Genomic DNA, 288,358 nt, shown 5'->3' with positions numbered 1-288,358 from the left:
AGGGCCAATCACAAGTGCTAGCTAGGGACAGAGTCCCTGGACACAACTTTGTTATAGATTCTTTCTTTCTATTCTTAGCTTAGCAAGCATCTGCAAACTTCTCTCTTTATTCTATTTAGTATAGTTATAATGTATTATATATCATATATCAAAATAAATCCAGCCTTCTGATCAAGAAACAAGATTCTCGTCTCTCTCTCACCTCCAGCAACCCACTCAGGACAATGTAATAAGATGAGTATGAAAAATAGGTTTCAATTGTGTGGTGAAATTTCTGAGAATGTTTTGGGTCATATGTGACAGACCAGCAAAGGGAAAAATTGTTCTCCACCATCACTCTGATTGATATCATTAGATACAGCTTCCAATTTCTGGGTACCACTTCATTATGTGGCACTACCTATAAAAGGAACCTTCTTGTTCCATTCCCTATCCCTGAGCTCTTGCAAGTGATCCAGAAGGCATTTTAATGCCTTCCTGTCCTGCAGAACCAAGACAGCTCCCAAAAAACTGCATTTACATTTGACAGATTTCCAGCAAAACACAGCACTGCCAAAAACAAAAAAAAGTTAAAAACTGCTCAACAGAAACTACAATAGATGTTTAATATATAGAGAAACTGGGGGTTGAGAACACCACAGGAGTTCCCAATTAAACAGAATTTTAAAAAAATATTCTATGTTATCTGACATCTGGAGCAAGAAACCTAAGCATTGCAGCACCAGTGCAGTGTAATCATAGCACTGAGGATGTTAACAGATTTTAGAAGACTTGAACAGCAGGAAGTAAACATAAGAATGGAAGACATTCCCTGAATGGTGCTACAACTCTTGTCTTGGATTCTGATCCACTAAATGTCATTAGAAATTGAAATTAAATTAAAAAAAAAAAAAAACACCTTTCACTTGGCCCCACATAGAGCCAAATGCTGGCACAATTCCTTAATGGCACTTTTAGAAGAAATTTGCTTGAAATGAGAGTGAAATGAGAGTAATTGGGAATTATTTGAATCACAATATATTTAGTGGAAATCCCCTCAGCCTGGTTGACCCTTCAGTATCAGAAGCCCTGGCCCTCCTCAGTGTGCTTTAGACATAAAACACTTACCAAGCTGTAAGACATAAAGCTGCCACAGCTCAACTCAAGACCTACACAGTGAAAACACTGTTTTTGAGTAAACATTAGAAGGAAAAAAAATTACACAATTGTCAGCATACATTTTATCTGCCATGTGTTCCCTCCTTTCAGCTATCCATTGTGATGCAGGCTATAAATACACAATCTATTATTTTCCCCCCAAAGATTATCATTCATTCAGCACACAAACACCTGCTGAAGTAAAATTCAGTCCTAGCAATTAATATTTGGCAACAATTTGCTCAACTGACAATGGCATTAAGCTCCAAATAAAGCATTCAGCTCAACCTGAAATCCATTAATGTTATTGCATGGTGATGAGCATCAAATAACAGCAGGTTTTGAAAAAAACAGCCTGAGATAAAACTGCCCACACAACAGATAACATGCATGAAGTAGAACAAAATAGAGACTTCTACTGAAACCAGAAATGTTCATTTAAATTCATATTGTCATGGAAAACAGGTGCAAGGATAGAAAATCAAGGAACTGCAGCCAATAAAAGTTAAACTCTTCTAACCTGCAGCCAGCCTGTAGGCACACAGGTGAGTGAAGAACGCTCACCTAAATTTGACATATCTCTCCCCAAGTTTCAAGAGTTTCTTTTGTTAACCTTTGTTGCCGTCTTATTGTAAAAGTTCCATACCTTCTTGGTGATTTCTCATGGGCTTCTCCTCACAGCACAACCAACAAACTCCAGCTCCCCTCTCACCCGCTCTTTTATAGCACTCATCCTCACTGGACACAGCTGTGGCCTGTTATGTGCAGGCCTGTTCCTAATCTTTGGTGATTAGTGAAGCTGCAACTCCTTAGCGGTGAGATTGCCTTCTGCGTTGTCTTTATTTTCTTACATTCTATCCCCCCACAAACCTTTGCCTTGTTTGGTTGGTGGGACCTCAATGATTTCCTGAATCTGTCATGGTTGGACCCCAGGCAGCAGCCAAGCCTCAGGCAGCTCCAGTGGGATCAGGGGAGAGAAGGCGAAGGGGAAAAGCTACAAAACTTGTGGGTTGAGGCAAGGACAGTTTAATAGGGGAAGCAAAGGCCACACATCCAGAAGGAGAGGGAAAAATGGAATTAATTCCCTGCTTCCCAAGGGCAGGCAGGAGTTCAGCCTTCTCCAGGACAGCAGGGCCCAATCACAGGGAATGGTGGCTTGGGAAGGACAAACACCATCACCCCAAATGTCCCCTTTTCCTCATTCTTCCCCCCACTTCATCCACTGCCCATGACACCACATGGTCTGGAATGTCCCTGTGGTCACTGGGGTCCCCTGTCCTGGCTGTGTCCCCTCCCAGGCACCCCCAGCTCCCTCACCATGGGGCTCACAGACGGCCGAGAAGGCCTTGGCTCTGCGCAACAACCACAACAAAAACATCTCTGTGTGACCAGCCCTGTGTTCAGCACAAATCCAAACACAGCCCCACAGCAGCAAAAAAATTAACTCCACCCCAGCCCAAAGCAGCTCTCTACCCCAGCCCAAAGCAGCTCAGCATCCCTCTCCTCTGCAGAGGTGCAGCAGTAAATGAAGCACAGAAATATTCCATAAAAGAAGCCCTAACTCCTGTGCCATGCTATCAGGTTGCTCCAGGCTCCTCTTAATTAAACACGGCTAAATTCCCTCACAGCTTCTGTCACTTATTGAGCAGAAAGCAACCCTGTGGGACAAACACTAAAAACCTCTTGGATCCCCTTTTTTAAATCTCATTTTGACATCCATTCTTGCACGTCCTCTCAAGGTTTAGGATTTATCAGACTTTTTGCAGTCCTAAGACAATGTTACAACATTGGTTTAAAACCTGAACTGCTTTTCTGTCATAGCAGGATCTTCTTTCTGAAAGAAAAACATCTGAAATGTAGTGAGCTAAGGAGAAAAGCAATTTTTTACTTCTGTGAAACCAGTCATAAGTGGGGTTCTCCATGGGATCAGTTCTGGAGATGATGCTTCTTAACATCTTCCTTAATGGCCCAGCCAGCACACCTTGGAAAGTACTTTGGTGGGGAACACAGTGGCTTTCTGCTATTCTTTTTGAAAAAGAAAATTTGTAAAAAAAAAAAAAGAAAAATAAAAGACAGGAGGGAAATAAAGGAAAAAAGAGAATAAATGGGTGATGAGAATTTTAGAAGGAGGAAGCTCTGACAATAAGAAAAGCTCTAGTTATTCAAGCAAACCTCTGCTTTACAAAATCTCCAACACTTCTAAGATCTAAAATCTCTTATCATTATTACACCATTTGGATAATTTTTTTAGTAAAAAGTTGAAAACATCACACATATCTAAATTTTAAGTTCTAGTTGGCAGCCACATTTATCATAAATCAACTTCAAAACCATTGATTTTAGTTTTGCCTAAAAATTGTTTTAGTTGTTAGTGAGTGCACTTAACTCATGATAAATCACATTTAAACCCAACTAAGAGTTTTCCACTGGTTTAACTAATTTAAAATTCTGCTGTCCACGAAAAGTGAAACAATTCTGAATTTCTGTGACATAAAACTGGGTGCCTAAATCTGATAAAACCTAATGGAAGGCAACTCCTAAGTGACTTTGAACCTTTGGTAAATTCCTCTGAGCTGCCCTCTGGATCAAGACTGGGAAAATGGACAGGATAGTACTTGCATGGGTACATACCTTTTTAGCCTGCTAAAAACCTGTTAAATGCAGGAGTTAATCAGGGTTGTACCGTGGAAACTCTTTGCCTGTAGGTAAGAATCGCTTTTAGAAAATTGCCCAAAGCAGTGTTTATTAAACCCATTGCTAAAAGAAGTTGTTCTCTCACCTTGCCTGGCTGCAGATAAGGACAAGGTCACACACTTCACTCCTCAAATGCTTTTTTTCAGCCTGTTGGCTTTGACACAGCACTTGTCAGGTTAGTTTTGGGTTACAGCCTAGTTATTCTCTCCTGCACAGAGCATCAGGCTCTTCTTCCTTCCCACTGCATCCCCCCAAAGCCTTACAGCAAATCCTCACCACAGCAAACACAAAGTGCCTGCCACAGAGCACAGTCAGACTCAGCAAACACAAAATGATTCCACTAATACCAGCCAATCAAAAGGATTTTGTCTTTATGCCTTGTTTCTTAATGCAAGCCAGTCCTCAGTATTTTCACACAAGTCACCTATGCCAGTTTAAATAGAGAATACAGGTTATAAATTCATATAAATAGAGAATATAAGTTATAAATTCATATAAATATCAGTGTGTGATTAAGGTTTACCTGAAGGGGATATCTGAGTGGAAGGCATGAGCAGTTTCTGCCCCTTGTTTTAGTCATGGTTGCAGCACCTTTGGAAACTCTCAAGGTCACACAATTATTCACCTCCACTGGCTCCCATTTCTCCAGCATCCTCCCAATATTTTGGGTTAGCAGACACTCCTGAGGCACCCCAAGTGTCTCAGCCTAAATATTCCTCTCTGCTGCTACTGCAGCTGCTCCTCACCTGCCCCTGTCTGAGCCAAGCCCAAAGATCTCTGCAGCACCCAGCAGGGCTAATGATGCTGGGGGGATGAGCACAAAGCAGCACAGCCTCCCTCCAGCTGAGGCAGGTGTCAGACGCCTCACAAGCACCTGGAGGTGACACAAAAGTGGCAATTAGTTGTCATTTCAATAGCAAGGCTGCTTTCTTGGCCGTGGAGAGCGTGAGCTTGCACAGAGCGCAACAATTTTCCATCCTAAATCCGATTTTTTTGAAAGTACTTTACAGCTCCTGCAGAGATGGAGCATTAAGCTACAATGCCTTTAACAGGTTGTGTAATGATCATAGATTAACAAAAAAAAAAAACAACCAAAAACCCCAAAAATTCTTTGCCATTTTGAGAAGCCTCTTGAAAATACAGACAGAAACTTTCCTATTATCACTCATATATAACTGAGATTTCTTAAAAATATTCCTAAATTTTTCCTAAAAAAAACCCAGCAGAAACAAAATCAAACCCCAAACAGACGAAAAAATATATTATTCCTTTACAAGCAGAAGGATATTTACACATCAGTGGCCTATTTCATGTCCTTACCATGCCATTTTCCTAGATCTTAGGTGTCAGATTGCATGGGGAGGGGCTTCTTTTTCTCTTCTGCTCACAAAATCTGGTCCAAATACATCTTTTTTGATAACTTCTTCCCCCATAAGTGGAATATACCTGAGAAAATGTCTGGTTTCTATAATTCAAGCTTTTCTGAAAAGAATAAATGTCATAGAAAATAATAATTCCTGAGCAGTTCTGGCAATTTTTGATATAAAAAGAAATAAATAGACTGAGAACTTTAATACTGTCTTCCAGGGAAAAATTGTTTCCTTATTTCATTGGGCAGAGGTCACAACTGTGAATTTCTGCCATACTAGATTGGACTTTACAGGTACACAATAGCTAAAGATATGTTTAAATCATATGGAAAAGGACAAAAAAAAAAAACCCTGATACCTTAAATAAAACAAATTCTCTTTCAACTTGTTTCTAAAAATGAACAAAACCATGCAGAAACATGAGGTCTTTTAGGTCACAATGTAGGCGAACTATTTGATTCAGATTAATCTGTGATGTGAAGAGTTCATCAGCCTGACTCATGATTTGAACATCAGTAATACTTATGTTGTAAAACCACAGCTTTCATCACCTCATCTTTTTAATAATCCCTCGAGTCTTTTTTGGACTCTGAGATTTTTTCTCCAGGAGCTGGTTGTGTGTGGGAGAATTTCCTGACCAGCCCTGAGCACAGGAAGACGCTTCTTCCAGAAAAACAATTATAAAGAGTAATGTAAAGTTCTCACAACAGCCACAGTTATTCTTTGGTTACATCTGTACCAAAAGAAAATAAAATTTGAAAAAAATGTAAAAATAACGTATAAAAATATATTTTATATATTTATATATAAAATATATTTTACGTATTTTAATATCTTTTTAATAAAATATTAAAATTTAAAATAAATATGAAATAATAAATACTCTGAGCAGTTCTCTGTCCCTGGGGCCAAATCCCATGAAATTGTCCACACAGAAATCAGTAAATCCCCAGCACTGTGCTGGCCTCATCTGCCTGTGGAGGATGCTCCACAAAACTCCCCAAATAGAGCCAGGAATTCTCCAGGAGGACAGGTCAGGGATCAAGAGACCATTTAACATTACCTTTCAACAGCTATGCTTGTGTGCCTGCAAACTGCCACTGTTTAAGTTACAAAATTAAAGCCACACAGGTAGCTTTTGAATTTTTTTTTAATTATTTGAAGTGCCACATGAATGGATCAGTGTCACAGCTCACTGGGTCACACACATACAGGAATGGTGAATTTTACAGCTTGATAGATTTCTGTGGTTCAGCCTTGCTGCTAGGGAAAACTTAAATCAATACACTTCTTCAAAACCACAGATTTACACAAATAAGACAAAGCTACAATGGATTAAAATGATTTCTTATATCAGAGTGTGACTCAGCTTCTCAAATGGCTCCTAGGGGAGGACAAGTATCTTCCACAACACAGCCCTGACTATTCTGGGGGCTAAATCCTGCTTGGTGCTGTCTGACAGAGCCCTGGTGTCACCTTCAGCATCCTTATGCCATTATATCCCACAGTCAATCCACATAAGCTTCACAAAAGCCTTCTCAAAACTCAAAGTTCATAAGCCTTCTCAAAATTCCCCCCAAAAGTGTTTCCTTTGCAATACAGACACAAATGAGAGCTAACAGGAGGAAACTCTTGTTTACACCCAATATATTTGGCCATGCTGGTGATGCAGAGCTGGGGAACTTCTGCTGTCCTTGACGTTCTGCTTACACTGACAAGAGAGTTGCTCTGTATAACTTCCCCTGAAACTTCTTTCCATCCTTTTCCATACCTTGCCTTGAATGATTTTGAAATGTGCTCTGAGCTACAGGAAACATAAATTCCTTTTCCCGGGAGAAAGCTGAGAGGTTGCAGAGCTGTCACTTATTTCCCAGCATTCTTTAATTGTTTGTTCAGTCTGGGGGAAAGAAGATTTTTATAACTTTGGTTTAAAGAAGGGTGATTCCTTATTACAGCAGTAGCTAGATCACAGCTTATTGTACTTCTTATCACCTCCTTTGATAAAAGAAAAGAGCTTATTTTAGAATAAACTGTCAGTGGCATTGAATAGAATGGGGATTGCTGCTTCAGGGTTGGCAGAGACTCTGGAGACCAGCAGGAATATTTGTCATTGTCACCAGCTGCTATTCATGCAGCATTTTATTTGAGAATTCCAACTCCCAAAAGACAAAAGACACTTGTCAGCTCCCCGAGGAGGGGAAGGCTGCAGGCTGGTGTGTGTCCTGCATTTAGCACTTCACAGCTTCCCTGGGACTGCTCAGAACAGGAGCCAGCAAAACGACCAAAAATCACCAAAAAACACAAAACACAAAACAAGCACGTCAAAATCTCAAAGTTGCGCTTGGTGGTGCAAGGGGAAAAAACTTTGCTGCAGCACTGGAGTCACACCAGCTCAAAATATGAGCTCAGAGTTGGGGCTGAGCTTCACAAACCCACCCTGAAGGATAGAGGGCCTCGGTGGTGTCTCCTTGTGGATGGAGGTTTGTTCTCACAGGAACAAGAACTCAGCCTGCGTGCAAAACCCAGGCCCAGTGGCAGGGAAAAAATGAAGGAAAAGTTCTCTGCAGGGGAGAAATTTAACAGCTGCACTCCTGCTGCTTTAATCACTGCCTCCTCTGCTCTGCCCATGCTATAAAAGGGAAAATCCTCATTACCTATTAAAGAGTCATTTTCTTCTAGAAACAGTTTTCTTGGGATGCATAGTGATGGTTTTATTTGCCCCTGCTGGAGAAGACAGGATGTTTAAATGTCCTGAAAAGGTATTCTACCGACTTGCCCTCTTGCAATAGTTAGCAAAATAGAAATTGGAATAATTACCAGCGCAGGCATCTCCACTCCTCCTTACCAACAGGATTTTCAGACCTGGGAAAAGTTTTATGACCTTTAAGGCAAGAGATGGATGAATTTAACCACTGGCTGAACTTAAAAAGGTAATCAGTTGCAAAATCCTCACAAAGACAAAAGAAAAAATCTTATGCTTTTATTTTTTCTAATTGATAATACACTTATTTATTCACCTAATGCATCATTAACACACTACTTCAAGACCTGAACATTCAAATGCACAAGAAGCAGCAGTGCTTCATAACCATTGCAAACAAAAGCCAGTGTTACTCTGAAAAAGAAACGGGCTTTGATTTTTATTGAATTATGAAATCTCTTTTTTTTTTTCTCTTTTGAAATTATACCAGAAACACATTTATCTAACTTTGGAAACCAATAGACATAGCTTGCACGAGGGAAAAATCTGTGTTAGGGTTGTTATTCTTCCTCAGAAGAAAATGGAAACAAATAATATGGTTTCAGACCAATTTACTGCTGATGGGAGTATTGGAATTCCTTGTATCTCCTCCCGTGAGTTACACAGCCTTGGAGCAAATTACATCGTGTTCAGCACAGCCTCAGGCTGGGAATTACAAACAACACAACAGTCTCCAGCCACCAGGCTTATAATGCTAAATATAATTTGCACTAGATTACTAGCTTCTAAAATTATATCACTGTTACCTGAAGAGTGATGCATAGAAATTTTTATTTTTTTCTTTTTCCTTACTTTTATAGAGCTTTTCAAAAGACAAATAAATGTTTCACTGAGGAAAACACGTATCTGTAAAATGGTGACAAGTAATTATCTTCATCACTGTCTTAGAGAAATAATGCTTTCGCTATTTTTGGTATTTCCAGCTGTAAACAAAATGTCTCAATATTTAAGCATGATATGTCAGCTGCATTCACAGACCAGGTGTTTTCTGGGCAGCTCCCCCAAAGAAAAATTTTATTTTTCTTTTTTGTAGGCTGCCAGTTTGGAATAGCACTCACATGTTTTGACAGACACTTTACAAAATAAAATCAATGTTTGCAGGGAATAGATAGAGCCCAACTTGCAAGTGACTTGCAAGTCTTGTTCTACATTTGGGCTTCAACTTAAAGCCCAAAAGCATAAGGAATAACTCTTTTCACAAAGAGTTATTTACTTTTTACTAATGATTGAGAACCTATTAGTATATTTAGTATATGAACCTATTAATATATTTACTATTTGAGAACCTATTAATATATTTACTTCCATGATCAGGAATAAATTAACAAAAAATATAAAGGGACTTTTTCCAGTAAAACATTCACATGTTTTGATTGACACTTTACAAAATAAAATCAATGTTTGCAGGGAGTAGATAGACCCCAACTTGCAAGTGACTTGCTAGTCTTGTTCTACATTTGGGCTTCAACTTAAAGCCCAAAAGCATAAGGAATAACTCTTTTCATAAAGAGTTATTTACTTTTTACTAATAATTGAGAACCTATTAATGTATTTACTATTTGAGAACCTGTTAATATATTTACTTCCACGATCAGGAATAAATTAACAAAAAATAAAAAGAGACTTTTTTTTTCCCAGTAAAGAGTGCAATAGTTATAGAATTTTTTCGTATCCAGAGGAAATTTCTATTTTCAGCCAGCAAATATTTCCCACCAGGTTCAGTGCATCTGTTGTTAGTAATGAGGACCAAGAAAACAAAGCAGGGATTGCTGTCCAGAGCTTGCACCTGCTATGATACTGGGAGCAGACAGAAAACATCTTCAAGATCCTTTTTTATTTTTTTTTTTCAGATGTGACTGACAAGTTTAATTTGTTTGATGTACCTCTTAGTTATGGGAGCAGCAATAATGCAACAGAAGGATGGTGCAGAGTTGCTGTGGCAACAAAGCACTCAAAGTCAGGGCATGAGGCATGAAAGGACTGGGTACAGAGACAGAATTCTCCTTTGGCAGGGGAGAAGTTTTACAACAAAAGGCAAATTGTAGCAATATAACACAGCACTCGCCCCTGACACTGGTAATATCCAGAATATATTAGTCTGAACATCCTTTACAAGTCCCAGTTTGTGAACACTGAGAGCAGCCAGCAAATCGTGGCAAACACAGTTAAATCTATGAATCTGTAGAATAAATCTAAATCTATATGATAAACCAGGACATCAATACCAACTCCTGTGTCCTACTGTTGGAAACAAAGAAACCTAGAGGAAAACAAATCTCCCCTTTTTCCTTTTGTCTCTCTGGCCACCACATGACACAGGTGAAGGCATGAGCCCACCCTATATTCTCCCTAAGGCTGTCACACACAGCTCTCAATGCTCTTATTTCCAAAGCTAGTGATATTCAGGACAGATGGATGCAACAGCTTCCATTTTCATTAGCTTCATAATCACTGGAAAGTGCCAGAAAAACATACTGTATTTTGCGAAAGAAAATTTTCACAGGCAATATTTTTTGGCCCCACTGGAAGTATTTCCTTGTAGCAGGCGCTGCCTTTGCTCCCTTCACTGGGAAATCAAATCTTAACCAGAAATGCTAAGCTGTGCATACTAATGGCTGAGAAATAATTGAAATACAGTACAGTTACAACAGTATAAACTGCAAGGGACCCAGCCATCTGGAAATATTGAAATCCCTCCACATTTCATTAGTTTGAGTATTTGCCTGGCTGCACAGAAGGGAGCCAAACCTCCCCCAGAGTGCTCATCCCACCTGGGCTTCCTGAGACAACCCAGACAGCAACACTCCACAGGGGAAAAATGTTCCAGAGGAAGAAAAGGACTGACCTTTTCCAGCCACCAGAGCTGCTCCAGCGAGGCCAATCCCTGGAAAAGGAGGAGAGGAAATGTTACATCAGGTGGCAGCCAGCTGATGGGGCCCTTTGTAGGCCAGATGGGAAGGGAAAAAGGTTCTAATTCAACACTTCTTCTTGAGTCCCATTGTGTCTGGTTGCACCTGCAGTTTGCAACTGAAAGCAGCTCCTTTTTTTACTGTTTATGTCTTCTTTGGAGCTTTGGAGTCATTTAGGCACAGCATAAAGGAAACAATCCCAACTGCAACTTGCAATGTAATTATTTGTGCTCTAGAATTTGATCCATTATAAAACATCTGCCCTGCTTTTTCACCATGAACTTACCTTGACTTTATATAGGTTATGCCACACTAAAGTTTAAGAGATCTTCTGCTCACTTTGCACATGGCTTTAGGATAAGCAGTAATAATATCTTTATATTTCCTCCACGGATCTTTTTACCAGCACTGAAATTGGATCAATAGTGTAAACTTCAGCCTGCTGCATCCCTCAGTTTAACCACCTCAACAAGCTGCATTAATCACTCCATGGCCGTACTGATAGCATCAGGCATCCCTGAAATGTCTTCTGGTATTTAGCCACCCCCACTCTGGAGGGATGTGGAGCTCATTCTGTAGCAACCATGGCAAAAGTGGCTCTGCCAGGAGTCCCCTGAGCACAACTCACTAAAATCCAATAGCTCTATAGGCTGTCCATTATTTATTCCTTATACTTATGTCCATTCCAGGGCTCTGTAGCAGCTTTACACAGAGTTGACTCTATTTGTTCCTCTGTCTTCATTAAAAGCATAGAGAAAAAACAGTAGAAGCATAAACATTTGCAGTCAAACTTTATTAAAAAGAGAACTTGTTAAAAATTAGACTTGACTTTCTGGCAACTGTTGGAAAGGCCTAATTGTGTTAAGACTAAAACATTTGTTAACAAAGCAATTCATAAAGTAATAAAGATGCTTTCTAATTACAGGTAAAACTACAAGGCAAATATCTGATTTTACATCAACACAACCACACCTTTCAGTGTTCCATAATATCTCAGTACCTTTATGTACTGGATTTATTCTCTACAATGAAGCAAATGTTAAGATACCTCTTTTGTTTCACTTGGTGGTAACTAATGGCTCTTCTTAGTAAACCTTTCCTTTGGAGTTTCAGTCAGATTTTGAGATAATTACACACCTCAAATAAATCTGTCAAAGAACCTATTGTTTTTTTCAGAATTTGAGTGAGAACTTACCTGTAAAAACAGCTTTAAAGAAACATTTCATCCACTAGCTGTAGTGAAAAACAAATGTAATTTTAAAAATAATTCTTCTATTTAATTTAATCAAGTTTACTATGAAACTACATTTAAGTTAAATTTCCATTTGCATGCATACAGTTGGACAAATTCCAAGTAAATAAAATTAAGGAAAAAAACGATACCTGAAAAAATGACAAAACTGAAGGCTCTGAATAAATGCACACAAAGCTGCAGAATTCAGTATCTCCTAAAGAACAGCACAGCTCTGAGATGGAAATAAAATCTTAAAAATTCTGTGCATTGTGAACCACCTTTATTCAGGGGGGAAAAGGATGAAGCATGAAGTTTAACCAAGGTTTCCAACAATCTTTCTAGAGTGTATACCCTGTGTTTGGGCCTGCAGAGCAATACCTGAAGCCACTAGCCCAGAATGCCCCTGCACAAAAAATAAGAAGTGCAGAAAGCACCTTTTTCTTATTGCAGCGCAGGAAGCCTGGGAAGGAATAATTTTCTCCTTTCATTTGGCTATGACTGTGACTTAAAATTTAGATTTTGTTTCTTTACATTAACAGTAAGAAAGAAGGTTGTAGGGGAGGAGAAGTGTCCTAAAAGTTTTATTCTGATTCTTATTACTCTTTTAGTTACGATTAATAAACTTATCTTTATAGCCTTCTAACGTTTTAAACCTGCTTTGCCTTTCCCCCAATCCTACAGGGAATAAGTGAGTACATCCTGGTAACTGCGCTGGTGATTAACCAACACTAAACCCAGCACACTCATTAGTACAATGACCAAAGCCACTACACAAAATTAGTGTTTGCACCCAGTTTCCAACTCAGACCTCCACAGGCTGAAATGCTTTCTGGAGCCCAGCACTCTCCTGGCTGTGCTGCATTTTCTCCTCACTGCAAAGCTTTGGCTGCAGACTCACAGGCAGGAGGTGGTTCCTTTGAGAAGATGTGGTAGTTTCCTGAAAATAAAATAAAATAATATAGAATAAAATAATATAGAACAAAATAATAATAGAATAGGAATAGGGGTGGAGGAGAGAGACATCCTGTGAGGCTGTGGAAAACACAGCCTTTATAAAATGCTTAAATCCCAGCCAAGCTGGGACTGTCAACATTGCTTTTCCACCTCCTGCTCCTGGGGAAGCACCACAGCTCCCAGGAAAGCCAGCTGAAGTTGAAAGATAAACAAATTCCACACTGCCAAGATATTGGGGAAGATGAAACAGGAAAGCCTTATAAATATGATTGCCTGGCAAAAGATTTTGAGAATATGGAAACTATAAGCAAGATTGAAATGAAAGCTTTGAGATCCCTCAGTTACTGAACAACTGGAAAACAATGGTGTGGCTGGCTGAAGGCAATCCCCTTTTGATGGAACAACACCCTCTGCTTGCAGACAGGCCCAAGGCTCAGAGCAGACCCTGCCAGCTTGGCAGAAGGGGCCCAAAGAGGAGTTTTTAGGGTTTAAAATGTAACACAGTAATGGAATGATTCTTATAGGCTGTATGTAAATGCTGTAGGATTTATATATTGTACTAGATTGGTTAGTGAGAATCAGAATATTCAGCACAGAAGAAGAATTATTGTATTGTAATGGGAACCTCACTCTCTCCCTCTTTGGGGCCTGCTCTAAGCTGTGGCAGGCAGCTCCCAGCAGGGTCCTGCACCCAGGCCCTTGGCAAAAAAACACAAATTCAAGACCTGACTTCAGAGATCTCTCATCTCCATCCATCCCATCCCCAAACCTGGCTTTGTAGCATGCTTAAAATACAGCCAAGCTGGGACTGCAAACATTGCTTTTCCACCTCCTGCTCCTGGGGAAGCACCACAGCTCCCAGGAAAGCCAGCTAAAGTTGAAAGACAAACAAACGCCACCCTGCCAAGAGAAACCTGCAGGATCCTGTCCCTGCCTTGGCAGCTCCTCCAGCTGCCCAAAGAAGAGATGAGCTCAGAGTCCAGCTGCTGGTAAGGGAGGGATCTGGTCATGATTCTGTTGTGTTGTTCTTGGGTCTCCAGGATGAGGTGAGAGATGAGAATTTGACTCCAAGTTCTCAGAAGGCTGATTTATTATATTTATATTATATTTATAAGAAATTATATACTAAAACTCTACTAAACTATAGAAAAAGGATGCAGACAGAAGGCTGGAAAAGAATGAATAACAAAAACCTGTGACAGACTCAGAGAGTCTGACACAGCTGGCTGTGATTGGTCATTAAATAAAAACAATTCACATGCTGGGTAAACAATTCTCCAAATCACATTCCAAAGCAGCAAAACAGGGAGAAGCTGAAGCTTCCCAAGAGAAGAAATCCCGGTGAAGGGATTTTTCATAAAATATCATGGTGACACGATTCCACCACCTCACTCCGCACTCCTGAGAGAGCAGAAATTGGCTCTCAAGCTGAAGCACCCACAAGATCCTTTCCTCTACACCCCTTGCTCAGCTTGGAAATTAAAAAGAAGCCATTGATGGCAATTTGTGTGCATCAGGATGGCTGTGAGAGGAGCTTGAGCACACCAAATTGCAAGTAATAATTCTGTGAAAGCTTAACAGAAAAGAAATCACAAAATTTGAAAAGTAAGATTGGGTGAAAGAGTGGGGACTTTGCCCTTTTGTCCTTCTCACAAGGTTTTTCTTTATAAGCATTCCAACAAAATCTCTGATTGGGGATAGGAATTTCAAAGTGCCTAAGACTGTGGCTACTTTTGCACAAGGACACCAAATGCATCAAAACCAATCTCTGTGCTTGAGTTTAATTCAAAATCTGTACAAAAGCCTAACATGCATCTCATTTCCATACCAAATCAAAAGTCTCTTTCATGAGAATTACATGCACCCAAATGGATGAAACACTAAATTTTATAGATGGGATTTCTCTCTTCTTTATGTTAAAAGGTTTGCTTTGTACCAGTAAACACAAAATCCATTTTTCATACAGGCCCTTTCTGCAGAATGTCCATATCAAGAGCTAAGTACATATTTCCAGTTTGTACATATTTCCATTTTAGTGCTCCAAAACCCCCATTATCTCAGGAAGGGTGTTTCCCTTCTTATCTTCAATTGCAATTTGAAAATATTTCTTGTCTTTTTTCTTATCTTTTCAGCTTTAAATCAATTTTAGCAGCTCAAGAGAAATGTGGATACTCGGTACAAAGATGAAGGCATTGGCAAAAGGCTGAGAAAACATGCTGGAGCCAGCCAAATACCTGGAGAGAGGGAGGAAAAGGAAGGAGGCCAAAATCAGAAAGGAAAAGGGACAGATGTGCACCTGCAGTGCACACACAGCTCAGGTAAAGATAAAAAACATGCTATAGATAATAAACCTGGGCTATTTTCTGCTAAAAGAAAATATGATAAGTGCCATCCAATGGCACAAATCCCTTTTCCAGGAGCAGTGCTAATCCCTAAAATCTCTGGCATCTGAGAGACTCCACACATCCCTACTAAGCTGCAACAGCAGAGCAAACTGAGTCTTTTAATTTTGTATAAATAAACTAATTTATGTTGCTGATTCTCTCCTTCACTGACTCATGTTCCCTCACATTACTTGTTGTGCTTCAACCTTATGATTCTCAGATGGCAAATTAAGGGTGGGAAGATTCCTCACATTTGACTACAATTCATCTCACTTTCCTGTTCAGTTCATAAAAGCAAGAGGGAAAGAGATATTTCACCTACCACCTCTTATTCCTTTTAAAATGGCAAATGATAAATGCATTTTGAAATACCATACAGAAGAGCTTGCTTTTGCCACCAGCACCTGAATGAGATGGAAATTATTACCAGCAAACCCATTTTTATCTGACTTTTGGTATTACCCACTCAACACCACTAGTCAGTAGTGAAATAAACCTTATTTTTCTACAATCTTCAGAAAAAAAAAACTATCTGAAGGTAGAAATCTTCTCTGTGGGGGTTCTTTCTATTCTTACAGCAAGCAGGCAGCATGCATTTTAGTTGGTTTAAAAGAGGTTTCACCCACCTGCTTCCCTCTGCCTTTATTTCCAGCTTTCCTCACTTCGTTGCTCCCTTACCTGCCGCGATTGCAATTGACGCCATAAACCAGCCCAGCAAAGAACTTACACAGGGGAATTTACTGCCAGAGGCAACAACAATAGGCACTTCCCAAGCCCACCAGTGAAACTAATCCCATTAACCCCAATAATTACAGCTGGCAATTACAGCTGTGAGCCAAATTGATCTCGCAGGGGTGCCCACGATAGCATTGTCCCTGCTGGCACCTCGCAGAGCTCAGCAGGCAGGCGGGGACCAGAAGTGGGAAGTCACTCTGCATCCAAGCTGGCATGACAAGGATAAAATACTGTCTGCTGAGGAATGCTTGCATAAATTGAAGGGGAAGCAAATCCCCAGCAAAATCACCAGTCTGTCAGGGAAGGGCCTGCCCAGCCTGGCTGCATGGGGTCAATAAACAGCATTAAGCTCTTTTTCCATATCTCTGGTGAGAATCTCAGCCAAAAACTTTGTGTGTGACACAGAGGCCTATTACAGCGTCCTGTGTGGGTCGCTGCTGGTGAGAGAGAGACGGTGAATCTTGTTTCTAGATCAGAAGGCTGAATTTATTGATATATCATATATAATACATTATGACTATACTAAATAGAATAAAGAGAGAGGTTTGCAGAGCTGCTAGGCTAGGCTAAGAATAGCAAGAAAGAATCCTATAACAAAGTTGTGTCCAAGGACTCTGTCCCTAGCTTGTTCCTTGTGATTGGCTCTTAATTATAAACACAGGAACATGAGCCAATCAATGTGCCCCTGTTACATTCCACAGCAACTGATAACAATTGTTTACATTATCTTCTGAGGCCTCTGCCCTCCAGAAGACACAGAAATCTGAAAGGATTCCTGTGAAAAAATGTCTGCGACAGAGGCCTCAATTTCATCACTTTCCACAGAGGCTGAAAGATTTTCTGCCTGCAGATGTGCTATCTACAGCCTGGACACAACTGAGCAGGGCACGTTTCCCCAGCACTTATTCTTCTCTGCAATCCAGATATTGATTTGTGAAACACCTTTGTGTCCTGCAGAACTCATTTTCCACAGGCTGAAGCCCCTCAGAAAGATGAGCATGGCACAACCTCGAATGAGAGGGTGGATCTGCACTAATATTTAATTTGGGTGAGGAACAGGCACTTGAAACACACCCCCTGAGTGTCTCTGCTCCCAGTGCTCCCATTTACTTTGGTGAGCACGGGGTCTGAACACAGTAATAACACATTTTCCAAGCCTCACATACTAAGGGTTGTTGTTTGTTGTTATTACTCCTTGCAACTTTTCACTTAAGTGAACTCAGAAATACTAAAAATCACTTATGAAGAACTGTGTAACATATTCAATTGAACAAAAGGTCCTGTTCAGGTCAGAAATGCAATGAATTTTATTTTGTTTTAGACCATCTTTACAAGGCACCAAAAGTGCAGTGGTGGGTAGAAAACCAAACAATGAAGGAACAGATTCTGCAGAAATAATTCATTTATAATCTTGGAACAGCAGGTCATAATAACATTTTCAGCAGATTACAATGTATATCCTTGTTACACATTTAAAATGCTCCTTTATCAAGGCAAGCAGCTACTCCAGCTGAAATTTTGCAGCACACTTATCAGTAAATCATAATACAGGGCTCCTAGAAAGACCATTCCAAGGCTGACCATTTTCAGTGTTTAAATAATCCCTGCAGGAGATGACTGGGTTTAAAGGACACAGATTTTATTGTCTTCAGGAAGGGAAGGGTGGTAGGAAGAGAGACCAAAAAACGCAGTCAGGACAGAGGCAGATTGTCAGTAGGAAGCTCTGGAGGCAGAGGGGACAACTCAGGAACTGACAGAGAGATGAGATAAAGCATTAGACATTTTAAGCAAGGACAGAAGGATGCAAACACGCTTTTGCAGGGCAAAGAAAGGTCTATTTTTACCCTGCCTTTTCCACGCTGGAAGATTCCATGATGGAAAAGAAAATAACGCCATAAGAGAGAGCGATCATGACCCCCACAACGAGCCTGACCTCTGCCAGAGAATGTGCCAGTGTGATGAGGGAAATGAGGAATCTTAATGAGCTAAGGGGAAAGCCAGTCATCCTCATGCACTGGGCTCCCCCCAGGAGATCAGCCAGAAAGCAGCATGCACTGCACTCTGCAACTTTATTTGTATTCCTCCTGGTTTATATTTGAAATAAAAAGCAGAACTATTCAGACAGAGACACAGTCTAGCTGTGAAATTCTTCCCCCCTCACACACATTTTGCCCTGAAGAAATAAAAACATACATGCACATCCTGGCAGCTGTAGGGTAGGTTTGGGGCAGAGGGGTCTGAGGAGCCTGGGCAGAAGGCTGGGGATGGGGAGGTGGCCACCGGGAGGAAGTCAGGGTGGCAGGCAGCTCATAACAGCACCTGGCCAGCCCCAGACACAGCTGTGTCCCTCACACCCATTTCTGTGCCGCAGAAAACTCCTGCGAATCTGGTGCCTCCATTTCCTAATAACCTGGGGAATTAGGTCAGACTGTGCTAGAACAGGATCTTCCTTTCTCACTCAAATCATGCCACACAGAGCCAAATATAAAAATTATGTCTATGGCACTACATTAAACAGGCCTTTTCCCTTTCTCTGTCTCAGCCTAGTTCTTATCCATCCTGCTGTGGGCAGCTGTTGATGCCTTGTGAAATGATACCTCAGGTTTTGGCTTTTATATTTTTCACATTCTGTGATCTTTAGTGTGTATTTCCTGAGCTTCACATTCAGGGATGGTGAGCTCTGTGCACAGAGCAGGGAGACAAAACAATTCCTGCTCCAGCTGGGCACAAAGGACACATGATCCCAATTTCAGCCCCAGAGCACAAACCCCGTGGGCTGCAGAGAGAAAAACAAGCAGGGTGGGAGTGCCTGGGCTAAAGCTGGAATGGGACAATGAACTGCAAGGTGCAAATGGAGCAGAACTGATCCCAGGGAGAGAGCCCGGGAGCGCTCATGCATTTTGGGGCCATTTTGGGTCCTCTTGGGTGCAGCCCTGGCTGGGCTCTGGTGCTGCCCAAGGTGGATCCATTGAGACCCACTTAATAAATCTCTACTTTATTCTGTAGCTCTGTCTAGCCTCTGCTCTAGGCCAGCCTTACAAGGCATCACTGTCCCTCAGAATCCGCAACTCCCCAAATCCTCCGTTTACATCAAGTGGGAGTGGCAGGGTCCCAACCCTGCCATGCAGCACACAGCATTTAAATGTTACAGCTGCTCATGTGCCACTCCTAAACCTGTCCTCTAGCCCTCTTTAATTTATTATTATAAAGAGGGCACTGGACAGCACATGGCACAAACATAAACCCCTCAGCCTCAGAAAAAGAACCAAAAAAATACACAGATTATCCCACACGTGGCCTGAAGTTGAATACAGACACATTGTTGTCAATATTACCATTCTTTTCACTTTTATCCATTGTTTCCTTTGCCTATATCTCTTTCACAGGCAGGAAAGGAAATTTAAAAATAAAGCCCTTTTTTGCTTGGAAACAAGTTCCTCACTGGTAGCCCTTTTTAATCTTCTTTTTCCCCCAGTCAGCTGCTTTTCTAATGCAACCTGGATTTGATAAAAGAGCTGAAAATGGAGGATAAAACTTTGTTTTTTCTGAAAAAGCATCTTTCATAGAAAAGCCACAGAAATTATTAGATTTCAGATGCTCTATCCATTTGAAAGTTGGAGATGATTGTCCTGAAAAATGGCTGCTTTTTAGGCTCTGGAACTTGCTGGGGTATGGGGTTTTATTTCAATAGGATGGGAATTTCCATGTAATTTCCAATTTGATCAGGTGAAGAATGCTAGCCCATCACTGTGCCTTCCCACACCCCACTTCCTACCTTACACATTTCTTTTTTAGGTCCCTGTGTGATCATTTCCACAAATGGAGTCTTTTTATAGAACCACAGAATAATTTAGGTTGGAAAAGACCTTTAAGATGATCAAGTCCAACCATTTTTGTCTCTCATTTGTCCGTGACAGAAACAGATAATTTAAAAATGCCCAAATCACATTGCGGTCACTGCAGTTCAGGGGTGACAAACCAGCAGAGGACATCTCTGCTCACAGCATCATTCCACCCCCAGCTATGAGGCTCAGCAAGCCCAGTGAGCTCCACCCAAGCACTGCTGATTCTCCCACACCATAACATTCTGCAGGACAGGAGTGAGAAGCAGGGTTCTGCAGTATTTATTTCTCATTTTTCCCTCTTTTTTTTGGCACACAGAATTGTCTCTGAAGTGCAGAAAAAAGCACATGAACTTTAACTTCCTCTTTGTATCAGTGCAAAGATATATTCACACAGTACAAGGATGGCACACACAGAAGACTGGAGTGGTCTTGATTCCCTTCCAAATTTTCACAGAGGTCAAAACAAGTCCAACACCTCAGAAGGAGAGAAACCCTTGATCCTGCTCAGCCACCTCTTCATCAGTGGCACAAGGAGCCATTCAACCTTTTCATTTCCCATTTGAACATCTTTCTGAACCTTCAGTAAATTCAGCGGTGCTCTCTGGTGATAGCTACTTTCACCTCAAGGCATGGCAGCTGATAGAGCCAAACGCCCTTTCACAACACATGGTGCTAATTTGAAAACTCAAAGTGTTGTTTGTGACTCAAACAGCACATTCACCTCATTCAGAGCCTTCTGTCCTGAAAACCCAGGCTGGTGAGGGATTTAGACAACAGGATATAAGGAAGGGCTCTAGTGGTGGTCAATACTAGCATGTCTGAAAATGCTCTTTTTTGGGCAATTTAGCCTCCACCTGTACTTGGAACCTTGTGGGGGGTGCTGAACCTTTCCCTGCTTGCTGGACTCAGCAGCAGTAACAGACACAGCTCAAACAGGGCAGCAGGTCCCACCTTCTTGAGCCAATCAAGCAGATAAAACTCACACTGGCATCCAAGGTGGCCTTAATGGATGAGTCACTTGAAGCATCAACTCCGGACTTGGTTTTTCATGACTATCAGATACAAAAGGTTTGGTGAGATGACTCTCACATGCACTATCATGGTGATTTTGGTTTTCAAGGTTTTTACAGCATCCTGTTTAGCCAGCAGTGCCAGCCTCCTCAACTTTTAAATACCAATGATTTTGCCTCTTCTTTATGTGCCAAAAACTGCTTACGTACAGGTTCACGAAGAATACCAAATGTTAAAAGTCCAGTTGTCATAATGTACCATCAAATCCATTTTGTCTGACTTCAGGTGCCAAAAACCTTCAGCCTTTTATCCTTGCTAAAAAGTTAACAGGCACAGACAGTGAGGTTTGTAAGGCTTCAGTGAGATGAACCCAGAGCTTTGAGACATACTTAAAATGTCTCAAAGTTGTAAGGAGAGGAGAAGTTTCCTAAAGGTTTAATTCTAATTCTTATTACTCTTCCTTTTAGTTATTGTTAATGAATTTTCCTTTATACCCCTTTAAAGTTTTAAGCCTACTTTGCCTTTCTCCTACTCCTGTATCACAACAAGAAACAAGTAATAAACACACAAATAAGAAGCCACCACTGAACCCACCACAGATGGGCCAAACAAAAGGAAAAATGACTTCTGTACCCCTTGGATTCTCAGTTTGATGCCAACATGACCCCCAGGACAGATAACAGGCAGTTGCCACTCAAAGTAAGCCAGTGCTATGGTAGAAAGATACAACAGATAGTATCTTACAATAGATTTAGATTCTTTAGATTACATTCTTACAATAGAACTAGATTCTGCCCTACAATAGATTGGCAGAAACAGGCCACAGCCTCATTGGGAATCAGAGATTTAGAAGTTCTGACCAGATACAAAAATTCCACTGGAGCTGAGGGCCAGGCAGAGCTCTCACCAACAGAAAGAAGGAAATTCTGCTCTGCAGGCTGCTCCTCTCTCACAGTCCCAGCCTGACTGGGTCCGACTGGTGTTCTCTAATGAAAACCATTTCTCACAAATCTTGCTGTTCTCAGCTCAGGGAAACAGCAGAGGAGCTCTCCACTGGATAAACAGAATTGTCAACCAAGTTCCGATCGCAGAGCCAGAGCCCCACCCACTTATCTGTACCTGCCATCGCATTAAATCTGATGATAATGGAGTTCAACAGATGTGCAAATCAGGGTAGAATCTGACCTGCCAGATCTCTATTATTAGGATGCTAAAAAACTCAGCTTGACTTGCAGACTCTGGCTGCAACCTGCATTTCTGCCCATTAAAGATACAAAGTCTTTCTCCTTTAAGGCTGTCCAAATTTTGAATTGGAATTAATAGGGGAAAAAAACCAGTTCCTAAATTCTCACTTTATGACAGCAAATACAACTACACACACAGCAAATCTGGGAATAAGGGAGAAATATCAGCTAAGCCTGGGCATACAGTGTGAAGAAACAGTGTTAAGAAGAAATTTTCAGCAGAAGCCATTACTCAAAGATGTCGTTAGCACACAAAAAAGCAGGAATGGATATCCTGCACATCCTGGTTTTACTCACAATTAATGATGTTTCCTTATCTGGACAGAAAATGCTTAAATCAAATTTCACTGCTGAGAAAAAAAAAAAAAAGTGCTACCCTTCTCAGAAACCTCAATTTAAACAATTCCTGGTGTTTCACAAATGCTGGTTTACCCCACAATGGATGTGCCTCTTAAATTGCAGGTTCTGTTTGACCCTTGTGAGCCAATTTGTGATAACCAGGCAGGGAGCACCTGGGGGCACTCCTGCTCTGGCTGTTCCAGCATGGGATGCATCCTCTGGGAGCCACAGCTACATTGTCACTGTCATATTTTCTGTAAAAAATCCCTTTGCCAGGATTTCTTCTCCTGGGAAGCTGAGAAGCCTCAGAAAAAAAGGAAAACAAGATGATCTCATTGGCTTCTCCTGTGTTTTGCTGCTTTGGAATGTGGTTTGGAGATTATCCAACAGGTGATTGTTTGATTGGTTTCATTTGGATTGTTTTTACTTAATGACCAACCACAGTCAGGCTGTGTCAGGACTCTGGAGAGTCATGAGTTTTAATTAGCATCTTGTTAAGCCTTTTGTAAGTATCCTTTCTCTGTTCTTTAGTATAGTTTAGTATAACATTTTTTAATAAAATAAAAATAATAGAATAAAAATAATAGAATATATCAGCCTTTTAAGAACATGAAGTCAGATTCATCTTTCCTCCCCATGACAGGGGACCCCAAACATCCCACACTACCTCACATCTTGTTTTTCCCCACTTAGCAGCCAAAACATGCACGGTTCCCATTTACAGAGAAGCAAAGGCACTTATCTTCAAGGGGAGAGTATTTTCAACGCTCTCTCTACAGCTAAAATATATTCCCAGTGTTGAAAACTGGCATTTTGTCCCCACTGCCCCTAAGTGTCTCTCCTCTGTGCCACCTCCCTAGCTGTGCTCCAAAGCCAAGCCAGCAAATCCCATCACTCAGGCATCCCTGTCAGTGCTCCAGCTGCATGGAACAATTCCAGCCATCCCACAGGAGTCTGCTGCAATTGCCATCAATGTCAGTCACAGCCACATCAGCCATTTGCATAATTGGAGCTCCACCAGGGACTGAAGTCCCAAAGGAGGTGTGATCTGCGTCTCCCACCCAGACACTCAAAATTACCCCACCCTGGTTTGATTCCTTGTATCTACATCCCCCATGGGTTCGGAGATACCAATTTAAAGAGCAATAAAGTGGTTGAAAATAACTGCAGAACACATTAGAAAAATATCTGAGAAAGGGAAATTTGCTAATGTTAAGTCCAAGTCCATTGCTGAGATTCCCTAAGTCCAGTTTTTTGACAATAGACAGGAAAATCAAACCCATTTACTGCAGAGGAAAAGTCTGCAGTACAGAAGTCTTTAATCTGCTTGAATGGCTGATTTTTATCTGAGAAACTCCCACATACAATATTTCTCTATGATAAATAAGCAATTACCATGCATTGTTGCCAATAAGAATGTCTTGTGATGCAGGGCATAGATGTATTAAGCTCACAGACAATGGACTGAATCATTAAGTCCTTTAAAATTACTTTACATGAATTATTGTTCCAAGTTTCCTTCAAAGAAGTTGGCTATTCCTAAAATTTTGTTTCTTTTTCTTTCCTTAGATGTCTTAATTGGAGAAAATAGAACAGAAACCATCCAAAAGACTAAAAATCAAATTCAGATGAATTCATCCACTTGTGGTTTTGTTCTAACACTGTGAAACTACAGAGTCAGGGACATGTGAGTTGGAATAGAGCTGATAAATAATCTACCATGCTGCCCAATTCCTTCATCATCCAGAAACAGTTTTGTTGAAATATACTTTTGCTGTCATCATATTGCAAACCTCCCGTACCTTCATGGTGATTTCTCATGAGCATCTCCTCACAGCACTGACTCCTTCTTCTTCAAGGCACAGCCAAAAATCTCCTGCTCCCTCCATCACCCAGCTACCCCACTCTTTTATAGCACTCATCATTATTGGACACAGCTGTGGCCTGTTAAGGGCAGGCCTGTTCCTAATCTTTGCTGATCAGTGCAGCTGCAACTCCTCAGGGGTGAGATTGCCTTCTGCACTATCTTCATTTTCTTACCTACTTCCCTTACCTGTTGGTTCGGGGTCTTTTAAGAATGCTTCTCCTTGTACTGCACTTTTTGTGAAATAAACATCTTCTTGCGGATCTTCAGACATGGGTTTGTTAGTGCTGAAAAGGAACTCAAGGGTTGTGGCTGACATTTCACCTCCTGAAGCCCAGAAACTTTACTCTACTGGAAAAGTGCTTACTCCTATTTTCTCACTTGTAAAAAACTATTATTTAAATTATTAATGGTATTTTTCTCTGTTATTTCAATTTAACAATCTTTCATTCTCCAGTGCTTGACTACAACTACTCTTATTCTTGAGACTGGTGGAATTCTAAATGTGTGGATTCAGTCAGTAAAATTCTTGCTTTTTAGCTCCCCAAAGCTTCAATAACTCCAGCCCTGAATAACAAATCATTATTTTAACAGACACCCTGAGTAGTTTGTCCCAGACAGTCATTACTGCAGCCACAGTCATGAGGCAGGACCAGAAAAAATCAGTTCTTCAGTCACCTGTAAGGGAATTAAAATGCTTTCCCTGAGCTGTGCTACTCATGAATTTGCTTATCTTCCTGAGTTTTAATGGCTCGAATTTCCTTGTGCTTTGTTTTCTTTCAATAATTTATCTATTCCTTAGTGCATGGAAAATATCAGGGCCTGTGATCCAGTCAAATCATGCCACACTCAATAAAATATGGTTCAGCATTCTGGCCAATTCCTGAAATATCTTTTATCTTTAATTTGCAATTTAAGATTGATATCTGAAAGAGAAGCTATTGAAAAGGAGTGCCACTAATACCAGCCCTCTGAAGACAGAGATTTATTAATGTTACATACAACTTTTAAAGCAAATCTTAAAAATCAGATATGTAAGTAATACACAGAAATTTTGATTTCTAAAAAAAAAGGAGAAAAGTTAAAAAAGCAAAGCAGAGATAAAGAGGTTTTTACATAGTGCAGACATCTGCCTGTGCAACAGCAATATATTACCTTTAAATAAAACATACACACTGTGTAAATGCACTTCAATTATTAGCATTTTAGAGAAGACTATGGTTGAAATCAGCTCTCATTATGTGTTAAAACAGTATTTTACAGAATTCCTGTAATGGGTATTTAACTGTGGGCAGGCAGTGGGTTTTCTTGTACACAAATACATAAAATCAACTCCAGGAAAATACTGTTGTTTTTATTAAGCTGCAAGTAATAAATTTAAGGCAAGAATAACAGCGTGTTCTTTCTTCTCTCAAAACCTGCTGTGACCATTTTTACCTCAGTTATATAAATACAATTACCTTCCCCATTGAAGGCAGACATAGGGAAAAAAAATTCTATCAAACTTTAAAATCTAAGAAGAAATCATACCACACTTACATGGTATGGTGGGCTACTACTTTGTTTCTTTCCCTGGAAGAAATTAACTCCTTGGCACCAGGCACCAGTTAAGCCTTGTATTTATTTTGAGAATAGCACTTCATTGTAGGTACTGCCCTGCTGAGTCAGTGCTCCACTAATAATTAGAAATGAAAACAAATTAATTTCTGCTTAAAACAAAATAAGGATGGACTACGTGGAATCACACAGAGCCATCCTCCCTAAACCTCTCCATCCTGCCCATCTGGGATGGAAATCACACCAAATACAGATTCTTTCATGAGAAATTTGCTCCTTTCTGCTTGCCAGAGGCACTGCTTTTAGAAGACCTTTTTATCCAATATTTCAATAGCTCTTTTAAAACATGCTGTAAATGTTGAGCTGAGGGAGTTAAAAAAGCAAATCAAATCATGAAAAAAGCACCAGTTGGTTTATTCCAGGTCACATAGGCTGGCCTGTGGCATTTCCATGTTAGTATATATACATTTAATATACACAAAATAGGAAATATCATAATATTATAATATATATATTAAAATATATATGTTATAAATATATAAATTAATTTATAAACATAAATTTTATTATACTATATATAATATAGTATGTACTATATATTATCATATAATAATATAAAATGCTATGTGTATATTTACATGAATATTATTATATAAAATATTATATTATTATCTGTTATTATATACAATATATTAAATTATATATATTATAAATATAATCAAATATATAAATATAAATTTATATTCTATATAACATATATTATTATATACTTATAATATAAAATATTATGTGTATATTAACATGGAAATGCCACAGCCCAGTCTATATGACCTAGCAGAAACCAAATGATGTTTTTATATATTATACATTATTATATATTATTATATTAATCATATTTACACTCCCATCCCACATCACATCAGTCCAAAACTCCTCCACACAAGAAAATCTCATAGCCCTACATATAATTCCCATAATGCTTCTAAGCATCAAACCAGAACTAATATTATAATACTATTATATTAATATTATATTTTATAATATTATATATGCCTTTTATATGTTAATATTTATATTATGTGTATATTTACGTTTGTATTATGTGTATATTTATATTTTATATTTAATACACACATAACATTTCCATGTGAATATGCACACACGTCTGTGCTCTTTGCTCAAGGCTGGCAGGAACAGTTTAAGCACATCACCAACCCTTTTTTGGGAAGTCTTAGCTGGGCTCACCAGTGGTTAAATGGTTCAAAAATGACGTGGGAGGTGGGAGAAAAAAAGTGATGCATAATCAATTAATGCATCTGTGGCAAAGTCTCAAGTAACTGGGCTGATTTGCCTTCTGCTGCTTAATTAGAACGCTCTGTTCAGTACAGAGTGTGAGTCCCCAGAAAGCAATGCCTCCCGAGCAAATGGAGAGGAGAGCAATAAATCTGTGGGGTTTTTTCCTTCAGTCATGCAGATCTCTCTATATACCCAATATATCCATGTGTAGGGAGAGAAAGAAGACAAAAAAAAAAATGAAGTTGTTGGAGGGACCATGTTCGTTTTTTATCTCTCTGAGAAATTAGCTTTGCAGGGCTACAGAGCTGATGACAGAGTTTGGTGAGTAATTCAGACACAGTAGTTTTTAGATATATCTCACAATTCTGGCATTGTACAGTCAAGTGTACTTCCATGTCTGAGAAAAATGCAAAATGCAAACCAGTTTGTGTAAAAGTTTGAAAGGACATCCATGAAAAAACCTATGTGGTGATATATATCTATTCTTTATGTCAGTAATTTTACAACAATTATAATGCATTTCAACACTAAAAGTAAATCTTATACCTACTATGTCTTGCCTTTTTTTTTTCCCCTGCACTTGACTCAAGTGGGAGCCAGCTGTAACAGCTGAGTGCTTTTTCTTACAAGTCATAAACGGAATAACAAGAGGCTTGGGTTTCTCAGTATTTGTGCTTTTCAAAATGGCCACACTGTAAAACATGATGCTCATCCTGCAAGGGAGGAAAAATGTTGCTGCATTAAGGCAGAATAGTTTACAAAAGCAGTGAGAGACCTGTAGTGATACACAGCTTGTGTTTATAAAAATTCATAAGCATTTCAAGTGCACTCCTAAAGGAATCATGTAGATGCTGCAACAAATTATTATATAATATAATTAAACACAAAAACCTGGAATAGCAAAATAGCATTAAGGGACAAATTTTCATTGCTGTAGCAGAGGCAGACTGCAAGCAAAGATCCCATTAGAGGTAATGGGAGCTGAAGTTATAATCCACTGTGCAGTGTCAAAAATAATATCCCTGTGGTTTTGGCTTAAACTGGCAGAGTTAAGGCAGCAACCTGATTTCTAAATCTCCCCATTGTGTGCAGACAGGAGCCTTCACAACAGCCCTCTTTCCCTTCTTCTCCTCAAACACTTATTTAAAAAAAAAAAAAACCACATTTGAGCACAAAGGAGGGAGGTAGAATCAGACTTTATATATGATGGTGCATTTCCTTTGCTTTTGTTGGTATAATCAAGTTTTACTTCATTTTAACATGTCTAACACTTAGAGCAAAGTGCTACCACTGAGAGTTCTGATGCTTCTCACTCTGCAGGCCTGAATAAATCACCTTTGGACCAGTGTGGACAGGCTCTTAGCAGGGTGAAAGAACTTCCCCCCACCCCTAAAATAAAATTTAAAAAAATCTAAAATACAAAAACCCTTCCCCTCTTGCAGACACAAATTGCAGCAGCCTGTGGCCATGCACACCACAGGCATCCCCCAGGGCTCTGGCTGGTGGCTGCATTTCTCACATGAAATGTGTCCTGTGGGGCCACTTTGTACCCACACTTCAAGTCCCTGTCACCTGCTGTCCCCTGGGCTGTCTCAGAGCCCTGTCAGCTTTGAACAGACAGCATGCCCAAACACAAATGCTGTAGCCCAGCTCCAGTCCAAACCTGAGGGCTTGGGCTGCCTCCCATCCTTCAATCAGACCTGCCAGCTCCCAAATGCTGGGAGAAAACCAGTGCCCATGTGGAGACTGGAGAAATGAGCAGAGGGTTTTAATCAGGTTTTTTGTTTTGTAATTATGGTCCAAATAAGTTTTTCCTGATTTCTGAGGGTTTGGAGAAGAGTGTTTGTGCAGCTGCTGGGAAAGAGCCTCACCCATGCTGGAGAGGAGCTGGGCTTGCACACCCACAGGTCTCCAGCATGTCACTGACATATTTCCTGAAAAATCCCTTTGCTAAAATTTCTTCTCCTGGGAAGCTTTGGCTTCTCCCTGTTTTGCTTCTCTGGAATGAGATTTGGAGAATTGTTTACCCAGCATGTGAGTGGTTTTAATTAATGACCAACCCAGCCCAGCTGTGTTGGGACTCTGGTCAGTCATATTATCATTTCTTTGCCAGCCTTCTGATGTCTTCTCTCTCTTTCTTTAGTATAGTTCTATAATATCATATTATACCATATCATATAGTAATAGTATATTATAAATATATAATATACTATATAAAATTATATATTATGTATATAGTATATATAATATACAATTATATATTATATAATATTATAAAATAACATAACACAAAACATAAAACACAACAACATAACACTATATTATACTATACTATATTATACTATACTATATTATACTATACTATATTATACTATACTATTTTATATAATATCATATTATATATTACATATTATATACTACATTATATATTATATAATATATTATATATTATATGCTATATCATATACAATATTATATATGGTATACTATAATATATATAGTATATAGCATATTGTATATTACATTTCCTCTTCTCCACCACCCAAACATGGCAGGGAATTAATCCCATTTTATGTCCAGGGAAACAGACACACAGAGACATCTGCAGCAGCTCTGATGGCACCAGCCCCACAGTGAATCAGTGGCAGAAGCAGAACTAGAAAACAAGAATTACTGGCTTCCAGTCTTACCTATTATCCATTCAGCCATGAGGATTTTCCATGAAAACCTTGTCCTGCCTGGGACTGCTGTTGTGATGGGGTTTAACAGCACTGAGCACAACAGCTCTCTGGCCTACAGCTGATAATTCTTGGCATTATTGTGATGCAGATTATGCTAATTATTAATAATGTGCTGGGCTAGGAATAAATTATGTGTAATACACAGAATTATTCTGGTGCAGAGCAGTGAGCTCTAACACAACAGATAAAATAACTTCTGGCAGAGTACGAGTAGTAAAGCAATAATTGTCACACAAGTGATAATCACTAGGACAAAGGGGTTTTTGGGAAAGAACTGGCTTTTTCATGAATATTTCTACAGGATTTAGCACTATCCATAATCCAGCCTGCTACATATGATTATGGTCCAAATAAATTTTAGAAAAAAAGAAAATAAAAAGGATATAAATGCAAAAGCTGGGACATATAAATAACTTTTCTCCAAGACAGAGAGACAAAAAGGTGAGCACTATTCATACAGCAGGGGAAAAGGTTTGTTTGCTGCACCTACACCTCTTCTTCTTTTGTGACCCTCTTGACTGAAAAAATTAATAACTGAGTAATCAGGAAAAAAGATTTCTGAGTCAATATTCAATAAAAATTAATTAACTCTGTTTTCCATGCAATGCATTTTTGGATTTGGCATTCTGTTCCAGGCACTTTTATGGTCCCCTATAAAATCTAATTGCAAGCATCAATGTGAATGTGACTGGGACAATAAAAAAGGGTTTTGAAGGTATTGTCCTGGCCTCAGCCATTCTTTCAACTCTAAAATTTCATGGACCTTCTTATCCAGCAGATTCAAAAGCTCACTCAAAATAAAAAAAAAAATCTCTGTGTGACCCAGGCTTATCTCTCAGGGAGAATACCAGGGATCCACCAAACCTGGTACAATTCTCTGCAGTGAAAAGGTCAAGTAAAAAGTCATGTTTGACTTGAACTTTATTCTTAGCTGGAAAAAAAAGTTTCAGATGAACTAAAAAAAGGAAGAAAAACCCCAGAGTAACCTGTGTCCTAAGTCAAGAGGCAAAGTCTAAAAATATCAGACTGAAAGGATGAGAGGATTCTCTGATCTTTTTAAAGATACTTGGGGTGACTATTCCACTTTCTGCATTGCTCCTGCCACCAACTGTCTGTTAATTGTTTAATTGTCCTCTGCACTGGAAATATCTCTTAATACTTTCTATGCTTAATGTTATCAGACATGAGTATGGATAACAAATTAAGGAGAACAAAGAGGATTTGATGGCAGAAGCTGAACAAAATCAGTACTTATTTATATAACATATATTTATGTAAGCACTGGTTATTATATATAAAAATCAGTTATTATATGGAATTGCATATGTTATATATAACATATATAACAATCATAACATAATACATTATATATTATATATTATATATTATATATTATATATTATATATTTTATATTATACATTATATATTTTATATTACATATTATAAATACATAATATATAAATAAATATATGTTCAACTATATAAATATACTTATTATAAATAATATAAATTATAAATCTAATATTATACCTATAATAATTTTATTTCTATATTTTTATATATAAAAATATAGAAATAAAATATATAGATATATATATCTATATAGATATCTATAGATATATAACTCTATATATAGATACATTATATATTTATATATTATAAATATATAATGTATCTATATATTATACATATTAATGTATAATTATATATTTATGTAAATATAATAACATATATTTATAGCATATATTTATAAAAACATTTATATTATATATTTATTACTAGTATAATTATTATATTATATATTGTATATTTTATATATTATATAATATATATATTATAAATATATTATATAAATATTATTTGTGTAAATATATATTTATTTTATATATTTATATGCTATTATATATAAATATATTTAAATCTACAAATCATATATATAATAAATATATATATTCTAGATTTTATTATATAGAATATATATTATTATATATTATTAATACATAATTACCCTTAAAAGGTTCAAATCCTGCCTCCAGTAAAGCAAATGGCAGAACAAGGCATTTCATCCTGCTTTTTGGTACAGCTCCATCAGTATGCTTGAGAAATAAGCAAGAAAATCGAGGTAACAGAAGGGCATAAACCCCCTCACCCTTGGGTTTTCTGGGTGGCACCTGCTAGAACAGGAGCAATAATCACTGATGATTGGGGCCTCAGTGTCTGTGATCTCATGGCAGCAAGGGTGACTCACATTTCACAGAGACAACTGGAAAGAAAATAATTTTTAGCTGTTAACGCTATTTTTAAGCATTTCTCCAGCATCATTCACAGCAGTAACATTCAAGAGGCTGGATTGAAAATGGGAAGTCTTCACAGACAAGCCTTATTCCCCTGGGTTTTTTATACACAGGACAACATTTGTCATAGAGCCTTTAGAGTATGCAGAAATATTCAAATGTAGCTGTTAATATGCATGAACACAGCACCCACCCAGGAAAGCCATTACTCTCCTGGGACTTGAACATGAAGAGCACTTTGCTAGCAGTCATGTAAAGCTGCTGAAGTCATGGAAACATGCTCAGGACTGGTTTAATAACTAATTTTGTCACCAAACAAAATTGCTGTTTCATGTTTTAATTCAGCAGAGACATGCTGAAAAATTATTAATTCATTATCTCCATTGAACAGAAAGAATCCACATCAATTGTACATTTTGATAAGGTCCTAACAATTCCACATCTAGAGCTACATCATAAGTATTGCAAAGGTTCATTCTTTACTCAATTTATGATTCAACAAACACTTTTTTTTTCCCCTCCAAAATTCTCTTATTTTTAGATAAATCTAGAGAGGAAGATGGTAACTCTGTTCCCTGGGATTTTTAATAACACATAATACAAAGTGCCTTGAAATGTTTGCAGATCAAGGAGGAAACAAAATAAGATCTTTAAAGAGGAGCTAAAAATGTGTTCCTTACACGTTCTACATTCCTGAACATGGTATTGCAGTTATCAATAATAAATACCGAGATGTCAAAGTCAAGGTGTGCCAGACATCAGCACATGGAGAAGGAAAGGGTGGTTTCTCCCTTATATCATCATCATTATTAGTACATTTTGTATTTTTGTTTTAATATTGTTACTGTTGCTCATAATAATTTTAAATATTAATATCAGTATCAAAAGCTGTACCTCCCTTGATCTGGAGGAATGCAATGTCATTTGTGTTTAGGCTACTGAACACAAATTACTGGAAATAAACCTGACAGTAACAAGCAACACACCTGTAACACAGCTCAGTGCCCAACCTTCAATATTTAGTTTATTCTTTAGTTATTTTTAAAGCATCAGGAAGCAGAGGAAAAGACACAAATGTCAGTAAACCTCACTGCTCTTGGCATCACTAAAGCAAAGGCAGACAGGCAGCCAGACAATAGATATTAAATTAAACAGCAGAGATTCATTCTCTACACTCAAAGAGTTCCTTCTAAAAATGAAACTGTCAGTTTGACTATAAATGTTTGTTTATTATTGATCTTTTGGGACCTGCAATTGTTATGGAGTGCTAGAGATTGCCAACTCCCTGTGTTTTGGAAATCAGGCATCGAACATTCTGATAGCAGAAGACGGGGAAATAATTCTTCTCTTTAAAAATTATACTTATTTTATAGCTCTCCTTTTATCAAAGCTTCATTTAAAGTTTTCAGCCTCTCTTGTATTAAAAAAAAAAAAAAAAGAGTTCTGATTGCAGGAAACACTCTCAGTGGGAGGTAGCTCATAAATACACAAACTTGGGGAAACCACTCACAGCACAGGAGTGTAATCTAGAAATAATTCAAGGAAACTCAGATTTTAAAAAAAGACCAGGGGAAAAAATCCTTCTCAAAACCAGAGAAAATTAAACATTGGAACAAGCAATTTAACATTAGAACAAGCAATTCCACCACTTGGGGGGGGGACCTACACAAAAAATTGGGCCATGACTGGGGCACTGGAGTGGGAGGTACAATTCCCAACTGGGAACCAGTTTGTGTGCTGGGCTGCCCATTCCCAAAGACACAGGACACTGCTGTGGGTGTATCATGCATGGAAAATTGGAACAGAAATTCAGGAATGTGCACAACTCCACGTGTTCCATAAACCTCCCTGCCCTGAGCCCCAGCCAGCTGCAGAGCAGGCTGGAAAGGCAAAAGTGGTTTCCCATCACAGCAACCCTCCTGAAAATTTAATGGGGAATAAAGGAGTGTGTCCTCCTTTATTCCAAGGTAATCCTCAGGCCCCAGTGAGTCTCCAAACAGGGAAAAGAAGGGGAAAGAAGGACGGAAAAGAAGGGAAAATGTGTGGTTGATGCCCAGCATTTCAGCCCCCAGTTCTGCAGACACAGCAGGCAGGGACCCTGTGACCCTCGGGGGCCACAGCCCAGGAGCTCTCACAAAAGGCATCTGTGGGCCACAAGGCATAAAGGATAAAGGCTGAAATGCTGCTCAGGATGTCAGGCAGACCTCAGCTCTCCTCAGGAAGAAGGGAGCAGTGCTGGCAGGAAAGGAGGATGACAAAGGCTGTATTCTGTATTTTCACGCACGTTACTCCCATTCAGCTGCAGCAACAGCAGAAGCTGTGTGTGCAAAGGCTGCAGCAGAGTGAAATGTGAAGCTCAGGGCAGGAATTTTGTCTCTTTCCTACTTCTCATCTTTTTCTGTAGTTTTACAGATCGTGTATTTCAGATGGGAACTGATAGCTGATGCCATCCCACCCTTTGCTTTTGATTCTTGTAAATTCCTTCTGATTCTGATTAATACTACATTCTGATTTAGTGACTTGGCATGCTGTGAAATGAGTACAGATTCCAGCTCCAGCCAGGCAAGGAGCCAGGGTAGCTGCATTGTGAGAGGGATGGGCCCTGGCTCTGCTCTTGAAAAATTTAACACATTTTAACAATTGATTTTCAAATGAAACACGCCTATGTCACATCAAAACAGAGCAGCATTGGATTCTTGGTGCTGCTGAATTCAGCTGCCTCATTTGATCCTAATTGCAGTTAAAATAAAATAAATTTTAAAAAGCCAATAGGCTTCTCACTATAAAATACTCAGAAGAAATAAAGGGTAACTGCTTAAAATGCTTCTAGCAACAATCTGGGAATCAGCACAGGCACTACAAAGTAGTTGCACTGTATATGAAGCAATACAAAACCCAGGAACTCATACTGATCACACCTGCAGGTTCAAAGCCATCCCTGTGTCACATTCCCAAAGCACAACAGAAGTGAAACTTTGCCATGACAAAGGGGAACTGCAGCAGAACTGCTCCAACAAGCCTCAAACAGCCCAAAAATGGCGCAGGAGAAAACAGAGCCCTGCACATCTCTGGATGTCCAGGAGCATCTTAGAATAAAGCTCAGCAACATGCCCCAAATCTGAATCAAAATTCCCACATTCCAAGGCTATTCCTGATGCCTTAAGCAGCTGGAACAGAGGATAGAAGGAGTTCAGAGGAATAAAGTGGATTTTTATTGCACTGCCTTCAAAGGCCATACCCTGGCAGTGCCCAGATGGCTCCAAGATGGAAGCAAAAGAGGGTTGGGTCATGAGATCTCACATTTTTATAAGTTTTAGTCCATTTTCATATAGGAGTTAATTGTCCAATTAATGGCTTCAAATGATGAAGTTTCATCCTCCTTGCTTGTTTGCCCACCCTCCTTTTCTCACGTTGTTTAAGCTTCGGGCCTGAATTTTGAAGAGATTATCCTTGAGTCTCCAGCTAGAAGTGTGTCACTGTCATATTTTCTGAAAAATCCCTTCACCAGGATCTTTTCTCCTGGGAAGCTGAGAAGCTTCAGAGAAAAATGAAAACAATAATTATCTGATTGCTTCTCTCATGTTTTTCTGCTTTGGAATGTGGTATGGAGATTGTTTATCCAACATGTCAATTGTTTTTACTTAATGATCAATCATGGTCCAGCTGTGTAAGGACTCTGGAAGCAGTCACAGGTTTTTAATTAGTATCCTGTTAAGCCTTCTGTCTGTATCCTTTCTCTAGTTTTAGTATAACATTCTTTAATATAATATCATATCATAAAATAACAAATTAGCCTTCTAAGAACAGGATGTCAGATTCATCAATTCCTTCTTTGTCCTGGGGACCCCAGAAACACCACAGAACAGAATTGTTTTGTCTCCACCACCCTGTGAAAAGATCCCAGTAACACTTCATACAAAGCTAAAAGCTGCACACCAAAACAGAACAGAAAAACTTAAAACCTGAGGTATCATTCCTATCGTTTAAAAAATGGGGTTTTGTTGTTGTTTTTTTGCTGGTTTAAAAAGCAAGGTGACTTCTTTCTTATCCTGGTCAGTCTTCCTAATCCTGGTCAGGTCTTTCTCATCCAGCAACCTTAAAATACATTTCCCCGTAATGGATCTCATTAAAACCACAGAAATAATCAGTGTGTTTGCTTTGATCTTCATAACAGCTGTAAATTCTAAATACTGCATCAATTGCATAGGCAGACACCCTGTGCAATTGTGTCTATTTCAATCTTATTGCAAATACCCAACCAATTTTCATAGTCACTTAAAACAAAAAGCTTTATAACAAGGAGCTTTGGTTGCTTTAGGCTAAAATGACAAAGAAATTTTGGATTAATTATAACAAATTATAATTATAAATTATATTAGAAATAAATGTTATAGAATTATAAGTTTTGACTGCAGCATATATTTATTAAATTTTGCAGAACTATTCAGGCAAAAATACTGGAATATAGTATTACATAGTTCATATACAGTGATAAAAAGCAAATATATGAGCATAGAACACAATTATGAAGGTCAAAGAATTAAATATTTACTTAGATACATCTTAATGTGAATGAAACCTTGAACAATGACATCCTTAATTTAGCATTTCTTGTGTCTTGCTTTGTATCACACTTCTGGTACCATTTAGGAATCATATCATCAAATAATTCAAAAGCAAATTTTAGATGGTGCACAAAAGATTTGACAAAATATTACAGAAATTATCTTTCTAAGAACACAGTAGAAGCAATACCACAAGGCTTTCTAAATCAGGCTTATTTTAACTTGATACTTTTGTGCAGCACTGCAATCAAAAATAAAGTGGGGTCTTAACATAAATGAAAGTGTCTATATCCAGATGTATATCTACTTTAACTTCATAAATGAAATAGAAAACATAAACAAAATCTCAGATGGTGAAAAACATATGTATTTCTAATGTCAATCAGTGTAAATTATTTAAACCATCTAAGTAGCTTTTAAAGCTGATTTTATTAGACATTTCACATGAAATGTGGGGTTTATACTATTTTCCAACAGGGTTTCTCCCCACTAGAAAAAGGTAATTTTAGTAAAGGAGACTTTTTAAATGCAATTACATAAAAATTGAGATTTTTATTATGTTCACCCTAAGATTAGAAAGTCTGACCTAAACTTTTTTGCCTTTTGAGTATTCCCACTCACTTCAAATGCAATATAACACTGAGACTAAATTGGTTTCAAATTCCAATCTACCAACAAACAAAGCAGCAGAGGGCCACCAATGTTGCACAACCTGTTTGCACCGTTGTCATCACCAGAAATGGAACAGAAAGTTGCTCCTTGTGATAGAAAACGCTCACAGAACTTTATTCAGTGGGATTAGAAATTCTGAGCTTTAATTGAGCAACATTTTCCCCACCTCTGCAAACTGCAGTGCTGTTAGCAGCCATAAATTAATTGGCCATCCATTTTTTGAAGGCCAGACACCACTCCCCAAAAATCAAAAATCCACAGTAGCAATGAACATGGGCTGATCAATACTCCTGCTGTCCAGAGAGGGTAAAACAATGTGATATCCAGGCAAAGCTGACAAAACAGGAATGTCATGACTGCAGTGTCCTTATTCTCTTGTCCTAATTCCAGAGGCACATTGCCACTTAAAGCCAAATCACCTGGATTCCCACAGAAAGCAAAAAGTTCCTCCCTCCCCAGCAAAGCATGGCAACTCAGTAAACCAATGTTAAAAACCAATTTAACCCAATTATTTATCAGCAATTATTTATCCTTTTCCCATCACCATAGTTGCCATTTTATGCAGAATTCACGCTACACGATCATGCACACAAGTGGAATAAAATCTGAGATTTTATTTTATAAATCTGCAGGAACACAGCTTCCAACAAATCAATCTGTGTTTGGAAAGAGATGTTCCACTGTTTCCTGGGCTATCCACAGCAGCTTAAATGGTAGATTTGCAAGGAAAACCCCACAAATTATATTTTCAAAGCCAGCTGGGAAAATGGACACCAATCTTGCCTTCATCTTAAAGGTAACCCGCCTAAAATTACAGGATTCCTTTTTCTTTTGCATATCTGGGATTCTACACTCAAAAAAAAATCTCTGCTTACAGGCTTGGAAATAAGACTCTCTTCCCTCATTGTTGCAAAGTTATCAAGGGCCTCTTTGATCCTATGCTGTGTGGTTCTTTAAAAAAGGAGAACTTTCATTTTCCCTATAATGGAAGTTGTGCCTTCAGTAACTACAAATATCCCTGAAACAACCCTATGTGGGATCTGTTAATATCAGCTACTTATTTCCCTCAGAAACTCTCTCACAATGAAAGAGAAATAGCTTTTCATAAAGGAAACTAAAAGAACTTGAAAAGTAATACAAAACACAATAAAAGAATTTATTTCTAGTAGAGCTTTTCTGAAGTATCTATCCTTTTGGAGATGTGTCACAGTTTCCTAAAGGGTTTGTATTAAACAAATAAAAAAAAAAAAAAGAGAAAAAGAAAACACTTTAAAAACACACGTCAGCTTTCTTTAGGGATTCTATCAGGCTTCATTTCTTCATTTCTAACTGGTTCTCCAGAAGTGCATATCTGAAAATAAAAATCATCCTGTTCCACTAAACACTGATGTCAGGGGCAGATGAGATCCTGCACTCCCCAATGTGCTCACCTGAAGAGGAATCACTGGGGAGAATCCCTTGGCTACACCTCTAGAAAAATAAAATAAATCTCTGCCCTCACCACACCCCACCTCAGCCATTATTGAGGGAGCTGGGTGCAAAGTGCATTTGCATTTCAGTGAGGTGCATTTTTAAGAGCCTGCCCTCCCTTGCTTGGACACACCACCCCCGTTTTCAATTGGCATTGTAAAATTGGGCCCTTTCCATGGCCCTGTTTGCCCACCTCAATAATCCCTCCTACTTCCAAAGCTCCTTACCCCTCCTGTGAACCTTTATCTCAGCAGCAGCCTGGAGCACCAGGCTCTGCTAACAAGGAGAAAGTCCCTGGTGAATCCTTGTCTGGTTTAATCTTTATTTTCAGACCACTTCTTCTGCAACACACACTAATTAATTACTTTCCACATTCACTTGCCAAACTCTATTCTGTAACGAGTGAACCTCCAGTGTTCCTTCTCTCCCTCTCTCTCTGATATCCTTTCCAGCCCCTCAGAATTGCTGTCACCCATCAGGGCAGCTGGAATTTCAAACACATCACATCTTTGACCCGTCCCTCTACTGATAAAACACAACTTTAGCCTTGCCTTCATCTCCTCAGCACGTCAGCACCCACTGTGCACCAGCCTCAGAAGAATTCCACTTTGCTCCAACTCCTCCTCAAATCCCTCTTTCTCCTTCAGGAACTTATTTCAGTATTGGCAAAGGTCAGAAATCTAAAAGGTTACAATACCCATTTGCCACCTTTTCTTAAATTACTTTATTATTTCAGTTCAGAATATGAACTGGGGAAAATGATCTAAAATGGCACTTGAGTAACTCCATTTTTATACCAGAGATGTTTTCTCTCAGCTTTAGGTAAGAGATTTTTCCTTCAGCTAGATTATCCAAGCTTTGTCTGAGCCCTCAATTCTTTCTGTAATAATCTTCAGCAGACAAACCAAACGAGGTCTTTCTCACATTCTCTTTCCTGGAGAGCATCATTGAAGAATTATTATTTATTTTTTTTTTCATGGCGCTGGCAGAGGCGTGGGTGACATTTGTGCATGTTCACCTTACCTGGATGCATTCCTGCCCAGGGCAGCATTGCAGCTCCTTGGGAAGGGCTGGAATCAGGAATTTCCCTGCTGCCCACAAGCAGTAAATCAAATTTCACTTCAGTACAACGACCAAGAGAGACATCTGCTGGCAATAACAACAACAAAAAAACCACCACCAAAGCACTCCACATTTATCTGCGTGCACACACACCCAGCCATGACAATTAACCATTCAGGGCTAATTGGAAGCACCCAATCTGCTGAAGCCACATGATGCCACCCTCTCCCAGGTGCCTCCTGCTGCATTTGTGATGCTTTTCCTGTGGTTTTGTTGGAGGGGTTTGCTGCTTAACCCCACAGATGTGGTCAGTGGGATGGATGCAGCTGTTTACTAAAAGGATCACAAATCTAGTTCCAAGCTAGATTATCTGGGATATCTGCATATCTGGGATTCTACACTCAAAAAAATCTCTGCTTACAGGCTTGGAAATAAGACTCTCTTCCCTCATTGTTGCAAAGAATATGTGCTCTGAGTGCAAGGTATTTGATAAATATGAGTCCTGTGATTTCATCAAGTGAATTAGAGGATGCCACCCATTAACCAATTAGTACACAGCAATTAATTGTAAAGGATCCAGCTTTGATAATCCCTTAACTAACATCAATGTACTGGCACAGCTCCAGGGGGATGAGAATCCAGCCAGCCTCCAGTGCTGGAGCCACTCCCCCAAAATTGGGACAAAGATTATTTTTAGTCAATTTTCATTCACTATAAAGGAGCTATAAAGGAGAAACCCTTCTCAGCTTGCAGTTGCCTTAAAGTGTCCTCCCTGCTCTTATTTCTCCCTCTAGGTCATTTTCACAATTGCCTCCTTCAATATTTTTGTGAGTGTGTGGCAATACTCACTGTATTTTCCCTCCCTCTACCCCCAAATGTGCCTAAATGAGATGACCTGTTCAGATTTTTGCTATAATTTACTCCTGAAAGTAAGAAAATAGCAGAGCTGGCTCAGGATTAATTGAAAATTGGATCAGAGCATTGAATTGTCGTCCAAATGAGTCAATTGCGGGGACAGGAAAACAATTTTACAAGGGGCAGCAGAAAATTTACAGTAACACACTTGCCTAAACAGTAAAAATACTAATGCTTCAGGGAAAATATATTTTAAGCAAAGTTAAGCTAATAACAGAAGAAAAGTCAACAGACACCAGTTGCTATTCCTGTTTACGAACCACACATCTGGTTTGGACACTTTAATAAAGCAGCCTTAACAAGCTTCGCAGAAAATGCTGCTTTTCTCATGATTCCTCTTCATCAGTGCATGGCACCAGTAAGAGTGAGCCAAGGCATATTGCTCTGAAATACTGGATTTTCCCATTTCTGCCCTGAAATATTGGATTTCTCCATTTCTGCTCTGAAATACTGGATTTCTCCATTTCTGCTCTCAATCAGCCATGCTGTATAATGGAAATTACTCCTAATGAAACCCCTTGCACCATCATGATGCAGTTTCAGCTGCAATCACTGTGCTCTTACCTTTGGCACGAGGCAGTTTCCACCACTCTTGGTTAATGTAAGCAGAAAAGATTGCATTTGCTGGGAGGATTTCACATTCCTTGGTAGGACAGGCTGGAGTGTGAATCAGAGACCTCTCACATTCCTCTGATCCTATAATTAGAAGCCATCTACATCTCCAAACTGCAGCACTTCTAACACTGAGGATAAATCTAATCTAATTCTAATCCTGTTTCTTTCACACAAACTACTGCAAAGTTGGGGGGAAAACTTTCCTACGTGCCAATGACACTAACACAGCTCTGAAAAAACATTGCTGAGCCTTAAAGATGCAGCAAGCTTTTAGCACAACGCTCAGTCTCTAATTACAGTGTAAACTATTAAAAAACATATTACAGACCACAAAAAGGCTCTTTTGGTAATACCTGTTTGAATTAAGTTATGAGCATGTGTATATTCACAGTGAAATCCATATGAATTTTAGATGCATCAAGCCGCCCAAAAAATTGTTGAGACCTGTAGGTCACACCACCATCTAAAAATGCACAAATCTGCGACAGTGTCAATTCTGAACACACAAAGAGAAATATTTGGCTGACATGTGGAGTGTCTCCCAACACCTCTCAATTCAAAACAGGAAAAAGCAAAATAAGCAACCCATTTGAACACTGCAGAATAAACTCTGTCATTGGTTCGGGGGCCTGCTGCTGAGAGTAGACGGCTGGCTCCTGAAATTCTTTGATATGCAGGATGGTTCCCAGAAACAAGGTGGCAACATTGCCAAGTCGGACTGGTTTGACAGTGCCAAGTGGCTCCTGCAGTCTGCATCAAGAAGCGGAGCAGGTGAGTTTTGCTTGCCAGGGAAAACAGCTGTGGATTGTGTTTGGGGGCCTGTGGCTGGGAGTGGCCGGGTGGCTCCTTAAAATCCACGATAGGCAGGATGGTTCCCAGACCCAAGGTGGCACCAGTGCCAAGTCTGGCTGGTTTGATAGTACCAAGTGGCTCCTGAAAACTGCCATCCCGAAGCAGGGCAGGGGAGTTTTGTTTGTCAAGGAAAAGGACCGTGGTTTGTGTTTGGGGGCCAGTGCCTAGTATTGGCTGGCCGGCTCCTGAAAATCCACAATAGGCAGGATGGTTCCCATACCCAAGGTGGCACCAGTGCCAAGTCGGGCTGGTTTGATAGTACCAAGTGGCTCCTGCAATCTCCCATCCAGAATCGGGCCAGGTGAGTTTTGTTTGCAAGGGAAAAGGGCCGAGGTCTGTGTTTGGGGGCCTGAGGCTGGGCGTGGCCGGCTGACTCCTTAAAATTCACGACACGCAGGATGGTTCCCAGACCCACGGTGGCAGCAGGGCCAAGTCGGGTTGGTTTGATAGTACCAAGTGGCTCCTGCAATCTGCCATCCAGAAGTGGGGCAGGTGAGTTTTGTTTGCCAGGGAAAACAGCCGTGGATTGTGTTCGGGGGACTGTGGGTGAGTGTGGCCGGCTGGCTCCTGAAAATCCACAATACGCAGGCTGGTTCCCAGACCTAAGGTGCAACCAGTGCCAAGTCAGGCTGGTTTGATAGTACCAAGTGGCTCCTGCAATCTGCCATCCAGAAGCGGGGCAGGTGAGTTTTGTTTGCCAGGGAAAAGGGCCGTGGTTTGCGTTTGGGGGCATGTGACTGCAATTGGCCTACTGACCCCTGAAAATCCACGATGTGCAGCATGGTTCCCAGATACAAGGTGGCACCAGTGCCAAGTAGGCCTGGATTGATAGCACCAAGTGGCTCCTGCAATCTGCCATCCAGAAGTGGGGCAGGTGAGTTTTGTATGCCAGGGAAAAGGACCGTGGTTTGTGTTTCAGGGGCTGTGGCTGGGAGTGGCAAGCTGGCTCCTGAAAATCCACGATACGCAGGATGGTTCCCAGACCCAAGATGGCCCCAGTGCCAAGTCGGGCTGGTTTGATAGTACCAAGTGGCTCCTGCAATCTGCCATCCAGAAGCAGGGCAGGTGAGTTTTTTTTCAAAGGAAAAGGGCCGTGGTTTGTGTTTGGGGGCCTGTGGGAGGGAGTGGCCAACTGGCTCCTGAAATTCATTATATGCGGCATGGTTCCCAGACACAAGGTGGCACCAGTGGCAAGTCGAGCTGATTTGATAATTGCAAGTGGCTCCTGCAATCTTCCATCCAGAAGCGGGGCAGGTATGTTATTTTTCCCAGGGAAAAGGGTTGATGTTTTTGTTTGGGGGCCTGTGGGTGGGAGTGGCTGGCTGGCTCCTGAAATTCTTTGATATGCGGCATGGTTCCTAGACGCAAGGTGGCACCAGTGCCAAATCGGGCTGGTTTGATAGTACCAAGTGGCTCCTGCAATCTGCCATGCAGAATCGGGCCAGGTGAGTTTTGTTTGTCAAGGAAAAGGGCCGAGGTTTGTGTTTGGGGGCCTGTGGACGGGAGTGGCCGGCGGGCTCCTGAAATTCTTTCATATCCGGCATGGTTCCCAGACCCAAGGTGGCACCAGTGCCAAGTCTGGCTGGTTTGATAGTACCAAGTGGCTCCTGCAATCTGCCATCCAGAAGCGGAGCAGGTGAGTTTTGTTTGCCAGGGAAAAGGGCCGAGGTTTGTGTTTGGGGGCCTGTGGGTGGGAGTGGCCAGTTGGCTCGTGAAAATCCACGACACGCAGGATGGTTCCCAGACCCAAGGTGGAACCAGTTCCAAGTTCGGCTGGTTTGATAGTACCAAGTGTCTCCTGCAATCTGCCATCCAGAAGCAGGGAAGGTGAGTTTTGTTTGCCAGGGAAAAGGGCCGAGGTTTGTGTTTGGGGGCCTGTGGGTGGGAGTGGCTGGCTGGCTCAGGGAAATTTTTTGATATTCAAAATGGATCCCAGACCCAAGGTGGCACCAGTACTAAGTTGGGCTGGTTTGATAGTACCAAGTGGCTCCTGCAATCTGCCATCCAGAAGCGGAGCAGGTGTGTTTTGTTTCCCAGGGAAAAGGGCCGATGTTTTTGTTTGTGGGCCTCTAGCTGGGAATGGCCGGCTGGCTCCTGAAAATCCACGATACGCAGGAAGGTTCCCAGACCCACAGTGGCACCAGTGCCAAGTCGGGCTGGTTTGATAGTACCAAGTGGCTCCTGCAATCTGCCATCCAGACGCAGGGCAGGTGAGTTTTGTTTGACAGGGAAAAGGGCAGAGGTTTGTGTTTAGGGGCCTTTGGACGGGAGTGGCCGGCTGGCTCCTGAAATTCTTTGATATGCGGCATGGTTCCCAGACCCAAGGCGGCACCAGTGCCAAGTCGGGCTGGTTTGATAATACCAAGTGTCTCCTGCAATCAGCCATCCAGAAGCAGCACAGGTGAGTTTTGTTTGTCAAGGAAAAGGGCTGTGGTATGTGTTTGGGGGCCAGTGGACGGGAGTGGCTGGCTGGCTCCTGAAAATCCACAATACGCAGGATGGTTCCCATACCCAAGGTGGCACCAGTGCCAAGTCTGGCTGGTTTGATAGTACCAAGTGGCTCCTGCAATCTGCCATCCAGAAGCGGGGCAGGTGAGGTTTTTTCAAAGGAATAGGGCCGTGGTTTGTGTTTGGGGGCCTGTGGCTGGGAGTAGTCAGTTGGCTCGTGAAAATCCACAACACGCAGGATGGTTCCCAGACCCAAGTTGGCACCAGTGCCAAGTTGAGCTGGTTTGATAGTACCAAGTGGCTCCTGCAATCTGCCATCCAGAAGCGGGGAAGGTGAGTTTATTTTCAAAGGAAAAGGGCCGAGGTTTGTGTTTGGGGGCCTGTTGGCGGGAGTGGCCGGCTGGGTCCTGAAATTCTTTGATATGTGGCATGGTTCCCAGACCCAAGGTGGCACCAGTGCCAAGTCTGGCTGGTTTGATAATACCAAGTGGCTCCTGCAATCTGCCATCCAGAAACGGGGAAGGTGAGTTTTATTTGCAAGGGAACAGGGCCGAGGTTTTTGTTTGGGGGCCTGTGGCTGGGAGTGGCCGGCTTGCTCCTGAAAATCCACAATACGCAGGATGGTTCCCAGACCCAAGGTGGCACCAGTACCAAGTCGGACTGGTTTGATATTACCAAGTGTCTCCTGCAATCTGCCATCTAGAAGTGGGGCAGGTGAGTTTTGTTTGCCAGGGAAAACGGCCGTAGATTGTGTTTGGGAGTCTTTGGCTGGGAGTGGCTGGCTGGCTCCTGTAAATCCATGACACTCAGGATGGTTCCCAGACACAAGGTGGCACCAGTGCCAAATTGCTTTGGTTTGATAGTACCAAGTGGCTCCTGCAATCTGCCATCCAGAAACGGGAAAGATGAGTTTTGTTTGCAGGTGGAAAGGGCCGAGGTGTGTGTTTGGGTCCTGTGGCTGGGAGTGGCCGGCTGGCTCCTGAAAATCCACGATACACAGGATGGTTCCCAGACCCAAGGTGGAACCAGTGCCAAGTCGGGCTGGTTTGATAGTACCAAGTGTCTCCTGCAATCTTCCATCCAGAAGCGGGGCAGGGGAGTTTTGTTTGCCAGGGAAAAGGGCCAAGGTTTGTGTTTTGGAGCCTGTGGCCGAGAGTGGCTGACTGGCTCCTGAAAATCCACGATAGGCAGGATGGTTCCTAGACCCACAGTGGCACCAGTGCCAAGTCGGGCTGGTTTGATAATACCAAGTGGCTCCTGCAATCTGCCATCCAGAAGCGGAGCAGGTGTGTTTTGTTTCCCAGGGAAACCGGCCCTGGATTTTGTTTGGGGGCCTGTGGCTGGGAGTGGCCGACTGGCTCCTGAAAATCCACGATACGCAGGATGGTTCCCAGACCAAGGTGGCACCAGTGCCAAGTCGGGCTGTTTTGATAGTACCAAGTGGCTCCTGCCATCTGACATCCAGAAGTGGGACAGGTGCGTTTTGTTTGCAAGGGAAAAGTGCCAGGGTTTGTGGCTGGCAGTTCTTTTTGAGCCAGGATCAAATCATTATGCAATGGGAATTTCAGAAATTGTTGGGAGTGTGGCATAATAGCAGCCAGGCGTAAGATGTGAGTTTGCCTCCAGGACTATGCATGACTTCTATTATTTCAAAGCTGGCATGGATTGGGATCTCTTTAATTTTTTATTTGGTGAACTATGGCTTTTTTGAGCAACCTCACCTGCTTTGATGACTCATTTCAGTTGCACTGAACCCAGACCTCTTGTCTAAAGCTCAGTGGAACTCAGCTTCTCCATTTCACAGGAGGTCTCATTATTTCCTTTAAATTGCCCAGTACACAGCTATAACAATGTTTTCTCCTTAAAAGACACAGACTATGAAAAATTACATTTCAGAAGCGAGGTCATTCCAGAGATAAATTTGGAAAGAACCATCAGGGTTTGACAAAGATTCATGTTTCAAGAAAAAGCACCCATCATTAACTCAGATGCAAACACAGCTAATCAAAGCATTTACCTGCTCAATTAATATGCAGACATCACTCTGCTCTATCAAAATAATCTCATTTCTTCCCCATCAGCCTACACCTATTCGTGCTGAAGGTAAAATGCATCAACACAAAGAATTTCAAGAGGAATTTTCAGAGCCTACAGGTTAATTCTGCATTTCAATTGAAAATTCACGTCTTAAAACAACTTTTTATTTAGCACTTCTATCAAATTGTATGATTGTTAATTAGTTGCTCTCTGTTAATTTTAAGTGGGGTGTGTCATCCTTCTGGAACCAACTCCACTGAGAAATCCTGCAGGTCATAAACTGAAACCAAGAGGAGATTGGGGAAAAAAACAAACAATTACATGTTGTTAACAGCAAATGCAATTTCTGTTTGTGATGAATAATTGATAATTAATTATTAATAAAATGATTCTGTTTTCTGTTATGCACTGTGGTGGAGGTCACATGTCTAAATCTAAATTTGGGAGCTGAAAGTGGGAAGTTGGTATGAAATATGGAAATTTGACCAACAAGGAACTCCAATGCAGTGAAATCGACTATAAAAGGCAGGAAAAAAGACAACTTAGCTAAAAAAAAAAAACTAAACTAAAAGAAGAAATGGCAGAATATTCAAGAACATTCATGCTTGAACACCAACACAATTCTCAATCGTGTGCAACAATGTGATTTATTAGTATACATTTCAAACAACACATTAGATGTTAAATACAGCTTTTTGTATGACCTTTCATGATACATCAGTGATGAAAATCTGGGGTTTTTTATCTGACATGAAAATCTACTGTAAGAGGGGAAGACCTGTGGCTTTAGTGGCTTTTACAGGTATTTGGAGCAACCTGTGTGAAAACAGGTTGAATTGAAAAGAATTCACACACACAACTCTCTCAATATTTCTGAGTATCAGTGGTTATTGACATTAACACTGCAGTCTAACTATTACTGCCAATAATATGAGAATATTTCAGCTGCCCTCAGTCTTCATAATTTCAATTCACTGATCTCAACAGAGCCTCTCAAAGAGCTTTATGTTTGTATTCAGAGAAGTAGTGGAGGGAATGCTGTCACTGTAGACTTTGCTGGCTAGATAAGCAAAAAGATTTGCTTCTCCAGAGCAAACACTCTCATAAGCACTTCAGCTATCAGAATGCTAAACACACAGAGATGGAGGTGCCAAATGTGACAAACTGTGGCACACCCACAAGTGAGTGTCTGCCTCCCTCTGCCGGATCTCAGCTGTGTAGCTGTGATGGCCCCAGCATTGGAAAATGCACCCAAAAAACACATACAGGCAACTTTTGTGTCAAAACTCTGCTCTTTGCATCATCTGTGTCTGTCCATATGCAGAGCAACTGCAACTGCACCCAAAAAACACACACAGGCAACTTTTATCTCAAAACTCTGCTCTTTGCATCATTTATCTGTCTATATGCAGAGCAACTGCAACTGCACCCAAAAAACACACACAGGCAACTTCTGTCTCAAAACTCTGCTCTTTGCGTCATTTATCTGTCTACATGCAGAACAACTGCAATTGCACCCAAAAAACACACACAGGCAACTTTTGTCTCAAAACTCTGCTCTTTGCATCATTTATGTCTGTCTATTTATGTCTGCATCATTTATGTCTGTCTATATGCAGAGCAACTGCAACTGCACCCAAAAAACACACACAGGCAACTTCTGTCTCAAAACTCTGCTCTTTGCGTCATTTATGTCTGTCTACATGCAGAGCCCAGGGTTAAGTGTTTCCAGTTTTGGTACCAAATTTTCAAGGCCAAAGGTGGAAGGCAGGTGTGTGAGCTGTGTGTGACACTATAAATAAGGCACAGGGATCTTTGCTAAAAGCAGAATTTTCTCAGCTCTCACAGCATGGCAGTCTTGATGGGCAGAGAAGAACTGTCTGAAATTCGTCAAAGGCCAAAAGGTCCTGCAGCAGGCTGGGGGCCAACCTGCTGGAAAGCAGCTCTGGAGAAGGACCTGGAGGTCTTGGTGGACAAAAATATCTGTCCCTGAGCCTGTAGTGTGTCCTGCAAGCCAAGAAGGCCAATGGCATCCTGTGGGGCATTTTCCCTCCCACCACACCCAAACATTGCCAGCGGGTCAGGGAGGTGATTCTGCCCCTGAGCATGAGGAAAAAATTCTTTACTGTGCAGGTGACTGAGCACTAGAACAGGATGCCTAGAGAGAATCTTGTTATCAGACATCTGCTCCGATCTGTGTTTATTTCAAATACCTGTGTTCCATTTACAAAATATGCAACCTGTACTGGGATTGCACTGGTACTTGAATTTTAATTATTGGGATTGCACTGGTACAGGAATTTTAATTATTTAGGCACATTGCATGTAACACAACTCTGACTTAGAACTCTAACCCTTAACACTGTGCTGTTAAATAAAATACTGAGTGACTCCTGCCACTACTTTTCTGTCCCCACCACTTTTCAGAGCACTGACTGTCACTCTGGTGACAGCCAGCCCCTGTAGATCTGACAAGTTGCAAAACATTCACATCAGCATTGCCTCACAGCTCAGAGCACTGCACTTAAAAGTGCACACAAGTTCTGCTTCTAGAAAATCTTTTGGGTTTACTCAAGGGAAGGATTTAAAAATGGAATTTACTCCAGAGTACACAGCAATCCCTTTGGGTACTGCTGAAGCCTGCTCATGGCTGCATTTACTAATGCAGTGGGATTTTCACCCCTTTTTAAGTGAATTTATTGATCCTGAATAACCTCCACAGCCCCTGCAGTCACCAATACTTTATCAACAGCACTGGTACAGGAGCTCTATTACTAGGGCTGTCCAGAATACCTCAAATCAGCTTAAATCCATGCCAAAAGTCCTCCAGCTGGAAGCCTGAGAGGATCTTTTTGGCCTGCTCTGAGCTCCACAGAAGCAATCAGCAGTGCCCTCACATTTTGCCTAGGGCTGGAGGAGGGTTGTCATATTTAATGAAGAGAAGCCAGGCTAAAGAAATAATTACCAACCACTATTAATGACAGGTCCCATCCTCAAATAAAAACAAGCAAAATGGGGAGAAGGTGAACAACTATCCCCACCCACCAAAACCCCCAGAATCCCCAACAGAAGACATGCAGAGCATCAGCCACCCATGCACAACCACCTGAAGATGAATTTTCCCCTCATTTAATCACCAAAACCCTTCCGTTGTCAGTATCTGGCTTATTTCACTTACAGCCTTGAAGAAAATCCTCAAAAAGTTGAAAACTTTTAGGACAGTTGAAAACTTTTCAACTAAAAGTTGAAAACTTTTAGGACAGTTTCCTCACTTCCTTTAACCAATGCCATTTCCAGAGTTTACTGCGCCCTTTCAAACACCCATTCTTGACCCAGAAATAAAACCATCGGGTTGAGGTTTTTTGGGGAGGACGGGTGGGTTTTGGTTTGGGGATTTTTTATGCCTCCAACTATCCCTGGCCTTTATTTTACTCATTGCTACTCGATATATTTTGCATATACCAAAACCCTCTCAATTGACTGGTGTCTGTGTTGGTTTTTTTGTTGTCACATCACGACTTTGGGGGATTTGTTCCTTTGTGCAGCAGTGACTACACCTGTACTTTGTCTGACTCCTCTAACCTGGCTCCATTTCCATGGGAAAACTGGGAAGATGCTGGTGTTATAAATAAGGAGCTTGACGAGGCCAATATTCAAGCAGCAATAAATTTATTAATTAATATGGTCAAGCATGAGCAATACAGCACAGGGTGCAGTGGAGGAAGTTTTCCCTCCAACTGCACACCCATAGTTGAGGCTTACAGGTATTTATAGGGGTACTCATCAGCTTTCTCAGCAGTTTCTATTCCAAATTTTTACGTCACAATTCTATACACTACTGTGGTTTAGTTTTTCTCAGGATGTATACCAAAAAGATGTATCCCCAGATGGTGGTGGTTGGTTTCCAAAAGAAGGAAGAAGTCTCCCATCTGGTGAGGTCCAACTCCCCAGATGTGGGTCCACCTTTTAATTGCAAGGACTATAAATCTCATAACAGTGATGTCCAGCTTCCCTTGGTCAAAATTATAAATCCTTGAGTTGATGTTCATCTTCCTTTCTCAAGCTGCTTTTCCCTGTTTGGTTTCTTTTATTTATATTCCAAAGCTATAGTTTCAAGGATACAAGCAATATTCTAAAATTATACTGCAAAAGGTTATTATTGCAGAGCTCTTTAAGGCTTAACTACAAGCAAAGAGCAACATCCTTAATGCTTTAAGTCAAATGCTCCTAAATTGTGAAAAATGCACGTATTTTATGATTGGCTTTTCGCAAATATTAAAATGAATATTATTTGTGTTGTGTTAGAAAGTTATGCTGTATTAATTCTCTTAAGTACTGTGTTAAATATGGTTTTAGGTTATAAAAAATTGTTAAAATAGAAACGATGCTATGTAGGATACTTTTCTTAAAGAAAGGACTTGCACTGAGATAGCAGCCACAGGACACCTGAATCTTTCAGAGAAAGAGAATTTATTGCTCCATTATCAGAAGAAATGAACTTCTTCCTGCCTTGAAGGTGCTGTTTTAGGATTCAGAGGAAGAAGTTGATGATGACCAGACAGAATCCTGTGTTTTAATGGAATTTATGCATCATGTAACAAGACAACCAGTATGAATATGCAACAGGCTGTTGCTTTTAAGGGTTGATCCTTTTGCCCTTTTTCGGGCTCATGCTGCCCAGAAAAAGGCACCTGGACGTCCGTAACTCTTTATCTCTATTGTCTCATATTGTCCTAATTCAATTTGTCCAAATTGTTATTACTCCTATTTTATTACTCTTTTTTATAACCATTTTATTACTACTAAACTTTTCAAATTTTAAAAAGAAGTGATTGGTGTTCTTCATATAAATCAACTAAGGCTAATTGCAAACAAAAGATAGATTCAAAGGCCTTCTTCCATGCTTTACTTTCCTCAGTCATTATTAGAATTCGTCTTTAGAACCGTCTTTAGAGGTGGACAAAAGCCTCGTCCAGGTGTGTTGCTGTTGTCAAGCCCTGTATTCAGATGTATCAGGGTGGCATCGCTGACTGTCTGGATAGATGCAATCGGCTGCTCCCGGCCGGGGTAGTCAAAAGACATGGTTTGGATTTCACAATACTTTTATACCATACATTAATAGCATGAATTATCCCTACCATGTATTACATACCTGACACGAAACACAGCTTTGTGTTTCACACCAGGGAGCCTCGGGGACAACGGTGGAGACTGTCCCAGGGACACCCGCGGGGCTGTGCCGGGTGTGAAAAATGCATGTATTTTAGGATCGGCTTTTCGCAAATATTAAAATTATATGTGTTGTGTTAGAAAGCAATTCTGTATTCATTCTCTTAAGTACTGTGTTAAATATAGTTTTAGACTATAAAAATTGTTTAAAATAGAAACGATGCTATGTAGGATGCTTTGTTTAACAGAAAGGGCTTGCAGCGAGATGGCAGCCACAGGACACCTGAATCTTTCAGAGAAAGGGAATTTATTGCATTCTTATCAGAAGAAACTAACTTCTTCCCGCCTTAGAGGCGCTGTTAGAATTAGAAGGAAGAAGCTGACGCTGACCAGACAGAATCCTGCGTTTGAATGGAATTTATGCATCATGGATGGGATGTATGAATATGCAACAGGTTATTGGTTTTAAGGGTTAATCCTTTGTTAACGGGTGTCCTTTTTCGGGCTTGTGCTGCCCAGAAAAAGGTACCCGGACGTCCATAACTCTTTGTATTTATTCTCTCATATTGTCCTAATTCAGTTTGTCCAAATTGTTATTACTCTAATTGTGTTACTATTTTTACAACCATTTTATTACTATTACACTTTTAAAATTTTAAAAGCGAGTGATTGGCGTTTTTCACACGGGGATAACGGCGGGGACTGTCCCGGGGATAACGGCGGGGCTGTCCCGGGGAGGCTCGGGGATACCCACGGGGCTGTCCCGGGGATAACGGCGGGGCTGTGCCGGGGAGCCTCGGGGACAACCGCCGGTCTCGCCGGGCGGTGCCGGGCGCCGCGGGGACAACGGCCGGCTGCAGCGGCAGTGCCTCGGCTGTGCCATGACCGTGCAGCGCCCGTCGTGGCCGCCGCTGTACTTCCCGCACTTCCACGGCACCGAGCCGGTGCCGCGGCCGGCGGGCGGCGCCTGGGCCCCGCTGGCCGCCCTGTGCTGGCCGTGGCAGCCGCTGCCGGCCGCGGCCGGGCCGCCCCGCTACGCCGCGCTGCCCGCGCCCGTGGTGCCGGAGCCGCCGCGCCTCTGCTGCCCGCCCGCAGCGCCGCGGGCCGGGGAGGCGGCGCGGCGGCCCCCGGAGCTGGCGCAGCTGCAGCTGCAGGAGGAGATGTGCGAGCTGGGCATCCGCCTCAAGGAGCTGGAGCTGGCGGCGCTCATCGGCGACGGCTTCGATGCCAGGCAGTGTGCGTGCGCCGCCCGCCGCGCCCGGGCTGCGCGGAGCGGTGCGGGAGGAGCTGCGGGCATCGGCACCGGCACCGCCCCGCACAGCCCGGGTACCCCGGCAGGGAGTCCGGAATAGGGCAGGATGGATGTGGGGCGGGTTTGGGGTATCTCCGCCCCGCAGCGCCCCAGCGCCAGCCCGGGGCAGCGCAGGTGCGTGCGGGGACAAAAGGCATTGATTGTCCCGGGTCAGCCCGGTCACCGCTCAGGGGAGCCGGCTGAGGGCACGGTTAGAGGAGTCACGCGAACTACAGGTGTAGTAGTCACTCCCGTAGTCACAAAACCCCCAAAGTCGTTAAATGACAGCAAACAAACCAACGCAGGCATCACTCAAGCGAGAGGGAGTTGGTACGTGCAAAATGTATGGAGTAGCAGCGAGACCCTGCGGTTGTGCACCGGCCCCGCAGTCCGGCCGCGGGTCCCCCTGGCAGGGAGCCCTAAAGCAGGATGAGAGCGTGGGGCAAGTTTGGGGTATCTCTGCTCTGCAGCGCCCTAGAGCCACCCCGGGGACACTGCGAGGCGGCACTGCGGGGACAAATGGCATTGATTGTCCCGGGTCAGCCCGGTCACCGCTCAGGGCACCCGGCTGAGGGCACTCCACCCGCACACCACAAACCACATAAAACAACGACGCATTAACCAGACAACCAGCATTGTAATTGCCATCTTAACCACCATGTCCGTCATCCTCCTTCCTATATCCCCTATCATCCTTACCATCGTCTGAGAAATTTAGGATTACCTAAGGAGTCACACGAAGTACAGGTGTAGTCACTGTCATAGTCACAAATCCCCCAAAGTTGTTAAACTACAACAAACAAACCAGTGCAGGCATCACTCAAGCGAGAGGAGAGGGAGTTGGTACATGCAAAATGTATCGAGTAGCAATGAGACTCTGCAGTTGTGCATCAGCTTTGATGTCAAATAAAGGCCAGGGATAGTTGGAGGCATAAAAAAATCCCCGAACCAAAACACAACTGGCTCCCCCAAAAACCTCAAAACAACCCACACCAAAAGAAACCACCAACCAAACAGAAACCCTCCTGTGAACTTGGCATTTTAATTTTGTAACCTGCTGGCCATGAAGAAAATGCAAGGAATAAAATAGTTCAGCAGATGATGGTGGTACTGAGAGTTCAGGTGGGGAGGCCAACAACTGTAAGGATTTCATGCTCGTTTTTTCCTCCAAGGTCAAACAAACCAATGCAGACATCGGTCAAGCGAGAGGGAGTGGGTACATGCAGAATGTATAGAGTAGCAATGAGACCCTGCAGTTGTGCATCAGCTTTGATGTCAAATAAAGGCCAGGGATAGCTGGAGGCATAAAAAAGTCTCCAAACCAAAACACACCTGCCCTCCAAAAAACTTCAACCCCTTGGTTTTATTTCTGGGTCAGGAATGGGTGTTTGAAAGGGTGCAGTAAACTCTGGAAATGGCATTGGTTAAAGGAAGTGAGGAAGGCACTGTCTTAAAAGTTTTTAACTTTTTGAGGATTTGATGTAAAATACAGGCCAGGGATAATTGGAGGCATAAAAAAATCCCCAAACCAAAACCCGGCTCCCCCAAAAAACGTCAAAACAACCCACACCAAAAGAAACCACCAACCAAACAGAAACCCTCCCATTAAATTATAAGTGAGCTTGGCATTTTAATTTTGCAACCTGCTGGCCACGAAGAAAATGCAAGGAATAAAATAGTTCAGCAGATGATGGTGGTACTGAGACTTCAGGTAGGGAGGCCAACCACTGTAAGGATTTCATGCTTATTTTTTCCTCCAAGGTCACAGGAAACTTTCAGGAGTGCAAGAGTTACAGGAACACAGGGGAAATGCCCATCAGATACATGCATTCAAAGCAAGATCTCAAAAGAAATTCCACTTGGTAGTTTGCATGTATTTCCCCCTTCATTATAGCAGTACACACCACTTTCCATTTTCAATACCTAGTATTTTGAGAAACTCTAATTTTCAGGTATTTGCTAGCCAAGGCATTGTAAGGATTATTAGTTTGCTTAATACATTATTGGATTTACTTAAAAGTACTGTAAATTGTTAATGACATCATTAATGACAATTCGTGTTTCATTCCTGTTTAGATAAAATCCTGAAGGCACTGGAAGAAAAGAAGATACAAAGCATGAAAGCAATGCAGAACATGAAGTAATGTCCACCAACACACTGTGGATTATTTCAGCTGGATATTTTGCCACTATGACTGTGGATTGTTTTAATGGGTCTTTAATATTGGGTTTCTACTCACTATATGTTGTTCTCCTCCTCTTAAAAGTATAGCATATTGTTGACTTCTTTTGTGTATTATTTGTCTGGTACTAGTTACTGATAACACTACTGTGTATTTAAACCTTTTTCTTTTTATCCAATTACTTTATGCAGGAAGCATATAATATTTTCTTCAAAACACTGAGAAATTAACACTGTTTTTGTCAGGATTCTCAGCAGTCCATATCTGCAGCTAGGAAACGCAGAAATGGCAAATATAAAATATGGTTGGGTTTTGTTTTGTTTTAATTCTAAGTATATTAAGTGCAATTTTGAGTAAACAGGTATGGCCAAAAGTCCCAAGCCTCTAAACCAGCTTAAAGAACTACTTTCACCTTAGCATAAAAAAACTTTTTTATAATCACAGTGTATTCCTTTATAACCATAAAATTACAGAAGCTGTGACTTGAGTTGGTTTTTAACAGAGCAGGCACATGACATTTAGTGTTAACTGATATTTTACCATAATTTTAGGAATAACACTGCTTGGGCCAAAGCCTGTGGCAGTTTTTGAAGTGACAACATCCTTATGTTTGGAAGGTACATCCTTTCATAAGTAAAAATGGACAGAGGCAGGGATGGCAGACTGAAGATCTGGACAGCATTCAGCATTCAAAAATAATGTCACCCATTAAGAACACCACAAAGGAGCATATAGGCTCATCAGACTGATAAAAAAATACTGATTACTTTTTCCTATTCCATTTCCAAAGCAGTAGGTGGCAGCATGAAATAATAAAGTTACCAACCCTGAAGCTGCAATATTTTGGCAAAGAGCTTTATTTTTAAGAGGATTATTTTAACCTCTGTTTATTTAAACTGTGTTCAAATTACTCAGCTGTGAAATGTTTTAATACAATCCAATATCAAAATTTTATTTTCTCTTACTGTTTATTGCAACATTCATCCTTATAGGGCCTCAATCTTTCTAGCCAGATTTTGATCTACTGTACACAGAGTTTATATATTTTTTTTAAATCTAGTTTATAACTCCCATTTGTCAATCATCAAACTACAGCAATCACATTTTAATGTGATTACAAATGAACATTAGAAATCTGGGCTGCAGTGTTTCACTGCTCCCTCTGCAGAAAGAGGATAAAAAGTCTCTCAAAGGGTTTTGAGGCTTAAGTAGAAATGGTCAATTGCAGTGAAAATATGAATGGTTAAGCTGAAATTGTTGGTTTCAATGAAAATGAGAACTGGGTTAGTATCCAAATTAAATATCAGAAAACAAATTTGGATTGGACAAAAAGGGCCATTACACAGAGGCCTTCAGAGGCTTTGTGGGCAAGTGAGGATTTTAAAATCAAGGTAGGTAACAGAGGAACTATCTTGATTGTCCCAATCTCCAGATCAGTTTAGTTCCTAAACCACAATAAATTTTCCAAGGTTACTGCAAGGGCCTACAGTGGTTTCCATTACATGGAATTGCTGCTTCCTAACAATTACTTCTCAGCTTTTACCAAGTCTTTGACTTTACATCCAGCTCTCATCAGCCATTATTCACTTTTTTTCTTTATTCCTTTGTTTTCTTGGCTTAAACAGACCTGCTTCCCATGGCACACAGTTGAAATATTTTCCATCTGTTGTTCTGTTTTCCATATGGCCTTTATGTTGAAACAACACTTGGAGTTTAATTACTGGATGATAACACAAGGAATAGCATCAATTAATGTGTAATCTCAGAGCTGCCTGGGATCACGCATCTCCAGAAAAAATAATCTGGACCATGGCATTTAGCAGAGTGATCACCCTTGTGTCACCCACAGCACTCCTCCATCAGGATGCTTTGGTCAAAACCTTTCCTTTGGGAAAAAAAATAAAAGGGGGGAAAAAAGGCTATTGGTGCATAATGGCAATTAGGCTCATTTCCATTTGCCCCTAAACATTTAACTTACCTTTACTTTTCTGCTCTGTTTCCACCTGATCTTCTTAAATCCAGTAATTTGCTCTCATCTGAGGGCTTATGGTTTCATCTCAAAGCTGGTCTGTCTATCATTCCCTTTGTAAAAATTAAGCCATGTATTAGACAAAATAGAACAGCATTCTTACTGCATTTACCTTTATTCACAAAGGATGTGCCATTCATTTTTTAATTGTTTCTGTTCTCTTAGATTGCTCAGGGGAGGCTAAACCTGGCATTCAGATGCAGGAACAATTCAGATCTCTTTCATGTAGCTGCCTTGTGACTCAACAAATTTATCCCTATTGCATTCAAGACAGAAATTTAAGGCTACAAATTTGATTCCTAGGCAGAGATCTCCAAACATCAGTAGGGTGCTCCACTTTCCAATCCCAAATAAGGCAAGCCTCTCAAAAAGCAGAGTGTCACACCTTCCCAGCCTGAGCCTGCACCTGCAGTGACACCCAGGTGCTCCCCAAGGAGACCTTCAGGTCTCACTTGTGAAGCTTCAAATGGCCTTGGCTGCTTTATGGTGGGAAAAATGAGATACAAAGCTATTCAAGAACCAGAATGCATTTCAACTTTATTTTATATCAAACTGTTGGGTCCATTAAATTTCACACTGATGTGTTTGAGTTTGCCACATTAAAATTCTCCAAATAGATATTCAGCCTTATTACAATGGATCATTAGAATTTAAATTAATCTTCAAGTCAAGCTGCCTTAATTAGTTCAGGGGCAGATTAGAAAGGAAATCCAAAAGCAGTAAGCCATCATGAAATGATTTTTCTGCTTTCAGCAGCGTCTGCTGCATTTTGGATTCACCTGCTCTGAAAATTCAGAGCTAATATCTCAAGGGGAGGTAGGGAAATTGAGAAGCACCTAACTCTGGGAAAGTTGTCCTCATTTGTGAAAACTTGTCAACATTTGTGAAACAGCCTCAGATTTTGGTGTATCTTGAGAAAAGCCAGAACAACCGCCTGAGGCAGTTTAAGTACTCACAGTCACAGCATGTATATAAAATATATAAATACATATATACACTTAAAAAATTATATCATAATTAGGCCACGGGTCTAGAACCTTATTAGTGATACTTACACTAGGAATTTCATTTATCCTCTATTTTTGGAAGATCCTTTCCAGCCTCTTTCTTCCTCTGAAACTACAAAGTAGTAGCAAAGGAACTTTTTATTCCAAATTTCTTGCATGACAAATTATACAAAAGCAGCCCTGTCAAAAGCTGCATTTTCCTCTTCCTTCTGCTTCAGACTGACAGCACGAAACTTAGGCCTGCATAAATTATATTAAAAACCACAAAAACTGGATCTAAAGAGGAGGAGACAGCAGGAACAACCAATAAGTAGCAAGACAGATTTTAAGACATATTTTATTTCATGTGCAAAGTTGCCAAGGAAAACACACATACAACTTCAGCTAAGCTATAGCCACTAACATGAAAGGAACTATTCTATGTACTCATAAGCTTTATTTCTAGAATCACCCTATGGCTCAGAGTAAAAACATAGGGATTTGGTAATGATCCAGAACATTTTAAATCCCCCTTTTCAGTCATATGTAAAATTCTACCATCAGCATGTAGTTTTAAGTAACAGGTCTTGGAGATTTTCCTTCTGATTGCATAGTATAAAATTTTAATTATTTCTTATTCTCTTGATTTAATCCCTAGACTCAGCTTTAAATTTGCTCTCAATGTTGCAGCTTCAGAAAATTAATTTTCCCACTTACAGCTGAAATACTCATAAATTTTGAGCAAGTTTCACAGACACAGCCATTACAATTCAGTTGAATCAAGCTGTGAACACCAAAGATAACATGGATTTTTGTAGTCATGCAGAGCTAGTCCTTTCCATAGTTCAAAGATGTAAGAAAAGTTCATTTCCTTGGAAAGTGAGATCTGTTGCCTGGGAAGTGAGACAGTTTATTGATATAAATTCTGTAAATCTCTGTAAAAAAGTGTAGAGGCTGTTATTGGAAAGGCTTCCTAGAACATACTGAAATATTTTCAAGAGGTTTTTTTATTTTCCCTTGTAAATTCACATTTATTGAAATGCTACCATAGGAATAGGTACTTTATAGTCCTGAAAAATTCCCAAAGCTCCATGAAGTAATAAATGGTGCTTCTTATCAAAGTAGCCACTGCAGTCCAGGTCTGAGTTTCAGCAGAGCAGTGAGGAGAGGCAGTTCCTTCACCCTGCCCACACATGGGACACTGAGGCACAGACACATTTTGGACCAATCCAAAATCCTGAAGAGCAGCAAACTGACCTCCCATCTCCCAGTTTCCAGCCACCCATAACCAGACAGCATCCTTCCTCTCCTGGCACAGTTTTAAGACACTTGTGATGGCTAATTTATTGGGGGGGTTACTGCTCAGCCCTGTTCTCCTTGAAGGGAGCAGGTGTTTTGCCAGTAAACAAAAAAAAAAAAAAAAAAAAAAAAACAAAAAAAAATTGCCAGTAAACAAAATCTTACAGCAGAAAATTTACCTGTAGCTGTGGTTTGCCTCAACACTAAAAGGAGAACACACAAAAGCACACTGTGGACTGAAGCCATGCAGTGCCATGGCTGTTTAAAAATTCTGTCCTGTGTTGGTTCTTGCTTCTGTCACCAGCTGTCAGCAAGGTAAACAGTGCACTTCTTTGTGTACAACATGTCAAATTCATATTCAGAATGCACAGCAATGGCAGGGAAGACTTCAAATGAAAATAAAAAGTCAAAAAGCATAAGAATATCTGTGCTGGACAAACATGATTACTGATGAATCCAAAGAACTGCCCTGTTGTTAGGCCTGAGCTGTTTCTGTTGGGTTGCTAAATCCTGCATCAAAATTTAAGCCTCAGCAAAATGGGTTCTATCATATTTTCCAAAATCCTTGGCTTCACTCTCATTTTTTTTCTATCAAGTATGACGTTGAATACAGCTTGCAGAATCAGCGGCAAGATGAAACGAAAAAGCCTTCCCAGTCAATTTGTCACAGAAGGAAATATTAAAATTTGTTTGTTGCAAAAAAAAGTGTTCAGGTTTTTCCTCATTGCAGCATGGAGAGTATGAGATAAAGACAGGGATAAAGAATAAATTTCAGTTTTACTTACATCCAGATCTCCTTGCCAGATACACAAGACCTTAACTGATGCCCCAGTGTTTGGACTGGTTTACACAGCACAGAAATGCTCTGGGCTCCAGTGAAGAGGGAATACTCTGGAAGAGAAATTCACCTGCTCTCTAAATATTGTAATCAGTGGAATCACCTTTCCTTGTGATTTACAGTCCTTTGCACCCATTATTGCCCAGTGGCTAAATGTAAATTTCTAAAGTTACAAAATTGTTTACAGACTGCAATATAGTAACAACTTACTCCTTGGGTATGAATTGAGTGTGGAAAATTCATGAAGTCAAACTTCCTAAAACAAGAATTATTTTTAACAAATTCAAAAAAAAAAAAAAAAGAAAATCAAACTCCTGAAACACCTCTTCATGACACTTGTAATTATTTTCAACACATCTATGATACATTTGACCACCTAACTATTTAAAGCCCATTTCTCCTCTTCCATGAGCTTCATAACAGAACAACTCTGAGATTTCTCTCTTCATTACTACCTGTCTACGCCTTAAGGAACCTGAAATGGATGGGGACAAATTGATGGACAAATAGAAATTTTTTCAGTTTTGAAAAAATATTTAAATATTTTTTGACACACGGATATATAGATATGCATGAATATGACACAATATTCATCAGAATATGCTCTTAAAGCGATTTTAAAAGCATGAAATATTATATGATTTGGGGGCATTTCAACTATTTTTAAAATCAGCACCTAAACCACTTTGTGCAATGCAGTTATTCTCAGGAGAAATTCGGCAGTATTGACCAGCTTTGCCTTTATGACTTGGTCATCTTGAAAGATTTTTAAAAAGCAAGTCAGTATGCAATTTCTTTACTTATCTATATATAAATCTCATTTCCACAAGTTGAGTTTTGCATTATTTATTTCTGAGAGAAAGGCAAAAGTTCAAAAAAAGCATTCTCAGAGAGTATTCTTCTCCTTAAAAAATGAGAAGAAAAAAATAAAAAAAACTTTGAATTCTTTTGATAAACAAAAAAGAAATCTGCTGCTCATTCCTGGAGTTAAAAATTAACCCATGAAGGGAAAGCTGCATTTTCTAGTATGTGTGAGCAACATGCAAGATCCCTGTCTCGCTGCCATTTCATGTCAGTGTGGGCTGGGAAGCCACTGGGATTTATTAGTGTATAAGAAATTCAAGAGCAGGACAATAACTGGTTGGACACAGAGTTTGGAACTGCTGGGACGTGCACAGGATGAACAGGGGCAGCAAAATGCAGTGAGCTCAGAAAACTTGCTGCTTTCAAGCTCCCTCTGACTTCCAGAGGCTGGCAGTCAGCTCTTACACTGGCAATGCAGGGCTAAAAAAAATACATTAAATGTCATTAATTCCTTAGCAATCAGACATCTTGAAATGTAATGGAAACTGTGGTCAGCTTGGTACATATCAGCCCTTAAACAAAACAATTCTGTCACTCAACCTAATGTTGCATTTTCTACCTGCCTCTCATTTTTACCTCACACTTCTTATGTGTCTCTTTCAAAGAGAGTCTGAAAAAGAAATGATCACAGCTTAAGATAATACCCTCATTTCTATACATAGGGCTTGCATGCACCTCTATCAAGATCTACTCACAGTATTATGACATAAAAATATTACTCATATTTCCAGACTGAGTGCTAGAGTTTCCAACACAGATTATATGTCAAGAAATGACTCTCAACAAGTCAAGAAATTACTGCCAACAAGTTCCCTTTTATCCTTTTACTGTTCTACTGATGCTAATAAATGTCACAAGTGTTTTTTCCAAGTGAAAGTGGTCAGGACACACAAACCAAGAAGGATTTTTTTTGTTGTTTCATTTGCAACTGTTTCTACTGATGATTTACAAATCTGAAGACAGACAGTGGTCAGAACAGCAAGATTTTGTGTGCACAGTAAACAGTACTTTCACCTTAACATTTAAAATATCTTTAAAGAAAATTGGGGCATTGAATAGAAAAAACTAAATTACGACTTTTTTCTCAGTAAAAATGGTATGGATATATCTGGACAAGGTTATCACTTTAAACACAAATGCTGTCTTCTTTGAAATCAGTATTGAAAAACTATATTGTACTCGTAGCCATACAAAATGTTTATTATATTACAAATAATTTGTACACTATATTTTCACTTTATCATTGCTTTGTGCTCAGACAGTATAAATATTACAGCATGATTTTTCTTTCCCAGCAATGTCCTAACTGTCCTGATATAATCTGACTTGATACTTAAAAAAAAATTACAGAAACATATTACAAACAGGATAAAAAGGCATCATGAATGAAGAATGTAAGATGGTTTTCTGAATAAAGTGCAGGACAATGGTTTCAGTGATGATTCAAGAAATATTCAGTAGACTGCACATCATCCATAATAATACCAAACAAAATAAATTTTGAATCTCTAACAGGTCTTCATCAGAAGTATGAAGAGTACTTTGTTTAACTATACTGAAATGGTTTTTCTTTCTAGAAGGCTATTTAAATGCTCTTGCTCAGGGGTTTTCCATTTTCTACAGACATCCAAACCCTGGACATCTCTATATTTTCCAAAATTTTTAGTTTCCAGTATGGCAAGATACAAGATCCATTGTGTAAGATGTATGAGACTTTACCCTCACACATTTTTAATAGAACTATTAAATTGCCACAATTTAAGAATGGGAACAGACTTACAAACAGAGTTAAGTGTCCAAAAGATGCTGTTTAAAACTGGAATGCCCTGCTTCCTGTGACTTTTTTGGGAATACACTGTTACATTTCCCTTCCCACCTCTATGGCTTCAGCGTGCTCATCCATGGGATCCTGGCTGCTTGCACAATTTCAGCTTCAGGAGAACTCTGCAAAACTGGCTAGAGAAATTTATTACACAGCACCTGTAATAAATTTCTCTCTGGCTAGAGAAATTTATTTCACCCCCATTGCTTAGAAGGACCCATTTACTTGCAAAATTTCACTGGGCTACATAGAAGAATCATTCAAAAACTGATAATAAAGCTGATGCAGAATGTGGCTGGCACAACCTGGTGTAGGTTTCACTTTCCAGGTTAGCCCAAGGCAGCTGTGAACTAGCTGAGGCTAAATAAAATCAGTTGCTCTTCCATTATGTCTGCACTCATGTTACAGTGATCCAATTGACTGAAAAATAAACAAAATTTTGTTTGAGGGATCTAGTGACACTTGCTTTTATAGACAAAGCCCAATAGAGAAAATAAACCCTGCTGTCAGTGAGTGAAATTCCCACTGAAGCCAACCAGAACCTGTCTTTCTGTGGTACACTGAGTTCGGCCCAGTATTTTTCAGTTGTTATTCTTAAAGTGTGATGCTCCTAGCCAGCTATTCATTTAACCCAATTTGGCTGTGTTGTATCACACTGATAATATCAGCATTACCTGGCTGACAGGTAACTGAGACAGCAGTCAGCCTTTACTAGACTTGCATTTATATGAAAAATTGAGTTTCTTTGGTTGTTTAGTATCCAAGTCACCCAATTGTATATTTGTGTACTCCAGACATAGCATGATTATACTGATCAGTAAAATTATCAGGGGTTTGTTCTTTCTTTTTTTTTCTTTTTCCACTTAGTTTATGGAAATTTTCTGACTATAGCAGACTAGTCACTTATATAAATATACAGCACATATATACATAGAAATTACAAAAATACATTTTATTTATATCTGATTTTAAATAATAAAAATGAAATTTCACATTTATCGAAAGATTAGCTAGCATTCCAAATGCTTCTGCAATATTCAAGGTATTGGAGCAGAGGATGTCTGTATATTCTAGGATAATTATGCATCACAGTCTCAGGGTTTATAGTATAATTATTAAGGGGAAAAATAGCTCTGCTTTAAAAGTTTGTGCTTCATCAATTTCTTCCTCTATCCCCTATTCTAGTCTTCTTTCTCCTTCTCTCAATTTACTGATGGCCAAAAAAGCTAAACCAAGTTCCCTTTCTCACATCAGTTAAGACCAAAGAAACTCAGAGAAATGAAATGATCAGACAAAATAGTAATTGAGGATAACTAAATAACCCACTGAAATGAAGGACATTACCTTTAACTCCAGTTGACATCAAACACACCCAACACAACAAATTTTGCAAAAACTTCAGATCCTGAAGCTAATTGCTGAAGGAACCGAAAACAACTGTTCATGTCTCCAACTAGTTTGTACAACTGCAAAATATTAACTACTGTCCCATCCCAAGTGGTTTGATTTTCTTTTGGGATTGGATTCCTACCACAACGCAGTGTAACAATCAGTGACCTTTATCTTGCACAATATGAAGTCAACATCATTTCTGGCAATGCTCTCTTTTTCACAGAACATTCATATTTTTGTTAATCCATGTAGCTGTTAACTTATTTACATGTTAATATAGTAGTTAGGTCCTCTACATTCAGAACTTCCTGGGTGCGCATTCACCGTGCCAGCACAATCAAAATCAACTGCAGCTTCAGGTAGCACTTTCTGGCATCACTTTAGTAGATAGCATTGCTAAAGAAAGAGGGAAAAAAGCACTGTGTTGAACAGAGGTTTCCCTGTCCAAGCAGGTGTATTCATTTTTCCAGGTTGGAAGGATTTAAAGGTCTCAGGTTTACCAGCTTCACATGCATTCAGAGTGAAAAGCCCGATTACAGAGCAAACAGGAAAAACCTTTTTTCATTTATCTGGGAAGCTTTTAGCACCAATATCCTTTGCTGGCTCTTCATGCATTGTATTCTTTCACGCTGAAAAAAAAAAATCTCCTCCATAATTCATCAGTGGCACTGAATGACAAGGTAGCCACCAATCATGGAAATGTTATTCACCTTCTCTACAGTCCTCTCTTCTTTTACTTCTTTGCACTGTTAATAGGATGAAGAGACTCTGAGCTATTTACAGGACTTTTATTTGTATTACTTAATTGTGTTGAATTCTTTTGGTTTGAATACAGTGTCTGGGATGAAAAGGCTGAAATGACTCTGCATTGCTGAAATCAGCACCCCTTATACAATGTTCCACAGCAGACAATTAACACGGCCACTGCCACGCCAGCCATGGCCTCCAGCAAACCCTGTTCTGCAGATTTTTTCTTCTCTTATTAAAGTTTTGGCATGCAGAAGTTATTTTCAGCAGCTCTGCCTCTGGGCCTGTAAATGGAACTTCTTGTGGCACAGACATGTTCAGCAGCATCTTTAGTGAGGATGGGTCATAATACGAGAGCAAAGTGACAAACAATTGCATATGGTTGATCTCATCAGTATGAAACAGTTTCCTGGCAGCTTTTCCTTAGCTGGAAAGCAGAATTTCATTTCTTCAGAGCCCTGTTGCTCTGCTTTAAGTCATTTCATAGTGTTGACTTTTCATACAGATTAAAACGCCATCGCTTTGGCACAATTCACAGAAAGTTAGTGGCCGAAAACTAAAGGAGCTGCTTTCTTGGCTTCCCCAGGTCACAAGACACAAACACCGTGCACAGACGATACATTAGACCTGGAACTCAAACATATCTGTCTGCTTCTTGGCCAGCTTGGCCACTTCTTCCCTTATTGCCTTGACGAGGGCAGCCGTGGAGATGTTGGTGAGCGGCGCGTCCGAGGGGTCGTTGTCGGCCAGGCTGTGCTGGGAGGCGGCGGCGGAGGCCAGCGGGGCCTGCTCCAGGCTGGGGTGCAGGCTGCCCTGCTGGCTGTACTGCCTGGGCAGCCTGGAGGGGGAGTTGTGCTGGTAGCGGGGCCTCGGGTAAGCCTCGATGTAGCCAGGCAGGGGCACCTGCAGGAATTGGAATTGCACAGGGTTATGCGGAACAATCGATCCGCCAGCGACCACAAACCTCCCTGGGGCAGAGGTGAGAGGGAGAGCACCAAAGGAAGGGAATGCAAACCTCAGAATTAATTCCCAGCTTCAGGGTGACCCCAACGTCTGGGAATGATTGGCATCTGACTCCATGATTCAGAAGAGTGAAATATTGCCTTATTAAAACTATATTCTATCACATTATACTATTCTAAAGAGATACTATGCTGGAGAGATACTAAAGAAAAACCCATGGCTGTCTCCAGACAGTCAGGACACAACTTGGACCTAATAGGCCAATTAACATAAACAACCATCACCAGAATCCAATTAAGAACTCACTCTCAGTAAGCAATCTCCATAACACATTCCACATGTGCAAAAACAACAGGAGCAGTGAATAGAGATAAGAATTGTTTTCTCTTCTTCTCTCTGTGCTTCTCCAGGAAAAATCCTGGGACAGAGAATTATATCTCCCTCTGTTCAGAGAATGTGAATGCCACAAGCTTCTGCCTACACATGCCTGTCTTGGCATGTACCATTTATGTACGTCCCAGCTGTGGCAGCAGAAACATCTGCTTGTCCTCATTTATCATCACCTCCAAAAGTCCAAGGGAAAAGGTTTTTCTGGAAGTGAGCTCTCTGCTTAGCAAACACTTAGGTTTTAAACAAACAGCATGATTTTAGTACACCAAAAACCTGTAACAGAAAAGCAGTTTTCTGATTTCTAGCTAATCCAAGCTAGCCAAGTGTCTGGACTCACTGGTCCTAACAGAAACTCACTAGATCCAGACACCAGGGATAAGCTCAGGTGTGCCAGTTTGGAAATTCAAGGCTCAAAGGGATGTTTGACTGCTCAGAAGTGTCAGGATTTCTGGCCATGTCTAACAGAATAACATGAGGGATTAATAATTTTTGTAACTCCACAGATTTACAAGCCCCATGTTAGCTAAAACTAAAACAATAACATAGGCCCTTAAGTCACAATGAGAGATTAAATTTCTTTCACCAGTCTTTTTGGCACTCAGAAGATTTTAATGCATCAAATAAAAATCAATATTTATGATTTCCAAAAGTCTATAAAATGGGAATCTACAGGCCTTAATTTTGAAGAAGGCTTTATGCCTGAAGCTTGACCTCTACACAGCCTTGGGTATCCATCAAATGCTGAAGAGAATGTCAAACATGTTCACTATGGTGTGATGAGACAAATGTAGGAAGCAGGTATGGTATGAAAGTGATCATTAGATGTAGGCACCTCTGTTTAGTTTACAACAGGCTCTTCAAAAGGTGATTGTACTAGAACAATATGTGATCACACCACTAGAGGCCACCAAGTTACTGTTTTCACTAAGCATCCAGCAGCTGGGAAAATAATTGCTTTGTGGATACAGTTTCATTGTCCCACAGAACTTAGTGTTTCAATGCTTACCATTTGTCTCAGAGAATAATATATTACAGTAATTGTGCTTATAAAATAGTTCCTTGTTGTAAAATCTCCTGTTTCCTCCCTTGTTTACAGACTAGGCTAGCAGAAATGTGTGGAAAATGAAGAATCTTATAGATATTTAGCCTCTGTTCTCAATAATTTTAAGAAAATCTTGGAAGTGTGATCAAGCTATAATATAAAGGCTCAAAACCTAAGACATGTCCAGAAATTCAAGCCCTGAGTATTAGTGAGAAAATCTGAGCATTACTTCAGATCTTTATGCTATTCACTTTTATTCAGGCTTTCTGACTGTGCTATATTGCTAATGCTATTACTAGCTCCTCTAGTAACGATTTTCAAATAAAGACAATTTCCTGACATATTTGCAAAATCATTATAGAAACTGCAGTAGTTTCTACATTTTTAGCCCTTCTGCAAAGCCACTGGAGAGTTGAAATTTTGACTAGCAAGGAATTGTTAAAGCTCTGCCATGGGTAAGTGAAAAGGGACATTTGCTTCCTCTGAGTTCTATATTGCCATGGTTATTTTTCCGACAGTTTTTTACATCCCTCTTCATTCCTCTTTCCCTGAAGGAAACCCACAACAGGTTTATACTCTTCACTTTCCAGAGGAAGGAGCTGGGGGCTGGAGACTTGGTTTGCAGTTTTGACCCATTTGTTTCAGTCTCCACTTTGACAATTGATACCTGACTCTATTTCCACAGGACTGCAATCAAGAGTAGGGATACAGAAGAGAGAATGAATGGGAAACAAATAAAATTTCCTTGTTTCATGGCTTTTTCCCTTCGTAGAGAAAAGTTCAAAATCGTTGCTAAGATACAATGGGCCTCCTGGATTTAAGATGTAAGGGTTAAAAACACACATAAAACAAATAAATAATAATAATAAAAAAAAACCAAAACAACAAAGGAAAATAAAGCTTTTCATGCTTTAAAAGGCAGCTCTGAGAAGGAAATTTATACCAGAGCATCACAAGCCTCCAGGAGTCAGGGGCACATCAGCAGGTGTGCTCAGCTTACAAATGAACAGCTTTCCTTTTTTTTTTCCTGACAGTTCAGCCTTCAAATTCAGACTTGCACCTCAAAGTCATACTGAATTGTTTTCCTCACAGGCATTGGGAGCAGTAATGAAGAGTGAAAACAAAAAAAGCTGCCCCCAGGAACATTTATATGACTGTGTTGTCTCCTGCTTATCTGCTCAAAGCCAACTTAGATTTCAACTGCAATTCATTGAAATGTTCTGTGGACGATTTGCACAAGGAAATTGAATCTGTCTCCCAGGTTTTTTAGTCAGAGTGGTTCTGCACAGATACCAGATATGAGCTCAAGTAGAAGAATTTATCTTTTTTTTTCCCTTGTGTAAAAAAAGCCCTACATTTGAGAAATTGTTTCAAACATGATAAACTACTGCAATTCATTTTAGGATGTTTCAACTTCAATTCTTTGAAATGTAGGTTTACTTTGGGCTAAAAATTACATCTGTTCCAGTCTGGGATTGTGCAATTAATTATTTAATTTATGATCTGTCACTGCAGCCTTTGGGAGGATTTGAAACACTGCACAGCAGGGCTGCAGCAGTGCTGGGAGGTAAGATTTGGGAGCCAGACTGTCTTGAGAAAAGCCTCCAGGAGGGTAAGATGCTTCCCCAACTTTCAGACAGCTCAGGACTGTCTTGAGAGGCAGCATCACCTTTTCCTGACACGTGTCTATCTCAAAATTTAACCTTTCTAAGGAAAGGAAAATGACATCTAACCCACCGACTTTAAACAGGTACCAGGCCCTAACCTAGTGAAGGATTCCACCCTCTAAAGATCTTGGCCACAGTTCCTGCTTGAACAGCTGAAGTATCTATGTCTAAGCCATCTCTTATGGCTTTTAACTGCTAGAGGTTATTCCCATTCAAGGAAAAATTATCCTTTTCTGCTTCTTTGTCGACCAGTGAAGAATTGCTGAAAATCCCTCCTGTGCAAAACACATAAAAAACAGGTGGTTAGAACAGCAAGGATGCTTACAGAGTCTGCCCACTGCCCTGGCAACTCATTCTCTCCAGCATAGGGCATCCAGGCTTGGTTCCTGTAGGCAGTGGGAGGAGTTGGGATGAAGTAGCCCGTGAAGCCAGGTCGGTTTGCTGGAATGGCAAACACTGCTGGTACCGTATTTCCTGGCAAAGACAAAAACAGTAGGCACCATTAATAGCTGAGATTTTCACTTGTAAATCAGATTATAGTGCTTATGAAATAGGGACTTCATGCTTGTTTGTTGAGGTTTTTTTGTCTGGGGCTTTGGGTTTGGTTTGTTTTGTTGTTTTGGTATTTTTTGTCCTACCATCTGACTACTGCAACTTCATAATGCTGGGAAATACTGGAGAAGGCAAAATTTGCAGTTGTCCTCATAACCAGGTACAGCCTTCAGGTAAAGAGTCCCTAGGATTTGATCCTTGTAACAAATGATCTTTGTCAAAACTTTGACTCATTAGAGAAAAGGATTTTTTCCCTTAAGTTTGTCTCCTTGTATTCAATTTTCAGCTGTTGTTATGATGGGTTTCAGTGTAATGCACCTCTCTTTTCACTGTTTACCCAGTCTTTCATGATATCTATATTATTAATATTATGATTAATACCTATATTGTATTATATGCAGATAAAAAACCTACAGAAATGAGTGACTGATATGTTTAACAGTCTGTACTCTCAACAATTCCATCATAAAACTTCAATGCTTCTGTAAAAAATACCAAGGTTCTACCTGTTCAGTTCCTTTCCCAAGAACAGTCTATGGCTGCCATAAATGACACAGCTACAACTCAAAGAAATATTTCTTGATTATTTCCAAATCTGGCTTATCACCTCTTGATTAAGATGCATGCCATAGGAATATCCAGGAAGCCTCCTGGATTAAAATCCCACTTTCACATTCCAATTTGTGTGCAAGGAGCCAGAGTTTCAGCCAAATCTCTGGGTAGGGTCACATCTGCTTTCAGGGAAGGTTGATTCCTGTGGCCCGCAGAGATGCAGAGAACAATTTGTTACAGAAATAATCCACTGGACTGTCTGGAAGACCAGCATCCTAATGTGCATATTTCCCTTGAGATATTCTTCATATATTCCCTTTGCTATCATAACTCTGTGTATTTTCCTAGTTAAAAATAGACTACAAACCACTTTCTTGCCCAGTCAAGTCTTCCTTCCTCTAGTGTCTATTTACATGCAAAGACAGACTCCAGCAGTGAATCACCAACATCACACTGAGGGCATGAAATCCTCACCCCTAAATCCTGGATGGGACAGCTGCATATCCTCTTCATCAGTTATTACATTTTCAGTTTATTCAGTTATATTACATGGACATGTATTTTACTTTTCAGACAGCAAAAATAACATCATTTACATGAAAGCAGAAGGGCAGGAAACCCTTTAAAACCACAACAAAGTACAAGTCCAGCATTTTCACTGAGGAATGGAAGCACAGCAGCATTACACAGCTGGGCAGATTCAATGTAGTAGAATTAATGCAGAGAAAATAAAATTTCTCCCCCTTCCAACTGCACATCATTTGAATATTGCTGCTAATTGCTCTCAGTAGCTATGATACCACTATGCTGACAAAATCACAAAGACATGGGAAGGCCCATGAAATTCATATGGAGTATAATTGAATTAGCATCAATTACTGGCTGCTTCAAATATCCATCCCCCAGAATCTCATTTACAGCCCTGGCACATTTTTTGTTCCTGAACAATCTACTAGAGGGCTATCCAGCCTACTCTGACAGATGCTGGGACATTGCATGGGCAGGTGCACAGAGACAGAAAGACTCCACCAGTGACATCCATCCCCAAAGCATTCTCCATAAACCCAGATATTTACGGTTTCTCAATGACCTCCCATGCAGTCCCAGGCCAGAATTGCTATGGATGCAATCAGGAGTAACAGAAGAGGAGTAAAATATGGTTTTTAGCACATTTTTCTCCAGAGCAGAAACACACCACCTCTATCCCAATTCCTCCAGCCCCATGGTTTGGAAGAGGGTGGGCTAAGAGAAGAGGTGTGTCAATCATTTTTCCTTCCAGGCAATAAAGAGCACAAGGGTTGCTATTTTAAATGAGTTAGCAAGGCTGAAAAGGAGCATTCTTCATACATGTACAGAGAAGAAAATGCTGCTCCTCCATGGCAAAGGGCTCCTACACTAAAACACTCTTTCTATTTAACCACAGCAAAAGGAGCTACTACTCCAAATGAATATTCAATTGGCTGATATTATACCTTATCCTAAACCATTATTGCAACATCCTTATCTTAGAGCTGATGCTGGGCTGCATGAAGGTAATTTTGTCTCTTCTGAACTGCAGCCACCCTTCAGCAACACACAGTAATAAAATCTCCCCATCTCTGGACCCAATCAAAAAGTGTATCCCAGAGATCCCATTACTGCACACATAAAGAAGAGGTCTAGGTAGTGTGGCACATTTCATAGCTTGAAATGTTTTGAAATGGGAGGGTGAGCATCTGCTCCTTTCAGGTACTGCACCATGTGCAGAAGGTATGACAACAAATGGGAGCAGAATGGATCCTGCAAACCTACTCTATTTAATTAATTGACAACTCATTTGCTTAGCCACATCATGATTCTCAGTCAGTGATGTCAAAGACAATGCAGATAACTCTCTATTACTTCTGAGGAAGCTAGGAAAGAATTTTTTTCTGGGAGATTAACACAACAATATCTAACAAACTACTAATTTCAAAGCTTTGAACTAATGGAAAATTCTTTTGAATATTGGAAGCTCTTTTCCATAACTCTTCAAGAAAACACATTTTGCCAATAAAAAGCCATTTGAAGTATTTTTTCCAGCTAAATATTTTCCAGACACCATCAAAACAGTCTATCATCTTCATCTCATGATTAAATCAATTCATTTATAAATACATACACATATTCATATATAAATACCTATCAAAAGGACCAGGAACTGACTAGACATTTAAAACTGGGACTTTTACACCCAAAACAAGTTCTGGGCAGAAACTATATTCTCCAGAACAGGAAGGGTGAAGAGCTAACAGATTACCTTTGACTGTGCAATAGCACCCCTGTTTTATGTTTTGAAGGGAAGGGGCCATGTACCTTCAATTTGCCTTCCTCAGTAGCCCACTGTTGTGACAAGAGTAGGGATAAAGTTTCTCAAGAGGCCATCAGGAGCCTTAAAAAAGTTTTCAAGCACTTGGATCAGTATTCTTGACTGACAAAATATTGCAAGGATCTAACTCATTTCTCCCCCATTGCCTGTCTCTCCCATTTTGCTTGGTTGGTACAAAGTGCAACACGAACAAGTCACACAGCTGTCCCAATACTGCAACTTATTTTGCTACCAACACCTTCTAGATCCTCCCTAAAAATTCTACTGGGTTTTTCTGTACAAATGAGCAGTTTTACTGGGTTTTATCAATTCAGAGAACACAGAACATCTGGGACATTACTGCTGCATCCTACCTTCAGAAAAGGCCATTTCCTGGTGCTACTGCAGGATGAGTATTTTAGGATGCAGCTGGCGCTGCACTTACAAAGGGACAGGCCATCTTCTGCAGGGCTCCTTCAGCTGCACCAGGAAAAACCCCACCTAATACAGTCTTTCTCCAAATAATCATCCTTATTTGCTATATCCCATACTTTCATTTCTGTCCATAATAACTTATAAGGTTCTCAAAGCTGAATCGTGTCACCTGAGTGAAAAGCAGATTGATCGAGTGGACCGACAGACATGGGAGCTCTGGAACCCGGTGCAAAAGGTGTCTGATCATGGTGCTGGGCCTGATCTGCTCCACTGGACTCAGGTATTCTCACTTTGCTGCCAATATCTGATGTAGACCTGTGTGTTAAAAAGAAAAATAATACAAATTTTTTGTTATTCTGACCTACAGATGTGATTTGTAGGTACATACATGCCTATCAGCTCCAGCAGGACAAACCAGTGAGGAGCGATCTCCCCAACTTTGCTCTGGCATGACAGAAGCCTGGAGAACAACTGCACAACAGAATTTTGGAGAAGTCTGGAGAAGTTTGCAAACAACCCTTTTAGTTTTTGGTTGCTCTTTTTACCAAAGCATCGTATAGGGCCTCTGCTTTCTGCTTCAAACAAATGCCTGAGAAACACAATACTGAAACCAGAGATTTACCATAAATTCACCAGAGCTTTACCATAATTAATTCACCACCACAGTCTACAGACAGTCACAACAGTGTACATGACATGGTATCATACAGTTGGAGACCACTGTGGTAAATAACATTACTGCACTTGGGAAGTGCTGAGGTCTTTGGAAATGTTGCAATTTCAGGAAAGCAGGAGAATGATGGTGTGAATTATCTGCCTCAATCCAGCACATCATTATGAGAGCTGAGGCAAAGAATGCTTTAAAACAAACAAGAGCCTTCAGATACTAATTTTATTGACGCAGACTGGCTAACAGAAAACTCATTGTTATTTAATTTTGTGTTAAAATGAAACAAAACGAACATGTTTCTAATTTTAGGAATGGATCTTTTTAAGTGCTCCTTCAGGGTTTGGCCCAGTTATTATGGCTGTGGGCTTTAGAGACCATGCCTAAAATAAAACAAGAGATAAATACCTCCTGAGAGAGGCAACAGCCACAGGACCAGTTCTGGGAGGGACAGGAGGGGGAGGAGAACCCATTACCATCTCAGGAAGCTGAGAAAATCTATAAGCCTGTAACAGAGAAAAATACGTATTTTTTGAAACACCAGTAGATCTCAGTCAAATTGAAAACAAAACAAAATCAGAACTTAAATACTTGCTCTGTGTGCCAGTCAACTGGAAGCTAACTTTTTGTGGCCTCAACAATAATTGCATGTATTTGGGAATTTCCAGTGCTTTGGTAATTTTTGAATGTGGAAGAAAACCTGAAAATTAGCTCAGAGACAAGATGAAGTCTAATCAAAATATAACATATTAAACACTGTCTCTGTGGCATTTGTAGCTTGCTGGCAAAGCAGATCTGTTGTGATTATGTGAGATTCAACAACTGCTCGGGATCATGGGGAAAAGACATGAGTATTTTCACTTTCTCAAGGAATAAAGTATTTCAAAGATTCAGAAAGAACCCTCAGACCAGTGTGTACTGCAGTGAAGCTGCCTGTGAGCAACCCATATTTCAACCTCTTCCTTTCAGCCTTCAAGAGATGAAAAGAAAATTTTCCACAAAACTCCCCAAAATCTGTAACTTTCCAAAACAGCAACAAGGACCTCAAACAGTTCTGAAAAGGCAGACTGATCCAGAGGAACACCAGGCCCACCCACAAAATCACAAAATTAAGCAGCTTGCCTGCAGTAATTCTGAATTTCATCACCAATACGCGTGAAGGAGGACTAATTATGTGCATGAAACTCAGGGCACCCCAGAAATGACATGAAGGACAAAATTTTCCTCCTAAATCCTTTGCACTACTGTAGATTAGAGGCTGTAATTTTTCAAATACACATAGAGGAATGATATCTCACTAGATGCTTCACTACGTCATGGGTGAGGGTTTTGTTTTCCTATTGCTTTTTGTTTTATTATTTAGTTGTGATTCTTTTTTAGTTGTGGTTTGCATGACGATGATTCAAAGCAATGCATGGGAATAAAGATAAAATCAGAGGAATAACAAATAAAAAATTGGGGAAGGCTGACCATTATTAAGACACTGGCATTTTGAAAAATAAAAACGGGATCCAGTGGTGGGACTTTGGCCCTCTAAACAAGAGGAATCTGGTTTACCCAGAGAAACTCCTCCACAAACAGCAGTGAAAGTTAAAAGCACATTAAAACACATGGGATGAGTCACACTCTGTCTCCTGCCCAGAGAAAGAGCCTACAGGATTTACATGATTATTTCAGACTTACCACCTACATTTAGATTGGAATTTGGCAATATAAATCCCACACTATAGATCAGAAAAAGCCTTGTGTAATCATCTTGTAAAATTACACATTTAAACCATATTCCAAATGCCTTCATTCTCAAATACCTGCAAAACTAGGTCAACAAAAAGAAAAGGTAACTTATCAAATTGATTTTTGATGTGTCTCCAAGGTAAAAGCAGTACAGACCCAGCATCTTTCTCTGTCCTCTCACTGCTACCCCTTCTAAAACATGTTAAAAACCCTCAAAGGCATGTCTTTGGAAATAATTTTTTCTTGCATGCCACCTACAAATTCTCCTAATATTTACTTTCACCATGCTACCATGATATTTAAAACATTTCTACATTTAAGTGGGAGGAAAAAAAGAAGTCTAAAAAGACACTGCTACATTTCTTAGCCAGGGGTCAGAAACACTTGATTTTTAATGAAAGAACTGTAAGGGAAAAACAAATGTTATTTGCATCAAAGAAAACCTCAATTATATTTCTCCTGATAGTGCTGGATGTGGAATGGTCTGCAGTGCCTCTTCTGCATCTCAAAGGCTGGCAGTGCCCTCGTAGGCTGCCTGAACTCTCCCTTCTGCCTCCACGAGCCTTTCATCCCACATCTTGCTCGCAGCATGCATTTCATAAAAAGCATGAAATCCATTTTATTCCCCCTGTTTTAAAGGAACAGCACATGGGATAATGTTTGGTAGTGGAAAGCGACTCCAGACAGTTTAGCAGGGTAGGCAGAGACTCAGATTTGGGTTTTCTCTTGTGTGTTGTGCTTTGGAAGAGGGACATCAAAGGAGGTATTAGGTATTTTAAGGAATCACAGTTCACAAATATGCTGTGACTTGCACTGGAAATTTTGAGGAAAAAAGTAAAATAGAAAATCTAAGCCTTTATTTTGCTGCTTACACAGAAGATGAGCAATTTTGAGTGAGTGGCAATATTTTGCTAATGGCTGGGCAGAGAGAATCCTGTTAAAGTGAAAAATCCTGTAAAAAGATCTGCTCCACCACGCTGAGGAACTGTTTGTCCAGCAGGGACAGGAGTCAGCCCTCGTTGCCCTGAGATGCCACACACCAACATGGTTGTGGGAGGGAACTCCAGTGAAATTTCTAGAGTTTCTCTAAACTGTTGGGGCATTAGTGTTTTCCTGCAGGCAACATATAAATGGGCAAGAAGTGTTCAGAAGCTAAACGAAGCCAAGGTTTTACCACAGATGCCTGTTAAAGATTTGTATGAGCCCTTAGGCTCTTGGCCAATGGGCCTGATTGTAGAATTAAAGTCACTTCACCACTGTGAAACGAGTCAGAGAGGAAAACAACAAACAGAAAACACAACCCAGCTGATTTCACAGATTTGCGTAATTTTACTCCTCAAATATTTATCTTTTTTTAAATAATCTCTTGGTTTTTAGCAAAAGAAAAATCCAACCAGACAAAAACAAACAAACAAACCAAAAGCCCAAAAACGAACAAAAGAAAACAATCTTAAGAAGGAAAACATTCTGCATGGGTTCCAAACTCTATTTTATGAAAAATGAGAGAGTCTGTAACACAAAGGCTATAACAACCAGGCAGAGGCAATCCCACTTGAGACCCAGGACAGACTGCACAGGTAGCAGAGAGCAGACCCTGTGCCTCCCTTTCAGTGAGAAATGCCAGTGAAGGAGTCTGCTGTGGCTAGAACACTGACAATTAAAAAAGCAAACCAATAAATAACTTTTAAAAGTAGGAAGTGCAGTTTAGCAGCCATTGGGCCAAGGACAATAAATCATCTGGAGGATAAAGTCCAGCCACCAGCAGAGACCATTGTCTCCTACAACCCACGGGAGCCCAAGGTACCACTTGTCGGGATGGAGAAAAGAAAAGAAAACTCACAGACTGGCTTGGAAGGCACCTTAAAGATTATCTAGGCCCAAGCCCCTTGCAACAGACAGGGACTCCTTCCACTAGACCAGGTTGTTCAAAGCCCCAACCAGCCTGGCCATGGATGGGCCACACACAACTTTTTGGGCAGCCTAGTCCAGTGCCTCAGCACCCTCACAGTACAGAATTCCTTACCCATATCTAATCTAACCCTGCCCTCTCTCAGTTCAGAGTCATTCCCACTTTACTTGCCCTTGTAAAAAGCCCCTCTCCAGCTCTCTTGTAGCTCTTTTAGGTACTGGAAGGTGCTCTAAAGTCTCCCTGGGGCTGTCTCTTCTCCAGGCTGAACAAACCCAAGCCTGTGTTCATAGGGCAGCACAAAATAACTAATGTCCAAAGCAGAAACTTTGCAGTTAGTTTTAAGGCTACATTTTCCTAGCTCAAATATTTAAATATTTTTACCACTTTCCACTTACAGATTTGTCCTGAGTGAAAGTATTCTATGTTGCCTTCTAATTACAGAAATATCCATCTCCTTACATCTCACCATAGGAATTAAAAGGCCAGTGTCCTTGCTAACTCATGGAATGATTTAACTTGTTTATTACATTGCAATCCAGGAATAATGCAAATATATTGATTTGGCTTTGCCTTTATAGCTGTCCTGCTTCGTACTAAGCAGCTGTTACTGAAAGTGGCTGAATTTGGGTAAAATACTCCTGCTTTACCCCTATTAAATGAAGGGGAGCTCTGAGAACAAGGATGATTTATCAGTCTCTCAGGCTGTAAGTTCTGGTCATCAGTGCCTGTTTGTGGTGCTGGCTCTCACCTTGGGACCCAGAGCTCTGTTTCTCTCACTCCTCTTTCCAGAGCACTAAAGAGGAAAGATGGAAACTGGTCCAGCCTTGTAATGGGGGAGGGTTTTCTTCTCTGCTCTTAGCTCTCACTTGACTTAGCTGAGCACATTTCCAAAGCAAATTTCCAAACAAGATCGACCAAGGCACGGAGCTGGCGGTTGGTGTCACACGTTCAACCCTTTAACTCCATCCTCCAGTCACAGCACAGCAGCTGGGTGCCAAGGACTCAGCCAAGTGTTACTCATCATGTTTTGGAAGCAAAACAACAGTTTGCATTCCACTGGCTTTCCTCTGCCAGGAGAAGGCATGAGCCCCGTGTGGAGGAATCCTCTTTTCACAGGTCACCCAACAGGCAGGTTGGCAAACAGGCATTCCCTCACAAGAGCTACAGATAATTTAAGTATTAATGGCAGCACATCCAGAAAAACCTAAACAAACAAAAAATACGCAGAATGCTTCAAAATGGAGAAGAAAAAGGAGAAGGAAAAGAAAATGTGTGCACACTCTGGAGAGATACACAAACGATTGATGGTGGGACTAGCCAAGAAGTTGATAACAAAAAAAAAAAGATCCACAATTTGGAGGACACCAGAAGCGACACAGAACTAAAGAGTGGCTCTGGACCCCTCAGCACTTGCTCCATCTAAGCAGACAAAATGCCCTTCAATTTTCAAAGATGAAATTTTCATTTTCAAAATTCTCAGTGTTTTGAATTGTAACAGCATTGTTGATGTTGACTTCTAATTGCCACTCAGAACTGAATTTTAAGAAAGGGAAAAATTACTAATTATTGGTCTACAGAGGTAACAAACACCCCAGTGCACAGGTACTTCTCATCCCCAAAGATGGGGATATTTTCAATTCCAACCCTCCATGCCCATGAGAACAAACCAGGAAATGGGGTGGTTGAAGCACAGTGCATATACATGAAACTGATATGCAGAAAACTATGAATTACCAGCCCTTATCCAAAGCCCAGCAGTCTGTGCCTATACTCATCTGTGGCAATCAACTATCTGCAGGGAATTCAACTATTTAACTCTGTCTTCAGAATGCCAGAAAGATAAGCAAAAGGTTCCAAACATGCAGATGATTTAGGAGAGTAATAAGTCTTAGAAAGACAACAGTGAATCATTCACCATGAGAAGAGTGGCTATTATATTTTTTTAAAAACCTCTCACCATATAATATTTTGAATTTCATTTAAAAAGGATTCTTTTAAGTGTCAAGGTAATTTGACTCCCTATTAGCTGTCTCTTAAGCTTTTAATCGAATTCTAACCATAAAAAATGATTATACGCTGTACAAATTTCATCGGACCAATTTCAAAGTGCCGGAAATAACCTAAGCATGATTTAAATAGCACCAACCTGAACCTTTGCACTGGCTTTCAGCTGTGTTCAGAATAGTTCAGAAGCAGCATCCCTTAATGTATTTTTTTATTGTCAAGGAAGTCATGGTAAGGGTGATTTTGAACTGAGGACATTTTTCTGCATTATCCTCTTATTCTAGCCAGAGTGTTAGGAACTCAATTTGAAATATATTCTTAAAAAAATATTCTGACCAAAAAAAGGCCTTAAAATGAACAATTTATCACATTGGCATTGTTAGATGGGCTATTTCTTATCTGAAAGCAATCACCTCTTGGTTTAGATTTGTATCTGACACAAAAGAAAATATATTGTTGAGTTTCACATTACCATATGTGGGAATTCAGGGGCAGTTTCTCATGTGAGGGTGTGCACAGTGCTAGTGTCACTGCTGTCCAGACCCCTACAAAATTCCATTAACAATTTCCACCCTCGGGTTTAAGTTCCTAATTCACGTATAAATCTGCAAGGTGAGCTGCTTGAGGCTAGAAAATGAAGGATAAAGTCAGTTATAAGGTCAGCTGAGACCTGTGGAATTCAATCTTCTCTAGATTTCTTCTCTAGAGACCCAAGCTAATAGCTGTAAGTGCAAGATTACCAATTACAGCCCACATTTCATGTTGCTCTTCAGTGCTCAACCTCCCCAGTGATGCAGAAGAGTTGGTGTTCCCTACCCAGAAGTCACCATAGTCAATCCATAAAACCACATTGCTTCCTAATATCCATTGCCTGAGCAGAAGGAGATGGGCAAACAAGTTTGGTGTGAGTTGTACAGCACTTCACTCTAACAACTAAAAATTGAGTCATATTTCTCTCTCTACAAGGCTTTTTAAGGAAAAACCGTTTAAATAAGAAATTATACGTCAAATATTTTTACTTTTACCTTAATAACTAAGTACCTGTGGTTCATAATGTGGACTTTTTAATCTAATTACATAATATTACTTAAGCCCATGAACAAGGTGAAAAAGAAGGACTAGCTTCTAAAGGTCTATCAAGTCTTAAGAACCAGCCTTAAGACACCTAACTTGTTTTAGATATATTACTACATTCTAAAACTCTCAGTTTTCCACTATGTGATATTACACACTTCTATTCAAACAATACACTTATAATCTTAGCTCTATCATTTAATTTTGGAAGCTTTCTCTACAGCTTCAGGTGAAACACAGTGTTCTCTTGGGGATCAGTGCCTATCAGTACAGAAAGTCTAAAATTCTCAGCAGCAGGGTTCCAAGAGTTTGAGGTCTGTTGAACAGCCTATTTTAAATCTTCAGCCTATTCTGCAGCCTATTTTTTTAAATCTTAGTACAACTTAGACAAGACCACCTTGCTGCTAAAATAAATACTGATAAAATAGAGTTATTCATGGTGTACATGTGTGGCTCATGGTGTATGTGTGTAGCCCAACTGCAAAGTCTAGGTTGGTGTCTAGGCAAGCACACATGTAGATGTATATATATACACATCACCCTACACACACTTATTTTTTGGTTTTAAGCACCTAAATGGGACTACTTTAAAAAAAACATGGCTCAGAGCAGAAGCACCCTTCTGACATTACAGTGTGGCAAAGAGAAGCTCCACTTACGGGCCTTGGCAAGCTGTACTGGTACATTTCTGGCCTGTAGGTGGGCACCCACTGCACGCCCGCCCGCGGCCGGCTCATGGTGCCGGGGGCACTGGTCACCACCTCGGAGTAGGGCAGGTGTGGGGCCGAGCCGTAGGCGTCCTGCCGGGGCTGGCCCCCGTGGCCAGCAGAGGCCAGGCTGAAGGCCTCCTCCAGCAGCATGTGCATCTGCTGCCGCACCTCGTCGATGGACGGCTGCGAGCTCAGCGTCGACGTCTCCGAGTGGCCCTTGGCCTGACGGGCCCTGCCGTAATTTCGCGGCTCGTTGACGCGGTCAATGTTGGTTTCTTCTATGATTTCAGGCTCGGTCTGGTGGGGGGAATAGAAGTGGATGTCACAGGCTTTACATGTGCTTTGATAGCATTTGAAAATCGCATTTGTGCCGCTTCAGCATTCTCAAACGCAGACATAACACACACAGATGTAACGCACAGACGTAACACAGACATAATGCACACAGACATAACACACAGAGGTAAGACAGACGTAACTCACAGAGACATAACGCACACAGACGTAACGCACACAGACGTAACGCACACAGACGTAACGCACACGTAACACAGACGTAATGCACACAGACATAACACAGACATAACACACATGGACGCAAGGCACATGTAACACACACGTAACGCACCCAGACGTAACACACAGAGACATAATGCACACAGACATAACGCACTCAGACGTAACATACACGTAACGCACGTGGACGTAACGCACAAGTAACACACCCAGACGTAACATACACGTAACGCACAGAGACGTAACACACGCAGACGTAACGCACACAGACGTAACGCACACAGACGTAACGCACACGTAACACACAGACGTAACACACGGAGACGTAACTCACGAAGACGTAATGCAGACGTAACTCACACAGACATAACGCACACACGATCGGGAATTGTAACAATGTAGACACATGGCAAATGGAAAAATAGAAACTCCCACAGACACAGGAGGGTTTGATGTGCAGTCTTGGGAGAATGTTGATGTAAAAATAAAATATACAGACATTAAGCAGAAAAATCATAAATGTGTGTTTCTGTAGTTGTAAGTAAGAATATGTCTTAAGTAAGTAAAAAATTGTATTAATAAGATGGTGAAGGGTTTATAATGTAGAGGTGTAACTGTATAGAGTAAGCTAAGAGTTTAGATTTCTAATAGAAGCATAGGTGTGTATGTGTAATAGTAGCCCATTGGATAAAAGTATCTGCATTGCAGTAGAAGTAAAGGTAATAGGTTAGGAAAGCAAAATAAACCCTATAGCAACTGTCCATTGGATTAAAAAGTTATATATTGTCTTGTAACAAAAAACCTGTGACTACTTTGTGCTATGGCCAACTGCTTGCTCTCATAAATCTCACAGCCTCTGATACTGATGTTTATCTGAGCAATAAATCATTTTCAGTCCAACTGTGGTCCCATCCCTTTACTTAAAGCAGCAGTAATGATATAGACACACAACAAATATTGGAAAGAAATAATAAAATGCAGGGGAGTATAATAGCCCTTTATATTCTACATTCTTTCCTGGGAAAAGTAGCAGGGACACTCTGTAGCAGATTAAACTGTCAATGGCTCACTTAAAACCAATTAGAATTAACATTTGAATTCTCGTCTTAGTTGTATCAATGGCAGTGCAACTGTGCCAGGAAGAGAACGGTTCCCCAAATAGTGCCATCACTGTGAAGGACCCCTTACAAGGGACAGATTATTACAGCTAGAGACACTGAAATTCCTTTGTTCAGGCTCTCACATTAAGATTTCTGAAGAACTAAACTTCAGGAGTTTTTCTGAACTTCCACAATGACATCACAAATTCAGCCCTGCCCCTTGCAGAGAACACCGTGGCCCAGCTCACGTGTCTTACCCAGCCCCCATGCAGGAGTCACAGGTATTTACGCAAAGTTAGCCTGGGAACAGGGAATCAAGCACATTCTCCCACAACCAGACAGTGCTTGGGCAGCTTAGCTTGAAGGGCTACTCCTAGGGTGATTCCTTCTCTACAGATAAGTACAAACAGAAATCACCTCCCTTTTTTTTTTGGCTCTAACTCCATGACAGAAATCAATCACATTGCAAGAAGCTGAAAGTGGAATACCACACTTCATCTGCATTTTTTAAGATAAATTTTACAGCCCAGAGTTTTAAAAACATATGTTTTTAACCAGCAACTATAATTATAATTATATAATATATAAATATATAATATATAATATATAAATATATAATAGTAAATATATAATTATAATTTATAATTCTTTAAATATCTGTAAAATGCATTGACTGTGAAGGATAAATGGGATGAGCAATAGGATCTGTGCCTCCTTCTATATATAGCATGTGCTTAGAAACTGTGCTAGTGTTTAAAATAGCCCTAAATAAAAGAATACAACAGGATGTTCTTGTTAAAAATTCCAGCGCTATCCTGATCATTTCAGTGTTCTGTAGCTCCTAGTGTGGCATATCTTTTTCCCCTGTAATAGTGATTTTCTACACCTGAACAGATAAGTGACTGTGCCCCCAAGCTTTTGTAAGCTGTGGGACAATCATAAAATATATTTATTCCTTTTCAGAGGGAAATATCAAACTGGTGTTCTTTTTCTGTTATCAGCCACTCATAAAAGAGTTATACTAGTAGTGAAAACTGATAATAAATCTAAGTAAAATACTAATTTGCTTTCCCTGATTTAAGCATACCTATTTTGTATTGAATGAAATTATGGCAGTAAAAAAGAAAGAAAAATTAAGATAAAAGTTAAACATTTGCACATTAGAATTTAGCCATAATTTACATAGTCATAGTTACACAGTATATTATGTAAATTCAAAGCCAGAAACTCAAATTCAGGCTTCCCAAGTGGTACACACATCAGATTGGGGGAAGGGGAATGCCACTGCACCAAATTATCTTAAATGGAAAAACTTTGTAGGAAATCTTCAACTAAAACCTCTCCCATAATTTCATTCCTTCATTTTGATTCCATTGGTGCTTGTGTTGCTACAGTAAATAAAAATCAGACACATTTTAGAAAGCTGACTATAAAATGCAATGGTAGTTTGTGTAAGTGCAGCCAAAGAGCCTCTGAAATCATAATATCCTGACTGGATGATTAACAACCATGGTTCTTCCATTTGCTCATGCCTGCAAAAATGTGAGTGGAATCCCACATAGACCTATTAGTACCCAAAGCTGAAATAAATCAGTTTTTTTATTACAACTCACTGCTGAAGCCATTAGACCCCCACAGAATGTTTAAAATATATCACATGTATACAAGATTCATATTAGCAGCCAACATTAAGGCAGCTTTGAATCATCAATATAAAAGCTGACATGTAGATTTTGCAGAAAAATAATAATAGTTTCTTTTCCTCCTATTTTAAAATCTATTTCAATTCATCCTATCACTTTCTGAGTGTTATTTGTTATTTTGTTTGTTATCCTTTCAACAGAAACACTTAGCTATCCTAAATAGAGGCCACCATTACATAAAATCATACACAGGTACTGCACAATAGAAGGGACTAGAAGTACTTGAAGAAAGCAAACAAAACCCTGCAGTGAGAGACAGACTCTCTATATCTCTTGAATAATTCTGCTGCTGCAACATTATCAGTAAAATTCTTTATGTGAACGTTAATCTATAACCTTTGGGGTGCATTGCATTAATTTAGCTATATCAACTAAATTATGCCCATTAATTCTTCTGTATACTGATTATTTAGATATGTATAATAAGGTCATTTTCTTCCTTTGATAGCAAAAACAGCCTAAATATTTTCTGCTCTGGTATAAATCATTAGAGCAGTCTAGAGGTTCTAGAATCTTTTGTTATGGCATGTAGTCTACACAGAGTTGTTCATGAACTTGTTGAAAATAATAAACATGTTAATAAAGTCTTCTGAATCTAATGCCTACTTGAAGTTGATGGTAGTGAAACCTGTTGGGACTCCTTAAAATGGAAAGCTAGATACTGTTTAATAAAATTCATTTATAAAGGCACTATGAAGGCAAGTAATATACTGAGAACATCAAACAGTAGAACATATACTCCAAAATAATATTAAAAGCTACATATTCCATATGGACAAATGTAAAATATTGGATCTTTATCCTCATATCTTCACCAGTTTTTAGCTCTGAGAAATAGAACCACAATTCAAAGAAATACCACAAAAATTAATTATAGAGAATAAAGTATTTTCAGAAAAGTATAAATGAAGTATTTTAGAAAATCATTTAGAAATTTGTTATTGAAAGGAAACTTTGTGGTTGTGCACATGAATGAGGAATTCTTAAAAAGTTTTTTTAAAGAATCTGGGAGATCTCAATCTCTTTTCTTTAAAAATAAAAGCATTATTGTTGCTGGGAACAAAAACCTCAACACATAACCTGGGTGTACTGGTAACAGCTCAAATTCCCTCCACAAATTTTTATGCTGTAAAAAAAGTCTCCCGACATTTTTTAGGCAATACAAACTATTTGATTCATAAATTGAATGATTTGGCACTGCTTATAAAATGCAGATTTCACTATTCTTTGGAAGCACCTGCTGCTAAATAACATGCTGGGAGGAAGAGTTTAGCAGCACTCTGAGAAGGCTGGAACATTTAATATGACAAATTGGATGTCAAAAATGGGTGCCAAGTGTTGCTGTATGAAACAGAAAGGGCACATGAGTCAGCACTCAGAGCAGCCCTTCCTCACCCATTTTCAGAGGTCAGATTTGCAGAGGTGTTTAGCTGGTGAGATCCATGAATTCCATGGATGCAGCCATCAGTGGGTATCCTGGGAGACAGAGCCAGTCAGACACAGCTCCCAGGAGCCTCAAACAGGAGAGGGGGACCAGCCCACGCTGCAGGCTCAGGCTTGGCAGCTAAATTTCAATATCCTGTCCCATTTCCCAGCAGCATTTCTGTGCTTTCAGATGAGAAATGCATTCAGAGCTGGAAGAGGTGCACTGCAGTGAATCTGCAGTGCATCGGGCAGAGGGATTTTATGTAACTTATCAGTGAAGCACTGTGCCAGGGACAGGTTGCCCGACTGCAGCACCAAAGGCAAGGCAAAAGCAATTTTTTCTGTGATGTGCACACATGTCACAGCTTACAATTACTCGGAGGACACTTCAGAATCTGCATAAGCTCATTAATCTACTTCCAAGGTTTTTAATATATTTTCTTTTAAAAATGGTTTTTATATAGCATACACAATATATTGAAATATATTTTTAAAAACTGCTGCCGTGCCTGCTCCCCGAATGTTTTCAACACTGATTTCCAGGGAAATATCCCCTGTGAAAAACTAGCTTTTATTAGCATAGTATTGGCATCCTAATTCCTCAGAAAGCAGTGTACCAGTCAGCCCACTCACACAGCTCCACATGACTCCTGCAGTCTGATGGGAAGTGTCCAAATGCAGGGAATCATTTCAGAAATCTGACAACTACAACTTACCCTGAAGAATTCTGTAAAAGGTTTTAACTTTCCTGAACACATCCCCCCAACTTTGGTACTTTCTTTCTCCTTGCTAAAATCACATTCCTGGCAGAGAGAGGGTTGACAATGAAACATCCCCCCACAAAAAATGTTTTTCACCTACAATGTTTAGAGGATGGGCAACCACAGGTGAACTTCCTTGTTTTCCAGAATGGTTTAGACCCTCTCTAGGACTGATCTTCAGGGCTGGCTGAGCAACAGCAGTTTGCACACGTGACAAAGGATTGAAAAACTCAACATTTCCCCAGTGTGGGGGGATATTTTTAATCCTCCTTCTGGGTTCACACAGCATCAACTTGCATCCAGTGTTTGTTCAGACTGCACAAGACAACTCCTCTGCCTTGTGCTGCCTGCATGAGCTCCTTGGACCACAAAGCAGCATCACCTCTAGCTGGGTTTGACATTTACCTACACAAAACTTCCCCAGTTCTGATGGGAGCAAGAGGACAATCCCTGTCCCCAGGGGATTTCCAAAAACACTGTCATTGGGACTTAGTTCTTAGGATGAGCTCCTAAGGTCATCCTCTGTTTATTCTTCTGAACCAAGAGAGCAGCTCCAGGCTGTTCTTCAGAACAGAGGATTTTAATTGCAATGAAGAAAGCTCACTGTCAAGTAGCCACACACTTAGAAGAACTATCTAAATTCAAGATTTAATACTTTGGCAAATAATGGGGTTTGGGCAAAGGTTTTATTTGCATTTTAGACTGTAAAATGATGTAGAATGATAAAGTACATGAAAGAGTCTGAGCTTTCTTCAGGATGCTGAGTGCACATAAACTCCTGTAACACTAAATATCTCATGGCAATCTGTCTTGTGGCTTATCAATTGTTGCCTGGAGCAAGTTAAGGCTTTGCTGAGCAGATTTCTGTGCCTATACCCAACAAACTTACATCATATCCACTGTTCCGGATGCCACGCCTCGGCCTTTCTCGAGTCACCAGCAGATCCATCTCCGTTTCCCCTGGGCTGGGACTGTTCAGGGACTGCCTGCTTCTGTACACTGAGTTCTTCAGGGGCTGCCTAGAAAACATGAAACAAGAAAATGGTAAAATGAGAAAGAAAAAATGACGACAGACAGTAATTGCCAATACTCACCTTTATTCTAAAATTATGACGTTCATAAAAACGCCACTTTGTTACAGGATATTCTTTCTACATACATGAAGTGCTAGAAATCTGTAACCTTATTAAGAGATGATTAATTGCTTGTTACAGTTTAAGGAAAATAAAAGTTACGTAAAAGGCATGGACATTGTATGTGGGAGCTTGCCAGATGAAATATGTCCCAAGAAGATATCAGGACCCTTTTAACTTCAGCTGATATGATTCAAACTCATTTTAAAAAACATATTAAAAAATAACAGGCTCTCCCACACACACAGATGGGGAGCAGAGATTTTGGTTGCTGATCCTGAGCGCTGAGAGAGAAGCAGGAAAAAGCTCCAATGAAACAAACCCCCAGCACAGGGAAAGGGAAGAGATGCAGCAGTGGGAGGAAACTGTTGCAAGATGCTGGTTTTAAATAGCCAGTTTGGTAACTGGCCACAGCTTTCTCTGAGAGCTGCCCTTCCTGGCATTCAGCTGCTTCACTGGGACAAAGTGCTGCTCATCCCCGGGCACTGAGCTTCCACTGCTGGGTGCTCCAAGCCAAGGGGAAGGAAATGCAATAGAAAGGCAGAATAAAACTGAATATCCAAAATACCTGGTAATCTCTCCAGCAAAACAATTTCTGCTCTTGTTGCTGGTTATACAAAAACAAATGCAGCATCCCTCTGTGAAATACAAAGCATATCTGTACATATCTGTAAGAGGGTTTGCCAAATGGTGCTACAGGAACTTTATGCTTCATCAAGCTGCATCTTTTAGGAAGGCTACTTCTACACCAGCAGAGTTTGTGAGTTGTTCTCATGCTTTGTCTGGTCATTACTCATTTTGTTGCACAGTCCAGAGGAGCACTTCTCCTGAAGTAGATCAGCAACAGATGAAATCATGGCATGCCAGCTTCATTTATTAACACAGCAATTACTCTGCTAGAGCCAGATACAAAGTTATCTTTGCCTAGCAATGCTATTTTTCTGCCTTGTGCAATTACTCCATTCAGAATATTAAAATTAGATCAGGTCATCTAACATCTCTGTGCTGCTTATTTCACACAGAGGACCTGCCAGTGCTCATAGTGAAGTAAGACAAGTTGCACTATTATGTCTGAAGTCACATTTTCAAGTCACTCCATGGTTTAACATCTCAAGAACCATCAATGAAATGAACAGACAAGACAGTCCAAATTAATTCACTGATAAATAATTCTTCAGTTATTCCAGATCTTGTTATCAGCACTTTTTGCCTTGACAGATTAGAGCCGCAGAAACTGGTTTGCAGAAATCCAGAAAGTGGGACATTTACATGATCAGACAGGATAAAAGGTAGGACAAAAAAACCCAATTTCACGCTTCTGATTAAATAAATTACTCAGGCATGTACTTAGTTCTAAGACAACTTTGCAAAACTTCTGTGTGACCTTTGATCACAAATCACCATGCTTGTGTTTCAAAGTCCCAAATGCACTTCCAAAGCAGAAGGCAAGCAGAGCTTTTGGAATAAGTTTCTCCTAGAAAAATAATATTGAGTAAATTCTTTCTTGCTATATAGTCTTTCTCTGACTATATCGTTGGTATTAACAGAAAACAGGGTTATGCACAGGGTAACCAGATCTGACAACCTCCATCTTCTTACATCAAAGGTCTCAAAAATTTCATATGTTTTACAATAGGTCCATAAATACTTAGTTGAGGCAATTGTGATATATTTTATAAGGGATTCAAATATTCAGCTCTGTGAAACGTGCAGATTCTTGACCTGATTGCAAACTATTAAAGAAAACCCAAGAATAGTGCATCTCATCATTAGGCTCTTAAAAATTACCTTGAGATTGCCAATTACCTCATTTAAGAGAGTTTTACTAATGAGAAAGGAGGTATGAACAGGAACAACTGGCATCAAATGGGTTAGGAAGTGCCTTCTGGGAACACAGCTGGAATGTTTTAAAACATGGGGATTATGGTACTGATGACTGAAAGGTACCTAGAGCACAAAGCTCTGCTCTGGAAAAAAAACCAAATCATTTAGCAGCAATGCTTTGTAAATCACTTTTAAATACAATTTTAAATTAATTCAAAATATTAAGGTAACCTTAAGTAATCAACTGCATCCCTATTTTCTGATATGTTTTAGAAGTACTGTAACGATGCAACTTAAGTTAGAGGAATATATAAAAAACAGAAAATATGCTTACCCAGATTGCTTTTAAAGCAATTTTATCTCATTATAGAAATGCAATTGTATTGATTCATTTATCAATAACCAAACCTCACACTACCTTGTTGTATTTTTCAAGGTTTTCCTTCAGCAGTGTAATATTTTAGCCATCTTAGAAAACTAAGGGCAATAATTTTCATACCAAATTTAGTTCCAGTGTGGAAATTTTAGCACAGAATTCAGAACTGGTTTGTTTGTAAACACTGCAGCATCTGTAAAGCTCATTAAGGGTTCTGTGTCTTCACAGAAATGCATCGGAAGCAATTCTCTCTCCTCATGTGGGGATACAGATCATATATTTAACAAGTCCAGCAGCCAGCCTTTCATGGAGCAGCTGGAATCATTCCTCCACAGGGGTTTACCTGCCTCCCAGCAGTTTTTGTCATTCCAGGGATCCCTGGCTGAAATAGACTGTGGCAAATTTACACAACACACAGGAAAAAATGTATGGGATCCTCCCACACACAGGCACGTGAACAAACAACGTGTTTAACAAAAGGCACATGGCTGTGTTAAAGCTTGAGTTTAAAACTTTAAACACTTCCTGTGAGCCATGTGACACATAATAAGCATCCAAATTAATGTGTCACTGCCACACCAATGTGTTGAGGGACTCTGGACTAAATGCATTCCTCAACACAAGTTCCCAGTGCTCTGTCTGGACTAAATGCATTCCTCAACACAAGTTCCCAGTACTCTGTCTGTACCTCCTGGACACAGAGTGTGCAGAGCAGGGCTCCCATCTAAGGACAGGCTCCATTTTTTACCTTCTCTGTGTACAATAAATTGGAAAACTCCACAAGGAAATGGTGCCCCAGAACATCCAACATAACATACAGCTGAGTCAGTCTTTTCTCCTCAGTGACCTCTGCAGCCCTGGCAAACAGCTCTTCCAGGGCAGTATCCCTCAGCCACTGAACTCTAGACCTACAGAAACACATCTGATCTCAACTTTTGCCCATAATCTGAGGCAACAGTGCTCTTGTAATTCCCATTACAGCCTTTTTCATGCCTGTGCCCAGAGGGTAATTGCTGCAGCTGCACTGTGTGCAGTGCCTGTGTCACCAGCAATACTCTGATTACAGTCCACTCATGCTCATAGGAAAATTCTGGTCTGAGCTTTCCAGGAGATGGGATGCAAGATTGCACCTGCAGGCGTGAGGGCCATTTCCAGGGGAAAGGTGCTTCAGTATCCCTTTTTCTCTCATGGATCAACTGATGTTAGTCCCTGATTACAGTAAGAACCAGAGCCCTCCTGTGTAAGGTGTAATGACAAACACATTCTCTTACCATCCCTCATCCTCCAGAGCTTCCAAGGAAGAGGAATCTGCACACTGTGCCATTCCTGGGGTAGGACTGGTGTGATCTCCTCTTTCCAACGTGCCAGTTTGTGTTTCAGAGAGCACCAGCAACAGAGCACCCACCCACAGCTCAGGCACAATCAGCACCTGCTCTCCCTCCTCATTTCTAAAATGGGGTTTTGAATGCTACTGCTATGCCATCCTCAGGAGACAGTGAAGTGTTAATCAAACATTGGCAATGTTATACAACATGCCAGCTTCACGTGACAGATGAGCAAATTATGAATTTCTCTGTTAAAGGCACAGGAAGATCACCAATAACAGGCACACAGATACTATCACTGCAGGACTTACAGGGACAATGCACTGGTTCTGCTATCTCATGCCCTCTGCAATAGTTATATTCAGATTAAAATAGTGACAAAATAGTAACACCACTGTATTTTGAAAAAGAATCAATGCTAACTTCCTGCCTAAAGTCTGCTCTAAGTATCACCAATAACATTACTACCACTTTTTCTGTTTACCTTTGAGAATGACGCTCAAGAACTTGCAACAGTCCCTTCCCTTATTTTTTCTCTTTCCATTTGTTTGTTTTTATCCACACTGCAGTTTTACCAGAGAACACGTTTTCCATGGGCTGTATGAATGTTCTTCATAAAGCAGAAGGTGCAGTGACCAGATACAACAAAGACCTGGCTCATTAAAATGGCCCCCCTGACTCCCAGGACATCAACTCTCTTCCCAGATGAAGAACTGCAAATAAAAAGTCTCACCTGTTCTTAGGCTCAGCAAATGGAGATGAGACATCTGCATCTGGATCCAAAATATGGTCAAGTTCTTTCTGGTTTTTCTCATACATCCTTTTTCTGTCTGTCAGTGCTTTGCTGCTATCAACCTGTGGGAAATCATAGTACCCCTTCCTCTTGGCTTTCAGGCGCAGCTTGTTGCGGTAGTGCTCTATATCAGACTTCTGCTTCAAAGCCTTGTTCACCTAAAAGGCAAGAAGATGTTTCAGGGCTGCTGGTGGGCTGGCTACCTCCAAAGGATCTCGTCAGCGCGTGTTTGATGCACCGCGTGTGTCATCCCTCTGTAGCACACCGTGCCATCTGCAAGCAGCGAGGAACTGCAAGTGAACAGAGCCGCTGCATTTTTATGCCTTGGCAGATGGTTAAATAATTTTAGCCTAAAAAAACTGTGCACCATTACAACAGTGACTCAGAGACACCCACTGAGGAAAAACACGAGTGGTGTCAGCCAACCGCCATGACCCAGCGCTGCATGTGCTTCAGGGCACAGCATGAAAACTCTGAAACCATGAAAACTCTGCTGGGGTACAGATACATCCCCCCTGACTGCACAAAACCTGAAATAAGTCACCACTGATGGCTGGGGAAGAAGTCCAGTGAAATGTCATCAAATGTCTATTTTGTTTATACGCTTTCTGACGGGCTCCTGTGTGGTGGTGTTCACAGGGGTCTTAGGATGAGGGAAGAGACGACAATGTTGACTCTATGTTTCAGAAGGCTTTATTTGTTATTTTATTATACATATTATATTAAAACTATACTAATAGAATAGAAGAAAGGATTTTATTAGAAGGCTAGCTAAGAATAGAAAAGGAATGATAACGAAGGCTTGTGACTGACCAAGACAGTCCGGACAGCTGGACTGTGATTGGCCATTAATTAGAAACCACTGACACAAACCAATCACAGATCCACTTGTTGCATTTGTTCTTGAGGCTTCTCAGCTTCTCAAGAGAAAAAAAATCTTAAAAGATTTTTCATAAAACATGTCTGTGACACTCCTGTCAGAGAGGAACCTTTAAAAAATGGGTGTTTGCTCCATCCTGATACAGCTTAGTCCCATGGTTTCTCTAAAGTACTGAAAAAACTTCCCTCCTGCTTCAAACTGCAAGTTACCTGGAAATCAGGGATGTACTTCATCTTCCATAGTCAAATTCCACAATCTCCTCAAACTACAGGAAGTGTGTGTGTAAGGGTGCACACCACACAGCACCAGCAGTGTCATCCTGCTGCCTTACAGAAAAGAGATGTTGAATGCTAAATAAGCCTGTCTCCAAGTTTGGAAGCTACAAGGCACATCAGGACTTAAAATGCCAGTATGAAATGGAGCACAACAGGCTGCAATAATCCAGGCCCACATGGGACCTCTGTCTTTTACAGTGTCTCTGGCAGCAGCCCTCCCTGCTGCTTTTAAACTGTTTTTAGCTGTTTAAATGACTGTTGCAATGCGAGTTTGTAAACAAGGCACCTCTGTGGCTTGTTCCCATCATGTTCAACAACTTCATGAAAGCCTCAGTCCTTTGTAAATGGACTGGTCTTGATTAAATCTACATCAAAATATGAGCATAAAATAAGTATTGCAGTCAAAGCATGCTTTTTGGCCAGCATCTGGAGCAGACATTCGTGCCATCCCATTTTTTTTCCTTCTAAACAAGTGTACCCTCTGTGCAGGGAAGAGGCTGGAGTGCAGAGCAAGGCCAGGGTCCCACTGCCCCCCTTCTCACTCTGATTGAGATATAGTGCTCAGTACAGAAAGATCAGCCTGGCACCCAGATGATCTATACACATTTTCATAACCAGCTACAGAATTCACAAAGGAAAAGATGTTATTCTGCTGCCTTCATTATTTATTTTTTTCAAATAGAAGAGAGGGACACTGGGAGGGTAGGAATATAGAAAATCACCTCTTCCAAGGTCGCAGGCACTCACAGGTGCATTGTGAAAGAGCAGATCTTAAATTCTCAGGTCTATGCACCCACAGTGCTAATGGAACTTTATGTAGCATAAAGGTGACAAGCTCCTAGCAGCCCTCAGCTTTAATAGGCTTAAGATCCTTCCACTTGTGGCTGTAGCCAAGGAAACACCTGGAGACACTTCTCAGGCAGTCCTTACCTCCCCATTGGTGATGGCAGACTCCTGGCTCCTCTCTGAAGCAGCGTGGACAGCAGGGAGGGCCACAGGTTTGATGGCGATGAGCTGCACTGAGCCCGAGGAGGTATCGAAGGGGTCCACAGCAGATTTGGCCACATTGTCAAAGAGAATCCCTCCTTCCTCTTCATCACTCACGGCCACTAGAGCACATCAAACTCACTCAGCACAAAGACACAGACATTTCTGAGGCCTGCTCGAGGGGAAATTCAGCAAGCACACGCTTTGGATTAATGATGTGCTCAGTGCACTCGAGGTGCAGGCCTGGGAGACCTTTACACCAGGGAAAAACATCCCATTAGAGCACAGGAAATATTATGGATTCAAAGGATTGTCTGTCCCTTCCCCAAAGAAGGTTCCAATCCGTGCTAATAAGATGGGAAAAAGGAGAAGGAGGACACAGGAAATGGTATGAAAATGACAATGAAAGTTAAGGTAGATGTTTTTCTAGGTTTCACATGGAAACACACACACAGGTGCCCACGTGCCAAGGCATCAGTAGCTACACCTGATCAAACCCAAGAGTGCAGCGTTTTTTCTGTCTTATACTGCAAGAGCAAGGGCATACTCAAAATATGCTAAAATAAACAGGTTTCTTTTTCAAAACTTATTAATGCTAAAAACACCACTTATTAAAATAAAAGCATTTTCTGCTGTGTGTTAAAAATGCTTAAGAAACTGATGGTATCTAATCTTATGTTAATTTTTTGCTTTGTAAGCAGTACCTCAGGTCTCTGTGAAGTTAAACTTTACAATTTCTTAAGAACCACAAGAAGGTTTCTGTAAATCTTTAAAATTAAATGGCATGGCAAAGTATCTTTAGATTTCTATATAAATAAATAAATCTCCCACATGCAATTGGGCTCTTTCTCCTCCAAATTTTCTTTGCAAACCTGCATCACTTTGTCAGCTGTTGAATCTGAAAAATCTTACCCACATTTTGAAATAAAAGAATGACAGTAAAGCATAAGCACAAATTCTACAAAGAGATCCTTGCAAACATTTTTGAATAATTATGCTATTAGAGGGAAGAATGCTTGCTCCATCTCCTAGCTGACAGGAGCAGAGATCCTCTGCTAAAGAACAAAGTGGTCTGCTCTAAATTTATTTCCTCTGAAAATAAACTCTAGTTTAATATTTAATCACTGCACGAATTACAATGGACTTGTATAAACTCAGCAGTTTAGACAGCCAATGATTTTGGTAAGAAAATATTTGACAGCAGTAACATAAAACATGAACCCACTGAGTAAGCTCATTATCTCTGTCTGTGCTCAGTGTGACTGCACTTGGCACCCCTTGAGCTTTTGAGCAATGGATGGGTTAAATCACTGTGTCATTAAATACTGTCCCTGCAGCACCACACAAGTGTCCAAACATTGAGGCTTCAGTGGGTGTTGAGTGGCCCTGTCCCTGCTGGGGGTGCTCAAACACCCCAGATGTGTGTGCCCTGTCCCTGCTGGGGTTGCTCAAACACCCCGGATGTGTGTGCCCTGTCCCTGGGGTTACTCAAACACCCTAGATGTGTGTGCCCTGTCCCTGCTGGGGTTGCTCAAACACCCCAGATGTGTGTGCCCTGTCCCTGGGGTTACTCAAACACCCCAGATGTGTGTGCCCTGTCCCTGGGGTTGCTCAAACACCCTAGATGTGTGTGCCCTGTCCCTGGGGTTACTCAAACACCCCAGATGTGTGTGCCCTGTCCCTGCTGGGGTTGCTCAAACACCCCAGATGTGTGTGCCCTGTCCCTGGGGTTACTCAAACACCCCAGATGTGTGTGCCCTGTCCCTGGGGTTGCTCAAACACCCCAGATGTGTGTGCCCTGTCCCTGGGGTTGCTCAAACACCCCAGATGTGTGTGCCCTGTCCCTCCTGGGGGTCCTCAAACACCCCAGATGTGTGTGCCCTGTCCCTGGGGTTACTCAAACACCCCAGATGTGTGTGCCCTGTCCCTGGGGTTACTCAAACACCCCAGATGTGTGTGCCCTGTCCCTGGGGTTACTCAAACACCCCAGATGTGTGTGCCCTGTCCCTGGGGTTACTCAAACACCCCGGATGTGTGTGCCCTGTCCCTGGGGTTGCTCAAACACCCCGGATGTGTGTGCTCTGTCCCCAGATGTGTGTGCCCTGGGGTTGCTCAAGCCCTCCAGATGTGTGTGCTCAGTGGAATGAGCAGCTCACAAGCCCAGCTCAGTGACAGTGCCCCAGACTGCCAGGGACCACCAGGACACCACAGCAGCAGAAGCAGGGAATTAGGGGGTCCTCTCCTGGCACTGACCACATGTTTCACATTCCAGTGAGTACAAAGGCATGTCTTTATACTCATTGTATAGCATGGTGTATACTCATTGTAAGCATGGGTGCTCTTCCCTGGGGGCATTTTGAAACCTGGTAGCCACAGAGACCTCAGCTACCTCCAGATGCATGGGGTGTCCCCTCAGACCTGGTTTCAGGAGCAGAAACCAAGAGTTTTTCTTATGAAATATAATTCCTCTAGGACTCATTAAAGGAAAAGAAAATTAAGGGTGAAAAGAATCAGAAACCACAGATAACAGCTAATTCTGATGGGGAGCACTCTCAGTATCAGCCCTCTCAAAGGTAAGCAAAACTCCTGCACCTACTGCAGTGCTACCAGCATAGAAATGAGAGCCAAATGGGGCTAGAAACTGGAGTTTTATTCCATCCCACCTTACCATTTGTTCATTTATAGTGTAAAAGTAGGTTTTATTCCCCACTGCCCCTTTTCCACTGGAAGATGATAAAGAGAGCCTGTGATCTGCAGCCACTGGCACACTGCTATAACAGGGCAGGGAACTGTAGCAAGCACTGGGAAATTCATCCTTTGGTCCTATCCATCTCCTCCCAAGAGAATTTACAGCAACCATTTATGACATGACTGAACCATAACAACCTCCAAGCTTTGAAAAACAACCCAAAGGAAGTCCAGAGAAATGTTGGAGAAATCCTGGAGTGTTTGTTTTTGCTGTGTATCCCTGCCCTGGGTCAGTCCATCCATGGGTGAGTAACTAGCCAGCATGGGAAACTTCAGGAAACTGCCCACACATTCTTTATAGTCACTCACAACAATCACCTTTGCTTGTTATAGCTGGCAACATGGTTTAAAAGTGATCTTTTACATTTCTGTTTCCAAACAGATGCATTCCATCACTATTGTGGAGTTCTACTCCTGCCTCCACTGTGTGAGCACAGAGACTCAGAAGCCCAGTGGCAGAAAAGGGCAAACCACAACTTAATCACTACTTAACAGCACTTTCCCACCTCTGAAGTACCTCGTGCCAGCTATCTCATGCCACAGGATCCACTGAGATGGAATTACTCCTCCTAATCTTTCTGTGGCTGCAGCACATGACGATCTACCCAGAGCAATCATTGATGCAGGTCGAGTGCCAGGTGCAGTGAAGAGCAGGGTGGCACTGGGTCCCTGAGTGTGGCCTTGTGAGCTCCCCAGGACAAGGTGAGAGAGGAGAATTTGACCCCATGCCCTCAGAAGACTGATTTATTATTTCATGACATTATATTATATTAAAGAATGCTATACTAAAACTATACTAAAGAAAGAGAAAGGATACATCAGAAGGCTAGAAAACAATGATAATGAAAGCTCATGATGGACTCCTCAGAGTCCAACACAGCTGGCTGTGACTGTCTATCCAAACATGTGAATTGTTTTTAATTAATGGCCAATCTCCAGTCCACATTCCAGAGCAGCAAAAACATGGAGGATCTTAGGCTTCTCATCTTCCCAGGAGAAGAAATCCTGGCGAAGGGATATTTCAGACAATGTCACAGTGACACCTGAGGAGCAGCAGCATCCCTGAAGCTCTGTCTCCACACGTCTGCAGCCACCAGAACACGAGGTCTGCCTCAGGGATGCTGTGCTCCCATTTCCAGGCAGCTCTGAGCTATTCCAGCCAGCAATGCCAGCAGGTGGTGCTGCCCACTCGTGACCAGCTGGTCCCATGGAAAAGGGGCTCTGGGACTGCAGCTCTGAGCAGTTAAAAAACAATTAGGCTGGTAAAGTAGTCTGGTTTTATCTAGTTAATTATTTAGAGTTTAAAAAAAAAATTGATGCTTTTGTCAGCCAAAGATTTCAATGAGGCCACGGAAGATTCCTTGTCTCCTCTCTCTTTCCCTCTACCTTGTCTTTCTTCCCCTCTCCCTCATCAAAATAAGCCAGAATGAAGCAAAAAAAGGATTGAAATACTTGCACTTAAAAAAAAAAAAATTAAGGACATTTAAATTTCCTGTGAATCAGGTAACCTTCCAGCCAAACACCTGAAACAAAGATTTGTGCTGTCCTGCTCAGAAAGATTTTGGAAGCCCTCAGAAAAAGAATGACATCAATAGAGAAAAACACATAAAGCCACAACTTGGGATTCACCTGCAAGAAGGTGGACATGCTCTGACTTTTCTTACATCACTTAATGAAATATTTATGAAGATTTATTTTAGATGAAGGGAGGGCAAACATTGTAAGCATACCTAGAGTACCTGCAGTTTGATAAAGAGCAAGCACTGTCACCTATTTAAAAAAGCTCCTTAGGAAAAAGCCCAGGTATCAGTATTTCAAACAGAAATCCTGACACCTGAATATGATTTAATAATGAGGAACTAATTTTCATATTAGAGAAAATCTCTATATAAAGAAAAAAAATATATACTTTTTTCTATATCATCCAAGTTATTCCATTGGTAAGATGACTATCTCCAGAAAGATACAAAGAGATGCTTTAAACAATAAAAAAAAATCTGTTTCTGAAGGAGTTTATAGGCCTATAAGTAAAATATAACTTTCCCCACATTAGCATCTGAACCTATCTGGACAGAAATACCTGTCTGTAAGATATTGCCGTGTAATAGAAAACACATTGGTGTACACACACACCCTTCCACAATTACACCCAGCTCTGAAACACTCTGCAATGCTAAACCTCCCACAAACAGCACAAATATTGTATTTTCAGAAGCAGGCAGCTTACAGACTAATGGAAGCAGCTCATGATTCCTCCTGGACAGTATTTCCTTGGGTGTAAATTCTGCTAAATGCTTGGTGATGTGCCTCAAGTGTTGCAGTCCTGGCTTTGCCTGGGATCCTGAAGCAGGAGCCACCTGAGCAGGTCATTGGAGATCTCCAAAGTGGTATTTGCAGTTTTCCAATGAAACTGTGTACACAGGGTATTTGTCCCTTAGCTGCTTGTTTGGTTCCCTTTTTGTGAAGGTTTCCTGTTCTTATAAGCAGGGATCTCTCTTTCTCTCTGGTTATGTCTTCGTCTCCAACCACATCTGCCTCATCTTTCTAAACATCAAAGTCTTTCAAAAAAAAGACCATAAATTTCATAATGCTTCCAGTGAATCCACCAAGCCCTTTTCTTGGCTGACACTTCTGTAATAAGCAGGTACGTTCACTAATTAAAAGAAAATTATTTAACTGACAAGGATGATGAACACACAAAGACAGGGAAGACATGAGAGCCTACAACAGTAGCTTCTTCAAGGAAATGGTGCTGCAGGAGTTTTAAAAACCTTTGCAAAAATAGTTTTCTGTTTGCACAATAAAACTGTGCATTTGTCTTCTTCAGTGCTGACATGTAAGTGAAAAATCCCAGCCATCCAGACTGCCACTGGGTCTGATAGCATGAGCATCTACATGCTCTTTACACTGCTGCTTGGATGAAAACTCCTGTCAGACTCCATTAGTGGCAGAGCCAAAGTCATCTAGAGGGGGAGGCAAACGTGAATGAAGAAATATTTAACTGTGTGACCAAGTGCAGATCCCAGATCCCTCAGAGACCTGCTGTAACAGGCACCTTAGAAACAGCACGCAGTATTTTCTTGCCATGAAAACAGCAACCAAACAGGGTCAAAAAAAAAAAAAAAAAAAGAAAAGAAAAATTCTATTGACTAAGTCTGAAGAAAAAAAAAATTCACAGTCATGAGCAGGATGCTAGCAGGGTCACAGTGCTCTCACTATTTAAAACAAATAAACAACAAAAACAAGGGCAGTAGAAGAAACAGAAACACTAAGGGGGATAATTAGTCTGTGTCACACAAGCTGAAATCTTGGGAGAAAAGGGAATCAATGTGTAAAGCTTCTGGGAGGTTCAATAGCAACAGCAACTTGTGCCAACACACAGGATTGCAGCTGAACAGGTGGATTTTGTTTGTTCTTTGGGATTTTTACCCCCCTCCAGTTAAATGTAGTAAGTTACTCCAAAAAGCCTAGGAGTTTGCTGTGAGGAGGTGAAGAGGCAGATGAAATCCCAAATTAACACCCATCTGGGGGCAAATGAAAATAATGCTTCAGGATGAGGGAATGGAGGATGAAAAGAGTAGGCTCCTTTCTCCACACCACAAATTCTTCCCAGCACTCTGATTTCTCAGCCTTTCCAAGACACAGGCATCATAAAGAGGAATCATATCATCTCACTCCAAATCTGCACAGCTGCTCCTTTCTGAGTGGATCTTACCTCCAGAGATCCCAGTTGGCCATGACCCTCTGGAAGCAGTCCTTTCCATTCTGATTTGTATTTCACTCAGCACAAAAAAGGCAGAAGAAGGGTGCTGGGTGTCTGTTGGGATCCACCAGCTCCCCCAGCTAACTCTGTGTCCAAGATGCCACCAGACAACGTTGCTGTTGCCATTTTTCCCTTTATTTTGAATCACCATAGACAACTGCTCAGAAATTCAGAAAAACAGACTCTGATGCTGAGCTGCCACATCAGACAGAGTGAAAAATAGTGGCTCACGCTTCTGTAGAATAAAGGAGGCAATGTATCATAGCTAGGCTGAGTTACATCCAAAAATCCCTTTGATTTTAGCTAAACCAATAACACAGATTATTTTTTTTCCCTGCTACTTTGCTCCTGTAGACAGCTCTTGCCTTGACAAAAGAAATTATAGTCTTAGAGACTGGTATTTTAAAAAGGAGTGAGGCCCTTGACTGAATGACTTCTGAAAAGTACTGTTTTCAAAGACATTGTCCAAATGATTGGAAAATGAGAAATTGGTCCAGCTGGGGAAGGTTTCTTACACAAAGAAGTTTGACGTTTGGGGAATGCTGCTTGTACATCTCCACGTGTGGTGATGAGGTTTAAGTATAAACCTGAGCTCAACTACACAAGTTCTTAACTCAACTTCACAAGTTCCCCACAAGTTGGGGAGTCATATGCTTCATTAAGAATTGATAACAAATCAAAACTTTTGGTTTTCCCTAAAAAAAGAAACAAACACTCACACTCTTCCAAAGGTGTTAATGGGAAGACTGCAAGATCAAGCACTTAAAGGTTGAAAAACAACCTACATCAATTTCATTGGCTCCATTTAGTGAGGAGCTGCTGAAAGGAAAGGTTGCACTGTGGGCTGCTTTAGCTCTCTAGGTCTGAGTGGGTTCAGCTTTTTGCTTCTCCCTGAATGATGTTTGGCCTGATAAATGATGGGCAAAACTGCTAATATCCTGTTCTTCTCTTCCACATTCTCTCACAAACCCATCTCAGAAACTGCCAGTACCTCTGTTGGCTGATTCATCCATATTACAGTCCTCTAACGTACATAACTAGGCACTTTTAAAAAGTGTTTAGGGGTTTTTTAATTACCTAAAGTAAATGAATGTAGAACTCATTAACTTTTAGAAAGAAAACTTCCTATTAAAATAATAATAAATGTTATTCAAGAAAAAAAATGCCATTATCTTACAAAATCTTATCACTGTTTGATTCAAGTAGTTATTTTATGTTTCTGTAGAAATAATGCTCAGCTGAAGAGTTCTCCTGATCCTCCAAAGCATCAAGTCCTGAAGCAAAGCCTGTCAGTCCGTGCTGGTTTCACATTGTTCACTCACAGCCCTGACACACTCCATGTGGAGTCAATTTTGATACAAGCCATATAGAATTTAAATACTGAGGTAACATCCAGTGCTGTCATTCCTCCCTGCAACTAAATGTCAGCAAGAAATAGAATCTAAAATTGGTCTGTAACTATGGCAACTAATGAGCCATTCTGACTTGGAGTCCCCAAATCCAACATGTGACCATCAAGGGATTCATTCCAGTTTGAAGATGCTGCTTCTCAGAGAAGAAAATCTGCTGCTGCTTGTGCCAACATTTGTGTGAGAGCCACCAGCCAGGCTGGAGAGCTGGAGCAGGCTCAGGCAAACAACTGGGAGAAAAGCAGCTTCTTTCTGAAACTGGAAGGAAGAACAGACACCACCTTCTGTGGATGCTAAACACTCTGGGTCAAGGTAAAACCCTGCAGAAAGCACAAACTGTCCAAGCTGACAATGATGTTCATAGTCACAGCACAGGGGAACCAAGGGCTGGCTCTGTGATGAGGACTAATGGGTGCCTTGAGGCTTTGGATTTTAATTTCAATTTCAATAGGCATTTGGGATCACACAGCTCCAAACTGAACTCCATTAATTCTGACAAGGGGAGGTCATTTCATCTGCCATGATCATGTCCTCCTTCTCAGAAGCTGTTCTGAAAGAGTTGTTTAAGGAAACTCTCCTAAATATAAATTAAAAGATATCCCTATAGCTAAAAAGTTCTCCTGTCTTTACCAGGGAGCAAGGTATTTATTCTCTTTCATATCTCTGCAAGGAGACCCTTTTTAGTGCCACGGCAGTCAAGTGAAGAGAGTTCTACCAGAAGCAGCTGAAGTCTCTACCAGGAGGGCAGATGTGGTGTCTCATGCACAGGTTTCTCCTAAATTTTTTTCTCCTAAGTTTTTTCTCCTAAATTTTAATGAAGTTAAGATTTAAAATGAAGGGTCACTATTTCCTTCCATTACATTCAGAGGTTTATTTTGGTAGCATGTGTATGTTCTAGAAATGCACTACAGCCCAGATCAGAAGAAAGGATGTTAGTTGCTAGTCAATTCTTTAAAACAAACAAATAAAACTGAGTTCTTACCAATTTTCTTTGAAGATGTAAAACCTAACAAAACACAAAATACTTTAACTGAAATATTTTGTCTACCCATGTAAGCAGCACTTAGCATTGGTTTGAATATTGGCTTTCCTGGGTGGGTAAGAAAAAAGACATCATAAATTACAGCTTTTAATTCTGGGAAACACAAATGTTGTTGTCTTGTAAAACGAGCCACATTTCATACTGTGACAAAATAATTAACCCCTTTGAAACTTAGGACCTGTTAGCCAATTTTCTATTCATAAGGAAAACATAGCTATGGGAACAATGGTATAACTCAGGAAAAATAAGCAAAGAGAAAAAAAACAAGGAAGAAACAGGATTGGGTACTTCTCTCATCCATCATGGATCATCACTGATCCCTCTCGAGGCACAAGGTCACCACCATCAACTAAGGTCTTGTAAGAAACATCCAGTGTGACATCCCAGGTGCATTCAGGAAAAGCTGCCAGTAAATGTTAATGACAAACAGGTGGGCCATGGATGTGAGGAAAGACAAAGCACAGGATGTTTCACACTTCCTCAAATTAATTTCTATCTAATTAATTCATCTTCATCAGATCTGGGCCAGCTTAGCAGGAGTAGCAGAGAAAATTAATATCTTAGGGAACTACAAAACAAAAAAAAAGGTGTAAACTCTACTAGGAAGCATCATGTCTTCATTAGTTTACTGGTATTCCAAGGAAAAAAAAAAGGGGGGGGATAAACAAAAAGCAAGAAAACTTGCAAAGAGCAAGCACTACGATGTTTCATGGGATCTGGAGAAACAGTTAAAGCAGTAAAGGGGAAGGAGAAAACCCAACAAATGAGCCACACACAGAATGCCCAGGGATTGCTGAGGGTACAAGACATTGTTTCCAGCTGGTGCCTGCGTGGATGTGGCAGTGGGGGTGAGCACAACGAACCCTTCTCACCGTTCCTTTTCCTGCCCTCGTCTTTTGCCGCTTTCTGCGGTGCCATCACTTTCTGCAGGGAGCTCCGGCCGGAGCTGGGCTTTCCCGACCCATTGCTGAGGATGGAGCCGTTCTGGCTCGGGGAGCGGCTGCAAGAAACCATAGCAACAAGGCAGGACGTGAGTTCTCCCTCCTCAACCTCGTTTCAAGGTTATTTCACTCGCGCGGCTTGCATCACTGAGTTTTCAACTCTGATTTGGTACCGAAAGGAGACAGAATAGAAACAGCACACGGCAACACGGTAAAGGTAGGAGCACAGTGATGGGAGGGGAGCACGACTTTCCCAATTAGTTCAGGGCTGATGGGCATCTTGGTGCCTTGGAATGCTCCTCGTGCATAAGCCCCACAATGATAAAAGTGCCACCACCGAGGACAAAAAGTCCCGTTGTCAATTCAGGGTCGTTAACCCAGACGAAATAAAGTAGACCTTTGTTTTAGGATGCATGGCTAAATCGATTCCTTTATTATTCAGCCTGCATTTACAGTCAGCTGTTGTCAGCCACAATGCAAAGAACACTCACTCACTTTGCACGTATGCACACACAATAAGAAATTTCTCCTTTTGGCACATACCCTGGTTTAACCAGCGCCCTCATTGGCTGAAACCCCTAAGAAAATGCTTGTTTTAATCAGCCATTGCTCTTCCTTGTCCTGAAACTGGTCCCTGCCCAGGGTGAGGAGGGAGGGCAGGGCAGAACCACTGAGCATCCAGTCCCAGCAAGGAGCAGGGACAGAAATAAGCAGCAAGTGAGTGAGCTCCCACCACAGCTCCTCTGCTTTTTGGGGTGTACAAGTCACTCAAATCCTAATGCACAAGTTGACAAAAGCAGACCACTAGTAGATAATAGCACATTTAGTGCTAGTCAGCACCCAGACACAGTCACTTTGTTTTTACATGTGAAACTGCCACAAAGGGAATGAAAACACTCCACAGGACCTGTGTAGTTATTCACAAATCTGCAATGTACCACTGGGTTGTCATGGGCAGTGACAGGGTGATGTGAAGAGGTTACACTAGAGGAAAATAAATGGGCCTAGGCACAGAGGCTTCCATTTGCAGAGGAAAAGAATCAAATCAAATTCTATTGCTGTCACAATGGTTTTATAACCAGAAAATGGTACTAAAACAAAACAAATGTCAAAACCATCCTGTAAATCACTGCCAATACTGTATCATCAGCTTGAAACATTCATTTACCTCCAGGTCTGGCCACCCTACGTGGTGTAAGTAGAAAGCATTCACTGTGGTCAGAAGAGCAAGGGACAAATATGAGAAAAGCAATTCTTGGGGATTCCCTTTTGAAGATAGCCTAAGTGGAAATATGTATAATTTGAGACTGGCTCTTTCCAGCTACAGGACTCCAGGAGAATTCAGCATGCAACCCCACTCAGTCCAGCCTGAGGGTTTCCTTTGGAAATTCTATTAAAAATAAGTATTCTTGAGAAGCAAGATTCCTCCCTATAAACCTGTCTGTCACTGCTAAATGGATAATCCCAGCCCAGTATAAAAGATCCATCCAGGGACAGACCAACACCTGAAGAAAATCTGCTCAACTTGGGAGCACAGAAAAGAAGCGAACATGGATAGCTTGCACAATGATTTCTGTGGTGACACTAATCCAAATATTCATCCTTTTTAAGTGGTCCTCATATTATTAACTGAGAAGTTTCTTTCAGTGGTGATAGCAAAGATACTTTGATCAGTTACCAGCCACTTCATGGCTGTCTGGTTTGAATTGACATTTCCAGGCTATAAAGTACCCTGAATGAAAGAGCAAATACATAAAGGGCAAGAAAGATTTCTTCATCTTCAGCAACCATTAAATTCCATTTCCAGACACAGCTCCTGGGAATCAAAAAAAAATGAAATTCTACATGTTCTTACTTACTCCAGTAATCACCCTGAAGGAGGGAAAACTAACTCTTAGTTATTTGCTTAGAAGGGCACCAAGGTTCAGCACATTTTGTTATGAGAATAACTTTCTTGGATCGAGTTTGCTTATCAGCATTTGTTTAAAATGGTGCAGATTAAGTGGGGGATTTCTGCACTCACTCAAAGGACTGAGTGAAGTGTTTAATCACTTTGGGTAGAGGATTAATTAACAGGGCTGATTTACTTTTTTTTTGTGTGTGTGTGTGTATTTACACATGGCTTTGGAGAGGTTTCAAAATATTTTAAAGTACAATTCCTGCAAAGACTTGACCTGCCCAGCACCAGCAACCGCTGAGGGTGTCACAGTCATCTTCCAGTTGTCATTTCTTCAGTGGATGGAAGGCTTTGGAAAGGACAGGTGCTGTTTGGTTCACATAGACCTAACCCTCATATTGCAGTGACTTGGAGCCTGAACAGCACCTCACTGGCATTAAATGACAGAATAACAGTCTCCATCCAATTGCAGCTGGCTCGCTCCTCTCTGCTGGTACACCCTGCAGACAGCCCTTCCCACATTCCAGGTGATTCACTGCCCAGCCAATGGAATATGATAAACCAGGATCCTTCTGTCTGTTTTTCTGCAAGGAAAACCTCAGCTGATGACCACTGGGGATTATCTACCCACCCCTGCTATCCTCCCGCCTCACACCATGCTGGCTGACACCTTCCCCTTCCAGCATGTCCCTGACACAGTGTGCAGCAACACTGTGCTGAGTATTCCAAGATTTCCCATTATTCCAGAGGGGGAAATATCAGACAAGATGAGATGACTCAGCTAGGAAGGCTTGGTTTTCTCTAGAATTTCTCTGCATTAGTCAGCTGCTTTTCTTGTATGTTATCAAATCCCTTCAAGAGGCCAGGCCCGTGGAATGCCTGTGAGCCACACAACAACAGTTACCTCTATTCAGGCTGTTTGTCTAACAGGTTTGTTTTCCTCTCTTCCCTTCAGTATCCATCCTCAGCTCCACTCTCATTTAATGCCAAGGAGAGTGGATCAAGGAAAAACTGGCTTCAAAGCATGCAAAACAGCTGGGATAAAGGGATAATCTGTTTTCCTCGCCTGCAAGGACCAAGACAAGGAATATTCAGCTATTCTGTTGATGGGTGAGGGCAGACATGAGGTAAAACTTCCTAACAGGAAAGGCAGGAGAGAACAGATTGCTGGAGGAGGTTGTGATCATCCCACCAGTGGAAGACTTTAAAATAAGGTAGATAAAGTTGAGTTAGGGGGGCTGTTGGACCCTGCAGCAGAGAAGAGGAGCCATATAGCTCCCTGGGGATCTTGAATCCATGATCCTACAAGCCTAGAGACTTCATATGAAGAGAGTGCAAACCTGGGACACTTCACCCTAGACACTGACATCATCTAGTCTATTCTTACACTTCTAAAGTTTGGTCCTACTGTAGATGATTTGGATCTAGAAGTCTTCCACATTTAGTGGATATTTGGGGTTTCCCCCTCTGCTGGTGAAGGCATTGGGTTCAATTCTGAAGTGGGAGAGCCTGCCAGTGGAGTGACAGCAATTTACAGTGGCTGAGGACCTGTCTTTTTGTTGCTTGAGAAATTACCAGTGCTCGTGTTACATGTGACATTTGGGCTCATCTTTATGGAGCACCAACATGCACACAAAAGCCACTTCACCTCCTCAGTAAGACTTCACTTGGTTTTATCTCAAATTTTGCAGCAACATTACCCAGCACAGACCAGCGTCATGCCCAGGATACATCATGGAGGGGAACTAGATTACACTGAGTGCCAAACCTTTCAGCAACCAGCAGCACATATCCTCTTTAACCCCTGTGTGGAAAGGCAGCAGCTGCCAGCCCATACCTTTTCCTTGTTTCGTTGGATTTGGCAGTTTTGATGGTGCTCCCATCCTGGGTTGTTTCCCTCTCCTGGGAGGCAGGAGCATCTCTGACTGGAAGTGGAAGGATGACAGTCTCCTGAGTCACAGGTAAAACCTCATCCTCTGCTCCCTGCTGGCCCAAGTGTTGCTTGGCATAGTCAAAGCCTTGGACTGGCTGCAAAAAACAGGAGAAATAACAGAAATTTCTGGCGTGTATTAGATTTAATAGAAATTTTCAAATTCAATGTAAAATTTTTCACTACTCCTTAACTTGTTTAATTACATAAGTGACAGGTTAAAATACATAGATACAATGTGAATACCCAACAGGAAACCAATTTTCTCATGAGATCTCCATTCCACACATTTTAAACATGATTAGTTAGTATAAAATTGACCTTGGCTAACCTTTCTTACCCTGCTGTAACACCCCCAGAAATTACTTTGACAGACAGTGGGAGAACAAGGATGTGGAAGAAAAAAATTGGGAGTAAAAAAAAAAAAACCCTACAGAAAACTTTCTTTGACAAAACCCTTGTGCTTTCAAAGAGGGTGGGAGTAATTTATTCCCAGTCAAGCCAAAGTAAAAAAGGCACACATCAGAAAGTTTAATGGGCAACATTTTCCAGAAAGTAATCTTTTTCAGATCAGTAAAATTAGATTTCCCCTGGCTTGCCAGTTGCCTACTGGGAAGGATATTACTGACTTCACTTGTTTCTCTTGGGAAGTGGCATTTCACCAGAGCCTTGCAGCAAGGCAGTTCCTGCCCAGCAGAACTAACACATGCCTTCTGGGCAAAGCAGCCAAGGAAAGGTGGATTCTCTCAATGGAAAAACTGAACATTTAGACAAAACATGACTTTCCAAACTGCACTTTCAGCTGGAAGGAAAAGAGAATGGGAAAAAAAAATAAAAAAGAAAAAAACCCCAACAACAACAAAACCAACCTGCATTATCTGTTGGGAAAAAAAATCTGAAAAGTAAATTACTCAAAGAAATTCATAACCACCTCCAGAAAACCTGTTCTTGTTACACTAAATAAAACTAACTTACCAAAAATGGGAAGGTTGCTCTTCCTGAAGTAAAAAGACAATTGACAAAATGCTAAGAAAGGACCACAAAACACTTCAAAGCTGAGGAAGTGCAGGTTTTAAACCTCACACATACTTTGGAATTAGTTCATGAATACTCCATGTTCCTGCCATGTCATCATTGAATATTTTAGTTCCAAAAGAAAATAAGCATGAGGAAAAAAAGTGCTGTTGGCACAGAAGAAGGACAAGCTCTGAAAAGCATTTGCTCTTGTTGTGTCCCTTAGTAAATCTGGGCTGCAGCTCTAAATTCTGATACATTTCACAGGTGATCTCAGTCTGAAAATAATGGTGCTGTTTTTCACTTTTTGAAACATAAAAAATGCTTTTGCTTTGTGTGGACCTGCATGGCATTCCCAAGCTCCTGCTCAGACTGAGGCTAATGGTTCCTAATGTGTTTCCATCCTTCAGCATTCCTCTGATAAGAAGCTTCAATGCATTAAAGAGCAAGCTAATGCTGATAAGGGACAGCAGTCAACTCCACAAATCACCCCCATGGAACTTGCAATATATCAGAGAAATGCTAATTCACCATCACCCATCCATGGCAAGCAGGGTATCACAAAACAGCCACCAGCAAATGAAGGAAGGGAAGCAGCAGCTGTGTGAAGAACAGTTAGGAAGAAATTCTGCACAACATCCTACATAATAATATTGTTAATTAAAATATTGCTTTTCAACCTCATTAAAAATATTAAGACAGTTAAGACACCCCTAGATATTCTGAAAAAAGGTAACAAGAGAGAAGAGGTGATTAAATCAGTTATTTGAAAGAGTCAAATAATTTCAACTTAATCTCTTAATTAAAAAAAAAAAAAACAAAAACAAACAAAAAAATCACCTCTCCAAACAAAAAACAAACCAAACCAGAATCTGCAGGACATGAGAATTACTGAAGAATTCTGCAGTGTCCCAGCTCAGATCTGCCCACAGGAAGAAAATGAAGGATTATTTTAATCATCAGAGTTCTACTTACCACCATGTCCAGTAACAAACTGCAACAAAAGGAGAGCTGAGAAAGTCATCCTCATCAGCAGACATATTGCATTAAATAAAATTTGTTCTTGGATCCCTGCTCTGTAAAAGCCCACAGGAGCAGATGGTTCTGCCACCCCTGGAGGGAACTGGCAAGGCTAAATCAAGACCAGGCACAGCTGAAGCACTGCAAATGTAGATGTCCAATACATCCAAAATACTGACAAAGACTGAAGGACTGAGATTCTAATATTGCTTTTGAAATAATAAATGGAGAGAGAGACACCACTAGATTACATTGCCTGGCAAAGGGCAGACTGAATACAGTTGTTTCTGGGACTCTTTTTCCTTGTAATGATTGTGAAAAAGACTCTAAAAATGTTAAAAAAAATATGGGGGGGGAAGGGAGGGAGGGAAGGAAGGAAGGAGGGAAGGAGGGAAGGAGGGAAGGAAGGAAGGAAGGAAGGAAGGAAGGAAGGAAGGAAGGAAGGAAGGAAGGAAGGAAGGAAGGAAGGAAGGAAGGAAGGAAGGAAGGAAGGAAGGAAGGAAGGAAGGAAGGAAGGAAGGAAGGAAGGAAGGAAGGAAGGAAGGAAGGAAGGAAGGAAGGAAGGAAGGAAGGAAGGAAGGAAGGAAGGAAGGAAGGAAGGAAGGAAGGAAGGAAGGAAGGAAGGAAGGAAGGAAGGAAGGAAGGAAGGAAGGAAGGAAGGAAGGAAGGAAGGAAGGAAGGAAGGAAGGAAGGAAGGAAGGAAGGAAGGAAGGAAGGAAGGAAGGAAGGAAGGAAGGAAGGAAGGAAGGAAGGAAGGGAAGAAGGAAGGAAGAGAGAAATAAAAGGAAGAAAGAAAATAGAAAGGAGAGAAAAGGGAGAGAAAAAGAGAGAAATAAATAGAAGGAAGAAAAAAGACAGGGAAAAGACAGGGAAAAGACAGGGAAAAGACAGGGAAAAGACAGGGAAAAGACAGGGAAAAGACAGGGAAAAGACAGGGAAAAGACAGGGAAAAGACAGGGAAAAGACAGGGAAAAGACAGGGAAAAGACAGGGAAAAGACAGGGAAAAGACAGGGAAAAGACAGGGAAAAGACAGGGAAAAGACAGGGAAAAGACAGGGAAAAGACAGGGAAAAGACAGGGAAAAGACAGGGAAAAGACAGGGAAAAGACAGGGAAAAGACAGGGAAAAGACAGGGAAAAGACAGGGAAAAGACAGGGAAAAGACAGGGAAAAGACAGGGAAAAGACAGGGAAAAGACAGGGAAAAGACAGGGAAAAGACAGGGAAAAGACAGGGAAAAGACAGGGAAAAGACAGGGAAAAGACAGGGAAAAGACAGGGAAAAGACAGGGAAAAGACAGGGAAAAGACAGGGAAAAGACAGGGAAAAGACAGGGAAAAGACAGGGAAAAGACAGGGAAAAGACAGGGAAAAGACAGGGAAAAGACAGGGAAAAGACAGGGAAAAGACAGGGAAAAGACAGGGAAAAGACAGGGAAAAGACAGGGAAAAGACAGGGAAAAGACAGGGAAAAGACAGGGAAAAGACAGGGAAAAGACAGGGAAAAGACAGGGAAAAGACAGGGAAAAGGAAAAAGAATCAGCCCCTCCCCTCTGTTGGTATACTCAGGTACAGTCTGACTTTTTTTTCTGTGCCCTTTATCAAACTGATAAGGCTTGTTTTCCCAAGGCAGGCAGCACTTGCTTTTGCTTGTGGGTCTTAGTCTACAGATCTTATCTCTCCTTACCTGCCAACTTATTCTTTCATGGTCCAAAAAAAAAAAAAATTAGTTGAGGGGACAAATGAGATTCTAGACTTTAAAAAAGCATGCTGTGAATTAGAAAGTAAGGAAGGCAAAAAGTTAACATTCATCCAAAACCTCAAAGGAAAAACAGTTCCTTAAGATAAAAACAGCATTGAAATAAAAACATTAAAATAAAACCCCATCAGAATTTCACCAATTTGAATTTATACTTCTTTCATCTTACAGCTAGGGAGAAAATTGGAACAAATGGTATTTTCCAATCTTCCTTTTCCCTGCAGCTGCATCCAGATGTCCCTAACTGCTGAGGCAATTCACAACAGCACCACAATTCCCAGGAGAGCTCCTACAAACTACGCTGCGTACGAGAGCTCATTCTGCAAACTTCATTTCTTTACCCTTCAGTGTGCCACGACACAGAAGTCACGCCTTCATCGCCAGGCTCCGGCAGCAGCCCCGCCGCTCTGCTCCGTGCCCCGGTGCCCTCCCGCTGCCGCACACGGCGTTTGATGGTGGATGCGTGGTTCCCCTGGGCGCTGTCCCGCCGCAGGACGCGGGGATGTGGCAGCCGCGCTCCGGCAGGACCCGCAGCCTCCCGCCCTCCCTCCCCCCCGCAGGACTGCAGCACCGAGCAGCTCTGCCCTGCCCGTCCCCTTGGAGCTGGGCTGCTGGAGCCAGCACACGCACCTGGCATCCCAGCAGGCAGGCGGCACATGGGATCCTTGCTGGCTGCTCAAAAGGGGTCACAAAAGTGCTCCGGGCATTCTACAGCCCATCTCGGATGCACGGAGGCAAAATACCAAAGCGGCTGCTTAAACTACAAATCACTCCACGGTGACTCCACTTGGAGCAGAGTCAGCATTAATCAGCAGTCTCGGGCACTTTGCTCAGCCATGAAATACAACAGACTCGTTTTAAATGTGACATGAGTATGTGTTCATTTGTAATCCCAAACTGCATGAAATATGGCAATTACAGTTCAAGCAATTATCACTAGCCCTAACACTGGAATTAAAAATAAAACTAAAAATCTTCTTTTCAAAATTACCTTCTTTCCTTATCTTCTCAAAATATGTTTCTTAGCCTTATTTTAATTAAAGATGCTGAAATTAGGAATGACCAAACCAGTCCATTCCCAGTACCACTGCAGGATTCATCTTCCACAGTCCATATACCAGCATAAACTCTAAACTAGACCTGGCAGAACCTTTCTGATGGAGGCATCATTGTGAAACTAAATGGAAAGCAATTTAGTTTTCATTTAGAAATGCACCACTTTTCAGATAATGAATTAAATTAAATTTTATGGAGTCTCAAAATAAACCGGAAAGGGGAAATGCTCTGTGGAAGGGAACCTTCTGCACTCCAGCTGCAACGAGAACAAACCTGCAGGGAAAGCTGGAAAACAAACCTGCAGGAAAAGGACTGTGGTGTGGGTGCTGGGAGCTCAGCACCAATTGTTTCATTCCAGCAACTGCAGATCCAGCTCCCATCTGATGCTTTGAAGGCTGATGCAAATGTAACCAGCCTGAACAGGCTTCAACCTGAGTGTGTATCTTACAGCCTGATTAAATCTGAGGAACAGTAAAAATCCAATTTTGTATTTCTTTTTGGAATGAAAACAATGGATTAAAATATGAAAATACTTTCAAGTTTTTCCTGTGCTATAATTTCAACCAGCAGTAGGTTGTTTTGGGTTTTTTTATATAGCAACTTTCTTCAGCTGGTAAGCATCCCATATTGATGGGCAGTTCAAAACAATGTACAAGGTTTACCTCTTTTTTTTTTCCCTTTAGCTGGGACCAAGATTACATATAAAACCAATCAAATGGTGCACAGCATTGGCAACAACCCCTAATAAAGCATAATTTGCATTTTTAGGGGCTTCAATGGGGCATCTAATAGCACTGCAGTGATATTAATTCCTGTCTGTGTTTGTGATATTGTGTGTTACACTTTTGCAGATCTAGTCTTAAAACTGGATGGCTAATAGTGGATAAACAGATGAGCACACTGGAACCAAAATGGAAATGTCTTTTCTGAATCATTTTTGATACAAATGTCTGGTTTCCAACTGGCACCAGCTGCACCCATCTGCAACGAACCTAAGATAAGGAGAAAAGAGCTGTCAAATGCCTCATGCCTTCCTTCAACTCTCCTTCCAATCTACATTTTTCAGCAGAAGCAACAGAGCTGAAATCTCAATAATCCTGCTGTCTGTAGCATTAAGAAACCAAAGAAAAAATTCATCATCTCAATCCCATGCCAGCAGAGAAGAGCAAAGCCAGCTAAAAGGGCAAAGGAACAGCCTGACTTATACAGAGCCTCATAGGCTAAAAACTCCTATCTTAGGTTGGACCTGATCAAGAGCCATTTAATACCAACATTGAGAGGGCAGACTTTTTCACTATGGAGATAAAAGAGTATTGTGTGACTTTTTTTTTTTCCTATCAGAGGATCAAACTGGAAGTGCATTTGATTTGGGAAAAGAAAATATTGTAATTGATATGGATTAGTAACTTTAAGAAAACCATAATTCCTTGAACCTGACCAGCAATATACATAAATTAGAAAGTCCAAAACACCTAAAAGAAAAATAGCAGTAGGAGAAAAAAAAAATCAAAGAATGTCTATTCTGGATTTTATGGGGGAATCAGAAAGGGGAAATGTTCTGGAAGGGGACCTTCCAGCAATTTGGGAGGAGAACTTTGGTTAGGGCCAGATCTGAATTGCTACCAAACTTCAGACATTCCCACCTTCAGCAGGCAGGAACAGCTCAGGCTACAGATCCTACAGGAGATGTCCCGATCCAGGCTGTGAGTACCAATCCTTTCAGTTCCAAACATCCTTCAACTGTGTCTATCCAAGAGCCACAGCCTCAGCAGGCAAATGGACCTTTGGATGTGGGGCTGGGTCACTGACCTTGGCTCTCTGAGGCAGGTTCATCATGGTGTCTGGTTTGAAGTCGTTCTTGTTCTTCCTGCAGAGCACCGCGGTGATGATGATGATGATGACGGTGACCACCGCGATGGGAGCCAGCACGGCTGCAATGATCCACAGGTTGTTTGGGGGGTTCTTCACCACAGCTGCAGAAAAAGGCAAACCACCAGTGGTGACTTGACTGGGAAAGGCTCCTGCTGCTTCCAGCCTTCAACTGTCTCCATGTAGAAATTAGTATAAAAAGTACTGCTAAGTAATCTAGCTTTCTGTACAAGGGAATACCTCTTTTATTACTTTAATAAGAATAAAAAGGGGAAAATCAGCAACACTTTTTGTTGAATTTGAATTTGATTTGTTGAATTTACAAATCCCTAGACTCTCTTTTCTTATTTTTATGTTACCTGGTTATATGCAAAAGCAGACATCCACTCCAAAGTCAAGATAGATCCCATCTGAGATATCACTCCAATGATTCACTCACACAATAAACAAACAAATAAAAGGTGCAAATAATGCATCCTTAACTATTTTTCAAACACAAGGCCAGCTTAGAGCAAAGTAGCATATCATGTGTGTTAAAAGAACACGCGTGGAGTCCATACACGGTGTCAAAGACTGACTGGCTCAACAGGAGCAAACTGGCAGAGCTTTTTAAAAAACAATGAAACTAGCTGGAATAGTTACTATCAATATCAATAAGGCAATAAGAAGATGCTTCTCTTGTGCTCTAGAAATAATTTATCATAGTTAAGGTCAAGAAGAATTCATTATTTCTGAAGGACTAGAAATAATGAGGCTGAAAAGAGCTACTTGCAGACATATTAATGATGACATCAGGAAAAGGGTACATTTCTGAAATGCAGCAAGGCAAAAACATTTTAGACTCCATTTCATCAGAATAATCTCTCTTAGTTATGAACCTTCAACTTGTTCACACATCCTCCTGTGACACATTCCCAGTTCTCTCATTTCATTTTGTTCTGGAAAAACAATCAGACAACCTCTTTATGGTGCTGAACTTTGCTGTAGTGGAATATTTAGTGGACTTCCCCATGCTATCCCTGTTTATTTTGCTGTGGTACTGGTTGCTGGTGTGGGCAGGCAATTGTGAGAACACCAGCACAAAGCAGCCGTTCCCATTTCCTGGGGGACCGGCGTTTTCAAATGTCATTGAGCTTATGAGCTGTCGGGGGCACTCAGCATCTCTCAGGATCAGACTTCAAATACAAACCAGCTTCTTCTGCAGCAGGCACTGGGAACTTTACAGTTCTCCAGCTGAAAGCCTGGCTGGAGCCTGAGCCTGTTCTCTTTGTAGATTTGCAGTGTTTTGCAAAGCCAGTGAAGTTTTTGGGGGGATGTAGGAACAGCACCATTAGGCTCAGAGCTTGAGCACAAGACTGCAAAAAGGCCAGGTTGGAAACTTTCAAGGTTTACTTTTCAACAGACTTGCAGAATTCTTAATTATTGACTTTGACATTTAGTTTGGGGATGAGAGGGCTGTAGGGAAGGAAACGGAATCTGAATTTTAACAAATAACAGAAACTTTAATTATAGTCTGCTGCTGTGGAAGCAGCAAACAATGGTTGAAAAATTATACTTATGCCTTCTAAGGGATGCAGAGGAAATGATGACCTTATGGCTAATAGGATAGTCATTTAGGAGTCCTAATTTACATCTTTAATTCAGTTACCAGAACCCAATGTGACCTAAAGTCAACCCATGGTTCATTGAACTCAGTAAGACTTCAGTGGAATTTGAAACAAGCCTTTCATTCTGTTGTAACTCAGTCTCTGGCTTATAACACAGGAACATCCATTTTTTGTGTTATTATTCGTCTGTCTCATTTAATCCAGCTATGAGCTCCCGAGGGTACATGTCTTTTCTCACAGTATTTTGGGACAGAACTTTTCATTCTGCTAGAACAGAAATTATAATGAGCAAAAATGAAATCCACACAAAGTATTTTATGCGGCAATGCAGACTACAAATAACCATGTCCAAAAGGAAAGAAATTGTGTTTTTTCCATAATAAGGTATAAAGATGGAATTACTTCCTACATTTCAAATATTCTACCTTCAGAATCTCACGTACCTCAGGTCACAATTTCAGTTCCTGTCTATTCTATTTTTACACTGTTCTATGCATACGTGGCTGGTATGAAAATCTACAGATGAATGAGGCTGCCTTATCAGACCATGGAAATACAAAGTTAGATGATGAGCAGTAGCTTCCATAATTGCCTAAATCCCCACATAAATATAAATCACATCATTGCACAAAGAGCTAGGAAAATGCCATATCTATCTCTTCTATAGTAAAGAATGCATTAAAGAAATATTCTCATGGAAAACAAAATTACTTGGAATGTAAATGCTGGAATTTATGGAATGGAGATCCTTGGGTTCAGCTGAATTAAAGTCAGAAGCAGACCATGATCAGATCAAATATCAGATACAGTACATGGTGCATTCTGTGGAAATTGTATCATATTTCAGTCTTCTTACTCAATCCTATGTTTATGGATGATACACGAATTACTTATTATAGTGGTCTCTTCTTTTCCTGTCACAATTTTACGTAATTATTTTAGTACCACCACTCCTCCAGGCAGATATAATTGCACCAGGGACAATTTTATGTTCTGTTTCACCAGTAAGGAGATCCAGTGCAGAAGTCTACTACATAATTTTGATTCCTTGATTCTTAAGAAATACTTTGGTAAGGTGGAGAAATCCAGTTAGCAAAAGGCATGAGTTTATACATTACATGGAGCATAATTATACATTATGTTAACTGCATGAAAAAACACTCCAAGCTTCACCACAGGTTTATGACTATGACAAGTATATAGGAATATCTAAAAAACCATCTAATATCTATAGGAATATCTAAAAAAAAAAAAAATCTATAGGAATATCTAAAAAAAAAAATTTAAAGAAACCTGTGTCAGCATTACACATTATGTTAGCTGCATGAAAAAAACACTCCAAGCTTCACCACAGGTTTATGACTATGACAAGTATATAGGAATATCTAAAAAACCATTTAAAGAAACCTGTGTCCACAATCACTCAGTAACTGATGAAGGTTTTGAAAGAGAAATTTGAAAACACTTTACTTTTCAAGAATGGAGTATTTTTGACCACATTTTTCTGAATGATACTATCCTATCTTGAATCTGAAAACTGCCCATATGCACAAGTAGCTCTTTTCTACTTCACTTTTCTGATTTGTATCTAAATATTTTTAACAACCATGTAGTTTTCTTGGTGAAAATTGTTATTCAAGGAAATAATAATCCCTTTGAGATAGAAAGAATCTATACTATTTTGATGAAGTCAAAAATAAGGGACATCTTAACAGCCACCACATTTTACATTTTTTGGCCAAGTTACATGAATAGCAACTTTGCCCCAGTCATCATTAGTGTGTGCTGTCATGGTTTTGTCAGCATCAGAATTAATTGTGGCTTTGCATAGTGCTCAGTTCATGGAATAAAGCAATGGTTAAGTATGGAATTTTTGAAAGGACTCTTACGATCAGCTTGAACTTGGATGACATAGCCCAGGGTCAAGGCCATCCTCTGCGAGTCAACTGTACTCAGAATTTTGGCAGCTGCAGTGCCCAGCAAAGGCTTCCCGTTGTATAAAGTGTAATATGTCAGTTCAGCCGGCTCCTTGGGTCCTGGAATACGCTGAATTTTGACCATCTTTAAGGGAAATAAAATAAATAAATTGAGGAGAGAAAGAGAAATAAGCTGTGTTTGTGTTACACCACTGCAAAACTTGCCAGAAGCTATTTGGAGGCAGTGTCCACAGGGAGCACCTTCAAGACCGCCCACAAGCATAAGCTCCATGCAAATATCCTCATAGGATCAGAGTTCCTCCCCTTCAGAGCCCAGGCTATTAAATCAGTCAGTCAGAAAAACAACTAAAATTCTTCTTGAAAAAAAAATTAATCATAATCCTAAGGTAAAACCCTACACTAAGAAAAGCATGCAGCAAAGAGGAAAGGATCAAATTTTTAGACATTACAGTCCTCTGTAAAGGGGGAATTTTTATAATCTGTTCTAATACTGAAAACTCTACTTTATTGGCATATTGCAGTTGAAAAACAGCCTCCCATTTTCCTTCTATACTTATTATTTTTTTGTCCCAGGTTGATAACAAAGGAATCATGCTTTTCCCATTTTATTCTGCAGAACACTGGCAGAATTTTTCCATTGTACATCTACCTTTTCTGAGAGTGGAGAAAATGTCAGATATTTCTAATGATGAGAAGAAAAAGGAGTTTTATGATTCCTCTCCATTATGCTATGGACAAAAATTTTACAAAGGTTCACACTTCTGGCAAGTAAAATGTGTTCCTTCTTTTAAATTCTTTCAGTGGAACAACACAAAGAATTGTGTGGGCAAATGGGAAATGCAATTACTTGGGTTTATACCTTACAATAAACAATTCTTGGAAAACAATTTAATTATTTTTTTTAAAATAACTAATTTTTGAAGATTGAAGAAGAAATCTTTTAATTGCCCACAGCATCATTTGGCTTAATGGTGAGAAAACAAAACATGATCAGTTCAAAATACTGAATGAAAAATGCTGTAAATAAGAGAAAGATGATTAATAAATTACTCAGTCTCAAGTCTCTACTTCATAGCATGATCTGGGGCCACATGATTTGATGACTAACCCTGTATAAATAAAGGCTGCCTCTTACATTTTTTTTCCAACAAAAAGAGAAAAAAAAAGAAATTCTAGCTTTGAGTTACCTAGGAAACTTTTATCAAGAAGAAAGAACTTGGAACTCTTCATTATGCTGAATACGCTAAAATATGTACTTTGTACCAATCCTCATAGCAACCAGAGAGAAAATATTTATGAACACTGATTAACTAATGATGATTTCTGGAGGATGACAGGCATGCCAACATGGCTGGCTGCAAAAAAAGGCACCATCAGCAGTGCCAGGCATTCTGCATTGATACCCATGAGAAATACAGGAAATTTCAGCCTAGAAATTCAGTTAGGCATGTCTTTTACAGGAACTGAAGCAGGACAGATGCAAGCCAAGCACGTTTTTTCCACACACTGAGCACCTGCACAGTGTAGCTGCCCACGGTGGTGGCACGTCTGAAGCGCCTTCCCTGCTGGTGGGACATCATGAACAGCGGGGCCAAGCGCTGCTCCATCAGCCTGGCAAAGCTCTGGTTGTTGAGCCCCAGCAAAGCAATATCCACCCCTTGGATCACTGTGGGAACACAGAAAAAACACAGATCAGCACTTCATGCACCCACAGGAGAAGTAACACGTGGTCTGTGGGACAGTTTGGGACAGGGAGGTGCAGACTAACTTGGAAATGAAACACCTGGACGCTGTTATCCCCTCTCAGTAATTCCCTGTGAGGATATAATACACTTCTGTTTCAGCCCCTGCACAGCTCATCTCAGATGATAGCAAAATACCATTTCTAGGCCTTCAGTTTACTACTCTGATCTTCAATGTAAAAATTAGGTTCAAGCCTATTTGAGAGCTGCTAGATTTATGCTTACTGCCAGATGCTCCTGTTAACTAGTTTCTATCCTGAGGATTTGAGCTCTGAAGTTTCAATTTTGTACAGTCTCAAACAAGATATCCTGTCTAAAAGCACTGAAACCTCAATAAACATTTCTGAAGTATAAATGAAGGCATCTGAAGTATAAATCAATGCAAGATTTAAAAGACACTGGATTCTAAAGTTCAAAAAAAGTGATATGACATGCAGATTCATTTCATACATATGTATGGGGTTTTTTAGCATTATTTCAAAAAAGTCTTCTGGGACCAACAGGATCTTTTTGAAAACAGAGTTTCTATTGTAATATCAATAATAATCCATCACAGCAAGTGCACAGAGGTAAGAAATGGAGTATCAGGTTCACAGGTTCCATACTGGGAAGAGCTGCACCACTCCCTTCAGAAGATCATCATCTCTGCATAAACTTATGTTTTATTTTAAATTTATGAAAAGATGGAACTGGTACCAAGCCTATTTCATGTCAGAGCCCTTTGCTCTTGCTCTCCTGAGCATTAAACAATTCCAGGTACAGACACACCAGCTAGAAAGGCTTTGGTATCACTCAAAGATGTCTGAGGGAAAGGATCTCTTTCTTGCCCAGTTATCATTTCTGAAGTCAAAATGATTGTGCATGAGAAGGTGGCACCTGTGAAATAACTTGATAAAAGAAGTGGTTTGAAGCCTAAGAGCTTCAAGTGAAAGATGCAAAAAATCTCTACACACAGATAGTCAGCAAATCATAACAAAGTTCCTTGGTGTAACGCCTCACCTCTGCTGCTGGGTTATGTCTCTGTGTCCTTTTTGATTTCAGATTTAAATCCATGTCCCAGGATATTAATTAAATAAATAAATAAATAAATAAATAAATGGTCTGTTTGTGTCTCAAAACTCTTGGAAAATAATGCTGCTCTCGGAACTGTTTCAACCAAAGTGCTGTAAATTCTGACCTGGGTGTTGCTTGCTGGAGATGTCACTGCTCAAGATGATCTATCACTTATGCCACAGAGTGACTGTAAGTGCATCTGCCCAGCTGAAGGCAGGTTCAGTGGGCAGCCACTTATTCTGTGTAAAATTACTGCACTGCTGTGTTGATACAAATGAGCACTAAAAATTATTACCTGGAGTGCCTGGAGGAGGGAAGGACATTAGAAAGTACCTGTTATCACCCAGTAGTCTCTAGTTGATTCCGAGACATCAAGGTTTGGATACTCCAAAGCTTTAAAAATAGAAGATTAAATTTTGTCATAATATTCCAACATCCTACACATTATGCATCCCAAAACTGGCTACCCTGACAACAGTAAACAAAATTGAACCATGGCCCAAGAGGAGATCTAGAGCATAATTTTCAGGGTTACAATTTCTTTTCTGTCTGACAAAGAACACCAAGTGTAAACAAAAGAAGCCCTGCCATACAAAGTAGAACATATATCTCCTGTTGCCAAAATACGGCTGGGACAGAGTCTGGGATGAAGCCCAGGAATGCCCAGAACCAAGAAAGATGGGTAATAGGTGTTGTATTCATCTCTGCTGCTTTCTGCCCTGCAGAAAACCAGATGAGATTCCATGATGATTCTGTGATTGATCCTTATGTAACCCAGAATATAGTTTCAGCCTAAAATAACATGAAAATATACCAGGGTCAGACTCCACATGGACTGCAAACGAGACTAACAAAACTGTGAGCACACCTTGGAGTGTGGTGCTCTCTCACTGTGCACCACTTAAGGTATTACAACCATATGTATCTGCATCTGTGAGAAACTGATATTTGCTGTTGTGATGCCTTTTGTTAGCTCCTCCATCTCCAAAGTGCACGAGGCTGTAAAGCTCAATATGCTGCTAATTCATTCCACAGCTCAGCGTTTGTTCAATTGATGAATACCAGGAACTTAATTCAGAAAACAACCATGCTCTGCACGTTGATAGGCTGCTACTGAGTCACCTTGATTTTTAAACCCCAAAGTGGCTCAGAATAGTAAACATTGTAAGGAATTTGATTACACACAGTAGCTGCTTTTGAGGTGGATTTCACTGCGTGCCCTGAGCTGTGCATTTCCAGGACAGACCTGCAAAGGCTCTGGAGGAGCCTACTGGGAAATAACATGCTTGGAGAACAACCTCAATATTTGTTTGATAAACTGAGACAACTACACTGCCACATGAATAAGCATCAAACACTCTTCAAAGGAAACATTTTCCAGACACGCTCTCAGTCTGGAGCCGTAAACACCGCGCGTGCATTAAGTTCATGAGTTTGCAGTGCAGCTGCTACACTGGGAATAAAACCAAGAGCTCCAAAAGGAAATATAAGCCATTAGTTGGTAAAGAAACACTAGCTAAAGACTTCATCAGGTCTGTTCATCATGTGTGGGGATCAGCAGACAACTGCAGTACCACACAAGACTTGCTGTGTGACAAATGGCTTGCACAGCTCCTGACTACCAAGCATGTGCTTGTATTGCCTGAGAAGCACCACAGTCCTCCTCCTATGCAACAGGCCTATTTTGGAGGCCAAACACTTGAACTGAGCACAGCCAGCACCAAAACTTCCTCCTGAAAGCTCCTGGATGGCCCATGAAGACATGTCCTGCACACCAGCCATCAAAAAGGAGCCTCTCTATTGAGGAATGGGGGACATCCCTTCTAGGTCCATGACCACATCCTTTACCAACAGCCTCCCTCCCTCTGCCTTCCCTCGCCTGTGGAAAGACTTTATGAAAACACAAGCCCACTGTCAGAACTCTGGATGCTGAGAATTTTAGACTTACTGTGCGGACAGACTCTGACCCCCAGGAGATCACTGTATTTGACCTGAGGCTGTGGAGAAGGCTTCCAAATTCAAATGATAGAACTGGGATTATGGGTGTGTAGTTTGACTGGAAGTGTGCAATATCATGCGGTGAAAAACTTAGAGTTTAGGGTTTTAGAAGATGGTATGTGTCTCTTACCCTGTGATGCAAAGTCAGATTCAGAAGTGTACCAACACAGTGCAAGAACTTACTGGGCAGTTTCACCTATTTGTTTCCAAATATTGTAATTTGATAGGTAACGCCTCAAGAAGGACATCCAAACCTCCTTTCCCAAAGATTTGCACAGCCACCTGAGCTAGCTGTGATTCCTGACTGCCTCACAGCAAAGAGACCACTTATCCCACAGAAAGCTCAACCTGCAAGTCACTGGTGAACTGCACCATGTAATTTCCCTGCTGTTGGGCTGTTTGCAAAAAAAAAATGGATTGACAAAAAAAAAAAAAAAAGGTAATTTGTGTTTTCATCAGTGCTCACTTTCCAACAGTGTGCTTCTGCATGTAGCCAGCATGTCTCTTCTCACTCCCAGAAAATACAGAATCCAGTCTGCAGCAAGCTTAATATCACACATCACATTAACAAGCAGATTAAACAGAACTCCCCATAATCAAGCGTCTTATCCCTTTAATCATTTTAAAGAAATCAGCAGGCAGTCAGAGAGCACATGCACACACGGGCTGCCCACACAATTGTCTCCAGCTCTTTGTACCTCAGAGCCTTCATAGGAACTGGAACTCAGGAAAACCATTGATGCCAAAGTGCTCAGACCACGGGTAAACTGAGGATGCAGGTCTCAGCAAATGCACCAACAGCTTTTTAAAATAGAAGCACAGGTGGAGCTCACCCCACTACCCAAATACACAGTCACAGCCTGATCCCAGCCCTGGAGCAACCACCAGGGCTGAGGAATCCCCTGAAGCAAAGGGCTTTGCTGAAGCTAAAGCTCAATTAGTGCTGTGCTAAGCACTCCTGAAATTAAGACTTTGGGACCTTTTGTGCTTTGCTTTTCACAAAACTACAATTTTATTTTGTTTGTAACCTAGCACAGGAAATTTTTTTGTTAATGACAGAGTACATATGTTTTTTCCTTTGCTTTTTTAGTGTTGCTAAAAGCCAAAATAAACACTGAACCCAGGGGAAAAAAATAATATAATTCTCCCTCCCTCCCTTTCTTTTGTAACAAAATACAGTTTAAAAAGTTAGCTGAAAAAGCTACCTACAATCCCTGAGCTTGACAACAAAGCCAAATTCTGGTGCTGGCTAATCTTGATGGTGGGAAGCACATACTTACATTCAGCAATGGTGAGAGGTGGGTAGGTGAGGTAGAAACCCACCAGCTCAGCTGACAGCTGATTAAGAAGGTTGCTGGAAATAGTGCCATTTAGAGTTGTGCTTTGATTTTTCACTACATAAAACAGAGTGACAGCTTGGGAGACATTGGAGGTGTTCAAAATCTGAAACAGAGGCAAAACATAATGTGTTGCTGTGGTTCAGCTCATTATTAAAAAAAAAAAAAAAAAAAAAAAAAAAAAAAAAACCACCAAGGCAATGCAAAGAAACTGGGGAAATGTTCACCTGAAGAATGGATTAGCTACATCTCATCCAACTTGACTTGTGTGATACTTTAATCCCTGCTTTAGCACTTGCAGGGTTCCTGGAGGACAGCAGCAGGCAGAAAAGGTGCAGCCAGGACTGAAAATGTTTTCCCCTGTTTTTACCAGGGAATGTGGGATGAGGGAGAGGAGGCTTATCAGAAAAACCATTCAGTGCTTGATGCAGACAAATCGTGCTGTTTATCTTGCTGTCTTTGCTGCCTTCTTACTGCTGGTTTATAGACCCACACATTTTTCATATGAAATTAAGGGATATCATATCTTTGTGTTCCTAACATCATATGAATCTCTGTGCTCCTCCCCACTCTAGCTCAGTGCCAGTCTCTTGCTGAGCCCCAATCTGATTACTATGTTTTGAGGACCAATTCCATTCAGCAAGTACTGGATGAGATTCTCCAACACCAGGAACAAAACTCACATGTTTTCTTGAAAAACTTATGCCCAAGGGCAAGAGGGGTGGGGTTATTTGGCTACTGATAGGTAGGCTTGACAGCATTCATAAATGTTATTTAAATGCCCCATTTTTATGGTTTGGATCACCAAGTTAAAAGAAAAACCATGATACAAAAAGAAGAAACCGTGATACAAAAAGAAGCATCAGAAGAGCCCAAGGTCAGACCAAAAGTCTACCTAGCCAATGTCCACCTACAAATGGCTGGAGCAGAGGGTTGGAGAATTAGCACAGGACAAGAGAAATAAATGGCTCTCAACATGGTAAGATTATCCCATAGCTGTGTCAGAGCCATAAATAATATGCCTGGGTTTAAAAAGGGTTGATAACTTTTTATTCTATATCTTTGGCCAAATGTTTTTTGTAATTTCCTTTTTTTTTCCTCCAGTTACATCTGGACATCTTTATACACATTGTGTGAAAGGATGCTTCTTTTTATTTAAATTTGAGTAGTTCTGTTATGGGAAACTCCAAGTGGCAACTCCTGATTCACTACTGGCTGGAAAGCCATGGCCAATTTAATTTCTCCTTGCATGGAAGATGCTTTATGCCTTTTATCCACCTTCCCTCTACTCTCCTAAGGCAGCAATACCTTTTCTGAACTGGCTCTGTCTGCTCCAGAACTGTTCCCCACTTTTCAATTAATCTAAAACTCTCATAGAGTATTTTGTTGCATGGACTTAGTCTTTAGCATGATACTGGAATAACTTCAAAAAAAATGTATCATGAAGATCACACCCTTGAGCCTCTTACTTCCCAGCCTATATGTTGCCTCCAGGACCTCTATCCTATCTCTCCTTAAATTGGCAATATCCACAAAAACAGCCACTACCTTCTCCTAGGACTCTTTCCAAAATTGCTTAGGTGCTTTTTGAGATCTTCATAAAACTACTTCCACCACAAGCAAATCAGGCACCATGAAGTTCCCCTGAGAAACTTGATAATCCCTGGCAGGCCCTCTCTTGCCCTGTGCTTTGCTGCCTCTCTGAGCTCCACCACTTTGAGCTCAAGCTCACAAGAAACAGCAAAAAATAATTAGCAGAGCCCTGACAGCAAAATTTTCTCCTTCTGAGGAGCACAATCCATACAGAGAGTTTTATCAAAAATCAAAAAGATATCATAATATTGCCCAGAAGATCATTTCTCTAGTTCCAAAGTGTGGCATAGAATGTAGGAGTGTTGGCCCACTATACATATAAAGGTGTGTAAAAATTTGTAGTGAATTTGTGCCCATGAGTATGAAACTGAAGTGCATACCACGAGAAAGAAATCTATTCCATTACTTCAGATCTCAAAAAAAACTGCGCCTAGCACCATTTCCATACCTGAATAGCTTCACTGAAAGCATCTAATGTGTCAGAATAACATGTTCAGTAAAAACATAAATTTGGAAGACTGTGTTTTTATAGTTGGAATTTCATTTATATGGCTGAAGTGCAAGCAGTAAAACTCCAATTCATGAAAAGCCTTCTATAAATCATGCATCTGTAAGTTTTCCTGCAATGCATAAACGATCTTATTGCAGATGAAAACATAAACTTCCTTCCACAGTGGTTAGCAAAGGCACTGTGCTGGAATAAAACATACACCTGGCAAAGAATAACCAGGAGGGATTGGCAACAAGCAAAGTACACAACACTGTACCTGAACAGTTAAGTTGTTGCTGGTGTTTAAGACCTTTCTTTCAGCATCCTGGAATGCTCTCTGGAGCCGCTGCTCCATGGTCTGAACAAATTTGCACGACTGAATGTTGTCTGTTTGACCCACAAACTGCAGCTCTGGAAAAAAGGAAGGCATTAGCATTTGGACAAAGTATTCTCGTTGCAGCACCAAGAACAAAATGATCAATTTACACATTAAGCAGGTGAAGATTATGCCACTTCAGGAACTGCACTAAATTAGCCTTAATTAAGACAAAATGTAAGAATTAAATTGCATTATTAGAGCTGATACTCTCCACAAACAAATGGAGATTGCTTCAGCAATGATATATAAGATGGTAAGGCCTCTTCACTGTGCATATACTAGCTCAGAGCCAGGCAATAATCAAAGTCATTCTAAAAACAAGTTATAATCTTAAATCTTGCAGGTCATCTGGTCCTGCAAAATATAATCAATCATAATATTGATTCTCATTCTGGTTTATTTTCACTCTAGGAAAAATGTACTTGTAACTGCCGTTAGTATGTGTATACAAATATTGTAAGCACACATGTAAGAAATATTTTTTTATCATTTAAGATATTATTTCAGAGCACTCTGCCCTCTTCTAATCTTACAGTGCCCCACAATTACTCTGCACTGCCATATTCCCTTGATGCTTTTTTGGGACTACCGAAAACCAGACAAAATTAAAGGAAAAAAATTGAAGGGCCTTCAGGTACATTTCAGGCAGACAAAGCCCACCTCAGGGGCTACACCCAAAAACATGGATGACAAGTCTTGGGTTTCATACTTTTGTAAGTTTTGTCCATTTGCATATTGGGGGTTAATCTTCCAATTACAGCTTCAGGTAATGAAACCATTTACCCCAAGTTTGCTGCCCCCAACTCACTCTTGGGGTCTGAGACAGTGAGGTGTCCTTGATTCCCAGGCCTGGAGAGGAATTGTTCTGCCTGACCAATCTGGGAGAACAGTAGCAACACTCTATATAGAGTTTAGAGTTACACACTAAAGAATTACAGGGTCACAAATATATGAAAAATATAAAAGCTAATACCCTAAGGCATCACCCTCACAGCAGCGTCCACAGCCCTGGCAGCAGAGCCAAGCTCGGCGGTGCCCACAGGGATGTCCCTGATTCCCAGGCCTGAGAGGAATTTTTTTGCCCAACCAAACTGGGAGGTAGTTAACACTTTCTATAGAGTTACACACTAAAGAATTGCAGGGTTACAAATATACAAAAAATACAAAAGCTAAAACCCTAAGGCATCACCCTCACAGCAGCTCCCTAGCAGCAGAGCCAAGCACAGGGGTGCCCACAGAGGTGTCCCTGATTCCCAGGCCTGGACAGGAATTGTTTTGCCTGACCAAACTGGGAGAACAGTAGCTAACACTCTGTATGGAGTTCAGAGTTGTACACTAAGGAATTGCAGAGTTAAAAATATACAAAAAATACAAAAGCTAATACCCTAAGGCATCACCCTCACAGCAGTGCTCTGGCAGCAGAGCCGAGCCCAGGGGTGCCCACAGGACGCCTGAACCCACAGCAGAGCCTGTCCTGCTGCCACCCCCCTGCCCAGAGAGGGCACCACGGGCACACACCCAGCCCAGGCAGGTTTCCCTCACTCACCTGTCTTCAGCTGGAAGTGGTAGGCGGGCAGGGGCTGCCAGGGCAGGGCCAGGGCCACCAGGGCCTGCAGGTGTGGCACGTGCTGCTTCATGTCAGCCGTGGCGTTGGCCAGGCCGTAGGCCAGCAGCTTCTCGGCGACGGCAGCCGGCGTGAAAACCAGCCTGCCTTGTGTGACATAGTAACCCACGGTCAGGTTACTCGACTGCTCCAGGATTTCAACCTAAAACACACAGGGCAGCATGGTTTTTAATTTTTTTTTTATTATTTTGCTCGCAGTTTGCGGAAAGCCAGGGCCCCGAGAATATTTCTGGGGTGTGCTGACCCCCAGGGGAGCACTGACTTTGACACTTATTCATGGAGAAAGTTTCCTAGACTTCAAGACAGACTAGAATCCACAAAAGTGTGAAATAGATTACAGAGAGAAGTGTAGGTGTATCACTTGGTGAGAAATTGAGGTTTTGGGATTTTTGGTATATTGTGGATGGAAGCAAGATGGAGGGCACAGGGTGTCATCCTGGGTTTCTTCTTCATGCTTCTTCTTCTTCATGGGTTTGGGTGGCTTTTTGTAATTGGGCAGAAAAGTCCCCATTGCAGCTCTTTAGGATTAGTTATTGGGTAAAAAGGGAAAATAATCTAGGTGTCAGTTCTTAATTGGATAGTTTAGTCTTAAAAGACCTTGTAACAAGAGACAGCCATTTTGTGCTTTGCTAATGAAAAAGCTGCCAAACTCATGGTTGTGAGACTGTTTTACTGGTAAGAAATAATAAATCCCTGAGTATGAACATGAACTGTTGTCTTAAGTGCCTTCAATCCAGACCCAGAGAAACCAGCAGTTCAGATGCTGTTTGTGGATGTGACAGCCTGGTCAGAGAGTGAGAAAACTAGATAAGTTTCCCCAGAATCAGCCTGGGAGACTTTAGGGAGTTGAAGAAAAACAATGATATCCAATTATTAAAAACAACCTGCAGGTGTTGTTTTCCTAATGTCTGTTTTCTTGTTATTCTCATAAGATTGTTTATAAATGGGGGTGTCTTGTTAATTAGCCAATCAGGTGAAATGTATTGATTGGTTGAATGACCAATCAGGTCCACCTGTATCAGAACAGTGTATAAAACAGCATATAAAAGAAGTAAAGACGACTCTGTGTCATTTCTTACTAAACAATGACAGTGGTTTATGGGGTTTCTCACCCTGAATATGTGTCCCTGGCAAGGTTTTTAACCTGCAATCCTCTAGAAACCCTGTGGGATCAGTTAGCGTCATATCAGACATGGTGTGGATGTTGAGAACTAGTCAGAGAAGAAAGTCAGATAATCTTACCAAGGAATTGCTCTTCGAAGTTTTGGGAAAGTTCAGAGAAGGAATTAAAACAGTTCTTCATTTTGCAGCTGGTGTTTTTTTCTCATAAGATATTTACAAGATGGTGGTGTGCCTAATTAGCCAATGGTGTGAGGGATGTTGATTGAGGACCAGTCAGGTCCACCTGTATTGTAACTGTCTACAAAAAGTGTGTGGTTTTTAATAAAATAGCATTTTGCCTTCTGAGACTTTGGAGTCCATGTGTCACCTTATTCATCCATCCTCAGTACAATAACAACAGACACAGTATTAGCAGAGCTGCTCAGAGAGTTTTAGGCTCAGACCATGCAGCATAGACTCCAAATTAAAGGAGTGCAGAACTGCTACCACAGCTGCAAAGCTCCTGGTCAGGCTGGCCCTTCACCCATGCACAGATACAGGGACATTTTACACATACGTGGAAAAACACAAAGAGCGTCTAGCTCTCACTCTGTGTTCAAACTTCACTGACTTTTTGAAAGACAAAAGTTTCCAATATTTGATTGGGCTGTCTCTTATCTCCTCCTGTACTGTCCCAGATGGTTAAGTCTATGAGCAGACCTATATGAGTGGAAATGCCAAACCACAAGAACGGACACACTGAGTCAAAACTCAAATCATGACCTGGGTTTTACCTCAAAATTCAGTATTTTCCAAAAAGCTTTAGCCCTGGAACTGGTTCTCCTCACTAAGTTTTAGCTGGTTTCCTCTGTTAGAAGAGGGCAGCTTCTCTCAATTTGTAGAAAGGTAGGGGACTAAACCTGGCAGTGTTTATTACTGCTGCCAAGGAGCACACAATTCCCAAAGCAACGGACATCCTCCACACTTGCAGCAATATAGTGTGAGGACCAAAATCAACTTGGATAACCTCTGTTTTGAGGAAAATTACTTTTTTCCTTCCCAGAGGCTTGGACCCCACACAAACCCCAGCTTGAGAGCAGAGGAAGCTGTGTCTCAAGGAAAAGGGCTCTGGCAGCCCACCCGAGCCTGCTCCCACACACAGCAGTGCAGAGGTTCATGCAATTTAGCTGCAAAGTGATGAACACATCACCTCCATTTATTTTCAATAAAACATGCTTTCTCCCTGCTTGGGATTCTGGTTCCTGTGAAATTGCACCTGTCAGGTACTGGGTTTTCAGAGCAGAGAGCGGACTGACTGCACTGACTGCACATCCCATTTACAGCCATGCTCTTGCCATTGATCCAGGCTGAGCACAGCAGCACCTGGCTGCCCCTGAGCAGAAGTCACTCCTGAGCTGCAGGGGGAAGAGGAAACTGCTGTCAGTAGTCATTTCCCAGAGCACACTAAAAAGAAGTCTGCGTTTTTCTCTTCTTCATCATCAAATAAGCCACTAAAAGCTTTGGAGTATTCCTGATATTTTTAGAGACCAGAATAGGTGCCACCTCTGCCTGCTCTCCATAGGAAAATCTCAGAGCTCTCCTCCAAGAGGCTTCCTGCATCCAGGGACACCACTGGAGCTGCAGGCAGCTGTGGTTCTTTGGTGGGAAAGCTGTTTTGGTGAAATCAAGCAGAGAAAGCCAAGCACGCTTACCTGAGCACTGACATTCTGGTTGAAAGCTTGTCTCAGCACTTGGTTGAGGCCTTTTCTCACACTCTCCCTGAAGGCATTGCTGATCATCATCCTCCTTGTGTTCAGAAACAGAACTGTGGAGCAACAAAAGCCACAGGATGGTTTGACACATCACCACGCTCTTGTTTGCTTTCTTTAATTGTTTTTCATTGGGCTGGCTGTGCAGGGATCATCAAAGCAGCCTGGATTAGCAGCAGCTCCAAAGACAAGAACTGCAGGGGCTCAGCAGCTCCTGAGTTCCCTATTCACCCCATGGCAATAGCCCATTGTTTCCATGATTCCAGAGCAAGGTCTAACAAATGCAATTTCATTAGCAGCAACAACAAGGCTTTGCCATGCTGCCTCTCCAAGGAGGCATGAGGCCACTCACTGCCTGAGGACAGACTGGCACAGCATTCCCAGGGGACTGAGCCAGAGCTGCACAGGCAGGCTTCACATCTTCATGGCCACAGTTATATAAAGTAAATCTGCTGCTCCACTGCTGCAATTATTTTCTATTTAGAAAGCATCTCTATGCTTTCTTTAATAAAACTATCACTATCTTCTTATTTTTCTCTTATAATTTTCAGGAAGATCTTTTTAGCTGTGCTTGAGTGCTTTCAATCATATACTGTACACAAGCTACTTTTATCTTTAGAAAGAGCTATTGTACTCATCATGCTACCAATGAGGATATTTAGCAGCTAACAAACACACCTCAGGTCCAAAAGCTGCTTACATCACTGTAGCCTGCATCATGCAAGGTCACAATCTCTTTTCTGCACCTATTCTTTGCTGAGATCTCCCAGACACACACATCTTCTGGTGCTGTGCTGCCACAAGGAGTCCATGAGGAGCCTGGGCAAGGTACCTCTCCAGGCCCCTTTAATTCAGAGTTCTTACAGCTAAGGAGAAGATGCCCATGAAAAAGCAGCCAGAGCCAGAAGCAGCACTGTTCACATGGAAAACTCAAAATCCTCCCATTTCAAAGTGTGCAACTCTAAATGCTAAACATAATTTTCAAATGGATCTGTACTGATAGAATAAGGTGTTCATACTAGAACAGAATTAGGGTTTTGAGGATAAACAGGGCTGAGGACCAAGGCAGGTCACTGCACTGTCGTCTCCAGCAGCACAGACTCCTCACTGCAAAGCAGGCACCAAACCATCCCAGCTTACAGGGCTGTCCCACCACTGCAGGTGGTCCCACAGTGACCCCTGAATCCACAGCACCTGATCTCACCACTTCATTTGACACACTCATGTCAAAACCCAGCCACAAGCAAAGCCAACACCATTTCCAACTAACAACCCTGCCCGTACCCATCTGATTTGCCAGCACAGCGGATCAATCACTGCTGCCCCACATTCCTGGACACTGGGGTGTGTGTCTCACACCTCACAGACACAAGGGAGCCCTTCAGCAGAGGCTGCACGTACCTGTTTTCACCATCATGTTGGCAGAGAGCCGGCAATCCAGGGAGGGAGCTGCCGTCATGTTAGCGAAAGCAGCGGCTGCCGTGGCGCCGGGAGGAGCAGGGCTGAGTTCCACGGCAGGAGGGGGGAGCCTAGTTGTTTTCGCTGATGCTGTAATAGATGTCAAAGCTGCTGTCATTGTCAGTGGGGATGGGGTTGGCCTTTTGGTGATGTCTGAGCTTGGGAACTTCTGGGTGTCAGTTACTGTTGTTTCTATCTGCCTTGGTACGTGGGCTGTGGGTGCGAGTGTGGAAGCTGTGGCCGTGCTGCTCTTGGGGGTTATGAGCAGAGCTGGCGTGTCCAGAGGTGAGGCAGTCACATTTCTTGTTGCAAAAGGAAAATCTGCCTGTGTTCCTACTGAGCTTGGATCCAGTGCCAGTTTTGTGGCAGTGTTATTTTTTGTTAGTGTCAGGATCGGTGTGCTTAAAGCCATCACGGATGGCAAAGGGGTGTTTTCAGTGCCTAGAGAAAAGAAGGAAGAAGCTGGCACTGGTGAAGCTGGAGATGATTTTCTTGTTAGTGGTTTTGCTTCTGAAGTTTCTACTGTAGGTATTGCACCAGAAGATACTCCAGATAACACTGCAAGAACAGAATGGGTAAAGTTGGTTGTTGGCAAAAAAGGAGACTCTATCTGTGTTGGTGATGCATGGACAGAAGTTATGATGACTTGACTGCGGAGCACTGGTGGTAGGGGTTTGCAATGGGATGCCCTTGGTAGCTTTATTAGATACGTTATTTAGATCTAGACTATGACTTGTAGCACTTGTGTCCCACTCCTCCTCACTGAATGTGGCTGGATATTTATCAGCCATAAAGAAATAACCAGGGGACTCAACTGGTTGTCTGCAAATTCCAGAAAATTCCCAGAACCAGTGTCTTCTCAGATTAAACTATTCAAGAGAGTTGGGAGAGAGTTGAGCCTTCTTAACCAGAAGGCTTGGTGACAGGGAAGGAGGACTAGGCTGGCAGTGTGCTGAGGGTGACACTGCTTCTCTTTGGGGCTGAAGTAGTCAAGCTGCCAGTGAGCTGAAAAACCAACACTGCTGCTGTGCCTGTTTCCATCAGTAATCTTTCCAGCATCATTTGTTTGGGATTCTAGAGAGCTAGGGAGAGCACCTGTAGCATTAACAGGAGGCACATGGAAATGGAGAGGTTCTTTCTCATGTATACTGATAGGAACTTCTCCAACACGGAAAAAATCAGCAATGTTTTCGGCCGTGTTTCCATGCTTTTTTTTGCAGAGTGTCAGGCATTGTCAATGCAATAGCGATGGATGAATACTGAACAGGATATGTTTTCAGTGCAAGAGCATCTACATCAAATTCTGAAAAGTTATTCTTTTCAGGAAAGGGTAAATCTGAAATGTTTTGACTATAGGATGTATGTGTATAATTTGCTGAAGGGGTGGAGAAGAGAGGCTGCTGATTTGTATTAATTTTGTTTTGCAGACTTGACACTACTGAGTATGGTGCATAGCACTCATCTTCCAATGGAAAACTACTTGGAGCAACTTCCCTTTTTTCCTTTCGGACTGAAGTTTTTACCGAAGGAATACTAATGCCAGCTGCAGACAGCAACGCTTTATTGGTCCACATAGAAGCTGAAGTTACAACTTCAGGAAGGCTGACAGGATCTAAATTGCTTTCAGAGCCTGCATTCAAAATCCTGGAAGAGCCAGAACTGTGGCTGCCCATCACTGTTGTCAAGGAAACAGTGATGGCAGTTTACCCCATGCTGGAGGCATGACAGAGGCCAGTGGCTTTTTAGCAACTGAATGCAAAGCCTGACCAGAGGTTAAATTATTTAAAGTTCTTGGAGATGAATATTCTCCGTGTGGGTTCACATGAGTGGTTATTCCCATCCTTCTGTCTTCATTTGTGGTTACATCTGAACTTTCTGCATCTCCAGGTGGAAGATGTGCAGTCACAAAAGCAGTAGTGGCAGAAGTATTTGTGATAGCAGGTTCAGGTTTGGAAAGGCATACAGGGGAAGTAATTAATGGCACTGCAGCTAGATCAAGAGTCATCATGGCCATCTCCAAACAGTGTCTAGTATCCTTGATCCTGTGAGGAGTGCACAGATTTGGATACCAGGAGAAACTTTGAGAAGCTGAGTTCCATAACACAGAACATCATTAGCATTAAAGTTCACGGACATCTTTGCTGTCGTTCCTCTTGTGAAAGGCTGTTGAGCTGTCCTTGCCACAGGAAAGCCACCAGGATTTGGGAGAGCAGGGCCGAAGCAGCTGGGAGTCTCATGCTATTTGCCTGCTAAGTTCCATCAGTCCAATTTCTGCAAAATTCTGATTCAGAGGCAGCAGGAGGAGGGATCTGCAGCCTGTCCTGGTTGGCTGCTGCCACCCTGGGACTGGCTGTGCGTGCTGCCCCAGTAAACACCTCGTTTGTCTCCATTAGCAAGGGAGACCTTGGGCTTGTTGGAGAGGAGTGTGCTGCATTTCTAAAGAGAAAATCTGTTTTGCTTCTAAATTCTCCTACTGGCAGCACTGCACTGTGAGCGTGCTTTGCATCTGGAAAAAGCGATATTGGCAGTAAAAGGGAGGACTCTGTGCTCAGCTAGAGACCTCAGCCGAGCTCTTGGAGGCTGATGACATGAAAGGTGCAGGGTGAGAGGCTGTAGTGGAATTAGTGCTGTGAAAGACTGAGGGTGACTCATTGGCGGTGTTGGATGTGGAGTACCCGCAGCATGGAAGACTGATGTGGGAACAGCTGCTTTATCCTGAAAAACTGATGATGACAGAAGAGTGGTACCACTGATTGTGCCAGTCAGTGCTGCCCTAAATGTCTACTTCTACCCCAGTAGAAGAGACATTTTACATGCTCTCAGCAAGGAACCATGACAAACTTTTAGAAATTACTGTCAGGGAAGACTGATTCTTTTTTACCCAGGAATATCAGAATATACAGATGACAACGAGGTCCTTTCCAAAGGAAACCCTTTTCCCACTAACTCTGTGAAATGCACTGTGGTTGATCCAATTAAAAGCATGGCCCCCATAAACAAGGTGGGACCCTCCTGTGATTCACCACACTGGAATGCACCACGCTTAGAACACTATTCCTGCTTTCACTAACCTGTGAGCTAGCTGAATCTGTGCTGAAGAAACCTTCAGGATCTGCAGACAAAGGCACTTGGATGGGCAGTACAGCTGGTTTAGAAAAGTTAATGGCATGAGGTGACTGGATTACCAATGAGGAGAATGATGGTGATGGAACAGCAGCAAGCATGTCTGATCCTGAGGTGCTTTCTCTGCAAATGGAGGGTGGTTTCTAATGGCACTGGCTGGGATGGCACAGCTGTACCCAAATGTGTCACTGGTGGTGTGGTAGGCAGTGTGGCAAACATACCAAGCTGAGGCAAACCTGTTAGAGCAGCTGTGTCATCTGCATCGTGAGGCGACGGCCTCAGCGGCGACTCGGCCGAGACCTCAGCAGGTTCCTGGGGTGCACTGCTCCCACTGCCCTGGTACAGGGAGGGTGACAGGTGCATCTGATCCAAAGTCCTGGCACGGGCGCCAGTCAGCGTTGTTCTGATCATCTGAAGCAAGTCTGCGTTCTCCAAAGTCTGTCCCAGGGAAAGATCAGCTACTGAGGGGGTCTTGGTTTCTGTGGAAGGCCATGTTGGTGATAGTATAGATCTCCAGTTAGGAAAAGATCCTGTAGAAGGAGCATCGTTGACATGCTGTTGCCTGACACCTGTAAAATAATAAGGAAAATTAGCATATTCTTCCCCAAAATGAAGAGTTATCTTGTTGCTACAAATCCCAACACAAAATGCATTAAGTTTGGTAAAACAAGTGAATTTTTTTTGTTGATGTTTTCAGAGTGCATAAAAATTCAGAGAACATTTACAAAAAAAAAAAAAAAAAAAAAAAAAAAAAAAAAACACCCAACAACAAACCACAATCATGAAACCCAGTGAAAGGTTCAACACAACAGATTTTAAACCCCTCAACTTCTTTCATCTGACAGAAGAATAAGGAAAGCTGCTTTAGCCATGCTATTCCAAAATCCTACTTTTACCAGGGATGTCTCAACATACTAAAAGACACATCCCTGAGCCTGGGACAGTTCTTGAGGTTATCATGAGTCACCCTGTGTCAAAACGCTGTGTGAGAAGATGGGTTTAGAAGCAGTGCAGAAAGGGAATGGGTTTTGACAAGGAAACTTCACTGCCTTGGCATGCAGTCTGACATGGGAATAGAGTCAGCACTGGCTGTGTTCCTGCAGGATGCATCTGGAGGTGCTCATCCTGCCAGCTCTAATAATGCGTGCAATTACAGGCACAAAAGGGAGAAAATAAAACAGGGATGAACAAGAGGAGAGGGGGGGAAGATCCAAAACAAAATAGGACATTAAACACTTCTTTTTTTGACATGTGCAGATGCTCAACACATCATTTCAAACACCAGTTTACTCTGCATTCAACACCATAATGTTCCTAGGCTTTGTTTTCTTGAAATGATTACAGTTATCCTGAAATCACAGAATGGGAACACTCACATTTGTACTAATTCAAAGATTAAGATTCACTCAAGGGTAAAATTTAAGGTGGTGGGGTTTCTTTTTCCCTTCCCCCATGTCAAAACAATAGATCAAACCTTAGTCCTAGCCCTTGGTACCATGCCAATCTGTGTCCCCTTGCATAGCCAAGCAGAGGGAAAACATGGAGCTAAATCCTGCCCTCCAGCTGCAGCACATCCGGATCAGACACAGGGGATGCCAACCTCCTCCACAGCCCTGTGAATAACCCAACATAATGGTGTGGAAAAGCAAGCAGAGCAGATCTTGGGACACATAAAATGGGCTGGACACTGGCTCCAGCCACCCAAGAACCCAAGGGTCAGCAGAGCCAACAGCACCAACTGGGATCAGCCCACATGGACAGGAGCCAGCAGCAGGAGACCTTCCAGTGCAAGGGAGGAGAATGGGTCATGCTGCACCTATCTGAATCTAAGTTTCTTTCTTTCTACAGTTTTCTTTCCTCATAAGTTTTTACACCACCATCCTCCATATGCACAGGCCACAGTACTTGATTGGAGACCAGCTCCTTCAGGCTCCTGTGTGCATTCCACAGAAATGTGCTGGAATTATGTTCAGCACTTTCTCTCTCTAAAAAAAAATAAGAAAACCCAAAACAAGGCGAGATCTCCCATTTTATCCCTGTATTTAAGAGTTTTATTAAGCCATGGTGAAAAACAGCCATTACTATCTCCTTCACTGAGATGCAAGAATAATTAAATAGTCTCCAGAAGCAACTTGGTTTAGGGAAGCAGCTCCAGGATGGACAACAGAACAGACCTCTGTCCTCCACACAACCAAAATCCCCAGACCTTCCACTTGACACAGGCTAACTTGTACACAACTGATCTGGAGAAAAGCAAAGGGAGGCAGACACAGGGCTACATATGGAAAGGAGGGATAAGCAGGGGAACAAGGAGCCCAATCCACTTTTATGGAGCTGCTCCAGAAGGTCAGCAGGCTGGACAAGAGGCTGCAGAGTCCACCAGGGAATTTGACGCACCAGGAGAGGTTTGCAGCACAGAAGGGACACTTTTGTACTTGGGCCTTGGCTGCTGATGTGTCCTCAGAGACTGGTGTGGCCTGGTTTCTGATACTCTCCATGCTCCACCCTGTGTTGGAAGGCACATTGTGTTCTAGACTGTGTTTTGGTGGCTTTTCCTTCCTTGTGAGCATGGCAGACTTTTAACAGAAGGTAAGAAAGAAGATAAGATGAATCTTGCTCAGCTGGAATGGATTCAAACATGTGGAATGGATTGGAATGGATTCAAACATGTGCCTGAAATTAAGAACTAGCTGATGTGCTTTGCAAAACCAGACTTTAGGCAACCTGCAGCTTAAATACCTCTGCTGGTGAAGTCATCATTACCCAACCTGTTGCACCTCTGACTGTCTTGTTTCACCAGAACTGAAAAATGACTGCAAAGCCTTTGTGTGGGATTTCTTATAGCACTTAGTCCTAGAACTAATCTAGCACAAGTCCTAAAGGGGACTTAAGCAAGGCAATGTTTTCTGCTTTTCCAAAACAGCAAAACCTGTCAATCCTCTCACAGACTGCACCATTCTTCACACAGTTCTTCACACATTGGTTTAATGAGAATGATTACAAGCAGAGAGACAACATAAACCTGGAAAAAGCATTGAAGTTACCTCATATTGACAAGAAGTGAAGAAAAGTTCAAATATTGCAAAGAAGATAAAACACCAAATAAAAATATCCTCTAGCCACTTCTTTATTCCAGTCCTTCAGTTCTTGTTCCCTCCATTCCCTACCAACTGCCAGCTTCTCTGTTCATGCCCATTAATGAAGTCAAGCTCCAGAGTTACTGAAGCATTAAGAAAATTATACAATATGCTGCAACCTATGAGTGATGCTGGCATTTCACTGCAGCAGATTTTCTTTTATTCTATGCTTATGGAAAGATAGTGACTGCCAGCATCTGTTTAAAACCGCCATAAATTCAGCATCCTGGTAGAAACCAGACAGACACAACACATGGAGGTGCAACTGAAGGACGTACTGTGTGCTTGAGAATTGTTAGGATGGCACCAAGCACTACAGCTCCCTACCAAAAACTGTGCAAACCAGGACTGAATCATGGAAAAAAGGGCAGGCAGGAAAACATTGCACTTCTGCATCTATCAACAGCTAAACACACTTGATGAAGGAGGAGACAACCAATTCAAATCAGCAGGAAAGCCACAATGAGAGCTCCCCACAGCATGCACTGTGCATACTGGCACACAGCAGTAGCTGCTCCTCCTGCCTCTAGATTACCTGTTATTCTCTCATATCTCAGCCTACTGATGAACCACTACCTCCAACAGTCCCAAAAATCCATCTAGCAGTAACCTCATTACAGCAGCCATCACTGATGAGGGACTTTTCCAGTAGCAACAATGAGGAACACTTCCAATATGCCAGAGCAAGAAGTTAAAAATCAGTCCCGTTTGGAGAAAACCATGTTTTCTACATTTCTGAGCACTTCTGTGCACACCTCAAGGTGTGATAAGGACCCTCACCTCTCCCCTTTAATAAAGTGAGGGTCCCCATGAGGAAGGTGCGGGATACCATGAGAGCACCCCTCACCTTCTCTTCTCCAAGCTGAGCAAGCCAAGGGACTTCAGCCACTTCCTTCACATCTTGCCCTCAAGGTCTTTCATCACCTTAATCAAGGTCTTTTCCAACCCTCATGATTCTAGGATTCGAGAAGAACAACAAGCCACCTACAAGTATTGTTGAGAGACCCTTTAGCACTTTACCCCACCCTAGCCAGTACCAGATAGGGCTATCCCAGGGCTACACCTGCTCTTTATCTTTAGAACAATGCCGCTAACATACCAAAAAAAAGCTTTATTTTTCCTTCTCAAAAGTACAATGCTTCCCACTTATTATTGTTTTACCACAAGAGATTGGGTGCCCAAAGGTCAGATATGACTGGTAGGGGATACAATAAGAAAATTAACAGAATTAACAGAAATTAACAGTAATCTCTGTTACACCAGTGAAAAAATGCACACCCTAATCACAGGGTTCTGCAATTTATTTCCATTGAAGAGCATTGAGCCTACACTATACGATGATAGCACCACTTCAGAGTTTTCCTAATGCTGTCATTTTTTTTCATTATTCATTAAGAATTTACAAATGGCACAAAAATACAGATTTCATGAGCCAAAGGATGTGAAATACACTATGAACAAAAATACAAATGCTCAGCAAAGCATTTATAAAAATAGCTATGTAGCATATCAAAATCTTGCTCACTGTACAGAATGGCAAAAACCTATGCCTCCATCATATGTTATCCCAATTTTACATTGATGAGATCATTACATCACAACCTATCTATCCCATACATCTCACTTTGGCATCATTCCACAGGCCTTTGCAGCTTAATTACACACTTTTTGCAAAACAATTAACTTGTAAGTGTTGCCTAGCCCCGACAACAAGCCAACCCACAAGACACCTGTGCTGAGCCCTGGTTCCCACAGGCCAAGCCATGCCTGCTCCTCTGGTCAGTGTGCTTTGTGCTCATCCTCCAGGAAATCTGCCTGGAGGGCCCACCAGGATCACCCTGGAAGGGAGAACAAAGGTGGTTTCAGCAGCTGCCAAACCCACAGCTACTACAGCAGGAAGGGATGGTGGAGAGCCAGAGAAAACTGCAAAAGAGGGAAGGTAAAGAAACCAGAAAACTAAATCCTGTTCTTCACAGGTATCTCATTCATATCCAATTTTTTTTTCAAGCAGATTCTAGGAAAATTTAAGCAGTTCAACAGACACCTTCTCACATTTGTTTCAGCTGTAACTTTTCCCAGATTAGATCTTGACCTTCCAAACCCAAAATTCTGTCCTGATGGATGTAAACCCAGATTATTTTACCTACAGCTGAGATTGTTTACATCCTAGCCATTGGAATCCTGGATGCTGAGAATTTTAGAGTTTCTGTGTTGAAAGGCACAGACCCTCAAGAGAACACTGCATTTGATCTGAGACTGTGGAGAAGAATTCCAAAATTGAATTATAGAACTGGGATTGTGGGTGTGGAGTTTGAATAGAAGGGTGTAATGTCACATGGTGGAAAACTCAGAGTTCAAGGTTTTAGACTATGGTAATATACATAAAGCTAAGATGGAGGGTTTAGGGTCAATGGAGGTTTTTATCAGTTTATGTCTACAAGAACCGGACAATAAAAAAGCACCGTTACATCCAAACAACACCTTTTTTCCTGTGATCTTAGAAAATTGAAACTGAAAACTATTATTAATTTAGTTTTGACAACCAGGAAAAAATAATTTTTGCTGATACTATCAGAATTCTGTTGCTAAACAGAAATTGAACAGTTTTACCGTGAGGAAAAATCTCTGTGAGGAGGTACCACATTGCACAAGGTTTCCTTCTCAACAAACAAAAGTTTGGACTTTGTAACAAATAATAGAAAAACGTTAGGGCACAGTATTTGGTCATTTCAATTGCACTGCCATGTGTTTTTACACATGAAAACCAAAGCAGAAATTTTCTGTTTGGGATGGTGGTGAACTCTCCTTGCCCTCACAGCGTAAGTTCCCTTTGGGTCCCAACGCTCCAGCAGCACATCAGGGACAACCTCTTGGCTATCAATTAAAATACAGAGCTGCAAGGAAAATGCCCTTTTTGCCAAGAAAGCTTTTGGCATGGCCTGTCTTGCTGGCTTGCCCAGCCCAAATGTCAGCTGCAGGGATTCGGGAGCTCCACGACTGTCACCAACCCTGCTCTGGGAAGCCACAGGCTGCTGTGACATGTCCCGAGTGCCAGCCTGGCCTGGGGCTCCAAAATGTCCCTTCTGCCACCCAGGAGGCTCTGCTGGGAGGCTTTAATCTGCTCCAGCAGCAAGAGGGAGGTTTTGAGCAGTGCAATGGATCAGCCAGGGTGAGAAAACCACGCTCTGGTGGCAGTGGGGCCAGCTCTGCCAGCAGTGGTCCCAGCAGCATCATCTGTGGCATTCACTTTTACTGGAAAAATCCTTCATCCAGGATTTTTCTCCTGGGAAGATGAGAAGCCTCAGAGAAAAGGAAAACAATAATTATCTGATTTACTTCTCCTGTGTTTTGCTCCTTTGGAATGTGTTTGGAGATTGTTTACCCACAGGTGATTGTTTCATTGGATTCATGTGAGTTGTTTTCACTCTTTGGCCAAACAGTGCCAAGCTGTGTTGGGACACTAGAAAGAGTCACAAGTTTTCATCGTTATCCTTTTAGCCTTCTGTAAGTATCCTCTCTGTATTCTTTAGTATAGTTTACTATAGCATACTTTAATATAATATAGTATCATAAAATAAATTAGCCTTCTGAGACCATGAAGTCAGATTCGTTATTCCTGCCTTCATCTGGGAGCAACCCAAATACAATAATCATCTGCACATTGGATTCAGAGCAGATGCTCAGCTGGATCCTTAGGAAATGAGAGTGCAAGGGAGGAGGGTTCATCACCACACCACGCCATGGGATAACTGCACAAAGTCACACAGAAACCACAACCTGCAGCAATGGCTTTGAACAATTCAGGCCACATTGTGCCCCAGCCAAATCACTTGTAGCTATTCCCTTCAGAGCCCTCTGCAATGCATCAAGGTTTTTAAGACATAAATTGTGCTAAATTAAGGAGGAAGAGGCTGAGAAACAGAAAGCCAAGACCACAAGAACTGGATAAAAGAGGGAAGCAGCTGGACTGTAACCAGTCACATACTCTCACTGAGAAGAGCGTGCAGAACCCATGGACAAGACGGAGGCTCCAATCAGGAAATGTGTGTGCAGCAGTTCTAGAACGTATCAATAGTGCATCATGTAAACAATAAATGGCTTCTGCTTAATCATATTGGCTAGTTGTCCTGATTCCCTGCAAGAACCTGCTCTGAGGGCTCTGCTGAATATCCCCATGATCATTTCTACCTGAGCTGATCTGGTTTTTCAAAAGATTGAAGTGAATAAATGATGCATACATTTATGTATTTGTTATTATTTTATGTGTTTGTTATTATTTTAATTAATTTGTAGTGCTTTTTCAGCAACATTTTCAGGATCAATACCTTTGTGAGCCTGACAGCCTGCTTTAGCATGCTGCTTACCTCTTTATTTGTAAACAGACATTTGCACAAAGCTTTGCAAAGGAATTGTGTTTATTCAGGAAAGTTGCTGTAGACACTGCTAGCATTAGCATTAATGATTTAATGAACAATGTAGCAAAAAAATTCAAGGTCATTTGGGAGCATACCAACAGCAAAGCTGCCAGTTCTCCTGCTTTTACCTTGAGTTTTACAATATTTGAGAGGCTTTTCACGGGAAAAACAGAAGAAACACCCCAAAAAAAATCTTAAGTAAAACACACTATTTTAGTAGTTGATTTTTCATTCTTTACGTGGAAATTCTGAATTCTTAAAATTGTGGGAGAAAAAAGAAAGCTAAATTGTTTTTAAATGATGTGATTTTTAAGCATATGACATTTTCGCAGGACTGGTTAAAGTTATTTAGTTATTTTAAATTTCCAGAGCTATGACAGACTAGAAGGATGGCATCAAATTCTCAAAAAGCATGAGAAGAGTTTTGGGTTGCAAACTCTGATCTTCTTAGGCTCTGGAGTTAGGCAGAGCCTAAGGAGCCAATAATAGTAATAGTAGTACAGCTTTATTATTATATGCAACAAAAATATGTATTTTCTTAACTAGAAGCTACTCCTTTAATAAAGCTTTCAGAATTTAAACTCCCCCCCAAAGTCAACACAAAAGGAGACAGCAGAGAGCTCTTCCTAAAAGCCATTTAGATTATTCTCCAAAGGAAAAAAAAATAAAACTATTGTTTGCAGAACTTTCCTAAAGAAACGACAGCGCTTCCAAAAGGTTGAACTGTGGGCCAAATTACATAATACAATACATTCTGACATACTTGTTGAGCAATTGTGAATGTTCCCTTGAGCCAAAAGGCTTTCTGCTCACCAACCCAAGCTCATCTTCAAGGGAACATTTGAGGCCACAGCCCAGGAGCAGAGAAGACCCTCTGGACCAGGAGCAGCTCAGCCAACGTCTCCCCCCAGAAGGGAGACCCAGCCTGGGGCTGCAGGAGGCTAAACCAGGCCACCAACACAAGGATGTGCAGGTACATCCCTACATTCACACGTGTTCCTGACGTGCCTGGGGTGCCACAGCTCAGCAGAGAGGAGGTGACAAACAGGCTGGCAGCACCAGCACCTCCAGCCACTGCTGCTGCTAACTGAGCTCCAGGGTCAGCACCTTCATTCTGATTCATTTCAATTCATTTCAGAGCTCTGGAGCTGCAGTTTGCAGAGGTAACACGCATACACAGACACATACACACAAGCTCTGTGAGCTTTTCAGTGCCTATTTCAGGCCAAGATGTGGAGGGCAAGCAGGGAAGCTGTGCCCTGGGGCAGAGCCTGTTTGGGCTCAGTTCCAGCAAGATAACCAGGAGAGAAGTTAATCCTGCCTTAGGAGAGATGCCAGAGGTGCCAAGCTCACAGCATCACCACAAGGACCCAGGTTCCCACCTTGCCTTTTGCCGCTTTCCACTGCCCGTGATGAAGGATAAAGAAATGAAGACCAGGAAAGAAATGTAGGTCAGACACAGAGCTACATTTCTCTGTCTGCACAGGGTTCAATATTGCCCCACTGATAATGCTTTTAAAGTACAGGAGTCTGCCCTTAAAAAAGTTAAATATTATATTGATTTTTAGATTAGAAAGCTGAAGAGAGGGTGAGAAAAGAGCAAATGACACATCTATTTTTAAAAAATGCAACAAAATAATCAAATCCAAATTCCATTTTCTCTTCAAGATCTGCACCAAATAACCAGTGTTTATCCATCCTGGTATACAATGTGATTTTTGAGCCCAAAAAACTGCAGTCTATTGCACAGGCCCAAAAGGGAGAAAGGTTAAAATACTGAATATATGAATGGCCCAATAGACAAATATTGACTTGAAATGTTGGGCCATTCTTCTTTGGAGGGGAATCCTCCTTATGACCATGAATGGGACTACAAACAGAAGGTGTTGCCGGAAAACAGTCCACATAAAATGCATGTTTTTTCTTAGATTAGAAAAACTCTATTCTGGAGCAGGATAGACAGCACTGAAGGCAAGGGACAGCACTGAAAGTGGCTTTAAAAGGCTTTGGAATTTTCCTCTCTCCCCACTTAAAAAGGACAGAAACTAGGGGAAAAGTCTTATACACGACACATCGTTCTTCCTTACGTATAGACTTTTCAAAAATTACTCATTTTAAAGCAATCCCTTAAAAAAAAAAAATCTGATTTTATTTTTTTTTTAGTTCAATATTGCCCTTTGATTCCCACCTTTTACAAATGTAGCAAAGGCCCAGTCTCAAAAAGGGAAAAACACTCTCATGTGAAAAACACTTTCAGCTTCCAGGAAGCAGCCAGAGAACATCCTGAGGTCAAGCCAGGATGACAGGCAGCAATTAAATTCTCCTGAACAACAAATCAACCTGCAATTTTGCTATGACCTGCTCTGGGTGTTCAACACAAAGTGCAATATCCTTTACACATTAATGAACTATGCATATCAACTAGCTAATTAATTCTTAAGCTCCTTGTCTGTTCTACAGTAAACAGAGACTTGGCTCAGGCTAGAAACTATCATGAAGCTGTTTAAAAGTTATTTCTATTTCCTATGACTTTCACTGTGTACAGCCCATTAGTCTTTATTTTCAGGGTCTTTGCTGCATAAAAGTGTCAATAGCTCAGGTTTTTAACAATATGTTGCCTCATTCCCTTTTCTCACATCTTAGAAACAAATGCAAATATTTATCTCTACTGTCCAAAACAAAAAAATCAGCCACACTCATGGACAGAGGACAAGAGGTAAAAGCAGTCACTGGTGGCAAAAATGTTAAAAAACTGCCCAGTCAAATCTCGCTTTCCAGTCCAAAATCCAGAAGAAACATGGCACAGATGCAAATATTTGAGAATTGCTTTTAAATCTGAAAAATCAGTAGGAACCTTGGCCAACTGTGGGGTTCCCAAAAATGCTGCAGAATTACTTTAGCTCCCAGCCCAGCTGCAGGGATCTCCCCTGGGAGCAATGAACACTCAAAACACCACCAGGACAAGGTGCCTGCACCTGCTCCTCACCTATTTCCTGCAAAAATGATGGATCTGTCTGAATCATTTGGGATTTTAATTCCCAGGTATCCAAGCAGCAAACCCAAAACTCAGGAAGAGCCAAACAGAGGGATAAAGCAGGTGGATGCACCCAAAGGCAGCAGCTCTGTGCATGCATTGGCTGCCTAAGCACAAAAATATCACCACTAAAGGGTGATGTGGTGTGAAAAAGTTGATTCTTCTCCCTGAGATAAAGGCATTAGCATTTTCTGTCAGATCATTAGACAACATCTTCCCTGTGAAATGACAGGAGCACTAAAAAAACCATTTTAAAAAGCAGGATCTCTGCTACACGGCCAACAATATTCTACTAATAGCTGAAGTCACTTTTAATTGTAAATGTTTAACCATTATCCAGTGACCAGCTTTCTCAAAAGTCAGACACCGCCTGGAAGAAAGAAAAGATTAGAAAGAAAAGATGATGCCATTTCCAGATGGTGAAAGCACTGCACAAGTTGGTGGGTCTCCTAATTTATATCTCCAAGGTACAGGAGAAAGATTTGAGGCTTTTAAATAGAGAGTGACTAAAAGACTCCCTCTGAAAAGTTCAAAACAAAACCAAATAAGATGCATTTTTTCCCTCCACAGTTATATGAGTTTCTTGGCTGCCTTCTGCTGTGCTTGCTTATGGAACTCACATGCTCCATCACACTGAATGGCAAACATGGCTCTGGTAGGACAAAAATCAAAAATCTTCCCCTCAGATCCCCAGCTGAACCCCATCTTTTTAACTTCTAGCTTAACTCAGAACTAAACCCCCAAAAATCCCATCTCTGTGACCCACTTTGGGTACTGCCACGATATTTCTCGTCACTTGATTGCTGCTCGTTTTTGCTAAAGTTTCAGAAGATTCTGTTCTCCAAAAATTTCTGGGAGCTATTTCTAAAAACAGCCTCCAACAAAAGCAGACCCTAATTTCTTCCCAGCCACTCAGTTAATCTTTAGGGACATGCACAGTCACTTCTAACAAAAGGAGAAAGACGATGCCATACTCAGACAGGCTTTTCCTTTGTACACACACTGTGGAAACATTTTGCATTCACATCAGTATAACTGAATATCTGGATTTTAAAGCCCTCAGCCAAACTAGGATTTTAGGAGCTTTATTGCTACACTGTCAAACACATGCACTATATAGTATTTAAGAAGGTTTTCCATTAATCTGCTTTATGCTGGCATTGTTATTGAAATGAGCTCATTCAAATGAGATCGGGATAACCAGAGGAACTAAAGAATACAGGTTATTTCTTAAAAATTAAAGAGATATATGAAGGAAGAAGGTGCTAAAACTTTCAGGTCATGCAGCCATTTATTACTCATTTTACTCAGTTAAGAGTTTAATCAGTCAGAGGATCAGCATTACAATCCATGTACCTGATGCTACAAAAAAGCAACCCTGACCATCCAAGACTTTGCTCCAGAAGGTGAAGGTGAAAGCTTCTTCCCACAACTTTCCTGACATGTGACATATTGCACAAACCAGGGCAGAGCATCAGCAAATTTCTCAAGTCAGATTTATGGCACTTCAGGTACCCTTTCAACACATGCTCTTCCTCACTGTCGAGATTTACTGGCCTGGATGTCAGAAAACATCTTGGGAACGGGGAGTGCAAACACAGAGGCGACACACCACACTCATGGGAAGAAATTTCCATCCAAAGGTTGCTGCCTTTCTGTCATCAATCAGGACACTGGTGACTTCATGGGTGAGCCATAAACTAAAGCTGTGAGTACAGTAAAGAGTTACAGCGTGGATGCAGGACATGAAAAAATCAGAAGATGCCCATTACAATTTCACCAGCAGGAAAAAAAAAGTATCTAAATTATTTTTTTCAAATATTTATTTGCCTCAGGTGCATGTACCTGATGATTTTCAAAATTCTCCCAATGAAAGGTGCTTCTTTGCCACCTTTTCCTCCAGGGTCCTCTCCTTCCCTGCAAGCCCCAAGAGGAGCATGAGCTGTGGGACCTGCCCTGCTTCCCCAGCAGCTCTCACACCACACCTATTGCAGTTTTCCTGTCCTCCTGGCACTCTCCAAGGGTCCCAGGGAGGAGTTTACAAAGAATTGGAGTTCCCTGGGGCAAAGTTAGCCACAGGGAAAGTCTGGTTTGCACAGTGCCAAAGGGGCTGCCTTGAAAGAGCAAAGCAGCTGAGGGGTGGGGGGGAAAAAGCTGAAAAATCAAGACAGCTTCTGGTTTCACAATTAGCTAAGACCAGATCAGAGCTGAGCAGCAGAAGGAAAGCCCAAAATGCTCCTTTGCAGCTCTGTAACATGGTGAACATCACTCTTCCAGCTCACCCTGCTGGAGACTTCTCCGGCCCCACAAGGACAAGGACGCAACTTGTCCCTACCTCAATATCTGGGCTCAAAGACAGGTGCTATTCTGAATTACCTTAAACTGGAGCCAAATGATTTCTGCAGGAAAGGGCAGAAATGAGATTGTAAATTCTGGTCATAGTCTAGAGATTTGTCTTGTTGGCTTTCCCATTAATTTCTTTTCCATGGTTTTACCAAAAGCAATCTGAATCTTAAGAAAAGACTAACAATTCATTTCATTCTTCACTGGCTGCTGCTTTTTCATTAGCAGGTGGTGCCTAAAAGAGTACAAGGAATGTTACCAGAATTCCAATTAAAAAAATCAAATAACAGCCATTTCCTACAAAGATTTGTCATCTCAGAAGTTGCCATTTCAAAGTCATAAATATGTTTCAGTCACATCCCCTTCCTGCCAACCACAGGGCACCATATTTCTCAACCAAAAGCTTCTTTTACTGCATCAGTTATTTAAAACTCTGCCTAGAAACATTAAAATGCTGACAATAACAAAAATACATTTTGACAACAGAAGGCAGTATTTTACATGACTTAATAGCATCAATCACAGGACCTCAGTTGGCAGCTATCACAATGAGCCCGCACTGTTATGAAATAAGATGGTTCATTGGCAGTGCAAAATTTAGCTAGAAGCTAAAAAATTAATGCCACACATTTATCCCCATCACAAAGAAATAATGGATTAGAAAGGGAGCCTGCACTGCAGGGTGAGCCAGGATGGGATTAAACTCTGGCTCCCTGTGTGTGACTTGTTGTGTTCTACCATGAAGGCACAATTCTCTTATCTTCTCAGCAAGGCCTTGCACAGCAGCATTTGCACAAACATTGGTTCCTAAACATTTGTTTAGGAGAGATCTCTTTAAATGGAAATACAGCCAGCTTTCTTCTCAGTCACCGATTTTTTTTTTTTACTTTTTTTTTTTTAGTTATTTACATAAATACATTCCAACCTACTGCACACATGGCAAATCTAATCCCCATTTCCCTGAACCCACTGAACCACTTGAGTTTTAGTAAAGCTCATCTTAACTGCAGTCACTTAATCCCATCTCATATCCAAGGAAGGGACTGGAAGTGCTAAAATATCTTGGCTCCTGTTTTTAAAACCTATCTCCTTTCTAAGAATAAAGGCCCATCTGTTGATCTGGCAGCATTTTGATCCTGCTTTTCACAGCTGCAAACAGCTGCAAGAGCAGCAGGGCAGGGATGAATCACACCTGCTGCTTCAGCACTCAGATCCAGACAGCTCTGGAAAGTTTGGCATAAAATTATGCCAGAAATCAGCAATTGTTTCTATCTTGTTATTATTTTTTACCCTTTTTCTTTTATTTTTTCTCCTTAGTTTTGGTCCCCAGCTTTTCAAGGGACCCAAGGCTATTGAGGAAAGGAAAGCAGAAATGAGATTTCTGGGAAATCACCCAGCAGCACACCCAGACAAAAGAGGTGCAAAAGCAAAGGAAATGGATAATCCTACAGGCAAGTCTTACTTTCTGAATTCCAATGAGAAATAAATTAATTTTCATTGAAATCCCCCCCCCCCCTTTTTTTACAAGCCTTTTTGTAAGCTATTCTCTTAATCACTTTCATTCTCAGGTAGGAATGAAATGAGATAGGTGAAGAATCAGTAATGAAATGTACTATATACCTGCAAGTAATCTAGCCAGAAAAAAACAATTCCCAATTTAAATCTGATACTCAGTAGATCAAAATTGAGTAGATTACAGGCAACAGGTTAAAATGAGAGACTGCACCTCTGCTGAGGCAAATTCAGGAAATCCAATTTACCAGAATGGATGCAGTACAACAACTGCAACTGTCAGCATCAAAGTCTTTGAAATTTCTTGGCACTATCACATGAAAAAATAAATCTCCAGGAACTTTATTTAATTGTGGATGCCCATTAGTCACGCTGTCACACTGCCCTTGGTACCACACAACATGCCTGGAGGTATTGCATTCCAGTTATCCAAGAGCTACCACAGCCAGCTAAGTGAAAACAACATTTGGGAGATAAAAAATATCTGCCAGTGGTTCCCCTCAGCGTGGCAAAGGGCTCCAAGGTTCAAAATATATTGGTATATTTAGTGTTCTGTAAGAGCTCAGGCATCCTGCACTGATTCAGCCTCTGAGCTGACCTGAGCCACGTTTGCTGAGGGGTTTGGAGGAAGAGCCACCAGTGATTTAACTACAAAATCAGTTCTTGCTGGGCCACTGTTTCTCCAGAAAAAAGTGGTCTCTAAGCATAGACAAATAAATCATGGGGTAAGGTGTCACAGACATCTTTTATGAAAAATCCTTTCCTTAGGAGTTTTCCTCCTGAGAACCTGAGAGGCCTCAGGAACAAAATGTAAACAATTATTATCTGCTGCTGTGGAATGCAACAGGTGCATTTGTGATTGGCCCATGTTGGATGTTTGTAATTAGTGGCCAATCACAGTCAGCTGGCTCGGACTCTCTGGTCAGTCACAAACCTTTGTTATTCATTCCTTTTCTATTCTTAGTCAGCCTTCTGATGAAATCCTTTCTTCTATTCCTTTAGTATAGTTTTAATGTAATATATATCATAAAATAATAAATCAGCCTTCTGAAACATGGAGTCAGATCTTCATCTCTTCCCTCAACCTGAGACCCCTGTGAACACCGTCACAGTAAGGTTTGCACCAATGCTGAGAATAATGTTGCTCCCTGCTTGCAAGAAACAATGCCAAAAACAAAAGCACACCATTTAGCCAAATATCCTTAAGATAATACCACTCCCTTGGAAAAACAGGCAGAGGAAGAATCTGTGTTTAGTGATCAATGACCTGCTGCTTGGCCACAAAATACCTCCCAATTTAGCAAGCAGGATTCTCTGCAGACAAGCCATTCCTTTTTTTGAAAATGAGAAAAGAAACACCATTACAGTTTTAGGTAGATAATTAATAATGTTGCTTTTGATTTTTTATTATATATTGAATAATATAGACAGAGTTGCTTAGGTAAACCGCAATGCAACCTCATCAACATCCAGGTGAGTCAAAGCATCACCAAGCAGTTTCTACCCAAAATATCAAGTATCTTCTTTAACTGAGCACCCAAACATTATTTTCCTGTGGCCTCTGATTTTCCCTTTTTACCTTCCCTGCTCTCTCTGGAAGGGTTTCAGACCCAGCTTTGCCTGCCAGGCCTCCAAGGAGAGCTGCTCTAAACCACAAACCCCACCAAGGCACAAGTTTGGAGCAGTGGTTCGGACACTTGTACCAAACCCCCTCTCGCTGCAAATCATCTCCCTGCTGGGGCAAATCCCATCCCCACGTTCGCCCACCATTCCTGACTCATGGACACGCTCCCTCAGAAAGGATGTGTAGGTCTCTGCAGTGCTCTCCATGAAGATATTTATTCTCTCTGTGGGAAGGAGGAGGTTGTACAGAAGCATCACTGAATCCTGCGCCCAACCAGCCTCCCTTCCTTCCCCCCATATTCCCAAAGCTTGCAGGGACCAGGCTGGGACACAGAGTGACAGTGCTGTGTGACATGTCAGAGGGAAACTGCCCAGAGCCTGCCCCTTCTTTCTGCAGTTTTAGTTATTTATAGCAACATTTGCAAACTCGGTGGGCTAAATTCCAGAGCAACCTGTTTTCCAGAGCTGTGCATCTGCTCATTACCCAGGGATCAAAGATTTCAAGAATCATTTACAAAGACAGCTAAATTTGTGATTCCTGTCCTCAAACAAGACCCCCTAAATGCCTGCATTTCAGCTATTTGGCCTAAAGTATATTTGCTGCTGAGCAGAGGCACATTAACTTACAAGAAAATGAAAATATAAGGAGAGGAAGCTAAAATTAACAAGATTGCGTTCCTGTGGGGTTTCTTCTCACCTCCCTCTGCAATGAGTTCACTAAACAGTAATTTAAAATTCCATGCATTAAAGATTTACATGGTGGCTTCGTCTTCTGCAATACATAAACACTTTAACACAATATGAAGGATCCTCAGAGATCTGTCACAGTTTTGGGGCTCTGGAAGTTCTTTACGGGGTTTATGTATATGCACAAACAGACATACACACACATACTTTTTTTTTTTTTCCTCAAAAAGAGGCTCAGTTTGCAAGCTTCTCATCAGCTGAAGTGCCTGAAAATAATTTCATAAACATCTAATAAGCACTTGGCATTTACAAGCTGCCAGGCACACGGCAATCAACATTTTCATGCAGAGTCTGGACATCTGCCCTCTGTGATCTGCCCTCTCCCTCTCTACAATTAAAAGTAAATTCAAAATAAATTTTAGGCATACAAATTTATATACTTAAAATTTTAGGTATAAAAATTTATTTAGGTATAAAATTTTATTAAAAATTTAGGTATAAAAATTTATGATTTAAAATCACCTCTTCTTTTCAAGGTGATTTTATGGGGTTTTTTTACCCTAGAAAAAGTCTTGGAGGCATTACTACTTTGGGCAGATAACTGAGTATTTTTAAGAAAAGTAAATTTTAACACTAAGTGCCACTTTTTGGAAATAAATGCATCTGATTTCCAAGCATATGCTGGTCTAAATGGTATTAGAATTGAAATAAGGGCAGAAAAAAAAATCTCAGAGAATTATTCCAATCCATATGATGAAAATAGAAAAGAATTTTTAATGGAACTATTTAAAATTAAATAAAAAGCAGGTTAAAAAATATAACCAAACAAAAAAAATCAACTTACAAGGAAATATTCCTGAACTCACTGAAACCTCTCTCCACTCCCCTCCACAGAGGAGAGAAACTCCAACAAAGGGTTCAGATAAGGTCTGGGGGAGGTATCCCCAAAATATCATCCCAGGCAAAACAGGCTCCAATTAGAGGTATTAACTGAATTTATTACTGACAAAAGCTGAGCAGGATAATGAGAAGTAAAAAAAAAAAAAATCTTTACAAACTCCTTCCCTTCACCCTTCCCTCCTTCCTTCACAGAAGGACAAACACTTATTTCTATATCTAAACTCTCTGACTGGGATGCTCATTCCAGATACAATTTACTAAAAAACCACAAAGCATGAAAACAGATATGTTTGTTCACCAGAAATAAAAGCAGATCATTCTTCAAAAAGCTGAGAGGAAACAAATATTTTTATTTCCGTCGGTAACATAACAAATTTGCTGCATTTCCAATGAGACCAAGAACAACCTTTTCCACACACAGAGAGGCAAGATCTCAACAAGCATTCACCCAGAACTAATGTCACAGTACCAACTCCCAGGGGCTGCTCATTAAAATATCACAGCACCAACAGAGAGGGCATAAAACACACAATTTCCTAAATTCTTCAAATGCCAGCAAGACGAAGAAATGCCTCTCAGGATCTCACTCAAGAGAAAAAGGAGCTGCAGCTGGAACACCAACAGGACGGGGTTTGTTTCCACTCTGCTGACCCCACATGACCTTGCATCATCCTGGATCCTTTGCTTGAATTTGGATCCAGCCTTGATATTTAGATCCAGCCTTGATATTTGGAGCCTGTGCCAGTCCTGAGCTGGTTTCCATGTCCATGGCCAAGCTTGCTGAGGATTCAGCAGGGGAAGGGGGACAATTCCCCTGCCCACCTATCCAAACACCTCTTTTCTTTTTCCTAACTTAATAAGATAATTATTTTACCCAGGACCACATGAGGGCAAAAAATAATATTGTCTTCCTTACCTGGCAAGGAGAGAGCCCTGCATGCAGATCCAGCCCTCTGGAGCCCAAACACACCTTTACAGAGCACTGCACCCCTGCAGCAATCAGCCCTGCTCATTCTGCCAGCTTTAAGAGCCTTTCTGCTTGTGTTCTGTGCTGTGCTGCTCTGTCTGCTCTCCAGTGCAGGTTTTGATTAACTTTACAACCAATACTGTGCCATGAGTGAAGTCACAGCTGGACAACTCACATGGCTCTAGAGAGAAACATTTTGGAGCTCTTTTCCCTTGTCACAGCATCTGCTTCACCCTGCAATGGCCTTTTTTTTTTTTTTTTTTCCCTGCTCATTCATGCTGCAAAACAAATTTCTCCTCCAGGACAGGCACTTTTCCAGCCTGAAATGCTACATATGCTGCTGAAGCAGCCTCAGAAGCCCTCCAGTAAGCTATCAGGTTGGGGGTCCCACACCCCAGCAGGACTCAATCAGCCAGAAACCCGGAGAGAAAGCAGTCAGCAAAATCAGGTCACACCAATGAAACCTTGCCTTTACTCCAGCTCTGGTCCTCACAACCTGATCTCTTCAATCCAGCAGCAAATCCAGCCTTTATTAAAACCAGGCCACTTATCTGGGGGAAGAAGTTATGGGAGGGGATGGGCTGGAGGTGAATCCTCCTCAGGGGGCAACTCACCTTCCTGCCTCAATGAAGCTCACTAATAGGTTTAGGAGGTGTTATTAAAAAGATTTTCTGAGTGAGGGATTTTCTTTATAATCCACAGTCCCAGGGCACAGAGAAAACACACTTTTCCAATTAGTTAATAGCCATTATTTTATTTTTCAAGCCACCTAAGAAGTCACAGGACAATAAAAATCTGCATTTAATGAGTCATTTATGCTCACACACCTGCTTCTACAGAGCACACCAAAACGACATCAAAGGGATCTGTAAGAGACAGAAGCCCAATTTTCCTCTGATTCAAGACAAAGAGAATTCACAGGTCTGACCTCTAGGTACTGAGATGGTAAAATACATTTATATTTATCACCTGCCATTCTTTGTTTGCTCATCAAAAGCTAGTATCAGTCCAAGAGCAAAGTGATACCAACTACAAGACTGTATTTTCTCCTAAATGGCAATACAATTTTTTTAAATTTATTCAAAAGCAAAAGTAATTCACATATTTCTTGCACATCTTACCATGGATCCACAGACAACTGCAGATTGACACATCCTGAGAAAAACACCTCAAATTCCTCAAAAAAAAAAATCAGGAAAATAAGTAAAGCATATCAAAAATAAAAAAATTGTTAAAACTTGGTTATTTCTTTACAGTTTACCAGGCATGAAGCCCACCGACTCACAAGGCAGAAGTAAGATTGTTTTCCCACCATCATGGATACGTGCTCATGATTCCATAGCAAATTAAAAGCAATTTAAAAATCATCTGCCACTTGTATTGGCAAAATACAAGAATGTAGGAAATACTTCAGAAACGGCTTTTCTGGAGAGAAGTACTTTAATTTTGGACACAGTGAGTAACTGCTGTGCACACTCAAAGCCTAAGAACATTTCTCTCTGAAGCAGAAACACATCTTGGCCATGGCTTACATTTTTCTCAGTAATTTAAGGCCAAACTAACCCACAAAACCTTGAGGTGAAGGGGTTGTAATAATCTGAACTGTCAGCATTTCAAGAGCAGCCCCTCTGCCTTTTGCCTCCAGAGCAACACTGCAGCAGCGCACAGGTGCTTCTTACAATGCCAGGAAGAGTTTTCATTGCAGCAATCCAAACAAAAATGGGAAATTCAACTATTTTCTGTGCTTAGACCAACGACCCCAGAAGTGCCCAAATGTCACTGAGAGTTTAAAGTGTAGCAGGCACATTTCAGGCCAGCACTGAAGCTCTCAGCCACGGCATCAAACACACCTTGTGGTGCAGGGATGGTCTGTCTCATGCTTGATTGAGCTGAATACACAAAAACATGGCTTACCCTTTTAAATATTATTTTCTTCCACAATTTTAATTTGTAGTTATAGCAACATATAAAAACTTCAGGAGTAAGGTGAGGTGGAGTGGTGATTTGACTTCAGGATAACCCTGGGTTATTATTATAACCCTTTAATTCCTGAGCTGCACTTCAACAGAGCAGGTCTTCTCGCCTCCAGAGAGGAGAGGATGAAGATTCTTAAATCTCTGTGATGCTGGAGTTTGCCCTGATCCTCCCTCCTCCAAAAGAGCCACACATGGACCACACCAGCTCTTTTCTGGCACTTAAGCTCATTCCTCCAGCCTGACTCCCAGGGATTCTAGAGGAACTACAGCTTGGTCCTTCAGCAACTGCACCTCACGTTTCCATGAGATGGCTGCAGAGAGGTGGGAAAGATCTCAAAGGATTTCCTGAGCAGGACAAAGGAACTGAAGGACTGTGGGGCTGGGGAGTGGTCACTGCCCTCCTCTCCCAAGCACAGAGACCAGAGAAAGACAGGTCCCATTCTCAAGGCCTCACCTCTCCACAGCAGCCAAAAGGGACAACTGGTGCCGAGCGCATTTCTTTGTTGTAGAATGAGAGAAGATAAGGAGCAAATGCTAAAAACACTTGCAAAATGCTGGAACAGTGACTCACACCCACTGCTGAACCCCTGCCAAACCTTAGGAACACTCCCTCACACATCTGACCCACTCCCAGCAACTCTTTCTCCAGGACACAGCCCCAGATGTGACAAATGCTCTGCTCTCCCAGCTGTGCCATGCCAGCACCTCGGGGACACCACAAATGCAGGGAGCAGGCTCAGCCACCACAGCCTGGCACACAGCCCCGCTGCAAGGTGGTTTTATCTTAAAACAAAACTCCTTTCACTCCCTCACATCCTGCAACCCACACTGCCACGTGTTGGAACCCTGGATGCTGAGAATTTCAGACTTTCCCTATTGAAAGGCACCAACCCCCAAGAGAACACTTCATTTGACCTGAGAAGGTTCCCAAAATGGAATGACAGGACTGGGATTGTGGGTGTGGAGTTTGAACAGAAGTGTGTGATATCACAGAGTTAGATTTAGTGTGTGTAATATCATATAGAGTTTTTAATAAGTTAGAAGTGTATAACATCACACAGAGTTTAAGGTTATAGAACATAGTAATAGATATAAAGCATGATGGAGGTTTTAGGGCAGAGGCTGGTCCTTCTTCACCTTCTTCTCCTTGGGCTTGGGTGGTTTTGTGTAATTGGATAAAAAGTCCACATTGTAGACATGGGTGGTTGGTTATTGGGTCAAAAGTGAAAATAATTTAGGTGTCATTTCTTAATTGGACAGTTTATCCTTAAAAGATCTTGTAGAGAGAGATATACAGGGCCATTTTTAGTTTGTTAGAGTGAAGTGCTGTAGAACTCACAGTGTGTGAGACTGTGATATAGATGAGAACTAATAAACATCTGAGTCTGAACACAAAAAAATTGTCCCAGGATTTACTCCCGATCCTGACCAAGGTGAAAGAAGATGATAAAACTCAACACCCACACGTGCCAAGGAGTGTGATGAAGAGCTTTTGACAAAGAGCTCAGTGACTCCCTGTTTGCAGCATGTCCTTTGTTTCAGCCTGGGTAAATCCCTCCTCACTGCTATCTCCTGAGATGTGTTTCATTCCCTTTCCTTTTTTCTGCCATCCCTTCTGCCCCCAGACACCCCCACTCTCACACCAACCTCACCAGCCCTCCCTGTAACAGAGCACCAGGAAAACATCTCCAGATTTATCACAGCTTGCACTGTGATATCCATTACACAATATTCCTTAACACATTTCCCTTGAGCTGGCTTGATGCTTTTTCCAACACAAATCCTGAAAAGGGAAGGAAATGCCAAACAAGTGGGAGCTTTCTAGGAGGTGTTTTATTGGGACACACAAGACAGATGATGGACTTTGGACCTGGTATGCATAAGACATTTGATAACCAAGATGCCTTGGCAAGAGCAAGCAGAACTTTGAGGATTAAATTAAGATTGCAAGAAGATTAAATCAGACTGATTTACCGGAAAAAGAAAATCAAATCAAACTCTGCAAGCAAGAAATGTTGCCTAATGCATGGTTTTTTATGTGATGATTAACCCAATCATTGTAGTAAAACATTACTAGCCTTCCTAAAATACTATATAAGCATAGGTATTCCACAATAAATTTGGATTCTTTTGGCCATCTCACAGTCTCCCCCTCTCTCATCATCACCCAGAGTGTCTCACCTATAACAGTGAGATCAGCATGAAGGAAGACTGATGGTGAATGAGCAACTCAAGTGACTAATTTATTATCACATCATCCTTCCCCAGTTGTCTTATAAATGGCTGCCAATTACGTCAAAACAAGATGAACTTTAGAGATTTTCATTGATTACTACTTTTTTAATGGCCTGCCAGACTCAGAGGCCACACAAAGGCAGATTTTCTGTGGAAAACCTGAGACTCTGAAACACAACAGACTGCTAACAACAGCCTTCCCCTCACTGATAAAAAATGGGTTTTAACTCTCATCTGGTGGCTTCAAGGCAATTATGAACAAATAAAATGGGTACATTGATTAAAATTAAATGAATGGAAATATAAAGTATTAGTTAGTCTGAATAACTTCTCATAACAATAAATCTGATGTTATCTGGCAATAATTTTAATATATAGGAAGTTTGAAGGAGAGCAAAGCACTCAATGGCAAAGGAACCTCTCCAGTCAAACACTGAACTTGTAATCCCAGCTTTAGAACACAGCAACAGACTCAGTTTCAACATTTAAAAAAAAAAAAGAAGCTGATAAATACAGCAAAAATATATTGTGATCCTCATAAACAACAAAACCAGTGACATTTAAGGTACATAAAAAAATGAGTGAAACTTCAGCATCCTAATAGAAATGGTTCCATAATTCATACAGAAATGTTCCTTTCTTTTTCACAAACCCTGTAAGGATAACTCATGGAGAAAAAAAATCATGGAGTGGTGAACTCAATAACCATGTTGTGGGCAAAATGAAGCAGAGGTTAATCCAATAACATATTCCCCTATATGAAACACCAAGCCGACCCTTCCATAAAGTGACATTTCAAAGTATGAGCTACCATCACAAAGTTCTGTTATTTGGTGGTGCAGGATCTGACACAGCGAGTCAGAGGACACCAAAGGCTGAGGCTCCACTCAGAGCCCTGGGTCTGAGCAGCTCAATGCCTTGCTCTCCCTTTCTGCTATTTCCACTGACATGACAAAGATTTTGTACAACAGTGCTGAATATCTCATTTCATCCCAAACTGAAACCTGATGTTATAAATGTTACTCAAATTGGAAAGTCAAGTGTTCCAAAATTAGAAAATGTTCCTCTTACAACAGCCTTTGATTGCAGACCCTTTCCTCCAAATCCTTGCCTCATTCAGCAGAGGAACTGGATAGCAATCAGGAATTAAAGATGCCAGTTCATGTTTTTTTTTTTTAATCATCCCCTTCACACCATACATTTGCCATATTTGCTGCCTGCACCATGTTTCAGTCATGAGTTCCTGTTTCCTGTTTATCACTGAGGATGCTGTCCCTGACAAAATTGTCTCAGCCATTCCCTGAATGAAAAGAAAAAAAAAAAAAAAAAAAAAGGAGTTTTCACATCAAGAATCTGAGGCACAGGAAAATGCCAAAATTCTTCCTCTATAAAGTTGGAATCCCAAGAAACTGATTTTTCCAAGTCTATTGCTCTTGGGATGCCAGAGTCCAAAACAGATACTAAATATTCATTCTCTATAATTCTCTTTTAAAGAAAAACAAGACAGGAAAACATAAATAGAAATGTAATTGACTTATCTGTTAAGTACATGGTAAGAGGAGACTGAAAGGACTCAAACCCTGTACATTTTTCATGTCTTAAAGAGCAATCCACCTCTTCTTTCTCTCTTGTAAGGTCCTGAAAGGTGTTCTAATTCATACCTGTCTAACTCTACTCTGAGCACCTCTATTCATGCATTCAGCTTGGCAAGATGCTGCTCTTCTTCCACATCTAAGAGATGCAGAAAGGCTTGTGCATCTGGAAGAGGAATTCTGTCAGCTCTGCAAGCTGTTCCCAAAACAGCCTCATCTATAAACCTCTATAGGTCCTGCCTATAACCCTACACCATCCCTGTTGCAAAAGCGCCACCAATGAGGGGAGTTTAAAAAGCACAGAAAAAGAGAAAAAGACACAGAAAAAAGAGTTTTTGAGATGATCTTTTCTCCTCCATCCTTTTATCTCCATCAGAGGTTTTGCATACATTTTATGGACAAAAGCACCAGCAGAACACACACAAACCTTAAACCCTAATAAGAAAAAGGCACAGGGAAGGGATATACAAACTCCCTCTTATCCAGATCCGTACAGACAGCAAAGAAAAAATTCTTCACTCTTGGTCTGTGAATTACAAAACACCAAAGTCTTATTGAAAATTATCTTAAGATTTGCATCCTTTGGGGGGAAAAAAGAGGGAAAAAAAGCCTTAAAATTGTAAATATGAAGAGCAATATACTCCAGAGATATTTGCAGTGAAGTTGGTGCTGCATGGGAAGGTTGTAAACATTTCTGCTGAATTAGGGAAAAGTCAGCTATTGATTGCAAGGGGTTAAAAATAGCTAAGTGATTAAAAAACCATTAGTGTTTGTATTTCCTTTGTTCCTGTTGAATGTAACAAATATCTCATTTAGCAGAAATATTCATGGGTAAGAGATGATTTTTCTGCAGAAGAAAGTGAGACAAATGGCATATTTTTAGGAAAGGCTATTAATTTCCAGAGTGGGTTTTGATGTGCCTCTGAATAGCCATATTTCTGGCTTGCCCACAGTTACAGCAATCAGTGCTTTCCTAGAGCAGCCTGGCTTGATGTGTGTGCTTCATTTTTCATACCCATAAACCAGGAGGTTTTTTTTTTCATTTTTCAGCCTTAAACCAGGAGCTGTGATTGCTTGTCCCTCCCTTCAAAAGACTTTCACATGCCCAAGCAATTCTTTCACTTCAGTATCACCACAAAGTGTTTATGAAGTAAACAAGTAGAATTCCAACAGCACATTTGGAATATGTGAGAATGTAAGAAGCTATTCACACTTACTAATACTTTACTTTTCCATTAATTTCATTTTAATCAATGTACTCATTTTATTTGTTTATAATTGTCTTGAAGCCACCAGATGAGATTTAATTTTTTTGAATTGAATATAGGGCTACCTCTGCTCCACACACTGAGATCAGGAGGGGTAGGATCAGTGCTGCTGAATTAGTCACTCCCTCTAGGTAAAACTGGCCAGATTTTATCTGTCATAAATCAGTGTAAAATCTACTGATGGTCAAAGCATGCCAAGAAGTACCTTTTCCCTTCAATATTGTTTCATAATCACTTAAAGAAGTACATATTCCTCATGGAAGCAAAGGTATCCTGTTCTGCTGCAATTATCCAGCATTTTAATGATGTTGTCACTTGTGATCACCTTGCTTGGAAAATATTTACTTTTAGAGAAGAATTTGTGATTTCTCTTTGGAATTTATTTAAAATAGAGAAAAGAGGGATTCCTTTGGAGCCAATCCTGACTCTAGGACTTTGAGCAGCACTGATGGCATGGCCAGTGAGGTTGTGATTCTGTGGTAATCCACAAAATCAGAGGGTTTTGGGAAAGCTGCAAAAGGCAGGCCTCAGAGACAGCAGAACTGTGATTGGAGCTAAGCAGCAGCCATGAGATTGGTCAGCAGAAAAATTATTTAAACTGTAGAAAAGCACGGGCAAATAGAACAATGGTCTGTGTATTAACGCTTGTCTAGAATAACTCCCTAAGCTACAGAAAAGTTTATCTAGTGAGATTTTAGTAAGGTTGGAGCTTAATAATGGAGCTGTGTGCATTGTGCTTTAAGGCTTACAAGCAGGTATTGTGTTTGAAATAAGCAAGTAGTGTTTAACCAAAGGTACGTGTGCTTATAGTGGTTGGATGCAACTGCTGTCGATATGCTTTTGCTTTGTGTGATTCGGCAAAAAACTTCTAAAGTGAGGTGTAGCATTAAGTTCTTGGTCTGCTGCCTGGGATGTGAGCTGGTGGCATCTTCCCATTGCCATAACCATGTAATGAGGCTGATGCTGGAAAATAAAGCAGCTCAAGGCACGTTCCCAGCAGTCCCGTCCTGCTTGTGACCTGTACACAGCCCCCAGCTGGCGATCTGGTCCCTCTCCCATTGCCAGGGAAGGGAGGGAGGCTGTGCCCAGGGCAGGGGAAGCAGGTGGGACAGGCAGGCCAGCAGGAGCACGTGGGGGCTGTCTGCAGGCAGGGAAAGTGTGAGAAAACAACTGGTGCAGCGGGACCAGAAATTCTGCATCCAAATTTCATTTCCAGATTTCATTTCATTCAGATTTCATCCAAATAATTTAGGAGCACAGGCTGGAGTAACCCCTCCAGCATGCACCATGACAGCAAAGCCCTAAAACCAACTTCACTGGGGGGACAACAGTGCAAAAAGAAGGAAGATTTAGACTTAAAATGGCAAGCTGGAAAACAACTAGAGTGCTCTCTGACACCAGGTGATGGATTTGTTATTAATGGAAAGCACTGAATTGAATGCACCTTAAAAAAGCAGGTGACAGAGCATGTGAGAAAGCTTTTAAAAAACTCCAAGTCTTTCTAGAGGGAAGTAGACATTTTCACAAAATGCACAGACATAATACCAAAAAAAAAAACTATTAAAATATTCATTAGAAAAATACAAGCTAAATCAGAATGTGAAGAGACTCAGATTTTCTTCTCAGGCTGTGAGATGAAGATTTTCAGGGCAGCAGCTTGGCTTGCATTTTCATTTTGCTAGTCAGAGCAAGCAGATATTCACCTGCATGTTGCCAGCTAAAAGTGCACATGCTGCAATTATATTCCACTTCATAAGGTGTTTTTTAACTGTCTTAGAAATTCACTTTCCTGCATCAAAGTCACAGAAGGCTTCAGTTCTGCAGCAGCCTCCGCAAATATAAAACCCTACTCTGTTACATGAGCTCCTACAAATCTGAGGCTCATAAATCAAAACTTTGATACCTTTTCTATGAAATACAAACAGGCTTTAATTAAGTGTGTAGTAGTTAAATCAAGAGATCAAAGGTACTTTCATTCTGTGTGTCCTGTGTTCTCAGCACCCAAGGGAATTGCGTGAGAGATCCCTGCAAATCTGAAATGGATTTCAGACTCCAGGGCTCAGCTTTGGACGATAATTCCTTGTGTGAGCCTCTGGACAGGATTTAATCTCTTCATGCTTTTGTGCCCCACTTGCAGTAGGTGTAAAGAGTGATCATGTGAGAGGCAGTGGTCTCATTTGAATTATTTTCATATTTACAGAAGTTCAGTGAAATTCTTGAATGCAGGGATGAATAAAGGAGTTGGAACACATCCTTATGGCAAACTTGTGCCTGAGGTGGGAGAGTGAAGCATTTCTGGGGGTTTATTGGGCGAGGGTTCTGCCAGCTAGGCTAATTCCTGGTGGATTGGAGACCCCTCCAACCAGGGCTGTGATAGGGAGACACACCAAACGAGAAAGAGGCAAAAAAAGAAAATCCTAAATCTGTAAAATAATTCGTTTTCAAAGTTACTGTAGAAACACCAATGCATAAAAATTCAGCTGCACAAAACTCAGACAGTGATCTGTTTATTCCAGGTTTCTGCTTACCAGAGTGACCCAGATGATCAGTTAGCACAGCAAACACTCCCATGCTGGAAAACAGCTCATGGTGCTGAATAAGGCACAAAGTAAACAGATCTTACAGGAAATTCACTCTCACCACACACAGCTTTAGAGCTTCTGCTAAAAATCCACTGCAAACAGTCAAAGCTCCCATCAGCCAAAAAAGAATCTGCCCAAAGCATCTCAGATTTGCAGGGGGTTACAGGAGGTCTGTCCTGATGGGATTAACAGCCTAGGTCTGTGCTCAGAACATTTCTATCGTCAAAAAATGTAAATTTGGTCTTTGAAGTGATCTCCCTATAATGAACCTTGCTGGTTTTTAACCAAAGGGTATAGAAACTGCAACACACAGAAATTGTAGAAATCAGTTTTTAGTTGAACTCTCGATGCTGTGACTGAGGCAACAATATTCCATGCTCTGGATGAAAGGGAGTAATAATTTACTACTGGAAGACACAAAAGGATTCATTTTGCAGCAAGCAAGATCCAACCAGCATTGCAATGATTCCTTTTATGGCCTCAAACAAATACTGAATAAATAAAGAAAATAAACCCTTTTTAGATTTCATCTTCAAAGCAACTCTGAAATGGCTATATTGGGGGCTTTGTTGTAATGTCATTTTTACTGAATTGTTACATTTCGCTGAGTTGCTGCTACCAAGAGATGGAGTCAACATCCCTGTCAAGAAGCTGCAGACCTTCATGCCTCTGTCCCATGGCTAAGGAAATATTTTTATAGAGTAAGAGAGCTCTTCTGGGGGAAGAGCTTTGAGTTTTCAGCCCTTTCAGCACAAGCCAGCCTTGCAGAAAATGGCAATGGAAAGAAATGAGTCTGGGCCCCACCAAGCCTAAGATCAGGATTCTCCTGCTCAGACAGAGAAGGAGCCATAATTCACCTGTACCCTCAGCCCTTCTGCCACAACACTTGCAAGGCATTGTTTCAATGTGCTAAGTAAGGAAGCAAAGCCAGTGAATCCTAGTCCATGGATTAATGGGAGTTTTATGACACCACTGAGCAGGTTTTGGCTGCCCTTCTACTCATAAAGCCTCCCCGCTGGCAAATATTGTCTGGAAATTACCAACTGCATGCACACCATGAAACAACACCATGGTAATAGGCAGAACAAATTTGTATTTATCTATTCAATGCGGGGTGGGGGGAAGTCTGCAGCAAGAGAAGGCTTTAAAGGGAAAAAGTTGTGCTAACAGAGCCTTTTCTGCTTCCCAGGAGCACAGATTAACAGCTAGGGTGGCTGGTGAGTGGGAAGCTGCCTAGCAGGCAACAGCAAGTGAGCTGGTGGATGTGCCACTAGAGCTCCATCAGCAGCTGTGTAATGCAAAGATTAGATCTTGGTTACATTTTGTCAGCCTTCCCCAAAGGACTCTGAGCTCTGCTTGTGTCCCCAGGCTAGAACATAATCACCACCCAGCCAGAAATCTGCATTCTGTGTGCCATCCCCACAGTGGGATGGAGAAACCTGTTAGCCACAGCACAGAAGATGCATCTGAGAGATGAAAGTGAGCTGAGGAAGGGCTCAGGAGTCAGGAGCAATAAATAAAATGCTTGTTCTGTTACCAAACACTGATTCATTCTCCCAGCCTCTCTACATTATCAAAATTACCAGTACAGGCAGCAAGTGCAGAAGCAGCATCAGGCAATACCCTCTCAGACATAATAATGCACCTTTCTCATCATGTGTTGGCAGCAGGAGAGGCTCTGGGGTTTTTGTCCAGAGAATCCAGTGAATTTGTCACGCTTTCCAAACAGAAATATATCTGCAGCTTCATGTTTTCCTTCACAGCCCAAACCTTACAGCAGCCCTGTTGGCTCCCTATTACATTCAAATTTATTTCCTTTTCTTTTCTCCACACAAACACTATCTATAATTTTTTTCATGCTGTGGAGTACTTGCAGGGCTGATTGAACAGATGCTGTTTCCTGATAACTTCTGAGTTAACCTCCAGAAGATGCCCTGCTCCTGTCAGCTTGGGAGCTATGAGAACAGCAAGTGTTGGAGATGGCAACACTTCTGATGGCAAAGGATTTTCAGTAAAGCTAATCCTCCCAAAAAAAGCAGGAGACAGACACAGCAATATTTTTTCCTACCTAGACAAAGCTCAGGAAATGCTCTGAATGGATGCACTGAGTGTCTCTCCAAGGACAGGGGCACACTCAGCAAGACCACACTGAAAACATATACATGTATAAAATAAAACTCAAAATAAGGTCAGGAAACTTAACAGCTATTCCATGGTACAACAAGTATTCAAATAGAAACAATAACCTAAGCTAAGATTATAACACACCGTTTTTACAGCCTGGTTTTGTGGGATTACTAAACACAGCTCAGCTTCATTTAACAGGTCCAAGTTTTATCCATTTTTCCTGTTCCACTTCCAGCACTGTTTTTTTTTTTAAGTTTATAGAAAGCATTTGCAGCAAAGAATTTCTTAGGAGCTCCTTACTCTTCCAGCACTATAATTTATGTGCCATATTTTTCCATTCCTCATTTAAATGCATCAGATTTCCCTGGAACTTATTTTACTAATAATAAAATCTAAAAAAAAGTTGACAACTACGTATAAATGTATCTACTAATGGGTAGGGATGTTATGAGTAATATCAAATTATTAAATCAGGATTTCCTTTGTCAGTAAGGAGCAGCTGCTACATCCTCTGCAAAGCTAACAGAGTAACTGAGACTGAATTAGACTGCAGTGTCTACAGGCCACTTCACAAAAATCAAGTGAGAAACAATCACCACTTTTACATACCCTGGAGAAGGAGATTTGAGGTTCTGTACTGATTCCCTCCCAGAAGATATCAACTGTGGTGAAAAAAGGTTTTCCACCACAATGCAAAGACAGAGAAGTACAGTCAAGGATTTCTCAAGCTCTACAGAAGCTATAAATTGATTGCCCCTCATCCCCACACTCAAGGCAGCAAATACTGTGAAATAACATGGGAACCACCTGGGGAAAATGTAATTTTGGGCTGCATGAAGCAGTTAACAAGTTAGACCAATCTTCCCAGAGAACATTGAGTGTACTGAGAGTTCCAATGCTTCTTCCCACAGCCCTGCCAGTGGAGTTTTCCTGCTGCTCACAGTTCATCTGAGAGCACTGGGGTTTGGAACAAGTAAATAACAAGTGACAGGTGTGACTCAGCCAGCTCTGACTGAAACTGAAGCAGCACAGTAGCTATTGACAGATTGAGGGGGGGGAAATGGGAGAAAGGAGAGTTATGGTGATGGTCTCAGCCAGGTCTAACTCACACAGCAGGGCTGACACAACAGGAATGTGTTTGTGAGAGATAGAGAGTGACAAGACATCCACACTGTGCCTCCTGGCCAGTAATAATGCCATCACCTCTCACTGGCAAATAGCTGAATTTTATTCCTAACAAATTGCAACATTTCAGAGGTATGCAACAAAAAACTCCAATGAATCTTGGGTATTATGTTGCCTTATCCACCACAAAATTATGAGGCCTTTTCAAAATAAGTCCAGCTGGACAAGTTCTTGGTGCAGCTTGAAAAAGGCATCCTGATTAGGCTGCAGGAGTGCATGTGATGGTCAACATTATCTCAATATTATCTCTGTCATCTGCTGGAGTTCTTCTGCCCATTGGTGTAATTTTGCTCCTGAATACCAACTGATTCAATGTTTCAGTTGATTTACGAATTACAGCTGATTTATTTTATCCTGTCAGAAAGCATTTGGCTCTTGAGGCAAGTCAAGCCAGGGAGCAAGATACCAGAGGGAGGTTCCTTCACTGCCCCTGGGGCTGGGAGACCTGCAGGCTGCAAAACTATTGATACCACTTGACATCCAAAGGACACAAAGAGAAATGGAGGCCAAGGAAAAGGACAGTGAAAATGCAAACCTTCCACCAGGCCAAGTGTGCTGGATCAGTGAATGTCCATTCTGTGCTTCTTTTCTGCCAGGGTCAGGCTTAAATGTGTGAGGCGGTATTTCTTGTTGGGACTCAGATGTTTGTTCTTATCTATGTCACAATCTGAGTAACCATGAGTTCTACAGCACTTTACAAGCTACAAAATGGAGCTGCATCTCTCTCTACAAGATCTTTTAAGGATAAACTGTCCAGTTAAGAAATGACACCTAAATTATTTTTACTTTTAACCCAATAACCAACCATGCAACATGGACTTTTTATCCAATGACACAAAACCTCCCAAACCCAAGGAAAAGAAGGACCAGCCTCCATCCTAAAACCTCCATCTTGCTTTTTATATATTACTCTATTCTGAAACCTTAAACTCTTAAATTTCCCACCCTGTGATATTACACTTTCTATTCAAACTCCACATCCACAATCCCAGTTCTGTCATTCCATTTTGGAAGCCTTCTCCACAGCCTCCGGTCAATGCAGTGTTCTCTTGGGGGTCAGTGCCTGCCAGCACAGAAAGTCTGAATAAAGACAATAAACTGTGTCTTATTTAACTGTTCCATTGTCAGAGCTTATAAAGATAACGTTTCAGAGTTAAGCAGGTCAGCTCGTTTCAGACTTAATTTTTCACTGCCTTTCTTTCTAATGGTCTCAGCCAAACCACTCAGGGATATTTCCAGTGAAAATTAGAAACCCTGTGGAATAATTCCTATATGTGTATGGATGGTGAAAATGAAGCTGCAAGGCCAAATTTTTCCTCCATGGAACTGTACAGGACACAAGGTGAGTTGAATTAAACCATTAGGAGGGGTTTGGAAGGGATGAATTTGAATGCAAACCCTGATCATGTTTGGAGCTGTGCTATAAAACTCTGCATTTCTCTGCTCTAATCACACATAAAAGCTGAGCCCATAATAATAATAAAATCAGATATGCCCAGTTTCAGATCTCTGTTTCACTCCAGCAGTTCTAAAAATGCACCTCCAACCTGCTCCACATTCAAAATCCCCGTCATGGTACCCTGGTTTTCAAGCATAGCTCCTGTACTGATTCTGTGATTTTTAAGTTCCACACTCTGTCATTTTGTTTTGTAGGTGACCTCCAAATCTGCAAAGGCTTTCAGGTGTGTTGTTACAAATTTAAGTCTGAAATGAGCTGACCTGCTTAATTTAGGATGCCCATGGAGTTTAATGGAACAATCTAGTGCTTCAGGATTTTTTGTGCCAAAGGCTCCTGGTTTCTCACAGCTGCAACAGAGGCATCTAAACTCAAATTGTAATTTATAATGCTGCTTACAAAAAATTCTGCACAATCTGGTCACATCTTCAAAGCCTACTTCCCATTGGTGCACCCATTTAGTGGAAACCTTGCTCTTCGTTTTTGGCTCATACCTTCCTGGAAAATCTTTAGTGCCTCACCCTCTGCTTTTTGGGGAAAAAAAATCTATTTGGTAATCTCAGTTCTTGACAGAAAGGTGGACTTGGAGGAGCACCTGTGGTGGCCAGTGCATCACCTGGAGAAGGCACATTGTCCACAATGGAGAAGGAAAAGCTCCTGCCAGGGCAAGGAAAAATGAGTGGCTGGTCCAAGTCTCTGAACAATTAGCTCAATTCTCCCCTGCTGGCAGATGCAATCTTCTGTAGAGGACACCATCTTAGACCTTAAAAACTTGTGTTATCCATGTGCTAACTACTTCTCCTACCCCTACATTCTGCTGCCTACTGTTTTCCTGCACTTTCAGTCCAAATGTCTGCTGTAGCAATTTGATGTAATTGGGTTTTTCTGTTAATTTCATTGAACTGCTTTCAGTGCTCTAAGCAATAAAACTGACTCCATTTCACTGCTGACAGACAGACACACAGACTCTGCTCAAGGTACCTTGTTCACTTTCAAAATTTCAACTGTGTTCATACAGTTTGACAACCCTGCAAGCCCTAATCCAGCAGATTTGAGGCTGTTTCCGTAGGAAAAGGAGCAGCCTGCCTAAATGTCATGTTTTACAATAACCATGCAGCATTTAGAAGTTTCCCAAGAATCAGAAATGCCAGAAAATAAGGTAAAATGGAAGAAGGTTTAAGGAAGATGTTGGATTGGAAAATATTACTTTGGCATGACAGAAGGCATTTTTGGAGAACCTCACTCACATTTTTGAGAACCTTCTTCTTTATCATTTTGGAGCTGTTTCTGTCTACATGAGAAAATTTCTCCTTCCTGAAAGGGTTTTGTAAACCATCACCTTGCCCTCTGTGCAATGCTGCAGCACAGAGTTTTATACTGCTCTAAATATTTGTATATATTTATATTGTTGTATATATTTGTATATGTTATTGTTGTGTATATTTATATTGTTGTATATATTTGAATATGTTGATATTGTTGTGTATATTTATATTGTAGTATATATTTGACTGTTGTAAATACTTGTATATATTTATACTGTTGGACATATTTGTAATATATTTGTATATATTTATATTGTTGTGAACGTTTATATTGTTGTATGTATTTGACTGCTGTGAATACTTGTATATATTTATATTGTTGTGTACGTTTATATTGTTGTATGTATTTGACTGCTGTGAATACTTGTATATATTTATATTGTTGTGTACGTTTATATTGTTGTATGTATTTGACTGCTGTAAATACTTGTATATATTTATATTGTTGTGTACGTTTATATTGTTGTATGTATTTGACTGCTGTGAATACTTGTATATATTTATATTGTTGTGTACGTTTATATTGTTGTATGTATTTGACTGCTGTGAATACTTGTATATATTTATATTGTTGTGTACGTTTATATTGTTGTATGTATTTGACTGCTGTGAATACTTGTATATATTTATATTGTTGTGTACGTTTATATTGTTGTATGTATTTGACTGCTGTGAATACTTGTATATATTTATATTGTTGTGTACGTTTATATTGTTGTATGTATTTGACTGCTGTGAATACTTGTATATATTTATATTGTTGTGTACGTTTATATTGTTGTATGTATTTGACTGCTGTGAATACTTGTATATATTTATATTGTTGTGTACGTTTATATTGTTGTATGTATTTGACTGCTGTGAATACTTGTATATATTTATATTGTTGTGTACGTTTATATTGTTGTATGTATTTGACTGCTGTGAATACTTGTATATATTTATATTGTTGTGTACGTTTATATTGTTGTATGTATTTGACTGCTGTGAATACTTGTATATATTTATATTGTTGTGTACGTTTATATTGTTGTATGTATTTGACTGCTGTGAATACTTGTATATATTTATATTGTTGTGTACGTTTATATTGTTGTATGTATTTGACTGCTGTGAATACTTGTATATATTTATATTGTTGTGTACGTTTATATTGTTGTATGTATTTGACTGCTGTGAATACTTGTATATATTTATATTGTTGTGTACGTTTATATTGTTGTATGTATTTGACTGCTGTAAATACTTGTATATATTTATATTGTTATGTACATTTATATTGTTGTATGTATTTGACTGCTGTAAATACTTGTATATATTTATATTGTTGTGTATGCTTGCAATATATTTGTATATGTTTACATTGTTGTGTGTATTTATATTGTTGTGTATATTTGTAATGTATTTGTATATGCTTATATTGTTGTGTGTGTTTGTAATGTATTTGTATATGTTTATATTGTTGTGTATATCTATTTTGTTGTATATATTTGTAATATATTTGTATATGTTATATTTATATTGTTGTATATATTTGACCACCCTCACAGTAAAAAAGAGATTTTTCTGCCAATGAGAATGGCACAGTGAGTAAGCTGAGGTTATAAGCTATTTTTTATGGTGAAACACTACAAAATTCAACAAATTTCTGTGGAACTCATTCATGAGCCTAGAGGAATTCACAGAACGCTCTCTGCTGAGCTGTAGAGATTTTTAAAGGAAGCCTCATTTCTATAAAACCCACCAATTACACCCATCCAGAATTCTATGGGCCTGTTCTCCTGCGTTTTGTTATCCCAGCAATCCAGGTCAAGAGCAATGCTCAGCTACCACTCACTCCCAAACCCTGACCAACAGATGCCTTGATCAGCCCCCTGCAAGCCCTGCAGGTGATATCTCATTTTTCTTCCCATAATGAACCAAATAGCCCAATCTGAGCACAGCAAACAGCCACTGGAGGATTGTTCACTACGAGCCACACATTTCCAAAAGTCACAAAAGAAATTGCTGCTTAACCCTGGCTGCAGGTCAGCGGGCATTCGGAAAGGGCTGATCAGAGGTTTTCATGCAACAGCAGGTGCACAGGTGAGGGGCAGCACAAATGCAGTCACTCATGCCACAAAACCACAGCAGGAGCACCTGCCAAGCAGGGAAGGAAAATGTCCCTGTTCCTCCTCTCAATGCACCAGTGGCTGAGTCACCACAGCCTCAACAAACACTCCTTAATTAGGCTTGTTCATTTTATCAATACCGAGGAGCTCTGGAGGAATGGCTGTAAATATTTATTACCATTTCCAGGTACCTGTCTTGGCAGCTCCTTCAGAGGGGAATGAGCATTTACCTGTGAAACCAGAGCTAATGCTGTGAAACCCTCTTCACAAAGCATCATGAATCACACCCCACTGAAGATTTCAAAAGAAGGGAAGGCAAGAAATCCCCCAGTGCTGATGTGCTGGGCTGGCGGGTGTGAGCTCAGCTCCCAGATCTCACCTGCAGCTTTGGTTGTGGCACTCTTTGTGTGACAGGGAGGCATCCCTGCAGCTCAGCCTGCTAAATTCCCTCCATAAGGCCCTATTTTCAGCCCCTACTGTTTCCTAAACTGCAATATTCAACAGGGGGGTTGGTACAGAGATGATCCTTAAATCAGACCTGGAGATAAAGGGATGCGGGTTTTCAATAAAATAGATTATGGGGTGGTTTTGGATTTTTTTAGAAAAAAAAAAATCAGGATGAAATTTGATGCTCTGTCATCACAGAAATTCCTGCAGCTCTTTCTTTGAGAAATACAAGCATACAAAATTCTTCTGAGCAGGAGTGTGAAATACAGCAATGTGTCATTCACTGTCCCTACAATTATCCAGCCAAATCTACTCATTACAAGCCTCTGAAAAATGACAATTCACTCATTCTAAAGACCTGTTAGAATTTGGCAGCATTGTCAAAACTCCCTCTTCTCAACACACATTCCAAATCAGGCCCCAGATTTCTCAAACTAGACACTCAGGAAAAGGGTGAACTCAAGTTTGATTTGAAACATTTTACATTGGCATTGTGAACAAACGCTCTTGTGCTCACTCTTTGCATTCAAAAGCACCAAGCCCGTGGCTGCTGCCTTGTCCCAAGAGCCCTTTCCCTTTCTGCATTTGTTCTCCACAGCAAAAATCATCTCCCAAATCCTACAGCTGAGACAGAGCTCTCACTGATAACAGCCCTGCTTCATTCCTAGTGTTTCATCCATTATTTACTGAAATAGATAAAAACTTTCAAGGGCTTAAAAAATAAGTGTCATGGTTTGGTGCTGGTGCAATGCCAGTGCCCCCATGAAAATTCCTTCTCCCTGGTTTCTGCTGTGAGATGTGACCAGGAATAAGCAAAGCAGGCTCCCACTTAGAAATAAAGAAAAGTTTGTTAACTAAACTACAAGTAAAAAGAAACACACAGGGAAAATGAAAACCTTACAAATACATTTCCTCCTCCCCCCACCAAATTTCCAATACGTCTATCCTCCAAATCACCGACTCTTGGTCCATCAGCACCCTGTAGATAATCAATTCTCAATTTGTCAAGAGGAGAGAGGTCCTTCTTGGGCCATAGTGACCTCTTCCTTTCAAGAGAGCACAAACACAGGTATCCTGTTATTATTTGTTATGACAAATAATTACCAGGTGTGTATCACCACTGAACACGAACCAGAGCTGCTTCAAGGGTCATTTTTTAAGGATGTTTTGTCCCATTCCAAAAAAAAAAAAAAAAACAAACAGTGTCACCTTTGGGACACCTGTCCCCCCACAAATTTCCACCCCCTGGGGCCAACACTGAACCCTCTTGGCTCTGAGGCATTGCCTCCCCCTGAATGCAGTCTCTCTGTCACAAGAAACATGGTTCTGTCCATGGCTATGCAAAAAGAGTCCAGCAAAAGCCACTCCATCATCTCTCCCCACTAAGATTCTTCTCTATTCTTCCAAAATCTCTCCCTTGCCTAGACCTTCACCACACTTGCACATTTCCTTCTTCATCTTCCACTCTATCTCCCTTCTAGGAAAGGTTAATGTTCTGTAAAGTTTTCATTATCCAAAAAGGGGTTAAAAGCTCTCACAAGCGGCCAGACACCTTCTAGATATCAAATTTCAAGGTAACAGTCCCAAGAGAGCTTCCCAGGGGCGTTAGAGAACTCCCTTTTCAACCCCTTTGTTCTTTTTTTCTTTTTTAACCCCTGTGCTCTCAGAGGCGTATCCAATGGCCCAGTGGCCACACCAGGTGCCAATATTCAAATCTGAGCACCCATTGGCCTGACCACCTCATCCCAGAAAACTCACTACCTCTCAAACCACATCAATACTTTAAAAAAGAGACTGTGACATTAAAGACTATTCTGTAAGTATTCTAAAGCAAGGTTTCCCTGTTTCCAGACTCCTTGCAGCACCATTGCTGTGTCAGTGCATTTGCTCTGGTTGTACACCAATGAAAACCAACAGCAACAACAGCTTCCCCTCAGCCCCAGGTGGTTCCCAGGTCTGCCTACTGCTCATTAAGGTGAGAATCTTTGCAAGTAGATGACCATAAAGGAGCAGGTCATGCAATGATTTCACTCCAGAATCTGAAGTACTTTCTGGTAATACTGCCCAAGCAAGAAAAAAATATTATTTATCCAAGCAACTATTAAAAGCTCCTTACCTTGGCTCTAACTAGTGAGGTTTAGTGTAAATTGTACTGGTTACATTTGCAATTTGAAATCCATTCACCTCATCACTTAATTATCAACATACAGGGCTCAATAATAGTTCACTTATTTAATTGCTGCAACAGAGAATACTGCTAAATATGTAAAGGTAATAGTTAGCAAATCATGATGCACCACTGGAGTGCTGGGACCAAACTGGAGTGCTGGCAACAGCAATTCAACAAAAACAGCCACATGGAGGCTTCTCCCACCCTGATCAGCAGTATTCAGCCATTCTCAATAAATTAACAGCAAATGAGTTCTGGTTGCAGTGCAGAAACTCCCCATCATGAGCACACTTTAGCTGCAGAGAAGTTGCATGGAAGATGCTTCAGGTGCCTCATTCCACATCCTCCCTCCATTCTCTTTGGAGGAGAAACGAGCTGAGAGGTTCAGAGAAGAGAGCACAAACACAGGTATCCTGTGTTATGACAAAAAATTACCAGGTGTGTATCAATGCCAGGCTTCCTGATGGAATAAACCATTAATAATAGGAGCCCTGCCAATGCACACCTTGAGAGATTAGTGCAATCCTTCTCATAAATAACATTAATAACACAGTGAGTGCACTGCAGGTGAGGAAAATCAACCCTGCCATGAAATCACAGCGTTCATTTAGAAACCAGCCCATCAAAAATGCAAAAAAAATTAATGATTAGCCCTACACCACATGTGATTTTCCATTTTGATATGAATGTGAGTTTATTACACTGCAATTTCAGTCCAAGTATCTGCTGTAGCAATTTGATATAATTGGGTTTTTCTGTTAATTTCATTGAACTGCTTTCAGTGCTCTAAGTAGTAAAATGCCTACTCCATTTCACTGCTGACAGACAGACTCTGCTCAGGGTACCTTGTTCACTATCAAAATTTAAACTCTGTTCATACAGTTTGACAACCCTGCAAGCCCTAATCCAGCAGATTTGAGGATAAGCAGCAGCCTACCTTAATGTCATATCTTACAATAACCATGCAGAATCCAGTAGTTTCCCAAAAATTAGAAATGCCAGAAAATAAAGGAGCAGAAGAAAGTTTACGGAAGAGGTTTGATTGATTAATATTACCTTGGCATAACAGAAAGCATTTTTTAGAGAACCTCACTGCACTCCCTCTCCTTTATCTTTGCAAAATGATAATTGCAAAACAACCCTGAGCCACTGAGTTTAGTACCCATTATCCCAATCATGTAATGCAATGTCAACATTTAGGGAAAGGATTAATTAAAAAATGCCCTGTGTAGCTCCCTGAAGTAAATTGGCTGTACCTTCAGCTAGGAAAAGGGGAAGACACATTTTCTCACTTGCAAGTGCTTTCATCAGCAAAGAATGCATGTCTGGGGAAAGGGAGGAAAATCCAGTTTTGTAGTGCCAGAAGATGCTCGCATTTCATTCCTGAACACCTGATCTAGGAACTGTGTTGCCTGTATGGGACCAAACACCCACAGAGTCACTTGGGAAGTGAATGGAAGAGGAAAACTACTGCACAGCAGTAGAGAAGGCTTTGCCCATCAGCAGTGGGCTGAGCAGGACACAGAAGCATGAGGAGCTGCTGGGGAAAGTGACCCTTGAGCCTGGCTTTTGTACAGTCAGTGGTAAGAAGCTCAGGTTTAAATGAAAATAATAAAAGAAAAGAGCCAGTAGTGAGTCTCTGTTCACCACCTTGATCACTTCCATGAACGATAATTCAAGATTAACATTCATCTTTTCCAGGCTAAAGCATTTCCATATGCTCCATCCTCACGAAGCACAGGCCAGGGATGGCAGCGATGGAGGCACGCAGAGACCTGGGCAGGCAGGACAAACAGAAATGTTCTTGCATCTCCCCTAACAAACATGTCACCCTTTCCATGTTCCTGTCACACTGATTGCCCTGCTGGGCACCAGGCAGAGCAGTGAGAGGAGGCACAGGAGCCACCCTGGAAATGTGCACATCCCTCCTGTGGGAAATGCTGCAGCAGCTGCAGTGCTGCTGCTTGTGCCACCAGCTCCGGGTGCTGCAGGGAGCAGGGGCTGGAAGCCTTGCTCACTTCCCCCCATTTATAATGCCAATTTTGTGAAAGGGCTCTCTGGTGTGATTATCCCCAGCATCCTGCATCCTCACTGGGCAGCTGCGCCTGGAGGAGATGAAAGAGAGATTGAAAAGTCTGCAAAGTGTGAAGGGAAATGACCCAAAAACATGAAGAAATCCTGCAGCCTGTTGGGTGCGACCCTTGTGGCATGGCCTTGTCCCAGTGCAGGGGGAAATGAGGAGGAGACAGCTCTGCTCTGCTGCAGAGCCTCCCCAGCTACACCAACCTGTGAGAAACGGTGTGGGTGGCCCTCGAGTCAAATGCAAATCAGGAGCGAACACAAATTTGAGGAAATAAATATAGGAGAGAGTTAGTTTCCATTTCTTTCATATATTCTGAAATTGCAGCGATTGTTGATTCATTAACATAAATCACGGAGCTGGGCACGGCTGTATCAGATCAAATATTCATGAAAACAGCAGCTGTAAAGATATCACCTTCACATAAACAGATGTTGGCCTTACAGAAACATGGGGGGAAAGCGGGGATTCAGAAAAGCACATCCACTTGCAGACAGGCCATACATTCACATAAAAATACATTTACTTAATATTCCAGTCTAGCACAGCTACCGAAATGTTCCTTGCCATAAGAGCCATAAGCTCCTTGCCAAAAGAGCGTGAAACACACATGGGCACATGCACAGGGCAAAGATTCTTTCACCTTTAAAAGGGCATATCTGCCTCTTGAGAGCCATAAGTCAGAATTAAGCAGCACTTTTTGCTCACAGGCAGCACTGAACAGCCCCAGCACCTTGCACCAACTCTGCTTAACCACTGCAAAATTAACGCTGGTGTGTGCCAGCTATTTTTAATTCCTTAAGTACCAGCAACACGAAGGGCTGGTGTTTCATGTTTAGCACTAAAGGCAAGCAAAGAGACTTGGAGCTGAGTGAAAGCTGCTGAGAGAATGACCTGCAATGCATAACCTTGCAAACAAACCAGAGCCTGCGCGGATGGCAAAACAAACACCAGTACAGAGCTTGGAACAATTCATCACAAGTGCCTCAGGGGCAGATTCACAAATGAGGCATGTAAGTGCCTCATGTAAGACTTGCAGGAGCTGCCAGCTAACACCCACTCACTCGAGCAGCCCCTCGAAGAGGCAATGAATGCAATTCCTGTGCAATTCCTAAACTCCTCCAGTGATCTGCCAGTGCAGGCACCCAAACGCCTCTGTAACTCTCAGCAGCTCTGGTACCACTGACTCACTGAAAATCACTGCTGCCTGCGCTGCCCATGGTGCTTAAACTGAGCCTGTAGAAAGCCCTGAGCACTTCGAATGGGCGGTGGGTTTTTATTTCCCTTTGACAAAAGGGCAAGGATGACAAGAAACAGGATATTGTAAAATCTCAGCTTGTGGCTCACTAAAGCCTTGGTGAAAATCCTGGCTGGGATATTAGAGGCACTAATGAGGAGTAGCACTCCAGCAGCTAAAAAGCCAAATATCAGGGAGCCAGGGAGGAGCCATGCAGGATGCTGCTTTAGGTTGTCACATGCACAGGATTACAGGCAGAGTTCAGCAAACTCAAAATAGGGATGACTTTCTGCTGGGATCCTCCCTTTTCACCCCTGCAACCATGGGAGCCCCTTCACAAGCCCTGACCCAGCTGCCCAGGAGTGCTGAGCAGGTTTTAGTTTCATTCCAGGCACGAGCAGGAAAGAGAAGCTTCCAAGAGCCCAACTTGCTATTTACTTCCAAGCATTTTCCGCGAGCTCCAACTGGAACATATTGCTATTTTTGCACCAAAGTTTATGTTAATTTCATCTTGTTTTACCATAAAAGCTTAAACCACACTTTGTGATCATGTAAATCACTGATCTGAAAACTCCCCACTGCAGTGTGTCCTCTTTTTTTCCCCCCTCTCCCCAAAGAAATGGCTGAGCACCAATGATTTGCATCACCTCTTCGTGGGATTACCCAAAAACTTGATGCCAGTTAGTTAACAACTTCTGAATAATCTCTCAGAGGAAAAGAAAAGCCTATTTGAAGAAAGTTGTTGAGTGTTTGACACTTGATAACTTAAATGCAAGATATCTTGGAAGACAAAATATAATTTTGTATCTTTGAGATGCGCACTGAGGGAGTTTGGGGCGGTTGGTTGGTTGGTTTTTGGCAGTTTTCTGATAATTCCACCATGGAAAACTGCTGAAAAGTTTAAATTTCTGCCCCAGTGATAAATGCAGGACCCAGAGCTGCAAGGGAGCACTCAGCTGGACGATGCTTATGGAATAAAAGAGGATTATTGCACGTGTACATGTGTTTGTGTAAACAAGATCAAGTGCTGACAGGAGTTTTGCTTCAAACGAGAAAAGCCTGGGGAAACAGGTCAGACCTTTTAAGAGATAATTTGTATTTCTTGGTGCTGTGTGCTGGAGGAACGGAACAGCAACTGTGCCAGCAATGCATCTGCACTCATGGTTACATGGTTCCTGGGAAGTGGGGACACAGAAATATTTTACACAAATATTTCTGACTTCTCTGGGGTTTTGTAAATGCATTGATTTTTCATCATGCAAGAAGCACAAGGTAACATTTCAGTGTTTGTCGTCCCTCTCTGTCCCTACACCCAGCATCGTGGCCAAATCCGAGTTTGTCTGCCAGGGCCAGGCACAGGCAGTGCCCCTGTGCCACAACAAAACATAAATTGAAGGGGGAGTCGTGCCCAGCAGAGGAATCCAGCTCACCCACACTCTCCAAAGCCCCTTCCCCTCCTCCTGCCCATCCCTCCCCATGCCAGCATCCCCACGCTGCACCCAGAGCTCCCTCAGACAGCAGCTCCATCCCAGCTTCCATCAGGAAATGGCAGATAACAGCCCAGCGTTTGTTATCAGCTCCCCTCCATCTCTGTAGGCACGGAATCGTGTGAAAGCAGGAAGAAACTGAGACAGCAGACAGCTCTGTCTCTGACAAACGTGATGGAAACCGGCCAAAGGATTCAAAAGTTACTGAGAAAGGTTGTGCTTTGTCAATCCTTCCGATGGGCTGGGGAGAGAAAGGTAAAATCCACAAAAGGCTTTAGTTTTGTTTCCCTAGGAAAGCAACCAAAATACCTCAAAATGTTACCTTGTGCTTATTGCACAATCAAACTGTATCAAAAGTCAGTGTATTTGCAAAACCCCAGAGAAGCCTGAAAGGTTTGTGTGACCGATTTCTGCCAGCAGCATCAGGCAGGGAGCAGCCTGAGGGAAGAGAAGTGTGTACCCCAGGGCTGCAGGCAGGCTCTGCACTGGGTATTTGGGTATGGGGTACACCCTGTGCTTTGGGGATTCCAGGCTGGATTCAGGGTCAGTGCTCCCACCCTTTCCGAGGGTTCTGTGCCAACCACTGAGCAGCAGAAATCCACATGGAACTCAAGAACAAAATGCTACATTTGTTTTGATCACATTAAAGTCAGAAGGAGCTATTAAAAGAAGTTGTAGCAGATGACTGGGTCTCGAAGAACCACAGGCAATAAATTCACATGGCAGCTTTGTTTCATAACTTCAGTCCTACTTATTCTTTCTTTGTCTATTCTAATTACTCCCTGATATGGAATTAATGCAGAAACCAAATTAAGTGCTCGGGAGAGCGCACGAATCAGCTGGCATGAACGAAACAGCTATTAAAAACAATTAGATAAAAACATCAGTCCAGAAATGCACAGCAGGTTTGTGCCTGAGTCAAAGAACAAACACACAGCCAAGATGGAGGGAGCCCTGTGATGCCAGGGAGGAGCAGCCTCTCGGGGTGCTCTGGAGGTGTTTGACACCACCAGGCTGGTGGCCTGCTGCCTCCAGAGAGCACCAGGGCTGGCAGGTGGCTCTGGGGAGAAGCACACGCAGATCTGTATTGCCTTTTTGCTGCAAATCCTCCCCAAAGGGTGCTGCCACACTGGCATGGCAAACACTGTGAGCTCGGAGCAGGGATGCTGCACTGGGACCATGCAGATTGTTGGATCTGAGTCAAGCCAAGCTAACAGCAAAAAGTGAAGATTGTGACCATGTTCACAGGGGTTCTTGGATGAGGGAAGAGATGAGGATCTGACTCCATGTTTCAGAAGGCTGATTTATTATTTTATAATATATATTATATTAAAACTATACTAAAAGAATAGAAGAAAAGGTTTCATCAGAAGGCTGGCTAAGAATAGAAAGGAAAGAATGATAACAATGGTTTGTGTCTCAGCTCTCTGTCCAAGCCAGCTGACTGTGATTGGCCATTAATTGCAAACAACCACATGAGACCAATCACAGATGCACCTGTTGCATTCCATAGCAGCAGATAATCAATGTTGACATTTTGTTCCTGAGGCTTCTCAGGAGGAAAAATCCTAAGGAAAGGATTTTCCATAAAAGATGTCTGCGATAGAAGATGAAAATTTGATGCTTTACAGGGAGATTAACACAGCAAAAGCAACCACAGGTAAGGAAATACAGTAAAATGGATTGGGGCCCTCCCTCTCCTCTGGATTTAGAGACAGGAATTATTGGCCATGACCACTGTTTCCCAAGAAATACATAAAGAAACAGGGGTTAGCACAGCAAGAGCCATGAGTGTCACCATCACATCTTCTGAAAAATCCCTTTGCCTGGGATTTCTCTCCTGGGAAGCTGAGAAGCCTTGGAGGAAAAGGAAAAAAGACATTATCTCATTTGCTTCTCCTGTGCTTTGCTATGTGGTTGGAGATTGTTTATCCAACATGTGAACTGTTTTTACTTACTGGCCATTTGGGGCCAAGCTGTGTCAGACTCTGAAAAAGAGAGTCATGAGTTTTCATTAGCATCTTTTAGACTTCTGTCAGTATCCTTTCTGTATTCTTTAGTATAGTTTAGTATAGTATCCTTTAATATAATATAGTATCATAAAATAATAAATTAGCCTTCTGAGAACATAGGGTCAGATTCACCATTTCCTCCCAATGACGGAGGTCTCAGAAAATCCCACACCTGTATTATAATATACAGGTATATTATATATACTGTATATATTTATACAGTGTATATATATATTATATATATACACACTATATATATAAAATATATCTATTATATATATATTATATAATATATTAAATAATATATTATATATGTTATATATATTATATATAAAGTATATATACATACAGGTATATTATATATAGTATATAATGCACCTGAGTGTATTACTGACTCTGCATTGGTGATGCTCCTGCAATTTGGGACATTTTGGAAGCGAAATGTGCAATAGTGTGGATGGCAGAAGCCTGAGCTGACCGGATGTAAATCCTGCTGCAGGTGTGGTGAGCACAGACACTCATCAGGGTGCACAAATCCTCCAGAGCTGATGGTATGAACAAGGGTGCATAATGTCATCTCTGGCACATAATTGTCATCTGTGCCAACAGGAGCCGTGCAGCCAGGCCCAGGCTGAGCTGAACCAAAGCCTTTCAGAGTCCTGCACACCTCAGGGAGGACCAGAGGGGTTTGACTCAGGCTGGACATGAGGAGCAGCGAGCTTGGAGCCAATGCAGGAAGCACCTGCCACCAGCGATGCCTCAGGTTCATATTTTTATAAAATATAAACTTTTATATTTTCCCAATTCTGTGCTGCTTTAGTGTGTGGGTCTGGGCTTCACATTCAGGGATGGTGAGCTCTGTGCACAGAGCAGGGAGACAAAACAATTCCTGCTCCAGCTGGGCACCAAGGACAAATGATCCCAATCTCAGCCCCAGAGCACAAACCCCGTGGGCTGCAGAGAGAAAAACAAGCAGGGTGGGAGTGCCTGGGCTAAAGCTGGAATGGGACAATGAACTGCAAGGTGCAAATGGAGCAGAACTGATCCCAGGGAGAGAGCCCGGGAGCGCTCGTGCATTTTGGGGCCATTTTGGGTCATCTTGGGTGCAGCCCTGGCTGGGCTCTGGTGCTGCCCAAGGTGGATCCATGGAGGAGATGCTTTGAATCAATCCCTGCTGTATTCTGTAGCTCTGCCCAGCCCCTGCTCTAGGGCAGCCTGCTCAAGGCACCACCAGGAGCCCCACAAAAACAAGAGCACAGCACACAGAGCACAGTTTCCAGCATGGAAACCCCAGAAGAGCTGAAAATCTGCAGATGAACCCAAAGATCCCTGCAGCACACCTTCCCTCTGGGGCCAGGCTCAGTGTGACTGCAGGATGTGAACCCTCGGTTCCCTTGAGCAGATGAAGAGCTTCCCCTGGTTTTCCAGCTGAGGGAACCCAAACACAACCCAAACCCAAAAACAGGAACACAAACACAAACCCCTTGCAAACGCTGAGGGACCCACAGGAGGCATTTCCTTAAGTGATTTCACTGCCTCTCTCCTCTTGAATGCTACATCCAGCAAAGACAGCTTAGCCAGTGAGCCTAAAAACACTCCTAAGAACAATTTCTAGCACACAATGGGATATGTACAGGTTGGCAAGTATTTCAAAATAATTCCCATGGCACCCCACTGGCAAAAACACACACCAGAAACCTCATTTAAATGCCACTGTATCAACACTGTCAGTATTCATTTTAGGAATAAAAATATGAAGTCTTGCATAAAACTCCATTTATTCTAAAGTTTCCCATATCATATTGCCACCTCAGCCATAAGAATACACGTGTATTAAACATAAAGCCTTTCTGTGATCCAAATTGAGATTATGTTCCCCTTTTAGACATGAAAATCAAAGGTGCAGTGTTAATAGCCATCAAAAGTTGTTTCCCTGAGGAGACTGTGACATCAGCGAGAATAGCAACCCTCCAGTTATTTACAAGAGCAAATGCCAATATTATCACTGGGAAAAGCACTGATACAGCAGAAGAATTCCAAGTGCTACTCAGATGGGGCTTCCTTCATAGAGAAATAAAAGACATCACTTCTCATTCTGTAATTGCTATCATTTTTTTTTTAACATTTCCCATGTTTAAATAGTGCTGAAGAGAAACAATGACATTGTCCTGATATTTAAAAGCCCATAAAAAGAGGAAGGTGCTCTGTGGCTAATAAATCTTTGTTTGCAGAGGCACACATTGAGTGCCTAAGAGGCAAAACCATGTTATTTCTATCAAGATGTGCTGAAACACCGAGATACACACAAAGATACTGAAAAGTGGAATTTGCTGCTCACAGCAGCTTTCAGGCACACAATTTGACTTGTTCTTAAATGGTTAAATGGTAGTTAAATGGTAGTTTAGTGGTGGGTGATGTGAGGTAAGATGCATGCACTTTTCAAGTTAATTACTCCCAAACTAGATTTCCACAAAAGCCAAGGAAACAAGAGGGACCAAACTTTCTTTAACAAGCGAAGGATGAATCAATATACTTGTCTTGACTCTCAACCAAAATGTATTTGGATTTAAAAACAACAACAACAAAATAATGAGTGTGAAGACACATACACATATCACTGCATTTCTTTCTTCTTTTTGGAAAGAGAAATCAACAGTATCCAGCAGCAAGTGTGCACCACTCTGAACTCACAGCATTCCTGAAAATGAAATAAAGCTCACAGCATTCCTGAAAATGTCACACTCACACTGAGGCAGATGTCTCAGCACTGCAGTTTAACTAATGCAGGCTACTTCACACTCGGCTGTCTGGCTAACAATTATATTTACTGAAAAGACCTGCCATTTATTGAGGGGAAAAGCAGTTTTAAGAAGGCACAGACAACTCAGATACCACACTGCAGCTATTCCTTTTCCAGATAAATCCTTACTGTGTTTATTTCCATTGTGCCAGCCACTGAAGGGCTCAAGAGATGAGCAGTACAACTTGCTGGGCACCTTAAAATGGAAATTTCAGTCGGTTTAAGCCTGCACTTCAGGGGAGCATCTTCTACACTTGGTGTTCTCCATACTAGTCTCACCTTTTTCCTTGGTCATTATTGTAGAACAAACAAGAAAAATCCTGAAAACCTTCTGAAAACCTCTCCTAACCCAGGTTAGACCTAAGTAGTCATTAAACACCCAAGCACTTTAATTCCACCACCAATTCAGTGAATCTAGCCTGGATACAATGTTAAGAATTCTGCTCTGTGTGCACAAGTAGATGGCACTGATTTCAAAAATAATTGCCTAGAAAGACAATTTTAGAACCAAATTAGCAGTTAAATAATTGTAGGAATTATACAGAGGGATTTCTTTGATTGGACAGTTGCAATAATAGCTGCAGAAATCTGTCCTACACAGACTCTGCAAAATGTGCTACATTATTGTAGCCTAAAGTTAATATTGTTGAAAACACACTGAATTCTGAGAACAGAAGCTCCTGTAAGATTATGTCTTTGGGGTGACTTTAATTATCTGCATTAAACTGGAAATATTAGCTATATTTAAATATCTGATAAACCTTGACTATTGTACATATTATCTCACTCCTGCTGCCATTATCTATTACTTTTAATTCTGATTTTTTTTTTTTTTAGAGAACCCACAGAGCCCATGCAGCAGGGATGAGTGTTCTGCAGCATGTTGGAGGGCTGGAGTGTAATTTCAGATAAGCATAAACGTGCTTCCCTTCCAGCATCCCAAGGCTTTCATTAATTGCAGAGGCTGACTTGGGGCCTTTTGGAGGACAAAAAGGAGATTAATATCAAGATGCCATTGGTCTCCTACCCAGGGCACCAAGGCCCATGCTGCAAAACAGAGAAAAAAAGCTATCACAAAACAAATTAAACTATCACAAAAGGAAGAGCCCTACAGCCAGAGGGAGAGGGAAGCATCACTGACTGGTTTGGAATAAGGGTTTTTTTGTTGGGTTTTTTCCTCAATTGTTGATTGTCTCCTTATTGCTAGTGCCAGGAGACAAAGCAAACAAAGAACAGTGTTTACCTTTGTTCTCTAATATTGTGGCATTTAAACAGGGTAAAGGCAAACTGTCAAATAGAGATTTTGATATTGATGACAATGATAGACTGGATTAGCAGAGAAAGGATTTGATTGATGATGGAACAAAAAGAAGATGGAATAATTAATGCCCAGGATTGAATTTTTATGGACAATCAGCCCCTTTAAATTCATTTTACATTTCTACCAGACTAAATTTTTGATCTAGCATTCTTAAATTTCAGGCAAGCATTTGACTTTATATCTCCCATTTTGATGAATAAAACATAAAATTGATACAGTGCCTATGCAACAGACTCTAAATGATTAAATTGAGCAGCAGTGCTTTTAATAGGCTCACGTGGGGACTGATCCACAGCCTCGCAGCCAACATTCCTGTCAGGGGGAAGTCAAAACTCTCTGATAAAAGCTCCCAGATGACGGGTGGGGAGGTGAGCCACAACGAGGTCCAGCAGATGCAGCCAAGGACCAGAGCACACATGTGGAAACAAGGGCTGGAGAGCAATTTTCCAGGGTGGGAGAGTCACAGGGGGCAGCAGGGATGGAGGGCTGGGGCTGCTGAGCAGCCTCCTTGAGAAGCACTTGGGCTGCAGGGCCATTTATCTTGCTTCTCTCAATTACAGAGTCTGCAGAGCAGGCTTGTTCCAAAAGAAAAAAAAAAAAAAAAAAGCCACAAAAAAAAAAAGTAAGTCTTGGAAGCAGAGATGAATAATCTGCTCAATGGGCAGCACTACAGGAGTGGCCTTAATTCAACTTTTACACGTGGGGAGATCAGCACTACAACAAAAACTTGCATTACACCTGACTGGGGACACCAGGCCTCGGAGGCTGCAGCTCCAGAGGGACCCCAGGCTGGAAACACCTCCAAGAGGAGGCACCAGGATGGAGAAAGGGGTGGGAAATAACCTTTAAATAACCTTTGATGGAACCCTCTGGGAGCTCAAAGCAACAGGCCAGGCTTGACCACATCAGCCACTAAAGCTCACGGCTCATGCGATTCAGAAGGCAAATTTGGCTCACCAGTGGCTCCTTTGTGACCTAAATGCCTGGAAATGTTTCACCAGAAAATGTTTTCCTGTGTTCTCTACTCCTTCTTATGGCCAGCCAGCACCCTTCTCCAGCCTGCACTTCTTTATTCTTTTGGATTTGGGATTACTGGAGGAAAATCTCCACATGCTCAGGAGTAACCCCAGCTGGTCAGCAGCATTTTTGTACTCCCAGTAAAACAAAGGTTTTACTGCACTCAGTACAACACAAAGAGCTCTTGGTAGGTGATAATCTGGTAAAATTCCTTTTGATAATAACTCACTAAAACTCACTGTTTTCCTTTTGAAAATAACTCACTAGCTTCATGTTAATTACCATAAAATTCATGATCTTTTTATGGTGTTTCAATGGCCTAAAGAAAGGTGTACATAGAACACATTTTAGATACCAAATCTTGCACAGGGAAACACGCTGACAAATTCAGGAGGCTGGAGCTTTGAAAACATCCCTGTTGTATCCACTATGAGAGCTCTTGGCTGTTTCTGGACTGACAGCCAACAGCACACAAGATTTTTTCAAGTCTAATTTTATGTGTATTTAATTCAGCAGCTACACCCAGAAAAAAAAAAAAAAAAAAAAAAAAACCAGGAAAAAAAAATTTAAACCCCAATGAAACCGACCAAATAAACAAAGAAAACCACACATCAGGGTTTGAGAACTTTCAGAACTGGTGAGCACCAGAAGATTCAGACAAACCTGTCAGAGAATACTGGACAGCTACAACAATCAAACCTGCAGCAGTCCTAAAAACATTCAGCCAAGACCACAGGATCACAGAAGTACTTTAAAGTCACAATATTGTGGAAGGCCAGACCAGAAAATGCTAAATTTAACCAAAACCATCTGTTTCAAGAGTTTTGAAAACTACCCCTAAAATTTCTCATCAAAGACAATGACAGAAAACTGTCCTGATTAGCCACGACCCCTACAAAAATCCAATTTTTCACTACTGACACATTCATCTGCCAAAGCTACTCATCAGATTAAAAGAAAGCTACACAAAAGAAGAACTCATCAAGTCTGTAATGGTTTCCTTTAAATCACTTTTTCAGAACTTGAGTGACAAAGAACACCACATAAGTGAAATAATTTTCATTATTTTCAAAACAAAGAGCAACTATCTGGTAAGAAACTGCTTCCTCAGGCAAACTTCCATATTCCAACTCTTTTCTTACCATTTTTACATCAGTTGCCAAAATATCATGCTGGTGTCAGTTACTTCATTGTATGAGAAACAGCACAGAAAACCAACACGTATTTGTTTCCCATTCCTTTGGAACCTGGGGTGGTTTTCTTTGACATTTTAATTTCCATGCATTTAGCCTTTTTCTTGTCTTGGTAACACTTAAAAATCAGTCTCTCAGCCTTGTGAATGATGTGCATTTGTGCACCAATCTCGTGTTGGCCCAGCTAGGAATGCCACCAGGTTTAATTTACAGAATCCATACCTCTCAAAGGCAGGGCACCAATTTCCTCAAAGCCTCCTCACACCTTTCCAGCTGCAGACACTGCAGTGAGACCATCATATCCCTGGGCTGCAGAGTGGTGCAGGACACCTCTGCTGCTTGTTTTTATTATTATTTATGTGTATTATTATTACCTGGGATTACAGATGGGTGGCAACTCACAGCAGCTCCCTCCAGGAAGGTTTTCACCCTTTCACCCATCTGCAGGAGCACCGAGGAAAGCACAGCCCAGAGGGTGTCTCAGCAAAAAGGCTTTCCCAGAGAGCAGCCAAAACCCCTTTCCAGCCATTACAAGGAAAATGCAGGCACATGAGGGCAATTCAGGAGAAATTTCAGAAGATGAGCTGCAGGTGCTCCCCTGCTGATGCACCACACCTGAGGATAACACCTGAAAATTGTCGGCCCAGACTGGGGCTGGGTGTTTACAGCCCTACCCTGAGTTTGCTGCCATTTCTCCCACCTCACCTACTCCTCCCATTCAGAGAGGATCAGTTCCCTAAAAAGGTTGCTAACAGGTGATAAAATGACAGACAAGGTGTTGTGGACAGTTTCTCACTCCACAGCAAAGCACCGTGGAGAAATCATGGAAAGGGCACTGTCTTATGAGTCTGAGGTTTTATTGTTTTCCTCTTTCATTTTTCCTTTTTTCTTTCTGCTCTCAGAATGCAGAAAAGTATTTCTTCTGATTTAACCTCCAGATCAAGTAGAAATGTGTGTTACATTTTGCTATATGTGCTGTATATATCTCCAAAAAGTAATCACGATTTAAATATATTATTCATATTAATTATACATTATATAATACTACATTAAAATGTAGAACTATATATTATATAATTAATTATATATCTAGTTAATATATAATATAATATAACATCATATAATATAAATGCAATATATAATATATAATATATAATATATAATATTATATAATTAATTTTATATATTATTCTATACTATATCTAGAATAATATATATAATTAAATATATTATATATTATATTATGTATATTGTATATTAATATCTAATTAATATATTCTAGATATTATTATTCTAGATTAATCATATATTCTAGATTAATATCTAGTTAATATATATTAATTATATATTATATATTATATAATATCTAGTTATGTATTCTAGATTATATATCTAGAATATATAACTAGATATATATTCTAGACATATATATATATTAAATATATATTCTAGATTAATATCTAGATTATATAACTAGATATATAATATATTATATATCTAGTTATATATTCTTGATTATATATCTAGAATATATAACTAGGTATATATTCTAGATATATCATATATATTATATATTCTAGATTAATATCTAGTTAATACCTATTAAATACCCTCACTGGGAGTTTTCCTGTGTGCTGTTTGAGCTGAGAAATGCTCTGTGCAAAGCCCCTCAGTGCTATCCCACCTTGCTGGCTTAGCAGTAAAAGGCAGGCCAGTTCAGAAAGCACAGCAGCTCCTCCATTAGACTCAGCAGAATGGAGTGAGAACAGTAAATAACCACCAAAATCCTTATTTCTTTTTTTAATGAAATGTTGACATGTTTGGACATTGAATGAAATTAATCTGCAAACACTCCCGATATTTACCAGCAGCAGAAACAACCTTTCCCACACGACTAAGAAAATACCATAAACAGAAAATTATTCACAGTCCCCTTCCTCTTGTTCATTGGCCTGACCTCAAGCAAGTGTGAAATGTTTTAAAAAAACAGCCCAGTGAAGACTAGGAACATGCAATACACTCCTGGGCAAGTTAACACATCAGAAAATAGGATTTTAAAGTCCCTTTACCATAAAGAGCCAGTCAGCATTCCCTACAGGAAAAACATGGACACCCTTCCATCTACTCTGAGCTACTTGCTTGTCTTCATCTATGGAGAACATCAGGAAACATCTATGGAGCTTCATCAGAAGGGTTTCAGTGTGTATGAATTTAGAACATTCTCTGGCTGTATGGATAGAGTTATTTACTGTCAGCTAATTATTCATCATCAGCTCAGATCCAGGAATGCAGTGGCAGAGAGTAACTCATGGCTGGAGGGTCTGTGCCAAGCACATCCATGAAAACCTCAAATCCTGCCAAAGAGGCACCTTCCTGAGTGCCCCTGGCAGCCCATTTCCAGCCCTTGCTGCAGATCCCTGATGATTTGACTAAAATGAGGCAGAACTGGGGCTTTTCACTGCTCTTTCACAGGGCAACCGAGGTGTCTGCACGCATTTTGCTCTCTTGGAGTGATCAGAACATTGAAAGAGCAACATGACCAGTCTGAGACTACTGATCTTGCAAAATGCTGGACTGGGAACTGTGGAGAGGGACCACAGGAGATGGAGGGTGCCTTTTCCTCTGTCCTCATCCTTTTCCTGTGTCCTCATCCTTCTCCTGTGTGTTCATCCTTTTCCTGTGTCCTTATCCTTTTCCTCTGACCTCATCCTTTTCCTGTGTCCTCATCCTTTTCCTATGTCCTCATCCTTTTCCTATGTCCTCGTCCTTTTCCTATGTCCTCGTCCTTCACCTATGTGTTCATCCTTTTCCTGTGTCCTCATCCCTTTCCCAGGTCCTCATCCTTTTCCGTGTCCTCATCCTTTTCCCATGTCCTCATCCTTTTCCCATATCCTCATCCTTTTCCCGTGTCCTCATCCTTTTCCTGTGTCCTCATCCTTTTCCCGTGTCCTCATCCTTTTTCCATGTCCTCGTCCTTTTCCCGTGTCCTCATCCTTTTCCCATGTCCTCATCCTTTTCCTGTGTACTCATCCTTTTCCCATGTCCTTATCCTTTTCCTGTGTCCTCATCCTTTTCCTATGTATTCATCCTTTTTCCATGTCCTCGTCCTTTTCCTGAGTCCTTATCCTTCTCCTATGTGTTCATCCTTTTCCTGTGTCCTCATCCTTCTCCTGTGTCCTTCTCCCTTTCCACAGAGCTGGATCTAGAGAAGGACTGGTGCCCCATGTGCTCACAGCCCTTGGGCAGTGAGGACAGCAGCCCATGCACTCCCAGATGCACCAATTCTGGTGGGTTTTGGGCAGTTTCAGGAGCTGCCATCCATCGGGAGCTGTGGCCTGTGGGAGGTGGCTCTGGCAATTCAGCAGCTGGCACAGAGCACTCTGTGAGTTGTTCAATCACAGCTCCAGCAGGGAGAAGCAGCCCTGGCGCTGGAGGTGTCCTTATTGTTTGTGAAATCATTGTTAATTAAGGTGAGATCTCGCTGTGCTGGTGCTCAGCCAGCACAGGGGGAAATGGACCTTTCCCTGACAAGTTTATCACTCAAGCAGCCTCCACGAGCAAGCAGAAAGGGTGATTCAAAATGTAAAAGGTTTGGTTTATTGTTTCTGAAAACTTTATTTCCACGGGCCCCCCACTGCAGTGCCTCTGATTAGCTGATCAATCTCACGAGCAGCACAAGCATGAGCAATGTGCCTTTCCCTCTGCTTTACCCAAACCATGGTGACACTGGCTGAGAGATGCTCCAGCAACACCAGATCAGCTTTCAACAGCTGCCATTCCAACCTGTGCCCTTCTTCTTCTTCTTCTCCCAGGGAAAATGGCTCTTGGTCACTGGTTGGAGTCAGCCCAAACCCTCAGATTCCCTACCTCCATTTCTGGTGCTTTACCTTTTTTCTTTCTTGACAGATTATGTTCAGTTTGACCTCATTTTTGCCCTGGCCATTCTGTAATCCTGATTTATGGTGGGCAATGTAACCTTGTTTTCAACCTGAACTCAAGCAGTGGTCCTGGGGTCCTGACACACTGTGGAAATTATTATTAACTCTGCATGTCACTGGGCAGTACGGCATGCACCCAGCTAAAGGAGCATGAAATACCTGCAAAACTACAAATAAAACTCCTCATCTGATTTCTGAAACCTAATCACTCTGTAGTCCATGGTGAAAGTGTCCCAGGGCACTGAGCCCCCCCTCATACAGAGATAACTAATGTCTTTGAGCCCAACAGCTAGAAACTGAATGCTCATCCTGCCAGGATCTCTCTTCGAGGAGATTGTTGCCCTTTGTGTTAAATTTTTTGTTAAAGTCCAAGGAAATATGGTTGATCTCAGAGATCAGGAAAAATTTGAGTTGTCTCCTGAAGCAGCAGCAGCACCAAACAGGTTTTCCCCTCCATGCTCCTGGTCCCCTGCTTTGTCTTCACACGCTGCAATGCCGCACACAAACCCAAAAGAAGACTGGAGCATTTACCCACGAGTGTGTGCATCTGTACAGACAGAATTCACCCAGAGAGGCAAGGGAAGTAGAAGTAGAAGAGGCAAGGAAGCTGGAGTAGAAATGGTGCATGACAAGTGCTGCTCCCAGTGTTTGCTGCATCCTCCATCACCACTTGGACCCCATGGCAGTAGATCAGCTCTATCAATCACACACATTCCTGTAGTCATGACCAAAATGAGTAAAACCACTTTTGCTTAAAAGAAATCCAGGCCTGGGCTGCTCTTTATAAACATTCCTAGGCACAAATTACATTCTTGACTGAAAATTTGGCTCTACCACATTTTGCTCCTGACTTCAACGGGAGGCAGCACTGCATGTGCTCTGGAAGGCAGAGCTTTCAAGGTTAATTGACATCCAATTAATGCAGCTCAGCAACCATATCTAGTGATCAACACAGCACAGGAATAGTAAAGTTTTATTTGCAATTTCAGCTGCAAAGCTCAAAGCCATCAAATATAACAAATTATGTTTAGTATCTCAGTGTAACTACCCAATAATCTGAAATTCCCAAGCAAAGCCTATCAGTGACAGTATTTTCCACTGTGTGGTCTGTGTACACTGTGATGATGCACTTTGGCTTGGTGCTGTTGTTGCTTCTCACCCCTTTTTCTCTTTTCCAAGCTGTTTGGCTATGAAATACCTACAAATACAGAGTTTTTTTCACTTACAAATGAGATCATGGCTGTGCCATAAATACATGCAGACCAGAAAGGAAGAAACAGAATATTATTAATATTAATTAATATTATTTAATCCTGCTCCTGAATCTTATCCTGGAGTGTGGAGAGGTGTCTTGTTGCATTGTCAGAAACACCTCAGCTCTGAAAGCCTGGCTGCCTCCAAGGGAAGGAGCACATCTCATAACTCAGGTGTGGTGCGAGAGATCCTGAGAAATCCAGACTGATTTGACAAGCAAAGGTAAAAAATCAGCCATTGATCTGATCATTGTGTCACAGAGGTAAATCAGACTGTGGCATTTACATGCCCAGCACAAGTAATGCAGAGAGAGGCACTGTTCCACCAACCTACAACCTGCAGATGACAAACCTTATTATGTTATGGCTGTAAAACTGACACCAACGGCATACAATTACTGAACATTCCTGTTAACAGCTTCCAAATGTGGACTCACACACCTAGCCCTTTCTTAAACCATTGGAATAATCTAGCCCTATATCAATTTTAGCCTCTTTTAGCATAGCCTCGGGATTATATTTGGCATCTCGATCTGGCACATACAATAACTGCCAGCAACAGTAACCATTTCTGCATCGAGATCACCGAGAAGTCTGGAGAGCACAGGACACTGCCCGGCTCACAAAGTCCAGAGAAACGGGAAAAAAAATAACCCAGAAATTGTCGGAGCTTTCTTTCAGCTGCATTTGAGATTTTCGCTCAGATCTCAGCACAGCTTGCCCTCTGCTAACCCCTCCTTATCTCCCCCTCCTCCCCTCACACACACACAGAGAACCACCAGAATCGATTTAACAAAAGCCTCTGCCCGTGCAAGGAGCGAGGATCCCGTCCCATCGGGAATGCGCCAGGCAGCGCTGGCTGTCTCGGGGAAAGGCGCAAACCCCGAGCAGCATCCCCGGCGCACAGAGCGCCTCGCTAGGAACGGGATGCGGCAGACAAAGAGCAGGCGGTACCGGGCACGCTTCGCCTTCTCCCGCATCCCTCCGGCACGGGCTGGGCTGGCTCCCGGTGCGGGCGCTGCTGCTCGGAGCATCTCCCGCGCATCTCCCGCGCCGCTGCCGCTGCTGCCGCTGCCGCTGCCGCTGCTTACCGGGCTGGGCGCGGGCGCTCGGCGGTCCGGCCGCGCTCAGGGCCAGGAGCAGCAGCACGGCCGGGCCCGCTCCTCCTCCTCCTCCTCCTCCTCCTCCTCCTGCTGCTGCTGCCGCTGCTGCTCGTCCCGCGGGCCGGGCGCTGCGCGGGGGCGCTGGGCCGGGCGCTGCCGCCCGCCGCATCCCCGCGCCTGGCACGGCCGCGCTCAGCGGGCAGCGCTGCCCATGGCCGGCCGGGCTCTGGAGCGGCGGCTCCGCAGGCGGGCGGCGGCCGAGGGGGCGGAGCGGGGGCCCCGCATGCCGCCCGCGGGGCTCTGCCCGCCCAGCGCCGCCCGGCCCGGCTGCTGGGGAACCGAGCTGCACCCGCCCAGCCAGCCCGACACCCACAAAGGGCTCTAGCGCCGGCCCCGCTCCCCGCCCTCCGAGCGTGGGGAGGCGGGAGAGGGGGCGGCGCTGCCGGGGCCGCCCGCGGGGAGCCCTCCGCAGCCCCCGGGGCCAAGGAGCGGGGAGCGGCTCCCGGGGATGAGGCACTGGGTCCCGGGGATGGGGCACTGGGTCCCGGGATGGGGCACTCGGTACCGGGATGGGGCACTGGGTCCCGGGATGGGGCACTGGGTGCCGGGATGGGGTACTGGGTTCGGGGATGAGGCACTGGGTCCTAGGGATGGGGCATAGTGTCCCGCAGATGGGGCACTGGGTCCTGGGGATGTGTCACTCGGTCCCGGGATGGGGCACTGGGTCCTGGCCCGTGCCCGGCCGATACCGGCAGCCGGGGATGGGTCACTCGGTCCTGGGGATGTGTCTCTGGGTCCCGGGGATGTGTCACTCGATCCCGGCCCGTGCTCGTCTCTCGGGGATGTGTCACTAGGTCCCGGCCCGTGCCCGGCTGACAGTGGCTTTCGGGATGTGTCACTCGTTATCCCGGCCCGTGCCCAGCCGACAGTGGCTTTCGGGATGTGCCACCTTCCCGTGTGCTCCGCACCACCTTTGGGTGCAAGCGGCGGTGCTGCGACACGGCCAGGCTGGAAGTGACTCTGTGCTCGCTGATGTCCCGAGCTGGGAGTGGCCGGGCCGGGACATCTCCAAAGATGTCCCTCGTTATCGCAGGCACAGCAGCCAGCACCTCCTCCCGGCAAAGCAGCCCGAGCATCCCTGGCAGCCTTTCTGCGAGTGCAGCAGCAGCTCTGGGGATAAAGGAGCTCGAGGGTAGCGCAGGAGGTGACCAAAGTGGCAGCTGCGTGCTCAGCCAGCCGCTGTGCACAAACACAGGAGAGCTTTTCTCTGATCGCTCCATCGCTCCCTGCCTGGCCGGGATGGGGTTCAGACACCCAGGCTCGCAGGGAAGCTCCAGGACAGAGAGGATCCCCACTGTTTTGCTTTAGGGTACAACACGAAGCGCACGGGATGTGCTCTGGACAGCAGAGGGCACGGTCACACCCGGCACTCCATTTAGCGTTTTCTCCAAGTCCTGTTTGCAGCAGAAGCAGCGGGAATTCCTTATCCTGGCATCGTCTCTTTGCTGAACTGCATCCATGAACTCTTTCACGGTCCCAGCCCGCGCCTGCTTCTGGGTGATGGTGGGAGGAGGAGCAGCGCAAGGGCGGCTTTGGGGCACCGCTCCAGGAGCCCCAGAGCTGCTCCTGACAGGCTGCAGCATTTGCTTACACGCAGGAAAGCCGCCCCAGCCTCCCAGGAACTCTGCTCTGATGGAAGTTGTCGTGCTGAGAAATTCTTAGAAGTCAGGTTTGAGGGCGAGCAAACCTCAGCATGGGCCAGCCACAGCTTGACACCCGGGTACCCAGGCGCTGGCAGCATCCACAGCCCTGACAACCCATAATTACACATTTATCTGACTGGTGTCACCAAAGCAATTATGCTGTCCCATTTCCACCGCTTTGCTTTTCCCCCCCAAATCACTAATTCATTCCGTGCAAAATTAGCTTCTCCTTGATGAGTGCCAGCGATTATCCGGAGCAAAGATGGCAGTTTGTGATTATTATTATTATAGTGAAATGGAGCTTGCTCATCACTCTGCTCAATCCAGGGCCAGCACGTTTAGTGCGGGGCCCTCTGCTGGCACAAACCTCATTTCATCGTTCTCCTATTTTTCTAGGTTTTGACAGAACTCGACTTTGTAATAGAGCCATCAATAAGTTAATTTTCACAGTACTTTTTTCAGTCTAGCTCTCAAGCATTATGGTTTTCTCTTCATTTTCCATTACAGGGTGTGTGTGCATGTATTATGTAGAAAATACAAGTAGCAGATTGAGTTATTTCAAAGGATTTTAAAAATGTGTATTTTCCAGAATGAGGAATGGATCTTACACAGCTAGTGAAAAAACACTGGGGTTTTACCAAACTGTAATTACCTACTTCCTAAATTTAACTTTTCTAATCCTCTTTGGGTTTTTTTTTTTTTTCCAGATCCAAAATTGCATTGCTTGCACTAGACCTACTGCAAGCATCCCAAATCTTGCTTCTTCTTATGAGGGATCCCATAAGACGAGGATTTCGTTCATGGATGAGAAGTGACTGTGGCCAGGCAGTGACACTTGAAAATGAAAAAATGAAAACTCAAGCACAGAACGGAGTCCAGCCTCCAGGCACCTCTGCCAAGATGCTCCCACCCTGCCATTTCAGGGTCTAAGGAGAAGAATCCATCCAAATGTGCACTTCATCCCCTCAGCATAAAGCTTTATTATTCTAACAAAACATACTCAGTGCTGTTCCCCACGACAAGGGCAGATAGAATTATCTGAACCTGCTTAGAGCACAAACCCACCTCTCCCGAGAGAGAAAATGCAACTTCCTTCCTACAGGTGGGAGGCAGGAAGACCTAATTAACATTAATCACCCTCAAACCTTCCCCATGACTTAATGAGCCTTCCTGCACAGCAGGGCAGGAGAGGCAGGAGGGGCTGCAGCCTTTTTCTGGTGCTCCCAGAGCTCTGCCCTGCTCACACAGCACCTGATGAACCTTTCCCTCTCCAGTGGGGAGCAGCACTGCCCACAGCCCCCCCAAAACTCCCACTTGTGCTGCCTCAGCCCCCTGCAGGAGCCTGACAGTGTGCATGAGCTGCAGGGCTGAGTGTGACTCCACCTGCCCAGCTGAAAAGCCAGGCTCATTCACTGAACCTCTCAGTCCTGCATGTGACAGCCCCATTGACTCTGGAAGGTTTTCCTTGAATGAATTTGCCATCTTCACTGCAGTACAAACATGTACTTTGCATTTAGTGACAGGGAAAATACCCAATTTCAAAGCAGTGTTTGTCATCCTGAAGACAGTTAAAGAGGAAGGTGACTTACACCTAACTCCCTGTGCACAGGATGGGAAAGAACACAGGGGAAAGTTGGACATCATTACTAACAGAAAGCAAGAACAGAAAGGACTTCACAGGCAGAGAATTCACTTTGAAAGGCTCAGGCTGCCTTTCCTTCTTCGTTAGACATTGCCAGAAGTGAGAGCGTGAAACGCACCGAGCCAGAGGCCCTGTCTGCTATGGGAAAAGTGGGATCTAGACACCAACATGCATTTAAAAGTCAACAGTACACGAGGCTAGCTGTAAAGAAGGGAAAGGAAGCAGGTTTTGAAGCCACAGGTGTCTGCAGAATTTGGACAGAGGCGTTTACACATCACCTGAGGCACAGAGCTGCAGGAAAAGCTTTGCAGACACTGACAGATCCACATAAGCAGGATCTGGTCCTCATCACATCTTAGCAAATCTCATCTGATTCTTACATTTAGCATTCTGTCAACTCTGAACTATTCTGACATCAAAAATACACTGCACTGTCATTTCAGCCTTTCACATTTCATTTCTGACTGACCCTAAAACACAGTGCTGTGACGCTGTTCACAGGGGCTCTTAGATGAAGTAAGAGATGAAGATCTGACTTCATGCTTCAGAAAGCTTAATTTGTTATTTTATGATGAATATTTTATTAAGACTATACTAAAAGAATAGAAGAAAAGGTTTCATCAGAAGGCTGGCTAAGAATAGAAAAGAATGATAACAAAGCTTCTGTCTCAGACAGAGAGTCCGAGCCAGCTGACTGTGATTGACCATTAATTAGAAACATCCAAAATGAGCCAATCACAGATGCATCTGTTGCATTCCACAGCAGCAGATAATCAATGTTTACATTTTGTAAATTTACATTTTGTCCCTGAGGCCTCTCAGCTTCTCAGGAGGAAAAATCCTAAGGAAAGGATTTTTCATAAAAGATGTCTGCATGACAGTGCCACGCACAGAAACCCCCACCCAACCACGAGGTTTAGGAAGCACTGCACCCCCAGGGCAGAGTGAGCACATTTGGCTGACAAGAGTAGGGCCAAATGTGCCTTCCATGGATGTCTGGTCCATAGCAGGTGGCCATCTGGAGGCACTGACCGCGTGGGGCCAATCTGTGGCAGCAGCAGCAGCTGCCACCAGCTTGGCACAAAGCTCAGCAGCAGCGAGGTGTCTGCTGCTATCTGGGCCACATCACCTTCCTCTGAGCCTGTCAAAGTAGGACATCCAGAACAAAGAGCCTTCGAGGTGTGGCTGCACTGAAGACGGATTCTCAAGACCCTCTGAAGCAAGCTAATACAATTTAAAATTTCAAAAAGAAGCTCAGTTGAATGATCACGTCAGAATTTTAGAGCCCTCTCGATGAATTTTCATCATCTTTGCCTTCGTGTAACACAGCAACAAAATAAAAGCCACCACAAGTCATCTGCTGCAATATATATTTTAATTCAAAGTGAATCTTGACAGTAATACACCATAAATTCTTATTTTGACACTCACCAAAATAGTCACCTGGAAAACCCGCTTTTTGTGACAAAGTACAGAAGGCTTGGTCACATTTAAATCACTGAGAACTAGAAAGAAATACTATCGCAAACTGTAAGAGACATTACATCCATAAAAAATTTTCCCAGTCCTCATATTGTAATATTGCACAGTGCAATTGCTACATGGCCAACTAGTGTAGCAGAGAAATCCAAAGCAAAAAAAAAAGCCACAAGTCTACAAATTGTTAAACAGTAACAGTTCAACCTCATTAATCAAGTCTCTATCACTGGGTGTTTCTAGAACAAGTCTTCCTACAGCTTGCAGTGTGATTTAACTTTTACTTAACACAAACCACGTTAATTAGCAGTAAAAACAGAAAATTTAAAAATTAAAACAAAACAAAAAAAGAGGAGTTAATACAGTAGCATATTTGACCAATAAAACACCCTGAAGTTAAAAACTGAACACAAGAAATTCATCATATAAAACCTTGCAAATTAAAGTAATATGCAGATATGCAATTCCATAGTCATGCAGTGTTTTATTTAAAAAAGGCATTAAAACGGTATTGTGTAAAAATGCTTCTCAGAGGATGACTTTTTTCACAGAAAAGGCCCTCACCCTGAAAGCTTTTATTTTTCTGCAGATGGGCCCCAGACACTTGCAGTGACAAGAGTCTGTTCTCTCAGAGTACATTGCGGGAGGAGGGGGGAAAGTCACCTGGGGTGTTGAATTTAAGCTGTGACAGGATCCCAAATATTTCATTCTTTGAAATGCAGACATTTCTAAGATTACAATACAAAGAAAGAGCAGCAGATCTAATTTGGGGGAGCATTTCCAGCAACCCTTCCCTGCAGAGGGCAGGACACTGTGGGGGTGATACACAGAGAACCGTGTCAATTCAACAAGCACGTCAGCTCCAAACCTCAAGCACAGTAAAAAGAAAGGACAGAAAATACATCAGACCCATGATGATCCCCATGGCCCCAGGAAAAAAAAAAAAAAAAAAAAGAGAGCAGGGTTTTTTTGTTGTTTGTTTGGTTTTTGTTACCAGGATACAAAAATCAATGTGCTCTGCTTGCATTGGTGGTTCTTGGTGTGTCCATTGCCTGCAATGGAGTGAGCACCAAAAAAAAGGGAGTGAACAGAAAAACAGCACGAGTTTGAAGTGGTAAAGGTGGACATCCAATTTGACTCCCCATGTTTAGGCTTTACATACGGGTTGGTAAGATTTCAAATTCATCAGGATACTCCTAAGTTGCTAATGTATACTTTATATACACACACACACACTTGTACAAAATGCATAGAGTTGATTACTAAAAACATTGAAAGTTTTGGGAAAAATTACGTTTCTTAATTTTCAGTGTGATTAAAAATGTACTGCTGGTATTTTCTCTCTTTTTTTTTTGTTCTAATACTGTTGTCTTTCAGTTATTACTTAAAAAATAAATCAAGTGTAGGCACATTTATTTCATTCAGACATTCATTAAATAAAACACTGCTTGTGTTAGTGGAGTAAAGAAAAAGATCACCAGTTATTAGCTTATTGACAGAGTTAAACTCAAATGCTTTGCACTCTTATTCCAGTCAACATTGCAAGGATTGTATTCCAGATTTTGTTTTAAAAAAAGTTAAGTCAAGCCTGCAAGATGCAGCTTCTTAAGTGTCTACACAATGCCAATATGAAAACATAAAAAAATTAAGTTACATTAATACATCCACTTATATGCAGTGATGAGCTCAAAGTTAATGGAGATAAAATACTGATGCAAATAACACACCCCAAAAAAACATATGCAATCATCTTCCATCATTTACAGTATAGTAGTTACGACACTTCAAACATGAAAACAAAACAAAAATTAAAAAAAAAAAATAAAATAAACCAAACCCAAACCCCAGCTTCTATTTCATGTAATTAGACTTGTACAGAAATTAGAAGGCTAAGAAAGAACTAGTTAATCACCTAATTTCACAGCTATCTGAAGTGGCAATCATTATATAGCAGCTTATCTATGATACATTCAAGATAAATGATACAATTTATTACTTGCCCATAAGCTAAAACACAGCCTCAGCTTAATACCTTCCATAAATCCCATCTCTACACTACAGTATACTTGAGGTCTATGAAAAAGTAGCTACCTTTTATAGGAAATGGATGATTAAGTCTTTGGTGCTGCAAAAGCAACTTCATTTGAACAAAACAAAAAACGAAAAGACACACTTCCTAAGGAGAGAAAAAAAAAATAATAATGCAAAAAGCATGTAATTTACGTCCCTGACGGAATGTATTAAATAAGCAAACACCCACAATAGGCTAAAACAAATACTATTAATGTAAAAAGACTAAAATCTCTCCCATGCATAAATGAAAGATTGCACACAAAGAACTCACATCTTTTTCAAGCTTCAACAGTAAATATTCTGCTACTAGTTATTAAATACTGCATGGTTTGCTCAAGCTAAGATGAAACCACATCATGGATCAACGAGCACTTGGCTTCTCCTTTCATTAGCTAGTCAGTCATGCCTACCTCACCTCTAAACATTTTATTATGTCCAATTAGACAAACACTTTTAAAATAAACTACTTAGGTCGTATTGCAGTTCCATTTACCAGTATGAAATACTGTCTTGCATGTTTCTACTCAATAGCTACTGAATCAACTTTCCTTAAGCACTACTAAAGTCCTGTCCTGAAGCTAGATCATTCTGGGGGGAAAAAAAAGACAGCAAAATTCAGCTACAGCAAAACATGCTGCCTTCTCAATCAGGAAAATACACCCAATACTAAAATAATACCACACAAAACCCAAAATGAGCATTACGCTATCAAAAAATCAGCAGATCTGAATTTTTAAGTGCTGCAGTCCTCAACATTTATATATAAGTAATAACATTAACAACCTCAAATATTTAAGGCACTATGTGTGGGAACAGTTTACAATGCAGCTGAGATTATTAGGACAACAACATTTAAGAGCAATGTCTAGGCCTTTTCTTTGCCCATGCAAAAGACACATGCAATGTGAAGAACAACAGCTCAACTTTTAGATAAGTGACTCAACATTTAAACACCAAGATACGCAACACAAACGAGTTTACTTCCACACCTGTACTGCTGACACATGTGCATCTGTTGCTCTAGTTCTGTACACTGAATGGCTTCCCAAATGTAGACGTGTCTTGCACTAGTTAGAAGGCAATTTTATAAAAAATAGCAGGAGCAAAACCAGATTTCTGCTCCCATAAGTCACCTGTCTAAAGTTACTATATAAGAAGATAACATGACCAAAGACAAGTTATACCAAATGTGCAAAACACATTAAAAGTGAGTTTGTTTTTTGTTTTGTTTTTTTGTTTTTTTTTTTTTTTTAAAGCTCAGAGTTGTTTAAATTGCACCCAAGTCTACATGATTCAAAAAAATAATTTTCCTGTTGTGCCATGGCTAAATACGTAACAAACACCACGTTTCTTCTCCAGCCAGAGCTCCTGAGCACGGGGCGAGCTCTCACATGAAGGGGTACTGGCCGAGCTTGCTGGGGCTCAGCGGGAAGGCGGCGTAGGCGGCGGGCGAGGCGGCCACGTAGGAGTGGGGCGGGAAGAGGGCTTTGTACTGAGTCTGCTGCAGGCTGGGCGAGGGCAGCAGGCGGGGGTTGATGCCCACGGGCACCTGGTGCACGATGCCATTGCCAGCGTGGCTCAGCCCGTAGGGTGGGTGCTGCAGCAGCGCGCGCGACGCGCAGGGCGAGGCCAGCAGGTGCGCCACGGGCGCCGGGGAGGCGTAGGGCAGCAAGGCGGGCTGCCCACCCAGGTGGGAGCTGCCTGGCAGGTGGCTGGGGCTGCCCTGGGGCAGGGAGAAGGCGTGGCTGGCCACGGTGCCCACCAGGAAAGGCTGCTGCTGCTGCTGCTGCTGGGGCTGCTGCGGGCGGCGCGGGGCGAAGTTGCTGTTGTTCCACTCCTGCGGCCCCGAGGAGAAGTGCTGGACCTGGCCACACACACAAACACACACAGAGAGAGAGAGAGAGAGAAACAGGCAGGGCTTAGAGATCCACGGAGCACAGAGAGGGGAAAAATGGAGGAGAATGCACTAAAACTAGTCAACTTAAAATCGGGAGGAATATAGAGACGGGGATTATTAATGCTTCGACAGCACAAAAAAAAGAGACATTAGCTATTTAGGCAGCAGCACAGACAATAAGAGATGGAAAACGGAACACAAGTTATTTTTAATGCTCTTGCAAAGGGGAAAAAAAAAAGGATAAAATGCCATGCTGGGCTGTTTTAACAGAAATACCATGTATCACATGAGCAAGGTGCTTATTCCACTCTACTCAGCACTGGCTTGGCATCAATTGGAAGTGCTGCATTCAGTTTGGGCACCATAATGAGGCACAAAGAGGACAAATAGGAGAGAAATTTTAGAGGAGAGCAGGAAAAATAATAAACGGATTGAAAAATATCTGAGACAACTAGGCAAACAGAAGTCTAGGTCTATGATCACAGGAAGATGTGGCAATCATTAACAGTTATAAAGAGAAAAGACTAAAAATCAATTAAACCCATTAAACGATGCAGATTTCAAACTACACAGGGCATCTACCAAAGAAGGAAGGATCAGCATAAATTTTTGTAATGAAAAATAACGTTCTACACTTTCTGCCAAGAGGCTGAGGAGCTGCAGACACTGAAGAGATTAAAAATTAATACCATGTTGATCATATTAAGGTTTGCTTAGAATTAATTAAACCAATCCTTTCGCATAATCATGCAGAAGGGGACACTGTGTCACCCACCCAAATGTTTCTTTCAATCTAAACTATTCAACTCATTATTGCTAAATCCTCTTATCCACATATAGCATGCTTTCATTTAGCATTTAACTGACAATATTCACAGTTTCTCTGTAAGACTTAAACAGGTACTGCTCTAACATTAATGTACCTCCAGCTATCTAACCAAAAGCTCAATGCAGCCACAGCTCCAAGATAATTAAAAGGGGCTTAAGCTTGATGTCACGTGTCAGCTTCAGTCCTCAGCCACAGCAGACACATTTGCTGCCTTGTTGGGCAATGATAAAAGTAACTTTTAAATTAGCTTTAGGTATCTTCTAACATTGGATGGAACTACAATCACAGTCTCATCTCCCCTCCAGCTTCATTACCTGGCAGCAAAGGTAAGAAATAGTTGGGTTTGCTGAGCTATATCTCACCTCTGGACACTCAAACTAAAAGATTTTCATGCACACTACTGACAGAACAACACTGCCATACAGCTGCAGATTTTAACTGCACACTACGAGTATTTTAGCATTTGGATGTAGGAATAATAAATGCCAACATATTTTTCTTTTTGTCTGGCGTTTTGATATAGTGCAAGCACTGACAATTTTCCCAGTGTGGCTTTTCTGTCATTTTTTTAAAATAGAGTCAGCTGTGTTAAGAAAATTACCCAAAATAAAAGATACTTATGACTTGCCCAGTAAGTTGAAATCCACTTTTCAAGATTTGAACACTTCTTTACTCAAGCTGCTGAAAACCTGCAGCTGCCACAGACAGCGACTGAAACTGCGAGCGCTCGGTTTGGAACTCAACTTGTGGAGTGTCTGGGGCTTGCTGGGCGTGAGTGCACATACCTGACTGAAGTTGCCATGGTGCTGATGGAATGCTGATGCCAGTTTCTGCTGACGGCTCCCCACCACACAAGACTGGTTTATTCTCCCCAGGACGGACCGACCCTTCCTCAGTGGCTGGCACGGAGCATCTTCCAAGGGAAGAAATAAACAATGTTATGCTTTTGTTGGCACTATTCTCTTCTGGCAACAGTTAGATAAGGCTTCATTTGCTTAGGCATGCAGGGAGAAATAATAATACAGTACACCAACTGAAGTCAAACCCCAGCACTGTTTAGGAGTGGTTACTACACATTAGCAGTTGCATGAGTAGATCAAAATCAAAAATTATATATATATATAATAAATACTGAAACTTCTATTCTTATCTACTGGCATAGAAAAACACCTGAACTAACTTACCTGTATTCACCATCTGTTCCTCAAGATGTAACCTGTTTTCAAGTCTCATGGGTGGTACCACTACTGTGCAAACAGTTGATTTGGTTTCAGGGTTAACTGAGGCTCTTGCTTCCTTATTTTTATTGTTATTGTCTACAAAGCCATTTTCCACAAAGGGGCTGTCGTGTCCTGAGGAGTCTGAGCTTGGGGAACCATCCACTGTATCACATCCACTTTCCTGTTCATCATCTGACATGCTGTCAAAAAATAAAAGTATTGCAATGAAGCAGAGACATTTTGATAGAGGTACATTTTCTTAAATTAACACATTAAATTTCTATTGAAATTACTATAATTTAAAGTTAAATTATATACAGAAATTGCTCAAAGGTAGATAAAAATGATGCACTGTAATTACACAAGCACGTATATTCAAACTCATCCTACCCATATTTTGAAAGGCTCAAAGAAAAGAAATAACTTCTTTATATTAAAAATTGATGGAATACATGATTTACTTTAAGCATACAAGAAACAGCAGTGAATTCACTAATGCCTAAATGCAAGGACAAGTCCTTTAGTGATTTTACAGCTCATGCAACATGTCCTTATTGCGTGCTGTTTAAAACAAGACATCACAAATAAAACCACTCGTGAAAATTAACCTTTTGTGAAGAATACTTTGACACTATGAGGGCCAGCACAAAAGCCTGAAGATTCAACCAACAGAATCAGGTAATTCTGAGTAGTTTTTTCAAGTAACAAACAGTGACAATGTGACAACTACTGAACAATTAATTGTACTTCTATATCATTAACTTTTGATTAGAGTTGCTAATTATATGACTTCGTAGAATGCTACTGAAACCAGAATCCAACACACTCCTCTGCTATTGACAAAGGTGAATTAGCAAGGGGAAGTAAATTACAGGTCAGCTCCTTACAATTCAAAGAAAATACCCTAAAATCAAGCAGGTCTTTATAAAAACTTACCTGAATTTTTGAATGTTTTGATATTAAAGAATACCAAAGGACTGACAGAGTTAACTACCAAACCAGAATGACTACCTGATACAGACTCAGAGTTCCACCTCCTTGTCAATACATGCTCTGATAGAATCTTTAATTATTCTAAACAAACTTTTTTCGTTAGGACCTTACTTAGAATTCATTTTGCACCATGAAACTGTTGAAGGCTCAAGCTAGACACGAGGCAGTGAAGATAAAACATTTAAAAGCTGTTCACAGCACAGCAACACTGTTCACCTAAGTGAGCTCTACTTTTAGTAGAAGAAAAAAGGCACCAATTTCATAAAAGATTACAAGATACACAATGGGAAAACCAGAGGCTGTAAAAATTAAAAAATACATGGTGACCAAATCTGTCACATACTACTCAGGCTTATTTAATCCTGGTACTCTAGAAGATTTTTGTTCCAAAGGAAGTTGCATGCAACATGTTTATATTTTCTGTGTGAACACCATTTATTCAGTATTCTGAAAGCTTGCACTGCAGCAAGACAGATCTGTTAGGAACAAGAACAGAGCAGTCTATGCTGTGCAACTGCAGGCCAGCAGATCAGTTTTTAAACAGATCATTTACCCTCACCAGCTGGCAACATAACAAAACCTGTGCATTTGTTAGTATCAGCTGGGCCTGCTGTATACCAAGACCTTTCTTTCTGGTGCAAGGAGACTGAGTTTTCACCTGTTGGATCTCTTGCAAGGAGAGGGGCTGGAGTGCTCGGAGGAGCTGGTGCTGAGCGTGCTGTCGGGGCTGCTCAAGGAGCACACACGGTCCATGTTCAGGGTGTTCTGGCAGGCTTCACACTCCAGGCTCCCCTTACACCTGCACACACAAACACAGTCAGCAAACACACGTTCATCACTCACCTAGGTAAAACTGTGCAATAAAAAAGGGCCCATTGTCGCAGACATCTTTTTAGGAAAAATCCTTTCCTTAGGATTTTCCTCCTGAGAAGCTGAGAAGCCTCAGGAACAAAATGTAAACAATGATTATCTGCTGCTGTGGGATGCAACAGGTCCATCTGTGATTGGTCTCATGTGGTTGTTTGTAATTAATGGCCAATCACAGCCCAGCTGGCTTGGACAGAGAGAGTCCGAGACAGCTGCCTTTGTTATCATTTTTTCTTATTTTATTCTTAGCTTAGCCAGCCTTCTAATGAAACTTTTTCTTCTATTCTTTTAGTATAGTTTTAATGTAATATATATAATAAAATAATAAATCAAGCCTTCTGAAACATGGAGTCAGATCCTCACCTCTCCCCTCAGCCTGAGACCTGTGTGAACACCGTCACAGCCCATCATTACAAAAGACTCCTTAAATCTAAACTAACATCCAATTCCTTCTTTCTTTCACATTCAAACCAGGTTTTAAACCTTTACAGTGTTCTGTTTTGAAACCTACTAAATGGGTAATGGTTTTTTTACTGAATCAATAATAAAACAAGTAGATAAAAATGTTCTACTACAGCAGTTCAGAGCCTTGAAACTTTTGACAAAGCTGAGATGTAAAATACATGTTCCTCCAGCTCAGAATTATAACAAGTAAGGAGGAAGTCAAACAAACATTAAACTTTTACGCCTTGCATGCTTCTGTGATGGCTCTGTGAAAGAAAACTTTACTGGAGGACAATACAGCCAAAGGCTCGCCTTTTCACACTGTTAGAGAAGTATTTTCTACCCACAGGTATGTAATAGTATCTACTGGGTGCTACTGCTAGAACGGTAACATGAAGTATATACAGCAAAGATACTGTTCTTTAAGAAATAAATAGGGCATGGCATTATGAAAAAAGCTCTAAAAAACTATGGTTTGAAAAGGCATAACACACACAGATTAATGTGGTAGGTTTTTGACAGTGCTATTCCCTTTCAGTAAGAGTGCTACAGAGTTAACTTTCTGCTGAAAATTGATTAGGAGCAAAATGTTTGTCCTTTTTTAATTCAGATTCATTAGCTGTGCTGATGCCTAGAGAGGCTACCTGGGACAGAGGCTAGACAGAGTTAAAGAATAAGGTAGGGATTTATTAATAGGCCTTCAAGGGATACACCTGGGCAGTAGAAGAGCCTGGCCAGGGCTACCCCCTAGATGGACTACAAGTCACAAGTTTTCACACTATTTATAAGTTTTGGTCCATTTCCATATTGGGGTTCATTGTCCAAGGTAATGAAGTCCCATCCTCCCAGTTTCCTCTCCTCAATTAACTGCTGTTTTACACATTTTAGGCCTGAAGCTGCAATGGTGTCCTTGGGCTGGAAAAGGATTGTTTTGTCTAACTAGACTGTGAGGAGAATTTACTAACACTTTATTTGAAATTCAGAGTTACATACTAAAGCAGTACAAAATCTGAATTGAATATGAAGTTCAGAATTACATACTAAAGCAATACAAAGCATCATTAGCACTGATGCTTTCAGGTTTAGATTTCATGAAAATCTAAATTATGAAATCTAAACCTGAAGGCATCAGTGCTAATGATGGTTTGAGAAGGCTGCCCTAGAGCAGAGGCTGGACAGAGCTACAGAATCAAGCAGGGATTGATTCAAAGCATCTCCTCCATGGATCCACCTTGGGCAGCACCAGAGCCCAGCCAGGGCTGCACCCAAGATGACCCAAAATGGCCCCAAAATGCACGAGCGCTCCCGGGCTCTCTCCCTGGGATCAGTTCTGCTCCATTTGCACCTTGCAGTTCATTGTCCCATTCCAGCTTTAGCCCAGGCACTCCCACCCTGCTTGTTTTTCTCTCTGCAGCCCACGGGGTTTGTGCTCTGGGGCTGAGATTGGGATCATTTGTCCTTGGTGCCCAGCTGGAGCAGGAATTGTTTTGTCTCCCTGCTCTGTGCACAGAGCTCACCATCCCTGAATGTGAAGCCCAGACCCACACACTAAAGCAGCACAGAATGGGAAAACCAGAAAAGCTAAATGGCTGGGACAGCACAGAATTTGGAAAACCAGCAAAGCTAAATGGCTGGGACAGCTGTATCTAAGCCGAGCCTGACAAAAGCCAAGGTGATGCTCACTCCCTCAGCGAGTGCGTCCGCGCCACGTCGTCCTCGTCGGTGTCGCTGCTGATGGTGATGACGCTGACGGGGCTGGGGGAGCTGCCCAGGAACAGCGCCTGCCGGGGGCTGCTGGGGACAGGGGGCTCAGGGGCCAGCCTCAGAGAGGCCTGCTGCCCCTCCGAGTTCAGATTGTCCTGTGCTTCTATACAGCTTATCCTCTTGACAGCCTTCAGGTTGAGGATCTTTGGAGAGATAAAGGCTGAGTTTTGGATGTTGGTGTTTTGTAGCATGTTGCTCCTGAGGAGGAAACAACAACAATTTGGCATTTAGTGAATCTCAGCCTGTGAAAACTGGGCTGCTTTCAACAAAACCAAAGCAGGCAACGTAGGCTAAGTCACCAATTTAAAAAAATAGCAGGCAATGTAGGCTAAATCACCAATTTAGAAAAACACAGAAAACCACCAATTTAGAAAAACACAGTAAACACAGGCAAAAATACTTGGCACGGATGGTTTCAGACAAAAAGTACGTAATATCCAAGACATCAACATTGAATACAGTATACTGAAAACTCCACGTTCTTATGAAGGTAAAACCAGATGAAAATTCCAAGTGGGTGAAAAACAAGCAAACAAAACCCAGCTGGATTTCGTACAAGGATTCTCCTTGAAAACAAAAGCTGGTAGCCTCCAGATGAACCCCTTGCTTAATACAGGACTGCTGACATTGCCCACATAACCCACACACTTTCCTCCTCATGGAGCATGCCACACCTTTGCCATTACTTTGCATGGCACTTCAGCAAGCAGCTGAAGTATTTTTGGCTATCAGTGAAAGGTGACTGCAAGGCACACAGCAGCCCTGTTATACAGCCTCTCTTTATTTTTAGTTGTCTAAACCTGATATATCCTCCTTCATGTAAACATAGGAATATCTCATTAGAGCTACCTCAGGACATTCTTATACCTTCCCAAAGGCTGCAAAGACAACATTCCACCATGACAGGCACAAACTAACCAAAAAATAATGAAAACTAATTAGCATTGCAAGTATTGTTTGATCTAGTCTACCACCAAAATAACTTTAAGAGAAAGGACACATTTTCCCAAAAGACTGACTAAGAGGAATTGTGTCCAAAAAAGATATCATTATACAAGTTGTTCCCTTCCCCACAGCAGTAACAAGTGTGGGAATCCATAAAGTCAGAGGGTTTTGGGAAAGCTGCAAAAGGCAGGCCTCAGAGACAGCAGAACTGTGATTAGAGCTAAGCAGTAGCCATGAGATTGGTCAGCAGAAAAATTATGTAAGAAGTAGAAGAGTAAGGACAAATAGAACAATGGTCTGTGTATTAACACTTGTCTAGAATAACTCCCTAAGCTGCAGAAAAGTTTATCTAGTGAGATTTTAGGAAGTTCTAAGCTTATTAAGGGACCTCTGTGCATTGTGTTTTAAGGCTTACTAGCAGGTGGTGTATTTGAAATAAGCAAACATTGTTTAACCAAAGATATGTGTGCTTACAGTGGTTGGATGCAACTACTCTCAGTGTGCTTTTGCTTTGTGTGATTGGTCAAAAAACTTATAAAGTAAGTTGTAGCATTAAGTTCTTGGTCTGCTGCCTGGGATGTGAGCTGCTGGTATCTTCTCATTGCCATAACCATGTAATGAGGCTGATGCTGGAAAAGAAACCAGTTCAAGGCACATTCCCAGCAGTCCCATCCTGTTTGTGATTTGTACACAGCCCCCAGCTGGTGAACACAGAATATATTGTCTTAGAAATATTCTACTGACCTGTTCTGGCACAGTTTGTTCCTCTTGGTAGCTGCAGGCTGAGGCCAGACAACGTGTGCAATGCCCACACTAATTGGCTGAGGGGCAGACAAGGTTATCTGATGTGTTAAAAGAGGCTGTGGTATCATTGAGCTGTAGTGGGTGCCCTGGGTAATCATCTTCCTGAGGAAAAGGAAAGGCAGGTTCATACTGCAGGTCTTTCTCACCAGCAGCCCCACTCCTTGTTAAATCCCAGCCACTGAGGTGTGGCACAAAAGCAGGACTCACCCCCATTCTCCAAGCCTCTGTGGGCCAGCCACAGGATCAGAGGGCAGAGATGTTGGTGGAGCTGCCACTGGTGCTACCTGCTGCCATGCAGGAACCAGGATCTGCTGCGTCTGGTTGGACCACGCCTGCTGGGGAGCACAGAGCTTTTATGGCACAGGCAACTCACTGCAGCTACACTTGCTGCTGGCAGTTCAGCACAGAGCAGATCAAAACATTCACTAATTCAGTAAGGAAGAGTTTTGCTTTAAAGCAGGCCAACCTGAGAAAGGATTCCTGCTCGAATCTGTAGTGGCTGAATTGCGTGGGCTTGGGTCACCAGTGGGACTGCATTATCCACCCTCAGGGAGAAACTGGTGGGTTTGCTGTGGCTTGTAGGAATTCCTGGCAGGGAGAAAAACATACACAAGCTTTAGGCAAACAGCAGTCTTGCATGTATTTTGTGAGCAAACATAGAGGACAATTTTAAAACAGTTCACTGTTTTTTTAAAATGTGTTTATGATCTAATTCCATAATTTAGACTTTCAAGCCAAACAAATTAACACCTAAAAGATTTTTGTGCCATAACTTATCTGCAGAAATATTTGAGCTGTAGTTTCCAGAAAGAACTGCCAATAGCTACTAGCTGGAAACAGACTACTAGAAGGAGGAATGACTTTGGCAGAAAATTCTGCAGAGCTAAGCATTCACTCCTTATCACAAACTACATTAAAAGATTTTGAAGGGAAGCAGGCAAAAGTAAGCAGAACTGCATTTCAAAGCTTCTCAGAATGGATTCCTGCACATCTCATGCTCTGTATTTCCAGCAGGCTGAAACACATTCTTCTCAGCTTTTATAGCTGGCAATGCCACATGTATAATGTCCCTCTTTGCTACCACCTCTTTGGAGGGAAACAATGTAAAATCTTCTGTCTACCTCATCAAATATTTGCAGTAGAATCCATACTCCTTTTCCTCTCTTCATCAAAATAATGCAAACTATAGTAAACCATAATATAATAATCTATAATCTATAATAAGTAATAAATCTATAATCTATCACATATCATACATCATACAAAATATATATTTATATATATATAATATATTATATGTAATATATAATAGATATAATGCAAACTGCTCACCAGAGCACAATATAAAAAAGATGCATCTCATATCTTGTATAAATTTCATTATCATTACAGGAAACTAACAAACCTATAGCAATGTTGCAATGTTTACTACAATAATATTTCTTTTACACAGTAATGCCAAACTATAATGAAAGAGGAATTTTTCTTAACAGACACTGCAACAGAACAGCCATGCTTGAAGAAAATACTGGCTAGGAAATAGAAAAAGATATCCCTGGTCTCATCTTCTAACTGCACTTCATGCCTCGTGCTTTACTCAAAGATTAAGCAGGGGTGTTCACAGGTAACTACTAAGGAATTACTACACTGAAGTTTGTAAGTGATTGGGATGGGTTTTTTTTAATCTTTACAGTAGAGGATGAAAGAAAGTTTTCATCTGATGTAATTCTCTCATGTCATAACACAATACTCGGTTATAACCACGCACTTCAAAGCTTTTTATTTTGAAATGCACTTGACTGATTTTTTTCCCCACAGCCATCTAGAAGAGAAGCATCTTAACTCTGACAGAAGTAGAGACTTTTAGCACTTCAGATACTCCACAGAGCAGCCAAGCTGGGAAACTTTGAAGCAGTGCCAGATACCATTAATATCCCTTTTCATCTGTGCCAGCAACTCGTCACCTATGTGATGAAAACAATATATCCCCTCCACTTCAGCTGTAGCAGAAATTAAATTTGGAAAGTTATCATCATATTAAGAATACAGTATACAAATACAGATAAAGTATCTGCTTGTGCTGTTTTTGTTTTTTTTTTTTCTATAAATCACTTTATTCATCTGGGAATAATGAAAACAATAGTGGGGTATTTTTATTATGGAGTATGTCATTGTGTAAAGAACATAAACAATTTAAACAATTAACTGCTCAGAAGGAAATCTGTGTGAAGCAGCCTGTAAATAGTCAGACCTTTCTCAAGTTTCTGGAACCCAAGGTAAATGCAGCTGCTACAAAAAATATTATTGATAAAGTCTGCTGCACCTGTCTTTATCTATAGAGATTAAGACTTCCTGGGCTTTAAGTTTAGGTAGAATATTTCTGGTTTGTTTCATTTCAGAATGTATCTAGAGTGATTTCCAAAGCTTTAAAATGCAGAGGGAAAAGTAAGGTCCTTCTTAAAAAAAACCCTACTCCCTATAAATTCCATAACTTTAAGACCTATCTCAACACAAAGCTGAACATCATCAAGATAAATAAATTACACCTTTGGAACAAAGACTATAATCAAGTTAAGTTAATAAGCAAACAATATAAACTGCCTTCCTATTTCCATAAATGACTATTACTAGGATAATACATTGATACTCACTCCATCTTTCCTGTTTCCTCTCCAATTTTACTTCAGAACACCCTCCTTATTGCTTCTCCTTTCACACTTTTTTCTCCTATTGTACCCAAGACATAAATTTATCTCTCTGTGTGTGTAGTATAGGAAGATGGGCTCTGGATTGCTTAAATAATTTTCTGCAGGTGCTGATTTGATGCTTCTTTCAGACAGATGCAATGAATCTGCATCTGCCTCACACGCCAATTTTTAATGGCATAATTAAGTTGGTTTAAATATAAACCTTAAGTGGATATAACAGAAAAGTCAAATATTGCTAACAGCCAAGCAGTAATACTCATATTTTAGGGACAATTGCAGATAAATATACCTTGAATAGCTGGAGGACATATAATCAATGCTTGCTGGAAAACATCACTGCAACCAAACTGAGCAGTTCCTGCCTGCAGTGGAATCCCTTGGTGCAGAACTGAGTGGGCAGATGCAGTTAATGCCTATGGGAACAGATTCAACACAGGCAAGTTTATTAGAACTGTGAAACTACATCTCTCACACACTTGTCCCACCACTCTATACAGTAAATAACTAAAACAAACTTATAAAAATGAACGATTCTAATCCATTTCACAGGAAGACATCACACTGGGCCACTGGAGGGCACCAGAATACAGCACTGGCAACCCCAGCTTGTAAGTTAATTTGGAACATATTCTAAATTTTTTGTCTAAGAAAACATTAGGGGAAAAACAGAGTAAAAGACAGAAGATTTTACCACCTAACAGATGTAATTTTTTCAATTATTAAATTGATTAGAAAAACTACATTAATTGAACTGACAATAAAAACAAAACAAAGTAAAACAAAACCAAACCAAGAAAAACATGAACCATTGATTTTACCTGACTTCTCACTGGACCAATTTTGGAAAAGCTTGCAGTCAGGTTGGCTGCACTGCCTGAGGCAACTGATCTCATGAGTGATGTTTTATTGCAATTGCTTAAGTCATACAGGTTTGATCGGCATTTGCAAATATCCATGATATGAAAGGAGGACTTCACTCTGTCAGAACCAGAAAATAAGTTGCTTTAATCATCATTTCATGCTGTTGAAGGTAAAAAACAATTCCTCAAAATAAGGGGAAAAAAATTAGTTCAAACCCTCCATTTCTCAGTTTCACAGAACCATCCACACAGGTAGAAAAACAGAAACACTGTTGTTACTATGGTCACATCAAGCCTCTCTTATGCATATTTTAAATTCAAGAAAAATTCTGCTGTTTCTTTCTCTTTCCATCTAACAGCTGTTTACACCATTTTCTAACAGCTGTTTACAAACAGGAAAGATAGGAAATTAAATAGATGGGAAAAGCTTGCTCTTTCAGTGAAATGCTTGCAACTTTAGGAAATCCACAGTGAAATATACAACTCCAGAACTGCAAGAAAAGTTTCAATATATTCCACATTAATCAATACATGAAAGGAAGTATTTGAGATGTTAACTTCAAGAGGAAATGCCCACCCTAGCCCTCAATGACTGATAGCAATTAGGGCTCCTCATACTTCCAAAAATCACACTCAAATTTCTGCAGTGCTGGAATTTTAACAATCATACATAAAACCAACTTAGGAATCTATTGCCCTAACTGTTACTTTCAGAGAAAAACATAGTAATTCAAGCAGTTTCCTTGACCCAACAGATGTATCTAATACTGCAAGCACTTGAAAGAATTTTCTAAGACACTGCAATAATGATGAAAGATTTCTTTTTCTCTCTGATAGCAGAAGAAACATTTTTATACAAATGAATTGCAACAACAGAGATTTCTATGTTACATACTGGTTGCTATGAGGAAAATCAAGGAGGTGCTTCATGGTAACAAAAGAATGGTTCAGGGTCTCAGCTGGAGTGATTCTTAAATCAGCATCGATAAGCAACATTTTCTTCAACAGACTGACAAATTCCCTCCTATCTGCCTTCTCTGCCAACAGGTCACTTCCTTCCAAATCCATCACCATGTTCACCTGGCACAGAACAAAACAGTCAGACAGAAGATGTGCATATTAATTTAACTCTTCCTGGTACTGTTTTCTGCTATAAAATACTGATAGTCAGCATTTTTATCACATGGGGTATGGTGGATTTGTCTTAACCCAAAACAGCTGGCTTGGTGCCTTTTTTTAAGCATGCACACTACTCCCCCCTTGCAACCTCCCCAGTTAAAAACTGCTGAAGGCTTTATTCCAGTCTGGGACTTGCAATTTAAGATGTAAGATTTGGAATAAAGATCTTTTTATGGTCTAACTTGAACTACAGAGTTGATCTTCAAAAAACAATTTAAAGCACATATTAATGTCAACCTTGCAACAAGATCTGATCCTTTTTTCAGGATGTAAAAGACAACAAAAAACTGCTTTTTCTTATTGACTAGAGAGGTATAAAGCTAAAGAAAAGCGAGGAAACAGGTTTTAAAAACATAATTTAGGAAACTACACTTAGAATTCTATTGTTAACAGAATTATACTAGAAATCAAACAATAAACAAAGTAGGTTCCATATGCATTCTTTGTTTATTCTTTGCCACAGCCGCAGATAAGGTAGAAGAGAAAGTATACAATTTACACAAAATTCAAGGGTTCCCCCACCACAAGGACAAGTGACAAGTTCCACTGTTTAACACAAGCAATGGAAAAGGAAGATCTTTACTAAAACTCAAAGGGCTGAAAGAGCCAGACATTTTCCTCAGAGCAGCAGAGAAGAGTGAATATGACTGTGGCACAATAAACAATATTCTAAAAGGCATTTATTTCCAAACCAGTACAATGTTTTCAAATCACCAGTCATCCCCACACATTCCTTCTGCAGAGGAAGGAGGCTTTAATACTCACGTGCACTATATCATCCAAACTGTTGAAAATATACTTTCTGGCCTCTTTAGACTTCATACCTGTTTCTGCCTCGTGTTCTTCCAATGTCTCAACAAAAAGAAAAGGAAAGCTTAGTTTAGAATCTGTCAAAAAAGGTCACCTATAACTACAAAGTGACTTTATGTACTTATTGACTTAAAAACCACTATTTTTTCCCAAATTATTAGTATATCAGTTATATATTTTTATGTTGCTTTACAGACTACTTCCATTCTCTAAATCAAAAGACAGTAACTAGAACATTTTACATCTGACAAATCACAGTACTGGATTACAACAGATAGCTTATGAATCACACAGGAAGTACTGAAAGCCTAGCATAGAGCAGTTTAATGAAACTCCTGTATTTTTATGTATCACAGCTTTTCTGTTATTGCATTTTACCAATTTTCTCAAACTCAGACCTTAAACCTCAAGCAGCAGCAATATCACATCACTGTGAAAGAAATAAACCAAAAACCAGGCAGTATCTGTTCAACTTCTTGGTTTCCTCTTTTCTTTTTTTTATTATTATGTTTATTCCTATTTTTATTATTATATTATTAATGATATTGTTATATTTATTTTTATATTTTTATTATAATATTTATTCCTCCACATACACATCAAATGGTGTAAATATTTTAAATACTTCAGTATGAAACAAAAACACACTAGAGAATGAATGGTTTGCGAGTTGGTATAGTACCTTCTGTTACAATTTTCCTTCCTCAACACAGACAGTAGGTGCTGCAAGAGGCAAGGTGGGACTTCGGGGAAAAAGCTTTTAACACACAGAATACAGAAAAGCTTCCAAAATGAACTTTGACAAAAACTGCAAGTAATGAGCAACTGCCCATATCAAAACCCCTAATTAACCTCTTCAAGGTAACAAGGAGCTCCTGGAAGTGAGGAGGGTTTTTTGCACCAAGAACTTGCTCTGACATGGAGAAGGCAGATGTAAAGTGTCACCTAAAGCCCAAGTGCTTGAGCAAGCAGAGGGAGGGATTAACCAGGTGTGGGTGTAATTGCAGAAATGTTACATAACCCCAGAGCTGCTGGGGATTTACCAACTTGCTGGGGGGATCTTATGCAATGGGAGCTGGCAGCTGTTTGTTACTGCAGAGATCCCTGTCAGCCCCAAGTGCTGCCCAAGCCCTTTGTAAACCCAGCGAAGCTGGGCCATGGAGAAACACAATTTTTAAAAAAAGTAAATTATTTGTGTGGGAAGCAAAGGCACTGCTCATGGCAATAATGTTGCTTAGAGAGAAGCAAGGTGTGCAGAACACAAAAGTACATTTTGTTTTAACTTCGTCTGCACCCATTGTATTGCAGCTTTCAGCCAACAAAGGCTGGTTTAGCAGGAGATCTCAAAGAAATGAGCTGTATACACAGCCATGTTATTTCTTAATCTCCCTTTTCCTGTTAGGAACTTCTGATCCTGAAGCCGGTTCTGGACAACTGTTGTCAGAGCAGTGTGGGCCTCAGAGACAAATTCCTTACATGAAGTGAAAAGCAGGAACAGAGCAAAAAAGGGAAGAAAACAAACCAAACACATTCATTGAGCACCTCTGGAGATACAAGGCTTAATCTGAATTCCCCACCTGGCCACAGCACAGCCTGGCAGCTGCACCCTGGGGGACAGAAAAAATGGAAGGGATAAAGAGCAGAAGCTGCTAAAAACCACAGGAGATGCACCAGGGACAGAATGGTCTTGTAGTGAATCTTGGCTTCTCTCCTTTGTCTGCTCACAGAATATGGTGCTCTTTTTTACTACATTACACTGTTTACCTTTAATCTCCAACTAGAATATGGTGCATCTGTTTCTCTACAGAAAAATCTTGCAGTTTTCGTTCCCATGCTTAACAACTGCTCTCCTGGCAAACCTTGAGTCTGTGAAATATAACGAATCTGAGGAAAAAACAGAACAGGGAAAAGCATTTACCTCTTGTTTTCAAAACGTGATCCCCACACAGTTAAAAACTTGTAATTTCATTTGAGAAATGACAAAATTAACCATGCTCAGAGATCCATGGGTACATCTTACAGAGGGGAGAAGCCTAACCCTGAGCACTTGGCACTGCTCTCTCCATCTCTAGAGAAAGCCACACACAAACAAACCTCACAGGTGACCTATATAAGCAAGCTTTTTGGGTTGGTTGACAGTACAAGGAGCTGGGGAGAGTGGCTGCCATTACCTCCTCAACCCACTCAAATCCTAAATGTGTTTTTTTCATTCTAAACAGGAAAATCAGTAGGAGTATTTTGTTTGCTTACAGAATTTCCATGATTTTTTTTTGGCCTGTTCTCATTTTGTAACTAGATAAAAATCCTTCCCATTTACTGTTTCCAGTGTATCAATCTTTTACACATCTGACACACCTGCATTTCAAGGAAGCATTCCATGTGGAAAGGGAGTGTCTGTACAAGCTCCAGGCAGCAAGAGATAGTGTTGTTGTCCAAGAAAATCTGCTACTGAATGGACTGGCTTTATGCCTGAAAAAACCTTGCTCTGAAATGATCAAAATGCATTTATTTTAGATTATTTACTATGCATTTTGCATAACCTATCATAGCTGGTAATCATATGATTGCCTAGAAAAGTTAAGTTTCAAGGCTTCAACAGAAATCTGTTGAAACATGATGTGTTTTAACTACTGGGCATGTAACTCACTCTACAAGGGGGGAGTTATCCCAGAGGCAGCATTGCTTCCAAAATTAAAAAACCACCTTGGAATTGGAAGTATAAATTGGCAATAACTGAAAACCAAGCTTGCTGCAGGTCAGGATGGAGAGGATACTGAATTTCTGAAGGGCAGGGTCCCACAGCACAGAGGGGCTGCTGGGGTGAGCCAGCCCCTGGAAAAAGAGCAGCAGTCAGGGAACAAGAGAGAAGAAAGGGGAAAAAATCAAAAGGAGAGAGTGGCCAAACACACCAAATCAGAAACTGAGAGATGAGAAGATAAAGTCAATGGAAGAGAGAGGACTTGAGAGATGGGAGCACCAGAGAGGAGAAAAACTGATGGGCAGTAAAGAGTAAAAGGAGCATGAGAGGCTTCTGCTGAAAAGTGACAGACCCAAGTGGGGAGGAACTAAACACAGCTTCTGGGGTTTACTATCCTCCATAATTCCCAGCCTCAGGGGATAAGGAGTAACATTTGACCAGAGATGTTTCTAGACCATTTATAATGTCCTCAGAAAACACAGTCTTAAAAAGTAAAGGGGGAAAGCCAGTGCATTAATTCAAAAATTCAGCAGTTAAGGGCCTGTGCCTGTTTCTAATGAGCATTAAAGCTCAGAAGCCAGGGCTGTTTTCCTCTGAGAAACACAGCTGTTACTGCTTCTAACCACAAATGAATGGAAGAACCAAGAGCTCCCTTTCAAGGGCCAGTGTGTTGGCTGCCACACACCAGGGGGACAGGGGGAAATGCAGCACAAAGCCTGTTTGTTTGCTCAGTGACACACACCACGTAGCAGGACAGGAATTCCCTTGGAAGCCATCTCCTGCTCCTGCTGTACTCATGGATACTGAGGAAAACCCTGAATCCATTTTCTGCAAGCGAGTTTTGCAGGGAGCACAGTTACAACAAGGCAATTCCTGATGGTGCAGAGGAGATTGCAGCCCCTCTTCCACCACAACTTCTCCAACATGAGGATCAGGCAAGTTGCTAAATGAGGCCTCCAGCAAACTTGAATGATATGTAAGAGGTAAATAAACTTGCTGTGTTTATGGAAATTTTTGAGAGAGCGTTATAGATTCTTTCCAAAAAACAAAATGCCTTCACTTGATCCTTAAAGAACAGTGAGTTATATGGGTTGTTAGATGTTTCCTCTTTTATTTTCCATTTTAACAGCAATAGTCTACAAAAAGGTCTTCTAAATGCATCAAAGCATCAACCCACATTCCATTCATAGCTCACTTCCCCATGTGAAATGCTGAATTTCGTGTAAATGAAGGAAACTGAAATAGAAACATTACCAACATCAACACAAAATTAATATATCCCCTGAAAATGGTTCTAACAAACAGATTTTCAGAAAAGTAGGTCTGATCTGTCAGTGCAGGAAGCCAAAAGCCCACTTCATGAGCAGGACTTGAATAACCTAAATAACATGCTCTGAACTAAATGCTGAATCCAAGACCAGAACTTAGCAAGAAGCCAGTGCTGCTCCTTCTGGGGTTTTCCAGAGATTGCTTCACTTGCAAAGTTCAAAACCAGGTGGGCATGCTCAGGATGCTGATTGCATTCCTCCCAAATTCCACATTATTTTCTAAGTGTTTAAAATAAAAATGTTCTACATCTTTCATGAGAAACAACATGGAGTTTTATGAAGTTTGCTCACTAATGCTCATGGTGTCAGCACTGAAAACTCCAACAAAGCAAGGGCAGAGCTTTAAGAGCTCCAAGCTTTACCCCTGCCTAGCTACAGTATGATTGTGACAGTTCATTCTTGTTCCTCGTGAAGTACAGGCTCTCAAATCCTTGAGCTTTGTTGGATTTCCAGAAAGCATCAGAAAGTATTCATAGCACAATTAATCCTGACATCTGAATAGACATTCCAGAGTCAACCCTGTTCATGGCAAATGAAAGAGAGATTATAATGCAGTGATGGTAGCAGCAAACTTTGCTTCCCATCATCATCTATTTCATAAGATGGAGGGGAGAGGACAAATGGAAACTTAATTAAAAAAAAAAAAAGCACAAGTCTGGGTCAGAATCAGGATTTATGTTTCTAGGACAATCAATAAGGCTACGTTAAAAGCATTGAACAGACTTGAAGAAATGCTACATAATAGGGGACATTATTAGCATTTAAAATTCTGTATTTAATGACCTGAAAGTCTTAAGCTGCAGAAAGTGCACATATGCTTGTGAAATTTATTCTACTACCTGGTCATATTCCAGTGCTCCTGGGTACAGTGGCCATCCAAGAAAGAGCTCTGCAATCACACACCCTAACGACCACATGTCTATGGCTTCACAAAACGGCAATCCCAGTATGATCTCTGGTGCTCTGCAAATCAAACATGGTTACTGAGGCTTTCTCCTTAGGGAAGAAACAATTCATTCAACAATCCAACATGACAAACAAAAAAACCACCCAAAAAACGAAAAACAAATCTGTTTCTTGATAATTATTTCAGTAAAATCACAGCATCAGAAATTGCATTTTTATTTATCTAAGTAACCTGTGCTAGTATTTTGCAGCTCTGGGATTTTTTTCCTACAAGTACCAGTTTGCTATATACATGAAAATAACTGATATGCCTAGAAAACAGAATATCCTGATTCAGAACTTTTTCCTTTCCTCCAGTATGTCTCAAATGAGTTGTCCACTCAATGTCATATGTCTGTAACTATATTCCAAACACATCAGTCTTTCATCTCAAAAAAAAAACCCAACTAGAAGTTTTATCTGAAAATCCACTTGCACACTTCTCAACTGTACAGTACAGTTAAAGCTATTTAAAATATCAATTTAATTATCTAACTGCAAATCCCTTAATGTACTCAAATTGAATGTGATCAATTTTTAAATCACTTAAATGAAAGCACTGCATTTGCTAAACAGAGCAGGTGTTATTTTTCACCTAAAACAAATGTGAATTATTTAACCAACACCATCTGAATTTATGTCTCCACTCAAGAACCAGAAAAATTGGTATTGACACAGCTGCTAAAGGGGCTTTTAACATCTCTGTTCACGTGGAATGGAACTCAAGTATTTCACAAATATCCATTTTCATTGTATTTGTCCTTTTAAAACCTTCCCTCCCAGCTCATTCAAGCTACTAACAAAAGGAAAAAGAATGAATTTATATCTGCATTCTAACATGGAAAGACGCCTGGAGATGTAAAATATTATTTCAAGCATCACACTAGGAAGGGATCCACTTTTAAAGCAGACAAGCTTGTTGTTTGCTCAGCATGCCACAGGAGAGCAGGAAGGTGGTTAAAACCAAGAGGGTAATTCAATGCAGCTGGGCAGAACGGGAGCATCCAACTGAGCAGGAAATGTGGGATTTCTCACCTGGGGAAAAGCTCACCAATCCTATGCTTCAGCACATCCTGACACAATCTACTGACATTCCACACACGAAACACACTGATCATAGTAGATACCTACATATCTCATTCTCCTCTGACATTTATCCTTATCAAAATATTCTTTAATTTAATGTCATGTACTGGATTGGGAACAAATTCCTATTTTTATGCTACACTGGGACAGAGAAGCTATCTTGTAGCTGTAGAGCAGACCAAGAGCTGAAGCATCTCCATCCCCTTTCACAAGGGCTAGTTGGTAGAAGCTGTACACAGACATATTTCAAGCTCCAAGGATGAATGTTCACCACCAGGGAAAGGACTCCCAATGCTCTGCCCCATCTCTGACCAGTGAAGCCATTCAGGCTTCTGCCACACTCTTTGGATGAGAAAATCTATAGAACAGGATATTCTGTTAAATAATTACATACTTTCCATTCATGCTGGCACTTCAGTTCTCCCCATCCTTGCCACAAGCCATTTTGGATGTGATTCTATGAAGGCTAAATCTTGTCATGCTGGCAGTGAAACTGGAGAGGCTCAGTTTTCCACTGCCCCCAAAGATTTGACTACAATAAACTCCTGGGGATCAAACATATGTATTTTTGCAATGCAGGATCCTGACACTGCAGTAAGTCTTAGCTAGTTTCATTATCCAAGAAATCAATTCAACATCTCTGGATGCCACAAGACAGAAATAGCAGCGAGAAGCGTCTGCCTTTCCCCCTGGCTGGGTGCCAGGCTGCCTATGGTTGTTACAGATCTCTGTTAAAATACACTTCCTTTTGTTGTATTGTGTTACAGCCTGAATAGTTAATGAATATACACACAGCCTATGGATACAGGGGCTTTAACAAATGCTTCTGCTAAAATAAGCTCTGTAAAACCTCTTAGGTTTACTCAATGGTTAATATGTGTGCTGCGCAAAAATAGCCGCAGTCCGTCGGTCTGGCTGTCCCTGTGGAGAGACAGGATCCCAAAGGAGAGAAGGATGAGGGGAGATACAATGCCAAAAAAAAAAAAAAAAAAAAGACAGAATACTTGCTGTGTTCCAAAATGCAGTAATCTGGTAGTTTTTCCACAAAGAAAAGCAGTAGTAAGTACTTCAAAGGAAAAGGGAGGTATTTCATGAGAGGAGAAGCGCTCCTCGCTTGCCAACACCAGACCTGCCATCCAGAAAGAAGAGGAAATCAATGTGCTCCTGAGCACAGCTACCTGCACCCTTCCACAAAAAAATACTTTCAGGCCAGCTTGAATAGAGGAAGATGAAGAGCTGCTGCTCTTTCAGGCACCTACCATGCTAGTCCTTAAAATGGAGCAACTTTCTCACAGCAAATTAAGTTGCAGCAAAACTGTAACTGAGTTTGATTATGTTTGGAGTGATCTTAACCAGCTCAAATATTTTTGTTAAACGAAAGTTTGGTAATGTCATGCTCAAAAACACCTGCTTCTGTTTCTCCTTCTTTAAAGTTCCTGTTAAAAATCTGTCTGGAGAGCTGGAGAGAAAAGTGTTAAACCAGTGAGAATTATTCTTCAATTTTTGTTTTTAAGACAACCCACAGCTGTTTTCTCCTATAAGGAATATTTCACCATGCACCTCAAAAGGAAGATACTCCCTTTCCTAACTACAAGCATAGACAGGAGAGGGGTAGGAACTGCAGATGTCCCAACAGCCCCTTTACCATCACATTACTCAAAAAACAGTGTAACTAAGTATTTCTCTCTCTCAAAACAGCACCACATGCTCAAAAAAAACACACACACTCCGCTTGGATTTTTACTGCAGATCACAAGATATTCAGTGCACCAGAAGACACCACAGTCTCCACCTGAGCAAACAGCATCTGTTATCCCATCCCAAGACATCAAGGAGAACACCAGAATTTTCTAAACTTCTTAAGGACACTGAATCTTACTGAAATGCACTTAAACTAAAAGCAAGATTTTAGAGAGAAAGCACTTATTTCCTTCTTGCCAGTGTTAATTAAACATTAATTTAAAACATTATCATAAAACAGCACAGCTTAGACTTTACAATTAGAAAGATCTAAAAAGATGAAAGGCAAATGAATACCTGTTTCAGCTGCTTGTTTGGATAGCCACATTTCTATTTATTACATCAAAGATCATAAACACATATACTATCCTATAACTTTTTATAAGCTTGTGAGAAAAGAAATCACACAATTGGTTCCATTAACTTGGTCAAAGACCAGAATATTTCATAAAATAATTTAGCTTCAGCATGTTAGCCAGCTTGGAATAAAGCAACAAAATTAACAAATTTGAAGAAAAATGAGATTGTTCCTTGATGGAGGATTAAAAAAAATTTTAAAAATAAAAACAAACCCCAAGCACAAACTTGCTGAAAAAAATCAAAACTGCAGCATAGTAACAGAAAATTTCTTCCAACCCTTACACTCAGGGAACAAAGAATGAAGAGCAAGAATTACCCATACTACAAAAATAAGTAATAAAAAAATCTGTAAGAAGTCAAACCATTTCAGATGATCATCACCTATGAATGGCTGGTTAGAAATCCAATTTAGAACAGAAGTTACACGAAAAAGCTAAAACCCAACAGTTGTACAAAGTAACAACTGAAGAACAGCACAAGACAATGAGAACAGCAGCTTCCCTTTTTCACTTTCAGGAAAAATTCAGTTGAATGCAGGAATAATTTCTCAAATATGTTCCCACTGAAGATTCTACAACACAGTCACACTACACATACCCCCTCAGAGATCAAGGAAGTGAGACTATAGATTGAGCAATTTTTATTTCTATTTCTTTGGCAGCGTGGGAGGGTCAATGTATCAACTGTTGATCACAGCACTGCCTTGTTTACCTGCTGCTCTCCAGAGTGGGCCGTTTGGAAATAGCCTTCCTCCCCTGAAACTTTACTACCAAACTCTACTATCTCTATTTACTACTGTGCTGACAATGCCTATTAATTACCAACTCTGGTCACAACAACAATGATAGAAATACTAATGCAAGGAAGCCATCAAAAGGGTGGGATGCTTAAAATTAATTTTTTTTATTAATGACCTGTTTAAAGCCCTGATATAGACCACTCATGTAAATGAATCCAGTTTGCAAGAGTTAAAGTCAAACCAGATTAGCAGCCCGAGTAAAACCAGTCTTTGCCCCTGGTGCCATCATGAGCACAATGCAAGCACATCCCTCCTGAAAGGAATAACCACACATGGCTTGTGAGATGCACAACTCTTCTCCTAAAGAAAGGAAGCCTAGGAGAAGGAGCAGATGCAGTGAGTGAGTTAATGAGAGATGGCAGTGGGCATCCTGATGAGTTCTCATGTACAATTCACTCCCTTCACCTAGCAGTGTTCGCCACGTGCGCGAAGGAATGCAAACCTTTCTTCAAGATCTGCAAGAACACAGGAAAGACTCTCGGCTGGAGGGATCAAAATCAAGGTGGCAGAAAACACCCAGAAAAAACTTCCAGGCAAGTACAGCTCAGTAATCTGAAGGATGAAATGGGAAGGAACCATGTAATGACAAAACCTGGAAATGATGAAGGATACAAAGATCAGTTGGCTCTGTAGTGGATTCATGATGGTCTTCAGAAGGCATTTCAAATATGCAATTACATCAACACAAAAACAGGAAGTAGAGTATACATGGTGTATAGTAAACCACAGTGAAAATTAATGTACCATATTCATTAATTAATTACCCAGAAGAAATTATGTTATAAATTAACCAACTTTTCAATGAAAAGTCTAGACAACTTTACAGATTACTCAAGAAAAATATTTTACAATTGGGAGCAAAAATAATCAGGATATCAGTATTTATTTTTAAAGGACAAGGACATATAAAAAATATTATGCCTTATATAAAACTAGTGATATTCCCTCACCTTGAATAGTGTGTGTTCAGTTTTGAATTCTGGGTTCAGTTTTGGTCACCCCATCTGAAAAAGGATACATCAAATAGAAAAGACGCAGAAAAGAACAATACAAATTAAAGACTTGAAGAGATTTGGGTACAAGAAGAAACCCTGGTTAGAACTATAAAGCTTCAAGGAAGAATGAATGATCAGTAACATTATTCAAATTATATCATAAATAAGGGAAGAGAAGCAGACAGGTGTTTCTAATGCCCCTGCCACACTCTAGAAGACCAAGGAATCCCCCACCCACTTTGAGCTAAAGGCTGATGTAAACATAAAAGTGGATTTTTAAAGCCAGAATTGCAATTACTCTCGAAATCACAGGTCACTGTTGAGATAAAAATATTAGGAGTATTTAAGAATGGATAGACAGGGAAATATCCACAAGTAAGGGTTGAATCCATGTAGAACAAGAACAGCCATCAACTGTGTAGAGCTGTAAGAAAATTGCATCAGAAGACACTGAAGTGCAACCTCATGCTACAGAAAATTTTCTGCAGCAACAAAAGACTAGGATACATAGACTGCTGATCCGAGAACATGCATTTCCTACATGTTAAAATCACTATTCTTGCACAAATATATGAGTTAACCAAGCAAATCCCTTGACAGAAACTACAAGCTTCTGTACAACCTTCCAGTCTTGACAATCTTCCTCAGGGTCAGAATAATTGTTACTTGCAATGTCATTTTGTTAAAATAAGAATTATATCAACATTATTTACAGGTGTCTTTAAAGTAGTTGTGTTACACATTTAAACCCACTCAACTGCACTTCCCAAGAACACTTTTATGGTTGAATTTATTGTCTCTTGCTTTTAAGTGCACTGAGATGTCAGAGGCAGATTGGCAGTGTCATGTGCTGACATATATTTGATCTTAGAAATGCATGTATGATACACCATGCCAGGCAACGAGCCTTCCTCCCCATTCTTTGGAAGGAAAACTGCTGCAAATCAAAAATCAAAAACTGAATTATAGATTTACATTCACACTCCTGGCTTTCGTAGGAGCGTGAATATACATCTATAATCTTTCAACTCTTCCATGATTAGGCATTAGGAATTACATAAGTAGCATACTCTGATGGGGGCATTTTTTTAAAATTCTAAGAATGTAAGAGGACTTGGAAATCAAAAATGTAAGTGCTCAGACTCAGGAAATGTTAGCTAAGCTGGATAGGGGTATCTTTGTCTTTGAGGTAGCAGCAAAGACTCAATTCCACCACTCTCTGCAATTCAAGGCCTGTACCTTAAAATAGAGTGAGAATAATTATGTTCAAGCTGATATGGGAAGTTACCCCCTCATTCCTAGTCTCACTCCTCCTCTGAAGAAGTTTGGTGCATGGGAAGTGGTAGTGAAGACAAAGGCAAATCGGTTTCTGTACCTCCTGTAAAATCCTACAGCCACAGGATGAGCTTTTCTACAGAAAAACCTCATTTTTGCCTCATAAAACATTTTCATGGGACTATGCATTCTCAACAGCTAGAAAAGCCTAATTCCCTTCAGAGCCTCCCAGTGAGATATATATATATTTAGATATAGATATATAACATACAAGACTGACATGCAGCTGCCAGTTTAACTTTGAACCCTGATCTGCCCTAGAGAGGGATTTAAAACTCTTCTATAGAAAGCAACCCATGTATGTGACTACTTTAAAAAAGAAGCAATCACTGCAAAAAAATTCTTTAGAACTTACGGCTCATAACTGAACAGGGAAAAGAAAAATCACCTAGAAATTAAATGAGACAAAAAATTAAATCCTAGGTGATTTCCTCAAATAATTAAAAACCCCATAAACTATTCTAGATCTTTTTCCTGATAGTGAAAAACATTTTGTTTTGAAAGAGCAAGCACAAATTTTAAGCTAATCTACATTCTCAAACCATGTACCAAAAATACTGAAGATAATCATTTAGCTATTCCTCTTTGATTTATTCAGATGAGAATAAAACAAGTGATTTCAGCAGGCTCTTTTCTAATTATCCACTATCTCTTGTAAAAGGAGGAGTTGGTTTTATTAAAACCAGATGTTTATGCTTCTGCCTTTTCATGATTTTGATTGTCCTTGAAAAGACTTACAGAGTAATTTATTTATACACTTGATAGGTTAAGCCGTTTTTGAATTACATGAAAATTAAGCAAAGTAGATACTGATGCAGCAACAGAATGAACAAAATGGTGTAGATATAAACTCTTCAGATGCTTTAGTGACAAATAAAGCCTGCTATTTAATACATTTACATTTTGGAGAGCAAAGTGTCTTTATTTTAAGTGTCACATGAGGTTACTTACCAATAACTGAATTTGGACAATACTGTTTGTGTGGATGGAGGATTTACTCCTAACTGTGGGACCACCCTACAGTGCTTTATCCTTCTCAATGTCTGTGAGATGGTCACACAGACACTGCCTCTGCCCACAAGAGGAGAACACCCAAACTCTCACACAGAGCTTTTGTACAAAACAAAGCCCTGAGATGAGCTGCTCAATTGCCCACATTATTTCTGAAGAAAACCAGACTTGAAATGAGCTTGTCTGGAGCAGAGATTGCAGTCAAGGCAAGCACAAGGGGCTGTGGGGCTGCTGGCAGCCACTGGCTGACCTCAACCCAAGGAGAGGATCAAACACACATTTCCAGCTCTGGAGGAGGACAAGAGAAGAGCACAGCGTGGGATGTTTCAAGGCCTCACAGCTCAGACATGTCAGAATTTAATTCCCTCCCTGCTTTATTTTGTTATTGTTGATTCTGTGGGAATAACAATTTCTAACCCTATGGACTTGCACTGCTGAAGAACAGGTTGAGAGCTCCTACAAAAGAGTAAAAAGCACAGCAGTATCTGCTTTTAGCATCCTTGTCAAGAGTGTCAAGGCCTTATAAATCAGTTTTCTGCACAGGCCTTTTGTGTTTTAGCCCTTGGTGACAACAGCCCTACAACTGGGCTGAGGGTACAAAGGTATGGTGATGCTAAAGAAGCAAGCAGACAGATCCTGCTGTAAAAAAACCTAGCAGTGGAAAGAGGAATTATTTTCTAATATGACTGATCAGCATGAGCATCTGTTACTGGCATAGTTCATGTTAAAAAAAAAAAAAAAAAAAACAAAAAAAACCCAAACAAAAAACCTCAAAAAAACCAACAAAAAAACCCCCAAAACAAACAAACAAAAAGCCCCCACAAGGATGTTGCTCTTATGTCAAGAAATCAAGTGTATCATAACATATTACTTTATTTTAGGCAGCTATTAAAAAAAACAAACAAAAAAGTCAAAATAAAACACAAAAAACCAACACCCCCCCCCCAAAAAAAACCCAAAATCACTCACACAAAAATATCCCCAATACCAAAGAAAAGCTAACCTGAAAACACAAAGGAAGATTTCTTTGATTCTTCAGCAAAACTTGTAAGAGAATTTGCTCCCCAACACAGGGCAACAAGCTCAGCCCAAGAGCTCAATAAGCCATGAAAGCACTGAACTATTTGAAATCATTTTCCAGCATAAAGCTGTGGCACAGCAATTCTGCACTGGAGATGAACACACCCCACAAATGCTGCAGAGTAAGAAAATCTGCCCACATCCTTGTCCATTGTAAAAAGGGTTTTTTAAACTGCTGATACTTGCCCATCTGGGTGATGCAAAGTTGTGTTCTGGTGAAATTTTGCAACTCAGACTGATAAATTTTGACTTCAAATTACATTGCTTAAATTCTAGAAAGCTCACCAAAAATTAACAGAAAAAAAAAATTCATCTTAGCAAAAAAAAAATCTATGTTTTCATTACAGATAATTCATGTAGTGACACTAGATTATAAAAACACTCTCAAATTAGGATTCAACACTGACAACATGACATCAGGATAAACAGATATGGTAGGCTTGTTAAAACTGTTTAATTTTAAATGACAAGCAACAGACTTGTAGGAGAAGCTAGCATTTGTTTAAAAATATCTATTAACAGCAAATGTGATCACTTAGAATTCAAATATTCAAAGCACATACAATTTAAACAGTAGTGTCTTGCAAAATGTCATGTATTGATGCCACAGCTTCACATTGGAGGTTCATGTCCTGTTCACTACCTAAATGGAACATCAAAATCCATTTCCCTTTGATAGTCCCCTACATAAAATGTTATCTGGACACAGTACCTATGCCAGCTGCAAAATGAAACACAAGAAATTAGAAAGAATAGTAAGAAAAAAGAAAGTTATTACAGAATACCTACAGAGCAACAATTGGGGCAGATGAATTAACACACATGAAATTAAATCTGCCTTCTCAAGGTTACACTAGTAGAGACCTTTTGGTGAATAAAAATATTTTTAAATGTTTTAGTCACTAAATGTTCTGTTGTATTAATACCCATACATGTCTGGCTCAATGTCCTGTGGGAATCTCTAACTTCCACAGAACTCTGCAGAAAAACACACCCAACACACAGTACACAGCAACACTTAATTTTAATTGGAATTATGCTGCAGTTATTTATGCCCTGGCAAGTGAACTCCGTGGCTGACTTGCTGAGTTTTTCCCATACAAATTTCTATGATTAGGCCTGTGGTGTAAACATGACACCACCAGAACAAGTCTCATCCTTACCCATGGCTTAGCAATCCCACTGACACATCCATGGGGAAACACAGCAGCACCTCAGCTTTGGGGCACGGCAAAAAAAACACCTGGTAATGTTCTGACAGAGCTAAAAAATTACTGTAGAATATTTAAAGGTTATTTTTCTCCCCCCCCCTATGAATTTAACCTATGGAGTGGTAATAGGAAAACTACACAAGTCTATTTTGGTAGGCTAGACTGTTCAGCCTTCCAGCCCATCCCACTACACCACAGCCTGCTGAAAGAATTCAGCTGCAATGGTCCCTCCAAATGTTTCACCCCAGCCTTGAACCCTAATAAAAACCCTCTTTAACTGTTCTCCTAAATGCTTTTTTCTCTCTGCTTTTTCTTCCTATTTTTCCTTCCCTATTATTCCATTTTAGTTTATTTGTCCTTTCCCGTTGAAAGGAGAGCCTGTCTATTCTTAGAAGAGTTTTGGATCCTAAAATAAACTGCTTAACTATGTATCTATTACATTCAGAACTGATGTCACATCAGACCTGCCAACATGCTACAACAGGAATGTGACCACAGCAAGAAGCCCCAGCATTTCTGCAAGCCCTGCTTTGCAAAGATTCTTGAAATAAATTGACATTCAAAAATGCATCTACCCAAACATTAAAACATTTGGTAGGGATTTTTTTTCCATTTCTTCTTCTTACTACATAAATGTGGTATTTTTAAAGCAGTTCTTGCCTGATATCTAATATTAAACCCCAGACCCTCAGCACCACATTGGAGGAAGAAATCAGGGTAATCAGATTATACTGAGAATTCTTTTTAATTATGCTGAATGTTAAAATGTTGCTGTGAGCAAATGGAAGTTAAAAACAGGTAATGCAGTTTAAAGAAATTAAAAAAAAAAAAAAAAAAAAACTGAGATCTAGATAATAAATGGATAATAATGGGAGCCTTTCATCTGAGTGAACCCTTTGAGTCTGGTCCAGGACACTAATAATTACAAGTAGCTCATTAGTTATGGCTAAAAACTTCATTCTGTTCCCAATATAGCCAGACACTCATGTTAGGAAAAGGCACATTTGTTGACAATAACAGAAGCAACAACAATCAAATAGACAAGGAACTTTCCCCTCATTTAGGAAGAGCTACTGCTCAAATTGGGCTGAAGCACAAGGACTGCTCAGTGCCCTGAGCTGGGCTGGAGAATTTTTGTCTCCAAGAGGAAAATGAAAGGGAAGTTATCTTCACTGCCTGCTCTTCTCAGAGTGCTAAGAAAAAATTACACAGAATTTCACAAGGCCCCCACAAGGTTCTGCTTGAAAAGCGTGAGGGGCAATAAACATTTCCTGGACTTTAAAAAATAACAGCAATAGTTATTTCAAGAACACAACTTTGTCATTTCATCTGAGCTATTAAACATGCATTAATATAATATCAATATGTCAAATATCTCAAATATGTCCTCAACAGAGAATAGAAATATACACTACATAAAGCCCACAATCCATTTAAGTACCATACCAGGCCAGGGAGATATTTTGGGTTCAGCTTTCAAATTACTTGTACCAAAATATAAAACCAAGACAATGCCAACTAAAAATTTATTCAAAGCATCAACAACTAACAAAAATTGCAAAAATAAAATAATTGTGAAGTTGGATTGTTTTGCATGTGATAGCCAAACCCTGAACACTATGAGATTATGAGAGTCTGCACAGTGGGAGTATTTACCAGGAACTCCTGCTCCTTGAAAAGGTGAAAACTGAAGTCCAGTTGACAAATCTCTACTAAAAAGGTATCTGTGATTTGCTTGGATCCACATTGGTTTGTTTCCAGCATATATGAAGTTTCCATGGGGGGAAAAACAAATCCTCAAATCAAAGCACAACTTTTTCTTAGTGCCAGGAACTATTTTTAGGTTATGTTGTCACACCACAAATTGATAGGACAAACTTTCAAAGGCCAGCCCTGCATTATGTCATTGCTTTTTAGTAAAGCTCCTAGCACTGGCCTTGCTGTGCCGTTGCTAACAGAGTTAATATCTCCTTTTGAGTCAAGCTCATTTCATTTTCTGGCAGTTTTACATTGTGCTTTTCACTTTTAGGAAGAAGACAAGCTACAAAAATAAGTGTAAACTGCATATGCTAAAATTGGGAGGGGTGGGGGGAAAATGTCTTATTGAAAGAAACAAACACCTGCCAAAAGCAGCCACCCCCAGCTCCTTTTCAGCAATGTCCTACTTTGCTGCCTGCAGGCTGAGCAGTCCCTACACACACACCTCAATTAGTGAGGGAAATCTTGGTGGTTTTCTTCCAGATTCATCAAGGTGCTATAGTTCTTTTGGGTCCCTGACACAAAGTTTCTAGGTGAAATCATCAGCTCAGTGGGACTTCTGTGTAACATAATTTTCCCCATAATCAGTTTTCCTGAATGGAAAACGGCAAATTCCTCACAAAATGGCAATTTTTAAATTGACATCAGTGAACAGTATTGACTATACAAGAATAAGAATTTATATTATTCATTAATAGGGTAGCATAAACCACCACAAGCAGGCCAATACACTAAATAAATCCTTGGCAGTAATCCCACTGCCAAGACAGGCTTACAAACTTGTTTGCAATTACCCAGAAAGAGGTGCTGTCAACCAGCATTGTCATGGCTCTGTAAACAACATATACATTAATGATGCTGCTGGGAAAGGAGCAGCAAAATTATCCATTATCAGACAATTGCTGAGAAGCTGGAATACTTGAAGCCTTCTACAGAAATAGCCCCTTGAGAATAAATAGCTGCAAACAAGAACAGTATCAGATCTACATCAAAATCAAAATAGAAGAGAATTAGAGCCTGGTAACATAACCTTATGAGGAAGAGTCCATTAGAGCATAATGATAAATGCAGGTATTTTCATTAGTCATTTCAGAACTAGACAAACTCTTCATTCTTATTATCATTTTCTGTCTCTGACGCTGGAAATGGCCTTAGGGCAAATCAGCTTATGCTATGATTTAAGATTACAGACTTTTACAAACATAAACAGAAATAACCAACCAAGAAAGACACAAAATCCAGCAGACATCAAAACAAAAATCCCCAAAGACGCATTTTGAAATAAATTTTCATCTGAAGGTGAAAATCTCTGGATTTGACAAAAAGTATGTCACTGCCTTATCAAGCCTTGAAGAGTACTGTAAGTACCTAAAGACAGAAAGCTGCTTTGGTGAGGTAGCAAGGAAACAGGCCTTTACCTCAGTGACCTCAAACTAAAGTGTCCCTGGGAGTAACAGGCAAGATGGCCTTGTTACAAAACAGAGAACATCACATTCTGCTGCCTTTTCAGGTACTCCAAGGATGGCCAATGGGATGTTACAGCATTCACTTTAAGGCTTATTAACTATCATGTAGCAATAAAGTGCATTATGATTACTAAGTGCTTTCTCCAAGGTGGTTACAGCTCCATAGAGTAAGAAGTGATCATTTTTGCAATTTAGAAGTCTAACTACACAACATATTCATGGAGCTGCAGCAGTTAAACCTGATGTAAACAGGTCAACTGATTTATAAATCTATAAATTTATAGATTTATAAATTTATAGGTGTGAAGTTTTCTCAAAGATGCCAGGCGTGTTCCTAAATCAATTTTATGATTTTAAACCTGACAAAAACAGACTCAAATGCATATCCCTGATATCATTTTATGTTCATACAAACTGTGGATGACAGCAGGCAGATGATAGGCTTCCACTCACTAGATTCCATAAACTTTCCAACCTCAAAGCAGCATGGTAAACAACCAGGAACGTCAACAAACCAACCTAACTAGCATCATCAGACTTCATCTGCCAAGGTCAGGGGGAGAGAGTGTTCCATTTTCAGGGATTATAGTTTCAGCAGCAGAAAAAGAAAAAAAATAAAAAAATCAAGCCTACCAAATTGAAGAGGACTACCAAAAATAGGCTTTGTTCTGGAGAATAAGCACATACCTCACTGTGTTGTGTATTTCTTATGCCCCACTGGTGCCAGTTATACCCACTGAAATGAGAGACAAGTGAAATCATAGTGGTTTTTGTTTCACTATTCAGCACAGAAAACAAAACTATGTTAAAAATCTACTGAGAGATTAAAGTTCCCCAAGGGGTTAACTGCAGGAACTCATCATGCATTTAACTGGCTCTTCTTCCTCCTAGGGGATTCCATCGCCAAACCTCCAGAGAGGGAAGAGGATCCGGGGGATCTCTGGGGTGAAAACTGACCCCTGGGAACACCCACTAACCAGGTAAAGCAGGCTACATAAACTCCAAATCATCAGTGTGTCTCAATGCAAGCTTGCTATCATTTAAAGCTGTTGTATAAACACAAGCTCCATTACAATTGTCATACATTTGGTATTTTCTAAACATAAACAGGAACAGGCAAAAACTAGCTGATGAAGTCAGTGCCTACACGTATCAACACGGCTTTAGATAAGAATGTTCTGAAATAAATAGCATCCAAAGCTTCTGCATGTGCCACTGCTTCAATAAGAAGGTATTGCTGTGTCATAACTGTGTCAAAAAAAGGAATCATAAAAATATCGAGGCAATGTTTACAAGTTGCATGATTACTTTAAAGGTAATTATTTAGCTAGAACACATGACTCTTATTTCCCTATGAAAGGCTCTCTACTTAACTGGATTAACACACTATTGATAGCTAAATTCCACTGCCAGAGGCTACTGTCAAGTCATCATTTCCAGAACAAACCTATAAGCTATTTTCTTTATCCTGTGTGCAACTATTACACCAAGCTCATCATGAATTTGTTCCCAAAGTGCTCTAAAAAAAACCTGCTGCAAAGAACATTCAAGAGATGCATGACACAGGATTACCTGTTCTAATGAAATTTGACCATACATCAGTCACAGGTTGGAAGGCTAAATATGTTTAGCAGCCAATCAAGAACCTAACATCTGATTTTCAATATTGGTGATTTTTTTTTTTTTTTAGTTTAAAGATGATTCAATTTTGATGCTGTGAAAATTGACTACTGCCTGGAACTCAACTCTCAGATGTTTTCAAGGGAAAGCACATCCAGCTCTGCATTCTCAGCAAATACTCCTCATGAAAATGTTTACCCTTTTTTTTCTTATCAAAAGCAACCCGCAGATATGTACACTCACTTCTCCACCCATTTCTTAGCACACACAATACACAAGTTTTACACAGAGATGTGAGATAGGAAAGACAAATGATCTTCTCCAAGATAACCTTTCCTGCACAAAGTTGCATTCAGGGTAATGCCACTGGCACAGAATGGGGCACATTTTCCATTCCCCTCTGCAGAGCCCTCACCCTCACATTGCTGTGGGATGCTATCACAGAGGTAAACAAGGAAAAGGAACTTCTGACCTCTCTGCTTTCATGGAATCATCAAGAACAATGTCAATACAAGCAGGACCCTCATTTTTTTCAAATCTAATTTCCATTTGCAGCATCCAACTGAAATCGGAAAGAAATTGAAAGAAAAAACCCTGCAAGTGGCGTCATCATTTGTTACTACTGTACTTCACATCAAGGGAATTTATTCTAAAGTTGTTAGGCTTAGCAACAGGAACAAAAACAATAAAAAAACCTAACTGGTTCCAAACTGGGGAATTTTGAAGTCTAACTTCCTTCCTTCCTCGTCTCCCAACAGCACTCTGTGTTTCCTGATGTTGATAATGCCGGGTGGGAGACAGAGCACAGGCCTCCCTCATGGAGGGCCCCAAAACCCCCCAGAAGGGCCAAAGGGGAATAAGCAAAAAGGTTAAAGGACACAGGGAGCACAATCCAAAGAAAACATGTTTGTTACATGGACAGGCCGATGTGCTGGCTGCACAAAGGACTGGGAAAGCAAGTTCCAGTTTCCCCATTCTGCACTGGCAAAAATGCTACACACTGTACAGACACAGGGAAATGCTGCTTGGAAAATGTCACCTATCCTTCCTACACCATTCTCCCTGTTTCCCTGGGCTCTTGGCTGCCTCAGCAACATCAGCAGCCACTGAACACACTTCAAAGCACTGGTCACTCATGCAATAAAATTGCCTGTTGCACCACACAGCAGCTCCTCATCAGGACCTTTTCACACAACAAATACAGAACCTATTTCATAAAACAGAACTGGACTGGCCAGAAGTGTAGTATGTCATTAACTTAAAAAAAAAAAAAAGAAAAAAAGGAAAAAGAAAAAAAAAAAAAAAAGGAAGAGAAAAGAAGCAGCAAAATCTACCTTTAAGGTGCTACAGACGCTGGACACCAATTGCATCTTTGAGTTTACATTCTTCACTTCTTCATTAAGTTATTAGAGACAGCCCTCTGCCTCATCCCATCTTTTACAGAATGGGTTGTTTGATACAGGAAAAATAATGAGACTGAGCATAGGAAGATTCCCCCTTTACAGGGGAAATCATACTGTACTAATACCTAGGTCTACTTGAGATACATTTGTTGATCACAGACAAGAGTGTTGAGTACTTATTTTTATTATTTTAAAATGTATCAAAAACATTACCCCTAAGCATAAAGTTGTCAATTATGCAAATTATTCAAATCAGGTTTCAAAGCACAACAAATTTTTTGCATTTTTCTTAGATAAGCCACATCTGAGTCCAATAAAGCAAAAAAGACAATAGCTAATGAAAAAGGAAAAACAAATAAGAAACTTAGTCTGATTATAAATGGAAAGCATAAAAATTAAAATATTTTCTTTAACATCCAGTTTAAATTAAAAGCTAAGTTTGGCAAAAAATAAAAAGGCTGTGTTAAACCACATCATAAATTAACACCTAGGGTATTAATCCCTTTCAGCTACCAGCTCTCTAGTAAAATGTAACAGCTCATTCAATGTTAAAAAAAGAAATGGAATAACTGTTTACAAGAGATTTTAGAGAGAAAAAAAAGCTATTTTGACTTGCAAAAGAAAATATTGTTAATTGCACACAGTCGCTTTGCAGTGACTCCCAGCCCTGCGCACGCTGAAATTCCAGCCTGGAGCCGCCAGGAGCGTGGGAAGGGTCCCATTGCGTAAGATGTTATTAAGGCAGCAAAGCCTGCCTGCTTAACTGCAGATACTTAAATACTCTAAATAATTACACAGATTAGCCAGGCACAGTGCTGCCGACCTGCAGCAGCAGGGAGCTGCTCCTGCACAGCTTCTCCAGGTGCATTCTGTGCCCAGGGACTCAGCTGGGAGATGCTGAGCCCTGGGTGTTTCACAGCAGGCACAACAGGACTGGCCTCCACTCCTGCTAGACCCACACCATTCCAAGTGATGGAAGAATTCCCCAAGCACAGAACTAATTGTGCTCTATCAACAAGGTCAATGTGACTCCCACTGAATTTAATTTACAGGCATAAAGTACTTTTCCTTCCTGCTCAAGCTGCTGCAGTTGCAGGATAGTGCTTAGGAGAAATATGTGAGGAATCCCACATTACAATATTTCAGATGTCAAGCATCGAAGCATAGTTTAGAACAATCTGGGCTAATTTTAATTTTTCATCTATTTACTCAGAGGCTCAGACCTACAGAAGTTTGGCACAAGATACTACATACTAGTTAAAGCAAGCAAGACGTTATAAAGTATTTGTTTCTTCACAGGATGGCTAAAAACCCAACCCAAGGGCCTAAGAGAAGAAAAATGAAATACAGCAGTACACTGCTCTGAGGAGGCAATCCTTGAAGTACAGGTGTATACACTACAGTTATCTCTGAGCATGCACTCCCTTCCCATTCCCCAGTACATTTTTTGGGTGGGGATGTCTTTTGCTTTTGGGGGTTTGTGGCTTTTTGTTTGGTTGGTTTGGTTGCTGGGTGGAGGGCTTTTTTGTTTGTATGTATGGGGCTATGGCTGCTTTCTCTTATTTTTTTGTTTTTTAAAATAAAGTTCCCTGCTCTATCTGCAGAGTTTTTGTTCCTCTTGCAGTGGCAGTGCCATGAGAAGCAGGAGTTGAGCAATGAGCTGGAGAGAGAACTAAGAACACAGGCTCTTAGTCAACATCAGGAAACTATTTCCACTTCAGAAGTCAGGAAGCCTCTCGCACTTGTGCCACATTCTGCTGAAGAAGAGAATCTGCTGTCATGCCACACAAATGTAAACAGACCTATCAACAACCACTGCACTTAATTACACTTCTCTGTTGCTGCTTCTTCAAATTTGCACTACTGCTCTCCCCAGACAGCAATGAACAACCCTCAATCTCTGTTTTGTTTTCTATAGCACACAAAGGCACCACACGTGTTATTGAGTTAGTCCAGAGCTATGCACACAGTGACTTGCCAAATAGCTACTGCAAAAAAGCAAGGACAACCACCAACTTCTTCCTTTTCACCCTGCAGGAGTCACTTTGAATCCTCTCTCTACTCTGCAGCTGCTGTTTGTACCTCTGGCACCTTGGGGATTTTCATCTCCTGTCAGATTTGGGTTGAAGTACTCAAAGGTTCAGTGGTACTGGGACAAAGGCAAACTTTATACACATTAATCAGACAAAAAAAGCTCAGAGGTCAGCTCTCAAGCTTTTCCAAAAATCCCCACTAGATTACACCCACCCAGCAAACATCCCATTTCTTACTGCAGGAGTTTCTTGCAGTACCCATTTCAGAAGTGTCACCTCCAACAAGCTGATCACAGTCTATTTTCAAAAAAAGGGCTCTTGCTTGTTCTCACAGCTCAACCAAAGTTAAAGGTGCAGCACAAACAGAGACATTTCAGAAATTTATCTGTAACTATTCTCTCATGAAAAACTCAAAACATTTGAAGAATCTTTAAGAGGAGCTAAATGGACATTGTCTCATGCAGAAGAAAAATTCAGCTACATCACTATAACTTAAAAACTGCAGAATTAATCCACTCCAATGACTGCCATTAAATCACTCATACTTTTTGATTTGCTAAAACACACTGACCTATGTGCTGCCTTTCACCTCAAAGCATGTAAATCACATGCCTGACAAAATGTTAAGTTTGTCTCACAAAGGAAAGAGCTGTGTCTTAAAGGACAGCCACAAGAAAAAAAAAAAGGAAAAATATTTGAAAATATCTTTCTAACCTCAGAAAGCAAAGCTAAAATCAAAGCACAACAGCACAGAGAAATGAGTTGTTACATCCAATTTCATACATATTTAAAATGCAGGTCATGACCAAGAAGGACTGAGAGCATGCATAGGTGCAATACTCAGTGGTGGGATGTACAAATAAACCATGCAAAGCAGCTTTCTGCCACACTTCAGCAACCACAAATGAACACAGCAGCTTTCCAAGAGGTGCACATTTTGTCACACAGTCTCTGGCTCCCCTGAGCACCCTCAGCCGGGCCCCCACCATCAGAAACACATGGAAACCCAAAACAAAGGCCATGCCAAAACTAGGAAATTGCAGCTCTCCTGTGTCTGGAGAGAGAACAGCACTAATTATAAAGTGATTAACTTCTATTAGACTTTTTGTTGTGTCAGTAAAGGAGGGGTAAGGGCTGAGGGTGCTGTTATGAATTTGGCATTCCACATCCATGTAACACCACCTTCTTTGAAATGATGACATTGATGCAGATTCTGTATCTTGGGGGAATGTGACCTCTATACATTGGTTAACAACCTGATAGAAGGGGTATTTCACTGGCAGTATTTCATACAGGCCTGCAGGAGAGAGTCAGTGGTCTCACATAAGCTCAGTCCTCTGGATACACAGAGAATGAAAATGCTGAAGTGTTAAAAAATACCTGCAGAACAGGAAACCATGTATGGGCAGGATCTCCACCCAATTTAGTAAATTCAATATTACACTAAGTTTGGGGGTTTCTCTATGAGGATTTTTGAAGGAGTTTTGAGTGAGGTAGAAACAGGACTTCTGAGTTTTTAGATGGTGCAGTTTATTTTCTTATCTTCTGCATAGGCAGGAAGGGTGAGTTCAGCTCACATCTTCACTGCATGGCTCAGAAGGCCACAAGACCCTCAGTTACAAGACATTTTAAGGAGTTATTGACCAATAAAACGCTGCCAACAAGGATATTTATGGCTTAGACCCAATCCTTAAATATTTCATCTTATGGACCCATGTTACAGTGTAAGCTTTCTTAGCAATCATGTTATGACACACAAACCTACAGTGCTGCATTCTAAACGCCTTATTTACCTCTGTAACCACTCCTATTTTAAACTAAAACTCTAAACTTTCCTCCACTTAATGTATCTCTACTTCAAACTATAAATTCACATTCTCACTTCTAACACCTAAGTTTGGAAGCCTTTTCCAAGGTCTCAGATCAAATCCTGTGTTTAATCCTAAGCTTTGGCTTACAAGCCCAAAGTTCTAAGAATTCCTTGCATTTCAAGTTCCAACATTTCTAGCTCTATGTTAGACCAGAGTCAGTGGGGAGTCATTTGATGATATTTGTACACAGTCTAATGATTCTAGGGACAGACACATGAAGAAAAGGTGCTTTATATATGTAGATACTTAATAACCATAACCTCAGAAGAAGTGGTGTGTAGAGAGATTAAATGGAACAAAATTAGTGCTAATTTGTCTTTGGCAATCCTGAAGTTGCTCTTTCAGGAAGGCAACTACATGGCTACAAATTGAATATCCCAAATGACACATGGCACCATTCCACCAGCAACCAGCCCTGTGGGACAGTCATTCTGCAGGCAGGGTGGAGTACTGGGGCACTAATGACACAAGCTAATTCCTAATTATCCTGCTATGTAATACCCTGCAGGGTTGCAGGGTTTTTCCCTTGTTAAATATCAGTTCGTTTCCTAAGCTTTTTTTTTTTGGTAGGCTTTTAGCAGCTTAACAACTGCTGTCTATATTAAACACTACATCAAATAGGAAAATTACATAAAGCAAGAAAACACTAGGGATGTGAATGGTGTTGGTCAGAAAAAAACAGGTCACTGTCAACTCAGTGAGAGAAGATTCCCAGTTCATGGCAGGGCCAAGAGACCAGTTAAAAACCAGCAGAAATAAAGCTGAGAATCAGTGAAGCACTCCACATTTTTAGTGTCTCTCAGCATAGTCAGACATCAACTGCAGAGCTGTCCCAGCTCCTCTGTGTGCTTTCCATTTAACAATACTTTCTTACTGGAAATTGTTGAAATAATTCAAGGCTATATGAAAACCAAAGCAGTCAGCAGCCATACCATATAATTTACAAATTACATCCCCCTGGTCTGCTTTCCAGCTCTTGTTACCAAAAATGCTGAGGCCCTTTGCTCTACTCCTAGCTACTTTTCCAGGGAGGTGAAGTGTCCAAAATCAGCTGCTGGTCCACACAATGCTGGTCCAGAGAAAAGCAACAAAGCTGGTGAAGGACCTGGAACATAAATCCTATGAGGAGCAGCTGAGAGAGCTGGGAGGGTTTAGCCTGGAGAAGAGGTGCAGGAGAGACATTGTATTCTTGAAGAATACTTCAAGGTATTTCAACAAAATACGTGTAGACATAAAGCATAATTCATATTTTAAAACACAACTAGATCTTGGTTGGATAGCAAGCAGTGAAAGAGTGTGGAAATCAGGAGCTCAAAAATTTAAACATTAACTGGGGTTCAAAAAAAAAGGCACAAAGAACAACATCCAAATACTATTAGTGTAAATATCCTGGCTTTTGGCAGCATATCTTTTTGGCAAGTATCAAGTGCCAGTACTGATCTATGACCTACAGCACACCCTAACAGTTTTTCAGTTGATAAAACAACAGTAATATGCAGTTTAAAAGCTTCATATAGTGTTGTACTTATACAAAAGCCTTGTACATAAGTGAAGTGGTGCCTGCAGTTTTTCAAAGAAGCCATGACTTGAACATGTTTGAAAGTTATCAGGGAACTAAGTTTTATTGAGAGAAAGTAACAAAAATAATGGTAAAATCTGTTTCACTTCCATTCCTGGAATCAATTTGGGGCAATTAAAATACATTTTAAATTCACACTAATTTTGAATCTTCAACATTTAAAAAGGTTTTGTGCATTGCACTTGAAACAAACTGTAGTCTTGTGAAAGATTTCATTGTGTGCTTTTAACATTTTGAATACCTAAAGATTCACTACAAGGGTAAGACCCTATCATTCTCAAAAGCATCCAAGAAAGCATTAAAATACTAATGAAAATTCAACAGCGCAATTCTGAAAAAAGGTAATCACATAAAGAGATGATATTTTGTGGGAGACTGCTGTGCTGTCCTGGGACAACTGAAACAACCTTGGTATTTAAAAGGGGGGAAATGTTCTTAAGGTAACATCATAGTCTCAAAATGCAACTGCTTGAACATCTTATCTGTGAAATGCTTTTGACTTGTTTCTCCCAGCCCTCTAATCCCATTTCACTTTTTAGAAGCTGTTTTAACAGCCAAATAAAAAGAAAAAAAAAACCTTGAAAACATTAGCTAGCACTGTAGGACCAATATTCAAATATACAGTGTAAAATTTAACAGTCCAGACATTTCAGGCCATTTATATTCATACAAACTTGAATTCTACTTAATTGCATCCCAAACAGTTCTTTCTATCCTAGACACCAATACCACTTTCCAATCAGTGCCTGAATTCAAAAAAGGTCTCTTCTATTGTCAGTGTTTTGGTTTTTAATCCCCTGGTATTTTTATTCCTGGTTTTGGTCTGACTCCACGTGAGTGTAAAACATGCTCACACATCCATCTGCACTCGCTCAAGCTGCTTGATTTTCCAGGTAACAGACTTCCAACACATCTGCTCCATCCTCCTCATTCCTGGAGGAAGCCATGGATGCAGAAGGAGCCTCCACCCACAGAACACCTCTCCCCTATAGCCAAGGATGCCAGGTGCAGGAGCAGAGGCTTGGCTTTCCACCACCTTGATTCACATCTAGTCCTACCTGCTCCTACACCAGCAAAGTCATATTCTCACAGGAGCCCCACAGTGGGAGCCATTTGTCACAATATTTACAAATATTAGCATTTACAAATGGTAGCACTGCAGCTACCACTGATATTTTCTGCCAGTGAGATATCTGATATAGCCACACTCACGTACGAGGAACAGATCTTTGGGACTTAAATATCAGTGCAGTGAAAAAAAAAAGGATCACATTTCAGTAGATCTATTTTCATGTGTGAAAAATAAAAGCTGCTTCCCAAAACTTTAGCCGTGGCAAACAGGTCTATCATTCAAGCTCAGCAGAAATTAAATATAGCAAGAACCAAGAGCTCTTTTGCCTTGAAAATCATGAAAGAATTTCCCTTCTGTTAAACTGAAGCAACCTAAAGACTAAGAGAACCCTTATCTTAACTCTGATTCACATTGCTGCTCCAGCCATCATAATTAACTTGAAATCTGGGCTGACATTACTAGAATTTCCAGCAGGTATATGGTACCTTCAAATGCTCCATGTGTTATCCCAGGTTATGTTACTCAGAAAATCTCTAGCTCAGGAAAAAACCCAACATGAAGGCTGGATGGCATTTAATCCACTCCCATCCTCGTGATTCTCCTATGGATCTTCAGAGAAGATTAAAAAAAAAAAAACACTTGCAAAATAACAGCAACCCTGACACTCTTTTCTACAGAATTACAAAAAAAAAAAAAAAAAAACCCAAACATGAAACCAAAAAACCACACCATTACAAAAAAAAAAATCTACTCTCGTTTTCTGCTTCTATGAACAGAGAATAATAAGGTATTAGAGACCACGTTATGTTGACTAGAAAATGAGAGAATTGAAAACGCATTTGTTATCAAACAGCTACATAAAAATGAAGTTATGATGAGTTAAGATTGCCACTCCTGGATGATACTCGTAATGGTTTTTGTTTGGCCCTATTAATCATGAAGTTTAAAACAGGAATTCAATAAAACAATTAATGAACAGTATGCAAAAAGTACAAACAAAGTCTTGCCAAATCAATAAAACAATTTGTTCACAGACACAAGCCACAAAGGCTTATCTTGACATTAAGTTCCGTTTGCGCCGATAAGGAAATCAACCAGCAGCCGCAGCTCTGCGACTTTAAAGAGGGGGGGAAAAAAATTGTGAAGTGTCCCAATTCACTTGTAACAGCAATTCCTTACATTATCAGGACTCTCTTATATATACCCCTGACTGCAAGCATGCTCACAGCAGAGCAGCTGACTTTGAACAGGCTGACCTTGAGCAAGCCAACGACCTCAGCAGCATGTACTTCTGGCTTATTTCACTGCAGCAGCGAAACAGCCTCACCATCTATAGAAGTCTACCGTTCCTGGCCAGCACCCCTGACTATTTTAAGCTATCCCAATACACTTCAGTGATGCACAGTTCAAAGTGATAGAATAACATCTGCTAGTATGTTGAAGTGGAAGTTGTTTACAGAGGCATTTTTAGCTTGTTCTCGCACCACGCTTCCCAAACTGACAGAAAAATCAATTGTTTAACAGGGCTTTGCTTCTCATTTAAACTTATCAACCCCAAAATTTAATAAACACTGAGCAAGAATTCTAGCCATTGCGAAAGGAGAAAAAACACCGAGACACCCCACTCTAGATAAAGCCCATTTAGAAGCTTCAAGTATGCAACAGCAATGGGTGAACTTGAAAAGGCAGTTGCTTCCCGAGATGTCAGTTTTCACAGCTTCTCCCCTTGCTCACGGCTTTAAAGAAAAGCTGTATGAAGAGATATGTTTATTTGTATGTAGGTTTTTAACTGCTATTTGAAACATACAGAAGTTGTATGCTGATCCAACCTTAGGGGAAGACAATAGTCTGCTGGGATGCGACGGTTGTGTCACTGAGCCGTAACAACCCATCCTGCTGACAAGCCCAACCTACAGAGAGAAAACATTCAATTTCCAAATCCCACTCCAGGGAGGGGCACTGTCACTCTGTGTTCCCAGGAGTCCCTGGAGTGACAAGGACCAAGTTACAAAGGCCAGGAAGAAAACAAGCCTCTCTGGGAATTCATGGCCATGAGAATATTTTTTTCTAATTTTGAAGGAATGCATGTAAGAAAGGAGAACAAGAAGTCAAGTATATTGCATAAAGTTGAGGGGAGAAAAAACCAGCATAAGCTGAGGGTGATTTATTCTGAAACTTAGCATGAAGCTGCAAAAGTCATAAATAAAAAGCTGTCCTGTTGCAACGGCCTCAGAGCACGCACAGAGCCCTTGCTGAGCCCAGCTCAGGGGTAGTAATTAAACCACACAGCTCAACTACTTTATTCTCCTTCCAAAACCCTTTAATACAGAAGGGCCCATATCAGACCAAATCGCTCTTTGAGCTGCAGCAGAACTGACTGGGCAAGTGAAAACAGCGTCATGACCACAGAACACAAATATTATCACTTTTCCTCTGTCCTCTCTGATCTTCATGGGAGAGGAGAGTAAGAGAAGGAGAGGGGAAAAGCCTGCTGTCAGCCACCAGGAATACATCCAACAGCGATTTTTCCATCTCTCTGAGCTCCATTGCAACACTATTGACATTTGGCATTTTGTCTGGAACGAGTCTGTTGATTAGGCACTACCCTTAGTTGGAAGGCTGGAGGGAGAATATCACTGTCCAGCTCTGGAATGGGGTGACTGCACTGAGTGCACCTACTCACATCACTTGCTTTTCCTTATGAGTGCACTGCTGAATACCCAGGATCGTATTTTACTGCTGTCACCAGTGGAACAGAAAAACATTTCTGAGCTACGAGCATCTCTTACTAACCAGACACCTTCCATTCTGCCACACCACTGCAGCTGCCCAGCAGCCTGTGGGGTCCAGCTGGTGCCCAGTTTAATCTGGACATCATTTATATTGCTTCCCACTCGCTTTGTTTTCCCAATGAATCTGGCTATGCTAAACAACAGTTTGCCTGCAGATCCCTGGATGCCTAAAGGAACACCCTTTGGATGGGAAACCAAGGGATTATGATGCCTCAGGTTTCAGCTTTTCTATTTTCCCATTCTGTGCTGCTTTAGTGTGCGGGTCTGGGCTTCACATTCAGGGATGGTGAGCTCTGTGCACAGAGCAGGGAGACAAAACAATTCCTGCTCCAGCTGGGCACCAAGGACAAATGATCCCAATCTCAGCCCCAGAGCACAAACCCCGTGGGCTGCAGAGAGAAAAACAAGCAGGGTGGGAGTGCCTGGGCTAAAGCTGGAATGGGACAGTGAACTGCAAGGTGCAAATGGAGCAGAACTGATCCCAGGGAGAGAGCCCGGGAGCGCTCGTGCATTTTGGGGCCATTTTGGGTCATCTTGGGTGCAGCCCTGGCTGGGCTCTGGTGCTGCCCAAGGTGGATCCATGGAGGAGATGCTTTGAATCAATCCCTGCTTTATTCTTCAGCTCTGTCCAGCCCCTGCTCTAGGGCAGCCTGCACAAGGCATCATTTATCCTCAAAACACATTTTCAGTCAAGCTTCCAGCTGCACTCTACCAGCAATATAATCTGACACAGCACAAAGGTGATGATGTTTTCCTTGGAGACAGGAGGTGAAATAACCATGGAGGCAGCCACAGGGGCTGGTGCTGAGCCACTGTTGAACTCCTTTTGGGGGCTGTGCTGCAGGATCCTGCAATGAAGTAGCACACTCAATGGCTACTGTCAGATCCACAGTGCTACAGGGATTTGATGAATGATGAGTTTGGTAAGGATTACTGAAGACTCAATTTTCAAATCCCCTCAGGAAGGGAACCCAAATTAAATCAATACAAAGGTGATTCCCCTTAGAAAAAAAAACTGAGCAGTAATTCCCTGAAGAGTTCCCCCTGAGTGCCATACACTGAGAGGGCCACTGCTTCCCATGGCAACAGAAAGGAAAGAAGGAAAGTAACCTGGCTCCCTGACGCAGATGGACAGCAGCACCTTGACCATTTCACTCCACTCCTCTTGGACGCTACTGCTAATTGCAGACAGGCATTCTGAAGCCTCTCTTCTCATACCAGCTTTCCCAAATGCATCTCACCTCAAGAAAGAGCCAAAACAAGGAAAAATGACTTCCAGAGAGAAACACCATGCCCTGGGAGAACTTTCTGCCTTGCCAGATGAGCACAAGAGACCAGACTTAGAAACAGATGCTTTGATTCTCCTCCTCCACAGCCTGCACTGCTTTCCATTTGGGATGCAACACTCCCCTTCTCATGATTTGGGGCACAGTTGACCAAAAGGAGAGCAACACACTGCTCATACCATTTCCATAAATGACAAAAGCTTCATCACCTACGCTGCATGTAAGGGTATTTTCTTTTGAAAAAGTACACACTGCTTAGTTATTTACTTCCTTAGATCACTCATAAAAGGTCAGCAGTCTTAATGTGTGAGGCCAGAAGCAGAAAAGGGCTTCAAATACCAGATCTCTCTAGTCCACAGCTATTAAAATCCAGACCAGCATAAAAAGAGCATGTAAGCACAGACACTGCCTTTCAGGGAAAGAGCATTGAGAATAACATCTGATCTTTAAAACAAATAAAAAAAATAATCTCTGACTTCAGACAGCGAATTGTAGCTAGCATTTATTCATATCCATACTCAACAATTTCTAGCAATACAACAAAGAGGAGCTTCCCAAAAGGTAACAAAATGTCAAATCTATTTTTCATAATTCTTTTAACCATTTTCTTATTTTCTCTTTGCTTGTCAAAGCTGAAACAGAAACAGGAAAACATCAAGTCATTATCACTCCATACAGTCTGTGTCCATTTTTCTGCTTGCTTATACCCTTTTAAAATCCAGTTAGTCTCACGTGTTTAGGAGCTCTCCTCATACAAAAGTACCCTAATATTTCCAATTATCATTAGGTCACCTCTCCTGCTGCTATAGGCAAGGTAAGCCAGCCCATTATCCATTCACCTGGCTACATAATGTTCCCCTCTTTAAGTCCTAATCCTCTTATTACTCATTTTTCCAACTCATTACTCACTTCCTCTTACAGATGCAAAATAGTGACACTAGAATTCAAAATAAACAGCTATTTTATTTATATAGGCTGCATATAAACAAAATAGGATTATTTATTTAATCCTGGACATTGGGGCATTCTCCATTCTCATGATCATTAGTTCACTCTGATCCCAGGAACAAAAAAACACAAGTAATGATCAGACCAGGGGAGAAAAAAAAAACAAAATAAAACCAAAAAGCACCACCAACAAACAACCTTTTCGCTTTACTCAGTTTTGTAAAACTTGTTTTGACATGTCACAGTCAAACAGGTCAAACCTGCACTATCACTCCCAGGCTCTTCTAATACAAAAAGCATTTAAGTACAGTTATATTTTATGTATAACTGCTCCTTATTTGATTGGCCAAAAGCACAACCTCTCTTAAAACAAATGACATCTCAAAACAAGATATTCTCTCAAGGCCCTTCAAATTCTTCTGTAAGACTTTTCAATTCAAATTTCCCCAGTTTCATCTATTTTAAAAGCTTTTAAAAGATTTTTTAATCAAATCCCTATTTTCTGCTATTATTTGCACTAGTCTGGTGCTTCCCATGGAGCAAAAAGAAATTCTGAGGAACTTCCAGTTAACACAAAGCTAGTTTGAATCACACAACTGGTAGAGAACTACACATCCATGATGAAATCCAGCATGTTGAAAACCTGTTCAGAAGTAAAAACTTCTGTTGAAAGTAATTTTGAAGTATAGTTGTTTGGTGGTTTGTTTTTTCAAAATTATCTCAACCAATATTTAGATATTAAAAAAAAATTCAAGTAAATGGACCCTAACCATTTTTCTTCTTTTTATTTTCAAACATTTCTGACTTATATCCTACTTTATAGAAGAATTACAAAACTATACAAAACAAAGAATATGATCTACTGAAACCTGAATATTTACAAAAGAATTAAGCATAACTTAATAATTAGGAAATTTTAGGTGCACACACATATGAGCCCATATCATTCAATAGCATTGAGGCAATACAAGTATATGCACACACAAACCTTATCTTATTCTTGGGGGATGATATATTTGAATAAATACCCACAGGGAACTCCACTAAGTCACATTTGAGTGTAATGCAAGCATCCAAAATGCCAAGGAGTTGCACGTTGATCCTGCCAGCAATGGACCTGCCCAAACCCTTAAGTGTGCCAGAATTCTACTGAGAGCTGCAAAGCAACATCAAGCCAAGTAAAACACAACTACAGCTACTGCATTTTTATGTAGGGAACTAAAAAAACAACAATATCTTGCCTATTGAGGCATCTGAACCAGAAAAAAAAAAATGCTGAAAGGAGTTAGTTGAGGCTGAAGTACTGCAATAGGACCACCCAGCCTGGCTGTCCACAGTCTCCCCTCTGCTCTTGGGGAGAAAGGAGTGAAAAATGGCAATAGCTCACAATAATCTGTAATTGCTTCAATAAATAAAAAAGCCAAAATAGGTAGGGAAACATTCTCAGACCTTGGGTATCTGCTGGATGCTGATTCTGCACAGACCAGCTCAAGGTGAGAAGATCTTTGCACTTGTCCAGAGCCTCTCAGAACTTCTGCCATCCTTGCAAACCTGGCCTGATTTGTCCTGAGAGGCCCAAAACCAGAGTATCTTTTGATTTTACACAAAAATTTATCACAGCTTTTACACCAAAATGAACTCCCAACTTACTTAACTTTTCATTCCCTCTCACATATATTTTTGTATAATGTAAACATGCATCAATCCATAACATTTCCCAATTTAGTTTTCTGCTGATGAACTTCATGAAGTTTTTTAATCCTCTGCTGCAGTTTGCAATTAAGTAATAGAGAGTGCAGGTGATGAATTAGAATATTTTATCTGAGCACTGTACATGAAGTGTTCTTGTTTACAAGCTACAGTCAAAAAATAGATTCCTCTGGCATGAACTCCAATCACTAATTTCATCAAGCCTAGAATTGCAGTGCACAAGTTTTCCTTTCCAGCATGAATAGCTGTAAAATATTTAAAATTTTCTTCCAAGTACTCATTGTCCTAGTTTACTAGCTTCTTACTCAATCAGCAGATGGGCAATACACAGCACATACTACTGCCAGTGATGCAAAGCAGAACTGAAAGATCTTCAATCAAGACAAGTTTAGCTCATAAGGAAAACAAAAGGACTAAATATTGGTAATTTTTAAATGCCAGGCAGATTGGGTAACTATTCAAAGAAAGCTTTAAAAAAATAACCAAACAAAGTATTGAAAACATACACCCATTTTCAGGCAAAAGTTAAATGCAACCACACACCAAAATCACTTTGAACACCCTTCTGGTATCACCCTAAACATTTAAGCATTGTATCACTCCCTAACTCCAGAAGTTTACTGAACTCCACAGCTGCTGAAGGCACTCAGACAGAATGGAGTTTCTAAGAACTAGGGAAAATATTTACAAGTGCTGGAGAAAAACAGAGGCATTTACATAATCTTTGGCAACAGGATACAGAAACATGGCACTTCTAGGACACTGTCCAGCTGCTTACAGGAAAAAAAATCCATCATGTTGGGAAGGCTGGAAAGACATCCCAAACAAGCAAGCGAAAGATAATTTTTTTTCTTTTCCTTTTCAACAGTCTCAGAGGTCTCAAAATAGCAGTAAGTGATGGCTTCAGAGAACAACACAAAACATACTTCCAGGAAAAAGACAAGACTATAAAAATATTCAAAGCAAGTATTCACATTCAAAATGGCAACCAACTACAGAACTCTCACATTCCTAGATGGTTTTATCTTTTCCAAACCATTACTAGTTACCTGGAGGAGCAATTATTTAAGCCACTGACTTTAAGAAATGCTAAAACCTTGTTCCATAACAGGTAAAAAAATCAAAGTATTAGACACCTACCTGTAATACCGAGATTGTAAATAAGTTGAACAAATAGTCTTTGATACATGGCTGGCAGACCCAAAGTCTATGACTTTGACCCGGTAAGGCTGCCGAACAGGATCCACCAACATAATGTTCTCTGGTTTGAGGTCAGCATGGATTAAACCCAGACTTTTGAGTTTTTTCAGTGCAGTGGCCACCTGTTGCAGAATAGGCCTTATTACTTTCAGTTGCAGAGGGCTGAATTTGTTTTGTTTCAGGAAGTCGTACAAGTTCTGTTCCAACATCTCAAAAACCAGGCAGGTGTGGTTACGATGCTGAAAGCATTCGTAGGCTCTCACAAAGTTAAACTCATCAGCATTCTCAGTGCTCAGCCTCGCTAAGATGCTCACTTCTATCTGCCCTTGGCGCACGTACGAAGGGTGATTCTTCAAGATTTTGATTGCCACGATCTCGTTCGTCCCCCTTTTCCAGCACTTGACCACTTGCCCAAAGGTCCCTCGTCCCAGGAAGTCGAGAACCTCGTAGGTGTTTTTCACGGAGCACAGCACCTCGTGCTGCACCAGCTGGTAATCCCCGTCGCCGCCGGTGCCGCCCTGCTTGGAGGCGGCGGCCGTGGCCACCACCGTCACGGGGTTGGCCACGCCGCTCTGCAGCATGGCAGGCAGGATGGACAGCTCGTCAACGATCTGCATCGCGCTGCTCTGGTTCTCCAGCTCCTCGCTCTTACGCTTCAGCCCGCATCGCTGGGCTCCCTCCAGGAGATCCCCGCGGCTTCCCTGCGTCCCGGCCGCCTCCGGCTGCGGTTGCTGCGCCCACGCTGCCAACGCGGCTTTTGTAGCACCTGCAGTATTTTTTAAAGCAACGGCATTTGACTGCAACCAAAAGCTCTGTCCTCGAGGTCTATCAAATGGGTTTTTAGTCTGAAAGAAAGTACTAACCCTGTGGGGAGAAATTCCAAAGTTTTTACCATTCACATAGATTTGCGGGTAGGTTCTTTCGTGGTACACGCAACTGCTTGGTTCTAGTTTGAGTTTCTTCACACTACAAAAGGCACTTGACTGGGTTTGATAAACATATGGTGGATAGACCAAGACTTGTGAGGCCATACCTACAGGGGGAGAGGAAAAGAAAAAAACAAGTGAAAATTGTGCGCATTCCCAAGCTTTCCAGCAGCTGCTACTTCTAAAAGAAAAATCAGGACACAATTATGTTCTCCAAATGAGCTGGTCTAAAGTTGTTTTATATTTAGTCTCTTCTGGCAGAACAAGGCCCTCACACTTTGCCAGTGCCCACAGGAGGACTTTAGCAGCAGCAGGTTCCTGCAGTTAAGTGCTTGAGCTGGTTGCACAGGACTGAGACAGGCTGCAGCACAGCGCTGCATGGCATTTTTCAAACAGGGGTCCTACCTTTGTGCTGTTAAATTCAACTTTCATTTAAAACCTCCCACCACTTCTACACACAAAAGTAGCACAGTGCTCAGTAACACAACTGGAAAACCAATTCAGATGTCCAATGACGACAGCAAAAAATAATTCAGGAGTTGATAATTGTGAGTCAATGCTACCTGTTCCACAAGGAATCTAACCTATTCACTGTAAACACCAGCAACCTTCCGAGAACAGACAACTGTCACAACGGCCACAGACCAAAGAATTTCACTGGGATGAAAATGAAAGTGATCAAGCCATGTGATGGGGCCCAAAATAGCTCAGGGGGCATGGGTATGTACACATAAACAACGACAAGGTTCCAGTAACTTACATGTACAGTAACCTAATCCATTCACCAAAGGCAGGTGCTTTCCTTGAGCTCTGCTCCAACCCGCTGCAGAAATTCCTGTATCAGTGACAGAGTCATGGGGCTAGAGGCACTGAATTTACCTTCCAGGTGTCCTCTATGCACTGACCCAGTGTCCCCTTCCAGACCCGTCAAACACCAGCCTTAAACTGTCTTGTAGTTAAGCTAAATACTAAGGAAAAGGCTCTGGATGGACCCCAGAGGGACTACAAGGTGTCAGGCAAGTTATGGTTTATATCAGTCTGATCAGCTCCCAGAGACAAATTCAATACAATAATACCTTAATTAGATCACTTAATCGTACCAAGTACATGAAAATTCTGGTAATAGGTATTTAAATTGCAGATGAGTCACATAAAACTTGAGCTAGACATTGCAGTGACTCTGATCAAATGAAAACTAACCAAAAGCACAGCATAATTATTCTGAAGCTGTGATTTGATTTATGCAAATGAACATTTAGATATCTTAAGAGCAATTAAAATAATCATACAAACACCTCAGTTTAGAATCCTCTAATGGATTTTGTCCCAGCTGCAGAAGAAAACTTCAAAGCCTTCTCCTTTCCAAAGCTGTTTTCTCAGAGCCAGACGATGTAGAAAGCTGGAGACAGCCAGGAAACAGCTGGGCTCTTCTGCCACCAAACATGATGGGACTGCCACTGGCCTCCTGTTCCCCACCAAGGATTTAACACTAACTATTAACCTCAAAACACAGGAAAAAATTCCTCAAGCTCTTGACTTTTCACTTAAATAATGTGCCCCATTACAAGGTGCATAAACATTACTGTTGACTAGGAGATCTATCATAATTATATTTAAATAAATCACTTATCCTGATCATATTATTTAGATATCCAAAATTCAGACCTCACTGACTGCCCCAGAAAACACATACATGCAAGCCCCTCTGGAGCTTCCAGCGGCACCTGCACAGCTCAGGCCAAGCCCAACCTTCTATCAGCACCTTACTATTCCTCCAGTTCTGACAGGACTCAAATATCAGACCTGCCAAAGACACTAAAATATCAAAATAACCCTTGGGGGTTTTCTTCTTAAAACCTTTCAGAGGTTCCCACTACAAAATACTCTGCCTGCTTGTTCATCGCAATCCCCTTACTTTTTGACACATGTGTGCTTGAAACAAGATATTCAAACTCAAAAACCATTTACACTTCAAAGCAAAGAAACTTCTCAAGGACACACTAGTGTGTTATCCCAGTTTGCTGACAGGGGGGTTCAGATGACCAGAATCACTTTCCTGACAGACAAACCCAAATGCTGGGCAGGAACAGGTCCCATGCACCTCCAGGCAGGAGGGACTGAGGACACCTGGCCCACAGGTGACAACCTGGCCAAGCTGCAGCAGCCCCAGCAGGTCAGTCTGCCCTGGATCTACCTAACAGCAAAAATCCCGCTCCACTGAACTTCTGGAGAAGACATTTTCCTGTGGAAGCAGGTCACCAAAGCTGAGGGCACCTAATGATGATGATAAGTACTTTGAAAAAGCTACACTGAAATTAAGGATGGTTTTGGAAGACAGGACAGTCCAGCACGAGGAGAACCAGAGGGACCAGAGGTTCACTCAAATCCTCACCTGAGCCTGTGAGGACCACTGGCATGTAAAAATGTGTAAATTTTCTAGAGCTCTTGCTGCTCAAACCAGTCCAGAAGGTCTGGAGGAACACAACCCCAGCTTTTTCTTCAATACTAATTTCAGCTGGATAAGAAAAACTAGACTATCATCTTTTGGGGTTAGTGTGTTCCTTACAGGACTAACTCCACGACCCTGAACTCCAACCACACTAACAGCTCTGTTCACAGATAAGAAGTGTTTACTGAGTTATTACAAGAACATTTTTACCAACTCAAAAAAAAAAAAAAAAAGAAAAAAAAAAGAAAATTGACCATTAAATGGAACAGATAACATACCCTGGAACAGCCTTTGATACAATCAGCACAGACTACACTAATAAAATAAAATTTTACTCCACACAAAAACAGACTTGTACAATCATCATATTTTTTACCTTCCCCTAAACACTTCTTCCCAACTCCCATCATTTTGCTTGTCTTTTTCTAAACACACACTTCTAGATGCCAATGTCATTTGGAGAAGCTACAGTATCTTCACATAAGCAGTGAATCCTGTGAAACAGGCACATTAAACTCTGCAGCATCCTACACCTGACACTTCTTAAAGACCTGCGCCACACACTCATAGTGTTCAGAAGACATTTCAGACAGAAGCACACTCTACCCAACCTATATGCAATGAAACCCATCAGAACAGCATGGAGCTATCCAATACAAGCAGCTGCTGGAGGCCTTTGAGAAGCTAAGTTGATAAACAGAACTGACTTCCCCCCAAACAGATGAAAACAAACCCCCACAGACAGCAAAGCTGCACAAAAGACCTTGAAGAGAAAGGGAAAATACCACAACACCCTCTACTGTAACAGCACTGCTGTGTTTTAAGGGATTTTTGTTGGTTTGGGGTTGTGGATTTTTTTGTGGTTGAGGATGGTTTGGTTTTTTGGTTCTGTTTTTCTTACTGGGTTGATTTGTTTGTGGAGTTCAGAAGCTTTTTTTTAAACTATTTTGAGGTATTTGGATTACAATACAATCCTATGGATAGCAGCTACACCTGAAAGAATAGACTTACTGTGTTGCAGGTTTTTTGTTGCCTTTTTTTTTTTAAACCAGGACTCCCAGCAAAAAAAAAAAAAAAAAAATACACAGCACATTTTCACCTAGCAGAGAGTGGATCTTTCTTTTCCCCTGCCACAAAACATTTCACTGAGTTCATACATCCTTCTGCATACTTGTTAATGAGACTGTTTCTGCTTCCTCATACAAACTGAAGCAGGTCAGACTGCACCTACATTAAACAGCCCAGCTGCAGAAAAAGAGAGGGATCTGTAGAGCCAAACAAACGGTGCTGAAAGAAAGAAAAAAAATAATCTGTGCTCATTTCAGGGAGGTTACTCGAGCCTGAACACACATAAAGAGCTGGTGCACATCTCCCAGTTAAATTTAATTTAAAATAAAAACCGAATTGTGCACGGCAAGACCCCCCCAGGATGCAAACCAAAGCATCAGAAGGTCTGAAAAGTGCAATTTCCAGGTGACAGTACCACAGGCAGCCCTGGAGTAACTCCCCACTTGACTTTCGGTTTTAGTCCACGTAGTCCATTGCTCCACACCTATTTTTAAAGTCCTCTTCTCCTTCACTGAGTGCAAAGCAAGTGTAACCACTTCAGCACAGGCAGTGGCACAAACAAGCTGAATTTGGCTCTGGAGTTCTGCAGCTTGTATTCTCCAACTGGAGACTGCTGCATCCCACCTTACTGCTAGGGAATAGTGCAGGGAAGAGTTTTGGGTTCTGTTACCACCTCTAGAAAGGCTTCCTTCAAAGGAACCAGCCCTCTTAGTTTGAAGCAGAGAGTGCTGGGAAAATCTGGCTCGTTAAACATAAAGCTATACAAAACATGAGACTTCTGACCAGAGTTAAGGCTGTGAATTCTGGGCTTCTGAAAAAAGCATGAACAAAGTAACAAAGCAAATATATTTCAACTAAGTAAATTCGTTGTTTATTCCTTTAAATAAATTAACAAGTGGATTTTCACAAAGTAATGTCAGTGGACAGGAGGCACTTCAGTTTTTCCCCCCACAACCAAACTTCTCTGTACAGAAACTGAGCAGGGAACCAGGCAGATGCACCTCTGGTTAACACCTTGCTAATGTTCACCTAGGTGTAACAATGCTCTCTACTTCTCCAAATTACATCTGCAGCCTTCTGGGGCTAGGCAAACTCAGCAGCATGACCCACCTGGCACACTGTGACAACCTGGAGCAGCACAGGCTGTTCCAGGCCTGAGCACCATTAATAATTAACTGTACAGTGACATTTCCACATGGCTGAGTTGGGGGGGAAGTGTGGCAAAATAACTGGTTAATAACTGCAGGGGAGCTCAGGAGAAACTGCCACAGTGCTCTCCTAATTTGTCTGTGAAATGCACAGCTCCTGCCCCCAGCACTGCAATCGCCCTGCTGCTCCTGGTGTAGTAAATTCCCAGCAGCCAGAGGCAGCCGCCTAATAACAGAGTTAAACTTTAACCCAAGAAAACTTGTTTTCCAACTTCTTTCAGGCCTCCGTGGGCAAAAACCAGCTCCAAAACTCTCACATCCTTCTCACAGGGGAGCTGGGCATCAAGGGAGGCTTTCTAAACACTCAGTAACTTCTAGCAAACGCACAATTGGAGCAGTGGCACTTATGAAATGTTTTGTTTACATCATGCATCACTTTGGAAACACTGCAAGGATACGAACTGTCATTTTTTCCAGGTAAAACAATTGTTCTTTTCATATTAGGTGCCACCCAACTTCTCAAGTTATTCAGCAAGTACAAAGCTGAAATAGTTGCCCTCTCTTTCAGCACAGATGAAAGTTCATTACCAGTAGTAGCAGCACCTCTACGTTATTGTTTATTTTGGATAGGTAGCTGAACAAGCTGTACTGATGCAAGTACTTTCATACCCCATGATCTGTTCACCCTGAGGAATTCCCTCACTCCAGCTGGACATTTAATAACAAAGCACTGGCAATTGAGGTTTCATGCAATTTATAAAGGAAAACATGTCCACAGAGAGTGCAAAGTGGCCAGAAACACAAGCCCAGGGAGTCCCAACCCTCTGGCCACCTCAAAACCAGCTCTGTGACCCACAGAAGGGAGAGAGCAGAGCAAAGAAGAAAGCACTGAGGTATTCCAGGTAATTTGTGCCCTATAAATGCTTTCCTCAATGACAGAGGGAATTCTGCACACACACTGCCCCACAGAGAACCAGGAGATGCACAAGCAGCTGATGACATCTCACCAAAGAAACCAACACCCAGCTCTGGGGCAGCAACCAGAGATGCAATTCCACAAAATTGCAAAAGAAATCATTACCATTCTTGACTAAAAAACGTATTCCAGAGCTCAGGGATGTTGGCTCATCATTCACCAGGAGCATTCAGCTGAGCCAACACAGCCTTTGCCCCACATGAAACCTCCATCCAGGCTGAAAGGCCAAAGGTTGGCTCCAAGTTTTAGTGGGAAGCAAAGGATACAATGATCCAATTCTGCCCTCGTAGAATTTAGTTACCGACCACCCAAAAAAATGTTACAGCGCTGGTTAAGGTCTGTGCAACAGCAGAGATATTTTTAGTCAGACACCACCAATGTTGCACTGATAGCAGAAATTGAAAATACCAGTTGGTTTAAGTGTCATACAAACTAGTCTCAATTGCAGCATTGTCTCCATCCTTGGAAACAGGACTGACGCCATCCACTGAGCACAAACATATTTTACATAAAATATCAGAGTGAACTGCTGTGACTCAATGCTGCCATAGCACCAGCACTCAGGAACACAATTGCTTTATTCATATTTTCCACCAATATCAAAAGCTAAACCTTGTGATACCAATATGACTGCAATCACAGCTAAAAAGATAAATGAACCAGTACTGGAAGCATTTCTTTTTCTTCTGGGCAAGCTGGAAAGCAGGCACAAGCAGTGCAGCCTTGGCCACCAGCCCCAGGGAGAAACATGCCCTCCACATCAGAATGTGCCACCATCAACATAAACAGCACAATTCAACCAGCCAGGGCTTCACCAGCCTAATCTCTTCTTTTACAAGACTAATTCTTTTTGAACCTGGAAACAGCAGGCACTCTCAAATAAAAGTCTCTGACAGTGGGGATTAGGAGAGCCCACACCTTCTGCAGGACAGAAGTGCTGGAGGATCCATCCAAACCATTCCTGTCTGCCACCCTTCAATGCAGCAGGAGGGCCAAGGCAAGCAGAGAGGCAGGGCACTTCTTCCACTGCCACCTTCCCTAAAGCAGAAATAAAATTTGATAGAGAGGATTAGCCCAAACTGCATGTTGGCATGTCACATGTTCAAATGCCACTGTACTTTAAAAAAAAAAAAAATTCCTTCTTAGTCCTTTCTGATTTCCAGTCATTTTATTTTTGTGCAATTGCTCAATTTTGCATTTTTTAGAATGCTGGCCATTTGTTAGAACTAGAAATGGATCAACTGATCTAAGCAATTTATTTTGGAATTTCATTTTAAAATAGCTCTAGACAATACCAAAAGCAGCTCCTGTAAGAATATACATTTAGAAGTTTGCTGCCACTTCACAGAAGGTAAGGCAGCACATCTGCATGCAAAGGAACTCTACTTACATAGAGTTCATCAAGTCCTCTCAATTACTCAATGAGGAGGAAACTCATCCAAAATTACCTTTCTTCCTCTCAGGAAAAAAGATTTTCACCTGGACAAAAACAAGCAACAAAAACCAAAGCAAACAAAACACCCCAAACAACAACAACCCAAAATTCCTGTTCTCCCCACAGGACCTGCATATTAATTCTGCAGCAGCACACACACAAAAAACCTGTCGAGCTCATTGAACTGACATGCAATGCAAAAATTTGCAAATCAGGCTCTCCTGTAGCAAGGAGGTGAATACAACTTTCCTACACATTGAGAACCACTTGGTAGAAGCAATAGTTGAGTTAAAACTTTGCCCAAATACATGGAAAAATCAGTCCCTCTTCCAAGAAGACCAACAAGAATGTCAATATCAAGTGGTTACTGAGTTGTGAAGACAACACACCTACAGCACATTCAACTTCCTCTGCAACCAAAATGCCAGAGTAAATAAGAACATTAGCCTTTATTTGTTTTAAAACTGACTTAACTGCAGCACAAAAAGATCAATCAAGGTAAGTGTGTGGGATTAGATGCCTTGATTATTTTTCAGTTTTCAGGTCAGTTGCCCCAGCTACATCTAGTAACAACTCTCAAACATATATAGACTGAGGTAAACACACAGACACACAATAAGCAGGAAGGTATTTTTAAACATACACAAAAAAAAAAAAAAAAACTTTTGAAGTCCCAGTATTTTTCCCATAATAGAAGTTTGTTATTTAAAAGTGGTTTCAATATTCTGCTTTTATATAGCAGGTGTTTTTCTTTCCTTGTGAGCAACACCATCATGAAAATAGCATTAGTTGCTTGCAGAAAACAGTTGTATAAATTGGACATGGCATTTACTGTAGAACATTAAAAAAAAACTAGAGGGGAAAGGTGTTTACCCCTTCTTTCAGCTTTCTAAGGATGCAGAGAAGCAGTATTTCCTACAGATAAATATCAGTGCACTAGAAATCCATTTTTTCTCACAGAAGGATCAGTCTTAGGTCCTACTGAATCAATAACTGTAATAACCCATATTATAATGCAAGGGCAAGAAATGTCTCCCTCTCCCCTGTGCAAAGAAACTTCCTGATTTAACTACACAGAAAGCACAGGTAAAGAAAGATTATATGCAGCATACAACCCACTACCTGGGGACATAATAATACTGCTAAATGTGCATACATTTTTTTCTCTGTTGTATTCCCTTCCATGTTTAATAATTTTTCCACTTTAGCATAAATAAACCTTTAACAGCCACTCTTGTTTTAACCTTGAGGAGAATGTTTAGACACCTCTGTGACAGAGTTTTTAAAACACATCTAGTCTCAAGCAGCATTTGTCACAAAGAGCTCCCAAAGCATTTCTTGGCAACACTTCCCACCATGGCCTCTTCTTGCTGGGCTCAGAGCTGACACGTGCAAAGGAAGAAACCATTGGGAAAAGTTATTAAAATCAGTCTTTATGAAAAACAATCTGCTCCTATCAGGCTGAATACCAACTAATTCTGCAAATCACAAAATAAGTTGGTATTAAAGGGAAAAAAGTTCTTGGTCTCCTCTTTCTCCTCTGAGGAGCAAATCTGGTTCCTTCTGAAGGGCTTCACAACATCTCAAACACCAAAATTCCCACACTTAACAGACTGAAATGCTGAAAAATAAGGATTATCTGAGTACCTCTTCTACCCACATGCAACCCCTAATAATCTTCAAAGAGAAGCTGTGGAAAAAACTTCTCAACTGAACACACAGACTGCAGACAAACAACCAAGTCCAACAGTTAAAAAGAAAAAAAAAAAAAAAAAGGAAGAAATGAAAGGAAAGGGGTAAGAAGTAGCAGATGACCAAAGTTTCTAAGAAAAACTCAAGAAGGAAGATGTTGATAAAACAATGATGGACATCAACAGCTTCAGTCAAAACAGGCAGAAAGGCATCTTACAAGAAACAACTACAAATCCTCCTGGAAATTGTGTAAGGCCCACCAATTGTGCCAACACAGAAAAAAATGCGCACCATAGGAAAGAGGGGAAAAATTAATATATTTTACTTAAACTAGTGGAATCTGGTAAAAAAAAAAAAAAAAAAAAAAAAGCTATGTCAACTTTTAATGCTGACAAAGGACCAAAACAAAACAGCAAAACAGTAAACATGTTGAGACTGTGGAAACACAAGAGAAGAACCATTTATTCTATCTACACATGAAAAAGTAAATTACTTTTGCAAAAGTGAATTAAAGCTTTAGAAATAAATGTGTATATGAACACTTTTTATGGATACCTGGTATTAGTGATTATTCATGTCCTCCAAAGGGAACTTAGATCACCAGTAAGAAAAACTTCTTTTCCTTCCTTACAGAACTTTCTAATGATTATTGGAGTTGAGGCCCTTTTCTCTCTGCATTTTTGTCTTGACAGGTGAGCCTTCTCGTGCAGCCCTTGATGGGGGCATGCATTAGAGGTCCCTGCACCAGATGGTTTCAGCCTATTCCAGCAGGAGCAGGGAGAGGTTCAGGTGTCAGCTGGCAGGCAGGGAGCAGGCCTGCAGGGATCCGGCCACGCTAATAAAAGCAGCAAACATCTCTGCAATGAGGACACTGCAGCCCCACACAAAGCACAGCTGCACCACTCATTGCAGCCCCAGCCCTCCTGGCTCTTTCTCCTGCCCAGGGACCAGTTCTGCCATCTCAAGGCGAGGAGATCCACTTCCATCTCACAGCTCAGAGCCATGTAAAACTAGAGAAAACCCCTGAAACAACCCAAAACCTGTTTTCTCAGGCACTGGTGGCTGCTTGCCCCAAGGCAAGCGAACAACCAAGCCAAGCTTGGTGATAGAAATCTTGCCTCACCCAGTAATTTAAGTTCCTTGGAGGTTTTAGTGTCCTGGTGACACAAAGAGCAGCTGCGGGACAGTGGAGTGTGGTGACCCAGAGCAGCCTCCAGAACACAGGAGAGAACAAGACACACTCAGAACAGTGGATTATGAAATCCAACAGGCTGGAGAAGTGGCCATGGGCATCTCCAAAACCTCCTCTTTTCAGGGTGTTTATGGGACTCAGCACAGGTATCAGGAGCTGAGCTTTCCTGCCCAGAAGTTTTCCAGGACCACATGTATCCAGCAAGTGATCACACAAATAAAAGCTGACTTTTTACATTAAAAATGTTATTTGTACTTCATTTGTAGTGCGCTTTAAAAAGCACTAAAAAGTCTTCTAGAGCTGTTACATTATTTCAGCAAGAATGGAAAGCATGGGTTTAAGATTACTGATGTTAAAGATAGCTTTTTTGATGGGAGTGCCCCTCCTAACATGCAAAAAGAGTTCTCTGTATGTAAGAACCCAATTACTTTTCTAATACTGGGAGTTGCTGTAGCTTTGATCATCCTAAAAGATAGGAAAATATTTCTAATGTCTATTTTGTCTTTGGATGTTTGACTGCATTTTCTTTTATTCCTCTGTTTTGGAACTTGAACTTTGCATTTTCCTGTTATAGCCAAATACTGTTGAGCATATGAGAGCTGGATAAAAGGGGAAAAAAGGATTATATTCCTTACTTACTAAAAGGAATAATTTCCTAATCTTTTTGTACTGTATGTTATGCTTTTACACAAAAAGTTTACACAATGCTGGAATTAATAAATATGTACAGTTAATATTCAGAGAGTTATTTTGAAATTACACTGACTCCAAGCCTCAGCATAAGGAAAAAAACACAACTAAACTATTTGAGTCTACTTGTTTAGAAAACACTTGTTATTTGGCTGTTCTTCCTTTTCCAAGCCCAACTGCTAAACCAGAGATTGTGAAAAAGTTACCCACTATCAAAAATGCAGTATTAAAATGCTATATGGAAAAGTGATATACAATGAAAAAAATACTACAAAGCTTTACAAATATTATCCCTAAACTGCATCTAAAACCAAGACGCACACCAACTCCTGTCATCTTTTTCAATATTCACTATATTGAAATAAAACAACTGAAGAACTGGGGAGAAGAACCTAACCTATAGGAAATACATTATCAAATATAAAATCCACCTTCACAGTTACATGATGCTGTTCCCCTGCTCACCTGTCACTCAAAGCACAGCGACTCTGAAGAAAAAGTGATAACTTCTTTAAAATTCTGTATAAGAGGTAGAAGCTCTAAATTAAAACACTCTCTAAAGGGGGGGTGGGGGAAGCCAAGACCAGGTAACAGGATTTTCCAGGCTTTATCCTTCATTATAGGTTATTTCAGGTTAAACAGAGGGTGCTCAGTGCCTGCAGAAGTCAGGAAAGGTAACTCATTACTAACCCATATCATAGCATCAGTTATTTCAGGCTGCTTTAAATTGAGTTAAATGGTCATTTCAGGTGCACTGCACTCCCAGCATGGTCTGCAACACGCTCAGTGCTCATCCTCACTCCTTTCCCCATGTCTCATGTTGTGCTCAGCCCAGTCACAATTCTGAAGCACAGTTTCAGACACCTGAAGTCCCATCCTATACTCATGATCTATTAAAATTAATTAATTGTTTTCTTTCAAGACCTATTAAAAGTAATTAATTGTTTTCCAAGATCTTTAAATACCAACTAATTCTGCAAATTACAAAAGAAGTTGGTATTAAAACGAAAGAGGAGACCTTTTCTTTCAAGATCCATTAAAAGTAATTAATTATTTTCTACTCCACCTCTGACTGTCAGTGAAGGGATGACAAGAAATAGAATATTTCAGTGACTTGGGAACTTGGAAAACACCAAATGGTACAAACAAGCTTTTTTGAAGTCTGAAAGGCAGATGCTATTTCACAAAACCCAACAGCCAACTCGTGACAGAGGAATGTTGGTGGCACCACCGTGACACTTCCACATTCCTTCTTCCCTCAAGCCAAGGATCACCAGGTGATTACCAGGCCTGCTCTCCCCAACTTGTACTTCTGGCAGTCACAGCACTTTCATTCAGCTCTAACGCCTCTGCAGATCAGATGAAATCATTTCATATATTCAGAAAAGCTGAGGCTGATCTAATAAAAAAATGTAGGAAGGCCTCTCTGTCCTCTGCTTTACTCCCCAAAGTTCTGTGCAGAAAGCAGCACAGTAAAAAAAGAAATAGAGGGGAAAGGTGTTTAGCCCTCCTTTCAGCTTTCTAAGGATGTAGAGAAGCAGTATTTCCTACAGGTAAATATCTAGTGCACTAGAAATACATTCTGTCTCACAGAAGGATCAGCCTTCTGCCTCCTAATGAATCAGATCGGGTGAAATCATTTATATATTCAGAAAAGCTGAGGATGATCTAATAAAAAAATGCAGGAAGGCCTCTCTGTCCTCTGCTTTTCTCCCTAAAGTTCTGTGCAGAAAGCAGCACAGTTAAAAAAAAATAGAGGGGAAAGGTGTTTACCCCTTCTTTCAGCTTTCTACAGACATAGAGAAGCAGTATTTCCTACAGGTAAATATCTAGTGCAGTGTAACACTAGAAATCCATTCTCTCTCACAGAAGGATCAGCCTTCTGCCTCCTAATGAATCAGATCAGATGAAATAATTTCATATATTCAGAAAAGCTGAGGCTGATCTAATAAAATAATATAGGAAGGCCTCTCTGTTCTCTGCTTTACTCCCCAAAGTTCTATGCAGAAAGCAGCACTGTGTGCAGGAACTGTTCTGTAAGTGCCACGACATCCCACACTGCAACAGCGAAATTTAGCTACACTAAAAGCAGTTCCTCCTCCTGTATTTAACATCCCTCCAAAATACATGTCCAGCCTCAAATGACAGTGCTGTTCCCGTGCCCAACGCTGCTTTTCTCCCCCCTCACACACAAGAAAGGCAACCACAAAATTCCCGTTCCAAAAGGCACCGCTTTGTCAAAAGGGCCTTTGTTGCCGTGATCAGCACGCTGGCTAAAGGGAAAATACAAGAAAGAGATCCTATAGAGAGGTAAAAAGAAAACTGCTCTGAAAACAGGAAGTGTGCAGTCCCTTCAGAGAGGGGTACACACACCTCAACCCGTGAGCTTGGGGAAACACAGCCTGACATTCCTACACCTCTGCACTGGGCTTTCCACAGGAATTCAGTACAGTTAATTCTGTTCCACCCAGGGGCTGGTGAGCTGACCAACCCTCTGCCTCTGAAAATGCTGCTGAGCCTCCCATCCCCTTCCACAGACAGATGCCATCAACCCCACAGATGCTTTTGGAAAAAAAAAAAAAAATCACCGAATTGTTTTGAAGCAACTGCTGCAAACTGTAGGACACAAGGAGAAAAGCAGCGCATGCAAATAAATTCTGGTGGTTTTTTATCAGTTAGTTCTGAAAGATGAGTTGCAAGCTCAGCCTCCCTCCCCACACCCTGTCTTTGTCTCTGCTATCTTGTTATGCAGGAGCCTGTCTCATTTCCCTGTTTCCACAGGTAGTTGTTTGAAAGAGACGAGGGAGGAAACACGCAAACACACACACACACACACAAAAAAAAAAAAAAAAAAAAAAAAAAAAAAAAAAGAAACAAAGGAAAATTCACAAGCGCCGCAGAGACCCCAGGGCAGGGGCAGCTTCCCGAGCAATTTTTCAATGTAACTTTATTCCAGCTCATGGAACCCATCCAGTTCCACACCGCCCCCAAGCCCGGAGAGCCACGCACCACCACCACCGCAGTCGGAACCGGAACACCCGGCCAAATTTATCTACTGAAAAAAAAATTCATAAATTAATTTCCAAGCACGAGCGGTGCCACACCCTAGCAGAGAAGCCCCCAGGAAGAAGAGGAGGCAGCGAAAAGTCCGAGGGCTCCCAGCATGTGCTACCATAAAAGGTCCGCAGATAAAGCCGCCCCACGGCTCCAGCGGGATCGGTTTTCCCCCGGTAAGCCCGCGTTAACACTTTGCTCTATTTATCTGCCATCTCACCACGCCGCTTCGTAATACAGTATTGACCTATTTTCCAGGTGCTTAATTAATCTCTCCGCTGGCTGCCACGCTTGTTAGGCAGCTACTGTGTGTATTTTAAACTTTAGTTTATAGAAAGCTCTAGCAAATTAAGTCTGTTACGGAATTATTATGTCAGTCCTCAGAGTTCATCCCAGCTTTCCTACTTAGTGCGACATCAATCAGAGCCTAAACTTTTTGCAAACGATGTCATAGGGAGGTAATACTGGGCAAAAAATGAATAATCACAGAAACATGCATTGTTATCGACAACTACAGCTTCAACTAATGTAATCGTCGCTCATAGTAACATACTTTCCCACAATTTCAAAACGCTGAAATAAACAAGGCGATACGCAAGTAGGGAGATGTGAAACACACAAGCAGGAAGATGCAAAAACATCAGAGCGCCACATAATTTCTGGCAAGTCAAGCCCCGGAGTGCCAAAAACTAAGTTAACAAAGAAACAAACAATCGCAGTTTCTGACATTTTAAGTCAGATGCAACAGTTAGTAACAAAAGTATAACCTCAAAAGAAAGCTCTTTATTATATACGTGTAAGCACATAGCATTAACGATCGAGGGCTCGATCTAAATAAAAATAATTTTTACACACTCATCACAATTTCCTACAGCGTTAAACACATGCAAACGCACCTGCCAGCTTTACAATTGATACCACGACGAATCCAGAACAAACCCCGCACAATCCCTGCCGCAACCATTACGGCAAAGCCTCCGGCACACAAACCCCTCCGCTTTCACAGAGCCCGTTCTTGGGAACTGACCAAATTTTAAAGCGTCCACTTCCTTTCCAGTTGCTGTTAGCGATGCCGGCCCCGGGCACCATTTGCCTCCCCAGCCTCCCCCCCGCGCGTGTCTCTGCTCGGGGCTCAGGGCCGACGGTCGCGTCCCGCCGGGACTGCCAGGAGCGGCCGCGCCGGCGGCCGAGCAGCACCGGGGCGGGAGGAGCCGCGGCCGCGCCCCGGGACCCCCCGCAGCCCGCCCGGCCCCGGCGCTCCATACAAGGCACGGCAGGAGGCGGCGCGCCCGGAGCGGAGCGGGGCAGCGCCGGCAGCGGGCGAGGGGCGGCCACACCTCCCCCGCCGGGCGGCGCCGGCCTCGCCCGGCACCCGGGGCGGCTCCGGGAGGGCGCCGGGCCGCGCCGCGGAACGGGAAACTTCGGGGACGCGGCGGGGCGGGCGCCGTCGAGGGCAGCGGGAAGGGGAAGCGGCGCTGCCCGCTCGCCGCCGCCGCGCTCGGCCAGGCCGGCGGCGCTGCCCCGGGCAGGGGGGTCGAGTGTCCGCGGAGCCCCCCGCGGGCAGGGCGCGATCGCCGCCGGCGGAGGCAGAGGCAGCGCCGCTCTCCGCCCGCGGGGCCGGCCCCGCTCGCCGCCGGCCGCTCACCTTCACGGGTCGGGCCGCGCTGGCGTCCGCGCTGGAGCTGCCGCCGCCGCCCTGGGCATGTCCGGGAGCGCTCCGGGAAGCGCCGCTCCGGCCGGGCTCAGCCGCTCAGCCCCGCCGCTGCTGCTGGCGCCGCCGCCTCGGCCGCTGCCATCTTGTCCTGGCGGCTGCGAGGGAAGAGCCCCGGCTCAGCCCGCTCGACAGACCGGGCCTCCGCCTCATCTTCCCGGGGAGGGACCCAACCCGCCCCCGGCCGCCGCCTCCTCCGCCTCCGCCTCCTCCCGCCTCCGCCCTGCCCGCGGCGGCCTAGCGGCGCCCGCCGCCGCCCATCGCCCCGGAGCGGCGGCCGCGGCCCCGCCGAGCGCTGCGGAGGGGGCGCCGGCCGAGCCCCGCTCCGGCGCGCCCCGGCCCCCGCCCAGCCCGCGGGGCGCAGCCTGCGGGGCGCTCCCGCCGCCTCCCGCTCCGCTCCGCTCCGCCCGGCCCGCCGGCAGCGCCCCCGCCCGGCCCCGCCGCGCAACGCAGCCGCCGCCGCCGCCCCGCGCCCGCCCGGAGCGCCATGCACGGCCCGGCCCCGCTGCCGCTCCTCTCCTGCCCTCCCGCACCGGCCGGGGCTGCTGGGCCATCACCGCCCATGGCAGCAGCTCGGCGGCGGAGCCCCCTCAGCGCCAGCTGATGGTCCCCCCGGGAAGTCACCCCTGGGAGGACAACTCGGGATGCTCCTGCAGCGAACTCCCCCTGGGAGGACAAGTTGAGATGCTCCTACCCCGAACTCCCGTGACGGTCCCCCTGGAAGTCCTGGGAGGACGAGTTGAGATGCTGCTACCGCGAACTCGCCTCCCTGCCCTCCCCGGTCTGTCACTACCTGGAGGAAGGCAGCCTGGTGCTTTGTGGGGGCTCTGCCAGGGGCACCTGTAAAACTCCCAAATCCTCCGGTGCTGGCCATCCCGATCACCGCACCCCGAATCGGTGAGCTCTCCCTGCCAGCTCCCAGCTAGCTGCCAACTCCCGTAATACTCATTCACACACACTCAACGTGCATAACGATGAGCAAACTGGTGCCAGGACAAAGGCCTGGCTCTCAGGACCTGGAGCTTAGAAGATGACAAGGTGAGAATGAATTTACCAACTCCTAACTCATTTAAATGAGTGGTAAGACAAAGAGGCTTCCCCAGCCAGCCCTGGAAACAAGTGTGAAGCACCAACCTTCCAGATCTGGTCTGGCATCCTTCCCTGGCTCGCAGTCCTTGCCACGCTAGCCCGAGCCCGTCAGACACACCACCAGCTTGAGAGCAAGCAGGACAGAGCAAATGTATTGCCCAGTTTGCATCCTGCATTACAGTTCAGCATTTTGCCTTGCTTAACTCTTCACAAAATAACAGGATACACCCCCAGTAACAACATGTCCCTAGTATTATACATCACTTAAATATTAGTGGTTTGTAGGACTGGTCAGCTTCTCTGCAAACAGCATTCTTGACCCGAAATAGTGTTCAGCTGATGTGGGGCAAAAAAGGAATTACTGTTTGCCTATAAAGTATTTAGCCCCGAGATAAATCCTTGGCAACAGCTCCAACTGGACATCACATGCTTCTCCACCTCTTGCCAAAAATAACAAAGAATTTCTTTATTTACTTGCACAACTACACGTACTCTGCTATTTTTTCTCACTACTTGTTCCAATATTTTCAACACGTGTCTGCTTGATTTTCACCTTTATTTAGGACCAATCCTTGTAATAAAGATTGTTAGGATGTGAAGTCAGAATTTGAATTAATTAATTGGAGAAGCCAGACTTATTGTACGGAAGTGCTAAAACCTAACATTGGTTTTACTGCCACAACACCACCAATTTTCAGTCTTGTAAGTAATGAGCCATATAATTTAGGGCTGGGGAAGAAATAGGTGGGTGTCAATGGTAGTAAATTATAGCACTCAAGAGCTGCTCATAACATCTATTGCTTACTAATTTTAGAAATATTAATCAAGCTCCTAAAAAATAACATCCTACAGAGTTATTTCTACACGTTTTATTAACATATAAATAGACAGTAAATGTTGATAAACATTCTTGTTGATTACTTAACCATACAAACTCTAAAATGGCTTAACAACAAAAAAAAAGCACATTAAAATATGCTGATTCAATCCATACTTGATCTGCAAACTTAAATTGGTGTATATCACCCCAAATTGTGATCCACTGACGAGTATCAACATGTTTTTTAGGATCTATTTCTAGCAAATTCCTCGTGTTTCACCATGCACCTTCTTACAATTTGATAACCAAACCAATCCAAATGCAGTTGTTAATTTCAGTGTTACCAATCCTCTACTAACAGGCAAAATGATGAATCCAGTGCTCCATGGATACATCTGCATAATTTTAACCAACTTTCAGAAACAGATTTGAATTTAGATGTAGAAAAGAAGGGGTGACTTTGGGCTCATTAACATCTCTTATCATGCTGTTCTCTCACTGGAGTTTTGGGTGGGTCACGTTTGTCACAGCACCTCCTGAAACATCCCAGCACTGTCAGTTCTCTCCTCGTGTTCCAGTTTTTGCTAATTAGATCATGCTAGACTCCCACTCACCTTGCAACAGGAGTATCACCAGCTTGTAATCAAACTCTCAAATCTCGTTGGAACTCCTTCAGCTGCTTCTGTGGAGCACAGCACCGCTCTGCAGATCCATTGTTTCGCCCTTTTTTCCTTTCAAGCTCCCTCAAGGAGCTCCCTTCTTTGGCAGCTGTTTCAATTGAAGCTTTCCTCAGCCTTAGGGCTGAGGGCTGGCCAGAGCCAGTGTGAGCTGGAGGGATGAACCTCCTCTGCTGTCAGTGACTCCTAGGGATGGCTTTGGCCACAAAATAGTTTTGAAGTGCCCACAAAGCACAATAAAACAACATTAGATGTATCAGCAAGCTTTAAACACTCTGATGACCGTTTCTATCAGAGGTTAAATCTGTGACCGTGTCTCAGAAGCCCTCACATGACTTTTTTTTGTCACCTGGAAAGCAGCAAACACTTCCCTGTCCTAATTTTCTCTTGGCAGGTCCATTTGTGCTGGTAGGCAACAGAGGGGTTAATGTGGAAACTCCTGTTACACCTGTAAGTGCTCTGGGCTCCTGATACCTTTTGGAGGGGAGGGTTTTGTTTCAAAGTGCTTAAGTAACTCGGTGGAAGGAGGCTCTGTGTCATTTAGATTCATTTATGAAGTTCAGCCCTGAAACACACACCCCCGTGGGCTCCTGTTCCTCCTTGTCTGCAAGCCCTTGCAGAGGATAAGCACTAGTTAGGTGTGAGTGCTCTGAGTGGAAAATAAAACCCAGAAGTATGAAGAAGAAGATATTTCCAACAGATGCGATCTATTATACAGCAAAAAGAAACAATCTGAGGACAAACACAGGCTAGAAGCTTTTGGCAGAACACCTCCCAATGACATTTTGTGCTATTTTTGTTACCAAAATCCCAAGTGTAGATGGAGGCTGAAAATGCTTTGGCTAGAACAATTTGTTTTACTCCTCAAACTGCTATAAGCTGTATCATCAAAACACTTTTTACAGCCGGGATGAGTTGCTCATATCAGCTTATGGGTCGCTTGCATCAGCTTGACTCTTAATTTTTGACCAAGCTTGGAGTCCTGAACGAGGCTGTGCCATCACAGGAGAAGCATTTTTAACTGATGTTATTGTCACTTAAGTATGACTTGTATTATGAAAAAAAGCATTCGATATTCTGCATTTGGATCAAAATTTTTCAAGATCCAAATTCCTGTGGAAACATGTAAAGGGGTTAAACCGATAAAGTAACTGAGAGTTAAGCTGATAAAAACTGCTCTTTTAAAATATAAAAATCTAAATGTACACTTCCCACTGATTACCATCAGATTCAGACAAGCACAGTTCAAAGTTCCCCATCTCCCCTCCCCATAGATATGTTTACTAGATATACCCAAAATCCAGCCTTCTGTTGCTGGGTGTAAATGGAAAACTACTTTCAAATTTAAAGCAAACATATACTTTGCTCCTTTTGCAACAACTGGAAGGTCAGTTGAGAAGCACTGTGTTTCTTCAATTAAAAAACACACAGTTTTCTCTATGCATTTTCCACTGAGACATTTGCAAAAATAAGTACAAATTTCACCCTTTATTTCCACTTTATTTTTTGCAGATTTAATGCAGGACTAAAAAAAAAAATATCCAGACAAGTTGGTGAATTGTTTGTTTGTTTATTTGTTTGTTTGTTGTTTGCTGTTTGCCTTACAAATTCAACAGCCTGGCTCCTCTGGAAAGATTTAAAAGCTGCTAGGGACAGAAAATGCTTTCCATGGGCTCATGGTGGTTTCTGGGCCTTTGTTTATTTCACAATGACACCACAGGTCCATGTGCTTCTCCATCCACTGGATGGCTCTTCCAAAGAAGAAAATCAGATTAAAGCATTCTTCAGATTGCCTCTCTTTCTACTTGTTCCTTCCTCAGCCTTTAAAGCCCAGCTCCAAGAAACCTCCTGCACCATCCTGACATTGCTGTTTCAAATTCTGCCAGGCAATGGAATTTTCTCTAAGGAAATAATTTTGTCTGGTATCTAAAGGTAAGGATAGGATGACTGAAATGGTAATTCTTAGAAAATGCAGAAGGCAGGGTGACTAAAATGGTAATTCCTAGAAAATATGAGAAGGAATCTAAAATCTTTTTGGTTATCATGTGGATAAAAGCTGGCTGACTTGAGATGAAATGCACTCCTGACCCAAACTAAAACACTAATCCCCTAACTTTTCACAGCAGAGAAAGGCAGAATAACAACACTGTAGAATCATTAAGGTTTGATAAAACCTCCAAGATCATCGAGTCCAACTTTTAATAAAGAGTGATGTCAATGTGCAAGGAAAAGGGAAAAACATAAGTAGAAAAATACAATTAATTTATCTTGAAATTACACAAATACCTACTAGTTCAATTTAGGTTTTACAGAACTTTTCTCTCTCTCTATTTTTTTTAATTGTTTCTTTTCAACCTTCTTGTCCTTTTCAGTGCCATAGTTGTTGAAACAGCTAACTGGGACAACTATAATTTAAAAATATGGCACCCTGCTAATTGTCACAGATGATTTTGCTCAGGGACACTGTGAGATATTTATTTCTCTGCTTGTGGTCATATTACATCAATAGGTGAAGATTCGACAGATGCTTCATTGCTGTCTTTTAAACTATGCTAAGATCTTTTTCATATTAACATAATTTCTTTAATAAAGAGTTAAAGAAATGCAATATTTTGGGGGTAGTTGAAATATCTTTACTGGACCATGTAAATGCTAAGGTATCGTGGTATTGTATTTTTCAGGCTGTATTTTTATTTTTCAGGCCTGGTTTTCCACTTACTTTATTAGAGTCATAGAAAGTAGATAATTCCTCACTCAAGTACCTTAGGAGATCCACATGGAAAGGATTTGTCTTCAGGAAATATGTCACAATAATTTGCATTTCTAGTCTGACACTCTAAATTTTCTTGCATTTTCTTTACTATTTTCATGTAGTCATTAGCCTTTGTGGTACCTGTCACAGAAGTGTATTTAATAATTACATTTTAATGCTCACTCTCTCATAGCAGGAAAAGAGCTGGAAGTGGCTGTTAGGGTTAATGAATGTTAAATGTGGACAAAAATACAATAGGTTTCTATTTTTGAGGTGTTTGGCAAGGACAAATATATTTTACAATATCTGATTATTACAACAGAAAATAGAGAGAATCTGATATAAATTGAGAATGATAATATTCAAGGCAATCAATAAAAAATTAGATAATCCACTCCCAATTTAATGATATCCAAACATTGGAAAAATGTTTACTTTACATAAAAGTTGAAAAAAACTCTCAAAAACTTTTTCTATGGAGGAGAAAAATAACCTTTTAAAATAAAAAGCATATTTAAAATTAAAATTCCAATGATATTGTGTTAATTTTAAAAAAACTTTCATAGCAAATATTGCCATTTCTTCCTGTTGTTTTGAAATAAGCATCAATAAGGACTCTACATTCAAGAATATCCATAGAGTACCACCCACTAATACTACAATAGTTCCATTTTTACAGGTGAGCAATGACTTCTGTCTTCAGTGACTGATACATTGCAAGACCAAGGTGAAGAGCACAACCAATGTTCCAGCTGACCTCACTTTCCAAAACTCATAATTCCTTCAAATAAACATCATTGAACACAGGCAGGCAGTGGAGTGACAGAATTCAAACACAATCCTGCATTACACCAGTGAGTTTGTGCTAATTAGCAGCAATGTCTACTGATTGCAGGAAAAATACTGACAGCACTAAAGGTTTCTGGAGCTGTGCTTTTGCAGCATGTGAAAAATGCCTATTTTATGATTGGATTTTTGCAAATATTAAAATGAATATTATATGTGTTATGTAAGAAAGTTATGCTGTAATAATTCCCTTAAGTAGTGTGTTAAATATAGTTTTAGATTGTAACATAATGTTAAAATAGAAACTATGCTGTGTGGGATACTTGAATTTTTAAAGAAAGGACTCCCAGTGAGACAGCAGCCACAGGACACCTGAATCTTTCAGAGAAAGAGAATTTATTGTTCCCTTATCGGAAGAAACAAACTTCATCCTGCCTCACTCAGCCATGATGACACTGTGAGGATTCAGAGGAAGAAGCTGGCACTGCCCAGACAGAATCCTGTGTTTGAATGGAATTTATGCATCATGGATGAGGTGTATGAATATGCAACAGGCTGTTGCTTTTGAGGGTTAATCCTCTGTTAACGTGGGTCCTTTTTCGGGCTCCTGCTGCCCAGAAAAAGGTACCTGGACGTCTGTAGCTCTTTGTCTCTATTGTCTCATATTGTCCTAATCCAAATTGTCCAAATTATTATTACTCTAATTATATTGCTATTTTTATAACCATTTTATTACTATTAAAATGTTAACATTTTAAAAACAAGTGATTGGCATTTTTCACGCAGCGTATTCCAAAGTAAATCGTCTGGTTAGCTGGCTGCTGGTCCAGGCTGATGTTTTCCCATGGCAAAGAGAAGTTTTATCCTCATGCAGGATTTGTCAGCCTCCCCCAGCAGCCCCACAGGAGTGGAGCCTGCTTTAAATTTAACTCTGCACCGAATCACAGCCAAGCCTATTTTAGAATTAAATGGAAGATGACCTCTTTACCTGCCTCTCTCCAAGCTCACTGTGAAAGCACTTGAGGACTGAGCCAGGGCTTTGCTATCAGCAGCTAAAAACAAACCCAGTGCACAAAAAGCCCTTTTGTGGCACTGGGGTAAGGCCCTGTCACTAATCTGTCTGTGGCACAAATCCCACCTGAGAAGCAGTTTTACCCCAGTCCACATCCACCTGCACCCTCCCTTATCAGTTTAATACATCAGCAACTTCTCCATGGGTTTTCCTACTTTTTAAAAGCAGATAGCCTTATTTCTCCCCATCCCCCATGAGACATCCTTAATGGAAAACCAGTTAAAAGTATCTTCTAAAGGTGTAAATTACCACATTAAGGACTTTCCTCCTCGAATGAACAACAGAAAAGGCATATTAATTACATGAGTTATGAAAACAGATCAAACCATTATAATGAAAAAAACATTTCCTTCTTTAGTAAAGAACATATCTCCCTATAAATGTGTTTATGTGTTCTGAGAGGATTCTTGCAAAAGTCACAAAACTTGTGCTTATTTTTTATTTTCCTGTTCCAAACCAGTAACAGCCCAAACGCTTTCCAAAGGAAAAGGTGATGCTCGGCAGCAGTTTAATGAATTGTTTTGACCCAGTGGAACACACCGTGTCCCCTCCTGGTAATGAGACACTCGGCAGAAAGTGTCACATGGCAGGAACAATGGCAGCAGGCTGTCACTACGGCCACAAAGCCCCTTCACCTCGGAGCAATCTCTCCCCAGACAATGCAGGGGAAGATCAGGTAACACTTCTGAGCTAACTGCATCTGCACTTGATGCTGCTGGTGGTGCTTTGACCTGTAGCATTTTCATTTAACGAGAATTATTATTATTATTATTATTATTATTATTATTATTATTATTATTATTATTATTATTGTTATTGTTATTGTTGTTGTTGTTGTTGTTGTTGTTGTTGTTATTACTATTATTACTATTATTATTATTACTATTACTATTATTATCATCATCATCATCATCATTATCATAATTACCATCATTATCATTTTATTTTAGAAATATTTTATATTTATAATTTATGTGCAAATATTTATATTTATTATATATAAATATACATTTGTGTATATATTTTATATATATACATACATTTGTGTGTATATTATATATTAATATAATATAGAAATAATTTCTTGTTTATATATTTGTATATTGCATATTTATATATTTGTATATTTGTATATTTACCTATTTACATATTATATATTTATATATATGTCTTCTATTGAATTTTTACTTTTATAAATATTTTTATTTACTTTTTTAAACACCTCTTGGCTAGTTAGACATAAAGCTCGTGTTGTTTTCTGACTCACGGGCACTCTTGATTAAACAAATTGAATTTTAAAGTGTTTTAGTGTGAAATACACAAAAATATCATGTGTACCCACGTGCCATTTTAATTAGATTTTGTGCAAAGGTAGATATGAAATCAGAGGGGTTTTATGGCTTTCTCATATTTTGATATAATTACCACTCTCTGCTACTGAAACAGGGAGTGCAGCCTTACACACTTATGGCCTGATGTTGAAAAGAATGGGAGAAATAATTAAATAAATAATATTTATTATAAATATATATAATAAATATATATTTTTATATAAAATAAAATACATGGTCATAAATAAAAACATGGTCATAAACATCACATCACGCTCAACACCCAAATGAGCAGCAGCGAGATTCAACAGGTGAGAAAATGAAAGGACAGAAACTGCAGAGCACAGGACACTGCCAATAGCCCAGGAGGACTGAGCCTGGGGAGATCCTGGTGAGATTTGACCCAAAATCATGTACATGCAAAGGTTCTCATGGCACCCTCAAAGTCTGGTAGCAGCACCCCTGATTTTGCTGGATTTTGCTGGATTTTCCCTTGGAGGGGTGTCACTGTCATATTTTGTGGAAAAATCCCTTCACCAGGATTTCTTCTTCTGGGAAGCTGGGAAGCCTCAGAGAAAAAGGAAAACAATAATTATCTCATTTGCTTCTCCTGTGTTTTGCTGCTTTGCAATGTGGCTGGAGATTGTTTATCCAACATGTGAATTGTTTTTACTTAATGACCAATCACGGTCAGGCTGTGTTGGACTCTGGAGAGGGTCACAAGTTTTAATTCGTATCTTGTTAAACCTTCTGTCTGTATCCTTTCTCTATTCTTTAGTAGAGTTTTAGTATAGCATAATATAATATAATATAATATAATATAATATAATATAATATAATATAATATAATATAATATAATATAATATAATATAATATAATATAATGTAATGTAATGTAATGTAATGTAATGTAATGTAATGTAATGTAATGTAATGTAATGTAATGTAATGTAATATAATATAATATAATATAATATAATATAATATAATATAATATAATATAATATAATATAATATAATATAATATAATATAATATAATATAATATAATATAATATAATATAATATAATATAATATAATAATAACTTAGCCTTCTAAGAACATGGAGTCAGATTCAGCTTTCTTTCCAATGATGGGGACCCCAGAAAATACCACAGAGGGGAGCAGGGAGCCCAAGGAAGGCAGAATTGCCGTCAGGACACAGAGGGGAGCGCAAGGAAAGGCCCACAGCTCCAGGCTCAGATGCTCCTTCAATGGAGGTCTCAAGAAAACTGGAGATCCTTCTATAGCTAAGTTATTTTTGTCAATATATACTTGTGACTTAAAAACCAGAGTTTCCACAGTTCTAATATATGCACTAAATCTGCAGATCATTTTCAGGTTTATTTTTCTTTTTTGAATACAAACTGCACACCTCAGAATAAGATAATGAAGGGGTGCATGTTACATAAATAGTACATGTGTCAGGGATTGGAGTACTTCCATTCATACCTCTTGTGCCATATCTTACAAAGGAAATTTGTACACCTATTCCTGACAACAACAATTTAATATGTCCAAATTACATTATCCTTTTTCTACCTCACTGAAAAAATGCATCTGTATAGACTTCATTATTTTTCTATGGGCAGGTAATAAAATAATTTAGAAATAAAAAAATATAAATCTGACAGTGGAGATATTTTCATTTAAAATATGCTTTATTAATCAATTTAATTTATTATTTAATTACGTAAATGTGGGAGACTGTCATCGATAGTTCTTATTCAAAGTCTCACAATGCTTATATTAAACTACTAATGAACATTTAGGGGAACTACCCAGAATATCAGTACTAATTTTAATGGATATAGAAACAGCAGTATTAACAAAGTAGCCTCAATTATGGACCAGAAATTCCTGGTCAGGAGTAAAAAAAATAAAAATATTAAAAATATTTTAATATAATAAATATTTATATTATTTAAAATATATTTAAATAAAATAAATATTTATATTTATTTATATAATAAATATAATATATTTATTATTTATATTATAATAGATATAATCAGTAAAGATGGCTTCCAAATGAAATATTTCAGAGCTTGCCATCCAAGTATCAGACAAGAGATGACAGATGGATTCATGGAGAAAAAGAGGAGTGTAGAAGGAATGAGGAGACAACCTTGGCCAGCACTGTAGGGAACATCATTTCAGTGCACCAGCTGCCCACCTGCCTCAGGAGTCCTTATTTCCTGAAGGAAGACATTCTACCAGTGCCAGTTTTTATTCATTATTGTAGGACTGCCAACACTTTTTCTGAAAGACAAAAACCTGTGTGTATTTGTGTAAAGCCCAATAAATATCATGCAAGTCGCGCTGAAATCTTCAAAAAGTACATCAGTAGCGTGGGTGGGATCAAGATTTTACTCAGATATTTTCAATTTCTTCAGGTACTGTTTAGACATGTATTCATCCCCCCTCAAAAGCCAGCCCTTGGAGATGACAATTGAATGAGAAAAGTATTAAAAAAAAAACCCAAACAAACCTGGATTGTTAGTGTGGTTCCACTAATCATTACATTCCATCATAAAGACAAGGAAATCAGCTTTTTATAGCCTGGCATGATGACAGCTCTTTGACTCCTGAACTCAAAAGCAGTATAAATATTTTTGGTTTAACACACGAAATGTAATAATCAGACATCAACTGTTCTTCACCATTTAAATGCATTTCTTCAGGAGAAGCAAATTCATGTATTATAGCAGAAACTAATAACTATTTCACAGCAGGGTATGAGTAGCTTCTCATTCATTTTTTATTAAATAGTTGTATCTGTTACATGTGTGAAAGATTACTTTAGCTGCTTATATGAGGCTTTTAAAGCAGAATATCATTCCACTCAGCAGACAATACTGAAAAGCTCCTGTTTAATTCAATAATTAACTTCCTTGTGTTTCATTTCCAAGCACAAAATATTACCTTTAATTAAAAACACAATAGGAAATTGCCTAGTTATCCAGTTCTTTAACAATGTACTTCTTAGTGGAAGGCACTTAAAACTAATTTAATCATTGTCTGTAGCTTTTGCACTAAGTCATACTTAAAAATGAGCTGGTTAACTCATGTTCCTTAAGTTAAGCTTTATACCAAAGCAAAAAGATGCTTTATACCAGAAGCATCTCCTGGCTTTATTTCTGACCAGTGGTGGAGCGTCTTGATGGCAACAAACTCGCCATTTATCCTTTGCCCCTTTCATTTCAGTGAGTGTATCTCACATTTTCCACAGCAGCCTCCAAAATGCTTCTGCTCCAGCAGACTCAATTCTGTCATTTCTAACATCATTTGCATTTATGTTATTTACAACTTTACATCGCCTTTTGTACCTTATTAAACTAAGTGACTGTGGAATCAAACTTCCTCATTAAAACATCTCTAGCAAAGCTCCTTTCTGAATCATAATTTTCATTTAGTTTCTATTCAGAGTATAATTTGAAAAGCTTGATGTTTATTAGACAAACAATAATGGAGTTGTGGGGCCTCCAAAGTGATTTATTGTTGAGACCTCTTTCTAACCTTTTAATTTAAATCTTAATTTGGAATTAGTTTAACATGAAAAAGTGAGATCTATTTTTCACTCTAATCCTAAATCAATATTAGCTCAGAAAATTATTCTGTCTGAGCCAGAGAGCATATATTATACCAATAAAGTAACCTTTTGCAGGGAATATCACTAATGCTGCCTAAAAAGAAGTCATTTCCACAAATCAGAATGAGAAATCCATGGGGGGTTTTTTTGCCCAGACACCTTAAAATAATTTTGACTCTCTATAATCCTTCTCTGTATACTATTCCTGCTTAATTGCTGCTAATGAGTATGTAAAATAAGGGATAACACATCCCCTAGAATGTTTGCCTTGACAAATGTAAAAAGGTTCTTCTACCTCAGACACTCCAAGACAGCCCACAGAAGGAATTGAGCTGAAGGACATTGGAAGAAAATCATGATTTAAATTCAACAGTTTGATTACATTGCAACATGTTGGCATTATTTATTGCAGATATCTATAAAATCATTACACTTGCATGAATTCTTCCAGTTGAGTCAAATCAGTCTTTCTTAGTAGAGATCCAGGTTTAATCAATATTTCCCAGAAAAGAATGGTTAACACTGCAAAATTGCTGAACTTGATTTAGGTATTAATTCAAATGAAACTCACTGAATATTTTTTTTCTAAGAAAACCTTACCAATATAACCCCATCTTGGCACTGGGAATACACAATTATTGCAAATTGTGTGGTTTGGTTTAGAAAAAATAATTTATTTTTTTTTTAAAGTTGCTAAGCTGTTTCCTTTTCCACTGATCATCACTCCCTTATTTTTAAAGCCCTCGAGATGAGTTTGTCTCCTGAGATCTCTGAGACTCCCTGCAGAATTTCCTCTCCCTGATGCACCCATGGATGTGTCCACAGCAGCTGTGGTGTCACTGCATGCCCTGATGGTCCCAGGGACACAGGGCAGGACTGAAACCCAGCCAAAGAATCAAAGAAAAACAGTGCTAAAATCAGATTATTCTTCTTGCCATCATGAAGCTTTCCAGGAAATTCGCTTTCCAGCTGAGGGAAGTGGTAGTGCTCTATAGTGCTCGGTGAGGAAGTACAAAATCAGCTGCAATATCAGCAAGGTTTTCTTTTTCTTCAAATGAGACGGTATTAAACATTAGAAACATTACACGTTGGGATCTTTAGCTTGTCAGAGTGACCCCAAGGAAAGTTCCACAGTCTCTTTTCCCAGCCCGGCGCTCCAAGAAGGAGTCAGGGCTCTTCATTTCTCAGTCTCAAGGTTGTTTATTGTATCTTATCTATAAAAAATTTTCTCCTGCCTTGCTGAGGTCCATCCTACAGGACAGTTCAGGCACTCTGCCTGCCCCCAGGGCAGTGTTATGTCTTTATACTAAAAACTACATGTACAATGTTTACAATCACTTTCCAACACCTATCACCTATGTTAGACAGTGAGCTTCTACTCTAAACCTATCTAAAAGTGCCAGCACCACAGCAAAAGATGGAGGCCAAGAAGAAGGAGAAAGGCTGGACATGCCCAAATTCCTCCATCTTGCCCCCTGAACCCCCATTCTAAAAACCCCAAAATCTACTTTTTCACCTTGTGATAAATTCACTATCATTCTACTTAATTTGTCATGGCTTTCAGATCATGATCTAAGGTTGGAAATTGGCTCCATGGGTCATAATCAGAACCACAGGGGCATTTATGAGCTCTGTGCCAGGGTCTCTGAGATCCCTGGCAGGGGTCTGGGCTGCTCAGGACAGCCAGAGGGATGTCCTGGGTTCCGACAATTATATACATTTAACATTATTAAATTCAGCCAGGGCACACACAGGATTCCATCCCCTGCTGCAATGGCCTTGGGGAGCTTGTCAGCCAGGAGCAAACTCATCTTTCACAGACTAAAACCCAAAGGTATCACTCAGTCCTGTGCATTCCCCACTTTTCTCTTCCAGCCAACGTTCTGGTTTGTCTTTTCCTGGTTTGTCCTTTATCCTCTACAAGCAGCTGTGATATTCAATTGATTTTCTATTAAAGGCTATTGCTTTCTCACAGTTACATTTCTGCTGTAATTCAGATTTATTTTGGTTTGGTCTGGGACCATGACAGAGGTTAACCCAATTCACAGATCAGATCAGATGAATCATACATGAAAAGTTTCCCAGGTCACTCAAGGTGGAACTGAATTTCAGATGCAATACCCTCTTACAGACAAAAACCAATATTCAGGTGATCGCTGAATAAAGATTTGCAATAAAATTCTGACTAACAAGAAGAACTGGAAACAGTATTCTCCCACATTTTGTGCTCCCTGCACACAGCAGCCACGAGCCCTGACACGTACAAACCATTGTCTAACAAAATGAAATCCCAGTGCTGATGAAACCCTGATAACCACCCACTGAAATGCCCAATTCTGCCTGTGCCTTTTTGCATATTTCCCCCCCACCCAGCTGGCTGAGCCATCCTACTGCAGTCCTGAGGTGTCTGCTTGTTAGTCTCTGTCTCTCAGAATATATTTTTATTATTATTAAGATTTTTTATTTCCAGTAAGGATTTTTATTTCGCCTCTGTTTTTTCTTATTTCTGAGAAACGGCACATTCTCCAGTTTGAAAAAAAAAAAAAAAAAAAAAAGTTGAGAAAAGTTGAGACAGTGTGTGAACACTAATTAGTAAAATTACTTCAAAGTATGTACTTTATATTTTTCAAGTATATTCTACACATTATCAAAAAAAAAAAAACCAACCGCAACCTAATGGAGCTCAGGCAGTGAAGTTATTCTGTACTGATTGTACTAGGAAAACCTCTTTTACAGATATAAAATTATTGGTTTGCAATGTCATAAAGAAGAAAAAAAGTTAAAGGTTGCCCAGAAATATCAAAAACATATGCTTTTTATGAAGAGCATACTGCAGAAACCATCTCATCTCCATGAATTAGCATTTGCTCATCCTCATTAACAGACTCATACGCCTGCTTGTCCTGTAACTTAACATTGAAGGCCAAATTTAAAAGATGTCATACACCAGTTGCTGAACAGCAATTATCCATATAAAAAGTTCATTATTTAAAAGACTCTTAAGAGGATGCCAGCATTGATTTGAATTGACTCCAGGCATTTCTCTGCTGATTATTTGGAAGGTTGTAAGTTGCACTTACAAGGTTGGAAGTGACATTTCACTTTGACACAAAAAGGTATGATGCAAAACTGAAATCAGGGTAATAAACTCTGACAGAAAGAAGACATTAATAGGAGCAACCAATGACAAAATAAACTGTAGATCTAAGCAATGGCTTATCAAACCTAAGAGGATTTGCCTAATTAATCCTGTGTTGCACAGCTATCCAAATGGCTTTTCTGTCCAATCCATATTGTTGCTATTCATTACTTACTCTTGGCTTTCTAGAAACAAGAGACATATCACATAACAAGCTAAACAGTATCACCTATTTTTGAACTGCTTTACTGTACTATCCTGTAAGCAGTTAACTAATGCACTGCACAAAATAGTTCCAGAGCTCCATACTGTTTGCTTCCTTTTTAAATGACAACCCAAAAGGTAACAGCAAGCATTAGTTGTTTGGAGAGCAGCATTTGCCTTCAGAAGGGAACATCTCTTTTTAGAATAAATTGTGGAAAAAGGACTTTGTGTCTGCATACTTCATGTTTGGGTTTGAGTTAACCAGAGAAAATGTGCAGGCTAACAAGAAGGGTATTGTCAGTGAAACCCAAATGGCCACAGCTTCAAGGCTGCTCTAATTGATAAATGTAAAATGTCTGACAAAGACTCTTCAGAGTGTGGCAGGTGTGTGTCATGTATAGTTTTACTGTCTAAGTAAAGCAAACATATGAAGAGATTAAAAAAATAGATTAAGTGTTTTATAAGCTACTGCTAGCCTACACTAGCCAGCTGAAGGCTTTAAATAATTTAATCCCTTCAGCAACTGCCAGTCCCAACTGCAATACTGAAACAAGGTCTGAATTCAGTTTGAAACCCAACAGGTGCAGTCTAATACTGCTTCCTTAATTCAGCTACTGATCTATGTTTATGCTTGTAGAGAACAGCATATTCTTAAATCCACCATGGCATTAATTAAATTAGTCTAAGTGCCTCTTGTTTTATCCCATCTTCTACTATCAAATTTACCTCAGACAGCTCTCTGTTTCTTTCCCCTCCCCTCCAGAAATGCTCCTCATGCCAGATGGAAGACAAAGACTTCTCAAAAAGCTTTTAAAATAGATTTTTCTTTATATATAAACTTGCAGAAAAACACAAAATTAACCAGGGTGACTAAACCAAAGGAAATATTTGATATTGGTTTTCTTAGCCTGAGTTTTAATATTTGAAAGTGGAAGGAGATACTTAAAGTTATCAGCAAGCCAAGTCTCTGATGCCATATCACCACTTCTACTCACTCCTTTCTTTGAATAATCCAGGCAATTTAAGTTGTACCTGATACCTTGTGCATAAGCTATTTATCATTCTTATATGCTAAATATTTTTATCAATGTTTGCTAATAGCATGAAATTATGCATATTAACCAAAGCAATAATTCATTAGTAAAAAAAAAGAAAAGAAAACTCTGAGTAAAAAATAAGCAGCATCACTACAAAGTTCCCAGCAATGGTAACAGGGAGGGTCCCCAGCACCTTCCTTCTCTTTCCTATCATGGACTCCTTAACAAACCACAGGGAAATGCTGCTTAGTACCCTACCCAAAGGTTATTTAGGAAAATAACCTTTTTTGGTTAAATTTTAGGTTAAATTCCCTTTAAAGGAAATTTAAAGATCAAGCTGCATTTTTCTCCAATCACAGGACAAGAGAAGAGGAAAATTCCCACCACCTCCCTGCTCTCACTTTGCATGGAGAGCTGGAAGATGGGACAATCCAAGGCACAACTTCCTTTCCCTTCCTTGCACTCGCTCTTGGGATGCACATGGAGAGATTTTAATTTTAAGTAATTAAGCAGCATCTTTGGCACGTGCAAATGAGAGGACAGCATTACCTTTTAATGCAATCTTCACTCCAAATTTCTGGATGCTTAAGTGAGGAGCCATTGGAATAGGAAGGCCAGCTCAGACAGCAGATGACAATTCAATGTCATTCAATCAACCAAGAATATAATAAGCCATGCAAGGGACAAGCAGCCTTCTGAAAATGAGAACAGATTCCATGTACATTAAACAAAATGTTTTCTTAAATCTTAAGCTGCTCAAAACAGTAATACCTAGCTAAAAAACAAAAAAAAAAAGGGCAAAGAATCCTCATCCATAACAAATGTCTTGTGATTATAACAAAAAGTGAATTCTGGTATGCCAGAGTTGAACTCCCAAAAATTTCACAGATTTGAGTTCCCAAAAATTCTACCAGCACATTGACTAACAGTACCCCTCAGTATATTAAAACCATCTTGGAAATCTTTGACATTTCCATTGTTTTGCATGTATGGAATAGAAATTTTAATTACTAATCAACAACTATTCTTTTAATTATGTGAAGTAAGACAGGCACCATCCCTCCTCTATTTCAAAACTGGATGGATAATGTTGAGGTCTCTCGATTTTATTAACATTGACAATGTGTTCTTTGATCCCAGTTGTACTTCAAAGCACCAAATGAATCAAAATTTGGAGCACAGAATAACCCAAAGTGAATTCAAAGCTTCTGAAATGGCTCTACCATTTCAGAAAGCAACCTTGAATGCAAGCCTGAAATTTAAAATTCAGTTTCTAAACCATCTATTCCAGGACTTTGGCTTTTGAAAGAAGAAAAAGACAGGAGGGTGGAAATTTACAAAAGACATTGTAGGAAGGCTCAGCTGTGATTATAACTGTATTCTATCAACAAAGCCCAGTTTTAATTCAGAACTCCCTCTATGTCAAATAACTTACAATATCTATATGATTTTATTCCTGTAAAAATGTTTTTACATGAGCAACTTTTAGTCATGTGAATAATCACCGCTTACTAATTCCCCACATAATCATCTTGGATCGAGTTTGTAGTATCAGACCTTTTTTGAGTATTTAATGAATATTATACTCAGGAAAATGTCAACTCCCTTGGCATTGCAGTGGTAAAATTCTACAGTACCCCATGGAGTTTTGGGGCAAAAGTTGTGCTTCTGCAAAGAGCTGCACTCCCAGACACAGTTGGTACAATAATGTGTGTGAAAGCATGATACAGACCTATAAACCAGAGTCAGGCATCTTAAAGACTTCAAAATAATAATAAATACTGGGTTAGTTTAAATTCCAGTCTTTGTCTTTTTAAAGGTCACTACTTTGTTTTTGTTCTCTAAAACAGTTGCTCAAGAAAACCTATATTAACTGGACTTATTTTTCAAGACCAGCAGGATTTTAAAGAAAAACCCAAACCAAAACCAAACCAGCTACACTGAAATGAGGAGAGACTCCTAAAAGCTGCCACTTGAATAGAAGGCATTGCAGCTCCTCCTCTCTGTGTCCTGTAGAGATTTAATGGGGAATGAAACCATCATGGTCCTCTTGGCCATTCCTTTCCTGGCAACATTTGTCCCCAGGTGGACACTCCTAACTGGAGAAATGACTTTTGGACTGTAACAATTTCTGGAGCAGAAATTTTTGAATGGAGCAGGCCAGGCCCCTCTAGAGATTCCCGATTTCATGACAGATGCTTGCCACAAACCAAAGGGAGCCTCCAAATTAGCAAAAAATGTTTGCCTTTGAATGGCATCTTTTCTTCCAAAGCTGGAAAAGGATGTTTCAAACACACACTCATGTATTTTAATAGGCAGAATTTGGCAGAGAAGCACGCTGGAGAGAAATCCAGCCCTGCCCTGCTTGTGCCAATACGAACTTGATCACTCGTTCTTTAAAGTGAATAGTCAAGTCTCAAGTATCCACCGTGCCTCTGTAAAAACAGCACTTATTAAGCAGGTTAATTAATAGCCTTGTTTTATGGAAATAAGATTAGTAATCCCTTATTCCATTTGGGTTCCATCCCATGCCCAGTCACCTCAGCATGACTGTCTCTATCTAGTCAAGTAAATGGCAGATTTGTGACTGCAGGGTTTTTTCCACCTCTTCCAGAAGAGGGAAATATAATGTTAAATTAATACCTCTTGCACATGAGAGAAAAAGTGGTCCAGTTTGTGTCAATTCTCCATTCCTGTGAGAATTAACTCCAAGTGCACAGAGCAGCCCCCCTGTTGTCAGGTGGCTGTAAGTGATATGTGGTAAGTGATACACGGAACAGGAGCACTGGGCTACACCCACAGTGGTGTTAGTGCAAGGAAACGTGTCACACCAAGCTTAACCTAAACTGTGCACACCAAAGCTTCACCTAAACCTGCCGCTCTGCATGATCCCCCGGCACCTCTGGGGCTCCAGCTCCTGTCCCCACGCACAGAGGCACGAGGAGTCCAGCCAGGGTGGGCCCTTCCTTGCTGGGCTTTCTTTGGGAAGGACATATCAGTGGT

General features: G+C 41.1%; 3 protein-coding genes and 1 long non-coding RNA gene across 8 annotated transcripts; 2 read left to right on the top strand and 2 right to left on the bottom strand.

The window, feature by feature from the left end:
* The first annotated feature begins 53,056 nt into the window (after positions 1-53,056).
* Positions 53,057-55,673, top strand: C6H11orf91 (chromosome 6 C11orf91 homolog). Its single transcript, XM_063159398.1, has 2 exons — positions 53,057-53,411; positions 55,543-55,673. The coding sequence occupies exons 1-2, from the start codon at positions 53,057-53,059 to the stop codon at positions 55,608-55,610; spliced, it is 423 nt and encodes a 140-aa protein (XP_063015468.1). The 3' UTR covers positions 55,611-55,673.
* Positions 55,674-59,003: 3,330 nt separating this feature from the next.
* Positions 59,004-195,105, bottom strand: KIAA1549L (KIAA1549 like). Its single transcript, XM_063159490.1, has 21 exons — positions 194,925-195,105; positions 136,625-136,972; positions 133,224-133,838; positions 131,766-131,878; positions 128,875-129,094; positions 127,227-127,360; positions 124,810-124,972; positions 121,865-121,924; positions 120,251-120,402; positions 118,689-118,860; positions 115,133-115,296; positions 108,387-108,577; positions 104,584-104,711; positions 94,693-94,871; positions 92,548-92,765; positions 88,046-88,175; positions 81,601-81,948; positions 74,629-74,726; positions 73,723-73,868; positions 70,014-70,162; positions 59,004-66,529 (listed from the first exon to the last, which is right to left on the bottom strand). Exons 1-21 carry the CDS (start codon positions 195,103-195,105, stop codon positions 66,248-66,250), a joined length of 4,191 nt encoding a protein of 1,396 aa, XP_063015560.1. The 3' UTR covers positions 59,004-66,247.
* Positions 195,106-199,637: 4,532 nt separating this feature from the next.
* Positions 199,638-268,829, bottom strand: HIPK3 (homeodomain interacting protein kinase 3). 4 transcript variants are annotated; one of them, XM_063160569.1, is made up of 16 exons: positions 268,752-268,829; positions 252,417-253,509; positions 222,016-222,139; positions 218,915-219,034; positions 217,106-217,192; positions 216,057-216,241; positions 215,120-215,279; positions 214,591-214,714; positions 212,060-212,181; positions 211,801-211,928; positions 211,534-211,695; positions 209,764-210,042; positions 207,428-207,568; positions 205,741-205,976; positions 205,342-205,469; positions 199,638-203,694 (listed from the first exon to the last, which is right to left on the bottom strand). In XM_063160569.1, exons 2-16 carry the CDS (start codon positions 253,505-253,507, stop codon positions 203,218-203,220), a joined length of 3,564 nt encoding a protein of 1,187 aa, XP_063016639.1. In that variant the 5' UTR covers positions 253,508-253,509; positions 268,752-268,829; the 3' UTR covers positions 199,638-203,217. The 4 variants fall into 4 exon arrangements, with proteins under 4 accessions (XP_063016639.1, XP_063016638.1, XP_063016637.1 ...); XM_063160568.1 differs by lacking the exon at positions 268,752-268,829 and adding an exon at positions 268,134-268,273; XM_063160567.1 differs by lacking the exon at positions 268,752-268,829 and adding an exon at positions 268,003-268,265.
* Positions 266,973-282,868, top strand: LOC134420413 (uncharacterized). 2 transcript variants are annotated; one of them, XR_010028338.1, is made up of 4 exons: positions 266,973-267,282; positions 274,835-275,009; positions 276,474-276,689; positions 281,716-282,868. It is a non-coding gene; the product is annotated as an uncharacterized LOC134420413 (long non-coding RNA). The 2 variants fall into 2 exon arrangements; XR_010028339.1 differs by lacking the exon at positions 281,716-282,868 and adding an exon at positions 279,429-280,040.
* Positions 282,869-288,358: the final 5,490 nt, after the last annotated feature.

Source organism: Melospiza melodia, chromosome 6 (assembly GCF_035770615.1).
Source record: "Melospiza melodia melodia isolate bMelMel2 chromosome 6, bMelMel2.pri, whole genome shotgun sequence".
Lineage (NCBI taxonomy): Eukaryota > Metazoa > Chordata > Aves > Passeriformes > Passerellidae > Melospiza > Melospiza melodia.
Note: the sequence above shows the minus strand (reverse complement) of the source record. Positions and strands in the feature narration are given on the sequence as shown.

Excerpts from the sequence above, each read along its gene's own strand:
- C6H11orf91 (XM_063159398.1), top strand. The coding sequence starts at position 53,057 with ATGACCGTGCAGCGCCCGTCGTGGCCGCCGCTGTACTTCCCGCACTTC. Across the intron at positions 53,412-55,542 it reads CGGCTTCGATGCCAGGCAGT|ATAAAATCCTGAAGGCACTG; the intron begins GTGCGTGCGCCG and ends ATTCCTGTTTAG.
- KIAA1549L (XM_063159490.1), bottom strand. The coding sequence starts at position 195,105 with ATGCGGCGGGCGGCAGCGCCCGGCCCAGCGCCCCCGCGCAGCGCCCGG. Across the intron at positions 115,297-118,688 it reads CATCCAAGTTCAAGCTGATC|CTGTGGTGAAGAACCCCCCA; the intron begins GTAAGAGTCCTT and ends CTTTTTCTGCAG. Across the intron at positions 74,727-81,600 it reads AGTACAGCTTGCCAAGGCCC|GCTTATAGATTTTCTCAGCT; the intron begins GTAAGTGGAGCT and ends TCTCTGTTACAG.
- HIPK3 (XM_063160569.1), bottom strand. The coding sequence starts at position 253,507 with ATGGCCTCACAAGTCTTGGTCTATCCACCATATGTTTATCAAACCCAG. Across the intron at positions 219,035-222,015 it reads GAGCACTGGAATATGACCAG|ATTCGTTATATTTCACAGAC; the intron begins GTAGTAGAATAA and ends TTTTTTCCTCAG. Across the intron at positions 216,242-217,105 it reads GTTTGGATGATATAGTGCAC|GTGAACATGGTGATGGATTT; the intron begins GTGAGTATTAAA and ends GTTCTGTGCCAG.